This window comes from Mastigoproctus giganteus, chromosome 1, assembly GCF_048544385.1.
Source record: "Mastigoproctus giganteus isolate SK-2022 chromosome 1, ASM4854438v1, whole genome shotgun sequence".
NCBI lineage: Eukaryota > Metazoa > Arthropoda > Arachnida > Uropygi > Thelyphonidae > Mastigoproctus > Mastigoproctus giganteus.
In genome coordinates this window covers 181,687,552-181,934,673 of record NC_143575.1, presented here as the reverse complement: position 1 = coordinate 181,934,673, position 247,122 = coordinate 181,687,552, and the positions used below count along the sequence as shown (strand labels likewise).

General features: G+C 37.4%; 1 protein-coding gene across 2 annotated transcripts; it reads right to left on the bottom strand.

Annotated features, from left to right (window-relative positions):
• Window positions 1-28,275: 28,275 nt before the first annotated feature.
• On the bottom strand, window positions 28,276-238,853 carry LOC150091347 (cytochrome b5 reductase 4). 2 transcript variants are annotated; one of them, XM_090383334.1, is made up of 17 exons: window positions 238,441-238,853; window positions 189,487-189,530; window positions 178,375-178,537; window positions 168,595-168,759; window positions 159,504-159,604; window positions 156,427-156,511; window positions 147,665-147,721; window positions 132,666-132,723; window positions 126,866-127,017; window positions 116,849-116,881; window positions 107,236-107,361; window positions 105,021-105,161; window positions 103,331-103,477; window positions 91,422-91,575; window positions 79,412-79,498; window positions 71,911-72,075; window positions 28,276-28,415 (listed from the first exon to the last, which is right to left on the bottom strand). In XM_090383334.1, the coding sequence occupies exons 3-17, from the start codon at window positions 178,442-178,444 to the stop codon at window positions 28,361-28,363; spliced, it is 1,596 nt and encodes a 531-aa protein (XP_090239460.1). In that variant the 5' UTR covers window positions 178,445-178,537; window positions 189,487-189,530; window positions 238,441-238,853; the 3' UTR covers window positions 28,276-28,360. The 2 variants fall into 2 exon arrangements, with proteins under 2 accessions (XP_090239460.1, XP_090239454.1); XM_090383328.1 differs by lacking the exon at window positions 189,487-189,530.
• Window positions 238,854-247,122: the final 8,269 nt, after the last annotated feature.

The window sequence follows — 247,122 nt, the reverse complement described above, 5'->3', positions numbered from 1 at the left end:
CAGGGATAAGGGAGGAAAGACAGAATAAAATATAATGAAAATAATACCGTTTCGAAAAAGGTCACGCTAAATTCACTCAACCTTTTAAACATCATTATTTGAGAATCCCGTTGATTAATTAATAATGAATCCTCAACTCATATCTGTGGATTTTTTCAGATATATGGAAAGGGCATCAGTCTTATAGTTCTAGGGTAAATAATGAATATTTTTTTACATTCAGGACCGAACCAAAGTATTTTAGCCCCCAGGCCAGAAAGATTTTTCAGCGCCTCTGGTAAAGAACCTGCTAGCCCATACCTTAATTCTGCACGGTTTACATTTTACAACTTTCCCTGGATATAACCGAAACAAATGCAGGTGGTTGGTTAATCAGCAATAAAAATTAATATCAGTTGAGTGGACAAGTGCGACTGTACTGTATTGACACAGTTCCACAACGTCAAGGATTTCTGGGAGAATTTCATCCGGCAAGAAAAGTAAATTCACAAACGGAGTTCAATAATTGAGGTTCGCATTGACGCGAGTTGGCGTTTGTTCGTCGCTGCTGGTCCTTCGTCATAATGGAAAGAAAAGCAAATCACAGGGGGCAGTAACGCCTCACGAGGCGATCGATCTTCTTTCGATACTGATAGAATTTGACGACTGATGTTTAATTCATTCGGCAACACGTCACGATGCACAAACTATATTAAAATTCCGAGCTATTGACAGACGGATGACCTATGATTACCACAGATTGGCGGGTGTAGAGAGCGCGGTACAGGATTTGTCCTGACGGTACGACTACGGCTCTCGTGCCACTATTGAAGTTCCGGGTTATGGCATTCCTACTAGGAACGCGCAGCTAAAAGCCTTCCGGTTAGAACCTATCATGCGCGAGAGATGATGAAGTGGAAGGGAGAATTTGCTCTTGGCCAAGAGGAAGGATAAAGCGAAAATCCTCGTGCAGAAAAGAGGATCGAGAGACGAACAAAGCAACTCAAAATGAACGAGATCCAATGTGTTACTTGTGCGTGTGTCCTTTATAAACTAAATAAACAGCAAAGTAATGCGCTTTATACGTTTGAACCTTAATTTTTTTTTCTTTATGCTCCAAGATGGCTATATGAGGTCGAGGGAGTTTACAGCTATAGTGTTACAAGACGGCTATCCTGTTTTTTATGAATTCACGTGACTTTGGCATTGGGTGATGAAAACAATGCTTATTTTCAAATTTTTACACTATTTTTGCTTATTTTTAATTTTGAAAGTTTTGGTTAATTTTAAATTATTGTGAGGTTACGAAATGTTTTTTTTGTTGTTGTTTTATCGTTTCGAAACATACTTCAGTAGAGGACCTGTCTTTGGAGTATTTGGGCCTTAGGGAAATATTTTCGAGGACCCCTACTTTAATAATAATAAAAAAAAAAAAATTAACCCTATAATCCAAAATTAGGATTACAGTCGGATATAATAATGTAAAGCAAATAAATTTGCATATATTTCTAAGAGTAAAAATTAAGAATGCACAACACATACGTATTCCAATGAAACATTTATTTTTGGTATCAAAATCAGGTACAAATACCACGATGATTTTATTTGCATATTTTATAAGGAACACGAACGCTCATGCTTGTCGTTAAGCTACTGGAAATCACTGATTTTGGTAGTGTCCATTGCCATTTACGGGCCCCGCAAAATACGAGCTCTAGGCACGTGCCTAGGGCTCGTATTTTGCGGGGCCCGTAAATGAATGAGGTACGTGGTCCATTTTGGGTTCAAACACGACCCTCTGAGGCTTTCAATGCATAGAAAAACAGGCAGACAGATTTTTTTTTTTTTTTTTTTTTTTTAAATACGAGCGCTGTTCAGAAAGTAGTGGGCACTTTAAAACCAATTCTCATTGCCATAAAAAGGAGCTTTATTTTAAAAAAAAGCGCCTTTTTATACTCGGATCACTGGGTCAGATGAGTTTATATTAATTGTTTTGACAACGAATACACTAATTGCATTTAGCAGTCATGCGGGCTTGAACCACGGTTCAATCAAAGCACATGTACTTCTGCACCCTTGCGCCTGCCCACCTGACTACTTCGAGCTTTGACGGTTACATTCCCTCAGAGCAGTCTTCTGGCATCCTGTGTAACTTCATTTCAAAACATGACAGGCATCGAATACCAAAATGAATTAAAAAAACTTGAGTCTGACCTCTGAGCTGCTCCGCGATCTTGTGGAGTACATAAAATTCATTGCAACTCCAATCGTCTTTTGATCATTTTTAACCCCTTTTTTTAGTATAGGATATTTGTACTGTTCCGACTGAGTTCTTTGGTTATTTTTTAATAACACGCTACTTTTCGTGGAAAAAAAGGGAGGATTGCGACAGAAAAGGAGGATCCATTTAAATTGTAGGGTGATGTGTGCAGAAGCCATGTAGAAAGCAGGGAGGGGACATGAGCGTACTTTTCCATTTACCCATCAAGACACACACACGGAGTAATTGCACGCCAAGATAGCGGGGCCAGGAATAATTACCTTTAATTAATCGGCAAACAAATTAAACCGCTCTCCTCCGGCTTGTTATGAATAACGAAGTCAATAAGACAACAAATACTGCGGTCAATATCTTGAATAACTTAAAACACGCAGCCTGCGTTAACGAACAATGAAATCGTCTTCTTGGCAAAGGTTCCCCTCTTTGCAAACACCTACCTTTTCACTCTTTATTCCTCTTATGTTCGGAGAACAAAAGTCTTTATCTACAGCCCAACAGATGCTTCTCGGGATTTCCTTAACTGCACTTTCCGTGCTTCATCCCTGGCTTTGCACTTCGATTTCATCTTCAATTTGCTCAACTTCCTGTTCCTTCCTCCCCTCCCCCCGCCATCCGATTGCCGCAAATCGCCTAAGAAAGCAAACTTTCCAGGAAGTCCGCGTATGTGTGTAAGAATCGCGAGCTTTGTCAGCAGGTTACCTGATTGAGATCGTTGCACCATGATTGCAGGTGACCTAGGGCGATGTTTTATCAGAGCCACGTACTTTCCAAGAGGAAAAGTTAATTGTCTTTTGCCAAGATTACGTGGGTCGTCTTCATACTCGGATTTGAATACGTCCGAATGAATTAAGTGCGCAGCTAAATATAGAATCAAGCTCTGATATACTAACATTGGAAGGCTGACTGACGAACTTCATTTTAATAAAATACAAGCGACAATATTTGTTCCTTATAAAAAAGAAGACATTGCGACATCCATTCAAGTCACGTGAATTATAATTAATAATAAATTAATTGCAATATTTGATTCACTTTATTGTAGAATTCGAGAGCCCCCCCATCAATACATGATGGGGGGGCTCTCGAAAACCGGCCCGTTACTGCCAGTAGTTGTTAGCAGCGCGTTAAACGAATGATAAGTCTCTTATTCAAATGTTTTTATTTTCTGTCAGCTGGTGTACATAATACCTACCCTCCACGGTCATTTCCACAAAGAATTAATAGGAGAGTTTTTCAAAGAATCTTTGCAAGCCAACGCCCATCTTAGCCGAATAAATTCACTCGCTAATTAATATGTATATACACGAAACTTTTACTCATGTTCATTCGCATTTGCCCTTTCCTCCCTCCCCCCCCCCCAGCCTACGGCACGGTTAAAAATGAATCATCGATCACCTGAAGTGCATGTTGTTGTTGTTTTTTTTATAAACTTGCGTGTAGCCACCTGCAAAGGCAAGATAAATACCCATTTACTGATTGGATACTCATTAATGTCTTGAACTAATATTTCTTCAACCAGGGAAGGGTGTGTAAAGAAACATTGGGCGGTTTGTTTTTATGTAGTCATACACGTTGTTTTTAGACACCACCAGACATCATCCTCAGGGTATTGCAGTGTATGGTAGAAGGCAAAGAATAAAAAGTAATTTAAGACTTCAAAAGTCTTGAAACCGTTTTCTGCTGGCATGGCTCCCGAAAGACCACTTTTATTTCTTTCTTTTTTTGTAATATTTTCCATAAATATTCTCTCATTGTTTATACTGTATTTTCTGTTTTCATTTCCATATACTACGAATTACAAAACATTAAATTTTTGTTCGGCGTTTAACAGACGTCAGGTGAGCAAAAACATCTACCTTTATTATCGTTGCGATACAGCTTTGATTTCGCTGGATAAACACGAAGAGCTGAAAAAAAAATAGACGTTCACATTGCGTCTACCAGACACCACACGAGTGTGTGAGTTTCAACAGTGACTGAAAATTATTTTTAAAATTACGATAACTTTATTATTATTGGTCTACCTCAATTGTGTTTAGCAAATCATAATTAATATATTCCCGTTTTAAATTCGGTAAAAAAAAGCTAAAAATTATTATTATTTTTTTTTATAATTATAACGAAAGAGGAGACTTAAATAGACGCCATGCGAGTGTCCGTGTCACAATTGAGGTTGAGAGTGAGTAAAGTTTAAAGATAAGATAATCAATATAAAACTATATTTAGTATGAACGTAAAATTTAAAATTCGTTACTCCTGTTCTTTTTCTTTCCCTCCCCTTCTTAAAGCCTTCCTACTTTCTTCTTCTCACTAACATTCTGTTTATAACCACGCTGGCACAATTTTTTGCTACACCCCTCCCCGTTTGTGCACCATTGGTTTTGTACCAACTCTCTCCTAATATCAAAAATAAAGAGCCAACAACCTTGAAGAAGCTGGAATTGCAAATATACTTCTAAAATAAGGAGTTAAAGATACTTAATATCTTCCTACCTGCTTACTTTCTTTTGATTCTCGTTCGTTGTGTTAAAGGAATTGCCATTCTTGGTAGAACATTCTCAAAGGTCGAATACTTAAGTCGAGCACTCAAAACACAGAAGTATACTATCATAACTACCTTGTTGTCTTTTTGCACTTTCAAAATACAATTAAAAACTAAGCAATTAAAGAGAGTTATTAAAACTACGCAATTAACAATATTACACACTTCCAAAATACAACAGTAGACTAAACTACAAGCAGGTGTGTGCCGATAGTTGCGGTACCTGGTGTCTGTTTCATGAACTACAATTAACTGCTATCGATATTAAAATTATTTGTTCGTTGGAACTGCAGTCAATCAGTTCCAAAAAATATTATTTAATTCTTTCAGTTGGACCAGAACAAACAATCCTAATTCTAACAGATTGGTTGATAATTAGCGAGAAACCTTTCATGATGCATTCTAAGGCTTTAGAATGCATCATGAAAGGCCAGAAAATAAAAAACCAGCCTTCACCTTCTAACGCGATGATGCATTCGTTTTTAATAGCAAGTCCCATCTGGGATTTTACCATGATCTCTTCTTAATATTTCCTGCCAAAAACAAGGCGATAAAAGGATAAAAACATGAAGGTGACCATCGATTAAAAGTGATTCATATCTATACCTCACACAGATTACAGTAGATGGAAACGAATTCAAAAGTAACTCAGAGTTCCATTCCCGTATTAAAATTGGACAAAGTCTTTAAAATTCTAAACTAGTTTATTTTAATTACACTACGTAAATGAATTAACCATTGTATCCGTCTGTTTCTATTATTAACTAGCATTATGAATAGAAAAGAAATAAGGAACATTTTTTCCTGTACAGTTTGACAATTTGCGATTTCCCCCGCTTTGGATACTACTTCTGGATCGCTTCAGGAAAGGGAGATCTACTGGGGATTGGACAGAGAACAATACAACAATTGTATTTAAATAACAACAGACTGGTATCTTTTTTATTTTTCTACAGGATTCCAACATGATAGCGTACTTAACCTAACCAAGGTAAGGTCAGATTACCATAAAATCATAATCATTGCGATATCAGCATGATTAATTAACTATCAGGTTACATTACAAGCTGCTATGTTTAGTTTTGTTTGTTTACGTTTGTTCCAAAGCAACCAAGGCTATCAGGCGTCAATGTATTCTGTCTGTAATTAGGTATTATGCAACCCGCTTCTGAGACCGATTAACTCGGCCATGTTGTGAAGGTTGTTGTTGTTGTAGTAGGGGTTTTAGAAGCATCAGCGACTAAAGCCATATTGCCCCGTGTATATTGTCTGTAAATTGCGTGTGTTCTAAGGTCGATTTTATATTTTGCCGGACAAAAAAACCTAAGTTTACTGGAGAAAAAACTATGCTACCCTCGCTTGAGACCGACAAACTCAGCTACGTTGTGAAAAAGGACGAATTTTGACTCGAACTGAGCTCTCTTCTCCCGGTGCAGGGAGGACGGCAATCCTAACAACTGCATCCCACTAGGGCACGCTGTGAGGAAGGAAAAACTCATATAAAGGTCTCATTTGCAATCTGCAAATGAGACCTTTATATGAGTTTTTTGGCAATATGAGTTTTTTCTCGTGTTATTTGCAATCTGCGTATGGGAGAAAGGTGATTCTAGCCACAGTGCTTTTCGCCAGGACCAGTGTGGGAGAATAATGGCGGTTACGTTACAGGAAATAATGGATTGGGAATATGACTTTTCTTTACCGAAGGAGAATCTTTCCCGTTACTCGGAGATCTTTAACTCGTACACTTGCAAAATTGTTTCCCTGTAAATCAAACTGCCAAAAAATAACCGCTTCATTGGACGCGATTTAGAATAATATTATAATATGTAAATATTTTTATGTTCTTATTGATTATAATTTAATAGAAGATCTGGGTAGATGTCGCTAATTAAAATTTAGGAAAAATTATAGTGTAAAACCGCAAAAAACAAAACAAATTTTAAATTAACAAATATATTTGAAATATTTCTTAATATAACTTAACCTTCTGTGACTTATACGAAGTGGCCACCTCATTAAGTACACCTACCTCATAAGCGAGTAGTGGGTCTTTAGCCCTCAGAACAGTCAAGATTCGTGGCGTGAGATGAAGGTCCATGATGACTTGACTACTTCCCACAATTGTGGCAAATTAGATGGCTGCAGATGTCTACTCCGAAGTGTTCATTCCACCTCCTCTCACGGGTGCTCAATTGGACTGAGACCTGGTGACTGGGTTGGCCACCAGAGAATTCACTCTTATGTGCCTGAAACCAGCTCCGTGTAGTTCTGACCATGTGGCACTATCCTGTTAAAAGAACCCATTCGCAGATTAATACACTACAACCATGAAGGGATGCGACAGGTCGGAAACAATTTCCAGATACCCTATTGCATCCATATGTTGTTCATTGATATGAAGGGAATGAAAGTGCATCACAAAAATATTCCACACTGTCCCACTGCTACGCCATCCTGCACAGCAGGCACCTGGCTGAATAGGTCCGTAGACTCCTGGTGTTTCTCCATATTCTGTTCCTCACATCAGCGTGAAACAGCACGAATAGGGAATAATCATACTGGGCAACGTGTGTCCAATTCCCAGGTTCGTGAGCTCACTGTAATCGTACTTTCTTTTTTGCTGATGACACAGTGTAACCGAGTTCTGTCGTCGGCTGCGATACCCCATCGGAACGAGTTGTGCATTCTAAAATACACACACTGGCCAAATAAAGTACGAACCTTTATTCAATATCGAATCGGCAGCCTTCATTTGGAATAACAGCAAGTGTACAGATCGGCATGGATTCTATAAGGTGTTTTAGTGCATTTTGATTTAATTGTAACCATTCTTTCAGCAAAATACCGCGTAGATGCGAAAAAGTTGAAGGGGAGTTCGTTTCCGAGTAGTTCTTAGTTCTTTCCAGCATATTCCACACATTGTCAATAAGAATAAGATCAAGTGGATGTAAGGTGGCAGAGAAGGTCATGTTCTCCGAACCATTGTTGTACGATGCGCTGTTGCACTGTCATCCATAAAGTGGCCATCACCTTCGAGATAAACGTGTAATATTTCAGGGCGCAGTAAATCTGATACAAAATTGAGGAATTCCCTGGATGGCATTTGACCCTCCACCGGTATCAACGAACCCAGCGCGTGCCAATAAAATATTCCTCATACCGTGATACCACCTCCAGATGCTTGGGTTGCCTTAACAAGGCAAGCAAGTTCTATCGTGACTTTCTTCCATTGTCAACTGTCCAATCACGATGTTCTCTGCACCACTGCAAGTGAATTTTTCTGTTTTATCCTGAAACAAGTGGCTTCTGAATAGGCAGGCGACTGCCAATGTCCAATTCCTTCAATTCCGCTTACTTTACAGTCATTAAAAATCTTTGAGATGGATGCTTTGAGAACCAGTTATATCTTTCGTTTCTTGAATCGTGGCTCCTTTAGACCTTTATCAAAGTCTGACAGATCAGACGTTTTCTCCATTCTTGCTTCAGATTACTGCAGTCGAACAGCCTGTGCATTCTGTATACCCAACAAGGCAACAAATCATCATCCACGTCACAGTTTTCTATTTGCATTTCTTCTTGGATTGTCTTAATTCAAAGGTTCGTATATTTTTGACCAGTGTGTGTATTTCTTTCTTTACCACTGTTGCAATGGGTTGTTATTTGACTAATCTGCAGCCTTTTTTCCGTGCACAAGTCTTGTCAGCCTTCGTTGGCTTCTCGCACCAACGAGTTGTTCAGACCATAAGATCGCCGTTGGCTGGACATTATTTGATTGTGGGACCAATCTCGAAGCACCCTAGAGACGCAGTCGTACATCAAAATTCCAGCAAGGTTTCAGTTTCCGAAATACTCATACTGGTACGTCTGATTCCAACTACTTCCAAGCTCAAATCACCTTAAATCATTCGTCTTGCCTATTCTCAACAAGGGATGCTGCAACAGAAGGAGCAGTCCATTTCATAAAAAAGGTAGGTTCACCTAATAAAATGACCATTCGGTGTATATGGTCAAGTTATTTTATTGAAGATTTACTCCCGATATTACTTATTTATTCATATCTGTTGAACATCGTTAGAAATCGTAATAAACGAAATGGATCTGTCCAGCAGTTTGACAAGCGAGGTGATGGCTGAAACAAGAGTTCAGAAGAATGAACTCTTGGTATTTGTAAGAAACGTACACATCTCTCTCTCTCTCTCTCTCTCTCTCTCTCTCTCTCTCTCTCTCTCTCTCTCTCTCTCTCTCTCTCTCTCTCTCTCTCTCTCGTGACCGATTGTTTGAGGTTAGCAATGTCGACTGGAAATTCACATCGTTTTCCAAAGTGTCGAAATTCCTTCAATGCTCCACGTGCATGTAGGCTTCCATTAACTGCTACGAACATCTTTACAAATGGAAAGGGTTACAGACGTAATTACCAAAGTTCCTTAAGAGTTGACACTTAAGATTAATACTAGAGAAGCTGTAAACACTTTGATTAATTATTGCAGTCCGTTTGAAGAATTTTCCGATTAATCATCAACGGCAATGCTAATTCCGGGCACTGTTTCTGAACGGAACTGTCGCTTGACCTCGTCACTTTCTCAGCAAAGCGTGACCTCCCCGCGCTGACCTGTGCGGCTGACCACTTAAATGCGGCTAACGATCACGGTCGTTTGTCGAACCGTAGCATTTCAGACGTTCATTCCTATCACGTGAGGCGGCAAAGTATAGACGACGCCCGCTATTGTTGGCAACAGCTGTCGTTAAACGGACGCGCTGGAGGTACTCGTTGTCGTGGAATGTGTCGACGCCGAAAGAACTCTCCAGGCTAATCGTCATTGCCAACAGGAGCAATCAGTATTACGTGTGTGGCATGTGCAAAGCTAACAGCGATTGATACGCCGTCTGTGGTTGTCCAGGTAGTTTACCTGCAACAAAACAGGAGACCTAAATGGGCTCCTTACTTAATCTACTTAGTGTCACGCACCTGGTGACACTTATCTTTTCCTTTGTGAACACACACACGAAAGCATGTTTAGCTGCTTTAATACAGAAACCGAATTTATCACTTCGTGGCTGAAAATTCCATCAAACATATATCGTGGATGATTGTTGGTGCACACATCGGTCCTCGAGACTCACAAAGATTAACCTACAAATTTCGAATTGTTCCTTTTTTTCCCCCACTTATTGCATTCCCAGACTGCCACAAACTTTTTTTATTGTTGTTGTAGAGTTTTAGCATCCTCAGTGACACTTAGGCCGTACTCCTACGTCTATAAATTGCGTGTGTGCTGTGGTCGATTTGCCTGTTTGTTGGTTGTCGTTGTAGGGTTTTAGGAGCATCAGCAAATAAGGCCACATTGTTCCACATTTTGTCTGTAAATTACGTGTGATCTGAGGACAAATTTCTGTTTTCTGAAAGAAAAACCCGAGTTAGTCGGCCTGAGACCGACTAACTCAGCCACGTTGTGAAAAAGGGCTACAAAAATTCCTCACTTCATCGATGGGATTCGAATTCAGGTCTTTTCCACCCGGTGTGGGGAATGTAAATGATAAAGGCAACTAAAATCCGAATTAAAGTCAGATGTCTTATGCTTACAAGTTAGTGCAAATGCATCAGATCTGCTCCCAGCTAACTACTAACAGGATGTTTGTTAATGTCAAAGGCAAAAGTGTATTTTTAAACTGTGAATACCACGCGTTCTAAGGATGCTTTGTTCGATCCGGTCACTTAAATTACCACCAGGGCAACTACAATTACAACTCAGGCAGTGAGGAGTCGGTATGTTGGCTCTATAAACTGTTCTTAAACCAATTTCTTCTACTTTAGACCATAAAACGAGCTAAAATCCTTCCATCTAAAGTGCAGGAAGGGGGATGGTGCTACGTAGTTTGAAACTTAACTAAAGTTAACTGAAAAAAATACAATTCAATATTGTCAACTCAATAATATGTGTGGTACTTTGGCAACGTCTCGAGATTCTGTTGAAATTTCTTTTTCAGGCTTAATAATGTGCCAGCAAAGAAATAAAGGTGCAGGAGCTCTGAGATGAGAATATTTCAATAAATAGTAGCTTATATATTAAATAAATAGCATATACACATTGTCTTTAGAGAAATGTGATTATCAGAGATTTATTAGCTTATTAGAGAGCAGAACGACATTGATTACAAGTCTTTGAAAACAGTAGTGGAAATCCAGCCATCCCTGCCTGATAAATAAATCTTCTTCATATTTAGCTATCTTAGCATTTAAAAAGTTTCTAAGACTTACAAATCTTAGAAAAATAAGAAATTTCATAGGAAAGTAACTGGCTACTTTCCTATTCACTTAGGTGATTGGGAATACCATTGTGCATCTCTGGTCAACATGCATCGAAGTGTGGATGGAAACGCCCATCCCGCCTCAACAACAACTCCCTTGGGGGGATACCCTAACTCCTCTGCGTGAGGTCAGTGAACTACGTCTCCATTGAAGAGATTTTAAGAATTCCTCCAATCCGTAAAGGGACTCGAACTTAGACCTCTCCAAATGAGGGACAAGGGGCAATTCCCCTGTAATTTCAGAATTATCCAAGTGGTGATGGATTTGTAAATGCAAGTAAGAGCTTGGCTTGTCCGTCTGTCTGTCCGCATGTAACAACTCGGTTTCCAACGAGCATATTTGCACAAACTTATATTTGGCTCTGTTGGAAACATTTGCTGAGGTATTAATTAAATTTAAGTAAAATCAGACCTTTTTTTGCTATATATCAGGTTATTTATTAATTTATTTAATTATATTCAACAGAAATTCATTTAAACTTACAGCGTATTTATTTATCATTGCCTTTAAACTCACATTTCATAGACAAGTCTAAACATTTCTCTTGAAAAATAACTTGCAAAAAATCACCAAAAGAGCGTTTTCAACAGAAAAAAATCCACACTTGACCAACATGTACACGATAAAACACACAAATAAGACATTTACAACTTCAACACCGAGAGGGATGTGAAGTTCAATAGATAAATGGCACAAACTAGTGTCATTAATAGAGCTTATTAATTTTCTCCTCATTAAACAACATTTCCACATTAACGTGCCAGTAGTGGCGCATTTATTACAATTCATTAAAAAAATCTTTACAATACAACCGAAATACAATACCACCTTCTAAACCCCACGCGATAACTTAAACATATGGTAAAGTATAAGCCATGCAGTGAAAGTACTTCTACAGGGTAAAACTGCAAATAGATAACAGAGAATTCTCAAGTACGCGGTTTTTACTGCTTCTGAAGATTTGCGCATTCCCCTGAGATCAATTTTAAATAAAAAGGAACTGATTTTAACGTATTTCTCCTAGAAAGAATTCTCCTTTGTAATGAAAATCCATTGAGCCAGCTTACTCCGTTTATAGGCATCATCACTAAGCCTAGAGTGACATGGACAAGTTCCGAATGTAAATTCAATCCTCTTTTTTCTGTAATACAACTGAGGAATAGACAGCTACTGCTCTTCAAAAAGCACCATAAGTCCGTCGGCATCTCCTGCCGTTGTCTACCACGTTCTTTCATAGGTCATTTGTTAACCACCGGCCGTAAAAGGCCCCTGTTCGCCGCGCTACTAGCTGCTCCTTTATGTGTTTTTAATCCGAAATGACATTTGTGATAAAAGTCATTAGGTTGTGCGAAGCGTGACTCGGTCGCTACCTTTCGTACAGGAAGTGGTATTTGTCTCCTTGGAGACACAACAAGGCTCGTATCTGCCGCGCAGCACGTGCAGGGGGGAAGAAAGAAGATACAAGCCGTTAGATCGTGGCAAATGTTACTACTTTGCGCTTCCAACTGTACGTTCCGAGAGAACATTGGAGCAGAATGAGAGAGAGAGAGAGAATAATGTGACTTATTAGTGCTCACGCAAAGCTAGAGGCAAATGGTGGATAAGTGTTTCAAGCAATAACAAGTCTCTCCTTTTTGTTATAAAAAGGAGAGACTCGATAACAGTGTTTGTTGCTGTTGTTCGAGAGATAGGACTGTTGTTATTGCAACTTTTGATTAAAAAAAAACTTAGAATGAATCCTTTTTCATAAAATATAGTTTGGGCTCTCGTATCAATTCTTTATTAGTTTTTCTGATTCAAAACAAGTTCCACGTTCTTGCATCATTTGGCCTTACTACTACTAAAAAGAAATTGCTTTTGTCAAACTTGTTTTTTGGCGAATAAATATATTTTATTATTTATAATAATCTTTTATTTGGCTGTCCGATTGACAGCACAGTGAATAATTTTAAGATAAAAATCAGTACAAAAAGCACTTTGCGGTTCTAATTTGATTCTTAACTCCGTTTCTTTCTATTAGTTAGCTTTGTCTTTCACGCTTCGACAAAACGCTTAAAAAATAATAAAAATTAGAGCATTCCTTGGCCAGTACTGGTTAGTGGCCTTGACCTTGCCTCTTTTTTCGCCAGGTCGGTTTCGAAGAATCCTATAGCTCTGTTACGGCTCATCGTCCATCTCATTCCTCTTTCATGACTGGTGCGAAACTTGTGTCTCCTGAGGTGCTCCTACAGTCTATAAAAGAAGTGATTAGGGTTACCCGAGAACAACCTCATCCATCTGTATTATATGATGTTCATAAATTGTATGGTCTGGTCGTTTACCTGTTTTGCTGGAAGAAAATCCCGAGTTTCTGGAAGGAAAGCGCTTGCTGTCCTCGCCTGAGACCGAGGACTTTCTTTTTTTGCGTCGTTAATTGGATTCAATCCGAACCTTTATCATCCAATATGGAAAGATGGATTATAACCACTGTGCTACACGTGAGGACCAACAGTAAGAGAATGTAGACATGCATACTCTTCATATTGGTCCTCGCGTGAGCACAGTGGTTATAATTGCCATCCTCAACTGGTTGGTAAAGATCCGGGTTCAAACAGTTTGGTACTGCCATATCCTTCCAACAGAAAGGCAGTAACCTTCAATATCTAGCAATGCTACAACCCACTGTTTGGGAAAGAGCATTGTCTTGGCGAAAACAAACTTCTCTTCCCGCCAAGTCACGACATTTCCTCTGCAGTCCGACTTCCTCCGCAGCTTTAGAACAACCCTCAAGGCATCACAGTAGCGCCAGCATTGACGGTATGAATCTCCTCCAGAAAATCGATTCGAATATCGCATCTGATATCTGTAAAGAAATGTGTACAGCATTTTTTTTGAATTAAATTCTAATCTGCCTCGTGTGAAAGGAAAAATTTTAAAACACGTTTATTTATTTGAAACACATTATTGAGTGTTTACTTCAAATAGAATATGAACGCGAAGAGTAACTTATAAAAGAAAAAAAAAAACTTCGTAAATAATAACATTAGCTTAATCAAAACAAGCATAAGTTACATGTAGCGCATCAATTTACCTAATTTACATTAAAATCAGTAGCGAGTCATGCAGATATAATTTGTTCCACGACTGTAAAAGTATCTTCCTTTAATCTCCTTTTTACATTATTTATGAACTCAGCAATCCACGAATGAATCTAAAATGAATTGATGCGTCCTAATTAATTCTAGTTTAAATTGAATTATGGTATAGCTCTGGATGTCTTCGTAGGTGATAAAGCCATCCTCCCACCAGGGAGACTTACATTTATTACAACTTAAAAACAAATTAAAGCTTACAATTACTTTTTTTAAGCGGAAAGGTAACTTTGAATCTCCAACAATAAAAAAATTGGGTACAATCCAACAGATGTTGTATATCTGGGGAACGTTAAACATGAACTTTTTTTACAGTATTTTATAAGCAATATTTTAAACCCTTCAAATAATTAATCAGGCGAGAATTACTGTTCAACTTAATCCTTAACTGCAAGATAAGGTGGAGTAAAAACGAAAAATAAAAACGCAGCTTTTAAAGAATCAGAGCAAGTCGGAACATAGAGAACCGTGAATTTTGGGCCATTAGTATGGATCGCAGTCCACGGATCGTACCACCCATTAAGCATCAGGTGTGCACACCCTCTAGTGAAGAAAAAACTTACACCTGAAGTGGCATGGAAGAATCTTAAACAAGTCATTAGATGCCGGATGGCTCTTGCCATCAGTCAGAGATTTAAGCCTACACGTAACATTATCTTTCTCCGGACTTCTGAAACCTGTGATTTATTTGACATGCGCCACAGTCAAGAGTTCTTGAAGAATCTTTCTGTTGATACCATTGCGTTCTTCTTAGACTTGTAGGTGTGCCGAACCGGAAAATTTCAGACATACTTTTGGCGTTTTAATGAAGGTACAAATGTTAACGATAAATATGCCAAAGATTGCTTTCAACCCTTGTATACGTGATCGGATTGGTTACGTATTTCGAGTTGTTTTTTTGCTCAAGGATGGGTTTATTTCGAGGGTAATAGCTGTTATTGATTGAAAAAGATTTTGTTTATAGAGACGTGTTACAGAGAAAATAAAGATGCGAATTTAAAAGGCTTAATGACCCTGTGTGGGAAAACATTTACTGCTAAATATTTAAAATGTTTTAATAAAACAGAATAACTGACGTATTAAAAACACATTTCAGTAAAATGAGTTCTATTCATATTGAATGAGTGGAGCTATTTAATTTCCAGGATTATAATCATCTGTCAGGGATTATAGAGTATGTGTAGGTCATCGTCCGAGATCGTTGGACCTCCCGAGATGATCTAAAGTAATGCAAGTGTACCTTATATAGCCTAGGCAAAGGGTTTTTAACTTGAGATTGTAAATCTTCTCGGCAGGGTGATTTTTATTATCCGGTAACACTGAAAGGAATTTACAGCTCTTTCACTAAGGTCATGAGAGAGGTTGGCTTTGGTGAAAGTTGAGGAAAAGTGCTGGAAGATGGTTGGTTAGTTCCAGAATAGCAGTTTTTATGCTGCTTAGAGGGCTAAACGGCCTGGTCATAAACTAACAGATTCAGATTTGCTATTGAGCAGGAGGGGAGGACAGAGGAAACAGCTATACAGAAAAAGAGACACTATTTGTGGTTTGAGAATTACAGTCCCAACGGCTGAAGAGTCTGCGGTTGTGCGTTCAAGGCCAGTTGCATTAAATAATAAGGCATAGGAGAAACCTTACTCGAGATCAGCTGACTACAGCTCCGATTGAAGAGACCTTTAAGAATCCCTCCAGTGTATGAGGGTTACTGACAAAGCAAGTATCACCCAGTGAAAGCTGTATGTGTAGTTTATGGGTAATTGCCTGTTGAACCTTGAAAAAACCAGAATTTCCAGAATGCAAATCATGAATCCCCCTATCAAAGTCGACTAATTTAGCTACGGTGTGGAAAAAAAATTATTCTGTCCCGAGCTGAAGTATTTGTCAGCTTCAGCCCGGCGACACATCGAATCTAGGCATTACACGCTCAATGCGACAGAGAAGCGAAGGTAGTCCTTGTAGCCCCAGGGTGAAGTCTCCCCCCTCCAAGTAATATACTTGTCTAAGCTCGGCCTGATTGCGAAATGCGTAGTAGCTGTTCGATCAAATCTTTTGGAACGTATCAGGCACCAAGCAAAACAAGTAATTACAAAACTTTCATTCAAAACTTTAAGCTGAGAGTCAATATGTACAACTGCAGTCCGTGGGAGTGAATTCGGTAAAGTTTATGTCGGGAACTGTCCTGAGAATAGCAACTGTTTGACATTCATTGAACAATAATACGTATATGAATTATGTAAAAGTTATTATCATACGACATATGTAGTTTTAGACTTCGCTTTGCTTGTAGTGTACTATCGATCTAGGAATGATATGCTTGTAAATGAACGCCTATTTTCAGTACTGGAAAATTAATAAAACAAGAAAAGACAGTCACAGCAGGGCAGAATGTAAGGGAAAGAAGATGAATTATTATTTTTTTTTCGTGAAATTACATCATAATGAGACGTGCAGGCATTACAATGGTGCAGTTGACATTCTGAAAGCATAGTTTTTTTCGCATTTTGTCATTAAGAAGAGATTCCCAAAATTTTATTAATTCGAAAAGTTCTTAAACGTAGTAATATGTTATTTACTCGACAAGTCCATCTTCCTTCCCACACCGGGTGGAAAAGGCGCGGGGTCCAATCATCCTGTCAATAACGCGAAGAACTTTTATAAGCTTTTTTCACTCCGTGGGTGAGTTAATCAATCTCAAGGGAAAATAGCACAGTTCCCTCACCCCCCACGAAACTCCGATTTTTCGTCAAACAAAACAGGCAAACCGACCAGAGGACACACGCTATTAAATAGACACGGGTAGATGAGGTAATTCTCGGGTGGCTCTAATATGGCTGTGTTTTTTGTTTCTTTGTTTTTTGTTTTTACTCGCGCAAGTCGTTGAACTATGTTTATGGACTTGTCGAGTAAATAAAATCCTAATTCTTAAACGAAGTTCTTGAAAGTCTTTAATCTATGTTTGAATAAGGCATGAGTTTTTGCACGTTTTCACAGATTTGATACCTTCCGGCTCCCTGATGAGACTGCAACATCATCGAAACAGATGTCAGGGCGGCAACTCTTTATTAAGAGTGGAGCTTCTCATATGAAAGCAGTTTCATTACGAAAAAAATATATATTACTTAAGAAAACCAAAACGTGTACTCCAACAGTAAAAAATACGAGTTAATAGCAAGACTAATCCAAAAAAAAAAACGAGCTTGAACAGCTTAATGATTATCTGATAGCTCAAAAGCCGATGATTACTAAGCTAGAAGAAATTTGCAATTTTCCACTTTTAAAATATCTAAACTAAAAAATTAAACAGAGGTTGTCTCATCACTCGAAGTATTTTTTTCGATTTTTTTTAAATTCTTTCCCTAAAGGCTTCTGAAAGCGAACGTGTCTCGCGCATAAGTAGTAGCATGTGCGGCCACATATTGCCATCGGGAATTTCTCGTAAATCCCCGTGAAGCTCTTTAAAACTTGCAGTGTCCATAAATTACAGGGAAAGATCAGCCAGAGCACCTATTTTAACCAGTCGTTAAAACAGAAACGAAGGCAGCTTTATTAGTAGAAACAGTTGCCAACTCGGTGCATACCTCGCATGCCTCGACGCCTAACGTCATGCGAAAAGGTGTAGACTTCCATCATAGATTTCTGTAATTATTGCTCGGGGCTTGATTAAAATAATACCATTAATGGAAAGAGAAAAAAATGATCCTCAGCTGCTACAGGATTACCTCAAAGCAGCGGTGCTTTATCTTGAACTAATTACAGCGCTCGACTATGCGGGCCCTTCGAAAATACCTCACAGCTAACGCTCAACTTCCCCACTATGCCAGAATTATTTTAATCGCAAAACATCTGAGAGCAGTTACATCTGTCCTAGAAGTGGATGGCCAAAGTCACTGGAGAGAAAAATACAAATTTAACGTCAACTTCTGAGGAGCATCTTATATATGCTATTGCCAGCACGTCTGTAATATGTAGCTAAAAATGGCTTCGTTTTTATTTTATTTTATTTTTTTTGCAGTTTTTAATTGGACATTCGTACAAGAATCCTTCGAAGTCATCAAATTAATGTAAAATACTTTCTATTCTCGCGATGTCCTTGCGCAAAGGCACTAAAAGGAAGTCGAGCTGATGCCATAAGGAACAGCTGTAGGTTACAGTGGAAAGGAAATAATGCAAACCTTAATTACAGGTCGACTGTGGAATCTGGATTCGTTCTGGTTGTTACAAAGAGCATTGGGAATACAGCCTCTGGTAACGCGAAGAACAGTTGTTAGGTTTCAATGTATGCAGTTGGACAGAATTAAACGATTCTAAGACAGCAGGAGGGTGAGTGAAATGCAAATTGCTTCTGTGTGCAAAATATATTTAAATCTCTACTATTTTTCATTCTGAAACTTTTTTTTTGCCTCTTATTTAATTCTTTCTGTACGTAACTTTTTATTCCACTTCTGTGCCTGAAAGAAAACCAAAGAGGGAAAAAATAATAATGATACACTTTCTTCGAATTCTCCATTGAATTTCTTCAGTCTACCACTTCTGTAGTGTGTCTTTGTTTCCCTTGGTAAAGAAAAAACCTTTTCTGTACTTGTTCTTATATATTTTCTTAATCTTGTACATGTACAACATTAAGACAATATAAATTAAAAAATATTTGAAAATTTAAATTTAATTTTAATTGCTTAAATCCAATAGCTATTTTCTCAATTTGAATAGCCAAAAATTCAAATTTATTCAAACGTATTTTTTTCTAAGATTTCTTAGAAAAAAAATGATCTTTATAAAATATAAAAATAAAAATAAACTTATAAATGAAGCGATGGAAACTCAAGAAGAAAGGTTGGGATCGTCTAAGGAAGTGGTTCTTAAACTTTTTCAGCTGACAGCACCCTAGTATTATGTGTTGTGATTCGCTGCACCCTCTGATACAGGACCACTCGGGAGGGTGATGAAGTCCCCAAATTTACGAATGCACCTAAAACCATTCTTAAAATCTCTTCAGAGATGATTTTTCCAGCGATTGATGCTGTTATATATCTGATCTTCCATCGCTATCAGCTACTAATTCTTGATTTACGGATGATGACGTTGATGATTTCGTGAGCAGGGTGATTTCCAAGAAGTTTGTGGCTCAACTCAAGCAACTTCCTCAGAACGCAAATTCAAATTCGATTCAATTTCCGTTCAGTCAAACTACTGATTATTGAAATAAGTTTATACATTTATTGAATCCATCAAAATAAATAATTTTTTTATAAAGTTGACGGCACCTCTACGAAATATAACAACGCAATTAAAAATTGAGTTTTTAAAAATAAAAAAAAGTTAAATAAAATCTCTTTCAAAATAACATAATTTATTTTAGAACTGTTCCGGCTAATTATAGTTTTATCGTTGGAAATAAAATCAACAAATTAAAAAACAATTTTTTCTTAATTTGGTGATTAACTCGATTACAATTTCTCCAATACGTCAATATCTTAAATTTCAAAAAATTGCCCGCGCTACCCTTCCACAGCGCCCTTCTATCTTCTTTTTCAGTCGTATTTCTTTTAAATAGCTTCAAGAACGGTGATTTATTACTACACTACTTCTTAAAATGACACAATCCAGCAGTACACTCACTTTCATTTTCATGAGGAATATCAATAGATTGTAACATCTTGTAGCTTGCCAGGAAATGTTTCATCGGATTTTTCTCTCTCTCTCTCTCTTTTTTTTTCTTTCCTTCCATCAAACTTTGAGGAAGACTAATTCTAGCTCGCTCTCGCTCAAACTGAAAATTCGAGAAAAAGGCGGCACTGTGTAATACGACCCAAGTTAAGGCGGAAGTACCTCAACAGGAGCAATAAATTCCTGTCACTCACAAACTTCTATAGATAACTGTGAGCGTTTTTCTGGCATGGAACTATGTATCAATCAGAGACGGTATCACCAATCGGACAGTGACCCCATAACCTAGACGCCTTAAATACACTAAGTTTTTCTTAACAGTGTGAACTTTTACAAGTTTAATGCATCGAGAAACATCACGGATGTATTGAAAGATGGAAGGAATATGGTAGATTCGTTAATGTGCGTTAGTTATACGGTATATTATCTATAGTATCCAGCACGTTCTTAAAAATAAAAAATTAATAAAAAATCAAAGTTACTTGTTCATTATATGCCTCTTCTTAGGCTTCTTGGGGCCTTGAGTACTGCATACAAGTCTAAAGACCTCATTTTAGGAAGGATGTAGAATTCTTTAGCGAGTACAGGGAAGGGCAGCAAGATTGGTGAGGGGAACAAAAGGGTGATCTTACCAAGACAGGCTTAAGTTCTGCAAATTGCAGCGTCTGGACACTAGGCACCTGCGAGGTTATCTGATTAAGGTGTATAAGGCCTTGAATGGGTTGACCAGGTTCAATTCTGATGGGATTCTTCCACTTGCTCAGATTACGAACCTGGGGGGGGCATAAATTTAAATTGAAGACAGACAATTGTAGAATAGATGTGCGGAAATTTTCCTTTAGCTAGCGGGTAGTTGATTGCTGGGACAAACTTCCATCTGTCGTTGTGGAAGTTGGTAGCTTAAATAAATTCAAGGAGGAACTGGACAAACGTTTAGAGGGAATGGACGTGTGAAGTAGGTTTTTTTTTTTTTTTTTGGGAGGGAATGATGCTACATCAACTTGCTTTCTTGCATCACATGCCTTGATTACTACTACTCATTGAAAAGGTGGCACTGTGTAATACGACCCCAGAATTACAAATTATTTTAAATGTATTAATATTACGAATTTTATGAGGTCAGACAATAAAGCGACCAGACTATTTCTGTAAAAAATAAAAATAAAAAATTATCACTAACCTTTAGTGGGTTACCTTCAAAGAGCTCTCCTTTTGACATTATACTAATCCCAAGATGCAACTATATACACTGAAACAGGAAGGACTATCTAACTTATATCGAGTCGGGCTTCTACGGCTCGCAGAACAGCTTGCATATATTAAGACGTGGATGTTACAAGGGCTTGAACAGATCTTGAGATATGGATTGCCACGCTATCTGTATAGACTTCCTTAATTGTCCCACGTTCGAGGGTGATGGATCTGCATGTCTGGCTGGCAGTTCAACATCATCTAACAGATTATTCCCCACTGATGGGGAATTGTTATGGAATTTGGTAACAATTCAGACTGCACCTGGAATATACCACCACTTAGAGGTAGAGTAGAGATATCGATGGATATACTTGTTGGCAACGTCATTGCTGGCTAGTACACGTCATATACCCTAGATTCTGGTGAATCAGAGAAGATAGGATATCCTAGCTAAGCATTCACCAGCTTAGCAACTGCACCAGCATTCATCCAACAACCGCACCCTCCTCTAATCATCCACTTCCCAACGGCAGTATTAGCGGCACAAGCGAATCGCATACGTCTGTGATGACTTCCATCACACTGCGCTGAATGCCTTCAAAATATTCGAAATCAGATATTTTCAAGGCGACTTAAGCTTTGGGGAAAATGAGAGTCGTATGGAAGCAAACCAACACTGGTGTATACACTGAAAGGACATTAAGGAAGACTCCACATCCCCATCAGAAAGGGGATGTCCGGTCAGCTGTCTGCTTTGTTCCCCCATCAGATGGAAAGTACATCGAACACTCGTGCTGCAAAGAGCTCCGGATTGTATACGTTATATACCCTAGATTCTCCCACGTTGTACCTTGAGGTAAGCTGCGCTACTCTCACCACGTTGGTCACGAGCCGTCAGTCATCGCTCACTCACTCCGTTCATCCCTATCGGTTTCGCACTACAAGCTTCTCTGCCATTATTGGTACGCTTGCACAAGTAGATTGGGAACAGCTTACTACACACGCTTTCTCTGAGATGGAGACACGTTCCCACTTTGAACCAACAATCAGGACTCGTTGAAAATAATTAATTTTAATTATTTAATTGGCATCTTCGTGCTTGTCACATGGAACACATGAAATTCCAGATATTGACTGCGTGTTGATTACGTTCATCTGGCCAAGCTTTCATTCGATGATGCAAAATTAAATCAAATTCAAATTATTATTTTAATGGCACCATAATTTGTCTCTCATATCCGTATGATGGCTTTTTTCTTTCGGAAACTCGGGTTTTTCGTCCAGCGATTTGCAAATCGACCGCAGAACACAGCAACTTACAGACATAATACAGACATGTACTGCGCAATATCATCTAAGTTGCTAATGTGCATAAAACTCTACAACAGACGGAGCCTAGACAACAGTTCAGAAAAAAAAATAAATAAATAGTATTCACAAAAATGTATACGTAAAAATCTAAAAAAATAACAGGGCCAAAAATGTATCAAAGGAGGAATGTCCCATTCCAAAAACAAGTCTTAACTAGTAACGTTTGATTCCTCTCAAGGAAGAATCAAACGTTAGTAGGACATCAACCTGATGATAACCGAATTTCAAAATGACGGCTATTTAACAGCATATAGGAGAAGGGCAATTTTGGATTTTAGTTTTAAATGCAACAAGCATTTCCAGCATCACTTTGGAAAATTAGCAACAATTTAGCATCTCAACTGCCCGTATCGTAATGCTGTCAAAAGCTACGAGCACATTCCACTTTCTCGATTCATAACTGCTTATCTTGATCACCATCTAAAATAAAAATGCTATGTAGACAAAGAAACTCGTGCCCACACAACTCGTTCATTTTCTACCCCTGATTAAAGAAAATGGAGTATATTATACGCGGATGCTCCTTCCACACCTCATGACCTTATTTTTTGTGAAGGCAGCGACCTCACCCGCATCGTGTCAAATTCTGATGTCAAGAAACACAATAAGAAGGAGAAGTGGTTAGTTAGGCAATTATAAAGTTATTTATTTCTACCGGAGTAACAAAGCAGGCCCATTCATGATCCCGACAACTCTTATCAATCAACACGAAAGCGATATCATTAAAGGAAATGGCTGGGGGTGCTTGCACGAAATATCAGCAACATAAATCTGATCCCTTTCTCTATATACAGTACCAACCCTCCTCTTTGACTGTCTCTTAATCAACATCAGTCGCTGATGGGAACTCTAGGTCTGATATCGTTTGATTGATCACTGCTCACCTTCCTCTGCAAAACCTCTTAGGGTAGTTCTGTAGAGAAGCCATTAACTAGTAACCACCTTTTTGATCCTATAGGCTTAATGAGGTGGATTTAATTAGTCATTGAAACATGCTTGATAGCAAACGACGGGCTAGAGTCTCCAAGACTGCCAAATAAACACTGATTAATACAATCCCTGACGACTTCTGCCTTTTCTAGACGAAATTTAATTAAAAGTATGTTCAATGATTCTCAATTAACTTAGGCCATTGCTACTTTGTTTTGTTTCTAGAAGAACAGAATACAGTGGTGTGAAAGAAGACTGGTTTCTAAAGTTCATAATGAAATCTATACATCACCAGCAGAGCTAATTTTTTTCCAACCTTTGCACAATCACCAGAAGCGTTATACAATTACCCCATAGAAATATATGTGATAATATTAAATTTCTAAAGATGCGTATAGACAAGGGACATTCCCAACAACAATCTGGCTGCCTAATTCTCCAGATCTCAATCCAAATGAAAATATGAGGGATGTGTTGAAAAGGAGCAGTTCGGCTTCGCAGTTCTCTACAAATGTCCAGATGGAGCTTGACTCGTTCAAATACCTAGTGGAATCCATACCATGACGTGTATACGGGCTGTAATTCATGCAAAAGGTGGCCTACAAGATACAATAAAGGTTTCCAATTTTCTGGACAGTGAGTGTATAAGTGTAATGTTTGTATGTGTGCGAGTGTACGCATACAGATTATTTCTAACCACCGAAACCAAAAAGTTCGCGCCTGTCTGGAAAAGCTTCCTTTCTGAATTTAAAAAAAAAAGTGATGGACGAAAATGCTCTTAAAAAAATTTTAAAAATCAGGATCGAACACTGCCTGAATTACTAGCAAATGTTGATGTGCTTCAGCATGATGGTGCTATCCCACCATTTCAGCGGGATGGCGTATAACCATTTGAAGGTTTTAATTCAAATTACTGAGAATAAATATTGAGAATCAAAATGTCTACAGTCGAAACACGAACAGGTCCAAACGCCTATTTAAAACAGCAACTGTTCAAAACGCAAACACTTCGAAAATGTCTGCAGTTCAAATCTCTGGCAGGATTAAAATGCCAAATGAGTCAATACATCAAACTGTTAATACGCCCACTATTCAAAATGTCAACTGGTAAAAAAAAACGACACCTTATAACAGGTTTTTTGTACTAAACGATTGCACTGATCTTACATAAAATGTATCCGTTATTAATACTTTAAATAAAATGTCTGGCGGTAAGTTTTTGTAAGAGTTGAATACGAAATGATAAATACATTACTAATTATTACGAACTTGGGAACCAAAATAGTTTATTTTCAATCCTGGTTTTGATGGAATCAATCAGTTTTTTACTTAGCAGAAGGAATCAGTTTTGGTTATAAACCTGTCTTCATTATGATCCTCAGATTCTTCAAGAGACGTATTTTCTGTATTTATTCGGTGGCATCATGACCTTGACCCTTACTGCAAGTTAGTTTTTATGTAACGTTCTTATTTTTCTCTTTTCCTTTTAGGACTCCTCTGCGCTCAGGGCAGCCACAGTGGAGCAGCTGCGCATGCGCACGTGCCCAAAATCATATGACACTGGATTTATCCGTGAGTTGAAACAAGTGTTAAAAAAAAAAAACTAAAAAAAAACTGTTATATTAGGACTACTCGAGAACTAACTCATCTACCAATGTGTATTGTGTCCATAAATTGCACGTGTTCTCTAGTCGATTTGCTGGACGAAAAAAACCTTACTATCCATGCCTGAGACCAACTCAGCAACGGAGTGAAGAAAACCCATAAAAATTCCTGGTGCCATTGACGGGATTCGAACCTGGGCCTTTTCCACTCGTTGTGGGATGGTGATTATAACCACCGTGGTACTCATGACTACTGGTTTACAAAAACCTTATGGAATTCAATTCAGAACTCGCTGACATTTTTGAAGGTTATGCACCAATCAATGTCATGTCAATGCAGGCTGTGTTGCCAAGTTCGAGCAGCCACTTCTAGTTTCTATGCTTAACATGGGGAAATTGTAACCTACCCTCAGTGTTCCTAGTACACGAGACTATTAAAAGCATTTTCGACCAACACTTTTGAAACGCTTGAAAAGAGTTGCAACTCGGAAATGAAGCATTTTTGGTCACATGTTTATGTGAGCTTTTTTCTTTTTTTATTTTATTTTGGTACGGAAAAGTATGATACCCCATTATGAATAAAGGCCTATATACTGTGTTCCTAGAAATATTTTCTTAAGTAATGAAATCAGGAAATTCGCGGACGTCACATATTTTATTATCATATGCAAGAAGGTATTGAACCTGCCTTCATATGATAAAATACCTTTTTAAGGCATTTAACCATCACTTGCAGATCGGTTCTTTTAAAGCATTTTTTTTTTTTTTTTTTTTCTTAAGCTAGATGAGGTTTGCTTTAGTCCATCACGTTAGTGCTGCTATTTCATCAGAACAGATAATACTGAAAGAGAAACTTTGCCTTTCCTGAATTGTAGTTATTAATTATGTTCTAGATAAGCAGCCATAACAAACAATGCAGCATCAATTAAATGGTGTGCACTTTTTGAGGGATGATGTTCAATTCAGGAAAGACTCTTCGCTTAATGGAAGGTTACTGTGTAACTTCAAGTACATTGAACTCAGCTCGTTTCACCTTTTGCACTTTTATTTTTAAATTGCTAACGCGGGTAAAATTTGTGGCCGTCGAATCTCGCAGCAGGAAAACACGAAATTAAGTAGGAGCCTGTTGATTAAATACTTCTTCACTAACTTTATAACGCAACGCGAAGTACTATAAAGTGCTATGTTTAGAATTTATTGCGAACAAGTAAGGTGGATTCCAGAACAGTAAATAAATATACAAAGGTTGTTCGATAAAAACACGTTCAACGCCTCACATCACGGCAATGCTGGGAGAACGTAGGCTTAAACCAATACGCCGGCATGCTAATTCATAACAAAAGACCTGCTCATTTAGTTTTCTCTTTGTTATGGTAGTATGTGTGTTTATAGCATTTGGAAAAGGCGTTGTATCCAAAACAGATAAACGTGCAGTACGGTGGCGAAAATAGGACGGGGCAGTACCGCGAGGCCCATATTAAACTAAAGTTCACCAAGAGCAGCTGACCCTAAGAAAACTGGCACTACTGCTGAGCATTAGTAGTCTAATAATTTTAATGAAAAACAGACGTACAGGCAAAACATATCAATGCAACTAATAACCAATTAGTGTACGGTAACCGCCTCCACTGTTGCAGGGATTCCCACTTTCGGCTTTCTTCCCCCTTTGGCTAATAAATGTATATGTACACCTCACTGTTTTCTAGACAGATCGCGGGGATTCTAATTTCCTTTGTCCTTTGCATACACAATACACGATTGAGAAAAGCAAAATTCTATCTACCAGTCCAGTGGGATACGTTCTGGACTTTTGTGTTCCTCTTAAGGTAGAGATAGTAATTATTCACGGAAGTTAGCAGTCTTAGTCTGACTTTCAGTTATTACCTCTATACATCTCGTAGAGGGTTAAAATGGATTTACATCCGGACTCTGTGTCCACCAAGACAGGTTTTTAATAGCATTTTTAATGGTATTTATATGTTGTGAAGCAGTCATGAAAAAAAATAGAGAAAGGCTCTTTACTTTGTCAACAAGAAATGAACTAACAACAGATTCTGGGTCACCAAGGATCGCCCAAAGCAATTTGGGTGGATCATACTATTATTCTCTGTTCAACTGCTGTATAATATTCAACAGCTAACTTGGGGATGAACCATCTGCTGACAAACAGACATATTCGGAGCATGGCATTCTACAACTGTGTGTTGCAATTTGTTTCCTTGCCCCATCGTGCAGTCAACTGTCCTCTTATGTACTTCTCAGAGCAAGTACCACTGTCTACTTTCCATGGACATCGTCTCAATGAAATCTTCTCATGTACTAGAATTGGAAATTCTATTCCTGTATTCGTACAGTTAATCTGCCTGACTGACAATAAAAAATATATATATTACATTCAATTATTTATCTTTTTTTGCGTTAAAACTGCAAATCTAAAATCACAGGTAAAAGGTTAAAGATCCCGATGATATTATATATATATATATATATAAAATAAGGTAATACTAACTAAATAAATTTAAACTCGAATTGTGAAACCTTAAACAAGTTTAAGTAAATGCATATGTTGGCAATTTACTGAAAAGTAATCAAAACAAAAGAATTTCAAATCTTTATTTAATAATTAGATTTACAGACAATGATGGATGCTTTATACAGATCTGTGCTGCGATAAAGTGAATGGGTAGATGCTAATGTATCTGGAAACAAACGATATGAATTAGTAATTTCGGTGCATATTTACACGTGGGGGTGAGCACACTGACAAAAGTCAGTCATGCATATTTTTATACAGAGCAATATAGAAGATGGTAGAGCTGCCAATAAAGAAGGGAAGGAAAATAGGTTAAAAACACTAATTATATGTACACCTGTATGAAGTGCTTCGTACGCATCCAATAGAGACTTCCAAACCATTAAACTGAAATAATCGCTGAGGCTCGCTCATATAGTGCAAATATACATTATTGCAATTAATGGCATCTAGCTGCTGATGGAATTTTAGGCCTACAAATGTAGTAATCGTAAAAGTCACCTTAGGATGATTTACTTTAATTTAAAGTAATTCGAGCGCTAGGATCACACCCCAGCATAGGAGGAAATACATAAAGCAACGGTGATTTTTCCTTAACATAATTCTTTGGGTAAAATAAGAGAAATTAAAATATCTTAAACGTTTTACCGAATTTACGCATTTGCTTCTACTAAATAAACTAAATACTAAAAATCCGGCGATTTATTAAATTAGCATGATTAAATATATACTAAAATATAATCTATAAATTAAACAGTCCTTTTTTAATTTATCAACACGATGTTCAAAGTCCTCATTTGCAATCAGAGATTTCACCAGGAACTCCCTCATCCCATGAAAGCATGGATAACATCAGTACTGTAACCCAGGTCACTCAAGTACCTAGAAAAAAAAAATAATAAAAAAATAAACATATATAGATGTAAAAGGCAAAAATATGTGCAAATGAACAGTTAAAATTTAATTTTCTATCAATGAGTCAATCATGAGAAAGAGACATTCTTTGCTTAAATAATTACATTTAAACATTAAACGAAAGTTTTAAGCATATAAGGGTATCCTTATATGCTTAAAACATAAGACATAAGAGTAAGATAAGTCCACATAAGAGTCCTATAAAACTTCAAATCTAAATAAAAATTTAAGAGACAAACAAACAGTAAACAGTTTACTGCATCAGATTTTTGATCACATGCATTTTTATATTTGTGTACTTGGTTTTTTATTTTTTATTTTTTTTTTATTTTCTGTTCATAGATTAATTAAAACGGCCACACTTCTCAAGGAGTTCAACTTATGTTTCCTGAAACTAGATCAGATATACAGGCCCAACAAAATTTAAGAACAATTTGTGGATGTGATATAATAATTTTCTTAATGTCCCTCCATCCGGAATGCAATTTGAACTTGAATAATTCAAATACTAAACAAGCTTTTGGCCTGATTCCTTTTGCAATAAATTTTAATTATCAGTAAAACTGTGGGGGGGGGGCATTCCGACCGATTTTCATATCCCGAAAATTGAGTTGGCTCCCAGTGAAACAAACGCCGTTTACTTTGATGGAAAGACAATTTCTTAGTTTTTGTTATCACAATCAACAAATCTCAAGGTCAGACTTTCAACAAAGTTAGCGTTTTTGCTCATGGACAACTTATAGCAGTTTCCTGGCCCAAATAAATTTGTACAATAATTGTAATTTTTTTTAAAGGACGATATAGTCATACATGTAAAAAATTATCAAATTGCATTTTTACCAAAGTCCTTCCCACTGTCACCTTAACTAGCAGCGAAGGGAGCCGAGGGAAAGGTTTTGGTAATTACTTCGATATTAATCTTCACTTTTCTGGAACAGTTTTGGCGAAAAATTCGCCACGGGTATTCTGATATCAATGATAAGAAGCTCGATCATGTGCGGCAGTCTTTGTCAGGCTGCAGCTAAAAAATACACATATCCTGCACAACCTACAAAGCACAGACAATGTAAAAACCTTAAAACCAAATGATAGGATGCTTGACGCAAGTGTGATGGATGCTACTTCAGACGGTCCTGAATCGAAACGTAAAATATCTTACTATATGGGAATTCGGTTTTCGTATGACATAACTGTTAACACAAATCAATGAATACACATACTCCTATATGGATGCGTTTTATTTTAACATTTTCTGGGAAAAGAGAGGAGGAGGCATCTATAGATTATTGACATAAAAAATATGTTTTTTCATGGCAATAATCCAAACCATAGTATTTTCATGTTGATGAAAATTTTTCATATTAATGTAATAAATAAAAACTCAGTACTTTATCAATGCATCAATTCCTTTTCAGTTGGCATTCTTGTAAAAAATTTTTCAAAGTGTAAAATAAAAGAATTAGCGAGCTGTTATACACGGTTCTGCAAGTATTCAAGCAAACTCTTATTTTCGGCTGAGAAAGATCATAAAACATTTTATGATTTTTCTCAGCCGAAAAACGTGATCGCAAATCATTCAACATTGACAAAGAGCTTTTACCCCTTGCTGAAATTTAGAAGATCGCGATTTTATCAATTGGACCGACCCCTGAGTGGTGGATGGTCCAATTACATGGCACGAACCCATCCAGAATTCACTGTATACATCCCATGTGGACTTTTTCCCAATGCAATTGCGGGAAAGACCGAACATATAACGAACAACAGTGAACAGTACTGGGAGAACCTGAAGAAAAGAATTTCTTAATCTTTATTTTTTTTAAAGGTTTTTATCGATACCACAAATACAGAAACGTTATACCAATACTAGCGAGAAATCAAATATCAATATATTCTACTTGTTAACGAAGGCACTCCGTACAGTTGCATCAATATTTGTACTGCAAAATAACTGCATATAAAATTTTAAATTAGACAGTTTATAAAGCAATAAATTGTTTCAGAAACTTTCACTGAAAATTTAATTATATATTTAGCTGTAATAAGTATTTAATTAAATTTTTACTTTTAAGGTTGTAAAGGAATTTAATGGAAATCCTGTGTTTCCAATTGAGAGGAACGAATCGTCAATTACAACTTGTGGGCTATCACATCAATTTGTCTCAAATCGCATTAGAATAAAAAACTGAACAGAAGCTTATTCCAGTACTCCCACGGAATATAAGATTTCTATATGGAAAACAGTTTGTGTGTAAATGATATAGGAATTTCTGAAACAGAACATTAAACAAATATGAAAGAGAAAATTTTCTTTTTTTCCTTTGAAAATTTAAAGAATTGTTAATTCTAGTAAACACGTTATTTTAAGGAATAAGAAATTCTACTTATTGCATAATAATTTTTACTAAGGCCTTTAGCTTATGGCAGGGTGATTAATGTTTTAATGATCAGCAGAAAATAAATATGAGGCGTGACAAAAAGTTCGAAGACTCAACTAATATTTAGGAAATGGAGAAGCTTACCGACTATTCGGACGGATCTCCTTCGAGGTAGTCTTCCTGACTTTATACATCGATTCTAACGCTTCTGCAAATTCTGGAGGCATTCCTAATATAGGTTTTTTTCTTCCTTCTTCTTCTTGGGAATTGCTAATAATTCCTGTTATGCGTTCTGAATTTTTTTTTTTTTTTTTTTTTTTTTTAGGCACTGCAAATCTGTTACCTTTCAATGGGACTTGAAGTTTGTGGAAACAAAAAAAAAAAAAAAAAAAAAAATCATAGAGAACTAAATCTGATCAGTTATGATGGATGGAGGACCACAATGATGGAGTGCTTCGTAAGAAATTCTTGAACTGAAAGCGCTAAGTGCACAGGGACGTTGCTATGATGCAAGCGCCAATTCCTGAAGTCCAATTTTCCGACCGTTTTCCCAAACAGCATCGCGCAATCGACGCAGAACTGTTTTGTAGTATTCCTAGTTCACTGTTTCAACCATCTCCTGCAAGTCAAAATATATGGTAAGCACGACATTCACATTTGATCGAGTTTGTCTTGCTTTTCAGGATTTGGAGAAAACGGAGTCATCCACTGAGAGGACAGACTGTCTTTGTTTTCAAACATCCACCATTCATCACTAGTAACGATGAAAGTAACAGTGTGGGTCAGCAACGCGTTTACGAAGATTCTAACATACGAGAACTCACCACTCGCTGTGTTCATCAGTGAGTTTACGAAGCACGAACTTGTCTGAAACGCTTCGCATCGCATTCCAAATTTCTCTGTGCAAACATGTCCTATAAGAAATATCAATTTCACTAGCATCTTCGTGTATATAACCCCTGATAAGATCACGAAGAAAAGCAATTGAATTATTCGTGTTTGAAGTTGAAGGACGGCCAAAGAGATCGCTTTTGAAACAAACAGTTCTCTTTAAACTTCGCGAACCACTGAAGAGTCTTCGAACAACACACACAGATTCTTCTCAGAAAGCTGTTTACATTTCAGGGGTTTCTGTTGAACCAATTTTTTTCTTTTTCCTAATTTGAAGCTTATAATCACTCATTTTAAAACGGGACGAAACACACAAAACATCCATTCAATGCACATTCAGACTGATTGCAGATGAGTGGATGATTCATGAATCTATGTCTGTGTGAGTCATTGAACATGTTGCAACAAGTCACAACTTCCTAGGACGCCGCAATTTCAAGACACAAAGTCAAACCTCGAACTTTATGATTACATCTCGCATATTACACTTATTTTGAGGAAGGGAAATAGGAGGAAATTTATGAAGGAAATCGGCAAAATAATCAATAATTTAAAACATTAAGCTTAAATTTACAGGAAAATTAGTTCTATAAAAAATTACTGGAGATCCTAATCTCCGGTACATATATTATTTGGGAGGTCCAAAATGAAAGACCTTTCTAAGTCGGTACTTAGGTTTAAACCTCAAACTGCAACAAAATAAAAGCAGGAGAGTCAAGAGTTAAATTATGGAATGATTGACAATTATAACTAAGAAGCATTCGAAAAAAAAAAAAAAAAAATTTCGTTATATAAAGAAAGGAAATGCATTCTTATTTATAACTAACCTTCCAGTTCCTTCTATTCAATATTATTTTGAGCAGACACTGCATCACAAGATATCTGAACATGATGAACACTTGCGGCTATCAACCGTTGATTAGCATGATAAGAATCAGCACAGCAATCCTTATCAGGCGCCTAAGATTTACCTGAAGATTTATTAGATATAAAGATATACGATGAAACTTCATTACCTACATGTCTAGCAGATCATATTATCTTCCATTTATTCACTGAATGAATAAATTCAGTGAATAAATGACACTGTATAAGAAACATTACGGGAATCCTACATGTCTAGCAGATCATATTATCTTCCATTTATTCACTGAATGAAGAACATGACAATTTTCATCACAAAAATAGTACTCCCTGATAGTAAGTTAGGATTATCGTTACCCGAGAAGTGATCGCTGCTACATACAATAAAACCAGGAGAACGAACTCAATTTCGAGCTGAATTTCATTAAATAAGGGAGGTAATTTAAGGCTGCTCGCTTTAGCAGTAAGTACTACTTTCTGCTAAGTTATCATAACTATACGAAGATGAAAGCTTGGGCAGTACAGAAAATCAACTCAAATGGCGTTTGACAAGAAAAGGGAGGCACTAAAGAACGTGTACCTTTTTGGAGATAAGCAGTTGAAGGCAGTGACTATTCTTTACCCTGGCTCTGCCGTCAGCCAGAGGTAAAAATTTGGTCTCCACAAACGCACTGTGCAAATAGCAAAGGTTGTGCCTTATCATATTTGCCTCTAACGCTACGAAGGTCGCTTCACTGTATTTCTTTTTTACTTAATTCTAAAATCTTCACTATAACTGGAAAGAATATACCATTAATCAAAGTATAAAAACAAAAATAAACAGATGGGGATAAAATTGAAGATTATCAACCAGAGGGGGGTGATATATATATATATGTGTGTGTGTGTTATAGTTAAAGCTGCCCAGTGCTATCGCGATTTAAAGAATTATAAATTCATGGCAAATTTATTATTTTTTTTTTATTCCATAGAATTTATGAATGTACATTGCTGTAAATGGATATAATGCTCTCTTTCAGAACATAAATACAGTATTCTAATAAAAATTTCTGCTATAACTATTTAAATATCTTAATCTCAAGTCACTTGACTCATCAGTGGCATTAATTACCACAGGGGTATTAATAAATTATTTTATCGATGTTATTAATCACTTCAGTAGGTATTTCACAGTACGTTTCGATTCTACAAGAGAGAGAGAGAGTTAGAACTAAACTTCAAAGAGCACCTGTTCGAGGAAGCTTCTGCCAACTGAATTCGCATGACAGACACCATTCGCTTATGCAAATGCCATCAAAATCCTTACCTTCATCAAAATCAGACGAAACCAGCTCAACCTCAAACTATAATCCGGATCAGATTACTTAGGCAATTTCTCTCTTTACAATAAATTCACAAAAATCTGTAATGGCCTGTTCTTTTACAATAACAAACTGTTTTTCCAAAAACCTTGTCAGGAGTTCTCGGGACTTAATTCAAGTTAGAAATAACTCACGCTGACTTATAAAACAGCTTCAGTTCATAAATTGGAGCTGTTTTCATAAACTGGAGCTGTTTTCGAGCTTTAGTTCATAATTTATACAGCATCATGTAAACTATCTCCATGAAAGGACGTATCATCTCGAGCAGTAAGCAAAACAACACCTCCATGTAACGGACATTAAATAATCACCATGAAATAAATTCGTACCATTATTCAGCCGTCTTGTATGCATCGGATATTTGGGTCTCCTGCAATCCGGATCATTACAACGGATACCTATTGTTATCCGTAGAGAATCTGCCCCATCCTAGTGCCTTCCGATCCAACAGTGACTCCAAAGCAGCCAAATTGTTTCCTGACCAGAAGCAGAAGGCAACAACAAAACCTTGATGCACACCTGCACATTCTGATAACAGAAAAAAAAAAAAAGGGGGGACGTAGAGAAGAAACTTCTAGAACAGTCACTCATATTACAGTGATTCCTTCGATTCCACCAGTGTCCTTGTATTCCTAGATAAGAATATCTGTAATAAAATCACTGTTGTTAATAAAGATGTTTCATCGAGTTTCTTTTGTACCCTTAGCATCATATATGTACTCATAAAATCCTAATATAAACGTTTCGATAATACTAATTTTTTTATTTAATAATTGTGTTACTTAACTTTATCAATTTATCATTTTCAATGAAATAACCTTATGTGTAAATTGACTTTAACATAATACCATCTAGAATCCAAGAATTGCACGACCACAGTAACCCATTCTATTCCATCTGTTCTAAACAAACTCTGGCTGTGACTGGGTTTGTTTTTCAAACTGCAAATAACGATTATTATTATTAAAACAGCTAACAATTAAGACATAACGGATAAAACGTGAAAGAATAAATAATAAAATAAAAGGCATAGGCATTAAGCTTTTCCAAATTTGGGTTTGGTAAAAAAAAACTGAAATGCCGACTGTGTATACTTCGTTAGAAGAAATAGCCAACTAAGATTCTTCATGGCATGACAACATTATCTAGCAGTAAACTGCGCACTTAATACCACAGGCGTAACTAGGGCAGGACTAATGTGGCCCTTAATAATTATTATTTTATTTCATAATATAATTATAAAGGTGAGTAAATGAGTGTTGTGTCATGGAAGATTTCAATCTTCTCTTTATTGATTGCCGAAACTGAGAGGGGAAACTCACCACCGGGACAAAATTTTTAAATTAACTTAACTAGAATTACTAGATTATTGTTATTTACATCAGCTCGTTAGAGGAACGTAGTCACGTGAATTCAGCAATTCTTCCATAGCATTGACTCCAACAGAGCTTCAGTGTTTCTGTCCCCCCAAACATAAGAACATCTGTAATAAAATCATTATTATTAACAATGATGCTTAGTGTTCCTAATATTAACCCTTGTGGCTCGTTCCTATAGCCCCAATATTTGGGAGCCCTAAAAAATTTTAAATATATATCCAAATACAGTAAAAGCCCGTTATAACGAATACCATTTTAACGAAAATTTCGCTATAATAAAAATATTTTCAGATTCCCTTATTTGCATACAAGTCTTGTTTCATCTAAACAGTTACTAAAATTCAGTACAACGAAGTATTTTAAAAACCCACCTGCGCCTAAAATATAGCTACTTAATGGGCTTACACCGAAAGAAACATTTATTGGGAAAATTATGAATAGCGCTACGTAGCCCATTTTTTAAATACAGTTATATAAGCATTTCCTTGAAGAGCAAAACTGAACTTTTAAAAGATATAGCAAAGGAATTCGTTATTAAATCCTTTACTGTGTTTTCCGCCTTTCTTAGGGATTATACAGGGGTGTTAAAATTAAAGTATCCCTATGTAGAGGGCCCTGGAGCGAGTTCTAAGGCTCGTACTGAAGAGAAATTTGGATAACAGGTACAAAAAATAATGTGTTCGCCATTTATTGGGGAAAAAAAAATTTAGTTACAAAATTTGTCACTGTATGGCGCGTAACTAAGATAGTTACGCGCCATACAGTGGCAAACAGCGCCACTACTCAGCTCTACTGTATTGTATAAAAGCAAAGCAGTCTCTTCAAAATCATACAATAGATGTTTGCCTGCACTACAGCAGCAATGCCAACAACGTTGCAGGAAAAGGAGCTATTAGTGAAGCTGTAAATTAAATTTAAATTTTCTGTTTATACTCCGGGACGACCAAACGGTCAGAGGAGTTCACAAGATAGACAGAATACAAGAAATAGTACCGTATTCTGCAGCCACGGGCTTGAACCCCGGTCACTCAAGGCTATCAGAACAGCAACAATGCAGCTGCGGCTATCAGAGAATTCCGGAGTCAGAAGCACATAAGGCGTGACCTATGACTGTTTGTGTTGTCCGCAAAATGATTGCGAAATTTGAAGCGACAGGACATCTTGATGTTCAAGTTTGTCCAGTTTATCTAACCGCAAAGCGAGCACAAAAAAGTAGAACCGATTATGGGCCTACGCCTTAAACAGTTCAACACCCAACTTAATGCGCAGTGGGCCAAGGTAGTTCCAGACCAGCTAAAAGTAATTATAAATGCGGAAAATATCGACATCATGATCCTTCAAAAACCTTATACTCATGGCAAGCAGGTGCGGGGTTACCCACTTGCATACAAAATAATCCAAGCAGATAAACTCCCTGGGCGGCAATTGTAGTCAGGAACCCAGAACTCACCACCAAAATATCAAGTCTCTGCACATCCTGGACAGTGTGCCTACATGTCATAGGTCCCCTTGGAACCTTTTATGTAGTTTCTATATACAACAGACCTGGAAAGGACATTCTACCAACAATAAATTATCTGGAAATATCGTGGGGGCGGATGTAAAATGCCGCTCTTCTGCTTGGTTTGCAGGGACTGATGACCATGGTGGCACCTGCAATGGGCAGCGATTGGAAGAGTTTATCTCCAATTCACAGCTTACCATATTAAATAGGCCACACAATTTGCTAACATTTTCATCCACTCTCTGGGAATCAAATATTGATATCACCCTGGCTAGCACACAGATGGCTGGACCACCTAGGACCACCGGGCCATAACCTTCCAAATGTCTAGAATCCAACTTCAACCATGAATCCCAAACTCCCACTGAACAGATTTAAAATAGAAAATGCTAACTGAGACAACTTCATAGCAGCTCTGGACATCTCTGTCATGCAACTCCCAGTGGGGGGCTGTAACGTGCTAGATCCAGAAGTGCACCAGAGAACTGTTACCAGAGTCATTACTAATGCCTGTACCACAACCTTTACACGAAAAAATCCGTTCCCCAGCGCTGTTCCCTGGTGGTCCCCAGAGCTGCAGCGCCTCAGAAGAGAGGTAAATAGTAAAATGAAAGCTTTCCAATGAGCAAAGAGATCATGGCCGCAGCCAGAGGTGGAAGTCTTGAGACAACAATATAGAATAGCCAGGAACACCTATACAGCTCTAATCTGCCAAAGGAAAAGGACATCTTGGGAGCATCTGGTGGTATCGACTGGGAATACCGACCATTTGGGGGGTTGTACATAAAATTACCACCAATAGACTCCCCGGGGGGAGAGGTTCAGACAACCACTCTCACACTACAAGGCACAATAACCACTACCTGGAAGCAGTCAATTAATAATATACTGAACACCATTTTACAGCCACCAATCTCTGACCTCACACTAATACAAGCCCAACTGTGTGCCTCCAATGAATGCTACGCCACGCAGAGTGGCGTAGCATTCCAAAGAGCCCTTCACCCTGGAGGAACTTCATCGAGCAGTACTGATATTTCCTGTCCTTGAAACCTCAAGAACAGGAAATGCCCAGGTCCTGACCTTCTGGAGCCCGAGCTTTGTCATAAGAGTAGCAGACTACAAGCCATACTTACTGCTGAACTTTTTCAACCATTGTCTGACGAAAGGATCCTTTCCACTTGATTGGAAGACAACTAATCTTCCACTTCTCCTCAAGAATCCGAATAAACCGCCACAACAGCCACATCATACAGACCAATTGCCTTCCTAACTGTTCTCAGTAAACTCTTTGAGAGACTCATCTTCTTCAGAATTAACAGGTATTATAAAAACACAAACCTACAGGTCGATAACCAGTATGGATTCCGTCAGGGGCGCTCGACAGTAGACGCACTAAATAACCTGATAACATCTGCTCAATCAACACCTGAAAAACACTTCCTTGTAATTGTAGTCGACTTCGCCAGGGCGTTCAACTCACTTTGGTGGCCGAGCGTCCTTGGCAGCCTTAGGCAAGCACAGATTCCTTAAAATCTCTATTATGTGAGATTTTGAGGAATGTGAAATTCTATGTGAAAGATCTGTCAGTGTAGAGACTCCCTACTCCAGGGTGATCAGAAAGATCCACAGGGGATGCCCATAGGGCTCGGTCCTAGGACCAACTTTCTGGAACATAGTCCTGGACGAGTTCCTAAATCAGGATCTTGGGCATGTTAAGTCCCAAGCCGACGCAGACGATTTGATCCTTTCCGTGCCTGCCAGCAAAAGAGTCCAGCTTGAAATTTCTGCTAACCTAGTATTCTGGCTCCTCCAGGAGTTCATTCATTCATTTTTTCATTTATTTACACACCCAAATATTATGTACAATTTCAAGAAACATAAACAATAATCTATATATAATTTTATGTACATTTTCATTCTCATTTATATAATTACCCTAGCATATATATATATATTTTGTTCACAATACAGTTGAGGAAACAGTACAAAACACGTGTGTGTGTCCTGGTATCAAGGGTGGCCCCTAGGCATAGCCCATCTCCACCTAGTGGATCTGTATTGAATGTAGGACCTCTGCAAAGGAGCAGCCAATACCTGTGCAGCTGCTATCTGGTGCCTGTCCCCAGGCGCGAGTAGCCAGACCTGGTTTTTTTTTTAAACCTTTTACATGCCAAAGTGCACGAAATCCCGCACCCACTGGAGGTAGTGCAATACCAGTGGGTGCCCGCTATCCCGCTCACAGGCTGCCCAGGCCTAGAGCCAGCAAAAAAAAAAAAAAAAAAAAAACAAGGCTGGAGCTCCAAAAACCCATTGAAGTCACACAGCCAAGACAAACATTTGTAAAGAGACCTGCAGTTATCAGTAGCATTATACATCAGTTATCCTATTAAGTTTAGCATTAACAAGGAAATAAACTGTTAACATTGATCACTATTTACATTACAGTGAGATTTACCAGTCTCTCTGTTTGACAGTTCTAGCAACAGAATTTGAAAATTATTTACAGTCGGTTTTACAGCAACATAAGTTGTTACTTACCAATAGTTACATATAAATTTACATATAAATATTTAAGTTACATATAAATATTACAATTCTTCGAGGTTAGCTTCCTAATAATTTAGGCCAGTTTATACACAAAGCTTCTTGTAATCCCATCCAGCATCACTTAGAGGAGAAAGGGGTCTACCTGTCATTTCCTGTTGCGTTGATGGCTGTCTTCCGATATGTTCTTCCCAAAAGTGAGTTAATCTGGATCATTATGACACCACAGTAGAGTTTCTAGCCGCAAGTCTTTTCTTGAAAACTGCCGCAGAGAACTGTTGAAATGTAGTGAAGACATCAGAATTTTCGATGAGCAAATGTACATTATTTTCTGAGAGATTATTTATTTTACTCAGCAGTACCTGTCTTTCATTCGAATAATCGTTACATTCAAAGAGAACGTGCTGCCATGTCTCAGATGCTCCGCAGTGACAGAAAGGGTCAGGCTCAAGGCTCCTTTCGAAAAGTTTAGCCCTGAGCGATCCGTGGCCAGTCATTAAATATGATGTAGTCATGCTAGGCACAAACCATTTTGAGACTGTGGGTAATGACGCGAATTCAACATTTGAGATGTATCTTCGTGTGACCTCACCGTGTTCACTTTCAGCCCATCTTTGCTGCCAAACAGCGGTGAGTTCCTTCCAGAGTCTTCGTTTTTCCTCTTTTATTCTGTTCGTAGGGTCTGTTACAATGTTAAAAATATTTACAGAAATTCCTTTTTTGAGATTGTAGATCATACCCCTGTAGGAGATATAAAGGTCCAGAGGCAGGGTTCCTGCTAGAACTTGTAGGGCATTATTCGACACCGTCCGAGGAGCTTGTAGAAGTGTGAGCAACACCGAACGCTGTAATGAAAGAAGTTTAGTCCTGATCTTAGTTTTTGAGACCCTCCAGAACCAAACACCTGCTGCGTACGCAGCAATTGGTAGGAAGATAGTCTTATAGTATAAAGACAACGTCTTTTTGCTGAGGCCCCATTCTTTTCTGGAAATCCTTGCGATTCCAGCCGTGAAGTTTTTAATTTTCTCAGAAATTTTGGATACGTGAGTATGAAAGTTTAGTTTGTCATCTATTGTAAGTCCCAAGTACTTGGTGCTGGATACGTAGGGGATTTGTGAGCCATTTAGGATAACTCTGGGAGGTCTGCCATAATTGAATTGCTTTCGAAAAACCATGAAATTTGTTTTTGTAGGGGAAATTTTGAGCTTATTTAGATTCGCCCAGTTGGATAAATCATCCAATATTGTTTGGATCTTTTGTTCCAAGATTGTTCTTGACATTCCAGTAACGCCAACCGCCAAGTCGTCTGCATATGCAATTTTTTTGCAATCTCCATTTTTCTTTGTCAGCCATTGGTCTAAGACCGCATTCCAGAGGAGAGGCCCCAGGACTGAACCCTGCGGGCACCCTCGGGAAGCAGTCGTGCTGTAAGTCAGATGTTTGGCACAAACCTTGATCTGTCTGTCTTGAAAGTATGATCTCATAATTTGGTAGATATGATTATCACACATGGCTGAACGTAGCGACCCGAGGGCGCTCTCCCACCATAGGGAGTCGAATGCGCCCTCGAAGTCCACGAACACCACCAAGACATACTTACTGTGAGAATCCTGGATGTATTTCAGAAGAGAAATTATAGCATCTTCGGTCGAGTGACCCTTTTTGAATCCGTGTTGATGATCTGAGCACAATTGCTGGTCCGATAACATGCTTTCAATTCTGGGAGAAATTAATCTCTCAAAAAGTTTCCCTAAGTTAGCCAGGAGGGATATTGGTCTGTACGCCCTTGGGTTTGTTTTGACTTTTCCAGGTTTATATAAATTTTCAGTAGAGCTAGTTTCCAGGGTTTGGGAAAAAGTCCTTCGAGGAAGCATTTATTGTACATATTCAGTAGTATATTGGGAAACAGTTTAAAAAATTTCACAATTACCAAATTCTCTAGCAAGTCAATGCCAGGGCATTTTTTCTTATTGAGTTTAGCAGTAGCAGTTCCTAGTTCCACGAGAGTAAAAAGGCAAACATCGGTAGATCCAACATAATTCTGGTTTTTCCTCCTGACCTCTGCCTGTTCTGGAGTATCACAGTGAGGTAGATCCTTTGGAAACAAATTATCAACGATCGTTCCGACAGTAGAGTGCCAGTCTGTTGTTTCTAGGTTATTACTAATTACAGTCTGATAGATATCTCCACTTATCAGTTTATTCCTCATTATTTTATATATGATCCCCCAGGGGTTGGTATTCCCAACATCTTTGACCAAGTTTTGCCAGCAGGTCCTCTTACTTTCAGATATGGCTCGATGGAATAATTTTCTTTTCTCTCTATAACTGTTTTTCAGCCTTTCAACGTCCTCGTTAGAAAGATGTCTACTACGCTGATATAAGCGTCTGGCTTGTTGAGTTTGAAGCCTCAAATCAGAAAGCTGAGCGTTCCACCATGGCACTGAAGGCTTTCTTATATGTTTCCTTTTACTTGAGTTTGACATAGCTATATATAGATGTTGCTGAACAGTGTCTACATATTCTGAAGCCGATAGTTGGTTTAATGCTTCTGCATCCTCCCCATTAAATACTGTACGCAGATAATTCTCGAATTTTTTCCAGTTGACTTTATCCGTACGGTATCTTCTTAAGTCATGGACAGGGACAGTCAAGTCATTGTGTTGGGAGTTCTTTGATATGTTGAACGTGATAGCCCTGTGATCGCTGTTCACCAAGGAGGGTTTCACGTCCCAGTTTCCAGTTTTGTCATCCATCCTTATGGAAGTAAGTGTGACGTCAATGTTTGATTCTCCGTTGGTAGTGGAGAAAGTAAATGGTTTATTTTGTACATTTTTAATACAAAGGCTGTGAGCCATAATTAAATTTTCAAATTGGGCTCCCCGAGGATCAGTGAAGCCACTGTTCCAGAACGTCGATTTGGCGTTCAGGTCCGCCGCCACCACCAAGTTATTATTTGCGAATTTATCACAGATCTTGTCCAGTAGATGCAATGCTATATGCACATCTTCTGAGGGGGGACAGTATAGTGAAGTTAGGTAGAAAGAGATGGAACTAGAGGATACGAGGATACAGGTAGCATTCGCTGAGCATTCTCCTGTAATCGCAGTAATAACTAGTTCGTTATTAAACACAATTGCAGTTTTGGGTGGAGGATCACAAGTTGCTATGATTCTAGTGGAATTGGGGTAGCCCATGATTTTATGCGCCGTTCCACCTACTTGGGATGAATAATATGGTTCCTGTAGACAGACAATGTCATAATTATGTTCTATGGCTACGTTTCTGATCTCATCAGCTGCGGCTCGAGAGCGCTGTGCGTTTATCTGTAAAATTCTAATTGTGTCTGTATTTTGAGAATAGCCAAAGTTATTTCTGCTTGTAGTTGTATTATCCATCAACGATACGCTTATTTGCTAGTTCCATCGCTTTTAAAAACTCGGGGCACTTGCCATCCCTGACTGAGTGATTGGAGTCCTTGTTCTTGCGTTTACAGTTTATGCATTTTGGTGATTCTTCTCTGTTGGGGCACTCTGCGAAGATGTGACCCCCATTGGCACAGTGACTACATGACACGGTTTTATGAGGGCAATTTTGTGCAGAGTGCCCGTAGGCCAGGCACCTGAAACATTTGTTAACTACGGTGAATTTTCTGAACTTATGCGATGTAAAGCCTAAATATATTCGATTGTTTTGAAGTAAACAGTGGAGAAGTTCAGGATTGAATCCAATCACCCAGTTAGTAATACTATTTCCAGAACCTGAGCTGAACCTAAATGTTGTACCCTCGTTTACCTCCTGTTGTGAGAAGGAATAATCTTTTAAATTTTTATGATACAGGTCGTCCAAGATATCTGCCTTACTATAATCTTTTGGAACTCCATAGACTAAAATTGTTGGGTTTGACATTTTTGGCTTTTCTATTGAAAGTCCTGCATTCTTGAGTGCAGGCAAGGTACAGATTTTGGTGGCATCATATGAGTTTGTAGTCTCTACTAACAAACCCTTGTTCCGGAGGAGTCTGATGTTCTTAACTTTCATTTCTTTATACTCGGTTTTGAGTGTGTTTGTCACCGCATTCCTAATGTCTTGACTGGACTGTATCACTGAGTTAGCAGTGGGTCTTAGGATTAGTATATTGCGTGGATCACCAGGTCGAGAAATCCAGGGGGTTTTGGCAGGCTCTGAATTGGCCACCATCTGTGGTTCATTTGACATTTCTGTTGATAGTTGTCTAGGCTTTTCGCCCCGTCTTCCGGAATTAACTTTCTCCAATGGATGGGATCGCTCAGGATCAAGTCGGCCCCATTTTGATTTTGCAGCCTCTGCAAAAGTCTTTTTCATCAACGATTGATTTCCTCCATGGGAACCTCCTGGGGAGAGTATATGTTGATCAAAAATATCTGCCCGACATTCTGTGCTGGTCGTCTTGGCCTTCAGCCTCTCATTATCTATTATTAGAGCCATTGTTAGTGCCTCCATGTCAGCCCAAAGGCTGTGAATGAAGTTTGATGCAATTTTCGTAACCATACTGGTATCTGCTGACATAAAATCTCCGAGCGCCTTCTTTATTTTTACAACTGTGGCGTGTACAATAGTTGGATCCAAAGAAGCTCCAAGATCCAAGGTATCGGTGAAAGACGTGCTTTGAACCCCTGTTGTCTGGGAGGGGCTAATATTTTCAGTATTTTCTGGATTTGTTGGTTCTGTTTTGTCACCAACTGTGCCAGTATCTTTCTGTACTGTATTTTTAGACTTTGAATCTTCCGGATTAGTGTGTGCGTTTTGGTGTGAACTTCCATTTTCGTGGTCTGTTCGCTCTCCTTGAACAGAGTGGGCTACCCAGCACAACCTGACAATCTCGGCTGAGAAAACCTCCAACATCCTCCTGAAATGGAACCTAAACTCAATCAGACCACCGCAGATTAAGATCAGCGCCACAACCATCAAGCAACGCACCCAGCTTAAGCACCTTGGTGTAATCCTGGACTCAAAACTGTCCTTCCTCCCACACGTACAGTATATCCAAAAGAAGAAAAGAAATTACACAACATTGGTGGCAAGGGTCACCTTGATGTACTGGGATCTAAACCGAAGTACCCTAGCCCTGTTTTACAAAGCAGTCTTTATTCCAGCCATCTCATATGCTGTAGGAGTCTGGTATCACTGGGCAACTATTGTCACAAATCAGAAGAAATTAGCCACCATTCAAAGAGCAATAATACTTACAATCACCAGAACCTGATGCATGGTGAGCATGCCTGTTTTCCAAGTCCTCGTTGGAGTCTTCCCTCCAGAAATTGAAATAATTAGATGCAGCATGTTTTATCATCTGTCCAAAGGAATCTCCACTACCACCATTGGATTCACCAGCAATCAATCACAAGACAGAGAAAAGGCACCTTTTCGCTCACCTGCAGCAGGCCTGGCAGGACAGATGGACGACATCCACTAAGTGAGTAATTACAAAGAAATTCATCCTTGAAGTAACGTTCACATTCCCAAAAGTAACAAGCTGGTTTTCCCCTGGCCTGTACATAATGTACCCCCTCACAGGCCATGAGTCGATACAAGAAAAATTAACGTCTCCAAGCATCACAGATGATCCATGCTGCCAATGTGGCACTATGAAATTTCTGCTAACTGACTATGAATCATCAGTCACATCCACTAAGGGAGCAATTACAAAGAAATTCATCCTTGAAGTAACGTTCACCAAGACCAATAACTTGAGACAGATTCTTGGCAAACCTCTCCAGTAGCATCAACGGCATCGAAGCTCAATTGAACTGAAATTCACTTCCTTCACCTGATCCCACTCAAGACTCCAAACCCAGACACTGGATATATCAACAGATTTTCTGCCACAAGCCATATTGGCAATCAAACCGAGCACTCTAGCCTGGTTTTCTTTTACTCTCCTCCCCGGTTGGGGAGAGGAGGTTGTTTCCCCGTCTCCTCCCCCCTGCCACCCAAGTCAATACAGGCAATGGGCCTATCTCACTGACTTTCTAGGGTCGCCTTCTCTATCGTCCCCATACCTCTGTCTTTTTCCCCCAGCCTTCAGTCTCTCCCCCTACTCTGTCCAACTTGCAGTGTACACCCCACACACTACCTATCAATTAATAACGTACAAATTTAAACCATGCTTACATAAATCTCTCTTGGCCTTTTATATTCTAGCGTTAACCACCTTTTATATTTATTTATTTTTCGCATAGGTCCTTGCCACTGAAATCTTTGGAAACTAGTTGGCAGGGCCTGCCAGTACAAAAAATCTACTGGGTATCTGACCTGCCTCCCCAGGACAAGTGCGGTAACGGTGAGTCCCAACGGCTAAATGGTCAGAAGAACAACAGTACACAACACTACACATCCGTCCATTCCCCACACACTTTTTAAATCTCTGGCCTTCACAGAGTTTTGTACTACACAAACAGAGTACACAATGCGGAGTGGGAAACCCCTGGTGCCGTCAGACAACTAGCACACTTTGCACTTTGATCAACCAAAGTAGAGGTCGAAAACTAGTGGATTCGTCTCGTGTGGAAGATGTGACTATGGCTGTCGTGGATTTATCAAGTCAATCTCCATGTGGTAGCACAAGTGTGCTAGCTGTTTCTCGTGAAGTGGACATGCCGTATTCCACTGTAAGGCTAGTAATGCGTCAGGTGTTGCGGTACTATCCTTACAAGATGCGCATGGTACAGCAGCTAAAGCATGGTGATGCAGATATTCGTTTCACATACGCACTTCAGTTTCTGGCGCTAATGACAGTGGATATCACTTGGCCATGGAACATCCTTTGGAATGATGAAGCCCACTTCTGCATAAATGGACAAGTGAATACGCACAACTGTCGCATTTGGACAATAGAAAACCCTCGAGTTATCCAAGAGGTCCCGTTGCATTCTCCAAAAGTGACAGTGTGCTGTGGATTTATGGCCATATTTTTTTGAACAGGTAACACCGACTGGACCCCGCAACTGTTCCGTCACTGGACAGCGCTAATGCGCCATAAAATCCTAAAACAAACTGGACAGCGATATTATAAAATGTTGGCAAATTTCACAATACCAGAGATGCAAAAACGTGGGCGCCTTCAGAATACCATATGCACCATCTTGCATGAATAATGCAAGATGGTGCACCACCCCCACGTCCACCGTTGTGTCCAAAGATTGCTAAGGCAACTTTACAGACGAACGGGTCATCAGCCGTTGTTTCCATACATCTTGTCCACCCCGATTAGCGGATCTCACCCCACTCGACTTCTGGTTGTGGAGTTTTTTGAAGAACCAGGTGTATCAGGAAGGATATCGAACTCTGGCCGATCTGAAGGACAGCATTAGACGTCATGTGCTGGCTATTCCAGTTGACATGTTAAGTTCTGTTGTATAAAATGCTGTTCTTCAAATGGAAACTGTTGTTGACCAAAATGGAGGACGCACTGAAAATTTGTAGCGCTGTTCAAGTGATTTGTATTGCCACAGTGTGACCCATATATTTGTCACTATATCGCCATATAGTGACAAATTTTGTAACTAATTTTTTTTTCCAATAAAGGGCGAATGCATTCTTTATTGTACCTGTTGTCCAAATTTCTCTTCGGTACGAGCCTTAGAACTCGCTCCAGAGCCCTCTACATAGGGATACTTTAATTTTAACAACCCTGTACTTTTTTAGACCCCCCCCAGCCCTGCAATATCCACATACACTGTTCAGTCAAAACATTATAGCTACCCCATGTTTTAGCAATTTAACTTAGGAGAGGAATAACTCCGATGTCCTGCTCAAACAGAAACAGGCAGGTGACAGCAGTGTTTTGGTGTGTGGAATATTTTTCTGGGAATGTCTTAGAGCCCTCATACCCCTAGACCGCTACAACTACCTATCTATTGTGGCTGATTAGGTATACTCCCTCATGGTAACCAGTAGGAGGACAAAGCAATCTGCCACGTCGCTAGCATTGTTCGCCGAACACTAAAGTGGCTTCCAGGTGCTACCTTGTCCACCAAATTCACTGGATATTAATTCCATAAAACATCTCTGGGATTACGTGGATCACCAGATTCGGCGTTTGGCTCCTCCACTACGGACTATCGCAACAAATGGAGGACATACAACCCTGAACCCTTTTTTTAGCCATCCTCCCATCCCTGCAGTATCCACGTACACTGCCCAGTCAAAACATTATCGTCCCTTACTTTTAGGTAAGTGACCATAATGTTTTGACTGGGCAGTGTATTCTCCTTGCAATACAGCTAAATTTTCGTCCTTAACGACAGAAAAAAAGTTGAACATTAAAAACGAAAATTATGTATTAATATGTAAAAAGTAAAGAGTTGTATCTATTGCATCATATTTTTAATTCCTAAATAAAAATCGCATTCAAACCCACATTCTCTGGACAAAATGTTACATTATATGGGCGCCTCAGTAGCCAGGTGGGAAGGAGCAGCCGTGCGTAGCACACGCTTCTTGATTAGACCGGGGTTCGAGCCCGTCACCACCAAATACGGAGGATGCGGAAAGGTCAGGGAATGACCACCGCATATCCCGGAGCAATATGGCCTTAGTTGCTAATGCTCCTAAAAACCAAACAACAACATTATACACTCAAGAACCAAATTGTTACACGTATACCTTTATGACCACCTAACTAACAGCGTGTAGAACCGCCTTTCGCCTCACAGAGACCACGAAAAGTGTCCTCGGATATCCTGCACCAGCTGGATACCCGAGACACGTCGGTAACGGACAGAGGCACTAGCGTGGACTAGTGAATGCTGTGTTCCACCACATCCCACAAATGTTCGATGGGATTGATGTCGGGAAATTCTGGCGACCAGGGAAGCACCCCAGATGCTTGGCCATGTTCCTCGAACCATTCCTGCACAATGCGCGCCTTGTGACAAGAGGCGTTGTCTCGTTGGAAGTCATCCGGATACATGGTTACCATGTAGAGCAAAACTTGGTCCGAAACAATGCCGAGGTAGAACTGTAGACACGAAAGAAACTCTGATACAGAAACTGTAAAACGGCCACAAAGGCATGTAATTTTATGTTTGTGTGTGTTTTGTTTAGTTGTTTCTGGCCTCTTTGTCACCAGGAATGCGATCACCTGGAAAGCCTGCCGTCTACATCACGGGGAGGTGGGCCACAACTAAGTGTATCCCTAACCACCAGGAGGTGGTTCTCTACAATCTTTGTTCTAGGAAGGACGAAAACTAGAGGTAGTGCTATACCTGTGGGTGCCAGCAAATCTCGCACCCACAGCTCTGCCCAAACTATGGTACTACCAAAAAATTAAATACAGTAATAATAAAATGTAAAAAATTAAATGAAAAACACAAAAAGGGAAAAATTTTAAATAGAAAAGGGGAGGGAAATAAATAAAAGAGGAAAACATAAATAAAAATAAAATAAAGGAAAAAGAAATAGGAAAAAAAAAAAAAAAAAAGGGAATGAAAGGCGAGTGTAGCAGTGCATTTTGAAACGGCTTAGATTTAAAACCACAAGAATGCTGTAAGGTAGACGATAAAATAACAGGTGAAGTCAGTTTCTAGAGACATCGATAGACGTTGCAGGAAGGACTCCGGCGGCTCTCGAACACCCCACCAGTTCAGCCGTTTAGGGAAATCGAGGCACCAGCTCGTCGAGCACCCCCAATTTGTCCTTTATCAAAGTCCGATAAATCCTTCCTTTTACCCATCACGCTCGGAATTTTACTACCTACTGAACCACTGACACCTTATCTATGCTACGTAGGCCGACTAACTGCGCACTCTCGTACCTCACGTGGTCGCATTCAATTTTCATAGGGATAGTCATAATTCAGTGATCACTCAGTGTATGCGTGTTCATATCTATATATATATATACACTATAGCAATTCAGAAGGATATTCTATCGCAGTATTCGAAATAAAATAGCCTTCTACGTTATATCAATTTTCGGTCATGGGGATCGATTCTGCTCCCACTCAAGACCGAGGGCGAGTATTGAGAGGGCTTGGGTTTATATTCAACTTAGAGACAAGAACCGTTTTCCACGGTTCTTGCCTGGGTCCAATGTGTGTTTAAATTGTATAGCATTACCTGAAAAGAAAACTGCAATCCCACTATACATTAAAATATCTGAGACACTATTAGGGCAGCTGTTTTGAAACTTACTGGCTTCTCATTTAAAACACGCCAGCTGAGAAGCGAATAGGAGAAATTAGTTGATAATTATAAGAAAATAAGGATGTGTATTAACATAATTCCTATTTTGTTTAAAGAGGGTAAGCCTATTAATTTGGTTAGAGTCGAACATCTTGTATTTCATTTGAAACGAATACCCATTATATTTTATTTTAAATTAAATAAATCTGAAAAATTTTTGAAAGGAAAATGTGCTTGCTTGTAGAGGTTAGTCTCTCCCTCGCCTTCCCCCAACTCCCGTGCTTTCGCTATTACTGTTGCTTCGTTCACGATGCATATCGATCCGTCAACTCTGCTCATGACAGTGATAGTCAAGCGCATGCTTGACTATCACTGTCATGAAAGCAACAAGAAAAAACGAAATACAATATATTCCATTAAAATGGAGTTTTTAATTCTTTACGAGCGGGAACCAAAAATTAATTACAATACCACTTCCGATTATTTTTACACAAGTTAGCCTCAAACCGTTCAGAAACACGGACATAGACTATGATTTCTGGAATTGGAAACAGAATTTAATATTTATTAGTCAAGAGAGTGAATATTCTGACTAAAGGGCTCAATGCGTTAAATTTATTGACCGCAGAGTGTCATCATGTGTCTGTATAAGACTGTCGCAAGGTGACCTACAGCTTTTGCGCATGGAAGACAATCGGTGCCAGATGCGCGTGTGCAAGTACCATGGTCACTGCCGTCCAGTTTGGGGTGTCCACGCACAACAGTGTCAAGAATGTACCGAGAATGGCCCAACAACCGGAAACATCCAACCAACGGCAGTCCTGTGGCCTGAGATAACTTGTTGCAAGAGGCCGACAGAGTAAAAAGAATCGTGCAGTCAAACAACTGCGCAGTATAAGAGTGGTTTGCAAAGAGATACAGTGATGCTCAAAAACATTGCATCTTTCAACCATTTCTGTACTTGTTGGCAGTAAAGATAGCGAAATAATTTACATTTATTTAAGCAAGAGTGGGACGTTTCATAAATTAAAACTATTGACAATACGAAATTTTTAGAAATCTTCAAGTACCGTGTTAGTAGACTAGAAAAGAATAGCGAAAGCTTAAAAAACGGTACTCACCTTGAAATTAATCTGCGATGGTTTACTTAGGAAGCGTGGTTAATGTTTACGTTGAATTGTTAAATTGAAAAATTAAAAGGGAGGGAAGTAAGTAAAGGTTGACTGAGTTAAATGGGCCCAAGGAAACAGAAGTGTACACATCCAATCCTTGGTTGTCATCGAAATAAAAAAAGAAGAAGAATAATTAAAAACTACAAAAATTAATTACAAAAACTATGTAAGTGAATCCGGTGAAGCCAATAGTCTTTACGAGGACTTTCGTTAGTTAAAGAACGTCTTCAGTTGGCAGTGTGTGGGGAGAGAACGCGTATGGTATTTTAAGAATAAAAAATTATACTCTCGTGATGCCTTTTTTGACATGTGGGAACTTTAATCTCGAGAGGTTCCAAATTGGGGAAAGATTGAAGGGGAGTTTAGAATTCAGAATTTGGAGGTTAGAGTGGTGCTTGTACCATTCAATAACTAGAGCTTCATATTGAAGTATTCTGTAGCTGGGTTTTAGTTTAATGATGGAAATGGCAGAATCGATGAGCGGGTTGTGGTTGTGAGTCTGGGTGTGGTTGTGTCACAGAACTTACAACTCATGCCCAGACTCACAACCACAACCCGCTCATCGATTCTGCCATTTCCATCATTAAACTAAAATCCAGCTACAGAATACTTCAATATGAAGCTCTAGTTATTGAATGGTACAAGCACCACTCTAACCTCCAAATTCTGAATTCTAAACTCCCCTTCAATCTTTCCCCAATTTGGAACCTCTCGAGATTAAAGTTCCCACATGTCAAAAAAGGCATCACGAGAGTATAATTTTTTATTCTTAAAATACCATACGCGTTCTCTCCCCACACACTGCCAACTGAAGACGTTCTTTAACTAACGAAAGTCCTCGTAAAGACTATTGGCTTCACCGGATTCACTTACATAGTTTTTAATTATTCTTCTTTTTTTATTTCGATGACAACCAAGGATTGGATGTGTACACTTCTGTTTCCTTGGGCCCATTTAACTCAGTCAACCTTTACTTACTTCCCTCCCTTTTAATTTTTCAATTTAACAATTCAACGTAAACATTAACCACGCTACCTAAGTAAACCATCGCAGATTAATTTCAAGGTGAGTACCGTTTTTTAAGCTTTCATTAAAACTATTGCTAATTTTATGAAGTAGTATTTACGGTTTTGGCTCTATGACATGGAGCAGAGTCGTCCGGAAAACCGCAATTGGCATCATCCCCATAGTGATTTCTAATCGTGGGAAGTAATTTTGTCTAAATTATGTCCTTGTACACCTCAGCACTCACTGCATCCTTCACAAATTCGAGACGACCAATTCCTCTATGTGAAATACAGCCCCACATCATTTGAGATGCAGAATATTTCACTGTGGAGACGATAGTCAATATGAAATTCTTCTCTTTGTCGTCTTAGTCTGCTGGCCTTCCGAACCATGCAAGTTAAATTTCGATTCATCAGAGAAAATAACACATTTCCACTGATTCTCACACAAACTAGCATGCTCTTTTGGCCACCTGGCTTTCATTTTTTGCATCAAAAGTGGTTTTTCTTGGGGGGGGGGGACGTGTTACTAATCCCGATGAGAAAAGGAATCTACATACTGTAGCAGTACTTGCCTTTACTCCTGTATCCTCCTCCCAAGCTGTTTTGAGAACTGTCGATGAAGACCTATTTCGGGGACACAGAAGACCAGAAATCTGTCCTGCGCTGCAGAAGATATTCGTGGATGCCCACTTCCTTTCTATTTAGACCGCCAGTTTTTGATAATTTTCGTAATAAACGTGCCACTGTTAACTGATTACAGTGAATCCTTTTAGCTATTTCATGCATAGAATGTCCCTCTGCATTCAACAGAGCAGCAACACTTTTCCTAAGTGATGTTCATTGTGAAAACTCAGCCATTACAATAGCACAGAATACGTGCACAGCTCGTAATGCACTGCATTTATACTGCCACTAGGGATGATGGAATCATGCACGGCGCAATCCTTTTAGCCATTTCATGCATAGAATGTCCCTCTGCATTCAACAGAGCAGCAACACTTTTCCTAAGTGATGTTCATTGTGAAAACTCAGCCATTACAATAGCACAGAATACGTGCACAGCTCGTAATGCACTGCATTTATACTGCCACTAGGGATGATGGAATCATGCACGGCGCGTGACATCACTTGGAAAATTCACCGAATCTACATGAAATATTGCTATACTGCTATATTTCATATAATAGATTCGGTGAATTTTCCAAGTGATGCAATTTTTTTGAACTCCACTATGTCGGAACACAATGCATCAAACCCTGTCGGATGCAGTACAGCCTATGACCTCACTGGATTCTATTCTTGTCAGCTAAAACAAGCAGCCACGAGTACAGTGGGCTACGGGGCACATATTTTTTATTATATTATATTTTATTTCTTATATAAGTGCAATTCCTTTTTTACACCCTTTTTCCTTAGTATTTTCGCTGATAATTGTTTATCTTTGAGACAACAGTTTCCCTCAAAGCATTAAGGACCGCAATGCAACCTTGCTACTTGACAACTTTGCTAATTGCCAACATAAGATTCAAGGGTTGAGGTCGTTCTCTTCGCAAATACGTACGAGTAATATTTAATAACTACATAATTGCTCATTGCAGACTTCATTTGTGTTGGTACTATTTGATATATAAATATTGTCCAAATATAATTTGTTTGAAGACGATTACGTTTGTCGAAGGAAGTTCTGCAGCCTAAATTAAACGTGCCATTTAATGCATACTACAGATTCCACTTTAAAACTTTCGCGAAACAGATTCGTGGCAACATATTAAGGTGTTCTACCCTGTTTTTCTTGTCGAAAGCTACCACCGTGAAATGGTTGGAGTGGCACGTACACTTCTCGCTTTTGATTTAGGTTCATTGGGGCGTGCCATTTATGTTACGATGTCGGTTCAAATTTACGGTGATAGGGGTGAAATGTCATTGGAAATTATCTCCCTAAAGCAAGATGTGTGTCGCTTGACAGCGAGTGCACGATTCATAATTTTCTCAGCGTAGGCGGTAGGTTCCCGACGGTAGCTGCCGTGAAGTTTTATATGAAAACAGAATTGTCTTACTGAACAACTTACGACTGTCATTAGTGGTTGTGGACGTTGGTTCCATTGCACCCGTGAAAATAGAAAAAGCGAAGCTGTTGGCGGATTGGTGTAGAGTATGTGGGCGTGTGTTGCGTAAATGGTAGAAGAGAGGTGTTGATAGTAGCATATTTATGACATCACGTTTTAGTTCAAGTATGCGGGTTATGTTTCGCTGGAAAGTTGTAGGGTTGCTTAAAATATGCATCGTTGGTTTACTGCTGCGCAAGTTGTACGATGAAATTAAGAAACTTTTGGTATTTAATGACATTTCGGGTGCGATTACATTGCCGATACTGAACTGCAATCGAGACATTACAATATTTCTGTGCGAGCATCTAAAAATGAATAAAATAATTACAGAACATTAGACGTATATTGTATGTCATGAACACTGCATTATAGTTACAAAAACCAACAGCTCTGCTGTATGAGTGCGAAAAATTTATTTATGAATTTTGACAATTTTAGGCCACTCAGAGTCTGGTAATGAATGTAGGTGTTTTGTATGATTTCCGATGCAGTCCACAGATAATTCTGTCGGTGTTATCCTGCCCATCTCAATAAAACAGCCTGAAGAAGCTTCATGTCTAAACATCATAAATCGTAGCAAATTCGTCCATTTTTATACTACAGGCCAAGGGCATCCAAATTTATTCGATAGTATTTATATAGAATAGATAAGAATTTTTTAAAGTACAAAAATGCAGTTATAGGCCTAAGCACGGATCATGATCAAGCAAACGATGGTACCGGTATTTAATGTACCGAACTATTCTCAAGAACTGCCGAGGTAAGGAGTGGGGGGGGGGGGATGTATTCATATACAGTAGTCTCCAGTTCCTTGACGTCGAAGGAATTAAAATTCGGTGAATAGGAAAATTCGGCTTTATGACGTTAAGGAATTTCGCCATTTTGATTGATTCATTCAATAAAGACGCATTAGTCTAATTATGAAGAAAATCTGTGCCCATTTAATCATAAAATTCACTCTAACTTGATCTATTTTTATCAATGAATATAATTAAACTTTGTACAAAGTCTACATAAAAAGGCTTCGAAAACTGCGTCATATATTTCAAAGTATGGGCAACTTCGCTGGGCCACTGTATTTAACATGAGCCGCTTGACCTCTGCGGGGCACGCTCGGCTAGCTTTTAAAATACTGCCCAGACTGCTTTGTAAAGGAATAAAACCTACAGTTAGGAAAAGAACAAAAAAAGTCATCATCTGGAAACCAACTATCGCCTAATAAAGTTCATAAATTAAAGCATCAATTAAATGGTTGGATCCCAAGGATGGATCACCTTAATGAACAAATCAACAAAATCTCCCCATTTGAAAGGTGATGCCCGAAACGCAGGAAGAATCCATAAAGAGCCTGTGCATCAGAAAGCTGCAGGTTCGACTCTCCAACAGAAATAGCGCTAGAGTTGTGGCGCCTAAGGAAAACCTTTTAATGGTGCCTAATTCATATTGTATCTTTAACACGCATATACACTGGTGTTCAAAGAAAGCGCATCACCCCTTAAAATTGTAATTGTCGTAAGAATAACGCAAATATATGGCAATATGGTCCTTGAGGTTGTCACAGACATTCTCTCAGATATGCCAGACAAGCTGTACTGGCTACCTGGGAGTCTAAAACGCTGATGGAACTGATATTGGGGTGACATTCAAGTCAAGTAGACCTAATTTCGGTGAAGTCCGTACGGTCTGTGTCAGCCAAATCCTCTGTTTGCACCTATACGATGGTGGGACTGTTAGTAATGCTGGGTATAACTTCCATGCACAAGCATACTGTGGGTGACCACCCAGGTGTGAACCAAAGTAAGAAGGAGTCGAGGTGTGGCGCCCACACCATATGGAGGAATGCCGTCCATCTGTGTTACAAGGCAATAATAGGTGGTAGATGACTCTCATCAACCGGTGCAACACCACCACTTTGCTTATTGGAGCCTTGAAGTGGTGGAACCCATGTTTAGCCTCCAGGGGTAGGTTCTGGTCAACCCTTCCCCATCTCTTCCATCATGCAGTACGACTGATGACTTTTGTGGTTATGATGAACATCATGGCGAGATCCAATCTTCCTTACATTTCGAGGGTACAGCTCTAAAACGGTGTTCACAGGCCAGCCGCTAGTTAGTACACCAGACCGAACCTATTGGCAACTCTTTAGGAGGCTTCCGGATCAGCTAGTGTATAATTTTGCTACCTCTACCCTGCCAGATAGTGATTGGAGAGAATCCGAGTAGTGTGTATGCGGGGAGCATTGTCGAGGCCACGTTATGTCAAGGATCTGGGTATATTCTTACCATGTGTACGCCATATCAAAAAATTTCATTACTTCATACAGCATGTCACCCCCCCCCCCACTTTTTCTTACTATTGAATACACCATGAATTGTCAAACTAACAGAGTAAGCTTATCTACAAAAAGATCTAAACCTCCCAAACACTTTCTATGGGGTCTCAATTCTAATCTCAACTATGTCCATTTCCACTTGCAGTCTGCCAAACCCCATGTACTTTTTCTGACAGAATCTCTGTTATCGGTTGATTCAACTACTGCTACTGCTACATTTACATGTTACATTGATGAAGAGAAAGCGACCAACGAAAAGTGCAAGTGGTGGTAGTGCTAGGAAACAAACAAAATTGATTTAGAAATTAAGATGAAAATAATTAGGTACAAAGCAGGACAAAGTTTATCATCTTTTGCAAGAGAATTAGGTCTTGCTGCTTCAACAGTGAATACTATTTTAAGGGACAGTGCACGTATAAAAGAACATGTTAAAGGATCAACACATTTAAGATCAACAGTGATCACAAAACAGCATTCAGGTGCAATATCGAAGATGGAACAGCTATTAATAATATGGATGGAAAATCAGATTCAGAAGCAAGTGCCCCTAAGTCTAATGACCATTCAAGCAAAAGCAACAAGTATTTATAAAGGACATTAAGGATAAGTATGGTGAATCCCAACTCAAGTTTGTGGGCAAGCAACAGGTGGTTTAATAGGTTCAAGCATCACGCTAGTTTCCACAACGTTAAAGTATGCAGTGAAGTCGGCAGTGCCAATTCTGCAGCTGCAGAGAAATTTTGTAATGTGTTGGAAAAAATTATTGATGAAGGCGGCTATTCAACACAGCAAATTTTTAAAGTTGACAAGACTGCTCTGTACTAGAAAAAAATGCTGGATCGAACATGCATTGCCAAAGAGGAAAATACAATGCCAGGTTTCAAGGCATCAAAAGACAGGGCCACACTTTTGCTTGGAGCTAATGCAGTGGGATATTACAGATTAAAACCATTGCTTGTGTACCATTCTGGAAATCCTTGTGCATTTAAGGGCATCAATAAAGCCACCCTACCCATGCATTTCTGATCGAGCCAGAGAGCATGGATAACAATATCCCTCTTTGAGGATTGGTTTAAATGCTGCTTCATTCCCAAGATTGAAAAATATTGTAAAGACAACGATGTTCCTTTCAAGATTTTGCTTCTGTTAGATAATGCTCCTGGACATCCTAAGCATCTAGATGATTTCAATTCGAACATGAGAATCATATTTCTACCAGTAAACATGACGTGACTCATCCAACCTATGGATCGGGTGTTATTTCGAATTTAAAAGCATACCATTTATGCACATTTGCTCAGGCATTGTCTGCAGTAGACGACAAGAAAAATTTTACGTTAAAAGACTTGGAAATCTTACAATATTTACCAAGCCATCTCAAACATTAATAAGGCCTGGGCAGATATTACTAAAAGTTGTTTAAATGGCGCATAGAAGAAAATATGTCCACGGCACGTAAAAGGCTTCGAAATATTTGAAAAAGACGAATCATATGAAGAGGTTACAGATAAGACTGTAAAGGTTGCAGAGCTACTTCAGTTGGAGGTTGATGCCAAAGACATGGAGGAGTTAATAGAGGAGGAAAAGGAATTATCTAACGAAAAACTTATTGACTTGCAGGCAGCGATAGTGAAAGAAGAAAATGCTGACGAAGCTCAAGATGAACCAAATGAGGAGCCGAGACGCTTCATCACCAGAGAGATGGCAATGGCATTTCATGAAATTGCATCAGCAATGGCAAGGTTTCAGAAGATGGATCCTGACAGCAAATGATTCTAAAAAGTTAACAGAGGGGTGAATGATATGCTTGCTTGCTACAAAGAAATCTACAATGAAAAGAAAAAAGCCACCGTCCAGTCATCCATTAATGTTTTCATAAGGTTGAGCGGCTGACCCCTTCTAAATCTCCACAACCCTCAACCTCCGCAGCACCTTACTTATCAGCTGAAGATGTCGATTCTGGCAAAGATACTCGAGACATAAAACTTACTGACGTTATGCCTGCCTCCTCTCTTTTTTTGTAATTTTATAATTTTGAAATTTTAAATTTTTTTTAAATTGCACACTTTTGTAATTTTTCCTGCACACGAGATAAAAATTGAATAAATACAAATAATTCTATTTACACATTTGTTGAACATTTCTTTTTTGATTCAATCAATTCAGCAAGCATAGTTGTGAGTACTGCACAAGCATGGGGGAAATTCCGACTTACGTAGAATTCCGTGGAATGCAACCATTACAGTCAGGGAGTTCCTGTATAATTTTTTTTTGCTGATGCATTATAAAGCTTGCTTACTCACATCATATGCCACTAATACTATTAAGTGTTTTTTTTTTTTTTTTGTTTTTTTTCAGTGTATTTTACAGTGGCTTTAAAAAAATTTCAGGCTGAAATCTCTATTGGTTAATAAATGCTTAAATTTAGTGTGTACAATCAAAAGCATTTAGGATACATTATGAAATATTTTCTAAATAAAAAATAACCATTACAGGTATGAATTATAGTATTTTAGCATTATGATGTTTATATAATTATAGGCTAGAGTAAAAATTTATAAATGCAAGTACTCTATCCTAGTGATATTTTATGCATCTAGTAAGCCTTAATGCATCTGAGATTACAAATTTTAAGCAATTCTTAACAGATTGTTAATATTGTTAGAGAGTGGGTGCCTTAAAATTGGACAAAAGTGTGAGTTACAGAAACTAGGAGTTAGAGTAATGTTGTTTTACATTATTTCAAGGGGAATCCCCCCCCCCCTTGGTTTAGATTCCCTCAGAGTGTCTGGAGTAAACTTCCCCAATTAGCACAGATTTCACTCTGTTTTCATGGAATCAGCTAAGAGCACTAATTAGCATATTGCATATTACAAATGTTAACATTAGCATATTGCATATTACAAATGTTAACAGCATATTGCATATTACACATTCAAGAACTTCATATGACACGACAGTTTAACCTTGACTGCTCACACTAACATAAGATATTAACTATTAACAACTAATTGCAGCTTACTTAAATTTGTAATAAAATGTAGGATATAGCAATTTAAGCCATATCCAAATTATAACTCAGTAAACTACAATGAATAATCTTTCTTAAGCAATATTTTAACATAAACATAAGCAGGTAACCAAAGTTCAAATTAATAAAGGGCTTCAAGGATGAATTCCCTTCAACAGTAAACTATTCATTAACCTTTCAGAGCAAATTTTCCTTATATTCAATCCCATCAACAGTTTTCTTACACAAACAAAAGTTTATCTTATCAAATTTCCTAATTCCAATAAAAGAAATATAAATTTATACAATGAAAAGTATGAAAAGCAGGAGGACTTTTTTCTCCTGTGATTTTTGTGGCTGACCTGATACAACTGTCTTAATGCTCAGAGTAGAACAAACTTTGTCTTAATAAAAAATTGCCTTAGTATTACAGTACATTCAAACATATGACACTGCCAAAAAGGTTACTTAACATTTATTAAAAGTTAAGTAAGACTCAAAACCTTGAATTTTCAAAAATTTATGGTCATTAATTAAAATTATTACCATTATCACAAAATCTGAAATTTATTTAAAAGCTGAGACACTGCTGATAACCTATTTTCAGGTTAACTAGTTTTATCAGATATCTGATGGTCCCTAGCAATTCTACATAAATTGCAGTCTACAGAAGTTCAAGTCTAATGTCAACAAATATCTTCTTTCGTCTTCTCAGCCTCCAACCCAAGCACGGTATTAAGTACTTTAGGTTCTAATACTTCTCATGTTTGGGGTTTTCATTAAAAAAAAAAAAATCCCTGACAAGGCAAGAAGTCACAATGTCTGTCACTCAAAAATATAAAATAACTAAAGCTTTTTTACTTTTCAATATGGTAAAAAGTAGACTTTTTAATCAATTTCAAAAGGACGTTTTGCTTATGCTCTCTTTTGTTTTTGTAGAACACAATTTAAACTGCCTAGTTAAAATATAACAGTGTATCTCACAGAGGAACAACCTGTACAATTGTAGTAATTCTTACAGATTGAATTAACAGCTTCATCTGATAGCAGTTTGCATTCAGGTAAATAGCCTTGCCTTTTGGAATAAATTTTCCAAAGCAGTTAATTCCAATATTCAATACAAATGATCTTCCTAGCTTGAAAAACTCTGCATTGAATGGATGTTTAACTTTAGTAGATAATGTTGTTTAATAGAATACTCTTACTAAAACAGATCTGTGAAGTCACTCATCCAACAAAAAATTTCGTATGTTTTACTTCTTAAAGCATGCTACGATCCATCTAAAGTCAAAATGTGGCACTACTATGCTAATGCTGAAACTGAATTACTGAAAACTAAAGGAAATTCTATTTACTGTGAAAATTAAGAAGTTCATAACTTGCAGTATATAGTGATGCAACAAGAAAATATCTTATATAATTTTATTTTAATAATTTCCTTAAAATAGAATTTAAATTCATATATATAGCATAAAAAATCTGCAACCATAGGAAAATTTAATATTGATTTAATTTGGAATGTGAATAATACTAATTAACAACATGAATTGTTGTTTAATTAGTTGTTTAATACTAATTAAACAACATGAATTATCAAATTAATTTTATTGTATACAATGTAATACAAGTCAAACACTCACAATAGAACTACCTGACCTCCTAGAGGATTTGTAACCTTTTGAAATACCATCAAATACATGGAGAACCGAGCCAATCCCTAATTTTAAACTCATACAGCAGGCATTTTTGAATTTTTTCACTGATTACCAAAACTATATCAACTCTATATATGAAATTTTATTATTATACTACTACAGGTTAAGTATAAAAATGAAATATAGAATAGAATAGTATAGTCTAGTAGTAGTAGTAGTAGTAGTAGTGGCACATGATGCAAGAAAGCAAGTGTAGGAGCTTATGCAGCATCAGCCAAAAAAAAAAAAAAAAAAAAAAATCACACCATTCCCTCCAAATGCCTGTCCAGTTCCTCCTTAAATTTATTTAACCTATCAACTTCTACAACGACAGATGGAAGTTTGTTCCAGCAATTAACCACCCGCTGGCTAAAGGCAAATTTCCGCACATCTATTCTACATCTGTCCTTTCTTAATTTGAACTTATGTCCCCGTAGGTTGGTAATCTGAACAAGTGGAAGGATCCCATCAGAATTCAGCGTGCTCAACCCATTCAAGGCCTTATAGACCTCAATCAGATCACCGCGCAGGTGCCTAGTCTCCAGCCACTGCAATTTGCAGAACTTAAGCCTCTCTTGGTAAGAGAATCCCTTCATTCCCCTCACCAATCGTGTTGCTCTTCTCTGTACACGCTCAAGCAAATCTACATCCTTCCTAAAATGAGGCCTCCAGACCTGTACGCAGTACTCAAGGCGTGGCCTGACCATTGCCTTATACAGAGGGACAATCACCTCCTTTTCCCTGCTAGCAAAATTCCTATATATCATTGACAAAACCCCATGACCCGCCCTAGCAGCCTGTCTGCACTGCTCAGAAAACTTCATATCTGACTGCACAATTACTCCCAGGTCTTTTTCATTTTCTACCACCTTAAGTGTAGTACCACACAGTTGGTACGTTTCTCTGGGGTTATTTCTACCCATATGCAGTACTTTGCATTTGTCAAGGTTGAACTTCAGTTGCCACTTCTTAGCCCATCTGCCCAAATTATCTAGATCCTATTGCAGTAGCACACTGCCATTACTGTCATTAACAACCCTGCCAACCTTTGTGTCATCTGCAAACTTCGACATTAAGCCTGATATACCTTCATCAATATCATTGATAAATACACAAAACAACAGTGGACCCAACACCGAACCCTGTGGGACTCCACTAATAACATTAGTCCACGAAGAGCAGCACCCATTGATTACCACCCTCTGTCTTCTCCCACTTAACCATCCTTTTATCCATTGTAGCAACTTACCCTTAATACCATTCTGCTCCAATTTGTACAGTAGTCTTCCATGCGCAACAGTGTCAAAAGCTTTCCTGAAATCCAAGTATATGATATCAAAATTATTTTTTGCATCCAGTTCCTTTGTGACCACATCATAATAACCAATCAAATTTGTCAGACAAGACTTTCCCTTAACAAACCCATGCTGTGTTTGAGTTATCGCTGCAGTCTTGTCTAGATGATCCTGCAATGCATCTTTAACCAGCGACTCCATTATTTTACCCGGAACAGAAGTTAAACTAACTGGTCTGTAATTACTCGTGTCACCCTTCGATCCACCTTTGTGAATTGGGGACACATTTGCACATCTCCAGTCCGTGGGAACCTCCCCTGAGTCCAAGGATGCTCTCATAATTATGGCTAAGGGTTTGCTTAGTTGCTTTGCCGCCTCCTTTAAAATAACTGGATAGATCCCATCCACCCCAGGTGCCTTTCTTATGTTTAACTTCAACAATTTCTCCTCCACTTTGCTCTCAGTTATTACAAAATCATTAAGCACACTGCTACAATTTGATAACCTTCTTCCATTTTCAAATTGTAATAATTCCTCACGTGTGAATGTAGATGCAAAATACTCATTCAGTTTGTTTGCTATCTGAGCAGGATCATCAACAGTCGAACCATCGATGTCAAGTGGTCCAATCATATTCATCCCCTTCCTTTTAGAGTTTATATAAGTAAAGAAATCCTTGCTGTTTTTCTTAGCATCTTTTGCCAAAGATTTCTCGTAATCCGCCTTTGCCTGCCGAACCTCCTTTGTGACCTGATTACAGACTAGCTTATATCTGCTACAGGCTTCTGCGTCGCCTGATAATTTATATGCATCCCATGCATTTTTCTTCTCTGTCACGAGTGTCATTAGTTCATTTGATAACCATTTAGGCCTAAACCTTGAACGATATTTCTTAATCGGTATATAAAGTCTAGTAGCTTCCACGATTAATTCTTTGAATGCTTCCCACTTAGAATTTACTGTTTGTAACATCGTCAGTTGATCCCACTGTACAGAATTTAAAAACTGTCTGAGACCACTGTACTCCCCTTTACGGAAGCAAAAACCCTTTCCTTTACCCCTGACGGTAGTTACCTCTTTGAGTAAATCCCACTTCAGCACACTGTGATCACTGCCACCTAGTGGTTCCTTTATCTGCAAATTCTTAATACACGAATGATCACTGCTGATAACCAGATCAAGAGTGTTACTTTCTCTGGTTGCCTCTCGAACATGCTGCTGCAGAAAACAATCATCCAATAACTCCACAAAAGTCTGACTAGTGTGTGAGTGCCCAACCCACAAGTTTCAGTCAATATCTGGGAAGTTAAAATCCCCCATTATAAGACATTCTGATTTACTGGCCCACTCTATTTCTCTGTACAATTGTTCATTGTACTCATTCAAGTCATTAGGCCTATAACACACTCCTACTCTTATTTTTCCTTTCGCAGTGCTTATCTCACACCAAACTGACTCAACAGAGCACTGTTCATCTATATTAACTGGGTGCACTTCCTTTGATTTTATGTTTTTCTTAATTAACAGCATAACACCCCCTCCCTTTCTGTCCTGTCTATCCTTTCTGTACACATTGTACTCCCCAAATTCCAGTTCTGCATTCCTTATATCTTTGTGACACCACGTCTCTGCTATCCCAACAATATCCGCCTTTGATGTCTTGACCAACACTTCAAATTCATCAAATTTATTTACTATACTTCTAGCATTGGTATACATGCAAGCATACGTGCTCCTATGCCTATTCCCTGTTACCCTAACACATCCCATATACCCAACTATTCCATGATGACTGCCATCCGTCCCTGAAACCCCCAACACCCCTCGCTCCAGGTCGCTTCTTATTCTAATAGAAGTTGTGCAAGAATCACCTTCACCTCTGCCTGCGGTTACTGTTAAACTATTAGTCTTTGTATCCCCCCAAACTAGCAGTTTTCCGACCCACCTAACACTGCCTCGATAGCATCAGCAAATATTCTTGCACCCTTTCTATTTAAGTGTATCCCATCCCTGTAGAAGCAATCTCTCCTGTTAACAAGTACAGTCCAGGCTGAAAAAAATTCTACCCCTTGAGCCTTGCACAATCTTTCCAGGGCCGAATTGATCGACAAGGCTCTCATCATGTACTCCCTCCTATCGTGTCTGGGCAGAATTGCAGACACTTTCAAATTCAACCCTATTTCACGGCTTTTTTTCAACAGTGACCTGTACTTGTTGAGTAATTCCGCCGGTCTCCTACTCTTAATATCATTAGTACCAACGTGTACAACTATATCACCTTTTGTGCCCTTGAAAGATGATATCCGCTCTACAACGTCATCAACCTTTGCCCCTGGCAGACATACCCTGGTCCTGTTCCACCTATCCTTTTTACAAAATATATTCCCCGTCTCCCTGACAATAGAGTCACCAACAAAACTAGTTCCTTTGGGACCAGCGCATTCTGCTTTGGAGATTGCCGCCGTGTTGCCCGATGCCCAGGAGTGAGCTCTGGCGTTGAGGTGGGCAGCTGAGAGCCTGATGGGCCCCTCAATTTAGATCTTTCGAGGGCATCCACCCTGTCCCTCAAACTCTCATATAAGCCCACAACAACGCTGAGTTGTCGCCTGATTTCCTTACACTCCTTACATCGCGCACACACAAAGACATCCCCCATGGCAATATCATGTTCCGTTCCAGAGAGTTCGGCAAACATTTCACAAGTTGCACATTTCTTTAGGCTGTGATGCGTTGGAGAATTGCCCCCCTCAGTTCTCCCCCGATTCACAGCACATTCCTGCTACTTTGTGCCCGTTGCTTTGCTGCTCTAGTCTGGGGCATGGTAGTTTAAATTAATAAAATCAATAAATTAAATATCAATAGTATTTGAATAGAAACTATTAAATAGAAACAGTGAAGCGTATTACTATATAATTATGCGTTAGAGCTACCTAGCTACCTCAATTAAAAAATTTGAATTCCCTACCACTATATCCAAAAACAATGGCTACAAAAATGGAACGAAATAACGGTTTTACCTATCGTAAGTAAAATCCACAAAAACTCTTTATCTAAATTAAAAATAAAAAATAACCAGCGTAACTATAACTATATGACTACGTATTAAGTACAATATAAAATAACAATCATGTAAATAAAAGGCAAACACTTATCGTTTTTGCGGAGCCTGTAACTGTCAGCTGTAACTTTTAAAGAGATTCAGCGCCCTCTCGTCTATACTATACTATACTATTCTTTATTAACAGGAAAAAATTTAATGAGAAATATTTGTTTATTTTTGAAACATTTTAATCTAGCACACTTTTAATGAACACCCTGAAGGACAAATTATGTTAACGAACAAATAACAAATAAAAATAGTTTGAATAAGTTGTTTTGAAATGCTTCAATTGGAGTACACAAATGGTTAGATATCGTCACAAAAAGCAGTAAACCATGTAGACTGCTGCTGTGCACCAAAGGATGGTAGTTAAATAGCCAGACCATACTTCACACATGACTTGTTACTGGGTCTTAAAATAATGGCTTCTTTCAAAGCTACTAAGACTAACCAAAACTGTGCTTATTTTCGATTGTTTTTCGTTGTCACTATGCAGCAAAACACAATGTATTATTACCAAAAAATTCATCATAGTTTTATTTGAAAATACTTAGGCTCTTATTAATTAGGGATATTCTTTCTTTATTTGTCTTCTAAAGCTCTGAAAACCTTGGGATTGGCTCAATCTCAACTGTGCCCTATGCTGAGTTAATAACTGGCAATGTTTCTCAATTCCACATTGAATTCTGTTATCAGGATTAATCGGGTAAAGATGAGAAAGTTCTTATTAACTGTACAAGGTAGAGGCAGAGTCTTCTACCCAGTAGTTAGAAACAAATCTTTCTTTATTATTAGGATTCTCTCAATATATTAAAATTAAACATTAACGTTATTATTTAGACCTACTGGAAGGAGGACATAGTGAAAGCAACCATCAATTCAAATCTGAAGAACACTTTGTCAGCTCCATGTACTTTATAGATTTCTATAAAGATTTCTATCTTTATAGAAATCTATAAAGATCCATTAGATCCATAACCAACTCCTGTTTCTTAACAACTTTTCAAACAGTCAGCACAGGATTGCTTGCACAGCATGTCCTATGATTTCCAGATTTAAGACTGAACAATGTTTTCAATAACCTGAAAACACTGTAGTAAATTCTCCAATGAACATGTGGTTTTGAGGATGAAACCAATGGAATTCATCACAAGCTTCCCACTGAATTCTAAAAGCTGTAGTGCCATTTCAAATGAGCGTATTTTTATTGCACAACTTGTTTTTTCCATATCTCTTAATGTCTTAAAACAAAAGCAATAATTCCAGTTCCTTTCAGATAAACAATGCTTAACACCTAGCAGTAATCATCTCAAATCACTCAAAAAATGGACCAGTATATTGTAATACTTTCACCAAATTATAAGGAAGAATTAAAAACAAGGGATTTCTAAGTTCATTTTCTAATCATACTGCCTTTAAGATATTTTGCCCAACACAGGTTTAAAAGATAAAGAAATTACTGACAGCACATGTGGGAGGAATAACGGATAATAATATAAGGAACACATTCATGAACTAGAATATCTCAAAAGAGTGTATACACATTTTAATCATATATATTTTATTGCGTATTTATAGTTGAACTTAAAAATTTTTGTTTTTGATTAATATATTTTGCTGAAAAAGTTGGCATTAATTGGCACAAAAATGAAATGACTCATAATGCAAAGTGTTATAGGTAAAATGGCAGATGGACATCTGACATTCAAACAATGGAAAGCCATCTTAAAGTGCTGGAAATCAAGAATCGGTGTGAAAGTCAAAGACAGTGAAAAACCACCAACAAAGCAAATTTCAGGAATCGGTGATAAAATTTAGACTAATTGTCATTAATAGGAAATTGATATAAATTCAGATCTGTAGTTTTTAAGAAATTCCAGTGTGCAAAAAAAATCAATACCAGAGGCAAATCTGTTCCCACTGAAGATCAAAGTGATCTACACAATCACATGCAAATCTGTAAGGCAAGCCTTACAGATTACCCCAATTTCTCAAAAGAAAAAAGTTGAAATATTGTGTGCCAAGATTGCCACACAATGTGAGTAAATACAATCCTGATTAAGTTTAGTTTCACGAACGGTTTAAAGTGAAGGTGGACAATGATACTAAATACTTTTTGGCCAGATGAGACAACATTCAAGCTTACTGGTATGATGGACTGACAACTGTGTGTGTGTTGGTCACTGATAATCCAAGCATTCATATAGAGAAGGCAGTGAATTTACCAAGACGTAGTCTGATGTCTCATTCAGGGGAATTCTTGGACCTATTTATTTGAAGGGAAAGTTACTGGTGATATGAACCTCCACATGCTTAATGTATCCACTGTGCCTTCAATTTATATGAGCTATATGGGAATAAAGTAGTTTATCACCAAAAGGACAGGGCATCCCTCATCCACATTATTATTGTCATATCAGGGACTATCTTGATAATCATTTCACAGAATGGTAGTTTGGCAGGCTTACAAGGAAGCAGCAATCATCAAACTTTGATCCATCATTCACCTGATTTAACCCTGCTCAACTTCTTCTAGTGGTATTTTAAGATATTTTGTCCACTGAAAGTTTAAATGTGTCCATACTGGAAGAGTGAGTGACAATTATAACTAATCAAATTGTAACAGTTAACACAAAAGAAGCAGAAACATGGGGGAAGGAAAGAAAGATTACTAATTATTATTAAATTTTCCCATGACAACCATTGTAACACTCTGCATAACATGAGTGTAAGGTGAAGTTTTACAACAACGTTACATCATTATCATCTAACTAGCTGCCAATAAGCTTTGATGAAAATAAAATTCATATGCTTACTCTGTTGAATTTTATATCTAATGTCTTTTAAAACTGCATAGCATTAACTGAAAAGGCAAATCTTTTTTTTTATATATGTTTAAAAAATGAGACACCACCAGGAAAGCTATTATGAAGCTTTAAAATTAACAGGCTTGTGCCTTTTTTGTACTAACTTAATGGCAAACCTATGTAAACACTAAGTAAAATAAAGCCCTCGTATTTTAACAAAATAAATTTCTGCAACATTTATTGATCAAAAAAATTACAAATCTATTCAGTTCAATATAAACATTTCAGGAATGAGGGTAATGCCATATAAATTTTCAGATCCCAAAATGCAAATTGTAAGTATTGATGAAAGCTAATAGGCTAATATATGTTTTATGGGTCCACAGCACAGTCAACAGTAAATTCAGATCTGTAGTAGTTTTGAAGAAATTCCTGTGTGAAAAAAAATCAATACTAGAGACAAGTCTGTTTCCACTGATGACCAAAACTCAGTATAGTATTCAACTCTAAGGCATGGGCTTATGATCACTTTAGAGACAAATTCCATTATCTACAGTCATGCTTAAGTTGCTATCTTTTTAAATTGTTATAACATTTCCAAAAAAGACAAGTCCACTATAGATTTAAAAATCTAAGACACTGGGAAGGCCATTTAGGGCTTAGAGGGGAACAGGCATTCTGTGTGTTATCAGACACTCAGTCTAAAAAACTGATGGATCCAATATCTTTCTATTTCAGAAGATTTAGGAGAAGTCCAGTTGGTCTGCCTCCCTAAAATCCACTCGTGCACACCTTCTCGATGGTAAGCCCTGTTACATCACTTAGGTGGCAACGAACATGTAGAGTAGTTCTCTTCAAGACGCCTGGTCAGCATGAAGAGGAAAAGACCAAACCCTCCAGCACATGGCAGCACAGCAAAACAAATGGCCGTAATTTCCCAGCAGCTTTCATTCCCCCTCTTATGGCAGAGAGAGGATCAGAGTGGAAGTAGAGGGTGCTAAGAATTTGTGGGTACAACCAGGCTGCCAGCATGGAAACTGAACTTGGCCTGTTACAACGTAAAATCGCTTATCGGTGAAGATAGGATATTAGAGCTGGAAGAAGAATTAGAAAATGTGAGTTGGAATATCATCAGTTTGGTTATAACAAGAAGAAGAAATAAATCACTTGTAAGTTTATCAAGTGGATATCTGCTGTACACCAATGGAAACGGTGAAAGGAGCGAAGGTGGAGTTGGCTTTCTGGTCCTTAAATATATAAAAAACAACATTTTGGAATTTAAAAGTACATCACCAAGGGTGTCAAGACTACTACTCAGGATTTCTAAGAGGTACAAGCTAAAGGTTTGTGCCAACATCAAGCCATGGTGATGAAGAGGCTTAAGAAATGTACACCGAAATTGAGTCTTCTAGATGAGCAGAAAACCCACTACACTATCATTATGGGGGACTTCAATGCTTAGGTTGGAAAGACACAAAACAGCACAGAAAGGGGAACTATTGGAAATTTTGGAATTGGTGAAAGAAATGAAAGAGGTGAAAGACATTTAGAATTTACAGAATCTTGAGGAATGTCAGTAATAAACACTTTTTTCAAGAAAAGGGTGGACATGGAAGAGCCCAAATGGATTAACAACTAATGAAATCAACTTCATCCTCACTGAAAGAAGACATATTGTGAATGCTCCCAGGGGGTCACATCTGGTGAGTATGGGCTTGGCACACCCAGGGTCTTAAGCTGGATATCATCATTCTCTCTGTCTCTCTCTCTCTCTCTCTCTCTCTCTCTCTCTCTCTCTCTCTCTCTCTCAGGGTAACTCAGGAATTTTTTTGGGCTGCTGAAGCATAAGCCTCAGGCTTCCTTGCACCATATAGCTAATAATAATGTTACCATCCTGAACAAGGTAAATGTTGGATGCGATCACAGAATGGTAAGATGCACACTTGATATAGATGTAAGAAAAGAAAGGAAAAAACTGACTTGAGCAAATAATACAAAGGTCTTTGAGATAACAGAAGTGGAGAAAAAGCAGTATGTACTGGAACTTAAGAACAAGTATGAGCTTCTGCAGACTGTTCAAGACCAAGATATTGATGAGGAATACTACAACTTTCTGAAAGTGATCACGTCCAAGAAACCTATAGGTAAAAAGAAATTCAAAGAAGAAAAAATTTGTCAAGAAACATTTATCATGAACCGAAGATGAAAAATGAAGAGCAAGATAAACACTGGCAAGGATAAAATTGAGTATACTGAGTTATGCAAAGCCATTAGAAAGAGACTCAGAGAGGACATAAGAAGATTTAACACAAGAAAAGTAGAACAAACTTGTAAAACATTTTGCTTTTATGACCATCAACTTGAAAGTATAACTATATATAATTTGAATATATATTTTTTTATATTCTATAATTTCAACTTTTCACAAATTTTGACTAGCCTTTCCCCTCTATTAGTCCAAATTACCGATGTTTTATTGAAATTTATTATATATTAAAAAAAATTAATTAGAAGATTGCTCATTAACAATTAATTTAATTTTCTGAGTAAAAGCTATCAAAATGCCTTAAGGATAGGTTCAGTTGTAAATACAAGAGTTAGCATTAGCAAAGATATGCACATGATGCAAGAAAGCAAGCTTATATAGCATCAGTCAAAAAAAATCTAATTTCACCTATCCACTCACTCCAAATGTTTGTCTAGTTCTGCCTTGAATCTATTTAAGCTATCAATTTCTACAATGACAGATGGAAGTTTGTTCCAGCAATCAACCACACATTGGCTAAAGGCTAACTTCCGCACATCTATTCTACAACTGTCTTTCCTTAATTTGAATTTATGGCCTCTCGGGTGATTATTCTGAGCAAGAGGAAGAATCCCATCAGCATTGAGCATGCTCAAACCATTCAAGGCTTTATACACCTCAATCAGATCACTTCGCGGGTTCCTAGTCTCCAGACACTAATTTTCGGGCGCCTCCGTAGCCAGGTAGGCAGGAGCAGCAGTGCATAACACACACTTCTTGACACATCCACTTGACACATAACACACACATCCACTAAATGCGGAAAGGTCAGGGAATGACCACCGCATATCCCCTGAGCAATATGGCCTTAGTTGCTAATGCTCCTAAAAACCAAATAACAAGCATAATAATTTTCAAAACTTAAGCCTTTCTTCATAAGAGCAATCCTTTGTTCCATTCACTAATCATCTTGCCCTTCTCTGCACTTGCTCCAGCAGCTCTACATCCTTCCTAAAATAAGGCCTCCAGACCTGTATACAGTACTCAAGGTGTGGCCTGACCATTGCCTTATACAAGGGGATAATCACCTCCTTATCCCTGCTAGAAAAATTCCTGTATATCACTGACAAGACACCATGAGCTACTTTTGCGGATCATCTGCAATGCTCAGAAAACTTCGTATCTGCCTGCACAATTACCCCCAGGTCCTTTTCATTCTCTACCACTGTCAGTATAGTACCACACAGTTAATACATTACTCTGGGGTTACTGCTTTCCATATACAGTACTTTACATTTGTCAATGTTAAACTTCAGTTGACACCACTCAGCCCATCCGCTTAAATTTTCTAGCTCATGTTGCAGCAGCAGCGTACTGTCATTAGCGTCATTAACAACCCTGCCAATCATCGTATCATCTGCTAACTTGGACATTAAGCCTGATGTACCATCATCAATATCATTAATAAATACAGAAAACAACGATGGACCCAACAGTGAACCCTGAGGGACTCCACTAATATAATCTGTCTGCAAAGTTATTTAAAAACTACATTATTTCGCTCTGTAATAACAATCAACACATAACTTATATACCTTACCCTAAGGCAGTTTCGGTAAAAGGTATTGGACCACATATACATATCAACAGGGATGATTCTATAGTTTCTGGTGGAATAAAGTTCTCAAGCAATTCAGCACTTATTCTTCCTCTCTCTCCTAACCATTCCTGATGTGGATCTGAGAGAACATATTTGACACAAAACCTAAAAGAGAAAAATATGCAATCATCACAACTGGCAGAACATTTATTTATAATTTATGTACAATAATCATACTGAAAACAACTGATCAAAATATTAACTGAACTGAGAAATATACATGACCAAAAGAGTTTTGACACACATACGCACTTTCAAAAAAGAGCTTTTAATTCCAAAACCTAATATATAATAGAGCCAGTGAGCCATTTTGTCCTAGGATAGCCTCAGCCCTTTACTGCATACTTCCTTTCTATAAAATTAAATAGCTGTCAGTGAGAATTTAGTTCCATTCATTCTTCAAAGCATTAGCCAGAGCAAGTTTGGAAGAAGGCTGTTTTGGCCGCAGTCTATTCTGGCACTCCATTTGTCTCAGAGGTGTTTGGGCTTAGCATCCAGACCCTTAGTCAGTTAATCCAACTTCTTGATGTCACTATCTACAAACCATTCCTGTATTACCCATGCTGTTTGATATAGAGCATTGCTGGCATGGTACTGATTCCATAGTACTGTGAAATTATAGGAATGTATAATTCTCCAGAACATTGAGGCCAGAGATTATACTTTGCAACCATAAAAAAATTATAGATGAAGTATCACCTATGGCTTCCCATCTTTGAAGATGCATCCACTACAGTGGAATTTAGGTGGATCAGATGAATCACAGGAATTGCATGCACAGAAAGGTTACCAATGTGGTATCTAACTACCAACCTAAGTTGGAAATCTAAATATCTAAATTAATGGCAAAGAAGTAGTTTTACTTTTTTTTTTTTTGTTATTGTGATAAATATTTGAAGAAAAACTATAATAAGGCAGTGAGCGAGAGAAGGGACCAAAAAGACAGAGTCTCCATCATAAATCTGGGAATTGGCAATTACACAGTTTTGTAACTTGGATGATCCAATATTCTTCACAGCATGTTCTACTGTACAAGATTATAGGCGCCTCCATAGCCAGGTGGGCAGGAGCAGCAGTGCATAGCACACGCTTCTTGATTAGACCGGGGTTTGAACCCATGACCACCAAATACGTAGGATGCGGAAAGGTCAGGGAATGACCACCGCATATCTACGGAGCAATATGGCCTTAGTTGCTAATGCTCCTAAAAACCAAAACAAAAAAAAACAAGATTATAATGAATATTATTTTTTCTGAAAGAACTGCTTAGTGTTTGGATTATGAGAATTGCTCAAAAAATAAAAACATACAATTTAAAAAAATACAAATCTTCCAAACATTTGTAGTAGTAGAGGCATGTGATGCAAGAAAACAAAACGTATGAGTTCATCCAGCATCAGCCAAAAAAAAAAAAAAAAAATTTTCACACATCCATTCCCTCTAAAAGTTTGTCCAGTTCCTCTCTTAATTTATTTAAGCTATCAACTTCCACAATGACAGATGGAAGTTTGTTCCAGCAATCAACTATCTGCTGGCTAAAGGCAAATTTCCACACATCTATTCTACAACTGTCTTTCCTCAGTTTGAATTTATGCCCCCTCAGGTTCGTAATCTAAGCAAGCAGAAGAATCCCATCAGAATTCAGCATGCTCAACCCATTCAAGAAGACCTTATACACCTCAATCAGATCACCTTGCAAGTGCCCAGTCTCCTGCCGCTGCAGTTTGCAGAACTTAAGTCTTTCTTGATAAGAGAACACCTTTGTTCCCTCACCAATCTTGTTGCCCTTCTCTGTACACGTTCAAGCAACTCTATATCCTTCCTAAAATGAGGCCTCCAGACCTGTAATTTACTATTACACAGAACTATTCTTTAACAAAACAAGCAAATGTGCTATAGTCTACTGTACTTAACAGCCACCAAACAGAGAGGTGGGATGTTGCAAATGTGAAAATTCCATTAAACTTTTAAGAAGATAAGGTCTGCTCTTGTATAAAGTGAATGAAGTGGTTGAAGAAAGAAGGATAAATTTAAAATGACAATGAGACAGTAAGTCTCTTCTCAGACAAATTTATACTAAATAAATTATAACTGACTAAGAGAATATTCGGAATAAGGGAATATTCAAACAAAAAAATTCAGAGAACCAGTGAGACATAATATGTCTTCTTTACTGGACTAAAGCTCTCAAAAACTTAAATTAATTCTGGAAACAGGATTGTGTGATCTATATAAAGAAAATTTTAAAAACTACCTGAGAAAATGAAAAAAAATTCAGCTGCCAATGCCTCATCTCTTCAGGGAAAGCTGCAAGACATTCCAGTGGGAAGAGGAAGAATGTAGAGTTTCAATAATCATTTCTTGTAGTGTTTTGATAACCATAATCCCTCAACCCAAAGAAGCTTGAGTTTTGTAGCTGCAGCCCTTACACTACAACAACCAGTGAACAAACACCTCCTTAACCAGCAAAGCTAATAAAATTAAAAAACATGGGAATATGGATATAAATATCCATGGACAGTGTCTCTGAGAGGGATAGAGGATGTGATCAGATCTTCTACAACATTTGTGTTGTGGATGAACTCAACACAAATTTGTAACTTTAATAAATGAAATTGTGCATCAAAACAATTAGTTTACAGGTGAATCATGTGACAAATTGTGAATGAATTTGGCAAATTTCCTTACCCTACATTGTAACTAACAAAATAGATATTTGGTATTTGGTTCACATGATAAAAGAAAAAAATATACAAAGTACTTGTTTCACCGGCATATAAAATAGACTGAAACTGGTTTTCTATCTCATGCTTATCTGCCACATTTAATAGCTAACACAGCATCAGATGATTTTATATATACGGGGTTTCTCAAAAATACACGGCATAACTTAAGGAATGAGTTCCTCATAGGTAGACAATAAAAATATTTTATATCAACATAGTTCCGGAAATGCTTTGTTTCCGAGTTTTGAAGGTCTGTCTATGACACTTAACTGTTTACATCACCTTATAGTAATTGTTCAAAATGTCCACCTTCTGCCTGAATACAGGCCTCACATCAACGTCTTCATGGACTCGCGAAGACGATGCCAAATTCCTGGCATGTTTCATATTGTCTCACAACCTGCCACAATTCGATTGCAGAGAGTTTCCACATCAGCTACTGGAGTCGAATACACCAATGACTTTAAATGGCCCCACAAGAAGAAATCTAGTGGGTTTAAATGATGTGAGCATGGAGGCCAGGCAGTTGGTCCATCCTCTACTTCAGGAGTCATAGATCTTGGTCGTCCTCTGTCGGCAGCATGAGGTGTAAAGGTCCCATGTTCACAAAGGTGGCAATGGATACCTTCATACGTTTTCCTGTTTGGACATCTTCGTTATGGGAACCTTTCGTGGTACAAATGATGAGCCTCCAGAGCATTGCCATCCGCCAAACCATACATAAAGTGCATATCCACTTGCTCCTGATTTGAGTACATGGTCGGAATGGAAAACTACTAGATTCTGTCAGTACCTTTTGATGAAGGAAATCACCTGCGGGAGATAAGACATTCTGGTTAATAACTCGGGAACCAAGCCTTTCCAGAACTATGTTGATATAAAATATTTTTATTGTCGACATATGAGGAACTTATTCCTGAAGTTTTGCCGTGTATTTTTGAGACACCCTGTATATATAGAGAGAGAGACTAGTAGTTGTGCATTTCTGTGGCAAAAGACACATGTGCAATGTAAATAACAAAGTGGTAAGTTTCAGTGGTGTAAGATGAATGTAATGCAGTGTTCTCTTTGAACAAAGTCATAGCCAATGTAATCCTCTCTTCTGTATGATGAATGTAATGCAGTGTTCTCTTTGAACAAAGTCATGGCCAATGTAATCCTCTCTTCTGTATGATGAATGTAATGCAGTGTTCTCTTTGAACAAAGTCATGGCCAATGTAATCCTCTCTGGGCTTCCCGCCATTGGATTTTTACTTCTAGGGCTTCATTAAAGATAAAAAGTTCACCATTCATCTAGGACTTCATTAAAGATAAAAAGTTCACCATTCATCTAGGACTTCATTAAAGATAAGTTCACCATTACCAGTAAATTTACATGAATAAACAAAAAAATAAGAATTACTACAGATTTTTAACACCACTGATTGTTAACACATTACAGAGGGATGGTGTGGCAGGACATCAACTTTTGTTGGGGTGCATGGCATCATTCTCAGTGAATCACTATTAAACATACTGTAAATTTTGATTGACCACTGTATATACATTTGTAGATAGCATTTAAAAAGTATGGTCATTTAGTTCATAACTATTAATTGTGAAAAATGCAGGTAAGTTTCATGCAAACTAATATTTACACAGCAATCAAGTTTAATATACTGTTAGGTAAAACTCCTAAAGGGATGAATTAGGGAAGATTTGTTGAAGGAAGGCTTGGTCTTCTTTTACAATCCTTGTATAATTTTTTTTCTAACACAATAAACTTAATCACTGTCAAAATATTCATACATGAAAAAACCTGGTGCTCTTTCCCTAATTCATAGCTCAGGGCAGCACTAACACACGCTTCTCCTGCACTATTAATGCACAGTAAACAATTGATACTAACTTCACACCTTATAAAAGATCACTTATGCAAACTATTACATGTTGTTGCTACCATGCATAAAACTTCTGAAATACAACTACTATAATCATTAATCAAAAACATGCATACAATCAAATACATATCCTGTAGGTGGCCAGCAATGCTACCACTGGCCCAAGCATTGTGCATCAACAATACAATTAATATTAATTGAGATGAAGAGATTAGAATCCCATTCAACTTTATCACTTGTTGAAAATCACATATCGACATGTATTAGCTAATTTCAGCTATTTTGCTATTTAGGGGCTACCTACATTCAAAATGTGGCTGATAAAAACTGCATCTGTTTGTCAAAAGGTATCACAGAGGTAAAGGGAAGGATTTTGCTTTCGTAAAGGTGACTACGGGGGTCTGAGACAGTATTTAAATTCTCTACGGTGGGACCAATTGATGACGTTACCAACAGCAAATTCAAAATGGGAAGCATTCAAAGAATTAATCATGGAAGCTACTAGGCTTTTCATACCAACAAAGAAATATTGTTCAAGATATAGGCCTAAAAGAATGTCAGATGAACTAATTAGACATATGACAGAGAAGAAAAATGCATGGGATACATACAAATTAACAGGTGACACGGAAGCCTATGATAGATATAAGCTGGTCTGTAACCAAGCCACAAAGGAGGTTAGGCAAGCAGAGGCAGATTACGAGAAATCTTTGGCAAAGGATACAAAGAAAAACAGCAAAGAGTTCTTTATTTATGTAAACTCTAGAAGGAAGGGGATGAATCAGATTGGTCCACTTGATATTGATGGTTCAATTGTTGGTGATCCTGCTCAGGTAGCTAACGAACTAAATGAATATTTTGCATCTACATTCATACGTGAGGAGTTATTCAGGGAGGGGAATACCAGAGGTGTATTAAACTCTGGCAGTAAGCTAGATAATCTTGTAATAACTGAGAGTAAAGTGGAGGAGAAATTGTTAAAGATAAACATAAGAAAGGCACCTGGGGTGGATGGATCTATCCAGTTATATTAAAGTAGGCAGCAAAGGAAGTAAGCAAACCCTTAGCCATAATTATGACAGCTTCCTTGGACTCGGGGAGGTACCCATGGACTGAAGATGTGCAAATGTGACCTCAATCCACAAAGGAGGATCAAAGGCTGACACAAGTAATTATAGACCTGTGAGTTTAATTTCTGTTCCAGGAAAATTAATGGAGGCACTGGTTAAAGAAGCATTGCAGGAACATCTAGACAAGACTTCAGTTAGAGCTCAGACATAGCATGAGTTTGTTAAGGGGAAGTCTTGTCTGACCAATTTGATTGGATACTATGATGTGGTCACAAAGGAAATGGATGCAAAGAATAATTTTGATATCAGATATTTGGATCTTAGAAAGGCTTTTGATACTGTTGCACATGGAAAACTGCTGCATAAATTGGAGCAGTGTGGCATTGGAGGAAAATTGCTGCTATGGATAAAGGGATGGTTGAGTGGGGAAGACAGAGTGGTAATCAATGGACACTGCTCTTCGTGGACTAATGTTATTAGTGGAGTCCCCCAGGGTTCAGTGTTGGGTCCATTGTTGTTTTGTGTATTTACTAATGATACTGATGATGGCATACCAGGCTTAATGTTCAAGTTTGCACACAATACAAAGGTTACCAGGTTTGTTAATGGCACTAATGACAGTACGTTGTTGCAACAGGATCTAGAAAATTTCAGCAGGTGGGCTGAGAAGTGGCAACTGAAGTTTAACCTTGACAAATGTAAAGTACTGCATATGGGAAGCAGTAACCCCAGAGTAATGTATCATTTGAGTGGTACTACACTGACAGTGGTAGAGAATGAAAAGGACCTGGAAGTAATTGTGCAGCCAAATATGAAGTTTTCTGAGCAGTGCAGATGGTCAGCAATAGTAGCTCATGGTGTCTTGTCAATGATATACAAGAATTTTTCTGGCAGGGATAAGGAGGTGATTATCCCCTTGTATAAGGCAATGGTCAGGCCACACCTTGAGTACTGTATACAGGTCTAGAGGCCTCATTTTAAGAAGGATGTAGAGCTGTTGGAATGAATACAGAGAAGGGCAACAAGATTAGTGAATGGAACAAAGGGTTGCTCTTATTAAGAAAGGCTAACGTTTTGAAAATTACAGTGTCTGGAGACTAGGCTCCTGCTAGGTGATCTGATTGAGGTGTATAAAGCCTTGAATGGTTTGAGCATGCTCAATGCTGATGGGATTCTTCCTCTTGCTCAGAATAATTGCCTGAGAGAGCATAAATTCAAATTGAGGAAAGACAGTTGTAGGATAGGTGTGCGGAAGTTTGCCTTTAGCCAGCAGGTGGTTGATTGCTGGAAAAAACTTCCATCTGTCATTGTAGAAGTTGATAGCTTAAATAGATTCAACAAAGAACTAGACAAACATTTGAAGCAAGTGGATGGGTGAAATGAGAAGAGTTTTTTTGTTTTTTTTTTTTTTTTTGCTGATGCTATATAAGCTTGCTTTCTTGCATCATGTACCTTTTCTAATGATAATGCATTCTTCAAATTTTATGTATGTTAATAATTTTTATTATGTTTTATCAGCATATTTCATGTAATTATTTGATTTTAACATATATGGTACTTTAATTTTTATTTAACAAATTATACTTTTAATACCAGTTCAGTATTCAATTTATTTCTTCAACAGTCTGGTTGGCAAATCACTGAAATTGTTAGCCCAATATTTTCTCTTATCACTTCAGATGTCATAACATATGCATATACTATTTACTGTAACACTATGATAAATCTTTAAAACTTTTTTTTTTTTTATTTACAAAATGCTTACCTGCTTTCTCTTTCTGCAAGCTTGTCCAACTTTTCTTTCCATAAGATATCCTTTTCTGTCTTATTAAAAAATAAAAGCTTGACAGTTCTGAAATAAAATAACATCAATAATGGTTTAGAAGTTATTCATTATCATGCTATACAACACATAAGATTTTAAAAAAGATGCTTCACATACATTGATTGAATGAAAAAAAATATATTTTTATACAAAAAAGTTGACTTTAATTTGATCTGTGATTTTGCTCCATGTGCCCCACCTAACTTGATAAATTTCTTCCAATGTTTAACAAATTTTTATGTGCTGTTCAAGTAAAGTTATTTCAACTGAGACGCCTCTCTTCATAGTTGCTTTAATTTCTTTACTGTAGTCATATTTGTTCCTTTGAGATGTTCTTTAAGCTTTGGAAACAAAAATAAAGCTGCTTGAAGACAAATCTGAGCTACAGGGAGGAGGTAGAACTTAAAATTCCAGCAACAAAATTCTTGCCAACACTGCATGGTTCCCATGAAGTTGTTCTGTTGAAGCAACATTGCTGTATTTTCTGATCTTACTCATTTAATTAATTTTTGAGATGGTCCAATGTTCTCAACCAGAATGAATTGACAGTAGCCTTCTTTTTCAAAAATGCAGCATAGAAAACACCCACAGATTACAAAATACAGTCAACATCACTTTACTGCTAATGCTTGGACTGAATTTTTTAGAGATGCTTTATGATGTGAAATTTCTTGGACTGTCTCTTGTTTTCTAAATTATACACTAACGGAACCAAGGTTCGTCTCTAATCACAATAACAATTAAAAATGCATCCTTTTTTAGCTTTAAAACAGGTCAAAAGTTGGCAAACTTCCACACTCATTTTCTGTTCATTTCTTCGGCAAACCTCTTGGGGATCCACCTAGTGTATTTCTACCCTACCTCAGAAAAAATGCATTACACATCCATCACAAATCCTAAAGTTGCAGTGATATCCGACTGTCTGATTTGAACAAGTTCATCTGCTTTTTGTTATGTTTTTGTCAGTTGATATCACCAGCTCTTGTGCCTCTTAAAACCCACTGACAAACAGTTTCATCCTAATACATGACTAGTAATTTATAATGAACTTTGACAGATCTAATATTTTTAACAGTTGGAAACTCAATAACTACACACTGTTAGAACCATATATTCAAAGATGCTTCCATTTAAAACAGTACACCTTGTAAACAAACAAGTGCACAGAAACACTACTGTGCACATACTAAGTAGAAACTATTAACTACATGGAGAACCTAGTTCAAACTTGTTACGCCACTCAGTACTGAGGCTATGAACTAAGTGGCATTACTTTCAAACAACCCTTGTATATTTACCAAAATGCATGACATATATCAACAAAATATTTATGCTGCTTTGCTGTGAAGTACACAACAAAGCAGCAATCTTTGTGAAATAATTTCAACAAACTGTTACTCATATTTGTTCTATCTCATACTTAGCTGTACAAATAGCTAACACAGCATCAGATGGATTTTATATATATATAGAGACTAGTGGTTATGAGTGCAGAAACTTCCAAGTACTTCTGCAATAAAACTTTCACTTAGGGCAATGAGTACATACTTCAGATTATTACACTGTTAGACAAGAGTTAAGGTATATTTAATATTTGAACTGAAAAATATTAACAACCAGAACACTAATATATTTGGCAGCAAAAACAAAATTTAATATATTTTTTGTAAAAAAATTATTCAACAAACGCAACCATTATACACAAGTTCTAGCTGGATGTGACACTCAAACACCATGATTAACTACAAATTGTCTCTAACTTATAATTTATAGTGATGATATTTTAACATCTTGAAAAAAGTTTTAGACATTTTCAGCTTCAATCTAACTTGCTTTAATTTTTAAGTTTTTCAGCTTAAGCACATTTGCTTTACATTAATTAAAATTAATTTAAAAAATTACACTGCTCTTAAATCTGTTTTCTTATACTACTTTCACATGTCTTCCACGTGTTTCCACGTGTTTCAACTCCGCTACCGTTCGTAATTTTCCCGCCATTGTGATACGATAGTTGTATGCCGTACTAGATAGCATTAGTTGAACTTCGTTAGCAGTTAAATTGTACGTTTAAATAAATACATATAACGACTTAGATTACAAACGTAATATAATTAATTATATTTAACATAATTAATAACATAACATAATTAATTATAATTAATTAATAAATTAATAGAATCATGACTCAGACCAGAGCAGCAAAGCAAAAGGCTCAAGCTAATGGAAGCGCTGTGGCTCAGAGCAGAACTGAGGGGTGCAGTTGTCCTCTGACTCACAGCCTTATAAAATGCACTGTTTGCTTGATGTTTGCAGAGAAATCGGGTACGGGACATGATACTGCCAAGGGGGATGTCTTTGTGTGTGCGCGATGCAAGGAGTGTATCGATATCAGGCAACAACTCGGCGTTCTTGTGGGCCTATATGAGAGCTTGAAGGACAGGGTGGATGCCCTCGAAGAAACTAAATTGAGGGGCCCATCAAGCTCTCAGCTGCCCACATCAACGCCAGAGCTTGCACTTGGACATCGCGTGACACAGAGACAACCCCCAAGGCAGAATGCGCTGGTCCCGAAGGAACTAGTAGTTGTTGGTGACTCTATTGTCAGGGAAACGGGGAACATGCTTTGTAAAAAAGATAGGTGGAACAGGACCAGGGTATGTCTGCCAGGGGCAAAGGTTGATGACGTTGTAGAGCGAATATCATCTTTTAAGGGCACAAAAGGTGATATAGTTGTACACGTTGGCACTAATAATTTGTTTTGGTTCAACAAAATTGGTTCAACTATTGGTCCAAACACTAATTGGTTCAACAGTGACCTGTACTTGTTAAGTACAGGTCACTGTTGAACAAAAGCCGAGAATTAGGGTTGAATTTGAAAGTGTCTGCAATTCTGCCCAGACACGATAGGAGGGAGTATATGATGAGAGCCTTGTCGATCAATTCGGCCCTGGAAAGATTGTGCAAGGCTCAAGGGGTAGAATTTTTTTCAGCCTGGACTGTACTTGTTAACAGGAGAGATTGCTTCTACAGGGATGGGATACACTTAAATAGAAAGGGTGCAAGAATATTTGCTGATGCTATCGAGGCAGTGTTAGGTGGGTCGGAAAACTGCTAGCTTGGGGGGAGACAAAGACCAATAGATTGACAGTAGCCACTGCCAGAGGTGAAAGAGATTCTTGCACTGCTTCTATTAGAATGAGCAGAAGCCTGAAAAACAAGATGCATGGTATTTCAGAGACTGCTGGGAGCCATTGCGGTACAAGTAAACACATGGGTTGTGTTAGGGTAGCTAAGAATAGAAACAGGTGCAGGTATACTTGCGTGTACACCAATGCTAGGAGTTTAGTAAATAAATTTGATGAATTTGAGGTATTGCTCAAAACATCAAAGGCAGATATTGTTGGGATATCAGAGACGTGGTGTCACACAGATATAAGGGATGCAGAACTGCAATTTGGGGAGTACAACGTCTACAGAAAGGATAGACAGGATAGGAAGGGGGGAGGGGTTATGCTATTAGTTAAGAAACACATAAAAACCAAGGAAGTGAAGCCAGTCGACATCGCTGGACAGTGCAGTGTTGAGTCAGTTTGGTGTGACATAAGCATTGGGAGATCAAAATTGAGAGTAGGAGTGTGCTATAGGCCTAATGACTCTGATGAGTATAATAAGGAACTGTACAGGGAAATAGAGTGGGCCAGTAAATCAGAGAGTCTTATAATGGGAGATTTTAATTTCCCAGATATTGACTGGAATTGGGGGGCTGGTTACTCACACACTAGCAGGGCTTTTGTGGATTTATTGGATGATTGTTTTCTACATCAGCATGTTCGGGAGGCAACTAGAGCGAGTAATACTCTTGATTTGATTATCAGCAGTGATTCTTCATGCATTAAGAATCTGCAGATAAATGAACCACTAGGTGGCAGTGATCACAGTGTGCTGAAGTGGGATTTACTGAAAGAGGTAACTACCATTAGGGGTAAAGGGAAGGGTTATTGCTTCCGTAAAGGCGACTACGATGGACTGAGACAGTATTTAAATTCTATACAGTGGGACCAACTGATGATGTTACCAACAGCAAATTCAAAATGGGAAGCATTCAAAGAACTTATCTTGGAAGCTACTAAGCTTTACATACCAACTAAGAAATATTGTTCAAGGTTTAGGCCAAAATGGATGTCAGATGAACTAATGAGGCATATGGCAGAGAAGAAAAATGCATGGGATACTTACAAATTAACACATGACACAGAAGCCTATGATAGATACAAGTTGATATGCAACCAAGTTACAAAGGAGGTTAGGCAGGCAAAGGCAGATTACGAGAAATCCTTGGCAAGGGATGCAAAGAAAAACAGCAAAGAGTTCTTTACTTATGTAAACTCTAGAAGGAAGGGGATGAATCAGATTGGTCCACTTGATATTGATGGGTCAACTATTGATGATCCTGCTCAGGTAGCTAACAAACTAAATGAATATTTTGCATCGACATTCACACATGAGGAGTTATTCAGCAAGGGGAATGCCAGAGGTGTATTCAACTCTAGCAGTAAGCTACAGAATCTTGAAATAACTGGGAGTAAAGTGGAGGAGAAACTGTTGAAGATAAACACAAGAAAGGCACCCGGGGTGGATGGGATCTATCCAGTTATATTAAAGGAGGCAGCAAAGGAAGTAAGCAAACCCTTAGCCATAATTATGACAGCTTCCTTGGACTCGAGGGAGGTACCCATAGACTGGAAATGTGCAAATGTGACCCCAATTCACAAAGGAGGATCAAAGGCTGACACAAGTAATTATAGACCTGTGAGCTTAACTTCTGTTCCAGGAAAATTAATGGAGGCACTGGTTAAAGAAGCACTGCAGGATCATTTAGACAAGACTTCAGTTATAGCTCAGACACAGCATGGTTTTGTTAAGGGGAAGTCTTGCCTGACCAACTTGATTGGATACTATGATGCAGTCACAAAAGAACTGGATGCAGGGAATAACTTTGATATTATATACGTGGATCTTAGAAAGGCTTTTGATACTGTTGCACATGGAAGACTGCTACACAAATTGGAGCAGTGTGACATTGGAGGCAAATTGCTGCTATGGATAAAGGGGTGGTTCAGGGGGAGAAGACAGAGAGTGGTAATCAATGGACACTGCTCATCGTGGACTAATGTTATTAGTGGAGTCCCTCAGGGCTCAGTGTTGGGTCCATTATTGTTTTCTGTATTTATAAATGATATTGATGATGGTATATCAAGCTTAATGTCCAAGTTTGCAGATGATACAAAGGTTGGCAGGGTTGTCAAGGACACTACTGACACTATGCTGCTGCAACAGGATCTGGAAAGGTTGAGCAGATGGGCTGAGAGGTGGCAAATGAAGTTTAACATTGACAAATGTAAAGTACTACACATGGGAAACAGCAACCCCAGAGCAACGTATCAACTCTGTGGTACTACACTGACAGTGGTAGAGAATGAAAGGGACTTGGGGGTGATTGTGCAGGCAGATATGAAGTTCTCTGAGCAGTGCAGACGGGCTGCAAGAGTAGCTCATGGAGTATTGTCAATGATATACAGGAATTTTTCCAGCAGGGATAAGGAGGTGATTATTCCATTGTATAAGGCAATGGTCAGGCCACACCTAGAGTACTGTATACAGGTCTGGAGGCCTCATTTCAAGAAGGATGTAGAGCTGCTGGAACGAGTACAGAGAAGGGCAACAAGATTAGTGAATGGAACAAAGGGGTGCTCTTACGAAGAAAGGCTTAAGTTTTGCAAATTACAGTGTCTGGAGACTAGGCACCAGCGAGGTGATCTGATAGAGGTGTATAAAGCCTTGAATGGTTTAAGCATGCTCAATGCTGATGGGATTCTTCCTCTAGCTCAGAAAAATCACCTGAGAGGGCATAAATTCAAATTGAGGAAAGACAGATGTAGGATAGACGTGCGGAAATTTGCCTTTAGCCAGCGAGTGGTTGGTTGGTGGAACAGACTGCCATCCCTTGTGGTGGAGGTTGATAGTCTAAATAAGTTTAAGGCTCAGCTGGACAGGTATTTTGAACAAACAGAGGGGTGAAGTGGAAGTGGGGGTTTTTTTTTTTTTTTTTTTTGGCTGATGCTGCATAAGCTTGCTTTCTTGCATCAAATGCCTCTACTAATGCTAATGCTAATGTCATTATCATCAGAAACGTCATTAAATCCAATAATTGTGAGGGTGTTGCTGTTGAATCCAAAATTTTAGAACTTCATTTTAATGTTGCTAACATTTTCATTCTTCTATCATATAAGCATAAAAGGTACACAGAAATAAGCTGGATAATTTTGTCAGTTACTATTAATCTTCTTATTACCTATAGAGATTTTAGTCTCCTTTGCCTCACTGTCTCAACATTATGAGTCACCTTAAAGATCAATTTATGATCGTTAATCTTCAGCAAATAATATCTGAATCTACATGGAAAAATCAAATACTTGACCTCCTTTCCCACTATAAAATTATCCGTAATTATCAAAGACTATGTACAGGTGGCACATTAGAAGAAAATCTGCACTAGTACATGGCGTGCACTGACATTTTCTTTCTAGCATGTTTTGGGGTGTTGGAATTATGATAGTATATGTTAGACCAGCTTTGTTAATTCTTCATGCTGTTCCAGAGCAGGTCTTTTCTTTGCAGAAAAATTTAAAATGTGTGTTACAAAGTTTAGGACAACGTTCATAAAAAATCTAAATTAAGGGAAAAATTTATTAATCTTCAAAGTACATCCCTCATAACTCAATACACCTCTTTGCATGGTCATACAACTTCTGGATGGCTCTGTGGAACTGATCTTGTCAAATCTCCCCTGTTTAACTCCCTCATCATTGACTTGAATCTCTGAAACACTGTCAAAATGGTGCCCCTTCAGGTGGGATTTCACTTTGGAGAATAGAAAATAATCAGCATGTACCAAATCTAGTGAATATGGGGGATGGTGAGGCATGTAACACCTTTCCACACAAGAAACTGCTTGACAATGGTCATGTTGTGTGAAGGTGCATTGTCATGAAGCAAGAACCACTCACCAGACTCAGTTGCATCTGGCCTAACACACTGAATTCTTTTCAACAGTCTGTCCATCACTGCTCTGTAAAATTCAGAGATGACTGTCTGTCCTGGTACAACTTCTTTGTGCACAACTCCTTGTCAATCAAAAAAAATCACCAACATCGTTTTCATTCGAGACTTTTGGAACCAGAGTTTCTTCCTCGGCGAATTTTCTCCAACCCAGCTGACTGTCCTTTTGTTTTGGGTTCATATGCAAAGCACCAGGATTTATCACCAGTTGCGATTTTTTTAAACAGGCAGCAACTGGTTCCTCCTTCTGTTCCACTATCAATGCATGAATTATGAAAGCACACTTTCTTTTTTTTCAAATCTTCAACAACAATCAAATGCACGGTATCCTTGCTGATGTGAAGCTAGTCTGCTATCATTTAGAGGGACAGGCGGCAATCTTCCATTAACAGCTGCCAAATGTTTTCAATAGTTTCGTCCATACAAGACTGGAATGGAAGGCCACTCCATGCATAGTCCCAAACATCTGCCCTTCACAGAACTACTCATACCAACAAAAAATGTTGATGATGTGATTTTGCTGCATCAACTTAAACACAACTTTCCAGTAGAACCTTTGTGCACAATGATGAAGCTTGGTACAAAGCCAGTTCAGACTTGGTAGTGAATAGTTTCAACAGTGGCCAATGTATGCTGCTAGCAGTATCATTAAAAAAAAAAAAAAAATAGTCCTAAAACTTTTCAGACACACCTTGAGACACACCAATCCTGTATCACCTCTTACAATATTATATTTGTTATAATATTGTAAGAGGGAATGTAGGATTAATAGGAAGGTTAATTTTGTGAAGTGTGGGCTTATGTCTTTACATTCAATAAGTCTTGCATATTTTTAATGTACATTCTACATACATATAGGAAATTAAGTTTGGTAAAATAAGTTAAATAGTTTCATTGATAGATAAGATATTTTATCAGATTCTAACTTTGATTTTATTATTTTAACTGAAACATGGCTTTTTGCATATGATGAGATCTGCTTTATTGTGAGAAATTCTAACTATGAGATATTCCAATGCAGCCATTTGGATAGGATAGGAGTGGAGGAGTTTTTGTCTCTCTCTCTCTCTCTCTCTCTCTCTCTTTGAAAACAATTTAATGCTGTTGATCGGTATCATTCTAATTCTCTGTCTTTTGAAGCAGTCCAAGTTAGAGGGAGAATTTTACTGTATCTAGTTTACTTATAACTGTGGCTATTGTCCACTCCCAGTGAATTTCGCATTGTTTGATGATTTAGTTCAATAAACCTCTATGACACTTGCTAGTGGGAATGAGGTTTTAACAGTTGATGATTTTAATGTAGATATAGACATATTAGCAGGAGAAAATGATGCAAGAAAGCAAGCTTTAAAAAAAAACCCACTCCCACATCACCAGTTCATCCCCTCTAACAGTTTGTGCAGCTCTTCCTTGAATTAATTCAGACTACTCACTTCCACAAGACCAGATGGAAGCCCATACCAATAATCAACTACCCACTGAATGAAAGCAAATTTCTGCACATCTACCCTGCAATCATCCTTCCTCAATTTTAATTTATGCTCTCTCATGTGTGTAGTGTGAGCGAAAGGAAGGATGCCATTAGCACTGAGCTTACTCAATACATTCAAATCCTTAAACATCTCAATCAGATCTTGCAGGTGTTTAGTCTCCTGACTCTGCAATTTACAGAACTGAAGCCTTTCTTAGTAAGAGTACCATTTTGTTCCCTCACTAGTGTTGTTGCTCTTCTCTGCACTCAATCCAGCAGACCCACATCGTTCCTAAAATGTGACCTCCAGAGATATACACCGATGATCCAAAACATTATGACCACCTATCTAATATGATGTTGCTCCTCCACGTGCAGCCAAAACAGCTTGTACCCAGCGAGGCATGGACGCTACAAGGTTTCTAAATGTGTCTTGTGGTATCTGGAACCAACATGTAAGATCTTTTAACTCCTGTAAGGTCCATGGTTGAGATGTTGCAGATCGGAATTGCTGTTCCAACAAAAACCACAGATACTCAATGGGATTGATCTGGGGAATTTGGAGGCCAGGGCAATACCTGGAAGCCTTCCTCATGTTCCACGAACCAAAATACTCTAACAATCCGGGCGGTGTGGCATGGCGCATTATCCTGCTGTAAGATGGCACCGCCAGAGGGGAAGACCATTGCCATGAAAGGGTGTATCTGGTCAGCAATGATGTTTACGTAGGTGGTAGATATCAGAGTACCCGGCCATGGATGAATGGACCCAGGTATCCTAGCAGAACATCGCCCAAAGCATGATGCCGCCGCCACTGGCTTATTTTCGTCCCACGGTGCATCCAGCCACCATCACTTCCCCAGGTAAATGATGCACAAGTACCTGGCCATCCACATAGTGCAACAGGAAATGTGATTCATTGGACCAGACGACCTTCTTCCAATCACTCAAGGTCCAGTTTCAATGCTCACGTGCCCATTGTAGGTGCTGTCGCTGGTGAACCATGGTTAGCATGGGCATTCGAAGCGGCCTGCGGCTACACAGTCCCATTTTCAGCAGGGTTCGATGTACTGTGTGTTGTGACACATTACTCCAATCATAAGCATTCCAATTACCAGCAAGTTGCGCCGCAGTTGCTCTTCTGTTGGCACGTACCATCCGGGAGAGCCTTTGCTCACTTCAAACATCGATGAGCCATGGTCATCCAACACCTTGCCGGTGATTCGTGGGTTCCCCCTCCTTGGATCACATTCAGTAGGTACTAACCAGGGCTGACCATGAGCACCCCACCAGCCGTGCCATGTCAGATATGCTCTGACCCAGTCGTCTGGCCATTACAATTTGGCCTTTGTCAAACTCGCTTAAGTCCACTGCCTTTTCCATCTGAAGAACAAGAGTAAAACTGATTAACAGAGCTCATATACAGGTGAACTACGGTGCATGTGCTGTAGTTCACCTGCAGTTGCTTCGATTTGCATAACAACTCGCTGGTCATAATGTTTTGGCTCATTGGTGTATATGTAGTACTCAAGATGTGCCATAACTATTGCTTTATACAATGGAATAATCACCTTCTTATCTCTGGTGGCAAAATTCCTGTATATCATTGACAAAACCCCATAAGCTGTCCTGGCAACCAGCCTGCCTCTCAAAGAACTTTATGTCCATCTGCACAATTACCCTTGGGTCTTCTTCATTCTCTACTGCACAACTGGCATGTTATTCTAGGATTATTGCTAACCAAACCTTGCATTTCCTAATGTTAAACTTCAACTGCCACTTCTCAGCCCATCTGCCTAATTTTTCTACTTGTTGCAGTACTATACCCCGATTACTGTCATTAACCACCCTGCCAACCTTCATATCATCTGAAAACTTAGTCATTAAGACTGATGTGCCTTTGACAACAATAGGCCCAGCATAGAATTATGGTGAAGTCCGTGATCTTCTAGGAAGTTTTGGACAACTAAGCTCTACCTATACTATGGCAGTACTATAGAAATGAGCCTATTAGTATCAATATAACAACACATCATACAGATAGGATCATGCAAGGCTGATTTTTGGGTCAAAATGTTGGACTGGCTGGTTTAGAGTCCAAATCTCAACTCCAGTGAATGCCTATGTGATGAACTTGAACGTCAGATTGGGTTTTAGTCAAAATGGCTTTCTTCCACACTGCTTCTGTTAGCTGCTGCACAAGATACGTGGAGACACAATACAGCTGACATCTATCATCAGAAATTGAAAGTATTACCCAGATAACTAAGACCATCATATTGGTCAAAGATATCCCTACTATGTATTAAGTTTTGTTTTTAAAATGAAAACCCTATTTTGTAACTGGCTCTGTATGTCTGAATACTTTTGGTATATAGTCTGTAATTTAATTTAATATAATATAATATATAAGATGCTGGGTAAAACTCCAAGAGAAAGAAATATGAGATAATGATGAGAAAGTCACAAGTTAGGATTTAAACTGAAAGTGTCTGCAATTTTGTTCAGACATGATAGAAGACAGCACATGATGAGAGCCTTGTCAGCCAATTCAGTCCTAAGAGACATTTCATTTGAAAATATCAGACATATTTTCTTTATATCTACTCTCTGGTTGCAACACAGAACAGATATACAGAAAATATGCCTACATAGGTTGTTAGACACCACATTAAATGAAATATACTGAAAATAATATCAAGGAACTAGTAGAGACAGCTTGCAAAACGACATATGCTTTTATGAATACCGCAATTAAATTCAACTGGAATATCAAATTAAAACCTCAAATAAGACAAGATAAGTCAAAATTTTCCAATAAAGAAGCAAGTTAAAATTCCCTAATAAAATTTTATCTGTTTGGGAGAAACAGATAAAATTCAGTGAGAGAAGTACAAGTTAGACCTTTCGAAATACAATGATCCTGCAATGTCCAAGGCAGCCCTGACACATTGTATGAATATAATTTTGCTCATGTAATCTGCAGAATGCTTCTACTGAAACAAAAAAAATTATAGCAAGATAATACAGTGAGCCAAGGATATATCTGGTGAGAAAGATTACAGTGATAATACTCCAATATTGCAATCATGCATAGAGAGCGGTGACACTTCATGGTTTTTTTTATACAGTACTACTACTAAATTATGCAGTAATTCAATTTGGCAGCCTTAACTGATATTTGTTTTTTTTTATAGATTTTGAACATGTTGTGGGATGAATAGAAGCATGTAATTTGATCATAATCATAAAATACACCCACTTCTAATATAAACAAATTAAAAACTGAATTAGCATGAAATGAAAATCTTAAAAATAATTAGCAAAACAAAAGTTTACTGAATAAATGTAACCATTTACCGCTGTTTATTTGTATCCAACCTAAAAACCCAATGGATAAGGCAAACCATGGGTGTAAATCCTGTCCCAGCAGCTATGAGTATTAGCGTGGAACATTCCCTGAATCTTGTCTGGTCAAAGTTCCCCTCATAATTACTAATACTAACAGTGTCACCTATTGGATCAAAAGAATAAATAAGAATAAAAAAAAAAAAAAAAACAGGATGATAATAATAATAATAAGAGGAAAAATTAACTAAATTAAATTGTAATATCAATTTCATGTAGAATATGATACATATTTCTCAATCATCATAATGCATTCCCTAAGAACATATAAGAAATTTTCTGTTAAATAGAGGAAAATATGATCTAATAGAAAATCACCTACCTTGGGCAGAAAAAAAAAGTACTGCAGAATATGTTAATAAATTAGTCACCGATATATGTGAGACTAGAGTAAACAAACAGTCTCTGAAATATAAATACTATATAAAGGAACAAAGTGAATGTAATTTTTAAAAAAAATGCTGAATTAATTACCAAAAATTAAGTAAAAAGAGACAATATGCAGATTAAATCGATGTAAAATGCTATAAGGAAAATCCTATATTGGAAAAATCTTTTATAAAGAACAATTATTCAAAGAGCCTGTAAGTTTGCACTAACAGAACTACTTGTACAGACAGCCATCTACCATCACCCACAGTGAGCAGTCAGACAAAAAACTGGACACCCAATTATAGTCAACAGTTGACAAACCATAAGGTAGAAATTATTTAGACTTTTATGCTAAACATGATTAAAAGCTTTTGATATGTCAAGAGAAACTGTTTGAGTTTCACCAAACATTTCCATTGAATTTGTCCACAGACAGGTAACATAAGCCAGTATATCACCAGTGGGTTGACATTAACAATCATTGATCAGATGGTAGGTTTCAAGATAGATAGGAGTTGGTGGTTACTGGATTTCTCTATTACTTTAGAAATAGTAGAAATGGGACAATGGTACAAGTGCAATGGGACAATGGAGGGATTTGTCACCCTTTTTAGGAACTAGCTGGATAAGAAAGTGTAAAAGACGATACAGAACAGGAGATGGCACAGGAGCACATGCTTTGAGAAAAAGTGGGGAAATACCATTAGAACCAGGAGCTAACAAGGAACTAGGAACCAGGATGCAAGAAAAAAAAAAAAAAAAAAAAAAATCACACAACCATTCGTTTGTTTGTTTATGGACTTTACGGCACAAGGGCAGCAAGGCCATAATGCACCTACACAACCATTCCCTCTAAAAGTTTGTCCAATTCTTCCTTAAATTTATTTAAGCTATCAACTACAATGACAGATGGAAGTTTGTTCCAGCAATTAACCACCCACTGGCTAAAGGAAAACTTCCACACATCTATTCTACAACTGTCTTTCCTCAATTTAAATTTATGCCCCCTCAGGTTCGTAATCTGCAAGAGGAAGTATCCCATCAGAATTCAGCGTGCTCAACCCATTCAAGGCTTTATACACCTCAATCAGACCACCTCGCAGGTGCCTAGTCTCCAGTTGCTGCAATTTGCAGAACTTAAGCCTCTCTTAACCCTTTGTTCCCCTCATCAATCTTGTTGCTCTTCTCTGTACATGCTCAAGCAAATCTACATCCTTCCTAAAATGAGACCTCCAGACCTGTATGCAGTACTCAAGGTGTGGCGTCACCATTGCCTTCCTTTTCCCTGCTAGCAAAATTCCTGTATATCACTGACAACACCCCATGGACCTGCTCTGGCAGTCTGTCTGCATTGCTCAGAAAACTTCATATCTGACTGCACAATTACTCCCAGGTCTTTTTCATTTTCTACCATCCTAAGTGTAGTACCACACAGTTGATACATTCCTCTGGGGTTACTTCTACCCATATGCAGTACTTTGCATCTGTCAATGTTAAACTTCAGTTGCCACTTCTCAGGCCATCTGCTCAAATTTTCTACATCCTGTTGCAGTAACACACTGCCATTACTGTCAATAACAACCTTGCCAACCTTTGTATCATCTGCAAACTTCGACACTAAGCCATCAATATCATTGATAAATATACAAAACAACAGTGGGCCCAACACCGAACCCTGTGGGACTCCACTAATAACATTAGTGCAGAAAGAGCAGTGTCCATTGATTACCACCCTGTCTTCTCCCACTCAACCACCCTTTTATCCATTGTAGAAACTTACCCTTAATACCATTCTGATCCAATTTGTGCAATAGTCTTCCATGCACAACAATGTCAAAAGCTTTCCTGAAATCCAAGTATATGATATCAAAGTAATTTTTTGCATCCGGTTCCTTTGTAAAATATTTTATAAAAGATTTAGTTCTACATCTAATCAGTCAAAAAGAACAGAAACTTAACGAATCTATATCGATATTGGATGTTATAAATTCATTGAATGATTAGCATTAGTAGAGGCATACGATGCAAGAAAGCAAGCTTATGCAACATCCTCCAAAAAAAAAAAAAAAAAAAAAAAAAAGACACTCCCATTTCATCCCTCCATTCATTCCAAATGCCTGTCCAGCTCAGGCTTAAATTTATTTAGGCTATTAGCTTCCACAACAAAAGATGGAAGCCTGTTCCACCAATCAGCTACCTGCTGGCTAAAGGCAAATTTCCACACATCTATTCTACAACTATCATTCCTCAATTTGAAACTGTGCCTCCTCAGGTTCTTAGTCTGAGCAAGATGAAGAATCCCATTAGCATTAAGCGAACTGACAATTTCACCTAATATCCACAAATACAATGAAAGCCTTATCATAGTATCCAATCAAATTCGTTAGACAAGACTTTCCCCTTAACAAACCTATGCTGTGTCTGAATTATTGCTGCAATCTTGTCTAGAAGATCCCGCAATGCATCTTTAACCAGTAACTACATTATTTTACTCGGAACAGAAGTTAAACTAACTGGTCTGTAATTACTCGTGTCATCCTTCGATACCCCTTTGTGAATTGGGGATTCATTTGCACATCTCCAGTCCGTGGGGATTTCCCCTGAGTCCAAGGATGCTCTCATAATTATGGCTAAGGGTTTGCTTAGTTCCTTTGCTGCCTCCTTTAATATAACTGGATAGATCCCATCCACCCTAGGTGCCTTTCTTATATTTAACTTCATCAATTTCTCCTCCACTTTGCTCTCAGTTATTACAAAATCATTAAGAACCCTGTTACAATTTGATAAACTTCTGGCATTTTCCTTCCTTAATTCCTCGTGTGAATGTAGATGGAAAATACTCATTCAGTTTGTTTGCTATCTGAGCAGTATCATCAACAGTCGAACCTTCGATATCAAGTGGAGCAATCTGATTAATCCCTTTCCTTTTAGAGTTTAAACAAGTAAAGAAATCCTTGCTGTTTTTCTTAGCATCCTTTGCCAAAGATCTCTCGTAATCTGCCTTCACTAGACAAACTCCTCTGTGACTTGATTAGAGACTAGCTTATATGTGCCATAGGCTTCTGTGTTGCCTGATAATTTATATGCATCCCATGCATTTTCCTTCCCTGCCATGAGTCTCATTAGTTCATTTTACAACCGTTTAGGCCTAAACCTTGAACAATATTTCTTAATCGGTATGAAAAGTCTAGTAGCTTCCACGATTAATTCCTTGAATGCTTCTTTAAACTTGATTGTTTAAAATTCTTCTGACATCCTTTTGAGGTAAGACCACAGGAGGCATTGAGTGGAATGTACTGTGAATGGTATGAAGTGACTTACCAAGATCAAATATAGAAGAAAAGTAGACTGCTAGCAGGTCAGCTTTATCTTTAGCTGAGGTGGCAATAGAACCAACAGGTTTTAACAAGGTAGTTCTGCTTTAGGCAGAATTGTGGCCAATAGCTTTGGCAACAGCCCAGAATGCTTGACTACTGTTTGGACAAGAAGCAATTTTTCTACTCTTAGCCAGTTTAAAATTTAATATGGACTGATTAATAACTGCTTTTCAATTGTTACAAGCTTTGGTTCTAGGCAGAAAATGAATTTGTAGATTTGGATGTAAGCCAATTGTGATATAGAACATTCTTATCTTGAACAGCCTTAACACATTTAATGGAAACCAAGGTCTAGATACGGGACAAGATTTTAAGGTGCATTGTGGAATAAAGATTGTTGTTGATGGGATTTTCAGTGCAATGGCTACTTAGGATTATATAGTTGTTGAATGAGATGCGCATTCCGTATTTTATCCTGTCAGCCCTTGAAAATTTCCATTTAATTGGATTTTTCTGTTGGGAAAGAATAGGATGTTTGAATTTTGGATGTTAATGGATAATGGTCACTGTTATAAGGATTGTTTAGAGTTACCCAATCTATACTCTGAAAGAAGATTGGAGAGCAAATTGAAAGGTATACTGCAAATGCTGAACCTGTAGGGAAAAGGATGTAGATAGGAGGGCCAGTACTTAGTAACACTAAATTCTGTCTGTCAATCAGCTTTTCTCATGTGCCTGAGGTAGGGGAATACCACAATGGATGATGTGCATTAAAGTCACCTAGTAAACAAAATGAAGATGTTAACTGCAAAACAAGATCTTCGATTTCCTGAATAGTATATGGCTGATTCGGCAGAAGATAAATTGAAATCAGGGTCAGAGTTATACCAATTATAACATGTGTCATGTGTATCAATGGCTTCTAAGGAGGATTGCAATGGGATACGTCTAGTGGCGGGGGGGGGGGGTCCTCTTGAATCCATGAGTATTGCTACTCCTCCATGAGCACTATTAGTGCCAGCTCTGTTTTATCTGAAGCTAATATAATTTTTGATTGAAAGTGAGACTTGAGGTGTCAAATTCATTTCCTGCAAGCACACTGCAACAGATTTGTAGTGGTGAATTAATTCATGGATATCATCGACATTACTGCGAAAACCTCTGCTGTTCCACTGTATGATGTGTTCATTATTTGGTTTTGTAAGAGGAAGATGAATCTGTGTTTTTTATGAGTGGGTTGTTTATAATAGTCAAGTTTTGATTTTTCTTTTCTGGGAAATGTGGGGGGGGGGGTCCTGAATCATTGTTATCATCCAAATCAGTGATTCGCAAACTACTGAGATCTACGGACCCTTTCAAAAATCAAAAAAGTTCACGGACCCCATCAAAGATCAAAAACAGTTTGCGGATCCCTATATATAATATATGCGTATGTTATATGCATGTATATATATAATTTCATGGATCCCCTGAAACTGGTCTACAGACCCAGGGATCCGTGGACCCCAGTTTGGGAAATGCTGGTCCATATCATCATGTGCATGTAATTCAAGCAGTTCTTTTTGGTTGGTCATATCATCTGTATCCACGCTTGTCGGATGTGGTTGCTTCACCTCAACAGGATCTGATTTTTGCAATTTTTCTTCTACTTTACAGTGGACTAAGCTTTGTGTTGGAATTGTGAGTGGTGTATTATTACTTTGGTCTACTGACTGCGGTTTAGATGTAAGCTGGGTTACATCTAAACTGCAGTCTTGATAAGAGACTTTATTTTCAGTCTTTTATTTCTGCATTTTTTTCCCTAACTTCTAGAGATCACAATCTTTAGAGTATGCTGAATGATTGCCCCTGCAATTAGGCCACTGCAGAGTTGGTGCTTTGCATTCTGATTGAGTATGAGTTTTGCACCCACAGCTTAGACATGTTGCATCTCTTTGGTATGATGTCTGAGAGCGACCAAATTCCTGGCATTTGTAGCATCTTAGGGGATTCGGGATAAAGGGCTAAACATAGCAGTAAATAACCTGCTTTCATTGAAACTGGTGGATTCAATGTACTGAAGGTTAAAATGATGCTATGTGTTAGGACTAATGTGCTGTCTTCATATCATAATTCTCTTTGCCTGAGTTACATTTCGATTCTTTAGTTCCTGGACAATTTCTTCTTCATAAACGTTTTAATAGATACCATTCAGGAATCACTCCCTTGGAAAAATTCGGTGTATTATGTGGGGGTGAATTGAATTGGAATTCCACTTAAATAAGTGAGTCTTAACAGTAGCTCAGACTAGGGTGAGAGGTCTCTCTTAACAAATCCCCGGATTCGAGACACTTCACTTTGGTGATACTGCTGCATTTTAAAGGAATCATTGTATGATGAAAGGGGGAGAGCTTGCTAATGGGTTGTACTAACAGAGAATGAATTATCAGGAAAGTGGAGATTACTGCTTGTTTGCATCCTCTTTTAGTCTTTTCAACAGCAAGAAATCATGATCAGTTTCATGGCTGTCACGTTGAGAGAGCTCTGATCGTGGGAAATAATTAACATCCATTTTTACTCTTTTTTTTTGCCCTGAGGGTTCAATGTTCTCCCAAGTTACTGGCACTGCCACATGGAGACAGGAGCAGTGGTGCCAACCAGCAACCAAGCAATCAGAAGAGGAGAGCAGTACATTGCTAGAAGAGGTGGCAATGATATCGCGAGCAAACAGCAGTAATGTTGCATGTGGAAGAGAGTTTATGAAAACATGCTAGTACTCGCCTTAGGAAAAAACACTAGAAAGATTGCTTGGTATTCATGGCAGCGGAACAAAGGATTTCATCCCTATAAGAAAAATTTCATTGGCACGATCTGAGCAAAAACTGACATCAGAAGATTTAAAACAGTAATTCATCTTAAGGGAAAAAAAGAATAAAAATCTTGCAGATCATCCCATTTTGCATTTTTGTAATGCCAAACAACAAGGCTGAGAATTGCCACAACAGAAAGGCTTCATCAGAGAAGAGACCATCACCAAGTTGTGATCTGAGATGGCTAGAGGACCACTTACCTCAACCATGTACTTAGAAGTGTTATTTGGAGAAAAGGATAAAGAGTGTTAGCTGTGTGGTTAGAATTTCTGTTATTCTGGTAGGTAAATGAACAATCTGTGCAAGGTCATTAGTAATTGCAAAAGTCTCAGCATCTTAACCTGCTGGGACCATAAGACTAGAAAACTGAAAGCCAGCTGGAGTTGTGAACATTAAAATCACCAAGGAAATTATCTCGCTGTTAGGAAAGTTGGATTGGAGAAGCTGTGTTTCAAAGAAATGAAGTCAAACAATTCCAAGTGACTAGTGGAATTCGGAGATGGAGATATATACATAGTGTGCTGATAAAAATAAAATTTCATTAATAACTATTTATTGATCAATACTAATGCAGACAAATGAAAGAAAGCAGATATAAAATGTGCAGGGTGGTTATAATTAACTTAGCCACTGTGGCCACCTGTAGATGGAAAATCACAAATCACCTAGAGATGAAATTTGGAAAGCCAGTATCTAGACTGTGTGGAAACAAACAAAACTAAAAAAAAGTTTCAAAAAGAAAGTAACGACAGTACATACTTGGCACTGCTTGCAATCAGTACGCAAAGTAAATCTCATGACATGACTAGTGAAGCAGAGCTTAGATGTAATAAAAGCAGATGTGTTCATAGTAGCGAGAAAAAGTGAACACGGTTTGGTAAAAACAATTTGGTAAAAAGATCTTTACTTTACAGTAAAGATCTTTTTACCAAAACAACAGTAATATCTTGGCTGTGGCTTTGGGAGTAAGGCCATTTAAAAAACTTACAAGGATACATCTCCCAAAATAAGTCACACAAAATGATGAGGAGATTCAAAGAAACTGGTGCTTTTCTGTATACACAGAGGATTTCTTCAGCAATGGGCATTAATGTCTTTCAAGAAATTTCTGTTTCTGTAGCTGATGGTGCCACACAGAATGCATACTCTTCTACAAGTGTCAAAGTATTGTTGCAATTAGTGGTGTAAAATTCTTGAGAATAATTTTTTAAAAATATCCTCAAGGATATTCTGAACACTGAGAATTTTCTTCAAAGCCAATTCATATGTCTGAAATAGGCTATGCATAGTACTCTACGGTGTCCTTACTCCTTAAATAAATTAGTTATAATTTCCATAGTAACCCATGGAGATTATTTTGACTGCTTTAATACACACTTAGAGATTTACTCATCTACAACTTTTTGAGTTAATATTCAAAGAGATGCTTTCACCTATCTCCACTCAATCTCATCTCCATTTGTTTCCAAATTAAAATATTTTTTATGCTAAGTGGATCAAAACTAGAAGACCTATGAATATTGCTCTTGTTAAAAAGCTGACTGATGGCAGATGAGGAAAAATCTTCATAAAGATATTTAAAAAAGGAAAAAACTATTACTCTGTTAAAAATACAAAAATGTACATACAGAATGAAATGATGAAATTAAGTAATTTGTATTTTAATGTTCCTAATCCGAATCTGTAAGAATTTCAATATCTGAGTCTGATGACACTTTAGCTCCCCACTTCATCAACTGCTGGCTCATCAAGATTTCTAGAATCACTGGAATCACAATACTGCAAGCCTAATACTTAGGCTTGCAGTAGTAGCTGGCAAATGTAGTGTCATGACAGTAATTGCACTCAATTTTAATCCAGCAAGAACATGCAAAGTAGGCTTTATGACAAAATTTACACTGTGGAGGGGGGGGGATCCAAAAGAGATTTGTATTCACCCAGAAGTAGTTGTGATAGAAGGTTGAAACAAACACCATGTATTCACTTTTTCCACATAGTAACTAGACAAAATGACACATTTTTGCCACCTCTCAATACATTCACAGCAGGCCAGTTTTGTAGAAGTCCTCTACTATCCTTCAAACTACAACTCAGCAGCAGAAATCATCTCATCATGAGCAGCAAAGTCTTTTCCAAGAAAAAAGGATTTCGGGGCAGGAAAGAAAAAGACATCGGAGGGTGTAAGGTCAGGGAAACAAAAAGGGTGCGGCAATATTTCAGTTTTTCCTGGCACATTGACAACATTTCATCTGCAAATTGCATTGTTTCCTTTTTCTGGTAAAGAGTCAAAAGTCTGGAAACCAATCTAGCAAACACTTTCCTCATATGCAACTGTTACTGGATGATGTTCTCCACAGACCCTACACTAGTTTAGAGCTCTGCAGCTAGTTTTTTTATGCTAATACAGAGATCTTCCAGTATTAATGCCTCAATTTTTGCAATACTCTCTTATGTTACAGCAGTTGCTGGGCATCTTAGGATTTCTTTATCGTGCACTGAGGTTCTTCCACAGTTGAATTTGTTTATTCCAATGTGCAACAACACTGTAACCTGGGCAGTCTTCTCCACAAACAGCAACCATTTCTTCATGGATTGTTTTGGGTGTTTGTCCTCTGCACTCCATCTAATTCACAGATCCACCAAATGGCATCTTAAGCTGTCATAATCCCCTTTTCTGAAATTTCAGAAAAGGGGATTATGACAGCTTAAGCTATTGCAACATTTTTCTTATCATTCAGACTACGTTAAATTGATCAAACCATAATAAATGCTGAAAGTATAATTGTCTGGGTTATTTTGCTTCCAGAATTTGGAGTGTCATTGTCCAAATGTATCTGGATATTGGCAGGAAACACTTTTAGCATTTCTTATAAGCTGAACCTATTTTACATAGTCTAAGGCAGTGTTTCCCAACCTTTTACCAGATACAGACAACCTTTACAAGTACAGGGTTGTTAAAATTAAAGTATCCCTATGTAGAGGGCTCTGGAGCGAGTTCTAAGCCTCGTACTGAAGAGAAATTTGGACAACAGGTACAATAAAGAATGCTCTCGCCATTTATTGGGGGGAAAAAATTAGTTAAAAAATCTGTCACTATATGTCACTGTGGCAATACAAATCACTTGAACAGCACTACAACTGTTTAATGCTGTAGTGCTGTTCAAGTGAAGTGCTGTTCAAGTGAACAGCACTACAACTGTTTAATGTGTCCTCCATTTTGGTCAACAACAGTTTCCATTTCAAGAACAGCACTTTCTCCAGCAGAACATAACGTCAACTGAATGCTGTCCTTCAGATCTGCCAGAGTTTGACATCCTTCCTGATACACCTGGTTCTTCAAAAATCCCCACAACCAGAAGTCGCATGGGGTGAGGTCCGGTGATTGGGATGGACAAGATGCTTGGAAACAACAGCTGATGACCCGTTCGTCTGTCAAGTGTTGCCTTAGCAATCTTCGGACAGAACGGTGAATGTGGGATGGCACACCATCTTGCATGAATATGGTATCCTGAAGGCACCCATATTGTTGCAGCTCTGGTATTGCGGGTGCCTCCGTAGCCAGGTGGGAAGGAGCAGCAGTGCGTAGCACACACTTCTTGATTAGACCGGGGTTTGAGCCCGTCACCACCAAATACGGAGGATGCGGAAAGGTCAGGGAATGACCACCGCATATTCCCGGAGCAATATGGCCTTAGTTGCTAATGCTCCTAAAAACCAAATAACAAACAACAAACTCTGGTATTGCAAAATTTGCCAACATTTCACAATATGAAATGTTTCACAACCTGCACCTGTTCTGTCACTGTCCAGTGACAGAACAGGTGCAGGTCCAGTCGGAGTTACCTGTTCAAAAAAATATGGCCCAATCATGAATGTGGCCATAAATCCACACCACACTGTCACTTTTGGAGAATGCAACGGGACCTCTTGGATAACTCGAGGGTTTCTATTTGCGACAGTTGTGTGTATTCACTTGTTCATTTAAGCAGAAGTGGGCTTCATCATTCCAAAGGATGTCCCATGGCCAAATGATATCCACTGTCATTCGCGCCATAAACTGAAGTGCATATGTGAAATTAATATCTGCATCACCATGCTTTTGCATGTGCATCTTGTAATGATAGTACCGCAATACCTGACGCATTACTAGCCTTACAGTGGAATATGGCATGTCCACTTCATGAGAAACAGCTGGCACATTGCGCTAACACACGGAGATTTCACTTGATAAATCCATGACAGCCATAGACACATCTTCAACATGAGAGGAGTCCACTCATTTTTGACCTCTACCTGGTTGAACACCAAGATGTCCTGTCGCTTCAAATTTTGCAATCATTTTGCGGACAGCACAAACAGTCATAGGTCCAGGCCTTATGCGCTTCTGATGCCGGAAGTCTCTGATAGCCGCAGCTGCATTGTTGCTTTTCTGATAGTACAGCTTCACTAATAACGCCTTTTCCTGCAACATTGTTGGCACTGCTGCCGTAGTGCAGGCAAACATCTACTGTATGATTTTGAAGAGACCTCTTTGCTTTTATACAGTACAGTAGAGCTGAGTAATGGCACTGTGGCAATAACTTACAAATATGCATATAACTTACGTTATTTGCATAATCGTAACTAAGATAGTTACGTGCCATACAGTGACACAGCGTAAAAAATTAATTACAAATTTTGTAACTAATTTTTTTTCCCAATAAATGTTAAGCGCATTCTTTATTGTACCTGTTTTCCAAATTTTTCTTCAGTATGAGCCTTAGAACTCGCTCCATAGCCCTCTACATAGGGATACTTTAATTTTAACAACCCTGTATATTCAAGGTAGAGGCACTGGACCACAAAAAATATTAAACTATACATGTAACTACATTAATAACTATTTTTTAAATACAGTTATATGAAATCATACTTCACATATGTAGTACACAGGTTGTTATAGGCATACCTATATCACCCATCACTGTTAATGGGATTACTGCCTACCACAAAGAGAGTTCTGTTTTACCACAAAGTCCCACAGACCACTTTAATAAAGTTTAAATGGATCACAGGTTTTGAAATACTAGTCTAAAACATCTGTTGCAGAGAGAGAGTAATGATTCTGTGAATTCACTAATGGATTATTGCAAGTATAATGTGTATAGTGGCGTACAGTCTGACATATTCCTATAAATGAAATTTTGTTTTATGCATATTAATATGTGCAGATATAAGTGCCTGTTTTTATCTTATAAACTGAATAAAATTTCTTGGATTAAAATCTAAATATTTCTGATAATACAACAGAGATAATAAATATAAAATTCACCAAATAACATACCTACTTCAATCTGATTTAAGATTTGTGTAAGTGTCCCATTTGGATATACTTTAATCATAAGCTTTAATGAGGATCCTAATTTGTTAGAAATATCATCTGTGTCAAGGATTGGTAGCACTGGCGTATAACTTCTTGTTATTTCTACATCTAAAAACAAATACATCTTTATATATACATATACACCCACACACATATATATAAAAAATATAGAAGAATTAAACAATTGTGTTGGATATTTCCAACATAATTACTATAAATTACTTATTGCAGAAACCCTCAAGGTGAAGTTATGTAAAAATTCAATTAATATTCATAGACCATTCCTACTATCTGATGATTGGTCATTTATGCGCATGCGTGAAGAACAAAAAAGTACTACATAAGACAAAAAATTTTCTGGTTAACTTTTTTGGTTTGTTCTTCTTCCTGTGAACATGTAGTTTCGAAAAGCCTTAGCCCAACTTAAGGAATGAAGAGAATATTGCTCTATATGCAATTAAGTTTTTTTATATCAATTTAAATTTTAAATTTAGTTTTAATGATGTTGGACCTGATGTTTTCCTTAGTGACAGGGGGTTGGTGGTTGGAACCCTGGGTTGAGTTGGACATCCAATATTGATACCATGGGGTTGTCCCGCTACTGTTCTGACAGTGGGGAAGACATTTAATTACTCTTATAATTATATCATCGTTACAAATTAATATATAACATGTTGGACTAGGAGAGTTGGTCGAAAGAAGCCATCCTATAGAAAAAAATAAAGGTAATTCCTGTTGCATCTCATAAGATAACAGAATATAGGAATAATAGAGCATTTAATAGCTCTCTATTGTCAAAAATAACTTATGTAAAGTTTCACTATGTCAACCTGTTTTGATGTTCAACACATTGTCTCTGCATTTGTCTTTCACTAGTCTTTTGCAATTCTGATTGATGAGGAAGGGTGTTTAACTAATACTGACAGAGTAGGCTGGTCTTTTTACTTTTATTTTCAGACTATTGGCAAAGAATTTGAGCGCAATTTATTTTCTTTGAAAATAAATCTTTAATGTATTAATTAGTTGTTAATAAATTAATTCATTTATTAATCTTTATTGCATTTTAAATTGATAGAGGTTCAGGGATCATAACTTATGTATTGCACTGGAAATAAAAACCCGCAGAAGTTTTTTTTTTATGTCTAACTAAACAATTACAGCAATCTATTCTCTGGCATTTATCACATTCATTTATTCATTAATGAAATTATGAAAAATTCACAAAATCTTTTAAAAATTCTGATTGTAATGCAGTTTTACCATTTTTGGTGAAGAGAAAAAAAAAAAGACAGAGAACCTATCATGATGACACAGATAAATCCCCAAGCCATAAATCCCGAGAACTGGCAGCTGTGTTCTTGACATTGTATTGTTAATAGGATGTACTTCATTAGTTTGCAATTAAACTAGTTTTATTATGAGAATAAAGTTATTCTGTGCAAATCTAGTATAATCACTGGATTGAAGTTTAATTGAAATCAACACCTTTTCAGGAAAAAATAATAATAATAACAAATACCAAAAACAAAAGAAAACATTACTATTAACTTCATTTTCATTAACTTAATATATAAGCAACACAAACAAAAAGACATTGCCATTTACTTAATTTATTCATTAATTTAATTTAACACAAACAAAAAAAAATTACCATTAACTTCTGCTTTCACATATATATGATAACCCAAGGGCACCAACATATGAGCTGAACTTGGAAGCTCAAAGGTAAAGATATATGTGTCATGAGTCACTTCAGTTTTAGATATCAGTTTACAAGGACGGTAATGAGTTTCTAAAGAATGCAAAACAAATAAAAACATTAACATGATTATCAAAAGTTCATAATAGGAAAAAATAATTTACTAATCTGTTTTTGCTATGAAAATTTAGTTTCTGAATAGTAATTAAGAAAATAAATTTTTGAATTTAATAATTTTTAAAAGAAATTTTCTGGGATAGCAAATCAAAATAATAAATTCAATTATAATTCCCAATAATAAAATATTAAAAAATTTTTAAAACAGATTTTGAATTTAATATCTTTGAAAAGAAATTTTCTGGGATAGCAAATCAGAATAATAAATTCAATTATAATTTCCAATAATTTAATTAAAAATGTTAAAACTTTTTTAAACATTTTAATTAAATGATGCATTCATACTACCTGGGTAGTAGAAATGATCTACGTGCAGCAGCCATACATAAACTATCTCCTTAATTAAATGATATGATTTTAATAAATTAAATTGTAACCTTATGGAAATGGCTGACAATCTGTTTTGGTTGTGAGTAAATATAGATGATTATTTTCAAAATTCAGAATTTTACAACTTTATTTTTTATTTTTTTAAAATTGTTAGTTGTTGGCGCATCGTCTTCTGTGGCCATAATGCACCTCCCCAAGTTTTTGCACTACTGCGATCCAAGCCCGAGGCAGGATTCGAACTCGTGACCTTTGGGCTGCCAGGCAGGTAGTTTATCCACCCGGCTAGCCTGGTCGGCAACTTACTTTATACATTGTCTGTTGTTGTTATTTGGTTTTTAGAAGCATTAGCAACTAAGGCCATATTGCTCCGGGGATATGTGGTGGTCATTCCCTGACCTTGCCGTATTCTCCGTATTTGGTGGTCACGGGCTCGAATCCCGGTCTAATCAAGAAGCGTGTACTACGCACTGCTGCTCCTGCCCACCTGGCTACGGAGGTGCCTCACACATTGTATTTCATCTTTGAAGACAGACAGACAGACAGACAATTTTTTATTCCCACACCCCTAATTATACATAATGCTGTGTTTTTATTTAGAGGAGAGCAAGTGTGTGTGTGTGTGTGTGTGTGTGTGTGTGTGTGTGTGTGTGTGTGTGTGTGTGTGTGTGTGTGTGTTAGCGCGCGTGCAAATGGAGTTGCAACAACTGCACCATTCCTCTTTCAGGAATAGTGCAGCTGTTGTTATTGTTGTTTATGGCACATTCACATCTAAGGCCATAATGCACTAAGTCGAGGAATGGAGCAAAGAAAAGTAAATGAACTAAATAAGCAACAGTTATTAGCATTAGCATTAGTTTATCTATACATAAAAAAGTAAGCCGTTTAATGAAAATGTTCCAATTAAACTGAATACATCTCAGTGTATTCGATTTAACTGCAAAAATTTTATTTATCAAGAGCCGATTAGCCGAGAGCCAAGAGCTGACAACTTATTGAATGATGCCAAGTACCACCTACAGCACCATGAACTTACAACGCATAATTTCATTTGTTTTGATGCGAAATAGGTTTAAGTACACTGATGGAATTAAAATGTTAATGAAATCAAAACCTATGTGAACAGAGTTAAGCTGTTAATTACTTTATTTGCAGTTTTATCAGGTCACAACAATAATTAAAAAAAAAAAAAAAGACTAATAAACATGAATTTCTTCAGTAATTTAGTCACTTAGTAATTTAGGGAATCATCAAGGAAAATGAAACGGGGTGGGGCAATTTACAACCATGTAAGTCGCCGGTTGTTGTTGTTATTTGGTTTTTAGGAGCATTAGTAACTAAGGCCATAATGCTCCGGGAATATGCGGTGGTCATTCTCTGACCTTTCTGCCTCCTTTGTATTTGGTGGTGACGGGCTCGAACCCCAGTCTAATCAAGAAGAGTGTGCTACGCACTGCTGCTCCTTCCCATCTGGCTACAGAGGCGCCTGAAAGTTGTCGGAGACTATCACTTGCAATAAACTAGGGAAGAAGAGTAAATAATACTAATCCAGCTCTGCTTTAATTAAAATTAGAATTTGGAGAAACAAAAACTGCTCATAAAACTCTTAGCAAATTAATATTATTACAAATATTTGCAACTGCTTCATTAACTTATAACATACCTATTTCTTTTGTAAATTTAAAAGTATTGTGCCCCGGCAAGGGGTTTCCAAGATTTTTCCAAAATCCTTCACCATTTTCTTTGGCAAGCAATAATTCTACTGTTCCGTTATTGGTCCCGATTTTTACTGAAAAAAGAAATTATCAACACACAACTATTAATTTCCAAGTTAATTTAAGATAAATTACATAATTTTATCTATCAATTTTGTTTCACTGAAGGTTACAGTACAAAATCCTGAGACACTCAGAATATTTCTGTTTTTCTTTTGTGTGGTTTCTCCACTAATGTGATCTCATCATTTAGGAATAATATTAGTTCTGCATTAAAAAAAAAAAAAAGAAGAAAGAGGAACAGAGAAATTATATACTTGGTTCTTGCAACCAGATTTACATTTACATGATGTAATGTTAAGAATGTCAATTGCAGATGGCATATGTGGGTACGTCACTGTCAACTTTTTCTTCATTGTCATCTCTTTTCTAATAGGAGGCACCATATAGAAGTAACAGTCTGTGATGCAATTCATTGGCTCCCTCCATATCATGGATACTGCAAAAGGCATAAAACATCCCTTTTGATTCACTCACGCATTCAGTTTTGATGAACAGATAGTGCAACATATGTGTGGAGCCCAGTTCTTTTCCTTTGCACCCAAAGTACAAGAAGTAGGCTTTTTTTATGGCTCGAGTTATGGGACGCTTTCTTAAAGCTAATGTGACTTCTCCACATAGCAACAGAAGTCATCCGGACTATTCACACAATTATGGAGCATATTAATCTTATACAACACAAATACCGTGCAAAAAGTAGGCATCTCACAGAGAACAACTGTTAACTGAGAACAAATCACCCAGTACCTAGCCAAGGATTACTGCAACAGAATTGAAGATGCATTTGAGGTGACAACTTATCACATGACACAGAGCAGAGAGAGAGAGAGAGACAGTCGCTGATCACGTGATAAGAGCATGGTGGTAATGAAACTGCAGTGTAGCCATGGGTTTTGCCAAGAGCCGTAGTTGATAATGTAAAGTAACTCGCTAATAAAAAAAAATATGAGACCCCAACTGTAATTTGAAAACAAGAGCCAATCGACAAATTTTAATGTGATTTTTGTGTTCAGCAGCATAAAATTAGTCAAGATTGGGTATTTTCGTAACATTTTCTGTGTTGACCAGTGTAATCTACAGAAATTTAAGTCCAACATCAATAAGTATCTTCTCCCTTCTCAACATTCAAAACCCACACACATATTATAGTATACTATAGTTTCTAATAAAGGTTCCAATACCTTTAATGTTTGAGGTAACCATAAAAAAAAAAAAAAAAAATGGTTATTCCAACAGCTAATATAATCCTTTATGTAAAAGAAAATTTTCTTATATGCAATTTACAATTATCCTTTTTTGATTTAAACACGCACCAACTGCAATATAAAAAAAGAAACATTCCTGTTCTCTCTCTCTCTCTCTCTCTCTCTCTCTCTCTCTCTCTCTCTCTCTCTCTCTCTCTCTCTCTCTCTCTCTCTCTCTCTCTCTCTCTCTCTCTCTCTCTCTCTCTCTCTGTGTGTGTGTGTGTGTGTGTGTGTGTGTGTGTGTGTGTGTGTGTGTGTGTGTGAATACTTTTTTGTGCCAATCACCTCAGCTATTCTTTGCTGCACTGTTTTCAGCAGATCCATATCCTTCTTGATACAAAGTTGCCAAACCTTTAATTTATATAATGCCAAAAGTAGGTCTTAACTAATGCTTTAATGGAATGATGACCTCTATTCTATTCCATGTTGACAAAATTTCTGTTTAGGAAAGATAACTCGTACGACATCATGGCTACTTGTCTGCACAGTTTGAGAGATCATACCAAACTGCACAATTATCCTAGTGTTTTTCATTAACAAACCAGTTTGCTCCCCAAGTAAAAAGATAATCTGAAATTATCCATATTAATGCCCATATAATATTATCTCCGAATTCCACTAGTCACTTGGAACGGTTTGATTTTCCTTTCTTTGAAGCTCAACTTTTTCTAATCTAAATTTCCTAACAGTGAGGTAATTTTTCTTAGTCATTTTAACATTCAAAACTCCTACTGGCTTCGGTTTTCTACTCATATAGACCCTGCTGGTCAAGATGCTCATGCTTTTGCAATTACTAATGACATTGCACACACTATTCATTTACCTAGCAGAATACCTGACAGTCCTAACCTTTCCTCTTGATCTTATTGCTCAAGAACACAACCCTTCTATGATCAAAGCTAGTAGTCCTTAAGGCACCTCAGATCATAACTTGGTGATGGTCTCTTCTCCACTGGAGCCTTTTACTCATGATCATTATCAGTCTCGTGTTGTTTGGCATTACAAGAATGCAAAATGGGATGATGTGTGGACGATTTCTATTCTTTTTTTCCCTTTGTTGAGTTACCGTTGTAAATCTTCTGATGTCAATACAGTGGATTCTGGTTATTTGGGCCACCGGTTAATCGGGGCAGCTGTTTATTTGGGGAAAATCTTGAAAAACAGAAACCAATCAAGAAAATAGTCAGGGTTTACTTCGCTTAATTGGGACAGCATGCCGTTTAATTGGGGCAGGAGACCGCAGCACTGGAGATTACCCTACGATTGTCTCCGACGGTACCACGTGGTTCGGTCGAAATTCTGGAGGTCACAACCAATAAAAACAATTAGCAGTCACCTGTTTATTGGCTTTTCTGTTAGTGAAATCTATCATAAACCAATAGTAAACTCGATCTTACTGAATTTGCGATAATACCGACAGCTGGAATTCTGTGGGTTATTATGGTGAAATGTGTTTACACTTCCATGAAATCTTCAATCATATAAAAAAATTAATTTTCAGATCTTCTCTTCATTCCTATTTTTAAAGCTTTGTAACTTGTTACTCCGTCCTCACTTGGGCGTATTGTGTTACTTGCAATTTGTGTGTGCTGTGTTCTTTGTTATTGATTGCTTATCTTTTTACTGTTTTAAATTTTAACACCCCCCCCCCACCACAAATGTCAGTGAACAGAAATGTCAACTAGTTCATATGTACCTATTACAGTACGTATTAATTATTCTGATTATCACGTATATTCTTCCGATTTTCACATATCATTTAATTTTTTAATTGGTAAGGTAATAAAGGGTAAATTTGTGCTTAATATATCTTTGCTTTTATAGCCTGAGGATAATATTCCTCCTATTTTCGCTAATTAGAATCACTGTTTAATAGAATTAAAATTCAATTCACAAATGTGATCACAACAACTGGCGCTTACTGCACATCGTATAGTGAACGGTACTTTACTATGTTGAGTTCGTCATAACGTGATTTGATTGACCAGTGAACCAATTGTAAAGGGGGGGGTACATTGTATTTTTAACTATTTACGTGAAACTTCGGATAATTGGGGCAGCCACCTAATCAGGCCAAAATGCACTAGTCCCAATGTGTCCCAAATAACCAGAATGGACTGCATTTGCTCAGATGATGTCAGTGAAATTATGCTTGTATGGATGAAATTCCATATTCTGCACTCCACCTTAAAATTTTGTCCTGTATCTATATCTTGGTTTTCCAATAAATGTGCTAAGGCTGTTCAAGATAAGAATATTGTATATCACAATTGGCTTACATCTAAATCCTCAGCTTCATTAAAGGTCGCAACAATTTTAAAGCAGTTATTAATCTGTCCAAACCAAATTTTAATCAGGCTAAAAATAGAAAACTGGCTTCTTGTTCAAATGGTAGTTGAGTATTCTGGTCTCTTGCCAAAGCTATTAGTTGAAACTTTTGTCCATCTGTACTCTCGCCTCTGTCAAAAGCTGAAGTTGCCACCTCAGTCAAAGATAAAGCAGACTTAGTATTAGAATGGCAAATAATGCAAGAAAACAAGCTTATAAAGTAGCATCAGCAAAAAAAAAAAAAAAAACTTCCGACATCACCTGTTCCTCCCCTCCAATAATTTGTCTAGTACTTCCTTGAACTTATTCAAACTAACCACCTCCACAACAACAGATGGAAGCTTCTTCCATCTTCCAAAAACTGACCACTTGCTGGCTGAAGGAAAACTTCCACACATCTATCCTGCAACCTCCTTCCTCAATTTGAATTTATACCCCCTCACATGTGCAGTCAGAGCAAGAAGAAGAAGAATGTCATCAGCATTGAGCTTGCTCAATCCATTTGAAGCCTTAAACTGCTCAATGGGATCATCATACAGGTGCCTAGTCTCTAGGACAGGGCCTTTCTTGGTAAGACAACCCTTTTTCTTCCTTTCACTAATCTCATTACCCTTCTCTGAACCTGTTCCAGCAGATCTATGTCATTCCTAAAATGAGGCCCCAACCCTGTATACAGTACAAAAGATACAACCTACCCATTGCTTTAAGCCACATCTTGAGTACATTGGGATAATCACCTGCTTTATCCCTGCATAGCAATGACAAAATTCATGAGCTGTCCTGGCAACCTGTCTGTACTGCTCAGAGAACTTCATGTCTGCAGTACAATTATCCCCCCCCCCAATTTCTTTTTCATTTTTCCGTTGCACTGATAGTAGCACAGAGCTGGTATGTTATTGTGGGATTACTATTACCCATATGCAGTACCTCACATTTGTCAATGTTAAGCTTCACTGACATTTTTCAGCCCATCTGCCTAATTTCTCTAAATCTTGTTGTTGCAGTAGCATACTCTGATTACTGCAGTTAACCACCTTGCTAACCTTCACATCATATGTAAACTTAGACATTAAGCCTCATATACATTGATCAATATCATTAATAAATACAGAAAACAAAAACTGGCCCATCACTAAACCCTGAGACACTCCACAAAGAGGTTGGTTTTGGTTTTTTTTTTTTAGGAGCATTAGCAACTAAGGCCATATTGCTCAGGTGATATGCGGTGGTCATTCCCTGACCTTTCCACATCCTCCGTATTTGGTGGTCACGGGCTTGAACCCCAGTCTAATCAAGAAGCATGTGCTACGCACTGCTGCTCCTGCCCACCTGGCTACGGAGGTGGCCACTCCACAAAGACAACTGTCCATTAATAACCAATCTCTGTCTTCTCCCACTCAACCATCCCATTATCCAGAGCAGTAACTTGCCTTTATATCATGCTGCTCCAATTTGTGCAACAATCTTTTATGCGCAACAGTATCAAAAGCTTTCCTGAAATCCAAAGTACAGTGGATTTCAGTCAATTGGGACACATCAGGACTAGATTACTTTGGCCCAATTAAGCGGCTGCCCCAGTTAAGCAAAATTTTATCCAATGAGCTGAAAAACACATTCTAACAGAGGCAAAAAGGTATGAATAAAATAAAAGGAATGTGGCATTTAAAGAAAGCACAATGTATTTAAGTTATATTGGTACACACATTTATTTAAAAATAACTAAAGCTAAAAGCAAACAAAATGTACTTATGTACATATAAGGTACATATGTAAAATGAAGATACATAATAATGTCTGTGTCAAGCAAAGGTTACACATTACTTAAGATTTCTTACTTTGAAAAAAAATTAAGTGTACCCTGATGCATTCTCTTTATGGACTACAAATGAACAAAGTGGGCACAGATATCTAATGCTGATAAAGGACTGCCTTCATTGCCTTCCTGCATGAAACAGAATCTCAATTCGGAGATATATTTCCTGGCATCCTGGTTAGTCACTCGCTTAGGTATATCATTGTCATAATTTTCTTAGTCTTCTGGTGTCTCTAAGTGTTTTTCCGCAATTTGTTCAATAACTGTTTCCTGATAATATTCATTTTCATCGTGGCATTGAAGGTTATCGTCAATCCTTAAAAATTCTTCACAATTTTGGACATGTTGCAGTTCCAAAGCCATTTCATTTTCTGTACAGCTCATCACGTCTGAATCACAATTAGTCATGAAGCCACATTTAGCAAAACAATTCTGAATTGATTTGTTGCTTATTCCTCACCAGCTATCAGCAATAAATTCTTCAGCTTTTAACATTGAAACTTTTGCACTAACTTCTATTGATTTTGAAGATGATTTCAGCAGATTTTCCTCAATTGCATCAAGGATGTGATTAACCAGCTTTCTGTGATAATAGGTCTTCAATATATATATATATATATATATATATATTTTTTTTTTTAGTAGTTTACACCAACCTTGTGTTGAAATAATAAAACAATAAAACAGAAAACAAAATTAATAATTTAATAAAATTAAACTAGTATTACTAATTTACAATAAATTACTATTTACAATAAGTATATAGAAAGAAAGAAAAAGAATACCATAAAATACAATAAAATATACAGAATTAAAAGCGCTAAAATCTGAAGCTTTCGAAGGCAGAGCTTCGAGAGCTTCAGATTTTAGTGCTATAAAGTAATAATAATTCCTATAAAGCTTCAGATTTTAGCACCTTATAATAATTCCTATAAAGTAATCGGATTCTGATACAAGATGTATCAGAATCCGATTACCATGACACAGAACAAATGCAACACAACCCTCCTACAGCACAACTTCACAACAAACTGACTCAGTTGTTGCCTGCATGATCTATGTTAAGAGCATGTGCAAGCATTGTTGTTCAATCACGACCTTTACTGCCCCAATTAAGCAGCGAGTTGGCCCAAATAAGAGGAACAAATTCAGGCTAAATATCTATTTTGTTTCTGTTCTTCAAATTTTGTCCCAAATAAATGACTGTCCCGATTAACTGGTGCCCCAATTAAATGAAATCCACTGTATATGATATCAAAAGTATTTTTTGCATCCAGTTCATTTGTTACTGTAGCATAGTATCCAATCTGATTTATCAGAAAAGATCACCTCTTAATGAATCCATTGCTGTTACCACAGTATAATTGCATTCTTGTCTAGATGGTCCTGCATTACTTCTGCAGGAACCAATGATTCCATTATTTTCTTGGGAACAGAAGTTAAGCTAACAGATCTATAATTACTACTCATGTCACCTTTTAATCCCCCTTTATAAATTGGAGATACATTCACATATCTCCAGTCCATAGGAACCTTCCCTGAATCGAAATATGCACTCATAATTATGAGTAAGGATTTAGTTACCTTCTTTGTGGCATCCCTTAATATAATTGGACAGATGCCATTCATCCCAGGTGCCTTTTTTAGGTTAAGCTTCAACAATTTCTCTTCCACTTTCCTTTCAGTTATCACCAAATCATTTATCTCCCTGTTAGATTTTGATAAAATTCTGGCATTTCCCTCCCTGAAAAACTCGTCATACGTGAATGTAGATGCAAAATACCTATTCAGTTTGTCAGCAACCTGAACAGGATTATCAACTGGTAAACTATCACATCAGTGAATCAATGTGATTCAGTCCCTTCCTTCTGTAATATAAGTAAAGAAGTCTTTGCTGCTTTTCTTTTCATTCTTTGCCATAGACCTTGTAATCTGCCTTAGCCTGTCTAACCTCCTTTGTAACTTGGTTACAGACTAGTTTATATCCACAATAGGCTTTTATATCAGCTGATAATTCATATGCATCAATGCATTTTTCTTCTCTGCCATAAGTCTCATTAGGCCATTTGACAACAATTTAGATCTAAGCCTTGAACGGTAATTTTTAGTTCACATGAAAAGTCTAGCTTCTCTAATTACTTACCCAAATGCTTTCCATTTAGAATTTGCTGTTGGTAACACATCAAATGGTCCCAATGCACAGAATTTAAATAAAACTGCCTGAGACCACTGTCATTACCCTTACAAAAGCAAACATCCTTCCCTGTATCCTGGACAGTAATTATATCTTTAAGTAAATCCCATATCAGTACACTGTGATCACTGCCACTCAGTGGGTCTTTTACCTGCTGATTCTTAATGCATGAAGAATCCCTGCTGATAATCAGAGTACTGCTTTCTATTGTTTCCTCCCTAAGATGATACTGTAGAAAACAATCATCCAATAAATCCACAAAAGTCATGCTAGTGTGCATGTGAGTGACCAACTCACAAGTTCCAGTCCATATCTGCAAAGTTAAAAAAAAATACCCCATTATAAAACATTCTGATTTACTAGCCCACTCTATTTCTCTGTATAATTGTTTGTTATAAGCATCACAGTCATGAGGCCTATAACACATTCCTACTCTCATTTTCATTTTCCCAATGATTATACAGTGGATTCCGGTTATTTGGGCCACCGGTTAATCGGGGCAGGAGACCTCGGCACTGGAGATTACCCTATGATTGTCTCCGACCGTACCACATAATTCGGTCGGATTTCTGGAGGTCACAACCATAAAAACAATTAGCAGTCACCCGTTTATTGGGCTTTTCTGTTAGTGCAATCTATCATAAACTGACAGTAAAATCGATCTTATTGAATTTGCGGTAATACCGACAGCTGGAATTCTGTGGGTTATTATGGTAAAATGTGTTTACACTTCCATGGAATCTTCAATCATATAAAAAAATAATTTTTAGAATCTTCTCTTCATTCCTATTTTTAAAGCTTCGTAATTTGTTTCTCCGTTCTCACTTGCGCGTGTTGTGTTACTTGCAATTTGTGTGTGCCGTGTTCTTTGTTATTGATTGCTTATCTTTTTACTGTTTTAAATTTTAACCCCCACCCACAAATGTAAGTGAACAGAAATGTCAATTAGTTAGTATGTACATATTACAGTACATATTAATTATTCCGATTATCACGTATATTCTTTGATTTTCCACGTATCATTTAATTTTTTAATTAGTAAGGTAATAAAGAGTAAATTTATGCTTAATATATCTTTACTTTTATAGCCTGTGGATAATATTCCTCCTATTTTCGCTAATTAGAATCGCTGTTTAATAGAATTAAAATTCAATTCACAAACGTGATCACAATGACCGGCGCTTACTACACATCGTATAGTGAACGGTACTTTACTGTGGTGAGTTCATCGTAACGTGATTTGATTGTACAGTGAACTAATTGTAGGGGGGGGGGGAATAAATTGTATTTTTAACTATTTACGTGAAACTTCGGATAATTGGGGCAGCCGCTTAATCGGGCCAAAATGCACTAGTCCCGATGTGTCCCAAATAACCGGAATCGACTGTATATTACACTGGCCACCCATGTAAATTGGATGCACTGCCTTAGATTTAATATGCATCTTAACTAAGATGCATAACCCCTCTACCCCTTCTATTCTGTCTGTTCTTTCTGAACACACTGAATTCCCCATATTCGACTTCTGCATCTGTTATGTCTGAGTGACCCCATGGCTCTGATATTCCCTACAATGTCTGTAATTTGATGACTTAATCAGTACTTCCACTTGCTGGAATCCAACTTTTCTCCTAACTTGTATTGTTAATCTTGGTAAATTTTACGGAAATTTTTCTATAAAGTAATATCCTTTTTTAATGATAAAAACCTTTAATCTTCTAAAATTCTACATCATGGCAGTTTCATCTAAAGGTGCAGATGAAATTGTGCAATTTCAATGCTTCAAACATAATTTTCTAATATTTATCTTAATCATTTTAAAACTTATTTTCACAACTACACAAATAAAAAATATATGCAAATAAATTGGCTAGATGAACTAAAAAGCATTCTATACATTCAGAATAAGAGTAATCTCTTACCTTCACACTTAGACAAAACACTTCCTTCAAGTTCTTAAAAAGAAAAAAGAAAAAAATAGTAAGATCACATAATAACATATCAATCAGACAATGTTTTCCAAAATAACTTTCTTCCAACATGATTAATGAAACAATCAATTATTTAACTATTATGCAGTCAAACGTTGTAAGCAATACTTTTTAGAATTTGTCACAAAGTTTATAAACAAACTTTAAAAAGTTGACATGCAGTGTTCTTAGGCATGAATTTAATTTCAATTTCATGCCAACAGGAACACAAGGCTCTTTCAGACAATAATATATAGAGTATTACTTAAAAATTTTAAATGGCAGAAAAATTATATATTCTGAAAGCTCTCACTGAATTGAGCAATTATTCTAACATTTTTTATCTTATATAACTGCTAAGTTGTAGCATCAAAGATCTGAATTAAGCATTAAACTATATTCATTTTCATTTTGCATGTATCCAATTACAAAAATGCTATTCTTTCCAAAATATTTCATTAATATCATGATTTCAATCGATTATAAACAGTGCGGGTATAAGTTGCTATAATAGTACAAATCAGTCCTAGATGCTTAACCTTACATTCTATTATTTTTCTCTTTTTATTTATTTATTATTTTTAACCCTAAACATTGAAAGATATTAGAACCTATAGTACTTAGTTCTATGTGTAGGTTGAAAGTGGAGAAGATGAAAGAGGGCACTTGTTGACATTAGACTTCAATTTCTATAGATTATTTTCATAAAATATGTTTGAAGGGAGCTTATTTCAGAAAATGGAAATCAAGGGATAAATGATGAAGGAAAAAAGTTAGTTCTATGAGTTTCAAGTAGAAAAGTAAATAAATGTTGACTGGCTGCAGCATGTATTTGGACTGGTTTGGAAGACAGTAAGGGAGAATTACAGAAGCCAATTCAGAAGACCAGTGCACATGGATGTGTCTATAGAAAAGGCAAGCGACAGAAATAGAATACCTATGAGACAGAGAGTGGAGAGACTCTGTAAGAGATGGATCATTAATTAACCTAACTGTCCTCTTTTGAATAGAGTTCAGAAGCCTGAAACTTATGGGCACACTGCCACATATGTGGGAACAATATTCCATGTTAGGGCAGATTTGAGATTTGTACAAAGTGAGTAGCTGTTTAGAACAAAAGGAATCTGAGAGCAAAAGAGAAAACCCAGTTTTTTGATGCAGAGGAAGCAATATTTGTGATGTGTTTATGCCAAGGGAGATCAAGAAGTCAGGGTAATCCCTAATAGAGATATATGATCTTGTCTAGAAATCTCAGTATCATTGAAGATAAGCATAGGAGCAGAAGGATCCTTTTTGAGAGATATAAAAACATGCCTGAGTGTTAAAAGGATTGAAATTATCTCAGTTATCTTTGTCCCACTGAAGAATTACCCAGCAATCAGCATTTCGGTAATTGGTAGTGAATATTCGAGAATTTGAAGCTGTTTGTGTGGGGCAAGGTTTCTCAAACTGGAAGGCGGAATGCAATGTACTATCATCAGCAAACAATGGATAGGAATTCCAGTCAACGGAAGAAGGTCATTAATATACAAGAGGAAAAAAGTGGGAGAAACAACTGAACCTTGGGGAAAACCAGAATTAGTGGAGAAGTCAGAAGACAGAGAGCCATCTACCATTACCTGCAGTTAGCATTCAGAGAGAAACTGGATACCCAATTACAAAAAACCGTCAGCAATCCATAAGATGGAGGTATTAGAAGACCTTTATGCCATACACGATCAAAAGCCTTTGAAATGTCAAGAGAAACTGCTTGAGTTCCACCAAACTTTCCACTGAATTGGTCCACAGAAGGGTAAAGTAAACTAGTATATCACCAGGGGATATACTGGATACACTGACAAAATCCATATTGGTGATCACTGATCAGATTTAAAGTTTCAAGACAATCAGGAGTTGGCAGTTAATGGATTCCTCTAGAAACATTAGACATGAGTGCAATGGGCCATCAATTGGTTGGAAGGGATTTTTCACCCTTTTTAGGAACTGGGTGGATATGAGCAAATTTCCAAGTGACAGGAAAAACACCAGTGGAATTAGAAAGTGTAAAAAGGTGACAAAGAACAGGAGCATAGGTTTGAGAACAAGCAGAGAAATACCATTAGAACCTGGAACTTCCTTGGCAATTGTCAAAAATTCTTCTGACAGAACACCACAGAAGGCACAGTGAGTGGAGTGTACTGTAAATGGTAGGAGGTGGTTTACCATGTTTGTTAATACAAGAGTTAGAAAAAAAGCAGGATACTAGCAAGCTGAAAGTGGCAATAGATCCATTATGTTCCATTGCCACCTCAGCTAAAGATAAAGACAGAAATAGGAGTACAGATGGCAAAAGTTGTGGCCAACAGTTTTGGCAAAGAACCAGAATGCTTGACTACCATTTGGACATAAAACAAGTTTTGTAATCTTGTTAACCTGTTCAAAATCTAGGATGGACTGATTAATAAATGTTTTTCTTTGTTTCAAGTTTTGTGCAGGCAGAAAATGAATCGAGATTTGGATGTAATCCTGTTGTGATATGCAATATTCTTGAACAGCCTTAGCACATTTACTGGAAAATCAAGGTATAGATAAAAGACAAAATTTTAAGGTGAGTGTGGAATAAAGGATTTCATCCATGCAAGAATAATTTCACTGACACCATCTGAGCAAATATTGACATCCAGGGCAGGTGGAACATGGTAAGCCTGGTAAGCAGGGCTTAGGGGTGCCAACATCTGGGGGCACCGAAATTCAAAATTTTTATTATAATAATATTTAATAAAAGTATCTTAAAGGCAACAAATACATTTCTGCATAGGGTGCCAAAAACCCTAGCACCACGCCAGTTGACATCAGAAGATTTACAGCAGTGATCCAACCAAGGAAAAGAAAGAAATCTTCCACATCATCCCATTTTACATTCTTGTAATGCCAAACAGCCATTAGAGCAAGGACCCATTGGAGAAAAGACCATCACCAAGCTGTGACCAAAGGTGCCTAGAGAACCTCCTTACCTCAATCATGTACTTGGAAGTGTTATTTGTGAGAAAAGGATCAAGAGTATTAACTGTGTGGTTAGAATTTCTGTTATTTTGGTGAGTAAATGAACAATCTGTGCAAGGTAATTAATAATTGCACCTCAACCAGCTGGCTTCATGTGCCTAGAAAATGAAGACTGTGGGAGTTGTGAACATTAAAATTGCCAAGAAAAGTTGCCTCACTGTTAAGAAAGCTGGACTGGTGACAGTCAAGCTTCAAAAAAAAGTAAGTCAAAGAGTTCCAAGTGATTAGTGGAATTGGGAGATCGATAGAGGAAACAAATGAAATTGACAGAATGGGGTAGAGCGAAAAGAGGAAATTCCAAAGTCTCTGACATAAAATATCAGAGCAGACATGTATAATGCCACTTTTGAAACAACAGGAACTGTAGTGTAAAAAATATGTGGATTAGCTTCTACACAAATGGCAACCATTTCCTCATGGATTTTTTTCATGTTTTTCCCTTGAAGAAAGAGGAATCGAATCACTGGTCTGAACTGTAGAGTGAATAGTTAGGACAACTCTCAGATGAGGAGTGGTTGAATCAACTGATAACTTTTTCTGATTCTGTCAGAAAAAGTTATCAGTTTCTTGGCAGACTGTAATTTGAAATAGGCAATTATTTAAAATGGAACTGAGACTACACATATTTGTAAAATGAACAAGGAAGTGGTTGGGAGGCTTAGATCTATTCACAGATAAATTTGTTCTATTAGTTTGAGTATTTGTGATATATATGCATTAGTTAAGAAAAGGTGGGCGGAAGGACATGTTATACAAATTAACGAAATTTTTGGATATGGTGTACCTACAGCAAGAATATGCCAAGGTCCTTGATATAACATGGCCACAACAATGCCCACCTCTGCACACACTGCTCAGACAACTCTCCCTCAATCATTATCTGGCAGAGTAGAAGCAGGAAAATTATACACTAGCTGATCTGGATGCCTCCTAGAAAGTTACCAATAGATTCGATCTGGTGGACTATCCAGCATCCAGACTGACAACACCATTTTAGAGTTGTACCCTCGAAATGTAAGGAGATTGGATCTCATCATTGTTATTGTTATTTGGTTTTTAGGAGCATTAGCAACTAAGGCCATATTGCTCCGGGGATATGCGGTAGTCATTCCCTGACCTTTCCGCATCCTCCGTATTTGGTGGTAACGGGCTCGAACCCCAGTCTAATCAAGAAGTGTGTGCTACGCACTGCTGCTCCTGCCCACCTGGCTACGGAGGCGCCCAGATCTCATCATGATGCTCATCATAACCTCAAGAGACATCAATTATAATTATACTGCATGATGGAAAAGATGGGGGATTGCTAGAGCCTTGCACTGGTGTTCCTAGCTTATTTACTGTTAGAGCCCTAGAGAAGTAAGCCCTCTTTCTTCTAAAGCTTGCTTCAACCAACAAAAAACATTCCATCTTCATTCTGTCTGCCTATAGACCTATTAATATTCATTACTATTTCAAATATCTGTTTAACTAATCTCCTTTCTCCTATTCTTTCTATATGCTCACACCATCTCAAGATTGCTTCACTTACCTTTGATTGGATATTATTACCAAGATTTTGTCTTATTTTCTCATTTGTAATATGGTCTTACTATTTTCCTTCTGTTAGCTCCATTTATTTTTCTTAAACTCATTTCTGAAGATTCTAATTTTTAATCAACTGCTGCATTTGTTGCCTAGCTCTCAGCTACGCAGGTTAACAAAAGCTCAAAAACAATGTAAGTTACTCTTTTTACTAATTTCTCTTTTGCATCAAACGAATTTAATTGGTTGGCTTTCTGCTTTACTTATTCTATTATTTATTTCCATATCTACTCCTCTATCTTCATTAAAGATCATTCCTAGATATATAAATTTACTAACCCATTCCAATTTTTAGTTATTTAACTTACATCCTAAATTTTCCTTCTCTCTCCAAACTTTCCTTGTTCTAATATAATCAATTTCGTGCCAAATTCTCTGTGACATTTATCTAATTTATTCAGAGATGCTCTGGGATCTTTCAAGTATTATTTAATAGCATAATATCATCTGCATAAAATAATAGTCCAAAGTTTACATCTTCTGCATTAAACTTTGTAGTAACTGACATTCTTTATTAAATAGAATAAAAGAAATGACTGTAAGGTACAGCCCAGCCTCACTCAAGATTTAATTTTAGACCAGTTTTTAATATTTCCTGCAATCTTCACCACATATTTGCCACTTTTATGCAAACTTTTTATTCCCCTAAAAAGATTATCCTTGATGCCATATTTATTAAAAATTCAAACAGCATATTTTATTACTTTGTCACATGCTTTTTCAAGCTCAACAAATGCAAAATACAAATTTTTATTATGTTCCTTTGACTTTTCTATAATTTTCCTTGGTGTAATTGATCCTGGCATCCTCTGTTTGGCCAAAAACCTCAATATCCTTCCTTAAGATTATATTCAATATGTTACTCGAAGCCTCTTCTCTAAAATACTTGCACAGATTTTATCTGCTACCAAAAGTAATGAAATTTCTTTATAATTTCCACATTCAGCATTATTTCACTTTCAATATGCTCATCACAGGAAATGCCCCACATAAAAACAATGGATAGATTTAACTGAAAATCTGCATATGTAATTGTGAAATATATGGAAGTAAACAATTAGCACATAAGCTGATCGGCATAATAAGATATCCAAGAATGTATCCGAGGAATCCGAAAGTATTATAAAAATGTGTGTAAACATTAGTATGCAAACAAAGTGAATGAATTACTGCATAAAATGCCTTTAACATGTGTAATTAGTATTAACATAAGCTGTATGATGCAAAGAAGCCCTGGGCTTCTGCTGCATTGCCCAAAAAAAATTAATAATCCACCCATTCGACTCCCTTCTAATATAGGTATCTATCCAGCTGAGTTTGAAATTTTCCTAAGCCTTCAGCTTCAACCACCCATGGAAGCAACTAATTCCAACAGATAACAACTCATAGTTATGAAATATTGCCTCTACTGACTTCAAAAGGTTTATTAAAATAAGCAATTGTTCAACTGTACATGCTCACATTTTGCTTCTATTATTGACAGAGGCTGAGTTCGTCAGAGTCAGATCAAGGGTTATCCAAATGTGATTATCTCCTCATGTTCTGGATAGGTTCCAATTATAGGTTAATAGTTCTCACAGAGATCAGGTTGATTCATTGATTGCTATGGCATACATTCCCACTATCCGGGCATGTTGGCTTATCTTGCCAGGGTGCTGCAACGTTACCTTATTGGTTATGTACAACTCCCCAGCAGTCACTATCAATGTTACCTAGTGTGAAATTGGTTGTTCCCGTGTTACATTGTGCAAGAGTTATTTATCTTATTACTTGTCCAGACTGTGGGAGCTGTTATATTCAGGAATCTAAATGCAGGTTAGCTGGTCGAATTTTTGGGCATGAGGGGGATTTATAACAGGCTGATTTTGGCTGCTCAGCCACTGCTGAGCATTATTAGAGAGTGGAACTTTAATTATGACTCCTGGTCTAACATCAAAATTCTGGATTATGCTTGCAATACGCACCATCTCCCATGGTTAGAGGCCTTCCATATAGCAACCATTAATCGTAATGCTGGGACCTGCATTCACCCTATTACGGAGGCTACTATTTTGCATCATGATGGGAGGTGGCAAGTAAACAATAGGGCTGCTACACACTTCAATAGCAACACAGAATCTGATGATTAACATCTTCTATCTCTCTCTCCCCCCACCCCCACCCCCACCTTTTTCCTTCTGCTACTCTCGATGCACAGGCACCAATTGCTTTTGTATGCATAGAATTTTCCTTTGTAATATACATTTAGTTCCCTGTCATTAACCTTTATCAAGCAGAAGAAGCGGCCAGCCTTTAAAGCTTCTTGTCTTATATATAATGCATGTATGTTTCAGTGCTTCTATTCAGTTTTATTTTATATTTTAATTGTATAAAATCCCATTTTATTTTATTGTATGTAGTCAGTGATTTTAAAATTTTTTGTACATATTTTATTTATATTTAATTTCTAATTTTGTATTACTGCTTATTTTAATAAACCATCTGAAGTCAGTAGTCAGGCATCTGGATTAGACATAGTTACTAAGTCTAATCCAGATGCCTGAGGACTTTTTTTAATAATTAGCAACTCACTGGCTAAAAGTAAATAAGGCTATCACATAGAGCCAGAGCCAACAGACTTTGAAATGGGTACAATCACCGAGTTTTCAGAAAAACTGGATGGTCAACATGAAAAACCACTTTTTACAAGAGTTATGATGCCTGTTGGAAGGTGTACGAAGGTACTCTGATAAATCATCAGGTCTCTGTTGACATCAGAAGAATGTCAGAACAGATCTGCCAACTTTCAGGCAGAGAGGAAAAGGGGAGAAACATAAAAAGAATACTTCTAACCAACTGTAGGTCTTGGAATGGTTTCAACATAATGCCTTACTGTCAAACATAACCAGAGACGAAGGGCTGATCAACCCCCATACAAATAATTCTGAGTACTGTCCCAATACGCCACACCCTGATGCAGGCTGGATTATCTTTATCGTGGAATATCTTCAGATGCATATACAGCTATTACTGGATTCCAAACAGAAACATTATTTGTCACTAAAGATAACATAATTCTATTCTTTTCCAGCAGTCAGCTATATTTTTCACAAAAAACAGCATGTTTAGAAGATACAGTGTTTAGAAATACATATATCATTTAAACATCAACCTAACATAGTGTTTCTAAACCCTGTGTTAGGATGACATGTATAGTATCTTATGTAGGGCAGCTTCTGAACATCAGTTTAATTCCATCTTGGCATACTGTGATGAATACAGAATTCTGTAAAAGGCCAGAAATGTGTGTAATGTTATGTTTATGCTGTGTGTATGTGGGGGGGGGGGTGGCACTGTTTACTTGTTTCTGGTCACTTTGCCACCAGGAAGGTGATCATAATCTGGAAAGCCTGCCCAGTGTCCATCTACACCACAAGGAGGTGAGCCATAACTAAGAGGGGAAACAGGGCAGACCTCAAGCACTAAAATCATTGTCTGCCCTAAAGGGTAATTAGGATGATGAGCAAGAGAATGGCTCAAAAACACTGCTGTAAATCAGGACTCCAAAACATTGAAATAAAACGGCTCCATAATCGAATGTTTGTGCTCATATTGTGCTCTTCGTAGTAGTGCACAAAAATGCATCATTAAGTTTGCCATAACTAAATACATCAAATCCTGACGATACAAGTGTAACATATTACAGTCTTAATGTCTTACAATATGATAATAATTGGATTATGATAACCTTCTTCTTCAAGAGGAGTGTTTCCATTGTAAATAATAATCAATTTTAACTACTGATTATTATTTGCAATGGGTTTCCTCAGTCTACAGTTATTTTTGGGTAAGAATTTTTTCCCACCACAATGTGCGGTTCAAGGTGTCTTGGTCAATTAAACCTCAGGCTGTCATGCACTCCCATATTCCATCCATCTATGTCCTCCTAGGTCCGCCTCTTCCCCTTCTTCCTGGAAGTATCCATTCCAAGATAGCCTTTGGATATCTGGTTTCTTGCATCCATTTTACATGTCCATACCATGTTAAATGCTTTTCTTCAATAGTAGCAATAATATTCTTTTTTACTTCCATTTTCTCTCTTATGTCTTCATTCTGTTTTCTGTGGAGAGCAATTTGTCTACCCCTCGCCTATTCAAAGTCCAGGTTTCCGCTCCATACAATAAGAGACTTTGTACAATCATTTGAAATATAAGTTTCTTTGTTTTATTTAGAATATTTCTGCTCTGTAGAACAGAATTTAGCATGCCGATAGCTTTTCTGCCATCTGAAATTCTCTTATTGATCTTTGCTTGGGATGATCTGTCACTTTATAAGATTGATCCCAAATATTTGAATTTATCAGCTTGTTTGATTTGAAAACTTTCAATATTTAGAATGTGTTCTGATCCTGAAGACAACAGTTCAGTCTTGCTAAAATTGATTTTCAGACCACATCGTTTATATTCCTCAAACAATTTACAACATGCATAGTCTGCATCTTCTAAGTCTTGTACTATATACTTGTACTTATACTCACAATAAGTAAATTGTGAATATAGATATTCTTATTGATCAGCAATTCCATTTTATTGCATTTTTTTTTTACCAGGATCTCATATAAATTCTGAAAAGAGTTGGTGACATGCAACAAACAGCCTTGTAATAAGCCTTTTGAAGTGTGGAATTCAGGCGATAAAGCCAATGCCATTTTAGTTCTGCATCTATTATTCCTGTAAATTGTCTTAATAATGTTAATCAATTGTCCACCAATACTTGCCTCTTTCAGTGCTTCCCATAAAAATTTTCTTGGAACACTGCCTTTTAAAGGTCAATGAAAATCATAAAGATTCCTTTTTCTTTCAATCAGCATTTTTCAAGGATCTGTCCTACGTTGAGATATGGTCTATACATGACCTCCCAGCTGAAAAACCACTTCGTTCTTCTGACACCTAGATTTGACACCTAGAATGGTTCTCAATCCATTTTCCAAGAATCTTTAAAAGTGTGTTCAGGATGCATATCCCTCTGTAATTTGAACAGCTATTCCAATCACCCTTCTTATAAATTGATTATGATAATCAGATTACAAAAGCCATCCACCCCTCCTCTTGACAGTTAGTGAACCAGAACCATCAGAAAAAGCATTCTAATGTCCTCAGGTATCATCAATTATCATTCCAAAAAACATGTCAAGTCAACTTGACTGGCAAGCAATTACTGATTATTAATAAATAAATAATCGATGATAAATTCTTGAAAAAAAATAATATAAAGTAATACAAAGTTTTATAAAGTTATTGTGAATCAATTAAAACTGTTAGTATTAAAATAATAAAGACATACAGTGAGTAAATACAAAAATAATACCTAAATGAATTTGATAAGTATATTTTTCAATATGAAGGCAAATTAGAAGATCCTTTGATACTAAGTCTACAATCACATGTTGTGGACAAATGCTCTTCCACTTGCTATAAATTATTAAGCTAACAGAAGACTCACTCTGGAACCAATCATATCTGTGGGGGGAAAAAAAAAAAATTAACTCAAAATATGTGGCATTTAAAACAGAACTTTCTAGAACAGAAACAATACAACAAGAGTAACCTGAAGTGAATATACAGCAGACTCTCGATTAACCGGGACACTTCAAGACTCCAAATTAAAAAAAACAAAAAAAACGACCAGATATTTTGCAAGTCGTAAATAAGCAACAAGCGGCATTATAAGTCCTCACTGGGAGATTAGCGTACCTGTTATCTTGCAATCCCCACTATCTTCACACTAGCCATTCAAAAAAAAAAAAAAAAAGAGACCAAATGTTTAGTTTGTTTTAGTGCGTCGCGTCAATTGTTGTGTTCCGTTGCAGCACAAAAGGTCAAATTTTGTTTCATTATTTATGTCAGTGATGACGAAAAATTTTTTATAGTATTTTTTTTTTTTTGTTTGTTTGTTTAGAAATCGCGAAAATGATGGGTAAATGCAAAAGAGTTGTTTTCAGTTAAACAAAAACTTGAAATTATTCAAAAATTTGAAAATAGTGCATCTGTTAAATCTCTAAGGAACTATTATAATGTTGGTGACCAAACCATATGCAACATCGTAAAAAATGCACATGGAAGACTGCTGCACAAATTGGAGCAGTGTGGCATTGGAGGCAAATTGCTATGGATAAAGGAATGGTTGAGTGGGAGAAGACAGAGAGTGGTAATCAATGGACACTGCTCATCGTGGATTAATGTTATTAGTGGAGTCCCTCAGGGTTACGTATTGGGTCCATTGTTGTTTTCTGTATTTATAAATGATATTGATGATGGAATGTCAAGCTTAATGTCTAAGTTTGCAGTTCGAAGGTTGGCAGAGTTGTTAAGGACACTAATGATAGTACGCTGCTGCAACAGAATCTAGAAAAGTTGAGCAGATGGGCTGAGAGGTGGCAAATGAAGTTTAACATTGACAAATGTAAAGTACTACATATGGGAAGCAGCAACCTCAGAGTGACGTATCAACTCTGTGGTACTGACAGTGGTAGAGAACGAAAAGGACCTGGGGGTAACTGTGCAGGCAGATATGAAGATAATGGTCAAAATTTCATTTTGACCGTTATCATGGTGCCGACTAAGAGAATAAGTGACAGCACTTCTAGTAAATCTATCAACAAAAGAAAAGCCATCAATTTGGATCAGAAAATTAAACTAATAAGGATGTATGAAAATGGTCAAACATTAACAAGTATTGTGCAGAATTCAGATTTGTCAATAATATAGTAGCAATATATTATTAGTCATTCCCGAGTTACGTAAAACTCAACAAAGTAAGAAGTCCTGGAATGTAACTCTTACGTATGTCGGGAACTTCTGTATTTTTGGATTAACCGGGAAATTGATTATCCGGGATTTGTTTTTTTTTTACCATCTATCCTGGAAAATCGAGAGTCTATGTATATTTCTAACTTGTTCCAATTTTAATACTTGAACAGATTTGAAATACTTAAAATCTTAATGTCTTATAAGTTTATAATAAATGGATTGTGATTATCAGATTACAAAAACTTACTTTTGATGATGAGTTAAAAAGCCAGAGGAAATTTTTATACAATGGAATTTTAAATAAACAGAACTTTCAAATACACAGATTTATAAAAATATCTAAGTTTTTTCCTGCCAATATATAAGAAGGAAGACTACTCCAAGAAAAGAAACAGAGGAAACAAATATAAAAAAATAAAATGAGTTCAGCAATTTTGGTGTATGTTGGAAACCAAGAATGGATTCCAACTAGATTACACATATTAAGACAGCTTTTGACCACAAGAGTTGGAATTACACAAGCCCAATTCAAAAGAAGTTTTTGTAATCTGATAATCACAATCCATTTATTATAAACTTATAAGACATTAAGATTTTAAGTATTTCAAATCTGTTCAAGTATTAAAATTGGAACAAGTTAGAAATATACAGTAGACTCTCGATTTTCCGGCATGAATGAAAAAAACCTGTAGAAAAGACAACTAACAGAAAATGAATATCTATATGATAGGGAGTGAATGTTTAATACAGGAATATTTAATTACCCTGATCACTCCTTTTGGATGAAGTCAAAGAACTAAAGTGTTGTGGGGGGACAACTCACCAGATGTGAAAACAATATTTCATGGCAGTGCGAATATATGAGTTGTACAACAATGCAAAAACCAAGTTTTCTCAATGCAAGGTAAGTAATATTTGTGATGCACATGACATGTCTAAAATGTTCTAAGTCAAGGCTAATCCAAATAACAAGATGTATATCTGTCTAGAAATATGTGCCAAGTACAGTTTCTCCATTATATTTGAGACTAATTTATTTTATAATATCAATTTATTAGCTAACATTCTCAGACAGAGGGAGTATGTGTTTCTTTCTGCAAGTTATTATGGAATTTTCTGCCTGTGAACACATACATAATCTAAACATGTTACATGGCACCTATATTTTGGCATAGTACTTAATTAGAGAACTAAATAGTGCATCCTAGCATCCCAGTCAATTATCCCATTCACAACAAATAAATTTCTGATATTTAAAACAAAGGATTCAAATATGTGTAAGGTGCCTAGTGAGAATGTCAAAAAGGTGTCCATATGAAGGACTTCAAATATGTGGACTACAGAGCTTGTAAAACAAGGCACCTTAGACAAGACCTGATTAAGGTTACTAAGCATCTGACGGAGAAAATTAAATTATTGAATGTGAAATTTTCACAGTTATAAATGTTTAAGGACAAGGTCTCCATTAACTGAAATTAAATGGAAAGATGTTGAGACTGGACCGTAGCAAGTTTTCTTTCAGCCAATGAACTATCTAAAAGAATTGCTGGAATAAGTTGCTTCCACTGGTGGTTGAGGCTGACAGCTTGGGAAATTCAAAGGTCAGTGGTCAGTGTAAAGTAAAGTGCGTTAGTTGTCTGATGGCACCTGGGGTTCCCCCCCATCTCCACATTGTATTCTTTGTAAGTGACACAGAACTCTGTAGAGATTTTTTTTTTTGATTTGGTAGTTGTTGGCGCATCGGCTTCTGTGGCCATATTGCACCTCCTAAGGTTTTTGCAGTACTTTGATCCAAGCCCGAGGCGGGAATCGAACCCGCGACCTTTGGGTTGCCGGGCAGGTACTTTACCCACTCGGCTAGCCCGGTCGGCTCTCTGTAGAGACCAGAAATTTAAAAAGTGTGTGGGGAGTGGTTTGTTGTGTAGCGTTATGTTCTGTTGTTTCTCTGACCATTTAGCCATTGGGCCCCTACTAGGACCCACCATTGCCCACACTTTGCCACGAGGAGGCAGGTCAGGCACCCAATAGATTATTTAAGTACTCTGGCAGGCGCCGCTACCTATTTTCTGAGGATTTCAGTGGCAAAACCTATATATAAAAAAAAAAAGAGATGAACACTAGAATTTGGAAAGGCCAAAAGAGGTTTATGAGAAAGCGGCTGAATTTTTAGAAACTGATTAGAATTTGGCGGCATTGTTAGGGGCATACTCGGTCGGTTTAGTTAGAGTGGGAGGGAAACAGGTAAAAGGATGAGGACAATAGAGTAGGCATCCCCAAAGAGGTCAGTGGGGACGAGGCCCACCAGGCAAACTATGGGGAGGCAGGGAGGGGAGGAGACAGAGACCCGTCTCCTCCTTCCCCTGACTGGGGATGGGGTTGTAAAGGGAACTGGGTTAGAGTACCCAGTTCAAATATTTCTGTTGTGGGGACCAGATAATATCACAATAATCAAAAATGGGAAGTATAAGCTGCTTGTAGAGAAGAATTATAATTTTGTCACTCTTGAAAACAGAGGAAGAACGCTTGATTAATCCAAGAAGTTTAGAAGTGTAAGATATTACGTGATCGAGGTGGGAAGAGGGATGAAGATCAGATCGAAATAGGACACCTAAATCCTTGAACGTATCAGTACTTGCAATTAAAGAGTTTCCAATATAATAATCAGTAAGGACAGAGGGTCTAACTACACAATTCCAGCAAAAGCGACAATTTACATTTTAAAGGGCTTAGAAACAAGTTATTTTTATTGAGCCAGAGTGAGAGGGAATCAAGACAGGACTGGAGTTCATCACTGTCAGTTGAAGAACAAATAACTTGGTAAAGTTTAATATCATCTGCATAGAGTTGCCACTCAACATTAACGGACTAAAATAAGGTTGACAGATCATTAGTATAAACAATAAAGAAGAGCAGACCCAATGGTCAGCCTTGAGGAACACCTTGTGAAACAGTAAATGGAGTTGATGAAGTACCATCAATTAGTACAGATAGTTTACAATTTCTAAGCAGTGAATCAAGCAAATCTAGTAAAGGGGACTGTAGACCATAAGATGACAGATTGAACAGCAAAAGATCGATGTGGACAGAGCCAAATGTATGTGAAATATCAAGGAAAAGTGAATCAATTTGATTTCCTTTGTCCAAATTCATTTGTAGGAAATGAGAAAACAGGGCAAGGTTTGAAACAGTTGATTTCCTGGGAAGAAAAGCATACTGATGATTACTGATAAAAGGGTGAAGATAGAAACTAAGGTATTTATAAAGTAAGAGTTCAAAAAATTTTCACAATTGTATTCAGTATAGTAATAGGTTGGTAGTTATTAAGCTTAGCTTTACACCCTGTTTTTTATAAATTGGGATGATATAAGCCTCTTTGAACGATGAAGGGTAACAGCCATGAAGAAGACAGTACTTGAAGAGAGTTGTAAGAACTGGAGCCAAAGACGAACTACTTTTCTTGAAGAAAAGAGCAAGGAAGGTATCGGGACCAGGAGAAGTGAAATCTTTAAGACAAGAAATGGCTGACTGGACACAATCAGTAGTGAGAACTAATCTATCAAAACTGTCAATACTATTATATTCAAACGGATAACAAGGAAGAGAATGTTACTGTTCGGAAGAACAAAGTTTCAAAAAATGCGTAGCAAAAATATTAGCAATACCAAGAGGACAGTTGATAGAGATATTTGAATCATTAATTAGCATAGGAATTCTAGAAGATCTCAAAAGCCGTTTGAGATAGGACCACAATGGTCTCGAATTGAAATTCCGAGTAAGTTGGGCTTCAAGTGAGTGAAGATAATGAGAATATTGCGATTTAGTAATTATCTTAACATGACATCTAAGGGAAGAAAAGGAAAAGTAGCTAAAGTTAGTTTTGAGTTTTAAATACCTTTTGTGGAGGTAATTTTCGCGATGAATTAAATACACAAGCTTGTTCAACATCCAGTGAGGGACATTACTACAATTAGCGGAAGAGAATTTGATGGGAACAAACTCAGAAATTACATTCTGTAATTTCAGTGAGACCACATAATTTAATAATTATGTGGTCTCACTGAGAAGTATTCAACAAACATTTATATCATTATGTAATTTGCCATTGACCATTTTTTAATTGCATTGACTATTTTTCATTTCAATGATTCAACTGGTCGGTTGACTACTTTTAATTACATTATAAACTTTACAAATTTTATTGCAAAATTCAAAACTGAATTAGTCAAATAAACTTGCTAACAGTTATGTTACATTTGCTGCTTTACTGCCACATTTAAAAGTACAGTAAATTTTTTAAAAGTTAGGTATTTCAATTCTATTTTCCATTAATCATGATTACTGTTTCAAATGATACGTACTTTGGAATCCTCCTTTCAGTTTGAGTAGGCTGTGTAGAATTTAACATTTGTGTATCATCTGTAAAATAAAATTTCACTTGTACATTTCCTGATATATAGTGTTAATACAGTGCGTTGTCTATTATATAAACCAACTGGGGACCAGTTCAAATAATCTATTTTGATTCCTCATTAACTCTTTTTACCAATCACATGGCATTTGAGAGATGCCAGTTTTGTTTTTCTGCTATTTTTTTTTAAATTTGGAAATGGAATCATCTTTTCATATGCCTTTACCAACCAATTTACTAAATGATTGTGGGTTTTTTTCTTTTTTTTTGGTTTTTAAATCTGATTTATTACAAATTATTAGAGGTTAACTGTTTGCTTGGCATTTAATAAATGCCAACATGAAAGATGACATCTCTCTTTTCATACTGCCTTTATTTCCCCAATCCCCACTCATCCTGAAGGGTGAAATGAGATAAATAAAGGCAATATCTCAGCTCCAATGATAGTCCATAATTTGGGGCTGATGTGCTGGTTGTGTATATTTTCTGAAAATTGTTTTTCATTATATGCATGTGCTGGATTAAAAACCAATGGAAGTGGGTATAACAGAAGACAAGCAAAACCATGTATACAGCAAAAGAAATTGAGCTGTATGTATTTTCTATTATGTGCCTTCTATTAAATCATAATTAACACAAGAGCATTTTCAACTCAGCAGAAAAGCTAAAAATGAATTTTTTATAATAAAAACAAAAACATGATCTAACAGATTGGAGTAAGTGCATTTCATCAAAATATGGCTGATTAATAAAGGTATGTTGTGAAAAAAAATTATGATCACTCTTCAATGAACAGCCCTTGTAATTTAATTAGGTAGAAAGATCATCTACCTTCAGTTTCACTAAATTTATTAAGCTCTACAAATTTATCTATCACTGTTATATACCTACTCCAAAATCTCTAAACAATTTCATTATCTTATTACTATATCCTAAATTCAATTTCGATGTTCATTTATTTCTAAATGCTATTAAGTTATGCTATTTTATTCAGCTCAACAAGTTTATCTACTGTGAAATAGCTAATTAATGTTTATTAAGTTCAACAGTAAACCACAGTAATATCACTTTCTAAACCAATAGCCCTAAAGCAAATCATTACGAACTGCAAGGCCTGCTGAGGGTCCTCATGGGATAAACAAACACACACAGACTGTGTTAGCGAGGAACAAAAACAGGCACATGAATAACTGCTTGTACAATAATGCTAAGAGTACAGTCAGCAACTTTTATGATTCTTAAGGAACAGTTAAATCATCAAAAGGGACATTGAAAATCGGAAGTGTTCCACATTAGCATTAGTAGAGGCATTTGATGCAAGAAAGCAAACTTATGCAGCATCAGCCAAAAAAAATAAAAAAAATAAAATAAAATAAATAAATAAATAACCACTTCCACTTCACCCCTCTGTTCGTTCGAAATACCTGTCCAGCTGAGCCTTACACTTATTTAGGCTACCAACTTCCACGACAAGGGATGGAAGTTTGTTCCACCAACCAATCACCCGCTGGCTAAAGGCAAATTTCCGCACGTCCATCCCACATCTGTCTTTCCTCAATTTGAATTTATGCCCATTCTGAGCAAGAGGGAGAATCCCATCAGCATTGAGCATGCTCAAACCATTCAAGGCTTTATACACCTCTATTAGATCACCTCGCTGGTGCCTAGTCTCCAGACACTGTAATTTGCAAAACTTAAGCCTTTCTTCGTAAGAGCACCCCTTTGTTCCATTCACTAATCTTGTTGCCCTCCTCTGTACTCGTTCCAGCAGCTCTGCATCCTTCCTGAAATGAAGCCTCCAGGCCTGTACACAGTACTCTAGGTGTGGTCTGACCATTGCCTTATACAAGGGAATAATCACCTCCTTATCCCTGCTAGAAAAATTCCTATATATCATTGACAATACACCATGAGCTACTCTTGGAGCCCATCTGCACTGCTCAGAGAACTTCATATCTGCTTGCACAACCACCCCCAGGTCCTTTTCATTCTCTACCACTGTCAGTGTAGTACCACAGAGTTGATACGTTGCTCTGGGGTTGCTATTTCCGATATGTAGTACTTTACATTTGTCAATGTTAAACTTCATTTGCCACCTCTCAGCCCATCTGCTCAACCTTTCCAGATCCTGTTGCAGCAACATAGTATCAGTAGTGTCCTTGACAACCCTGCCAACCTTCATATCGTCTGCAAACTTGGACATTAAGCTTGATATACCATCATCAATATCATTTATAAATACAGAAAACAATAATGGACCCAATACTGAACCCTGAGGGACTCCACTAATAACATTAGTCCACGACGAGCAGTGTCCATTGATTACCACTCTCTGTCTTCTCCCCCTCAACCACTCCTTTATCCATAGCAGCAATTTGCCTCCAATGCCACACTGCTCCAATTTGTGCAGCAGTCTTCCATGTGCAACAGTATCAAAAGGCTTTCTAAGATCCAAGTATATAATATCAAAGTTATTCCCTGCATCCAGTTCTTTTGTGACTGCATCATAGTATCCAATCAAATTGGTCAGGCAAGACTTCCCCTTAACAAAACCATGCTGTGTCCGAGCTATAACTGAAGTCTTGTCTAGATGATCCTGCAGTGCCTCCATTAATTTTCCGGGAACAGAAGTTAAACTCACAGGTCTATAATTACTTGTGTCAGCCTTTGATCCTCCTTTGTGAATCGGGGTCACATTTGCACATCTCCAGTCCATGGGTATCTCCCTCGAGTCAAAGGAAGCTGTCATAATTATGGCTAAGGGTTTGCTTACTTCCTTAGCTGCCTCCTTTAATATAACTGGATAGATCCTATCCACCCCAGGTGCCTTTCTTGTGTTTATCTTCAACAATTTCTCCTCCACTTTACTCTCAGAGATTACAAGATTCTCTAGCTTACTGCCAGAGTTTAATACACCTCTGGTATTCCCCTCCCTGAATAACTCCTCACGTATGAATGTAGATGCAAAATATTCATTTAGTTCGTTAGCTACCTGAGCAGGATCACCAACAATTGAACCATCAATATCAAGTGGACCAATCTGATTCATCCCCTTCCTTCTAGAGTTTACATAAATAAAGAACTCTTTGCTGTTTTTCTTTGTATCCTTTGCCAAAGATTTCTCGTAATCTGCCTCTGCTTGCCTAACCTCCTTTGTGGCTTGGTTACAGACCAGCTTATATCTATCATAGGCTTCCGTGTCACCTGTTAATTTGTATGTATCCCATGCATTTTTCTTCTCTGCCATATGTCTCATTAGTTCATCTGACATCCATTTAGGAACCTTGAACAATATTTCTTAGTTGGTATGTAAAGCTTAGTAGCTTCCAAGATAAGTTCTTTGAATGCTTCCCATTTTGAATTTGCTGTTGGTAACATCATCAGTTGGTCCCACTGTATAGAATTTAAATACTGTCTCAGTCCATCGTAGTCGCCTTTACAAAAGCAATAACCCTTCCCTTTACCCCTAATGGTAGTTACCTCTTTGAGTAAATCCCACTTCAGCACACTGTGATCACTGCACTGTCCAGTCGACATCGCTGGACACTGCACTGTCCAGCGATGTCGACTGGCTTCACTTCCTTGGATTTTATGTATTTCTTAACTAATAGCATAACCCTTCTCCCTTCCTATCCTTTCTGTAGACATTGTACTCCCCAAATTCCAGTTCTGCATTCCTTATATCTGTGTGACACCACGTCTTTGAAATCCCACAAAATATCTGTCTTTGATGTTTTGAGCAATACCTCAAATTCATCAAATTTATTTACTAAACTCCTAGCATTGGTGTACACGCAAGTATACATGCATCTGTTCTTTTTCCCTAACACAACCCATGTGTTTACTTGTACCCCAATGATTCCCAGCAGTCTCTGAAATATCCTGCATCTTATTTTCCAGGCTGCTGCTCATTCCAATAGAAGCTGTGCAAGAATCACTTTCACCTCTGCCAGTGGCTACTGTTAATCTATTAGTCCTTGTATCCCCCCCAATCTAGCAGTTTTCCGACCCACCAACACTGCCTCAATAGCATCAGCAAACATTCTTGCACCCTTTCTATTTAATTGTATCCCATCCCTGTAGAAGCAGTCTCTCCTGTTAACAAGTACAGACCAGGCTGAAAAAAATTCTATCCCTTGAGCCTTGCCCAGTCTTTCCAGGGCCGAATTGATTGACAGGGCTCTCATCATATACTCCTTCCTATCGTGTCTGGACAAATTGCAGACACTTTCAAATTCAACCCTAATTCATGGCTTTTTTTCAACAGTGACCTGTACTTGTTAAGTAATTCCGCCGGTCTCCTACTCTTAATATCACTAGTGCCAACGTGTACAACTATATCATCTTTTGTGCCCTTAAAAGATGATATCCGCTCTACAACGTCATCAACCTTTGTCCCTGGCAGACATATCCCGGTCCTGTTCCACCTATCCTTTTTACAAAGCATGTTTCCCGTTTCCCTGACAATAGAGTCACCAACAACTACTAGTTCCTTTGGGACCAGTGCATGCCTTGGGGGCTGCCGCTGTGTTGCACGATGACCAAGTGCAAGCTCTGGCATTGGTGTGGGCAGCTGATTGCTTGATGGGCCCCTCACTTTTAATCCTTCGAGGGCATCCACCCTGTCCTTCAAGCTCTCATATAGGCCCATAACATCGCTCAGTTGTCGCCTGATTTCCTTACACTCCTTGCATCGCGCAGAAACAAAGACATCCCCCATGGCAGTATCATGTCCCGTACCCGACTGCTCCACAAACATCAAGCAAGTAGTGCATTTTAAAAGGCTGTGATTCAGAGGGCAACTGCCCCCCTCAGTTCTCCTCTGAGCCACAGCACTCCCATTAGCATGAGCGTTTTGCTTTGCTGCTCTGGTTTGAGTCATGATTTCGATTTAATTTCAATAAAATTTCAATTTCAGTACAAAATTAAAACCCTAAACTTGTATCCCAACACAGTTATAATGCTATATTTATGTTTCAGTATCGAGTGTTATCTACGAAATCCCTTTATATAACTTCTGTATCAAGTTAAGTATTAATTATTTATTTTTCTAATTATTTATGTTACGTAACCTAAGTCGTTATATGTATAGTTAAAAGTACAATTTAACTGACAATGAAGTTCAACAAGATTAATAGATTTTACTGATTAATTGACAATATTATGTACTATACTATACTATATTAAGCTTATGCTATCTAGTTCGAGATATTTTGTATCGCGTTACAATGGCGGCAATTTACGAACGGTCAACACCCTTACCGATACTAAGTAATACCTACAAAATCTCTATCTAAGTTACTTTAAACAAGTATCGTAAATAGGAATATAAAGCTACTCTAGAAAATAAGTTAATATGCCAATTTAAGCTAATAAAACAGAAATAAATCAGAAAAACTTCTCTGTTCCAGGAGCAGCAAAAAGCTACATCTGCACAGGCTACACTCGTTCTCAAAACTGAATGAATGAATCTCGTTCTCAAAACTCCACATCACTCATATATGAGGGATGTGGAATTTCAGTATGGTGAGCGCAATGTGTACAGAAAGGATAGAATGGGGATATGCTTTTAGTTAAGAAGCAAATGGAATCTTAGGCAATGCACCAATTGATACAGGTAGTCAGTTGAGTCAGTTTGGCATGACATGAAGCACTGGAAAAACAAAAATGAGAGATGAAGTATGTTATAGACCAAATGAGCATGATGGGCATAATAAACAACTGTACAGACAAACAGAGTGGGCTAGAATGTCTTGTAAAGGAGGATTTTAACTTTCCAGATAGTGACAGGAACTTGTGGGCGGGTGACTCATATAGTAGCAGAGTTTTTTAAACATACTGGGTGACTGCTTTCTACTCCAACATGTTAAACAGGCAGCAGGAAAAAGCAATACATTTGATCTGATTATCAACAGGGACCATACATGCATTAAGAATTGCCAGATAAAGGAACCAGTAGGTAGCAGTGATCATAATATATTGATGTGAGATTTACTTAATGATGTAACTACTGATAAGGGTTAAGGGAAGAGATACTGCTTTCATAAAGGTGACCACAATGGCCTTAAGACAGTTTTTAAACTCTCTTCAGTAGAATCAACTGAAGATGTTACCCACTGCAAATTCTAAATGGGAAGTAATCATAGAAACTACAGCAAACTCTGTATAATATGGCATTCTAAAAATCCAGCATGTTTTACGAAAACCAACATTTTATAATCTGGAAATATTAAAGAGAAATCCAGCACTCATGTGAATGGTCACTTCTGTCTTTAAGAATTCCTGCAAAAAAGAGTGTCATTTCTTTCTTTATAAGATGTTTGCAGGACTTGCAAGCATCTTATATCTTGTTTTTTAATCTGTTTTGTGGGCAACAAGGTTTAAACAGCAGATAATGCAATGGTTTTATTTCTCACAGAAGAACAAAGTTGCATTTTCAACAAGTTGCCTTGTTATTGCACTACTTACAAACATATAGCCTCTATAAAAGGTTAACTGGCTATTTGCTTAAAGAGGCTAGTATGACAGCTTGTTTCAAGACTAACTAGTCCCACATCAGATAACAAGTAGTCTTAGTGACAACACACAGGCAAAACAGGAGTAAAGTATTATTCCATGTTTCACCTGTATACAAAATCAGTATTCAAAGTTGTAATATATGTAAAGCTATCTGTTGAAAGCAATGTAATATCGGGGCAACCTGTTACAAAGGAAAGTTTATTCTTCTGGGGGAAGAAGTATTAGTATTAGTGGTGGCAACACAGTGCAAGGAAGCAAAGCTTCTACAGCACCAGCTAAAAAAAAATAAAAAAATAAAAAATAATAATCCACTTCATACACCCATTCCTTCTAATAATTTGAGAAATAGTGGAAAATAAAATAAATCTAAGTACTATTGTACAGTTCTATATGAAGTTTTCTGAGCAGCACAGAGAGGCTGCTAGGAGAGCACATGGAGTTCTGTCAATGATATGCAAGTATTTTCCCATCAGGGACAAAGAAGTGATTATACCACTGTATAAGACTATGGTTAGGCCACAACGAGTACCACATACACATTGGAAACCTCATTTTTAGAAGGATGTGAATCTGTTACAATGACTGTAGGGAAGAGCAACAAGATCAGTTAAGGGCACAAAAGGGTACTCTTACCAAAAAAGACATTAGTTCTGCAAACTGCAGCACATGGAAGCTAAACACCTGCAAGAAGACCTGATTGAAGTGTTTAAGGCTTAAATGGACTGAGTAAACTAAATTCTGATGGCATCCTTACCCTTTCAATACAACAAACAAAAGAGGACATAAATTTAAGTTCTAATGATGGCTGTAGGATAGAAGCTTTAGCCAGACAATCAATGGGTGTTGAAACAAACTTCCATCTGGTCTTGTGCAAATAGTCTGAATAAATTTAAGAAAGAATTAGACAAGAATTTGAAAGAATTTGGTCCTTAAGGTTGTCACAGACATTCTCTCAGATACGCCAGATAAGCTGTACTTGCTACCTGGGAGTCTAAAACGCTGATGGAACTGATATTCGGGTGACACTCAAGTCAAGTGGACCCAATTTCGGCAAAGTCCGGACGGTCTGTGACAGCCAAATCCTCTGCTTGCACCTTCACGATGGTGGGACTGCTAGTAATCCTGGGTATAACCTCCATGCACAAGTACATGGTGGGTGACCACCCAGGTGTGAACCAACGTAAGCAGGGGTCGAGGTGTGGCACCCACACCACATGGAGGAACGCCACCCCTCTATGTTACCAGGCAGTACTAGGTGGTAGATGACTCTCATCAACCAGTGCAATACCACCACTCTGCTTATTGGAGGCTTGAAGTGGTGGAATCCATGTTTAGTCTCTGGAGCTAAGTTCCGATCAACCCTTCCCTATCTCTTCCATCATGCAGTATGATTGATGACTTTTCAGGTTATGATGAACATCGTGGCAAGATCCAATATTCCTTACATTTCAAGGGTACAGCTCTCAAACGGTGTTTGCAGGCCGGCCGCTGGTTACTACACCGGACCGAACCTACTGGTAACTCTCTAGGAGGCTTCCGGATCAGTTAGTGTATAATCTTGCTACCTCTATGCCAGATAGTGACTGGAGGTAGTCCGAGTGGTGTGTATGCGGGGAGCATTGTCGAGGCCACATTATGTCAAGGATCTGGGTATATTCTTACCCAGATCTCGCCATATCCAAAAATTTCATTACTTCATACAGCATGTCCCACCCACTTTTTCTTACTATTGAATACACTATGAATTGTCAAACTAATAGAGCAAGCTTATCTGCGAAAAGATCTAAACCTCCCAAGCACTTCCTAATTCATTTCACAAATATACGTGGTCTCAATTCTAATCTCAGCGATGTCCATTTCCACTTGCAATCTGCCAAACCCCATGTACTTTTTCTGACAGAATCTCAGTTATCGGTTGATTCAACTACTGCTCATCTCAGATGCCCAAATTATTCGCTGTATGATTCCTTTCACCTCAAAGGGTACTTGTGCATATGTCCGTTCTGATATTCCCTGTCAGAGACTTGGCAATTTGGAATCTCCTCTCTTTGATCTTCTCTTGCTGAAAATCTCTCTACCTCATTGTGTCAAATTCATCTGTTGTCTCTACCGTTCTCCCAACTCCACTAATCACTTGGAGCTCTTTGACTTCCTCTCTTTGCAGCTTGATTTTCTCCAGTCCAACTTTCCTAACAGTGAGATAATTTTCCTTGGTGATTTTAATGTTCACAATTCCAGCTGGCTTCCGTTTTCTAGTCACACCGACCCAACTGGTCGAGATGTTGAGGCTTTTGAAATTACTAATGACCTTGCACAGATTGTTCATTTACCTACAAGAATTGCAGACAATCCTAATCATACAGCCAATATGCTTGATCTCTTTCTCACAAACGACCCTTCTAAGTACACAGTCGAAGTGAGAGGTCCTTTAGGCACTTCTGATCACAACTTGGTGATTGTCTCTTCTCCAATGGAACCTTTATCTCGTGGCTATTTCCAACCTTGTGTTGTTTGGCATTACAAGAATGCAAAATGGGATGACCTGCAAGACTTCTTTTCTTCTTTTCCTTGGTCGGATTACTGTTTCAAAACTTCTGAGGCTCGTTTGCTCAGATCTTGTCAGTGAAATTATTCTTGCAAGAATGGAATCCTTTATCCTACACTCCACTTTAAAATCTCGTCCTTTATAAACCTTGGTTTTCCAATAAACGTGCTAAAGTTGTTCAAGAGAAGAATGTTGCATATCGTAATTGGCTTGTTTCTAATTCTTCAGTTTCATTTTCTGCCTACACCAAAGCTCGCAACAATTGTAAAGCAGTTATTAATCAGTCCAAACTAGAGTTTGAACAGGCCAAAAGTAGAAAACTTGCTTCTTGCCCTAATGGTAGCCGAACATTCTGGTCTCTTGCCAAAGCTATTGGCCGTAACTTTTGCCCATCTCTGCTCCGACCTCTGTCCAAACTAGATGGTTCTATTGTCACTTCAGCCAAGGATAAAGCTGAACTGCTAGCATTCCATTTTTCTTCCAACTCATATATTAATGACCTTGGTAAAACACCTCCCACCATTCCCAACACTCTCCATTCAATGCCTCCTGTGGTCTTCCATCAAAAGGATGTCAGAAGGATTTGGACGAATCTTGATGCTTAGAAAGCTCCAGGTCCCGATGGTATTTCTCCACTTGTTCTCAAAACCTGTGCTCCTGAACTTTCTCCTATTCTTTGCCGCCTTTTCTCACTTTCTTATTCCAAAGGTGTTTTTCCTTCTGCTTGGAAATTTGCTCATATCCAGCCAGTTCCTAAAAAGGGTGTCAAATCCCTCCCATCCAATTATCGTCCCATTGCAATTACTTCTACTCTTTCTAAAGTAATGGAGAAATCAATTAACCGCCAACTCTTAAACTACCTAGAAACCTTCCATCTGATCAACGATCACCAGTATGGATTCCGTCAGTGTCGATCTACTGGTGATATTCTGGCTTATGTTACCCATTTATGGACTCATTCAATGGAAAGGTTTGGTGAAACACAAGTAGCTCCTGACATCTCAAAGGCTTTCGATCATGTTTGGCATAAAGGTCTTCTAAACAAGCTTCCATCTTATGGTTTACCAACTCTTTTTAGTAATTGGTTATCCAGTTTTCTCTCTGATCGCTCACTGAGGGTGATGGCAGATGGCTCTCTGTCTTCTAACTTCTCCACTAATGCTAGTGTCGCCCAAGGTTCAGTTCTTTCCCCCATTCTTTTCCTCTTGTATATTAATGACCTTCTTCCATTGACTGGAAATCCTATCCATAGTTTTGCCGATGATAGCACATTACACTCCACTTTTCAGATTAAGAAACCTTATACTGCACAAACAGTTTTAACTTCTTGAATATCCGCTACCAATTCTTTAAATGCTAATCTCCAGATAATTCTCCGATGGGGTAAAATAACTTGGTTAATTTCTGTCCTTCTAAAACTCAGTCCTGTCTTATATCTTCTTCTGCTCCTATGCTTATCTTTAAAAAGGATTCTTCTGCTCCTATGCTTATCTTTAATGACACTCCGATTTTTAAGCAAAATGATATAACTCTTTTGGGGATTACCCTGACTTCTAATCTCTCTTGGCACAAGCACATTACAAATATTGCTCCCTCTGCATCTAAAAAACTTTTCTCTTTCGCTCTCGGCATTACTTTTCTTCCAAACAGTTGCTCACTCTGTATAAATTGCAAATCCGCCCTGCCATGGAATATTGTTCCCACATCTGGGATGATGCCCCCAAAACCTCTCTCAGGCTTCTTGATTCCATTCAGAAGAGGGCAGTTAGGTTAATTAATGATTCATCTCTAACAGTGTCTCTCCACTCGCTGTCTCATAGACGTACTGTTTCTGCTGCATGCCTCTTCTACAGATACTTCCATTGGCACTGTTCTTCTGAATTGGCTTCTATAATTCCTGCTCTCTCTTTCAAAATGGTCCGAACACGTGCCGCCACCAGCCAACATCCATTTACTGTCCAACTTCAAACTCACAGAACCAACTTTTCATCTTCCTCATTTATTCATTCAACTGCCGTTTTCTGGAACAACCTTCCTTCATATGTATTTCCTGAAAATTACAGTCTATAGAAGTTCAAGTCCAATGTCAACAAATATCTTCTTTCGTCTTCGCAACCTCTAACCCAAGCACGGTACTAAGTACTATAGGTTCTAATACCTCTCGTGTTTGGGGTTTACATAAAAAAAAAAAAAAAAAAAAGACATATTTTTAGAAATGATGGAAAGATGAGGTGGTGATTTTTTTTTTTTTGACTAATGCTGTATAAATATACATCCTTTCATCATTTGCTCACCATTAATACTAGAGAAATCCCATTTTTGGTGGCCGTATTTTTCATATTTCATTAATATTTTGTTAGATAGCATTTATTTTTTCAGTTTTTTTTTTTGTATCGTTTGTGAAGCAATAGTTTATATGAAAGTTAAAAACCCACACATTTAATACTATACTTGCTTTTCTTTGACACCTTCAATCTTTTTTTTTTTCGCATGTTATTAAAAAGAATGAAAAAAATTTTAAAAAGATTTTATTGAATTGTATTAAGTATTATAAACCTAATAAATCTATATACAGGTAGTTCTCGACTTTACAAGTTAATTCGTTCCCAGAGCGAACTCGTAAAGCTGGAATTTATTTCCCATAGACAATGTTAAAAATAGGGGTTACGTTATCAACAATGAAATTAGTTTATGTTTAAACAATGATTGATTTATCCAAAGAAATGAAAACGTAGCCTGTAAAATCAAGCAAATTATAATAATAGAGAAATTATTTATGACTTATAAATGTTGAAGAATGTTTATTCTTTATCATCGACTAAATACACCCTCATTGATCACTCATTATTGGCTCCGCACTCGTTGGTTTGTTGCACAAGGAGTCACTTTATTCAGAAATGCTTCAAGAGGCATTTGTTTCCAAGATAACCTTCTCTTTTCTTTATAAATTCAATAGCATGCATAAGCATTTTTTAACGGAACGCACAAATTGCAACTAACAGGATTTGTGTGGAGTAACAAGTTTATAAAGCTTAAAAAAAAAAAAAAAAAAAAAAAAAAAATGAAGAGAAGATTCTGAAAATTTATTTATGTTTTTTATACGATTGAAGAATTCAGTAAAGGGCAAACACATTTCACCATAATAACGTAAAACCCCACACAATTCCAACTATCGTTTCGCAAATGCAATAACATCGAATTTACGACCTGTTTATAACTGCTTGCAGTAACAGTAAAGCCCAATAAACCAGAAAGTGCAAATTGTTTTATGGTAGTGACCTCCAGAAATATGCTTTAGAAAAAAGCTATTCATCACAAAGCAATTCAAAATTGGTTCTTATAACAGAACGTATGATAAAGATGAAAGTGTAGTGCATGATTTGAATTGGTAACTAATACAATTTACACTATAAAAATGACCTTTTAGAGAGTTATATAGCGAAAATTTCAACTTCTGAGGTCGTGGAATGAATTACCAAAAAACAGTGTGTTTTTTTGGTAATTCATTCGGGTTCACATTACGATAATTTTGCAATATGATGGTAACGGATTAATATCGTAAAGCGGGGTACACTGTATTGTATAGCTATGTGCGTGGTTTGAAATGCAGTATTCATGAAGGTTTAACATTCATTTTTTGCAATTAATGTTCATATTTTCGATTTTGTTGATACTCGATATTTGAAAAAAAACCAAAAAAACTCATAAATGTGGGAAGTCGTAAAGCGAAAACTGCCTGTATATTAGATTTATAATACTCAAGGTTAATTTATAAATCTTATATAATCTATATAAATCTATAATAAATCTGTATAAATCTATAATAAATCTATATAAATCTATAATAAATCTATATTTATTAGAATAATTAATGAAATTTTTTGAGTCCATGCTGAACACACATATAAATAGACACTGATTACAATACCAACAAGGAAAGTGAACAAACAATACTGAAAAAAAAAGTTAAGAAGAGCATGCGAACCCAATGATAAATGGCTAAATGCAGTGTTGTAAAAAGCGGGGTGTCTACCATCAAAGCTTCAAATTAAATATGAAATAAACAAATGTCACCTACACCCAAAGTGCAGTTAATTAAGCAAACTGCACAATAAACAATTATTCTTAAAATTTAGTCTAACATCCTTTTCAAAAACCAAAAATCAAGAGAAAGGAGGGAAATATGCAGATTAATTTCCTCTTGGGACTTTAAAAAAAGTGATATAAACAGGAAAGTTATAGTAGGAGTGTAGTGTATATTCAAATGTTGTTACTTATGTCATATTCTCAACTCAATTTATTTAAATTTCAATAAGTTCATTAGATTTTAAAGCATCTATCCACAAATATCTATACAGATCATAAATTCATAATGCAGCCTTGGGCATCATTCCAAAGTCCTCACTAGCAAGGCTGGGCTTCACAATCCTGTAAACCCAAGTCAACACTTTATTCTTACTTTAACTTTATACTATCTTTTAATTTTTCAACCACCTTACTATTAGGATACTCAAGGAATACCATACTTTCTTTTTACTTCCATTTTTTTCATCTTATTTGGTAGTTCAGTTCCTACTAAATTTGAATCTCCCCTTACTTTTTTCCTATAACTCGTACAAATTCAATTTTATTTTAAGCATTACCACATAGTGGCCATCACATTCAGTTTCTTCAACCACATAGCACTTCTCTGTGCTCACTTGCCTGGCACTGAATGCACACCTGGCTTTCAATCCGTCTTTACCTAGGTCAGGAGTGGGCAACCTGTAAACTTTAGGCCATATGTGGCCTCTTGTGACTCACTGCAGCCTTTTTCATACTTGTATAAACATACTCAAACTATGATATGATTTTAATAACATAATAAAGATAAAAGTGAAGTGGAAAAATATATATAATTTATAAAATTATATATTTATAATTTTATAAATATACATGCCATTTATGAGTACAATGAGAGGTTTAAAGATTTTGAAAAATGTGGTCATGCTGAAGTTAACTTTTCAGCCACATACAGATGACTTCTCAAACACTCCTGAAGGTCTGCAGGCAAAATTCACTGAAGTTGAAAAGAACTGACTTTTTGCTGTCTATCTGACATCAAAGAGTTGGCCCTTTTTGCTGTCAAATATAACAACAGCAAAAAGGACCATTAAAATATGAATGAATGCTTTTGAATATCATGACTATGGATATTTAAATATTGTCATTTACTCTTTTCATTTGGTACAACCTATTGCTGTAAATCGACCTTTTCACATGACTATAATTAAGATGTACCTCCAATCACAATAATAAAAAAAAAAAAAAAAAAAAAATCTTAGATCAATTGAAGCTGGAGACAACATGCCAGAACACCAAATATGAAATCCTTAGTTTAGAACAGTCACAAAAAACATATGTTGGTTTTTTTTTTTTTTTTGTAAAATTTTTATTTTTATATTTGCGACATTTTTATTTAAAAGTAAATAAACTTTTTACTCCCTCACAGTTTTTTAAAATATTAGTAAATAAACTTTTGTATTACTACTGCATATACATTATGAAAAAAAAAAAAAAAGTAGCCCATATCACACTGCAAATATAATTTGCAGTCTGATGGGGCTCACTTTGGATTACCACATGTGGCCTTCTAATGTAAAAAGTTCTCCACCTCTAATCTAAGTCGTTCACACACTCATATACAAGGGCATATGTTCCTTCCTTGCAAGCCTATTTAGGACTTATCAACCTTTTGCACCCACCTGCAACCAGTTAGTGGATTTTATGATATAACTCTGTAACTAATAATACAACACCCATTTTTATTGAAATTTCACAGACATATAAAATGAAATACATAAAACATAACTGATGAATTATAATGAAAGCTGAAACAAATTTACCTGGCTTCTGCTGTATGCTTAGATCTGGTCCAGGCAACCTTCCTGAGAGTGATGCAACTGGAATAAAAAAAAAAAAAAAAAAAAAAACAAGAAAACTAATATGGGTAAATCTGATGTCTTAAAAGTTTGAGTTATAATAATATAATAATAATGACAATGAGAAAGATCAATGATCCACAATATATTAAAAGGAAGGAAAACTTATATTTCAATGTGATACTGAGCAGCAAAGATTGAAATTGAGGAGAGCTAGATTACTGATGGTGACCTACTCTATGTGTCTACTTCACAGTGTGTACCCTAGAAAAGAGATCAGATAAAACAGTACTTATGGAACAAAATTTTAAATATAAAAATAAATTACCAAAAATATTGAAAAATAGGATGTTGATAGGAGGAAGGGGAAGTGGTAAGTGAAGGAAACTCAGATATCTAAAAGGCTTAAATGAGAAGAAAAACACCTATAACCATAACTGCAACATACCCCATGCCATGAGGATCTATGTAATGGATATACCCTGATACACAAAACAAACTGCCCTGAAAAACTGTTGGAAGTTTTTCAGAAGAACAGTAAAATGTTACTGTGCAGAGACCTAACAAACTGTGAACCAGTCATTCCTACTCCTGCTTAAAACAGATCAATCCTAGTTGTAAGAAAACTGCAATTCTAATCTAGGCATCTACAACATGAAGCAGACAAGGAAATAAGCCAAAACTGTTTCAAAATAGAAAAGAAACTGCTAGATTAAAATATGATGCAAAAGCCCTGAATGGTTGCAAATTGTTCTTACAAAACATACTGTGAATAAGATATTTGATTCATTAAATCAGAGCAAAAAAATGCAAGAAAAAGAAGCAAGGATAACAGTAAGTGTCTCATCTGCTCAGGGGAAAACCACAAGCTCCTGATGGCAGATGAAGACCAATAACATCATGGTCAACATTCATTTTTGTTCTTTTAAATCATAACCTTCTTCATAGGAACCTTAAATATGAGAGGTTAATGAACCTATAATATATATAGATGGGTAGAGGCAAAAAAAGAAAAGGAACCTCAATCAATATTAAATTTCCACAGGTTGTAATTTTTAAGGAAATGTGCCTGGAGGAATATTATTCCCAGAGAACATTAAGAAAAAAAAAAAAAAAAAAAAGGATGAATGAAGAGGAAACACAGTTAATAAAGTGAAAGGATACCAGCAGGATATATGATATCTTTTTAATATTCTAACAATGATACAGATAAATGTATGGAGATTTCAAAAATAAAATGCTTGTGGAAATACAGTAATGACAAACAAAAAATATATATGGGAAAAAAGTGCTTAAATTAATATTTAAACTTGTGGAACAAACACGGCATTGCATTACAGTGTTTTAAGTGTATTAATATTGGCAAATGATGCAAGAAAGCAAGCTTATACAGCATCTGCCAAAAAAACAAAAAACAACAGTGATGGAAGCTAGTTCCACCAATCAACCTTCTGTTGGCTTAAGGCAAACTTTTGCACACATATTTTGCAACCATTTCTTCCTCAATTTAAATTTATGCTCCCTCACATGCATAACTGAGAAAAAAGAAGAATACCATCAGCATTGAGTTTGCCTCAATCAGAGCACCTTGTGGGTACCTAGTCTCCAGAAGCTTCAATTTGTGAAACTGAAATTAGAACCTCTAATTTCAGTTCTGCAAATTGCAGCATTTGGAAACTTCTGAAATTAGAGGTTCTAATTTCAGAGGTTTCAAAAAAAACCCTTTGCTGTTCTCTGTATCCATTTCAACAGCTCTACAACCTTCCTAAAATGAAGCCTCTAGACCTCTATCCAGTACTCAAGATGTAAACGTAAGAGAACAGATACAATATTACCTTTGGTCCTTGAGGTTGTCACAGACATTCTCTCAGATATGCCAGACAAGCTGTACTTGCTACCTGGGAGTCTAAAACGCTGATGGAACTTATATTCGGGTGACACTCAAGTCAAGTGGACCCAATTTCGGCAAAGTCCGGACGGTCTGTGTCAGCCAAATCCTCTGCTTGCACCTTCACGATGGTGAGACTGTTAGTCATCCTGGGTAAAACCTCCATGCACAAGTACATGGTGGTTGACCACCCAGGTGTGAACCAACGTAAGCAGGGGTCGAGGTGTGGCACCCACACCACATGGAGGAACGCCGCCCCTCTATGTTACCAGGCAGTACTAGGTGGTAGATGACTCTCATCAACCGGTGAAATACCACCACTTTGCTTATTGGAGGCTTGAAGTGGTGGAACCCATGTTTAGTCTCTAGAGCTAAGTTCCGGTCAACCCTTCCCTATCTCTTCCATCATGCAGTATGATTGATGACTTTTGAGGTTATGATGAACGTCGTGGCGAGATCCAATATTCCTTACATTTCGAGGGTACAGCTCTAAAACGGTGTTCGCAGGCCCGCCGCTAGTTAGTACACCGGACTGAACCTATTGGTAACTCTCTAGGAAGCTTCCGAATCAGCTAGTGTATAATCTTGCTACCTCTACTCTGCCAGATAGTGACTGGAGGAAGTCCGAGTAGTGTGTATGCGGGGAGCATTGTCGAGGCCACATTATGTCAAGGATCTGGGTACATTCTTACCACGTGTACGCCATATCCAAAAATTTCATTACTTCATACAGTATGTCCCATCCACTTTTTCTTACTATCGAATACACCATGAATTGTCAAACTAATAGAGCAAGCTTATCTGCGAAAAGATCTAAACCTCCCAAGATCTTCCTAATTCATTTCACAAATATACGTGGCCTCAATTCTAATCTCAACGATGTCCATTTCCACTTGCAGTCTGCCAAACCCCATGTACTTTTTCTGACAGAATCTCAGTTATCGGTTGATTCAACTACTGTTCATCTCAGATGCCCAAATTATTCGCTGTATGATTCCTTTCGCCTCAAAGGTGGTACTTGTGCATATGTCCGTTCTGATATTCCCTGACAGAGACTTGGCAATTTGGAATCTCCTCTCTTTGATCTTCTCTGGCTTAAAATCTCTCTACCTCATTGTGTCAAATTCATCTGTTGTCTCTACCGTTCTCCCAACTCCACTAATCACTTGGAGCTCTTTGACTTCCTCTCTTTGCAACTTGACTTTCTCCAGTCCAACTTTCCTAACAGTGAGGTAATTTTCCTTGGCGATTTTAATGTTCACAACTCCAGATGGCTTCCGTTTTCTAGCTACACCGACCCAGCTGGTCGAGATGCTGAGGCTTTTGCAATTACTAATGACCTAGCACAGATTGTTCATTTACCTACAAGAATACCGGACAATCCTAATCATACAGCCAATACGCTTGATCTTTTTCTCACAAACAACCCTTCTAAGTACACGGTCGAAGTGAGAGGTCCTTTAGGCACTTCAGATCACAACTTGGTGATTGTCTCTTCTCCAATGGAACCTTTATCTCATGGCTATTCCCAACCTCGTGTTGTTTGGCATTACAAGAATGCAAAATGGGATGACCTGCAAAACTTCTTTTCTTCTTTTCCTTGGTCGGATTACTGTTTCAAAAGTTCTGATGTCAACGTTTTCTCAGATCGTGTCAGTGAAATTATTCTTCCAGGAATGGAATCCTTCATCCCACACTCCACTTTAAAATCTCGTCCTTTATCTAAACCTTGGTTTTCCAATAAATGTGCTAAGGCTGTTCAAGAGAAGAATGTTGCATATCATAATTGGCTTGTTTCTAATTCTTCAGTTTCATTTTCTGCCTACACCAAAGCTCGCAACAATTGTAAAGCAGTTATTAATCAGTCCAAACTAGAGTTTGAACAGGCTAAGAGTAGAAAACTTGCTTCTTGCCCTAATGGTAGCCGAGCATTCTGGTCTCCTGCCAAAGCTATTGGCCGCAACTTTTGCCCATCTCTGCTCCCACCTCTGTCCAAACCAGACGGTTCTGTTGTCACTTCAGCCAAGGATAAAGCTGACCTGCTAGCATCCCATTTTTCTTCCAGCTCATGTATTAATGATCTTGGTAAAACACCTCCCACCATTCCCAACACGCTCCATTCAATGCCTTCTGTGGTCTTCCGTCAAAAGGATATCAGAAGGATTCTGATGAATCTTGATGCTAAGAAAGCTCCAGGTCCTGATGGTATTTCTCCACTTGTTCTCAAAACCTGTGCTCCTGAACTTACTCCTATTCTTTGCCGCCTTTTTTCACTTTCTTATTCCAAAGGTGTTTTTCCTTCTGCTTGGAAATTTGCTCATATCCAGCCAGTTCCTAAAAAGGGTGACAAATCCCTCCCATCCAATTATCGTCCCATTGCAATTACTTCTACTCTTTCTAAAGTAATGGAGAAATCAATTAACCGCCAACTCTTAAACTACCTAGAAACCTTCCGTCTGATCAACGATCGCCAGTATGGATTCTATCAGTGTCGATCCACTGGTGATATTCTGGCTTGTTACCCATTTATGGACTAATTCAATGGAAAGGTTTGGTGAAACACAAGTAGTTGCTCTTGACATCTCAAAGGCTTTTGATCGTGTTTGGCATAAAGGTCTTCTAAACAAGCTTCCATCTTATGGTTTGCCAACTATTTTTAGAAATTGGTTATTCAGTTTTCTCTCTGATCGCTCACTGAGGGTGATGGTAGATGGCTCTCTGTCTTCTAACTTCTCCACTAATGCCGGTGTCCCCCAAAGTTCAGTTCTTTCCCCCACTCTTTTCCTTTTGTATATCAATGACCTTCTTCCATTGACTGGAAATCCTATCCATAGTTTTGCCGATGATAGCACATTGCATTCAACTTTCCATTTTGAGAAACCTTGTCCTGCTCAATCAGCTTCAACTTCTCGAAAATCTGCTACCAATTCCTTAAATGCCAATCTTCAGGTAATTCTCCAGTGGGGCAAAGACAACTTAGTTGATTTCAATCCTTCTAAAACTCAGTCTTGTCTTATATCTCGCAAAAAGGATTCTTCTGCTCCTATGCTTATCTTTAGTGACGCTCGGATTTCTAGGCAAAATGTTATATCTCTTTTGGGGATTACCCTGACTTCTAATCTCTCTTGGCACAAGCACATTACAAATATTGCTTCCTCTGCATCTAAAAAACTTGGTTTTCTCTTTCGCTCTCGGCGTTACTTTTCTTCCAAACCGCTGCTCACTCTGTATAAATCGCAAATCTGCCCTGCCATGGAATATTGTTCCCACATCTGGGGTGGTGCCCCCAAAACCTCTCTCAGGCTTCTTGATTCCATTCAGAAGAGGGCAGTTAGGTTAATTAAAGATTCATCTCTAACAGAGTCTCTCCACTTGCTTTCTCATAGACGTACTGTTTCTGCTGCATGCCTCTTCTACAGATACTTCCATGGGCACTGTTCTTCTGAATTGGCTTCTATAATTCCCGCTCTCTCTTTCAAAACAGTCCAAACACGTGCGGCCACCAGCCAACATCCATTTACTGTCCAACTTCAAACCCATAGAACCAACTTTTCATCTTCCTCATTTATTCATTCAACTGCCGTTTTTTGGAACAACCTTCCTTCATACGTATTTCCTGAAAATTACAATCTACAGAAGTTCAAGTCCAGTGTCAACAAATATCTTTGTAGCTGGTTGAGGCCAGTATTTTTTGTGAATCACACACACACACACACACACACACACACACACACACACACACACACACACACACACACACAGTTAAATGGGGTAAAAAGTTTTTTACCCCATTTAACTGTGTTTTTTCAAAAAATGAAAAAACTTTTTCACTTTTTGATGCCCCTTTATTTTCACAATCGATTACGAAACACAGCTGAAAAGCCCCTTTTTTAAAAATATTATTAAAAACATATTTTTAATTATCTTTTGTGGAAAAAAAAAAAAAACACTCAATAGCACTTCAGAAATGCTCTCCATCATCCCTGTTGGATATTGAATATTATCTCCCTTATCCTGACTAACAATGAGTGAAATATCAATCAAAAGACCCATGCACTTCAACAATTGTTACACCAGCAAACCGCTTCCATGACGTGAAAAATGAGACAATGTAACAATTGGATGCAGTCGTAGAATGTAAATATTTTTTTCGGCACATGCATATAATTATATTTATTGAGAATATAATGTAGAAATCAAAGAAAATCCTTTTATTGAAAGGTATTGGAAGTTTCAGCTGATTTCTAATAAAATTGTGTGTGTGTGTGTGTGTGTGTGTGTGTGTGTGTGTGTGTGTGTGTGTGTGTGTGTGTGTGTGTGTGTGTGTGTGTGTGTGTGTGTGTTTTAGATTGGGGATCTGTGATTGAGATGTGCAGGATATTAAAAATTTTCTAGACTGATTTTAGAGAGTTATATTTAGTGGTTCAGCAAATTGGACATACACATTTCAATGACTATTAAGCACTAACAACTAAGCTTATTTACATCTAAATTATAAATTCCTTTTATTGGGGTTGGGAGTAAGATATATGCAATATTCTTGCCAATGCCAACCAAAGAGAAATAAATCTTGAAAAGTCAACCAGGACAGCATGTCTCTCTATGTTAAGTTTCACAAACTAGTCACACAACATTTTAAATAAATAAAAGTCTGCCCATATATAAAATAAATAAAGTGATTGTAAGGAAGTGGAAAACTCCAAAATGCCAATAAAATGATCAATCTCCTTTCAGACATAAAATTATCTCTTCCAGTACATAAAATGACTGGAAGAAATTTCAGAAGTGAAAAACTTCTGAATGCCAGTGAGCGATGAGAACTGAAAAACTCCTGAATGATAGGTCTCCTTTACTGGCCTAAAGCTATCACTATTTATTCCTCTTTAAATCACAATTTATTGGAGAATAAAAGAAATTCCATCCAATGGAAGCAATGTGTCTTATATAAAGAATAAATTATATAGTATCAGTGTAAATACACCATAGTTAACCCATAAATTTGAACTACATAAGTAGTGTAGAAGGCATCGTTTTAATTGTATCTCATATTGTGGTTGCCTTCACGAGATAGCGGTATTGCACTACTTCAAATAAATAATGCTTCTCTAGCAGAGAAGATTACTGTTATTTATTTTCAGAGTATACCACCACTTAGACGATCATTTCGAAGCTATTTCACAGGATACCACCACCCAAACGATCGTCTGGGTGGTGGTATCCTCTGAAAATAAATAACAGTAGTCTTCTTTACTAGAGAAGCATTATTTATTTGAAGTAATGCAATACCACTATCTCGTTGTGAAGACAAACACAATATGAGATACAATTAAAACAATGCCTTCTACACTACTTAAGTAGTTCAAATTTATGGGTTAACTATGGTGTATTTACGTAGTAATTAACGATACTATATAGTTAATTACCAAAACCCATACCTTGTGCATTTTGTTTTCAAATAAAGAATAAATGGAAAACATCTGAGAAGATATAGAAGAGAAATTCAGGTACTTATTCTCATAACTGTAGAGAAGAACTAGAGAAGTCCTCCAATACTTTTTAGTAGTTGCCTGCAGATATAAGATGAAGGAATAATGTAATGTTTCAACAGCCCCTCAAACTCAGTAAGGTCCCAGAGTGGCCAGAGCCATTATGCTACAGTATCCAGTAAGCAAAAACATTCATGACCAGTGAAGCACGTGAAACCATGAAAACTTAAATAAAAAAAGGTGCACACAAATACCCACAAATAGTGCATCCATTGAGGAAAGAGTACATGACAGTTCTATTTCAAACTTCAAATGATAAAGGTTGTCTTGTAACTGCTAAAATATAAATTGACCAAACTGATATTACAGTTTTAGAAAGAGATATGAATTTTGAAATGTGACAAAAAAAAAAACAGCAGACTGGTGCAAAAAACACACCAGGCAGTAAAGACAGAAGCGTGATAAAGATCAAAGTCTAAAACAGTGAGGGTATAATCACACACTGCATAAAAATAATATAGGAGACCTGAAAAGACTAGAAAAGACCATTATGTTGGATTTAATAAAATTAAGCAAAAACAAAGAATAAAATTGATACATGATATTGTGCACAACAATTAACAAAACTGACAGTTTGAAGAAATTTGAAAATTAAATTAAAAAATATAGACACACACACACACACACAATATATACAGTGAGTGGCCACTCTATGAGGTACATCTACCTACCTAACAGTGAGCAGGTGTCCCTCTAACCCTCAGAAGAGCCTGGATTCAATACCTCAGTGACTCAATGAGGTGTCGAAGGAGTGGCACGGGGCTGCCAATCCATGTTGACTCAATTGTATCACCATCCACAAGGTATCACAAAAGAGTGGCCTGTCTTCCATGATAACTTGTGAGTAGCGATAACTGTTGGCTCCATAATTTAAACTTGACAATGATATTCAGGAGGATTTTAAAACATCATCAAAATTGGTCTATAAATGGTTGGGTTATTAGAATGTTTTTTGTGAACACTTTCTTTTCATCAAAACGTTTTCCATTTTTTGCTTATAAAAATTTATGTAGAGATGCAGTAATTTTAATATTTTATTATAATTAGTTATTTCCCATGTATTCTTCTCCCAAAAAATTATAAAGTTATTCACAATAAATTTTTTTAGAATTCATTTTGATAATCACAGGAAGTTAGAACTTCACTAACAAGTATAACAGAAGTTTGCTCACAATACTATTTGTACCTCTCCTCCCCCAAACCAATGTCAAAAGACTTCAAGAATTACAGTCTCATAAAAATAGAATTTTATGAGAATTCATGAAAATATATTTCATGAATTACATTCTTACCTCTCTGTAGCCATAAAGAAGACATTTTCATTCTGCCAATAAAACATTTCTGTAACATAGATTCAGCATTTACCCATTTGTGTACCTTGAAAAAATAAAAAGAAATCAAATACTGTATATATTGTACATAGTATTTATGGAATAAATAACTTTTCTATTTAGAGTAAAAATACTCTATGAAGCAACTGTTAAACTTCAGTTAAACACAATTATTTATTAATTCAGAATACTTGAAATATTTTATGAACATAATTTATTAAGGATTTAATAACACTTCAATAAGACTTTTGCATACAGTAAAACTCACTGATATGAACACTGTTAACAAAAAACATTAGTCTATTTCAACACCACTTATACTTTTCGGTGTATTATTCTATGTATTTATTCACTTAATGCAAAATGGTTTACACAAAATACTGCTAAACATGAAAATATTTTTTGGTCCTAGGAAAATGTAAATACATGCAAAATTCTTTAGATAACACAAAATGGTATTGTGATTATTTTTCCATTCTCTTTTTGTCTTTCAATTGCCACTTTTTGTTCCGCAAACCCAACATCTCACTGAGACTTTCATTACACTGCCGCTATAAAATATCTCAAGCATACCTCACTTTCTCTCTCCCTGTGCCTTTCACTGTCATTGCCCAAATCTAGCATATTAGTGGTGCAACACTCTAGTTAATTGTATGCTATTCCACTTACAGTAGGACAGAACTGACTGCCCTTCAAATGATGAATTACTTCTTTGTTTTCTTGTGATGCTACACAAGCAGCTGATGCTGATTTAAAGTGAAAATCACATTACAAAGTTCAGAAATGGAATATTTTGAGGATTTTTTTGGAAAACTAATTTACATCAGTTTGGTGAAAAACTTGTACTGCAAGTAGCATTACGGTGACAAATTGATTTTCCAAATATAATCATATTTTAGCTACATTTAGCTTAATTAATGCTTCCAAAAACTCCACTGGCAGCATGCATCTCCACAATGTATTCTATGGTTTCAACCAACAGGCTTTCAATTGTTGTAGGTAAATGACACAATCTTACAAACTCATGACAGAAAGCCTGCTATCTACCAAACTAAGCCAGCAATTTACCAGATTTATTTCCGAAGCAATACAGCTTCTGTTACCAGTATATTAAAGAGCTACATTACATAAATTAAAGACAAAAGTAATAAATGTGCTTTAAAAATAATAAATTAATAAATATGCAGTACACTTTCTCCATCTGTATAAACAGCTGGAAAAAGTGTACTGCATATTTATTAATTAGCCATCAAACAAACTTCAAACTTTGTTCTGTGGGTTTTTCAGTTCAAACACAATATAAATAATATGTCTCAGGGATTGTGCACTCTCTGGATTTCAAATGCCATAAAGATTTATTTTCAAAAGAAACAAATGCATGAAATGGTAACTCCTCTAACCCCTTGTGGCAGTTCTGAAGTTTGAGTTGTGGATAAAGTCTAAATGCAGACCAAAACACAACCCTCCCCTGCCAATGATTTATTTTTACTTATTAGTAAAGGTCTTCTTTGCTGTACTACAGTAACGTTACAGCAATATTCAAAAAATGCAGAGCTACTGGTAAAATATTCCACATGGCATATATGTTTCTGTTTATATTTTTTTCTCCTCATTATTTTATTTATTTATTTTTTTAAATGAAACATTACAAAGCAAATTTTGTTGGTAATCACTGCAATAATTTCATAAGAAACAGTTTCTCATTTTCAACAGCACAAGGCAGATAAAAGAAGAATAAATATTATGGTAAAAAAAGTTAATAACAAATAATTAAATTTAATATATGATCAAATTTTAACATTCATTTTGGCTATTCATGCCTGGTTAAATTTTCACTATAATATGTCTTATACAAATTTTGTATAAAATTATGTATAATAAGGTAAATAATCATTTATTCAATCCACCCCTAAGTTATGGTGAGGTTAAGCGAACGTTTTCCCCTTGTTAATCCAACTTCAAAACGTTAACCTAACTTTAAAATAACTATATTAAGAATAAAGAAGAATATATATCTGCCTAACCAAAAACCTTTGGGATTTGATTCACTCTCTCAATTCTATTATTCATCTGGTTATTTAAACATATTTTTCAAACTGGTATAATGTACCTTTTTTTTACTTTTTTATAATTTCACTAAAACATTTACCCCCCCCCCCATGCAAAAAAATCATTTATCCCATTTCTGTAAAACTGTTTATTTTTTGTGAATTAAATAAGAGTGTCTCATCACTGCTTTGTCATGGCTTGCAAGAAAATTTTACTGGTGAGGGCACCCAAAAGGCTCAGCGCTTGGGACACCAAAATATCTTGGGCCTGGCCTGTCTGTAAAATTGGAATAATATAACACTGCAGCAATAACAGATTTAAATTTATTAGCCGCTATTTCTATAGACCGAAGCACTGTAGACAAAATTGGTTTCAGGAGACAGTCACAATTTTTGGGAATTTCAATAAAATGTCACTACTTTGCTTCTCCACGGAGACATCTAAATAGCATCTCAAGCAAAGCATTTGTCTTTAAGAATTCTGAAAATATACTGTTCTTTCCATTCTTCTGAAAATTACACTTGTGTGTTGGTACTTTCTTTTTTACCAGCTCATGTGGAAACATATGAAAAACTCTGAAGAAAATACAAAACTAATAATTTTTTTACATTGTAAAAATTTATATTATAGTGTTAAAGAATGCCTGTACCTAGCTGAACAATCAGCTAGTTCAAATGTGCTGAAAATAAGTGATCAAATAAATTATATGTGATACGAATGAAACATTATTAAACACATTGGTAGAAACCCAACAATTAAACTTCTCAAAAATTAAGCAATTTTTTGTCATCTACTAAACAAGGACAAAAATTCGAATCATTCTTTATGATCAAGAATCGCTTAAAATAATTCCATGCCACATGTAGATCGCAAGTTGTGTGCTGTGAAATACCTGAACTAAGAAGTACATTTCTATTGAATAATTTTATTCCCATAAAACATGTTCCTTGAAATTCTCATTTAAAAAAAAAAATTTTTTCACTTTTTACCTGATTGAAAAGATCTGTGGCATCCCTTCCTGCTCCTCTCATAAGTTCATCTTCACCTCCAGGATGATATTCCATATATGGAGTAATATTATAGACTTTTCCTTTAAAAATTTAAATAAAATATAATAATAAAATTTCTTTACTCAGTGAAAAAATAAAACTAAAAAAAATTGTTGTTTGATTATTCCAATTTTTTTTACATGAATATATAAAGATTGGTTGGGTGTTTATTTCTGTGTCCTTTGACATACTTACTACTGTAGGCATAGTGTGATGTTTCATGTGACATGATCTTTTTGTAATGTCATTTAGATATATTTGCAGTTTGAATTTTGCATGTCTTGTAGGCCTAACATACCCAGAAAAACTTATGGGGGAGCCTTCCCTATTACTCAAGGTGTGGCCTGACCATTGCCTTATACAAGGAGATAATCATTTAATTATATCCCTGCTAGAAAAATTCCTGTATATCATTGACAAGACACCATTAGCTACTCTTGCAGACCATCTGCACTGCTCAGAAAACTTCATATCTGCCTGCACAATTATCCCCAGGTCCTTTTCAATCTCTACCACTGTCAGTGTAGTACCACACACACAATTACTCTGGAATTACTGCTTCCCATATGCAGTACTTTACATTTGTCAATGTTAAACTTCAGTTGCCACCTCTCAGCCCATCTGCTCAAATTTTCTAGATCCTGTTGCAGCAGTGTACTGTCATTAGTACCAATAACAACCCTGTCGACCTTCGTAGTATCGTCTGCAAACTTGGACATTAAGCCTGATATACCACCATCAATATCATTAATGAATACAGAAAGCAACAACAGACTCAAAACTGAACCCTGGGGGACAACACTAATAACATTAGTCCACAAAGAGCAGTATCCATTTATTACCACTCTCTGTCTTCTTCCACTCAACCATCCCTTTATCCATAACAGCACTTTGTCTCCAATGCCGCACTGCTCCAATTTGTGCAGCAGTTTTCCATGTGCAACGGTATCAAAAGCCTTTCTAAGATCCAAATATATGACATCAAAATTATTCTTTGCATCCAGTTCCTTTGTGACCACATCATAGTATCCAATCCAATTGGTCAGACAAGACTTCCCCTTAACAAACCCATGCTGTGTCTGAGCTATAACTGAAGTCTTGTCTAGATGATCCTGCAATGCTTCTTTAACCAGTGCCTCCATTAATTTCCCTGGAACAGAAGTTAAACTAACAGGTCTGTAATTATCTGTGTCTCCCTTTGATCCTCCTTTGTGTATTGTGGTCACATTTGCACATCTCCAGTCCATGGGTACGTCCCCTGAGTCCAAGGAAGCTCTCGTAATTATGGCTAAGGGTATGCTTACTTCCTTTGCTGCCTACTTTAATATAAATGGATAGATTCCATCTACCCCAGGTGCCTTTCTTATGTTTATCTTCAACAATTTCTTCTCCACTTTACTCTCAGAGATTACAAGATTCTCTAGCTTACTGCCAGAGTTGAATACACCTCTGGCATTCCCCTTGCTGAATAACTCCTCATGTGTGAATGTCGATGCAAAATATTCATTTAGTTTGTTAGCTACCTGAGCAGGATCATCAACAGTTGAACCACCAATATCAAGTGGACCAATCTGATTCATCCCCATTCCTTCTAGAGTTTACCTAAGCAAAGAACTCTGCTGTTTTTTTTTTTTTTTTTGCATCCTTTGCCAAAGATTTCTCGTAATCTGCCTCTGCCTGCCTAACCTCCTTTGTGACTTGGTTACAGACCAGTTTATATCTATCATAGGCTTCTGTGTCACCTGTTAATTTATGTATCCCATGCATTTTTCTTCTCTGCCACATGTCTAATTAGTTCATCTGACATCCATTTAGGCCTAAATCTTGAACATTTAGGACTAAATGGATGTCAGATTTTATGAACTATCAATGTAATTTACTTTCAATATGATAACTGTTTTTCCTTATTCCCATGCTTTAAAGTTGGTATAGATATGCTTTGACTGTATATTGTTAAAAAATAAATATTAATGTTAAATTAACAATTCTAATTTTTGATCAACAGGATATTAAAAAAAAAAAAAATCAATGGCAGCAATGTCACTTTTACATAAGGAAGGATGAATATAAAATAAAAATAGGAAAAAATTTACCTAATGTTTATTGTGTCAGATCTTCCAGAAAATATATATAGTCTTTTTGTAAGTCAGAGTATTACATAAAGCAGGCATAAACTGGTTCAGATAGGCTTTACTTTAGTGTCAATTTAGGGTGAGTGAAAGAGAATATAGACATCTCACAAGAATATTTATCATTAAAAGAATAAAAACATTATTCTTTTAAATTACATATCCTCCAAAAGTATGAGTTTCAAGGAGACGATATGGTCTCAGCATGCTTTGTGAACCTTCATAAGTCCTTCAGAGTATTACATAAAACAGGTGTAAACTGATTAAGATAGGCTTTTCTTATCAAAATATTTCTTTTAGTTCCAATGCAATGTAGCATATAACAGTGTTCTGCAACCTTTTTATCTTCGCAGCACACCTTAAGTTAGCCATGACACAACACAGCACATCAAAATGTTAATCCCACAAAAAGCATAGTTTACAGCAATGTTAATATAAATATGCTATAAGTCATAATAGACTCAATTATTATTGTTCCAACAATCAAACAGAAATTGTATCATGAATATATATTAACATTTTATGAACCCTATATCACCGTACAAAAGAAAAGCAAAGCCAAAAAAAAAATCCAATAGTATTAAACCAAATAACTACGCATACCTTCAATGTGATACTTGTGCCTGCTTTGCTCAACACAGACGGCTGATGCAGGGCAGAATCATTCACAATGCAAATCTCATTTCTTCATCAATGGATCTAAATCTCTTCAGATCCCACTTCCTCACACAAAACGGAAAAGAGCTGTGAACTGAGGGGGCCGTGATTTGATGAAGTCAATGACTTTTACTATTTCATCTAGCACAACTTTCAGAGCAGATGGCAAAGACTTCGCAACAATGGTTTCACAGTGAATAAGACAATGGTCACATTGTATGTCAGGATTCACTTCATGCGCTTTAGCTACAAAGCCTTTAACTTGACCTGTCATGGAAGCAGCTCCATCTGTGCAAACACTAACACAATTCTTCCAATTTAATTCATTTTAGAGCATATATTCATTAGTAAAACGAAATATTTCTGCACCCGTGGCTTGCTTGGGTAATACTTTGCAAAAAAAGAAATTTATTGCAATTACATCTCCATCAAAGAACTGAATGTTGGCAAGAAGTTGAACGTGACTGCTAACACCTGTGGACTCGTCGATCTGAAGTGAGAACTTCTGACTGCTGTTGAGTTTCTCCTCCATAATGTCTTCAATATTACTGGACATATCACTGACTCAACAACTGATTGTGTCAGCGGAGAGTGGAATTTTTTAAATTTAATTAGCAACAATTTAAATTTTATTTCACTGGCCCAGGACTATTTTTACCATCTCTTTACAAGCTGCCATTTGGCATTAACAAAGTTTCGCTATTGTGTGTGGCTTTTTGGTCTTTACAATAAGTTTGGCTACTTTATAGCTAGCTTCCTGTACTTTTTCTGAAACACGTACCGATGAAGTCATGAACGTTGCCTGTTTTTTGTTTTGTTGCAACAACCATCAAAAATAATTGATTTTTTTTTTATACAATAGGGAATAGCGTAACGTAAATCCCAAACTTCATAGCATAAGGTTTAAAGTAAAACTAAATAGCAAAATGCATAGCACTGTATTAGAAATCTGTTAGATTAGTACAGTATTATCAATTAATCAGTAAAATTTATTAATCTTATTAAATTTCGTTGTGAATTAAATTATAATTAAATGGAATCATGATCAAGACTAGAGCAGCAAAGCAGAAAGCACAAAGTAGCGGTAGTACTGTGGCTCGCAGGAGAACCAAAGGGGGTGATTCTCCAATGCATAACAGTCCAAAATGTGAAATGTTTGCAGACCTGTCTAGAAGAGGACATGATCTAGGCAAGGAGGATGTCTTTGTGTGTGCTAGGTGCAGGGACTGTGATGAAATTAGAAGCCAACTCTCCATTCTGACGGGAATCTATGAGAGTTTGAGGTGCAGGGTATTTGCCCTCGAATAAATTAATATGAGGGGCCCATCAAGCTCTAAGCTGCCCAACTCACTGCCAAAGCTCACTCCTGTGCATCAGGCAATACAGTGGCAATCTCCAAGGCAGAATGCGCTGGTCCCACAGGAAATAGTTATTGTTGGCGACTCTATTATCAGGGAGACGGGGTATGTCTATCAGAGGGAAAAGTTGATGAAGTTGTAGGGTAGATATCATCTTTTAAGGGCACAAAACGTGATATTGTACACAATGGCACTAATGACCTTAAGAGTAAGAGATCTGCAGATTTACTTAACAGGTACAGGTCAATGCTGAAAAAAAGTTGCGAGTTAGGGTTAAATTTGAAAGTGTCTGCAATTCTGCCCAGACATGACAGGAGGGAGTATATGATGAGAGCCTTGTCAATCAATTTGGCCCTGGAGAGACTGTGCAAGGCTCATGGGGTAGAATTTTTTTCAGCGTGGTCTGTGCTTGCTAATAGGAGAAACTGCTTCTACAGGAATGGGATAAACTTAAATAGAAAGGGTGCAAGAATATTTGCTGATGCTATCGAGGCAGTGTTAGAATTCACCATTGGTAACATCATCAGTTGATACCACTGTATAGAATTTAAAAACTTTCTGAGACCATCTGTTGTGCAGAGAAATAGAGTGGGCCAGTAAATCAGAATGTCTTGTAATGGGGGATTTTAACTTTCCAAATACTGACTGAAACTTGTGGGTTGGTCACTTGCCTACTAGCAAGACTTTTCTGGATTTATTGGAGGATTGTTTTCTATAGAAAAATGTTCAATGGGCAGCCAGAGGGAGTAATACTCTTGATCTGATTATCAGCAGTGATTATTCGTGCATTAAGAATTTGCAGATAAAGGAACCACTAGGTGATAGTGATCACAATATACTGCTGTGGAAATTACTTAAAGATGTAACTATTATAAAGGATAAAGGGAAGGGTTTTTGTTTTCATAAAAGTGACTACAGTGGTCTTAAGACAGTTTTTAAATTCTATACAGTGGGGTCAACTGATGATGTTAACAACGGTGAATTCTAAATGGGAAGCCTTCAGGGACTTAATCATGGAAGCTACTAGGCTTTTCATACCAACAAAGAAATACTGTTCAAGGTTAAGGCCTAAAGGGATCTCAGATGAATTAATGAGGCTTGTGGCAGAGAAAAAAATTGCATGGGATGCATATAAATTATCAGGCAACACAGAAGCCTATGGCAGATATAAGCTAGTCTGTAATCAGGTCACAAAGGAGCATAGGCAGGCAAAGGTAGATTACGAGAAATCTTTGTCAAAGGATGCTAAGAAAAACAGCAAAGAGTTCTTTACGTATGTAAACTCTAGAAGGAAAGGGATGAATCAGATTGGTCCACTTGACATAGATGGTTTAACTATTGATGATGCTGCTCAAGCAGCTGATAAACTGAATGGGTATTTTGCATCTACATTCATATGAAAAGTTATTCAAGGAGAGGAATGCTAGAAGTATATCAAACTCTAACAGGGAGCTAAGTGATTTTGTAATAACTGACAGCAAAGTGGAGGAGAAATTGTTGAAGTTAAACATAAAAATGGCACCTGCAGTGGATGCAATTTATCCAGTTATATTGAAGGAGGCAGCGAGAGAAGTTAGCAAACCCTTAACCATAATTATGAGAGCATGCTTAGATTCGGGGGAGGTTCCCATGGACTGGAAATGTGCAAATTCACAAAGGGTGACAAAAGTAATTACAGACCTATTAGTTTAACTCCTGTTCCGGGGAAAATAATGGAGTCAGAGGTTAATGAAGCACTACAGGATCATCTAGACAAGACTGTCATAGTTCAGACACAGCATTGGTTTGTTAAGGGGAAGTCTTGTCTGACCAATTTGATTGGATACTACAATGTGGACACAAAGGAACTGGATACAAAAATAATTTTGATATCATATACTTAGATTTCAGGAAAGCATTTGATACTGTTACACATGGAAGACTGCTATACAAATTGGAGCGGTATGGCATTAAGGGCAAGTTGCTGCAATGGATAAAGGGATGGTTGAGTGGGAGATGGCAGAGAGTGATTATAAATGGACACTGCTCTACGTGGACTAATGTTATTAGTAGAGACCCCCAGGGTTCGGTGCTGGGCCCATTGTAGTTTTGTGTATTTATCAATGATATCAATGAAGATATATTAGGCTTAATGTCCAAGTTTCCAGATGATTCAAAGGTTGGCAGGGTTGTTAATGACACTAAAGACAGTATGCTACTGCAACAGGATCTAGAAAAGTTAGGCAGATGAGCTAAGAAGTAGTAGTAGTAGTGGCATGTGATGCAAGAAAGCAAGGGTATGAACTTATGCAGAATCAGCCAAAAAAAAAAAAAAAATTCACACAACCATTCCCTCTAAATGTTTGTCCAGTTCCTTCTTAAATTTATTTAATCTATCAACTTCCACAACAACGGATGGAAGTTTGTTCCAGCAATTAACCACCCACTGGTTAAAGGAAAATTTCTGCACATCTATTCTACATCTGTCTTTCCTTAATTTGAATTTATGCCCCCTTAGGTTCGTAATCTGAACAAGTGGAAGAATCCCAACAGTATTCAGCATGCTCAACCCATTCAAGGCCTTATACACCTCAATCAGATGATTCAATAAGTGGCAACTGAAGTTTAACATTGACAAATGCAAAGTACTGCATATGGGTAGCAGTAACCCAAGAGAAATGTACCAACTTTTTGGTACTACACTCAGGGAGGTGGAGAGTGAAAAAGACCTGCGGGTAATTGTGCAATCAAACAAGAAGTTCTCTGAGCAGTGCAGATGGACTGCCAGAGCAGGTCATGGGAGTTTTGTCAACGATATATAGGAATTTTGCTAGCAGAGACAAGTAGGTAATTATCCCCTTATATAAGGCAATGGTCAGGCCACACCTTAAGTACTGCGTACAGGTTTGGAGGTCTCATTTTAAGAAGGATGTAGAGTTGCTAGAACGAGTACAGAGAAGGGCAACAAGATTGGTGAGAGGAACAAAGGGGTGTGCTTACGAAGAAAGGTTTATGTTTTATAAGTTGCAGCATCTGGAGACTAGGCACCTGTGGGATGATTGAGGTGTATAAGGCCTTGAATAGTTTGAGCAGGCTCAATGCTGACAGAATACTTCCGCTTGCTCAGACTAAGAACCTGAGGGGGCATAGATTCAAATTGAGGAAAGACAGTTGTAGAATAGATATGCGGAAGTTTGCCTTTAGTCAGTGGGTAGTTGATTGTTGTGGAAGTTGATAGCGTAAATAAATTTAAAACTGAACTAGACAAACATTTGGAGTGACTTTTTTTTTTTTTTTTTTTGGCTGATGCTATATAAGCTTGCTTTCTTGCATCATATGCCTCAACTAATGCTAATGCTAATAAGAGTGTAGAATGCATAAGAAACACTGCGTAAATATGTAAAATGTAAGCGCCAATTCATCAAAATTAAGGGTAGTATATTGTTCTCAGACAGAATGAATTTATTTAAAAAAGTGGATTAAGTAAGAGTTATAACAAGCAGTACAGAAGTCTCTTAGGACTGTGTTATTAAACTAAGCACTAGCACGTTGCAATTACAATAAATACTACTAGAATTCTTAACTATGCCAGGAAAGAAAAACCAAAGAAACTAGAAATATTAGAAAAATAAATTTTGTGGTTAAAAGGAACTTCTTGAGTAGAGATTCCTTATAAGCATATATCTTGTAGCCTCTAATTCATTATTTACTTTTAATAACTGAATTAATCAGAGAATTTTAAGTTTGAAATGGAATTTAGTAGTAGGAATATTTCTAGTAAAATTAATGGCATAATGAGATTTAAATGGTTAACATAATGAATATTTAATACTGTAATAAAAAAATGTTTGAATTGTTAAAATGGCTAAGTTAAAAATAAAAGTAACAGAAAACCTAAATTTAAGAATGTATTGTGTGCTAAGAAAGTGATTATGAGACTGTAAAATGAGGACAAACATCATGACTTTTTAATGCTATCATTTTCAACAAGAACAATTACAGTAATCACATCCCCCATCTAGACCAGCATGTGCAACTTAGAGACCGTAGCCTATAAATAGATGGCAAAATACTTTCACAGAGCAAAAACAAAAAAGTTAAATTCGTTTGTATTAATGCTCATAATATTTTAAAATTCAGTAATTTATTATTTTTTTGCAATAGTTGTTTTATTTTGGTTAATTAAATATTTTATTTTCATGCATATTTATTAGAATAATTAAATACAAATTTTGTTTCAGTTTCAAATATATTTGCATAAGCAGACCCACCAACTTTTTGACCTTCATGATTTTTATTTTTTAAAAAAATTACATTTTTTTTTTAATCCAGATGTTGATTTTGTAATTAACTTTCACTGATATGTGTTATTTAAAATACTTCTTTTAAATTTAATTACTTAAGGATTTTATGTATGATGCTGAGCTCACCGATACTTCAAACTTTGATATAAATTAACTATCAGGGACATGCACCGATAATTCAACATGGCAAATCTTTTTCCAATGTGAACCAGCTTTCCAAGTGATTTATTTATTTATTTCATTCAAATGACTATATTACACAAATAAACAGAATAATGTCTCTTTTTTTTTGTTAAATTAAAGTTAGGTCATTTATAAATGCCAAATTCCAATATTTGCTTAAAAAGTTCATTTACTTCTGATAAGTATCTTATCACTGGCTTTTGAAATTTAACAAAAATTTTTCATTAGTGCTGAATTACTACAAAAAAATAAATAAATAAAAAACCATACTTATAAAAATCAATTAATTTTAAGGATTAAGGTTAATCTTAAAATAAATCTAATCCTTTATATATAAAAAACATAAATTTCATTAACACTCAAAATTCTCTAATTCTACTGTTATCAATGGAATCAGAAAATTCTGAGAACAGCAAGTTACCTTTCAGGCATATCCAGGCATTATCTCTTTTGCTGTGTTTAGCCAACTCTTCTGCAGTAACTTCTAAAATTTTACCATTTACACCAGATAAGTTTTTCTCAGAATGGGTCAAGCGAATCCAGTCCATCAACGAACGACCAGGTTTTAATGCTACCTTATTCCTTCCTAATCAAATCAGAATTTCATTAATATATTATATCATTAAAGTTATGTATTTACACAATTTTAATTTTTGATATGAAAATGCAGTCAAAGTTAAAATATTTTAAAGACCCACCAATAAATTATCATTTCAGAGACTGTTAATTGTGTGTTATACACACCAGCAACATACTAGCATAATAATCACTAATATAAAATGTGAACTAAAAACAACTGGAAGATGTCAGAAATATTTGTTATTCATTAATAAATCTACATTTATTCACATGCATATTCACTTTGGAGATCACCTTCAATCCTTAAATTAGTATATAAAGAAGAAATATGAAATTAGAAAAAAGAAAACAAAATAAGAAGCCTCAAATAAAATAAAATTAAACACTTGACTACATGTTTGTTCTGCAATTTTAAATGGTTTATTTTGTCTTGATAATGGATACTCAAAGTTGGATCTAAAATCAGCATTAATACAATATTATTTAGTAGGGTAGCAGATTCTTCAGGCACCACACCCTTCTAGTAGACAATATGTCACCAGTATAAATCTCAGTAATAAGTTAGAATAGTATTCTTTGTGATGTAAAAATCAAAAAACAATTTCATTATTGTTTACTAATTTATTTAGGATATGAGAAAATCTATCAAAAGATTTTATTTTATTTTATTTTGCAAAGGATACGGTAAACTGCATTACTATTCTGCTTTTCATTAGCTGGACAGCAGTTCATTGGCTCACAATCAGCACAGACCCATAACTATAGAAATTGACATCTCCAATTCCTCTTATAAAATCAATAATCTATGAAGGAACTTTCAGAAAGTAAACTTGGGCCAAACACTCCACTGACTTCGACAAATGTATTCGGTGAATTCCATCAAAAGCTAACAACTATAAGAGATTTATTTATTGGTGCAATAATTTCAACAGCTAAAAAGCATATCAAGGGGTTTCCAAAAAGAATACATACCAGGATGGAGCATACAAAGTGAGAGTCTCCTCAATGAATTCCAAGAAAGTGGTGAAACTGAGGTAGTTGATGAACTTCTTTCAAGCATAGATTTACTCAAAGACAAAGATGGATAGAAACAGTTGAGGGAATTGACTTTAAGTACTCAAGCAAAAAAGCCTGGGCCCTCCTCAGAAAACTGGGAGGTAGTTTGCAACTGGAAAAAGAACAACCAAAAGTCACTCTCAATCATATAGCCAAGCATATTGTTTCCACATTGAGAGCTCCATCCAATAAAGCACACACCACACAAGTTAGATGTAGACTAAAAATTCTAAAAGTAACTAGCCAAACTGAGTAAACTTTTGCCATACAGGACATCAACAAGACTTTGAAAGACCGAGGAAGCTTGAAAAAGCTACAGGATTTGATGGAATCCACCCAGTTTCTCATAAACATGGAAAAGAACACAAGAAAGTGGCTCTCCAAGGTTTTCACTGATATTCTCCAGACTGCAAATCTACCAAAAGAATTTAAATCAAAAATAATTTCAATACTAACTAAACACGTACCAGCAGATCGAGCAGGTTTTAGACCAATCATAGTTACTGTAATCCTCTCCCTTACATCTCATATAGAAGCAGGATTCCAAAAGCAACTGAAAACATCTGTTTATTTATTGACTTCACTGCTGCTTCTGACACTGGTGAGCAGGGATAATACAAATTCCTTGCAGAAAAATAGCAAAACTTATAAATTGCATGCTCAGTAACAGATATGTCCAGGTTATCTCAGGTGACATGAAGAGGAGAGAGAGAGAGTTAAACAATGGATTAACTCAAGGCTCAGTCTTGGCTCCTCTTTTGTTCAACTTATAAATTTCCGATCTTCCTGATACAACTGCCAGAAAGTTCTGCTATGCTGATTATTTTGGCACTGGCTATGGGTCACAAAAATCTGAGCAAAACAGAAGATATTCTAGAAAACGATATGGCTGTTCTAGGAGACTACTTCAGAAATTGGAGGCTCTGCCCAAGCACAAATAAAACTGAAGTGTCATGCTTTCACCTAAACAAAAAACTAGCAAACACTGAACTGAGTATTACTTTTAATGACAAATTGCTTGATTATAACAGATTTCTGAAGTATCTGGATGTAATATTAGACTGTACTCTTTCATTTAAACAACACCTAATAAATACTTCAGCAAAACTGAGAACTTGAAATAATATCATACAAAAGCTTTGTGGAACAACTTGGGAGCATCTGCAACTACTTTATGCAGCACTGTTCTTGGTTTACTTTTTTCATGTGCTGAATACTGTGCCCTAGTGTAGCTTATCAGTCCCGACACAAAAATTATTGACACACAACTAAGAAATACTATGTGGCTGATATAATATTATAGAATACCACCAGGTCCAATCTGACACTGTTTGGCTCCCTTTACTCACTGGAATAATGCCATCTGATCTTCAAAGATCAATTGTTCTGATTAGAGAATACACAAAGATTTGCAGCAATCCTCAGCTACCTGTACATGAAGATATGCTGGTACTCCAGGTTAATAGATTGAGATCTCAACATTCACCTATGCATGAAGCAGGAAATCTGACAGCAAATAACTTTGATTCAATGGCACAATGAAAAAAGCAGCGAGCTCCCACACAAGATCTGGACAACGCTTAATAGGATATGCACAAATCATGGCCAATGTGCAGACTCAATATTTAAATAGGTCAAATTATCTTCTTCATAATGTGATTGTCGTGCTCCTAGGTAGACAATTTACCCAATGTAAATGACTGCAAGCTGCATGCCTAGTGTGGTAACTGGTATGATTTCCTGTGGGCAATTCCACAAGAGTTAGCTGTTTGTTTGTTTGTTTTTTGGTTTTTAGGAGCATTAGCAACTGAGGCCATATTGCTCCGGTAATATGCGGTGATCATTCCCTGACCGTTCCGCATCCTCCGTATTTGGTGGTGATGGGAATCGAACCCCGGTCTAATCAAGAAGCATGTGTTACGCACTGCTGCTCCTTCCCACCTGGCTACGGAGGCACCTAGCCCACAAGAGTTAGCCTGGACAGAGAATTTGAACATGGATTTATAGTAATGTGTTTTTTTTTTAATTTTCTTTTTAATATGTCTTACTTAATCAACTTTTATGTCATATCTTAGTTTAAATTTTATATTTGTATACACTTATACATTGTATATAAACTATGCATAAGTTATACACTAAATAAATAAATTAATTAATAAATAAATAAATTGGCTGAGCAATCAGATATTTTATTATTGTCTGTTTTCATTTTCACTGGCCTGCTGAGTTTTGTTTTTTTTTGTTGTAATAGTGCGCAGACAAATATTTTATTTTATAAAAAGCAAATGTCACAAAAAAAAATTGACTGAACATAGTCTTTTGTTGTGTGCAAATTTAAACATTCTTTCATCACTGACAGTAGGATCTGAGTGGCCCAATAAAAGACAAACAATTTTCTTCAAAAGAATTTTTTGAAAGCTTTATAGATCTCTTTACTTGTGAATATTGCTGATTGCACAAAGCATACATCACCTGGGATTATAACTATTACAAAACAAGTTACTATACCTCACACATTATCAGTGAAATGTGATGTGCAGTCCACACAGCTGGCCATACACACAAGTGAACAGATCTGCAAAGCTTTGTGGATTTATGATTTATTTGGTAGCATTTATGATGTAATCGATTATGATAGTTATTTCGAGGGGGCAAAAATTCCTCCAAAGAAAACTGTCTGTTTATCTTTCTATTAGGCTATTCAAACCCCACTTCAGTGACACAGGAACATTTTCATTTGTGGCATTTGCTTTCATTTGCACTTCTTTTTAAAATAAAATCTCTTGATGTAAACCATGGAGCCTTGTGCATGCTCGTATGCATATAGACAAAATGAAATGACCAATACTGCAGAAATTTCAGAACAATTCAATTTCCTTGCTTTTATACATTTTGGTAAACATGAAGTTAGCCACTTGATGGGCCTTGTCTGTCAGCACATTAACACCACAAAACAAGCAATTTGACAGGCCAAAGCAGGATAACAGTAATAGGTAATGCCTCCAACTGCTAGGTGATCTTTACAGCAGCAGAACCAATACAGCACATTTACTGAGAACACCTAGATCTGGGGGGGGGGGGGGTTTGTTTTTTTTTTAAACAGGAATCTTATGCCAATCTTATCCCACAAAGAGGGAAAGACAATTACTGATTTATACATTTTATCAAAAATCTCAATCAATTCAGAAGCTATCAGATATACTCAAAATTTTTTATACATCCCAGATCTAGATCAAATGAAGAAGAACCCAGCTTTAATATTAGACCATTTTAGAACAAAAAATTCAGCAGAAAAAGAATTAGATCAGATTTTGTTAAGGCTAACCAGATTACTGAACCACATAGCATGACTAAATGCAGATGGATTTTATATATTTGACTACTGAAAAAAAGTCAGAGATATGTATTAAATTTTGCTTTAAGTTCCACACACATTTTAGCGGCTTAATTTTGGCACCAATTTTAAATGAAAGTTTAGAGTCAAAGGGGATTTCAAGATCACTGCAGACACCAACTTTTTTTTAACCAAAGTATTGCCAGTTACAGGAGCAGACCAAAAGGAAACAGATCTCTTGTAATTGAAAGATGCATGGTTTTTGAGGAAATCAGATTTTTAAACATTGATTGATAAAGTTGTTTTTCATTGCCTGTCCAACAGAATGAGAGAGAGAGAGAGAGAGAGAGAGAGAGAGAGAATGTTCAAGTTGTCTGCATAAAAGATTATGGTCAGGTTACACTGCAAAAGTAAAGGAATCAACAAAGAAAAAAACAATGCTGAAATTTGCTGGTATCTCTCAACATATCACAAGAGATTCCAGCAAATATAAGTCTAAACAATGCCTTATTCATGGAGAGAAGGATTAATTTTCTGTTAAATATAGAATTTAAGGAAAGCTAACAAATAATCCATGATGGAATGGTAGTCCAGACAAAAAGAGTCAGTTTTAGGTTAAATGCATCAAAAGAAGAGACGACAACTAAATAAACCAAATCTGCCAAGAATTTTGGTTTATTGCCCATGGCCATAAAAGTGATTTCAGAATGCTGAAACTCCTTTTTGTCCATAATCAGCATGATCTAAATTGACTGATATGATTTGAGAGATTAAGCTAGGTATTATTTTATTTATAATATATACCATTCAGACAAACTCAGAGCAAAACATGTTGATATCATACTAGATAAAAATCAATCAATGAGGTGGTACCTATATAACCGCAGTGTAATGTTGGGTTATGTTTTATGCGTTGAGTGATTAGTCACTCAACCCATACAACATAACCAATACAACCCATACAACATACAAGAACAGCAGCAATCAGTCCATACAACAGCAGCAAACAACAAGCGTTTGGTTACTGTCCCTGTGTATAAAAGCATGTCAATTTGTTCCTTGTTCTAAGCAGTTATGTAATATATTAAAATAAATTCCACCCTACAAGATTAAATTAGAATTCTAGGTAGAATTCTTTTGCAAAGGTTTCAGCCATTCATTTGTGAGTTTGTCATATGTGTAGGAGTTCACAGTTCTGGAGTGAACCTTTTTGTGGAATTGCAAAAAATTGTAAAAATGAAAACTTACTACTACATTTAAATTAATATTTAAAAACCAAATCAGAAATTTTTTTAATTTGTAAAAAAAATTTGAAAAATATATTTTTAAAAAACCGTTGAGTGATGAATGATGGCAATGCCCATACATACTGTGGATACTTTTGATTTTCAACACTATTTTCATGCTACCATCTATTAAAAATGTGTTCTATTATTAAATGGAAACACAAATAACATATAGCAGCACACACTGGAAGATTTCAAAACAATCTGTATGTTAAAAGGTGCTTTAACATGAATTTACTGTGTACATACTCCATGAGTGCGCACACACACACAAAATGTAAATTTACATGTGCACTCTGGAAGTGGCAAGCAGAAAAGAGGAGACAGAAATTGATCTTGGATTCTGCATTTTTAAATTGAAAAGATAAGAATATTCTCTCCAACCTCTCAGGAAAGTAATTCTGACAAATTCATTAAAGATATTAGCAAGATGTTCACAAATAAAAGGGATAGCAAATTTAACAATAATAAGTTAATTAATGTATGCAATACATTACATTTCAGGTGCATTAGCAAACAGTAAGAATTCACAACTTATAACAAAATAAGTCAACTCATTGATATGAAAATTTATTTCAAAGATTCCTAAAATAAGTAAGCAATGAAATTTTTAAATGTATCAGAAGTCTCCTGTTAAAAATTTATAGTAATATTTCTGCAGAAACAGGGGAGGGAATGCTACAAAACTGGAATTGAACTTAGAACTACCACAGTGGCCAAAACAGAATACAGATTGAAAATTTGGCACCAATTCACATTTTTCTTGTTTTCCAATTTTTTTCGGGGAGGGGGAAACTGGATCTGAAATTTTCCCAAGGGCCAACACAAAACAAAAGTTGAAAACTTGACCTTGATCCAACTTTTCATTCAAGTAATACATGAAATATACTTTTATTTATATCAATAGATTTTTTTCAGTCAAGGGAAGGCAATTATTAATATTAAAAGTTTTCCAGGGACCAATGCAACATACACTGAAAATGTGACATCAATTGAACTTTTTCTTATTAAGTAATATCTAAACATCCAACAGCATATTTCCATTAAAAGTTAGGTAATGTACACAGTGCTACATTTCAGAATTCCATTTTTTTTTTTAAAATAATAATTATTTTATCCTTTTTCTGTGATTCATAAAACTAGTTTTATAAATTAATTTACAAGAAGTTTATTAACTGTAGTTTATAAAACTCCTTCAATTAATAAAACTATAGCATTTCACATTGTCAAAACTTAGCCATTCAGTTTAATTACAACAGTACAACATTTATTTCTCTCCTCCTGTACACCCTTTTTTTTTTTTAAGTCTCTTTTCTCTCTATGTATGTATCTCTTCACAAGCACTGCCTTCATTGAGCCTTACATAAAATATCAGTAAAATGTGCATGGACTTTCTAAAATTACAATACTGCATTAAAACTATATTTAATCTTTGAATTTCTTTTTTTCCATATAATTTGTATGGAAAAAAAAATTAATTACCAGATTTATATTTGTCTGATTTTAATGAAATTTGAAATGGCTTGACAAATCTTTCTATATGAACCAAATTTCACGAAAATCGGTCCACAGAGTTGAATTGTTATATGCAGATGGACTTCCAGAGAGACAGATCTCTAAGTAGAAATGGACATCATTGACATTGGAACAGAGACCACATATATTTGTTAAATGAACAAAGTTCATTATATTTGTAAATGAATTATATATTTATTAAATTAAATGTTTTGTAGGTACAGATCTTTTTGCAGATAGGTTTGTTCTATTAGTTTGACTATATAGTAAAGAAAAGGTGGGGGACCTGTTAGTGTTAGCATTAGTAAAGGCATATGATGCAAGAAAGCAGGCTTATACAACATCCACCAAAAAAAAAAAAAATCTCATTTCACACATCCATTCACTCTAAAAATTTGTCCAGTTCTTCCTTGAATTTATTTAAGCTGTCAACTTCCACAACACAGATGGAATTTTGTTCCAGCAATCAACTACCCGCTGGCTAAAGGCAAATTTATGTACATCTGTTCTACAACTGTCTTTCTTCAATTTGAATTTATGCCCCCTCAGGTTAGCAATCTGAGCAAGAGGAAGAATCCCATCAGCATTGGGCATGCTCAACCCACTCAAAGCCTTAAGGCCTTATACACCTCAATCAGATCACCTCACAAGTACCTAGTCCCCAGATGATCCAATTTGCAGAATTAAGCCTTTCTTGGTAAGAAGCCCCCTTTCGTTCCCCTCACTAATCTTGTTGCTCTTCTCTGTACTTGTTCTAGTAACTCTACATCCTTCCTAAAATGAGGCCTCCATATCTGTACGCAGTACTCAAGGCATGGCCTGACCATTGCCTTATAAAAAGGAATAATCACCTCCTTTTTCCCTACTAGAAAAATTTCTCTTATAGACCCCATGACCTGCTCTGACAGCCAGTCTATTGTATAAAGTAATGAAATTTTTGGATATGGCATACACACAGCAAGAATATACCCAGCTTCTTGACATAACCTTGCCTTAACAATTACCTGCATACACACTACTTGGACTACCTCTAGTCACTATTTGGCAGAGTAGAGACAGCAGGATTATACACTAGTTGATCCAGATGCCTCCTAGAGAGTTTCCAACAGGTTTGATTTGGTGGACAATCTAGCGGCTGGCCTCCGACACTGATTTAGAGCTGTACCCTCAAAATGTAGGGAAGATTGGATCTCACCATGATGCCCATCATAACTTCATAAGACATCAATCATACTGCATGACTGATGTGATGGGAGAGGAGTCTGCCAGAGCTTTTCTCTGGAGACTAAACATGGGTTTTGCCATTTCACACCTCCAATACACAAAGTAGTGGTACTGCACCAGTCAATGAGTCATCTACCACTTAGAATTGCCTGGTAACACAGAAAGGTGGCATTCCTCTGTGATCAAGGTGTGGTGTTGGATGCTACACCTTGATTCCTGCTTACATTTGCTCACACCTGGGTGGTAACCTCCAATATACTAGTATTTCAAGACTTGCACACAGGAATTATACCCAGGGTTACTAATAGTTCCATCATTGTAAAGATGCACGCAGAGGATTTTTATACAATGACTGGAACTTCACCGGAATTTTGTCCAATTCACTCAAGTGTCACCTGAATACCAGTACCATCAGCATTTTAGACTCATCGGTAGCAAGCCCTAGCTTGTCATACCTGAGAGAATGTGTGTGACAAGTCTCAGGGACCAGTATGTTAGGTGCCAAATGGGATAGGAATTTTTTTTTTTTTTTATATGAAAACCCCCAAACACGAAAGGTATCAAAACCTTTAGTACTTAGTACCATACATGAGTTGAAGGCGATGGGATGAGGATGCCAGAAACTTGGCTATGGAGACTAAACATGGTTTTCACCACTTCAAGCCTCCAATAAACAAAGTGTGGTATTGCAATTATTGATAAGAGTCATCTACCGCCTAGTTTTAGTATTATGTTACCATTATATTATAGTATTATATTATTAGTGTTATATTATATTAGTATTAGTACTGGTTAGTATTAATATTAGTACCAGTAGTACCATTCATAGGTTGAAGGAGACAGGGTGGGGGAAGGGAATAGAATGAACCTGTACCATCATTTCAACTCCCTAACCTCACTCAATTTCCTTAAATACACATCACTCTAGTTCTTTGGCAAATCACACCAACAATATTAGAAACTAGCAGAAATTAACCAAGAGGTTGTATAGACACTGTGTTCAGATGCATGTGAAATGTTTTGAGCATCGCCAATAGTTTAAAATAATAAAAAAATAAATAATAAGAATTTTAATCAAGCTGTGTTTTTTCACTTGTCAACTAATTTTTTACAAGGGAAAAAATTAGATGACAAGTGAAATATTACAAGTGAATTAAATAAAATAAAAAACTCTACAGAAAACATTTCAATTGTGGAATGTACCAACCTGTATTACTTCCTGTTCTTTGTTGTGAATTTGCTGTTGGAAATTGTGACTGTAAGGTATTCGAGGCCATTTCTCCAGTTTCTGACTCATCGATTTGCTCCAAATTTCCCCCTCCAATTTGGGGTAGATACGTAACCCCTGACTTGGACTGACAACAACCCAGCTAGTATACGGAAAATATTTAAAGATATTAATTGAAATAAAACATAGTTATCCAGCAAAAAATGTATATTAATAAGTACAAAGTAATTTACATTTAAAATTTGGTTTAGACCATTTTAAAATTTGCATACTGCTTGCAACATGATAAACTAATCAAACTGAATTAACTCAGGATAACACTGGTCCATGAATATCAATTTTATAATTGCTGATCTTCTACAGATTGCTGATAAAATGAATAAATATTTTACATCTACATTCCACATGCAGTAATTTTTAGAGACAGAGTTAGTAGACAACTATTTAACAAAGATTGAGAGTTAAATGGTTATATAATAATAGAAAGTAATGTGGAAGAGAAATTGCTGAGGATAAAAGTGAACAAAGCACCTGGAGCTGATGGAATCTATCCAATAATATTAAAAGAAGATTCAAAAGGGAGTAGTAAACCTTTAGCCATCATAATGACAGCATCCTTAGATTCAGGAAAGTACCTGAGGATGGGAGATGTGCAAATGTATTTCCTATTCACAAGGACAGTTCAAAGGGTGAAGTGGATAACAGACTTGTAAGCGTAATCTCTGTTACAGGGAAAACAATGGAATAAATCATTTAAAAAGTAATGTAATATCACCTTAACAGGAACAGAGTCATAAGGCAATCACAGCATGTATTTGTTAAAGGGTGATCAAGTCTCAGCAATCTGGTTAGTTATTATGAGGTTGTTGCAAAGGAACTGGATGTAAAGAATAATTCTAACATAACATACTTAGATTTCAGTAGAGCCTTTGATACTGTACCACATGTACAATTATTATATAAAGTTGGGGATTGTGGAAATGGAGGCAAGTTACTACTATGGATAAAGGCATGGTTAAGTGGTAAGGAGACAAAGAATGGTTATAATGGTCACTGCTCTATGTGGACTAACGTGATGGGTGGAGGTTCACAGAGATCAATGTTAAGTCCCTTACTGTTTTTAATATTTATTAATAATATTTGATGTAGGTATTTCAAGTTTGATTTTTAAGTTGTTAATAATACAAAGGGGGGGTTCAATAGTTAATAAGAGTAAACAGGGTATACTACTTCAAGAGGATCTAGATAAACTCAGCAGAGGGAAAATGGCAAATAAGGTTTAAGCGTGATAGGTACTACATTTGAGGAGTAGTAATTGCAGAATAACATAAAGCTGTATACTTTGTTCACAGTTTCATATATTCTTTGCTTATGCTGAAGTTATTTTATCCAGTTTAGTACTTTTTTCTTTGTTTATGTTTAAGTTATTTTATCTAGTTTAGTATTTTCCACAAGAAGAAATGGTAAACTTTTTTAAAGATTTTGCTTGCTTAATTTTAATTCTTTAGTTTGTAAAAAAAATAAAACCTCATCCTTAGTGTGTGTCTACTTAAAAAAATATTTGTGTAAAAAGTGTTCTTCTATAAAATTTTAACCTAAAGGGTTTGTTATAATGGATCCACAGCCTGGGACATCAAAACTGAAAATAAACAGGGATGGACAGTATGCTGAAGCTGATGACACTAAATCAGCTCTTTAAAATATGTCATCTGATACTGAAAGAGAATTCTATTCAAGTGATGCAGATTCTGAATCTCATTCAAATTCATCTGTTGATGTTAGAACACTACAGACAACAGATGCTGGTGTTACTTGGAATGATGATTATTCACAGATGAAATTCCTGCCATTTACTAAAAAGCAGTGCCTACTTATTCCAGCACCCCCCAGAGAAGAGCCACAAGAGAAGTGCCCCAAGGCACACACAGAAATGATCCTCGCAAATATAAGCAACAGCAAACACGTTAAGCCAGAGGAGATTTCAATTTAGGAAGTCTTTGACAAGGAATACCAGAATTTACAAAAGCACATATATCACCTTTGAAATCAAAGGAACAGTCATAGGGCGAATAACTAGGGCAACTAAGATGAGCAGTGGTCAAGGAAACCAATAACTGAGTGTCAGAAAATGTAACCTACCTGAACATTTTGGATAATTCCAAGTTCCCTGTGATGGCAGTTCTTTGGTACAGACTCATTTGTTTCAACACGATAATGGCATTCTGCCATTATCCTGTAGAAATAAACATGGCATGCCATTCTGCTAGTGCTGTTCATGGGCACAAATGTACAAAGGTTGGAATGGATAATGTATGACCTGATCTGAACCCGATGGAATACTTATGGATTGAAATGAAATGTCAGGTGAGGGCAAGACCAACATCGCACATTGGTATCTCAACTGGTCACTATTTTGTAAGAAAAACTGAGGATTATACCCACTGCAGTCTATAGTTCATTAGTGAAATAATGAAATTATTCAGTCACAACAGTGGACTGAAGTGCACAACTAATTGTGCAGGCAGATATGAAGTTCTCTGAGCAGTGCAGACGGGCTGCAAGAGTAGCTCATGGTGTCTTATCAATGATATACAGGAATTTTTCTAGCAGGGATAAGGAGGTGATTATTCCCTTGTATAAGGCAATGGTCAGGCCGCACCTTGAGTATTGTATACAGGTCTGGAGGCCTCATTTCAAGAAGGATGTAGAGCTGCTGGAATGAGTACAGAGAAGGACAACAAGATTAGTGAATGGAACAAAGGGGTGCTCTTAAGAAGAAAGGCTTAAGTTTTGCAAATTACAGTGTCTGGAGACTAGGCACCAGCGAGGTGATCTGATAGAGGTGTACAAAGCCTTGAATGGTTTGAGCATGCTCAATGCTGATGGGATACTGCCTCTTGCTCAGAATAATCACCTGAGAGGGAATAAATTCAAATTGAGGAAAGACAGATGTAGGATAGATGTGCGGAAATTTACCTTTAGCCAGCGGGTAGTTGGTTGGTGGTTGTTGTTGTATTGGGGTTTTTTGGCACCATGGCCTCTTGGGCCATATTGTGCCTCTTCAGGATTTGTTTGTCACTTTGATCACAGTCTATTATACAGATTTATGTGCTTCAAATAATTAAAAAGTTCCTCGAAATTTGCTTCATTGCCAAGAATATGAGATAAGGTTAAGGGTTCCTTTATGTTGGACAGGGAGCTAAAGCTTGATTTTCTGACTGTTGAAAGTTGGGGACATTCTATGAGGATGTGTTTTATTGTTAGTTGCGACTGACAAAAGAAACACTGAGGAGGATTCTCTCCCATAAGCAAAAACAGGTGAGTTGGGTGTGAATGGCCGATGCGGAGCCTTGCTAGAATCACTTCTTGTCGCCTGCTTCTCCTGGAACTAGATGTCCACAGTTGTGGCTCGTTTTTTATCTGCAGTAGTTTATTATTGGTTTGAGTTTTCCAAAGGAGAGACCATTGTTTCCTGCATGTTGTTTTAATGACAGATTTGTGATCGGTGTAAGGAACTTTTATTTGTCTGGAAGATCCAGAGTCGGGATGCTTTGCAGCAGCATCCGCATGTTCATTGCCTGAGATGCCAACATGACCAGGGATCCAGCAGAAGGTAACCTTCTGATTGACTGTTTGATAGTGAAATAACTTAGATCGGATCTCTTTAAGAATGGGGTGAGAAGGACAAAAAGTAGATTGAATGGCAGTGATTGCGCTTAAGGAGTCTGAATATATCAAGGATTCCTTGATATGGTACTTGTTTATATTATCTAGAGCCAGTTTTATTGCAAATAATTCTGCAGTATAAATACTGCATTCAGTGGGAAGAGAAACAGCTACTGAGAAGTTGGAAGAGACTGCTGCAGCACCTACGGCTGTATCTGTTTTGGAGCCATCAGTATAGATATGTACTTTTGCTGAGTTTTCCAAGGAATGCGATTTATGGAGCTGTTGAAAATTTGTATTAGCCAGGGATGTCTTCCCCCATCTTAAAAAGAAATTGTCACAGAGAGGTACGAATTCAGTCCAGGGAGGTTCAGGAGTACCAAGGTCTTGGAAGACATTCTGAAAATTAATGTTCCAACTGATCATGAGCTCTTGCAGTCGAAGCCCTGCTGGGCGATTCTCATTAGGTTTATTTTGATATAGCATGGTGTATTTAGGGTCAAACAAGTGCTGCCAGCTAGGATGTGATGGAATACTCTTAATCTTTAGTGCATAGTTACATAATAAGGATTTTCTCCTTAGGTGCAGTGGAGGTTCATTTGCCTCAATATACAGGCTGTGGATCGGAGATGTTCTAAACGCTCCCACAGCTATCCTAAGGGCACTATGCTGTATGGTGTTCAGACGTAATAGGGAACTGTTCCTAGCGGAGTCATAGACAGGTGATCCATAATCTAAGCGTGATCTTATTAAAGCTCTATAGAGATGAAGAAGAGAGCTTCTGTCAGCACCCCAGGACATGGCGGAAACGGCTCTTAGGATGTTCAGTTTTTTAAGACACGTGGTTCGAAGGTAAGATATATGGGAAGCAAAGTTAAGTTTATTATCTAAATGAAGCCCCAACAGACGAAAATTGTTAGTGACAGGTATCAGGCTGTTTTTTAAAAATATTTCTGGATCCGGGTGGAGTTTTCGTTTTTTACAAAAGTGAATTGCAGTGGATTTTTTTTCGGCTAAAGAATAACCATTCCGCAGTGCCCATGATTCTATTTTAGCTAAGGAAATTTGAAGTTGTCTTTCAATGATGTTCATAGTTTGGGATTGACAGGAGATAATGAGGTCATCGGCAAACATGTATGATTCTACTGTATTTGGTACTTCCCGTGTCATGTTTGTAATTCTTACTGCAAATAATGTTGGACTTAGAATAGAACCCTACGGTACACCCTCCTCTTGTTCAAATGATTTGGATAAATTGTTCATATACCTTACCTGAAACGTTCTGTTGCATAGAAAATTTTGTATGAATTGAGGTAACTGACCTCTCAAGCCGAAAGAATGGAGATCTTTTAATACACCATATCGCCAGGTGGTATCAAAGGCTTTCTCAATATCGAGATTAATCATGACTAGATGTTCTCTCCTTATAAAGGCATTTCGGATGTTTGCCTCAGCTTTTATCATCACATCTAGCGTGGACCGGTTCTTTCGAAATCCATACTGGCTGCTGTTTAGTAGGTTGTTAGCTTCCAGGAACCACGTTAGCCGCCTGTGAACCATTTTTTCAAGGACTTTTCCTAGACAACTAGTCAGTGAAATTGGCCTGTAGTTATGCGGAAAGGTATGATCCTTTCCTGGCTTCGGGAAGGCTAGAACAATTGAGTGACGCCAGGAGAGTGGGTAGGTATTTTCTAAGAAAATACGGTTGTAATATTTTAACAATGTTGTTTTTGCTCTGTTGTCAAGTTGCTTTAACATTATATAATAGACCCCATCTGGACCAGCAGCACTATTGGGTGTTTTATTGAGTGCCCCTACTAATTCTGCTAATGTGAACGGATGGTTGTATGGATGTGAAACTGCCGTAGAAAAATTAATCTTACGCTTTTCTGCAGATTCTTTAATTCTTTGAAAGGTTGGGTTAAAGGTGGATATTGCTGATATGCTGGCAAATGATTCCGCTAAGGCATTTGCTATTTCTGCTGGTGATGACAGCTCCTTCCCTTTCCAATTTAGTATTGTAGTTGGGGACTGGATATTTGCCATTGAGCGTTTGAATTTTCCTCCAAATGATTCTACTATCTGTGTCCTTGTTTATACTTGAGGAAAAGCTGATCCAGGCTTCTTTCTTTGCATTTCTTCTTATTTTGAGGAACTTGGCTCTCAGTCTTTTGAAGTTAATTAGGTTACTAGTTGTGGGGAATTTACGAAATAAATTCCAAGATCTGTTTTTTTCCCGTTTCGCATTCGTACAATCTTGGTTCCACCAGTAGTTACTGTGTTTCCGTTTCCCCGGTAAAGATTTTGGTATTGCAATGGTGGTAGCTAGTAATATTTGAGTAATAATGTGTTCCGTGAAATTTTCTATGGTCTGAGATTGTATAATTTTATCATCTAATTGAACATGAGAGGCATATTCACTCCAGTGTGCACTACGGAATATCCAAATGGAGCGACGTGGGGAAGGGGAGTTTGCTCGTGTTTGGAGTTTGCAGAGAATTGGCAGGTGATCACTGTTCATTGGATTGTCAAGAACAGACCACTCCATAATAGTATATAAGGAGGGAGAACAGATCGAGAGATCTATTGAACTCATGGATCCAGTCGAAAAATGAATGTAGGTTGGCTCGCCAGTATTTAAAATGGTGAGTTGATAAGCATCAAGAAAGGATTCTATTAGCTTACCTCTCTTGTCAATTGTTGGAGATCCCCACAGCAAATGATGTGCATTGAAGTCTCCGAGCAAGCAGAATGGAGATGGTAGCTGGTCTATTAGATTTTCTAGGTCGTCTCAAGTGAATAAGAAATTAGGAGGGATATATATTGACGCTATTGTAAGAGTGATGCCAATTACAATACGCACTGCCACTGCTTCAAAAGGGGTCTGAAGATCAATATGTTTCGATGGAACGTTGTTTCTAACAAGAATTGCCACTCCTCCACGGGCTGGCGAGTCTATTCTCCTATCTCGTCTGAAGATGGTGTAATTTTTAATGGTGGGACACACTCGTGCATTTAAGTAGGTTTCCTGTAGGGCTATGCCTGCTAGATCATACCGGTTGATGAGATCATATAAATCGTCTTTTGTATTGTGAAAGCCTCTACAATTCCATTGGAGGAATCTTTCCATTAAGTGGTTTTGTTGTTTATTTTTGCTTCTGACTGCTTTTTAGTTGAAACTTGCTTGGATCGATCCAATTTCCCTTTCTCTTTTTTTGGAAAGTAGGGACATGTGACATCCATCTCATCAGTCGCATGCAGTTCTAATATACCATCATCTGATTCATTGCGTTGGTCAACATCCATGCCCATAGCAACTGGTGGGTTCGGAACTTTAGTTTCTGCCACTTTTGGATTTGCTGTTTGAGGCACGTCGGTTGGAATGGTAATTGGGGTGTTACTGGCTTGTTCAGCTTTTTGCTGTGAAGGACACTGTTTGGAAGCAGAGAGCAAGGAACGTGCCCAATCGGCGATGGATATATTTGGAGGAACTGTAACATCTGTTTGAATACCTACTGACTGAAATTGTTTAGCAGCAGTGGCATATGTACGCTTTGGTTCTGTTATGAGTATTTGTCTTCTTGCCTCTGAGTATGTGACTTTATTCTCGACTTTATATTTTTGGATTTTTTTCCCTTGTTTCCATAGTTCACATATTTTGGAAAAAGCTGGGTGATTACCTTTACAGTTTGGGCAATGAGGAGTGGCAGTGCATTCAGATTGATTATGTTCCTTTGATCCACAATTTGGACATATTGCCTCACCTCTACATGCAGTTTGGGAGGGTCCATATTTTTGGCACTTATAGCACCTGATTGGATTCGGGATGTAAGGATGCACACAGCAATGAAGATAGCCAGCTTTGACAGATGTTGGTAGGATAGGAGAACTAAAAGTGAGTATTATACTCCTTGTGGGAACAAGAATACCATCTTTCCGAGTCAGGATTCTCCTTGCTTGGATTACTTTTTGTTCTTGAAGCTCTTGGACTATTTCCTCTTCTGATACATTTACTAAGTCCCATTCTGCAATTACACCCTTCGAGGAGTTTAGGGTGGCATGGGGAGTGACTTTTATTGGTTGTCCACCAAAAGTAGTCTGCTTTAATAACTTTGCAGAGTGTTGCGCTTTACTGGTCTCTACAAGAATATCCCCGGACTGAAGTCGCCTTACCATTTTCGGTGAACCTGCAGCAGACTCAATACATTTTTGTATAAGGAATGGCGATAACTTACTCAGAGGCTGCTCTGAGAGAGAGTGTAGAATGAGGAATGATGGTATCTCCTCTTGAGGGGTTGTTCTCAGCCTCTTGGGTTGAGAGAAGTCATTATCATTGTCATTTATATTGTCTCGTCTTGAGCTCAATGGCTCTATAGGTGGATATATATTTTTATCCATCTTTGCTCCTTTCAGCCCTGGGAGAGTGAATTTCTCCTCCCAGGTTACCGGCCCCGCCACGGGGAGGCAGGAGCAGTGCCGCTAGAGTGACCAAGCGGTATAAAAGTTAGTACGTTAATTTAAAGAAAAAAAGAAAGGTGTTTTTCCTTTCTTAAACTAGCTTACGATTTGTAAGACTAAGTTGCCTAATAATAGGAAAGTAAGAAAACTTTTATAACTGAAACAGAACTATCTTTGAGAAAACGCTCTAATAATCACTCAGGAAATTGCTTGATCACTATAACACTTGGCACCCAGGGCCGTTGGTTGGTGGAACAAACTTCCATCCCTTGTTGTGGAAGTTGATAGCCTAAATAAATTTAAGGCTCAGCTGGACAGGTTTCGAACAAACGGAGGGGTTAAGGGGCTTTTTTTTTTTTTTTTTTTTTTTTTTTTGGCTGATGCTGCATAAGCTTGCTTTCTTGAATCATATGCCTCTACTAATGCTAATGCTAACTATTAGCAATTCAAAAATAAGCTTATCAGGAATGCTCCCAGAAGGTGCAGAAGCACTGGATTCAGTATATACAGTATCAAGGAAACTACCACAAAGGAGATAAATTAGAAATAGTGGTAAACTTCATTTGCCAAATATTAATACCATCCTAAAACTTTTTTTTTTATCACACCTTGTATATAGCCTTTTTATTTAAAATCTTTATTATTAGCCAGAAAGTAAATATGAAGATGTCTTATGTCTTCATATTTGCTTTCTAAAAGTGAATATGGAGACAAAAGCACAGAAGGTTTAATACAAAACATGGAAAGTTATAGATAGACAGCATTACATACCATGAATGTACTTTAGCAAAAACACCTGGGTAAGACTTGCAAAAACAAGAAAATGAAGCTGGAATATTGTAATGACACAAAGCCATTCTTTTAATGGAACACTGTGTTTTAACAAATGTATATTATATGAGCACATATCCATAAATTGGCATAACAGAGATTAAAAGCGGAACTGAACTTGTAGCCAACCACCTGTGCAAAAAAGCAGTAGTCCCTATTGGTTTTGAAATATTGAATCCTGGAAGCCTTGCTTCTGAAACTGATATTTTACTGTTGTAACCAGCAAAAGGCAATATTTTAATGCTGTAGCCATCAAATGTGCCTTCCAAATATTGCACAAAGGCAAGATTTGGAAAACACACAACCATATCAATCACTACAACTGGTTTGGATGAAATCCTGTCATTGCATGATTCATCACTGCATGCTGAACAAGAGCAAATCTCTTGACAGGAAAGGCTCAGATACAATTTTGAAAAGTTCTATGGCAATCTTGTGATAATTTCTATCTCTTTGAAGAAAAAGAATCCATTTGTATTCTCTCTGCAGCCCCTAAACAATGTGCTTTGTGATCACACTGATAGGAGTGACAGAATTCCTTTTCATAGCTTTCCCAACAAAGTCACTATTAGAGAATCACATCTGCCAGTGGCAACAGAAAAGTAATGAGAAAATACAAAAAGAATCCATATGAGTTGGAAGATATCAACCAATTACCAGAATGCAACATAAAATACTAAAAATTCTGCCTTGCCAACTTCACAAGCAAGCAGTCAAAACATTCCTCTTCTCCAACCTACCAACAGGTGCAATTTGTGAAACCATTCTCTTGAGATAAACTTTCATCTCTATTTAGCGAACCAACACAGTACAATATGGGAAAGAGGAACGCTGGCAGGTACCAGCTCATGTGCACAACAATGACCACTAAAAAACTAACACGTTAACCTTTATTCTTTCACGTGTGTTCTATTGTGATGTTATCCTAGAATTTTCAATGTGGTGGGGCATACCCTATCAATTTCTTATCTTTAGCTCATGGGGTTTTGTAAATGATATACAGGAATTTTTCCAGCAGAAATAAGGAGATGATTATTTTGCTTTATAAGGTAATGATAAAAACTTATCTTGAGTACTACATACAGGTCTGGAAGCCTAATTTTAGAAAGGATGTGGATCTGTTGAAACGGGCAGAGAAGAGCAGAGAGATTGGTGAGGGGAAACAAAAGTGTGTGCTTACTAAGGAAGAGGACCTCAATTGTACAAACTGCTGCATCTGAAAACTAGGCACCTACAAGTAGGTGTGAATGAGGTGTTTAAGGCTTTGAATGGATTGAGGGGTAAGCTAAATGCTGATGGCATCCTTACTCTTGTTCAGATAATATGTTCAGAAATTTGTTTTCAGCCAGAGGATAGTTCATTGCTAGAACAAACTTTCATCTGGTATTGTGGAAGTGGGTAGTTTAAATAAATTTAAAAAGGAATTAAATTATTAGAGAACATGGACAGGTGATGTGGTATTTTTCTTTTTTTTTGGCTAGTGCTGTGTAAGCTTACTTTCTTGCATCATTTGCTAATATTAATACTACGCTATACTCTGCTCTACTATACTAACAGCTTCTTAGTCCTGCTAAATCACTGATCCTCAACCACAGTTCCACCAGACTAACAAAAATTACTGTTTAGATATGTTGTAATTATAGTGCTTTTCACTCCAACAAAGCCTGGAATGACAAAAGTTTAAGAATTGCTGAGCTAAACAAATGAATGAGTGAGTGAGCAAGAGAAAGAGAGAGGGTGGGAGGGCTAATGTAGTAGTAGTGTATATAATTTAGATCACATTAACCAAAATAAAGGCTGTAGATTGTCAAACAATATAATAACAATAAGATTATGTTTCTAATTATTTTATAGAGACAATATTTAATACTAAATTTGAAGAGAGTTTAAAATGTTTACATATTATAAGAGTATAAACAATTAGTGCTATGTCTAATATAAGCATAAAATATATGTTTTCAAAAAGCTAGTTTTGGCAGAGAATTACACAGATTTTATTTTAGTTGCAAATGCATTAAACAAACTACTACTGTGATCAATATTCCATAACTGTCAATAGTAACCAATGTTTTCCTAAAGTTACACTATAAAAACAGTACAGTATTAGATAAATGGACAATTAATGAAAAGTATTACCTGAGTATAAACTCTTGAGCATTTTGGTTCTCTTATTTTTGATTCTGTTAAAGAAAAACGAGAAAAGGAGGTTATGCTGAACTAACATAGGCCTTATTTATAGCCCAGTCTTGGTGGAAGTAAGCAGAGCAAAAAGAAGCTGGTCAGGAGTTAAGTATACTAAGACTAAATTTCAAGAAGTAAGACAGGAGTTCAATTGATTGCGGACTAAAATGTTCTTAGTTTACAAAACAGTAAACTCATAAATCTGAAGAGAAGCCTTTGTAAATTAAACAGCCACAGCTTTAAGATCTGTAAGAACCAAGAATTTTTAATAAAATCTAAATTACAGCAATTAATATACAGTATTTTAAATTCATTTTTGTCATATGACTTAATACAAATATAGGAAGGCTATTAAAGAATCAATATAAGCAAGCAAAATAACAGCACTGCAAGAATTCAAGCTAGACAAATTGAAAACAAAGGTATAGACAATGTTTTGAAGGATACAAATGCAACCTATGAATAATCAGCAATACTAAAAGATTATATCTTGCCACTACCATGGTCATCATCTACAATAAAATTTACATTCAAGTTAGAAACAGTATTGTGAATTACTCAAAGCAATGAAGATCACTTGGTAGTAAGAAGGAAATTAAACAATGGCTAGAACTGCTAGAAAATAAAAAGTTCTTGGTTACGTGGGATAGACACTGACTTTTTTTTTAACATTCAAAAACCAAATCAATCTCTCATGCACAACTCAGTGTTTTCCAAGGTAATTTTCTGCTACAGTTTGAACAGGGTTAAAATGACCCTTGAAATGGCAATATCTTGTATATGATTTGACGTGTCTGTTAGCAGGATAACCAGCTGCACTGATACCGATGAGAAATAAATAAGAAAGGCATACAAGGCAAAACTGACTATTTTTAAGCATAAAATGAACTAAAGAGATTTTTTGGGTTAAAAGTCTCAAACTACGGAAAATTCACTAATCGAACAAGTTAGTTGGTTGGTTATTAGGAGTTTTGTGAACAAGTTAGTGCATGGCATCATGTTAGTTTGTAGTAAATAACCGGAGTGGGTGAAATGGCATCGTTTTTGTTATATCTCATATTGTGAATGCCTTAGGCCTCAAAATAAAGACAAGTTTGGTACTGAGATTTGGAACTTGGAATGTAATTCAAGAGCATATCAAAATAAAAACAGAGTTTGTGATTAACTAATAACCAGTTAAAGAATCTGGGCAAAAGTATACACCAAAGGATTTAATTTCATTTACAAATTTTAAAAAATAATAAGAAAAATTCAAAACAGCAGTGTTTATCAGATGCCATATTAGCAGCAAAAGGTTTAAGAATGGTGTACATGTCAATTCAATAAAAGTTATGTTAGGCAATGGAAATTAGGAGTCCATTGCTATCTATGGCAGTTTCATTTCACACTAGAATGCTCAACTTACCACCTATTTTTTTTTTTTCTGGAAATATAATGATACAATGATCTGTACAAAATATATACATAAATTTATTATTATTTTTTAATGTACATGACCTGTCTACATTAATTTTACGCTAAAGAACATTGTCATGTCAGTGGTCATGCTGCCCAAACAGTAAAGTGAACTGTGATATAAATGTATCGTGAGGGGGTCATCAATTTTTATGCAATACATTTACTTTATGCCTCGTGGTTTCTGATTATATGCCAGTGATAATCAACAATGCCAATGCAAATCATATTTAACCGCAGGGGCTCACATCTTGTGAGTATGGGCTTGGCACACCCAGGGTCCTGAGCTGGATATCATCATTCTTCTCTTTCTTGGTGATTCCCTTCTACTTCTCTCTCTCTCTCTCTCTCAGGGTAACTCAGAAATTTTTTTTTAGATGGTGCAGCATAAGCCTCAGGCTTCCTTGCACTATATGACTAGTAATAATAATAATCTTGAAATGAGATGAGGTACAGACGTTACCTAAAAGATTTGGAACAGGACTACAAAATACTGTGCTGCTGACCCATGGTTTGTAACAAGAAAATGGAGTATGATTGCAAACTTGAAAATATTTTATTACAAATCGTTTATAAACCAAATATTATACTGACAACCAAATATTAATACTGAGAATGAAATATGATTGAAAACTCGAAAATATTTTATTACAAATCATTTAAAAACCAAATATTAATACTGTATCTTCAACTTCAGCTAGTCATACAAAGTAAACAAAAATTACAATAACAATAACTACAATTCATCATAAAAATTGCTAAATTTCACTAGCACATTAAAAAGTAATTCATTTACAAACCTGGTCCTTATAAACCAGATTAACATAATAACACCCAGTACATTTATTGCTTGGCTTCGCTTTTGCTACATTGCCCTCTATCTACATTTTCGTTCACCAAACCTCACGTGACAATTTAAAAATGTCACAGTTAATAGCATTCAAGGGCAAGGAATATTTTGTGACCTTGGTCTGATTAGAATCAAAATTTGCAAGGAGATTTAATTTCATCTTAAAATTAAAGACCTCATAGCATTAGATGAGGTCAGCATCTCTCTCTCTCGCTCCGCCCCTAAAAACATTTTTTTTTTTTATTCGTTCGAATCGTCACCAAAAAACTATGGACATAATGCGAATATATTGACATTATATGTCCAAAAATTGCTTACATTCTGTAGTTTGTTTCCATATTTTATCAGATGATAATCCCAGGATTTTTGCAAAAACCAACCAACGTGGTCACAGGCAGAGAATGAACAAGGCCATAAGCACCCAAGGAACAAAAAAAAAAAAAAAAAAAAAAATTATTTATTAAGATCACCCGGAAAGTTATTTCATCTACCCATGTGTACTGTGTAAGTAAATTGCGTGTGTTCTCTGGTCAATTTGCCTGCTTTATGGACGAAAAATCCCGGGTTCCAGAGGAAAAACCTTGCTATCTATGCCTGAGACTGGAGCCAAGGGGCATAGTGTTTGTAATGCGGCTCCGGGGATTTCCCCCAACTCCGCTATGCCAAAGGGAAATAATGTGAAGCATTCAATGAACAAATCTTGGAAGCTCCTAGACTTTTCATACCAACTAAGAAATAGTTTTCAAAGTACTGAACAGACCTAAATGGATATCAGATGAACTAATGAGACTCATGGCAGAGAAGAAAAATGCGCATGGGATGCATATAAATTATTAGGTGACAGAGATGCCTATGAACGAGCAACGAGCTAGACCAATGAGCAAGGAGCCAGGGAGCAATGCGTCCCTAAATAAATAAATAGTGCTATCTGGCGCCTTCAGTAGGGTCTTCATGGGTAGCACAGTTGGTAGGAACGCCGTCCTCCCCACACCAGGTGAAAAAATCTAAACTCGAGTCCCATCGATGATGGGAGGAATTTTATTGATTTTTTTCCCAGCGTGGCCGAGTTATTGTTATTATTAGCCATATGGTGCAAGGAAGCCTGAGGCTTATGCTGCACCAGGAAAAATAAATAAAAAAATCCCGAGTTACCCTGTGTGTGTGAGAGAGAGAGAGAGAGAGAGAGAGAGAGAGAGAGAGAGAGAGAGAGAGAGAGAGAGAAGGGAATCACCAAGAAGGAGAAGAATGATGATATCCAGCTCAGGACCCTGGGTGTGCCAAGCCCATACACACCAGATGTGAGCCCTTAGGCGAGGGTAGCATAATTTTTACTTCTAGGAATTCGGATTTTTGTCCAACAAATAGAAAATCGATCTCAGAACTCACACAATTTACAGACTATATACAGAGCAATATGGTCTTAGTCGTTGATGCTCCTAAAACTCAACAACACACTCAGGATGCATCAGTAGACCGACGCCTGGTGCAAATTCCTCTAATGTCCTCCCCATCGCTATGCTCCTGGCCACATTGAGGAAAAAACCCATAAAAAAGTTCCTTCTGTCGAGACGGCATTAAGACTTCACGGATAGCAAGTGATTATAACCACCGTCCTTCCCCGTCGTGTGGAAAAAGCCCGGATTCGAATCCCGTCAATGATGCGAGCAAACATTTATGAGCATTTCCTTCCCTGGCCGACATTATCTCAGCCACGGAAGGAAAAGAGAAGTCTCAGGCGAGGATAGCAATGTTCCTACGATCCCCCCCCCCGCTAAAAAAAAACTCTGGTTTTTCTTCCAGAAAAACAGGCTAACTGACCAGATAACATACACAATTACATACATAATACATACGGGTAGATGAGGTAATTTTCAGGATGCCCTAATATGACAAGGTCTTTTTTTTTTTTTTGTAAACACGACATTCGAACTGTCATTCCACTCAATGGAGAAAGGTAATCGTTATGACCCCTGTGCTGCTGTGAAATTCAAGTAATTACAGTATATGAACGTTTGTGATAACTAATGTCTGGTGTGAACATTTGTGATAACTAATATTAATTTGACTGCAACACATGTTACAAAAACTGAACAGTATAGTCAGTGGCGAAACATGAAATTTCGATGCACCCTGCAAGATATACGCTTTGACCTGTCCACTATTTAAAGACCACACCATAAGCGTTGGGCCTCCTCTCACTTTACAGACTGTTCCCTAATAGAGGAAGACATGGTAGTTTCCATGAAACTAGCTCACTAGAGTACAATTGAAACCCCTTAACAATGCCAATCAACAGTGCAGCTGCCCAGCTCACTAAAATGAAATATCAACGATCTGGGCATATGTAATCGATTATATCACTGATATAATGCAGACACTGGACAAAAAATTTATCATTTCTGGTATTTAAGACATAAAAGATTGAACAAGTGTATCATCTACGCTTGTTTACTTACACCACCGGATTAGAGGGCAAGGTCAACCCGTTTCCTTTATTTACAGGTATACCAGAAGTCATTGAGGAAGCATGGATTTCCACCACAAAAGTTGTGGCAAAGAAAACCTGTTGTTATAGTGTTAAACACCTTCTCTATTAAATTAAGGATGGAGACCATTTAGAATTAATTAATTAATTATAACTCATTAGAATTTTGTGTAGTTCACATGTATAATTATTTTCTTCTGTCCAAACCCTAATGCCATACTAATAAATGGGTCACTGCCTACGCACAGCAAATGGTCGACATTTATTTTTTAACTGCCTAAATTACAACACCGTATAGCTTCAGACTGTCGCAGAAGCTCTATTAGACACACTAATGCAGACTACGTGAGATTTTATTCCTTTCTTTTTTTTCTCTATCTACCTCTCTACTGATTTCACGAGGATATAAGAACAGAATCACTACATCTCCTGACGATCGATAAACTACATTCAGGTAATTTATGGCGAGGTACAACCGCATGTATCGATAAGAACTCATACACCCTGCGTTGTTTGAGAAACCGAACTGCAGCTGTGCAAATCCAACGAACCACCGAGTGTCGGCGCTTTCGCATGAGCATTTACATAAGAATTACATCCAACGTGTACACAGTGACCAAATCCAACCTCACACCAAAGATCATACCTAAAAATGTCATCAAAACTTCAGAAAGTAGGCCAAGAAACCTTACAGTAAGTAATTGCTTCTTAACAACTCGATTCTGTCTTATTTAAAACTTTTTGTGGATACACAACAGAAGGCTTCCATCTAGAAGTCGTTAGACTACAAAATCATAACTAACTATATATATTTAGATCTGAGAAAAAAGCCCAAAGAAGCGCCAGAAACCAGCTATGAAGAAGAGGAGAAGGGGCTGCCAGCCAAGAGGAAGAACTCGCCTGGAACCGTCATGAATGTGGGGAAACCTCAATGAGCCCCCTAAATGCCACCTTTCAGCCTAAATGTTAAGAATCCCTTCTCAGTGGCATTTTCTTACCATAGATATTTATAATTCTTGACAAGCAACATGTATAGTCACTTCTCACTATTCTTTAACAGTAACGATGAAAGTCGTTACAAATTCATCCTGTGCATGATTTGAATAGGATGAGTTGTTGGTTGTTTTTCAGTTTTAGGTGCATTACCAATTTAGGCCATGTTGCGCCGTATATACACTGAGTGGACAGAAATCATGGGATACCTATCTACTAACGGGTAGGCCCACCTTTTCCCGGGTAAGGGCAGTCCCACGACAAGGCATTGAGTCCACTAGTTCACGAAAGCGTTCCACGGGTATTTCCATCCATGCTTGCCGCCCAGCTGTCCATAATTCCGTTGCATTAATGGATAGAGAATTCAAAGCTCGAACGGGCTTTTCCACAGCATCCCAAAGATGCTCCACAGGTTCATGTCCGCTGAAGGATGAGGCCATTCCATGGTGGCAAAATCTGCGTAATGCTCTTCGAACCATGTTCTAGTCACCACGGCTTTGTGGAGAGGCGCATTGTCCTGCTGGAAGAGTCTATCGCCCATGAAGGGATGCAGATGGTCTGCAAGGATGGACACGTAACCTGGACCGTTCAGAGATGCGTCTAGACATACCAGAGGTCCCAACGTGTGCCAGTTGAACATGCCTAGACCATTACCGCCCGTCCACGTTCCTGAACAGTTCCTTGTTGATATGGCGAATGCATACCTTCGTGCGGTTTCCGCTAGATACAGACCCTCCCGTTCGTTCGAAATAACTGGAAACGGGACTCATCGGACCAGGAGACCAGTCTCCAATTGTCCAAGGTCCAGTGCCGATGTTCTTTTGCCCAGTTGAGGCATACAGTCCTGTGTCATGATGTTAGCAATGGGACTCTGGTGATTCGGCGGCTCCAATAACATATAGCAGCTAATGATCACCTGATGGTCATGGTGGAGACGTTTCTGGCACCGCCCTCGTTGAATTCGGCGGTGATTTGTGCCACTCTCGCTCTCCAGTTGGCTAAAACAATGCGAGACAGACGTCGACGTCCACGTGCATCCACCACCTTTCTCTGCTCACTGCGCTGTCCACGATGAGATGTTATTCCGGAAATGGCGTATTTCCGATACACTCTTAATATTGTCGAACGGGGATAGTGCAGTTTCTGTACTACCTGCGCGATAGTGATCCATGCATTGGGCACCCACTATCGTCCCTCTTTCAAAGTTGGTTTACACACGACGTTTAATCATAAACAGAAAATTTATTTTTTTTTTTTTATAATGACGTGAATGCAGTGGTGCAGTGTACCTATATACCGGCCAAGAAGTGGGTTCGTCCACTAGCGAGAGGGGTAACCGCATCATGTTGCCCCGGAACCACGTATCCTGTGAATTCTGTCCTTTCAGTGCAATATGTCTAAAGTGCGTGTGTTGTGCGGTTGATTTGCTGCTTGCTGGGAAAAACCGAGTTTCCGGTAGAAAAAAACCATGCTACCCTCGCCTGAAACCGACTAACTAAGCCACGTTGTGAAAACGGTCCATAAAATTCCTTGCATCATTGACGAGATTCGAACTCAGGTCTTTTCCACCCCGTCTAGGAAGGATGGAAAATAACCAAATAAAACAAGAACTACAGTAAACGGTTAACTAAGTACCTTAATAGCCAATTTCTTAGAGATCACTGCAAAGAAAAACATGAATATCAATGGCAGGGTCCCCCAAAAAAGACTAACGTTAACAACTGTGCATAAAAAAGTCTGCTATGTGACTAAAGGCAAAAAAATGGACTGTTGAGAACAGGAATACTGTCATGTGGTCTGACAAATTCAAATTTTGTTTCAATTCTAATGATACAAGGAACAGAGTTCACAGGAATCGCAATGAGGCGATTCATCCAGAATGCAATACTGTATATGCAAAGGTTCCTGCAATCTGGTCAGTGGTGCTTTGGGGATGTTAACTATTTTGAATGTGTCCTCTACTTGAAATATCAACCTCGATGAATCAAGTTGGTCACAGAAATATTCTAGATGATGAGGCTGTGCCTTTTCCTGAACATTTGAGCGGTACTCTTGAGTTCAGTACGATTGTATTCCAGGGTGACAACTGTCTCAGTGCCCTCATGGGTAGAATCGCCGTCCTCCGCACACCCTGTGGAAAAGGCCTGAGTTCGAATCCCGTCGAGGAGGTGAAGAATTTGTATGGGCCATTTTCATAACGTGGCTGAGTTAGTCGGTCTCAGGCTAGGGTAGCATGGTTTTTCCTCCCGAAAACTCGAGTTTTTCGTCCAGCAAACAGAAAATCGACCGAGCGCACGCAATTTACAGACAGTATACACGGAGCAATATGGCGTTAGTTGCTGATGCTCTTAAAAATCTACAACAACAACGACTGACTCAGTTCACACTGCGTCTACTGTTTAAAACTGCCGCGAGAAGTGAATGGTAGGATATTTAATCTTGCCAACGAAGCCACAAGATTTAAATTCTGTAGAGAAATTTCGTGAATTCTGTTGTTGTTTTCATTTTCCTTTTAAAATTATCCCACGGGACTGTCCTGAAGGGAAAATTAAAACAACAATAAAATTAATGAACTTTGATTTCAGAATGTTGTAATATTGATAAAACTATTTAACGGATCCAGTTGAACTCCTACCAGTTAGAATACATGAAGGGATTCATGCTAAAGGAGGGGTTACATAATAGTAATATTACACAGGTGGGTATTTTTATCGAGTGTCTGCATTTGGTGATTGTGTAGCAAAGATTTTCTAACAATCCTCTAGTGTTTACACAAGCGGAACATTGGAGGACAAAAATGAACATTTTTGTAACTTTTGTATATGTGAGAATGACTACTGTTTCTTAGCAATGGGTTCTTGGTGTAACTGATTTTTTTTTTTTTTTTTTTTTTGGAGGGGTGGAGGATACATAGTGATGCAGTGCCAACGGTTGTTATCCGCACGTTTAAAATTAGCTGAAAGCTACAGCAGTCAAATATGAGAATATTTGGCCAGAGTAAACATATTCCAAGACGAATTTCATTAGCACCAAGTGTGAAAAGGATGGATAAATGTAATTTTATAAATTTAAAAATAAGTGAAACTAGTTTTAGACGTAACAAAAGCTAAGTCGTTAATATTAATAGAGTAGCCACTGTTATACACTGGTCGACAAAATTAACAGAACACGTAGAAAACGTGGTATAACTCGTGCAGCTTGCGAAGAAAGAGTACAAAATTTGATACAGTGGTGTACCATAGAATAACGATGAAATGAGGAGGCAGCGAGAAACTTCGGCAGATATAAGGGACGTTTATAGAGGGTGTATTAAGAATTACCAAAAAGATCACATTACAGAAGTTGATACAAAATGCTGGAAAATATGGTCACATGACATCAGTACTTTGTATGATCCCCTCCAGCCTCACCACTAAAATGTCGCACTTAGGGTTCGAGGATCTGTTCTCAGTACTTCTGTGCAGTTACGGTACTCCTATCGAAAACATGAAGAGAGTTGCGACGATTGATCATTATTCCGCCCCACACGAGATCCACATGATCGTAATTACAGAAGACTGTTTATTAGAAAAACTTTTGAGCATAAAGGTAAGTAAGGCTCCCGGGATTGATTCTATATACCCTGCAGTTTTGAGGAAGAGCGCGAGGCAGTGTATTGAACCACTCAAGTTAATTATGCGGGCATCTTTGTTACTCGGGGGAGATTCTTTTGGATTGGAGTAGTGTCGATGCGTCGACAATACATAAAAGCGATTCTAGGAGTGAAGTTGGTAACTGCAGACCAGTTAGTCTGACTACAGCAGTAGGAAAAATCTTAGAAGTAGTGATTAAGACTGCAATCCAGGGACATTTAGATAGATATGGCATTCTGAAGGACAGAGAACATGGCCTGCTTAAGGGTAAATCATCCTTAACTAACTTAATGGGCTACTTTGACAGTTACTCATGAGATGGATTTAGGGAATAATTTCGATATAGTTTATTTGAATTTCAGCAAAGCATTTCACTCGGTCCCTTATGAAAGGTTACTTGAACAGGTTGGGCTCACTGGTAAGGTTCTAAGATGGATTGCTGGGTGGCTGCAAGGCAGAAGGTTGTGATTAATGGATATTCTTCAGATTGGTGTAAAGTCAGGAGGAGGGTCCCTCAAGGATCGGTTCTTGGACCCTGTTATTTCTTATTTTCAAAAATGACATCGACGAGGGATAGAAGGCGTGATGTCAAAATTTGCAGATGACATAAAGATTGGAAGCGTTGTTAATGATCAAGGCCAAGCAGCGCTCCTTCAGGATGAATTAAACAAACTTCAAAGATGGTCAGAGAAGTGGCAGCTATGTTTTAATGGTGCTAAATGCAAGGTCTTAACACTTTGGGAACAGCAATCCACAAATAAATTATACAAATGTATAATTTATTTGTGGTGTGAATTAAAAACGATGGAGGAGGAAAGAGTTCTGGGAGTTACAATACAGGCAGATATTAAGTTTTCTGAACAGTATAAACAGACAGCTAGGAAAGCCCATGGTGTCCTATCGAATGCGGCCCTATAGTGTAGAGATAGGGAGGTCATAATCCCACTGCATAAGGCAATTGTAAGACCACAATTTTAATACTGTGTTCAAGCACGGCTCATCAGAAAAAAGACATCGAGCCACTTGAAGGGGTCCAAGACGGCAACTCGAATGGTGAAATCGTTAGGACGACCGCACGAGGAAAGACCCCGATTACGTGGGCTACAAAGCTAGGCAACCTTATGAACCTCAATCAGGTCCCCTCTGAGAGATTGTTTGTTTATTTGTTTGTTATTTGGTTTTTAGGAGCATTAGCAACTAGGGCCATATTGCTCCGAGGATATGCGGTGGTCATTCCCTGACCTTTCTGCATCCTCCGTATTTGGTGGTCACGGGCTCGAACCCCAGTCTAATCAAGAAGTGTGTGCTACGCACTGCTGCTCCTACCCACTGAGGACCTCTGAAAGAGATTAGTAAAATGAATGAAGGTGGAATTCTCGCTGTTTTAAAGAATTCCAGAACTAGGAGTCATAAATTCAAATACGCGTACAGGGCTTGAGGTTTAGATTAGATTGTAGGAAGTTTTCTTTACCCAGCGAGTCCGCAGGTAGTTGAGGCTGACAGGTTGAATAAATTCGAAGGTAAACTAGATACTGTATTTACATGTGTGAGGAGGGAGGCATATAATTTGTGTTTTCTTATCTACTTGGTAGTTTTGTTTTGTTTATTTTATTTTTTTGTTTTTTTTTAAGGTGCAGCAAAAGCCTGTGGCTTCCGTGCACTATATGACTATTACTATTACCGCCTCCGTCGTAAGTGTCCCTTTCTCTGATGCTGGAGGAATGGTACCGCATTCCTCGTTGTCTCCAGATGAAATAACGTCTAGAATCTATTTGTAGGCTAAAACGGCACTCATCAGAGGACAGAACTGTATCCCATTTGTCAGGATTCCACGTAACATGTTCATGGCACCAGTTTCGACGAGCTTTGCGGTGAGTTAGGGTTAATGGGATACAGATCACTGGCTTCCTTGCGTAGAGTCCACTTGAATTGATCCTTCTTAACACAGACCGGTTGGGAATGTTTTCACCTATAACCGCCTCAACCTGAAGAGACAGTTGATGACAGAACATCATAGGGTTCTATCTTGCTGTTAGAGCCAGATAAATCTGTTCTGTTTGACATGGCCCTCGGGCGACCTTAGCTAGCTCTTCTTGTAATGGTTCCTGTCTCTGAATCAGCTTCCATAGTGCCGACACCAAACTACGTGACACGTTTAGCCAAAGTGTCACCTCCGCCAGCGATTGCCCAGCTTTAAGTCGTCCAACGGCCCACCATCTCAAAGAATCGTGTAAAGTCTAAACTAAACGACGATTACTTGCCATCCTGAGTACTGGAGATGTTGTTATCCCACTGAGCAAGCCAAAGATCACGAATAAATTGCATAATGTGCGGTTCTGTAAGGTAGTAGATAAATTTCTATTGGATACTCAGAATGTGCATGCGAGGATGCCTATTATATCAAATATTAATCTTCGGCGATACTGTTCACAATAAAATATTCATGAAAAACATTTTGTTCTGTTAATTTTGTTGAGCAGTGCATTTTATTTTTATTCAATACACTTATTGAAATTAAATTGCTTTTTTTTTTTGTCTGTTTTTTTCTTTATTAAGACAATCAACCAAGTTCTATTGCAACAGCAAGTAATCTCTTCTTACTCTCATTGGCAGCACAGTTAGTATAAATCAACGTCCTCCCACAGTGAAAAGGACTTGAGTTTGAATCTTATCAATTACGGGGGGGAATTTTTATAGATTTTTTTTTTTTTTCCTGAGACTGGCTAACTCAACGTGGCTGAGTTAGTCAGCCTCAGGCGAAGATAGTATGGCATGGTCTTTTCGCCCGGAAACTCGTGTTTTTTGTCCGACAAAACAATAAATCGACCATAAAACACAAACTATTTTCGTCAGTTATTCCGTATTAAAAACACAGTTTAACTTCATTACTTGCTCTAACATTTTCCCATCTAATTATAGTTTATATATTAAAGAGCAAAATAAACGCATAGGTGTAAACTTAAGTGGTTATTTTGCTCTTTGTTTTCCCTATGGATATTTCCGTATTTTACTGTTCTGTTTTCTGATTAAAATTATGTAGAATTTTTTGCAAATCGTTTTCACTTTCGTCCATTAATACTGCATCATCTGCGTAACAGATTGTGTGTGTGTGTGTGTGTGTGTGTGTGTGTGTGTGTGTTTGTATATATATATATATTTTTTTTTTATTATTTATTTTTTATTCCAATTGCTTTATTTACTTCATTAATTCATCCATTATAAGGCTGAAGAGAGTAGAACTTAATAGGTGCCCATGTCTAATTCCTTTAATTATTTCCTTTAATTTTTTAAATTAAAATTATTTCCTTTAATTATTTAAAATTAATTTTTTAAAATTATTTCCTTTAATTATTTAATTATTATAAGGAAATACAGAATATCTTCTGTATTTCCTTATAATCTGTTTTGATTATATGCATGTTGTCTTGTTTATATATATATATACTTTTTTGTCTCTAATTGCTTAAAATTAATTGTTCTGGAACTTTACGTAGCTTTAAGATTTCTATTGCATACTTCATTTTTACTCCACAAAAACTTTTGTTAAATCTAGGAACACAAATAAATTGGTCCATTATACTCTAATGATTTTTCTGTTGCCTGCTAAAGCAAAAATATTGCAGCTATGCATGATCTATTTTTCCTAAATCCTTACTGCTCGTCACTTAATTCTATAATTTAATTTTTCTGATATTATACTTTTGTACAGTTTCAGTGACATGTTTATTAAATTAAAACCCTTATAATTTTTATGGAAACTGCTTATCTCCATTTTTATATATTGGTATATTTATATTTTTTGCTTGTGTTGTTTACTTTAAAAATTTGAGTGAATGTTTATATTAATTCCGTAATTAAACTTTCCGCCTCCATATTCTAGTAACTCATTATTGATTTTTTCTATATCTACACTTTTCTTTTCTTAACTTTTACTATTATTTCTTTAATTTCTTCGGAATTTAATTCTATGTCTTCTTCATTAATGTTATTTGCTTTTACAGTTTTTCTAAACGTGATTGAGTTAATCGGTCTCAGGCGAGGGTAACGTGGTTTTTTACTGTCTAAAACTGGGTTTGTCGTCCAGCAAACAGCCCAAGTGACCACAAATTAGCTACAATTTTCGGACAACATGCTAACGCCTGATAGCCTTAGTTGCTTTGGCGCTTAATACACACAGACACACACATGTCTCTCATGTTCGTCATTTTTTTAAATAATTTGCCCATGTAACTGAATCTATGTTTATAATTTTAACATATTCATTTAAATCTTTCTTTCATTCTCTATTCTTCGTCAAACGCTCTTCCTAAAAATTATTAGCATTAGTAGTGGCAAATGATGCAAGAAAGCAAGCTTATACAGCATCAGCCAAAAAAAAAACAACACCTCTCATTTCACCTATTCATTCCTTCTTATACTCTGTCTAGTTTGAATTTATTTAAACTATCAACTTCTTCCACAACAAAAGATGGAAGTTTGTTCCAGCAATCAACCACCTGCTGGCTAAAGGCAAACTTCCGCACATCTATTCTGCAATCGTCCTCCCTCAATTTGAATTTGTGCCCCCCCCCCCCATGTGTGTGTGGTCTGAGCAAGAGGAAGAATCATATCAACATTGAGCTTGCTCAATCCATTCAAAGCCTTAAACACCTCAATGAGATCACCTCGCAGGTGCTTAGTCTCCAGACGCTGAAATCTGCAGCCTCTCTCCATTGCTCAATGAGGTTTATATCTGACTGCACAATTACCCCCAAGTGTTTTTCATTTTCAACTACCCTGAGTGTTGTATACCACACAGCTGGTACTTTACTCTGGGTACCATATGCAGTACATAGCATTTATCAATGTTAAACTTCAATTGCCCTTTCTCAGCTCATCTGCGTATTTTTCTAGATCTTGCTGCTGTCATTAACCACCCTGCCAACCTTTGCATCATCTGAAAAACTTCGACATTAAGCCAGACATGCCTTCATCAATATCATTGATAAATACAGAAAACAACAATGGGCCCAACACAGAACCCTGGAGGACTCCACTAATAACATTAGATTTACCACCGATTGATTACCCACTCTTGATTACCACTCTGTCGTGTGCCACTCAACGATCGCTTTATCCGTAGCAGCAACTTGCCCTTAATGCCACACCACTATAATTTGTACAGCAGTTTTGCATGTGCAACAGTGTCAAAAGCTTTCCTGAAATCAATTTGTTTAAAAAAAAAAAATCAAGTTCTATTTGTTTTGAAAACCTGTGTCACTGCTCTCATTTTATAACCTCATTGATTCTATTTCGAATCTCTTTATATTCTGGGGATCTCTCTGCAATCTGTTTTATTTAATGAATGCTTCTGATATTCTTTTGCTTTTTACCTTAGTCAAGTCCTTTACCTCTATATACAAAGGCGTCTACTTTTATTATTTTTTATATCCCATACTACTAATGCTTTATGTGCTGCCTTAGATAATCTTATAAATTTTGATCGTTTTTCCATTATGTTTCTATTGATTGATTTTCATATTTATTTCTTTTAATTGTAAATATTTTCTTAATCTATTTCTGTATACGAGTATTTCTAATATTTCGTCTTTGTCAAGCTTTAAAAATCGATAACCAAACATAAAAAAAAGGAAGAAAACCAGTTACTTCAACGCTCATATATCATTTCACTCGGAGTTCACCGACATCAATTAATTAATAAGATTTCTATTGAACTCGTAAAGATTTAAAAACAAGAATAAAAAAGAACAAGGTGCAGAGACAGAATTGATTGATCTGGAAGAATTTTCGGAACAACAGAAGTGTCAAACTGAAAGCGTAGTAAAGGAGAAATGTGTAAAAGCCACCAAACAAAAAAAGCCATTGAGTCTGCTAGTGCTGCACAAAATGAAGCACCGTTTGTATCACAATCTAATTGAAGAGATGAGAAGCCTGCATACTGTACAAATTCAAAGGTCGCGAGTTCGAATCCCACCTCAGCCTTGGATCAGAGTAGTGCATAAACCTTGGGAGGTGCATTATGGCCACAGAAGCCGATGCGCCAACTAACGATAAAAAAAACAAAAAAAAAAAAAAAAAAACCTGTACAAATTAAACCGCTTCACAGCAATTAGCTTGGATTCCAGCACAGAATAAGTCTTTGAAGATTTCGGGGCCACTCTCGAAGTCTGGAAAAGCAACTATTGTTATCTCTCAATTTACATTCCTAAACCACTAAAGCCTTGATTCTCGATATCACTAATTGATTGGTAAAACAAATTCAAAAAATGCCATTCACTTAATCTGTAGGGAGTTTAATCATCCTCAGAAACTCGTCAACCTGAGACAAATGCTCACCAAAGACCTTGACGCTATTGATATGAAAAGTGTCAGTGAGCGTCTAACTTAGGGCTCCACTCAGCTATATCTCATTTTCCTCTTGAAATCAACCAAGCTGTTTCCTTGATCAGAGACGTACACGTTTTGATTCCGATTATGAACTAATATTAGACTCTTTTTCCCCCCCTCCGGTTTCCCAATTATTAATTTTCCACATACCACAGTCGTGTGGTTTCATTTACTAACTTCATGTGGCAGCTTTGCAACAGCACTAAAAACCACTGTTAACCGTAACTATTTGAAAATTCAAGAGTAAGAGTGCATTTTTGTTATCTCTGTAAGTCTATGGGATATACTAACTACTCATACTTATCCATCCTCCTCCTCCTCCTCCTCAGGTGATGGCAGCCTCAAAACAATTACCGTTAAAACTGGGTTTGATATAAGGAGAATACCACCGTTCCCTATACCTTTAATAGATGTTGCAACATCTATATGCCATCTGAAAGGAGAAGGGTACCCAGTCACTGAGTAAATTTCTCATGAGCCGAAGTCAGCACCCGATTGTTGTTATATGGTTTTAGGAGCATCGGCAACTAAGACCATGTTGCTCCGTGTATATTGTCTGTAAATCGGGTGTCTTCTGAGGCCGATTTTCAGTTTGCTCGACGAAAAACCCGAGTTTCAGGGAGAGAAAACCATGCTACCATCGCCTGAGACAGACCAACTCAGCCACGTTGTGAAAAGCACCATAAAAGTTCCTCCCGTCATCGACGGGATTCGAAATTGTCTTTTCCACCAGATGTGGGGGAAGACGGCGATCCTACCAACTGTGCTATCCACGAGGACCAGCAGCCGATGTCGGCAAGTGATCAGTGATGATTACAGTAGCACACTCGTTTCAGTTGACCGTGGTTGGATCTCACATGACCGCTACATACATTAATGATTGTATTATTGTCAAACTGATTAATTATAAATACCTCTGATTAATGTGCCAGAGCTGAAATGGAGCCTTTTATTTTTTGATAATGCCAGTTAAACCATTAAGAGGAGCTACCTTCGTAGTACACTTAATAAGGAGGAACACTGTATGTAAATTTTTAGTATAGCTTTCCTATCAACCTAGAAGAGCGAATCAATATATCAACCACACAACAAGAATCTCGAATACTGTGCCCACAAAAGTTCCAAGTCCAAATAATTAGAAATAACCCAATATCCTTGACTTGATCTGTATCAACAAACAGCAGCCCTTAAAAGCTGTCAAAACACTTTGTTATAAAGTGCGGAGAAATTTAATCAATTTCTGGCAAGTAATAACAAAGATTAACAAGTTTCGCTTTTTCCACCATTATTTATTTATTTATTTCGAACCCGAGTCAAAGAAAAGACACTCACTGACACGCAGGTCATAAGGTATTCATTATAATGTTTCCGCCATTATAAGTTCATGCACCTGATGATGTATAACTAGTTTTAATGGTGGTAAAAAACCTTGGTTGTGTGGAATTAAATCTATTGTTTGTGAGCATCAGTAAGTCACTGTTTATGAAAGAGATTACCCACAAGTAAATCTAAGCGGTGGAAGTGAGATGAAAAAGATGCACAGCTTTGAAAAAACAAATCATGTAGGACGCTACATAAAACAAGTTTTCCTACCCTCCAAAGCAAGAAAGAATTCCTTACGGTTGTTCTAAATCCGACTTTCTGTGATGCGCAGAGGAATGCATGACGCGCTTGCAGGAGACAGAAAACTGTGGCCCATTCCTTACAGACTACGCTAATGTACGAAATCAAATCTAGAAATAACCTCCGTTTAATTCTCAAAGGATTGTTGCATAGTAAATAGGTTTGCTAATGCATCCTACTTTTTTGCATAGTCTTCCTCTTTATGTACACGTAGTTGCCATTTCCTTACCCAGTTCTCTCAAAGTTTTCTTTGGGGGAGAAGTATGGTTTCTACTAGTATATTGATGTTCCCACTGCGCTTCTGGATCGATACTGAGTTCCAAGCAGGGCATCTTTCAGTTTGTTAAACAGCCAGAACTCCGACGGAACTAAATCTGATAAAGTGGACGGCTGGAAGTATTTCAATCCCCTTATCATGTAGAAATTCCACTTACACTACTGGTCTTGTGGGACGGTGCACTGTCTGGGAGAAACCCGAAATTGCATAATACCAGCAGCAAACGAGTTTGCTTAACCGCAGGGAAACGTTCCAGTTTAAACGGAATACACCGAATATTTCTTTTTCTCGGAAGAAGATACTTATTACAGAAGTATCTTCAATTGGGAAACCGAGCACTTCGAGAGAGATGGGCAGAAGAAACAGGGTTTATTTCTGGACTGCACCACATAAAACAATGTTCAAAAGAATTAAAATTCCAAATTAGATTAAATTGTTTTCACAGAAATGATCGTGTTATTATAGAAAACACGATCATTTCTAGTGTGGGTTTGTAACCTCCATTTATACGATAAATTGTACTAAAAATATAACTGGAGCAACCTTAGAAATGGGCAACACAAATGACCAAGCCAGTTCACGGAATGAAGAAAGGGGCAGTACAGAGAGAGGAGTGTGAGTTAACTACCAAAGAAACAGGCTATGAGAGGTCTGTATATTGCGTGTATAAACTGCATGTAGTCTGTGGTCGAATTGCCTTCTTGCTAAGATAAGGCAAATCGACCACAAGCAATTAAATATTTTAGAATGAGTGAAGCACCATTTATTAAGCAAAATTACTCCATTTATTACGCAGAACAAACAAGACGCCAGGCTGCTTGCACAAATCATTATATTATGTTCATTCATGTAACTGTTGACGGGTGAATAGCCTGTAATCCTGTCTTTTTGAAAATGCTAATGCCCACTCACTGTAGGATAAACGTCTTAATTTTGTAAAATGATGACATCTGATGACACCGGAAGCGAATGAAACTTTTGAAATGAAATAAAATTGATGCGTCAATCTTTTGGAGTAATTCATGGAATACCTTTTCCAATTACTAAAGTTCTTTAAACAAACTTTGTGCTACGTTTAAATTAATGGTTGAAAATGTTTTACATTTTCAACCATTAATTTTATCTCTTTATATAGATATGTCTGAAATATATTAGGGATATATCGGTCAGTAAAGACAAATTGATATTTTCATCGTTTCTTTACTGACTCGGTGAAGCAGAGAGCAGATTCTCTGAGTCCGTGATTCTAGCCCTAAGCGCAGCCTTTCAGCTTTCTGCTGTCGTATCACTACGAGCCTTTTTTTTTTGTCTTTATTAACTGTGGCATATGGATCCTGCAATATTGAGTAGAAGAGTGGCAGGTATTGAGTAGAAGTATTTTCTCTTCCATTAATAATGAGTCAAAGAGTTGAAATAAACTGGTGAAGTTACAAGAGGATTACTATGCTCTCCAGATGTTTATTTATATTCACTATGTCTAATGCTCCCATCAAATCCCCTCTTAGACATCAAGGCAACTTGAATGTTTTTCTCAGTAACGATGCAAAAAGATTTGAGCTTTAACTCAGTAACAGATAAGAATCCTGTGAACGATTCCTTGGCAGGAATCGTTAACATAAACGGAATTGGAACAGAAAGAGAACTGAATAGTAACTGCGAACGATTCCTCTTCTTCTAATTATTTTGTTTCGCAGCCGACCTGATAAATTTACAATTGTGCTTGTTGAGTTTGACCCTCACGAATAACGAAAGTCATTTTTTCTTGAAAAACATGTTATGAGTATGTTTCTTTGCTTAACTTTGCGTGCCTTTACAACTTTCGGTAAAGGTTTTGACTTCCTTAAATATTTGAAATGTGTTCTGTTCTTCGTTACATTTTAAGATAATTTGAGCTGCGTACAACTCTGGATAAGAAAAAAATCATCTGAAGTGTTTCTGGTTTGTTTGTTTGTTTGTTTTTTGTGTTTGTTTGCTTCATTGGTATGGCGTTTCTTGGCAATGCTAAGATTTAAGTAGCCTGCAGCCTTGGCGCCCATAAACATTAAAAGTTACCTCTTACTCCTTACAGTACGTTGGTTTAGAGGCCCACGAACTTGGGACTCTGGATTAACTGCACTCTCGAAAGCAATATTTCAACATAGATCTCTGTATAAGTAGTTGATATTTAAGTCTTATGTCAACATATACTTTATTGGTTATGGATGCTTTTGAGCGAATGTGAAGGAGTTTTTTTTTGTCTCATAATCTGAGACCATAGGTATCCCATCTACTGGCCCACTTTCCCGTGGTGTGGACGAGTATCTGGGAGCAGCCTTCCTGGTGATAGCTGCTTCTAGGTAGCCAAGACGCCCGCACAACACAAAATACATTAATCAAACGAACATTACACAACTTCGCGTCTGACATGTTTTGCAGAGTCTGGATAATTTGCAATGAAACGAGGCGAATTTGAACGGACGTTCTAGAAGCCGCCGTGCCTATATACAAACATGTCCACATGCACAACGGAACCAAAAATGGTCTTATCAGCCTAACAATCAATTCTTAAGAGTCCGGCTCATATAGGCCTATTGCCCTGCTGTCAGTGCTAAGAAAGCTCTTCGAAAGATTACTACACGACAGGATAGAAGCATATTACCAGCAAGCAGGACTCATGTCACAGAACCAATTCGGGTTCAGAAAAGACCGATCCACCGTAGACGCACTAGAAAGAATTGCGGAGGCCAGCAAACACTGTAATAGTAAATACTTTCTCCTTATCTCAATGGATTTTGCTGGTGCCTTCGATTCTTTATGGTTGTCCAGTGTGCTGGAAAGACTCCGACAGGCAAAAATCCCAAACAACCTCTATCGATGCTTACAGTCTTACCTCCAAAATAGTAAAGAGGATCCCTTACCACTCCTTACTGCTATGTTACCAGACAGGTTCACAGGGGCTGCCCCTAAGGTTCTGTCCTGGGGCCGCTCCTGTGGAACATGGTCCTGGATGGATTCTCAATCTGAATCTCCCCCTCCCGCTGTCGCCTCCCAGGCTTACGCCGATGACTTGGTGCTGCTGATTGAGGCTGACAGCAGGGCACAGCTAGAACTAAATGCAAATCGCACAATTAATATACTCCAGGAATTGACCAAATTGCACCATCTAATCATCTCAACAGCCAAGACATGTTCAATCCTACTAAAAGGGACCCTTGACACTCGACGGCCTCTGAAAATCAAAGTCAATGGAGCGATTATTAAATTGCAGACAACTGAAGTACATGGGGATTGTACTAGATAAACGCCTATGCTACACCCCACACCTGGAGCATCTTAAAAAAAATTAGAAAACTATCAGGACTTATAGCCAGAATAACACATAGAGACTGGGGCCTAAAAAAGAGGTCCCTCGCCCTCTTATATAAGTCAGTCTTCGTCCCAGCCGTGACATATGCTGTGGTACACCAAGGCAAATATGGCAGTGAACAAAAGAAAGCTTGAATCTATTCAACGCTCCATATTACTTACGACTAGAGGAGCTTGTTGCACTGTCAGCACTGATATGTGTTTAGGGTTTTAGCCTCGGGCTGCGAGAGATTCAGACAACGTACAAATTAGTGCAAATGCATCATATTAGTACGCGGCTAAACTCTGAATTAGCACAAATATGCAAAGACAGCATCATTTAAGTTATATCTCATATTGTGAATACCTTCACAACGAGTTGCCATGATATTGCACTACTTCGAATAAGTAACGCTTCACCAAAGGAGAAGGCTGTTGTTACTTATTCTCAGCGGGATACCACCACCCAGACTGAAGCTTTCTTTGAAACTACGGTAGCACCGTTTCAGGGCTATTTTGTATATGTGTGGGATAATAACTCGACTATCCACTTGTCCCTATCAGACTTATAAAAGCAAAAAGGTAGAGGGAAAGTAATAGTAGGAGGGGAAGATGAAAAGAAACGGTGTAGAAGAATGAAAGGGACAGTAACTGCTTCAACTCACACCACTCATAAACTCCTCGAATAGGCAACGCTTCCCCAATGAAGAAGGCTGTTGTTGCCTATTCTTGGAAACTCCGGACATCATCAGGCTCCCCCTGGTGCCGTTTCAGGGCTATTTGGCCCTTCTTCGGTGGGTGGGTAGGTACCCGAGTGATGCAATGATGAAAAAACAGTTATGAAGTATAATTCCACAATATGAGCGATGCCTGATGGTGTATAATATAAATTAAGACTGATATGTGTTTAGGGCTTTAGCCTCAGGCTGCGAGAGATTCAGACAACATACAAGTTAGTGCAAATGCATCCCTAAACACATATCAGTCTTAATTTATATTATACACCATCAGGCATCTCTCATATTGTGGAGTTATACTTCATAACTGTTTTGCCATCATTGCATCACTTGGGCACCTACCCACCAACCGAAGAAGGGCCAAATACCCCTGAAACGCCAGGGGAAGCCTGATGATGTCCGGAGTTTCCAAGAATAGGTAACAACAGCCTTCTCCACTGGGAAACCGTTGCCTATTCGAGGAGTTTGAGTTTTTGAGTGGTGTGAATTGAAGGAGTTACTGTCCCTTTCATTCTTCTACACCGTTTCTTTTCCTCTTCCACTCCTACTATTACATTCCCTCTACCTTTTTGCTTTTCTAAGTCTAAGAGGGACAAGTGGATAGTCGAGTTATTATCCCACACATATACAAAATAGCCCTGAAACGGTGCAGTCTGTGTGGTGGTATCCCGCTGAGAATAAGTAACAAGTCTTCTACTTTGGTGAAGCGTTACTTATTCGAAGTAGTGCAATATCATGGCAACTCGTTGTGAAGGTATTCACAATATGAGATATAACTTAAATGATTGCGCACGCATATTTGTGCTAATTCAAAGTTTAGCTGCGTACTAATATGATGCATTTGCACTAACTTATACGCTGTCAGCACCCACGTTGCTATTTCGCCGTAAAACCTCCAACAACAGCTTGGAGCAGCAAAACACATTCATCAATATTCCTCGCATTTGCCAAAAGGCATCAGAAGTGAGCACTTTGGTCCTCGCGATTTAAAAGGCCCCCGCACTCGACAAAAACAGAAAAATACAGTACAATATATTAAAATACATTTTCATAATAATACACGCTTTTATGTGCACAATGTGAAACGACAAAATAAGATGGCATTGCGTTGTCTTTCGTTTGAACTCAGTGGATACTTATTTGACAGCAGCATACGTTTAGTTTAATCAATGAAAGTTTTTTTTTTTTTTTTTTTTTGTTAAGAGCAGATGAAATAATCAGCTGAATATTTCATCTGCATCTGAATCATCTGAAGCAGTAATGATTAGACAGCATCTGGAATACCAGGCATAGGTTTGGAAATCACATTAGCAAGGACACGGTCTGGCTGTAGTTGGCTTGGCGACTCGCAATTTTGACCACATCTTTTTCTATTTTTATTTATTTATTATGTATTTATTTTATCATTATTTTTACAGCCGTAATGCGCGCTACAAATACTAACCTGTAATATCCCTAGAGCAGATCACCACCTAGCTGCCCAGGTCCGTCTACCCCTAGTTGGAAGATTAGCTGGGCTGGTGGAAAAGGATATTCTAACTAGGTGGGTTTCTATAAATTGTATCATCTGAAACGAGGCAATGCATAGTGAGCGAATTTAACTTTTTGAGACTTTAAAATGATTAAGTAAACTAAATGCTGATTAGCATTTTTACTCTTTCGCAGACCACAAACACATAAATTTAAATTCAAAAAGAGTTAGTTATGAACTTGTACATATGCAAAAGTTGCCTTCAATCAGAGATTATTGGAATAAAGTTCAGCTTACTGTGGTAAAAAAAAAGGTTAGTTTGAATAAATTTAAAGGATTAGAGATGTTATTAAAAAAACTTTAGTAACGTTTTTTTTTTTTAAATAAAAAAGTGGGTAAAAAAAGCTGTTAAGAATATCTCATATTGTGAATACTTTCACAAGGAGTCGCCATGATATTGCACTACCTCCAAGTAATGCTTCACCATTGGAGAAGACTATTGTTACTTATTCTCGGTGGATACTGCCACCCATACGACACCGTTTCGAAGCTTACTGGCTTCTTGTCGGTGGGTTGCCCACCCACCAATGAGAAGTTTCAACCCCTATATAGCGTACGTGCTAGTTGGACTTAATTCTTTAATGCTTCAATTGTATGCATTAAAATAAAATAATTTTCTGTTTACACTCTGGTACTCCGTCCAGGTTATAGTACAAAGTACTTTACAACTTATTTCGACAAGAATATTTTCGTTAATCGTATTTATCAGTCACGTGCTTGAAGCCATTGTCAAGTAAACTGCACGTATCACTGAAATATCAAACTGACCACTCGGCAATATCTGTCTTAAAATCAACTGTTTATACTCCGGCACGATTATGTAAAGTCAATGGAATTTACAACTAATCATGTTGAAAAATGAATACAGTCATTACTATAATACAGTCATTTCAAACGCTGAACCTAGAATCATATATTTAAATCATTTTAAAAGGATTACCTTCAGAAATAAAGATTAAATATGTCATTAAGAAAAATTAACGTGAGATTTATATTTAGATGTAGTGTTAAAACAGACTACTTCCTTAATAAATGTTTTGCCATGAAAGCCCAAGAAATGATATCTCAGTTGTTATTTATCTTGAAAATCTTGCAGTATCATCAGAATGAATTCTAATTCCTGATACTGAAGATATTTTGTTTACATATCTTGCAGATCTTGTTTAATCACAAACAGAAACACTGAACATACCATTACACCGCCACCAGAAGCCTGTGTTGTTGACACCTGGCAAGAGCAACGTTTGGCTCCTTGAGAAACAATAATTACCTTCTGAATCCATGCTGTTTTCGTTGTATTCTGTCCTTCAATCAGTGTGAACCAGCAGGAAATGGGATTCATAGAACCTGGCAGCGTTTTTCCAACCCTCCGCTGCCTGGTGTTGATGTTCCTGAGCCCACTATAACCGTAACTTGTGTTTTGCTGTGAGCTGTTGTGCGTTCTGAAATTCCAGTATTCGGTCGTCATTTCACTGTCTTTGGCCTTCCTATTGCCTTGTACAAGTCTTATCAGCCTCCATTGGCCTCTCGCACCAACCAGCTGTTTCCGACCATAGGATCACCGTTGGCTGGATGTTATTTGGTTATATAACCAATCTCAATACACAATCACGCATGAAACCTCCAATAGGGTTGCAATTTCGAAGATACTCATACTAACGGCAAGTCTAGCGCCGATTACTATGCCACGTTGAAATATATATTTTGCCTTGCTCATTCTCGCACTGAATTGCACACATACACCATCCCTACGTATGTAACACTGTGATAGTTTAGTCGGTGCGATACACCTCAGTCTACCATTCGTTTGGATGGGTCAGGCTTCGAGTCCCACCGATGGATGGAGGAATTTCTGAAGTCCTCTTTATTCGAAGCTGCCATAGTCATCTGAAGCAGAGTCTGTTGGTGTTTTCCCCCTTAAGTTATTCCGGAATTTTCAGCCCACACAACATACAAATTAGCCCGTGAATTAACACTTCTATAGTCATAATAACAACTAAAAAGATATTTAGAATCAATCGGCGTATAACTTGATCACGCTAAATCAGCTTAAATAACATTTACAAACAAAAGATCAAAGAACAACATATGAAATCTATATCTCAGGTGAATCTGCAAGTAAAGTATCACGCATAAGGACTTAACTTTAAAGTGCGATGAGGGGCTCACATTTTATCAGCTGCTCAACGTCACAAAGCGAACACCTATGCAGCAATGTGGATGCTACACCAAGAGCTCGCAGGAATACATGACCTTCTGCTTATTACTCGATTATGTGCAACGCTGCTTTTATACAATACCATTGTAGGTTTCCATCATGTGGTTCTCAGCCCCCAAACCCTCTTTAACAAATTTCTCGGTTTAGTGTTGGTTCCTTAAATGGCTTAATAGAATATACCTGGGAAACAGAACACCAAATCTAGATCGGTGTTGTATTCTGGATCTTGGAAACAACAAATTGCAGATATCCAAAACCAAATAGGCAAACACTAGCAAAACTTATAACCGGTAGCACTGCCGCCCCCAGAATCGACGATATCATCAGAATTACCCAAGATAGGAGGAAGGAACCAGACTGATATTTTCGGGGGGGGGGGGGGCGTTTTGTTTTTATGGAGCAAGTTTAACGAATTATGGACAAACTTTGGACAATCCAGGTACGAAACGAATTTTATTTCAATCTTTGAAGTTAAATGCATAAATTTATAAAACTCATAACTCATAGCTAAAGTTTATGTCAAATCTGTCTATTTGCACTTGTTCTGGAAGATGGAGGAGGGGAGGATGCGGTAAATGTAGGAAATGTTTTAAGGGCGCTCAAGGCATAAAAGTCTGGAAACCTCTGGACTAGATAATGTAGGTCGTCTAAGTAACATGTTTCCGGGAAACACAATCCAGCCTGTCAATAGCCTAGCGATTGACCTAGATAAGTTCTGCGAATCAAAATTATATGGATCAGAAAAAAAATGCAGGAAACTTTCATGTCGAGGGAGCTGCGAGATCTCCTACCCAGTGGAAAGTGAGGAGGACTGAAGAAATTGAGCACTTGTTATAAATTTCGTATTTGTAAATAAGAAATTTCTTATGTAATAATGTTTATTGCTTACACTTCGTCGGCGATAACTCGAACAGAAAGCGATGTCGAGCACCGTTGATGTGACCTTTTTGTTTCAGTTTGCACCTAGAATCTACTCTGAAATTTTTCAAAGGCCTTTTACAAACGTTCTGTATATTATCGATCCAGCAGCTCAGATTCCTAAGAATTCATCAAATGGATTTCATGAATAAAGATCCTAAATCAATACAGATTGAAAGCAGATCAAATGCTGATCAACTTTTTTTTTTTGTATAAATGAATCCTTCACGGTAAAACTCTCAATGTAAAAGGACAACAGCAACAACAAAAAATATATATATACCCTATAAATAAAAAATAGAACAGCGCATTGCTCACTTTAAGGAGCTGCTCTAAGCTTGAGAACACTGACAGGAGGTCGTATTCGATCCGCAAATAATTTCTAAGTAAAATGGGCGTTTCTTGAGGAACCCACAGACTATTACGTAGGTGATCAAATTCTTATTGACAGGAAGTGATATGTGATACATGGAAGTGGCAGTAGCAAAATTTTCCTTCAGCTTCGTGGAAGAGAACAGTTTTTATTATTATACATCGTCTAACTGTTCTCTATCTTTTTCTAATCCATAATATGGAGAAAATTTAGTGAACAGGAAATCAATTCCACGCAACACTACGTACAAAATATTACATGTTTTGAGACGAAAAGATCTAAAGTTACGGTTCCTGAATATTATATAAGAGATAATGAGGTATTCTTAACCTATACCTTCTAAATTTTTCAGCACTGGGAAAATGGCGAATTGAAGCTTAGGAAAATATTAAAATGTAATTGATTTTGATGCTGCTTGCAGGAGGGAAGATGACTATCATGCCAGGAAGGAAGATGACCTTATACTTTTACTTATTTGGAGTAAATACGAAGATGACTTGCTAAAGAAATTACTATTATAATGATTAAAAAATTACATATACAGGGTGTTTCAACAGTCATGGTCAATAATTTAAAGGTGAACCGTACAGACTACAATATGCAAAAAAAGCCTAGTAAACATGGATCCTTGAGTGAATCGTTTTCGAGATATTGCCCATTTCTAGTTGTGATCCACCATTGACAAGGTGAACTGTACAGAGTTGGGATCCACCACTGACTTATTTGTTTAGGTTAGGTTATGCTCATTCTCCCCGTTTTCCCTCTCTCAATGCTCTGAGACGTAGCAGACATACTAGTACTTGTCAAAGGATAGTCAACATGGAAAGAGGTTATAACAACGAAGAGTATGCGGATATGCACTTCATGTATGGTAAAGCCAACAGCAGTGCACTCGAGGCTGCACGTTTGTACCAAGAAGCATTTCCTCGCCGAAGGCAGCCCAATAGGCGCACATTCATCAGGGTACATCAACGCCTTACAGAACATGGGCGCTTCGCAAATGGAGTACGAGCAGGTAGGCCCAGAAGCAAAACACCTGATGTTGAGGAAAGGGTGTTAGAAAGAATATATTTTTTATCTATTTACATAAATACAAAAATACATAACATTCTCTATTTACAATCATTTGAACCTGTGTAAGAAACTCCAGCAGAAAATGGAGCTTCTCTTACAAATTTGTAAAACAACAACACTCTCAAGAATCAAGTAAAAGAAATGCATGTATGCACACTCAATGACATTTATGTATTGTGTATGTATATGGCCTGTTTGTAGCGGCTCCAGGACCTGGGTCCATCTCCGCAAATTGTCTCTGTTTTGACTACAGAAACTGTGTAATCAGGGCCTGAAATGTAAGCAGCCAACACCTGAGAAACTGCTGCCTGATGCCCGTTCCAAGGCACATGGAGCCTGACATAATCTACTATCTGCGCTTCGGTAGTGCGCTAAAATCCCGCATCCACTGGAGGTAGTGCAATACCAGTGGACGCCAGCAACCCCGTATTCAAGGATGCCCAGTCCTGAGTACCAGCATGGAAAAAAAAATAATAATAATAAAATAAATAAATAAAAATAAAATATATAAATTAATAATAATATATAAAAAAAGTGGTTGACATCTCTGAACAACCTCAGAGATCAAAAGAATTCAAGTTCAGGATGACTGGTAGGTGACACAGGGAACAGCTCAGCAAGAGCTTGTTGAATTATCCAGTGTGGTGAAGCATCTGCATTCTTCTGCTGAAGACGCCATTGATGAAGATTTGAAGGGCTTGAAAGTTAGTCTCATTTTCAGTATGGCTTTAAGATTGACTTCTGAGATGTTCTGAACCTTATTTTTAAGTGTTGTCCATTGTTCTTCGTAGTTGGGGCAGGACAATAGGATGCGGTTCCAGGATTCCTCTTCCATTTCGTACTGGCTAATTCAACTATACGGTGATACTCGGGGCATTTGGAGTCTCGAACAGAGCGGTTGTGATCCTTATTTCTGCGTTTGCAATTTACACATTTGGGGGAATTTTTTGCAGACTGTCCAAACAAACCAAACGCTTTGTTTGGACAGTTTGCAAAAACGTGCCCACCTTCTGCATAATGTCTGCAAGACACAACCTTGCGTGTGCAGTATTGATATGAGTGACCATAGGACAAGCACTTGAAGCGTTTAGACACCACTGTGAATCTTCTAAATTTGTGCGAGGATACCCCTAATAATATTCTGTCATTACCTAAGATGTGCTTCAGGATATTGGAGGGGGAAGCCTATGACCCAGTTTGTCAGTTGGTTCTTGGACCCTGTACCGAATCTAAATGTTATCTTCTGTCTGATTTCATCCAGTGAAAATCCAAACTCCTGCAGGTTTTTGTGTGGCGCCTCCGTAGCCAGGTGGGAAGAAGCAGCAGTGTGTAACGCACGCTTCTTGATTAGACCGGGGTTCGATCCCGTCACCACCAAATACGGGGATGCGGAAAGATCAGGGAATGATCACCGCATATTCCCGGAGCAATATGGCCTTAGTTGCTAATGCTCCTAAAAACCAAATAACAAACAAACAAACAGCAGGTTTTTGTAGAAGATGTCTTCCAGTATTTCCTCTTTCGTGTACCCCTTTTGCACGTCGTAGATTAGTATAGTAAGATTGGAAAGTTTTGGTTTCTCGTGGGTTAATCCTACTAAGTTAAGAGTTGTCGTATTAGTAATCCTGCTCAAATCCTCTCCATTGATGGCCTCAACAAGGACTCCTTTATTTCTGACTGTTCTGATGCTCTTTATTTTAACTTCTTTGTGTTCAGTTCGCAAGGTTTCTTCCACTTTTTTCCTTCTTTCTGGCTGGATTCAAGCTGTGATTTTTTCTGTGGGACGAAAGCTTACAATGTGCTGTGGTTCTTTTTGTGAGCCTGGGAGATCTGAGGTTGCATGCAATAGTTTTGCACATGGAGCAATGCCCTGGGCCTGGTCCTTAGTAACCTTGTTTGGTACTCCAAGTGTGGAGTGCTTTTTTACAGTGTCTGCATATGTTATGGGCCCTTGCACCCTTCCTGCCATAAGGTTGTCAAAATGATCAGCCCTGATTTACAGTTCAGCTGTCTTCACCTTTAACTTTTCATTCCTGATAATGAGTGCTGTGGCTATGGATTCCAATTCAGCCCAAAGTCCCTGGATGAAGTTGTTGTTCAAGTTTGCATTTTTGTTTGTTTCAATTGCCATGTAGTCAAGTGCTAGAAAGAATGTATGCATGTATTTAACTGTCGAAAGGTGGCAGCCGGAGATACATCCATCTCCACCAATTTAGCATATAATACCATGTTCTCATAATGGCCTGTTAGCGTAAGTGTGTGTAATGTGTTGTAAAGTGAAACAGGCTACTCTGCCACCAGGTGATAGTCCACTGGGCAATTACCACCTGGTGCCCATCCCTAGCACGAGGAGTTAAGCCTGGGTCTACTAACTCTGGCAGTGCATATTGCACCTAGATCCCGCACCCACCAGTAAGTGTGCAAGACTGGTGGGTGCCAGCAGTCCTGCTCCTGGGGTGCCCACACCCAAGAGCCAGCAAAAAAAAAAAATAATAAAAAAAAAAAAAATACATGCACCAACTAGGAGAATACTCTTAATAGTGAGTGCAACAATCCAGCCTCATGGTCATTCCACAAAACCTGCAAAAAAAAAAAAAAAAAGTTTTCTCCCTGCCTCCAAGACAGGATGGATAGGCATCTATCCATCCTGAGGAGGGGAAAAAAAAAGAAAAAAAAGTGTATAGGTCTTTAGTCAGTATTAGTAACCACATGTATACTCCTCCTTTTATTAAATGTCAACCTGCAAAACCGTTGAAAACAAAATTCCTTTCATTAGACAAACCAAATTAATTCAGAACCCCTAATAAAATTAGGTACCAAATTAAATAAGTCTAATCTAAATTCGTCATACAAATTGCATTCATATAAGATATGATCCCATGTTTCCAACTTTCCACAAACACAGTAAGGATCTTCCACTAAACCAAACTGATGCAACTTACTTTTTAAGGAACCATGCCCCGTAATCAAATATGAGCATTCCATACTTGGATAAAACCAGCAATGCAATTTGTTATTAAAATTAAATTCGACACTAGGTATAAATAAATAAGTTACCCTACCAGTACCACTGAAACCCCAACGGTCCTGCCATAATTTAATTAATTTCACCAAAATTTTTCTTCTGTTTGCTAATGGAGAAGAAACTTCATTAGTAATCCCCATAAATGTTATTTGTATTCCTTTACGTATAAAATAACAAAAAGCTCTATACACGACTACTAAATCCAAAGGCAATACCCCCACAATCACCTGTAGAGCATTAGTCGAAACGGTCTTACAAACACGCAAAATAATTAACAACATTATTCTTTGTATTGATAATAGTTTTTGTTAAAATTTTACATTGACAGTACGAACATACCAAATTGATGCAGCGTACGACACAATCGGAATAAAAATAGCTTTATAATACAGATACAAAATGCGTTTACCTAATCCCCAATCTTTTCTGTTAACCCTAACTATAGAAGCAGTGTAATTTTTTATTTTCCTATTTAAATAATTCAAATGTTGTGAAAACAATAACTTATCATCATCTAAGATAACCCCTAAATATTTTACCTGGGAAACAAGAAGAATTTGTTTACTGTTTACTAATAATCAAAGTGGTCTGTTGTAGTCTAATTTTCCTTTTAATAACATCATGACAGGTTTAGTAGATGAAATTTTTAGTTTGTTTAATATAGCCCAATCAGTCAAATCCTGAACAGTAACCCCATTCTACTTTCTAAGACTGCTCTAGATCTTCCTGTCACGCACAAAACCAAATCATCAGAGCTAGAAAGAATATTATTATTATGTCTAAGGTGGCACCTAGACTTCCGTCTATCTCCACCTGATAAACTGAATTTGTGCAGAACCTCTGCAAAACAGACCTGTATGGCAGGTCTCTTCGCTACCAGGGAGCAGCTGGCACCTGCACAGCCGCTCCCTGGTGGCGAAGAGACCCGAATGGCCGCCCATAGTCACTTGGTACTGGACCTGGTCTTCTATTTTAACAGTGCCTCATGCACAAAAATTAGATTCGATTTGATATTTCCGGAAAAAAAGAAAAGATGTCTTCTACATTGGAGAAATCACGGGAACCAAAGATGAATCAGATGAATCGTTTATGGAGGATTCTGGTGTGAAATAATGTTAATGAAATAAATGTGTAACATTAATTAGGAGCTTTATCATAATGCATGTTTCACAGGAAAAATGAATCCAATAAAAAAAATTAACTACGGTAGTAATTATAACTAAAAAAATCTTCTATTCCCTTGTGCCCCAGTTTCCCTCTACTGAATTAATATTCCCACGTCTTGCTCGAGATTAGGTAACGTTGTCTGTTCAAGACAAAAGATTGTGTGGGGCTACAAAAGTGAACAAAAAGTAATCGGAAGTTGGTGTTTACTTAAGTCGTGGGGTTTAATTAGTGCGATCGATTTACATGTGGATGAGATGTGCTTAATGATCATGATGTCTGGCTTACAGTGAGTTGTGTGCCACAATATTTGTTTATGCGAATTAGTTCAGTCTGATAGTCAGCATTCAATGGCAGCCACAGTCTACAATATACAGTACAGCAGCGTGCTTTGAATGTAACATGGTTGTCAACCTTGAAAACTGGTGCAGCATATAGACCCCGAAAATTTTCTCTACTAAATTATCATGTAAGCTATTTTTTCTTTATTCGTGTTATTAAATTTCTCTCTCTCTCTCTCTCTCTGGTTATTCATTTCTCCTAGCAACTGGATTTAGTATGTATTAATGTACGATTTTTGTACTGTATTAATTGCAACTGTTCATGTAGTAATTGTAACCGTATTAATTGCAACAATACAGTATTGGAAAAATGGTGTAAGGAAGCAAAACATACATTAGGAAAAAAACAGAGGATCTAGAAAATTTGGGCAGATGGGTTGAGAAGTGGCAACTGAAATTTAACATTGACAAATACAAAGTATATGGGTAGAAGTAACCCCAGAAGAACGTACCAACTGTGTGGTACTACACTCAAGGAAGTGCAAAGTGAAAAAGACCTGGGAGTAATTCTGCAGTGAGATATGAAGCTTTGTGAGGAGTGGAGACAAGCTGCAAGAGCAGGTGATGGGGTTTTGTCAATGATATACAGGAATTTTTCTAGCAGGGAAAAGGAGGTGATTATCCCTTTGTATAAGGCAATGGTGAGACAACGCCTTGAGCACTGAGTACAGGTCAGGAGGCCACATTTTAGGAAGGATGTAGAGTTGCTTGAGCGAGCAAAGAGAAGGGCAACAAGATTGATGAGGAGAACGAAGGGGTTCTCTTACCAAGAGAGGCTTAAGTTCTGCAAATTGCAGCGGCTGGAGACTAGGCACCTGCGAGGTGATCTGATTGAGGTGTATAAGGCCTTGAATGGGTTAAACACGCTGAATTCTGATTTGATTCTTCCGCTTGCTCAGATTACGAACCTAAGGGGGCATAAATTCAAATTGAGGAAGGGCAATTGCAGAAAATAAATGTGCGGAAATATGCCTTTAGCCAGCGGGTGATTAATTGCTGGAACAAATTTCCATCTTTCGTTGTAGAAGTTGATAAGTTAAATAAATTTAAGGAAAAACTGGACAAACTTTTAGATGGAATGGTTGTGTGAATTTTTTTTTTTTTTTTTTTGGCTGATGCTACATAAGCTCATGCGCTTGCTTTCTTGCATCACATGCCTCTATTACTATTACGAGCTTTTTCCCCCCACTTTTTTTTATTAAAAAAAACGTTATTAAAAATGAGTTCTTTAACCTCTCTAATCCTTTAAATTTATTCAAACTAACCTTTTTTTTACAACAGTAAGCGGAACTTTATTCCAATAATCTCTGATTAAAGGCAAATTTAGCATATGTACAACTCTACAACTAACCTTGAATTTAAATTTGTGGTCTGCGAAAGAGTAAAAATGCTAATCAGCATTTAGTTTACTTAATCATTTTAAAGTCTCAAAAAGTTCAATTCGCTCACTACGCATTGCCTCGTTTCAGATTATACAGTTTATAGAAACTCGCCTAGTTAGAATATCCTTTTCCCCCTGCACAGCTCATCTTGTCACTCCTTCCAACTAGAGGCAGACTGGCTTGGGAAACTAGGTGGTCATCGCCGCTAGGGACAATATTGCAGGTTAGTATTTGTAAGGTGTAAGGCGTATTTAGTGTCAGACGGCACCAGGGGTTTCCCCCATCTCCGTGTTGCTTTCATTGTGGGTGTACCAGTTCACTGGGAAATGCCAGAGATTTAAAAGTGTGTGGGCTTTGTATCTGTGTGATGTCGTGTACCGTTGTTCATCTGGTCGTTTAGCCGCTGGACCCCTGCTGAGGCACAACGTTGCCCCACCTTCGCCCCGTGGAGGCAGACCAGGAACCCAGTAGTTTTAATTTCACTCTGGTCCTGCCACCTAATTTCCTGAGATTTCAAAGGCTAGGACCTTAAAAAAAAAAAAAAAAAAACGCGCGCGCTCTTTTATATGCACGTACGTACAGACAGATCCATATAATGCGATACATATATCCATCATCGTCGGTTTGATGATCGTTAGGTGAGGGGGATAATGCTTGCATAATAAAGGCCGAAAGAATGGGCGAACGGGAATTTTGGCATAATTAAGTTTTTGTGTATGGGACATTCGCTAGCATAAAGATAGAGTGGGTGGGAGACTGAAGGCTGGGGGGGGTTAAGGCAGAAATATGGAGAGGATAGAGTAGGCAACCCCAGAAGTCAGTGAGGCAGGCACATGCTTCACCAGGAGAAAGTAGGGGGCGCCGGGGGGACCGTCCCACCACCGGCGCAGGGGAGGGGATGGAAAGGCACCAGGCAAGGGAGCCCGGTGCGATCGCCAACAAGCATCTGCAGGAAACTATACAATGACCTTGTTGGTGGTGTCCAATCTGGTGTCATGTCCGAGTTGTCATCCTTGGGATCTGGGTCCCGTCCATGTTAGTCCTTTACCTTAGTGTGGTTTATTTCCTAAGTTTTCCAGTTCTCAGGAGTGTGTCTTGTTCACATAGACCCAGCTGGTGGGGTGTCTAAGTTTGGTAGTCATCTCCATTTGTGTTTCATGGGACATGGGTCCCGTCCATGTTAGTCTATTTTGGTATAGTTTGTTTCCTGAGTTTTCTAATTGTTGGAGGTGGGTCATTTCTGGTGTCCCATTCCTAGCGAGCTGAAGAACAGATGTTCTTTGGTGCTGCGGCCATTTGGTTTCTTCTCCTCCTCCTCCTCGCGAACAGTGCCTGTGCATAATCCGAGAAGGCTTGATACTCCTCCTTCGTGTCTAGGAGGTGATGTTCTTGTCCCTGTGGTAATTAGTGGATTCTGGTGAGAAGAACACCACGTAGGTCTTCATAGAGCCTGCAGTCATACATTAGGTGCTGCCAGCTCTCCAGCCCCCCCGCAAGTGCAAGTTGGATCAACCTGAATCCCAAGTAGAGACAGTTTGGCATTAATCGCTCCGTGTCCAGTTAAGAGGTACATTGCTTGTAGACTTGGGGAGGAACAGTTGGGTGAGGTTGGGTAGTTTTGTTCAATATTGGGTAGAAATTTCTTTGTGATCTCTCCCTTTTGAAAGTTGCACCACCTTTCCTGCCATGCCTGTTGCAGGTGAGTTCGTATCCTCTTCTTTTCCACATTTCTGTTGCTAGTTAGGTCAATAGTGAACCCCAGAAAAGTCTGTGGGGTGCCTTTGTCTAGGTAGTACAGTAGGCCACGTTGTATGATTTCTAAGTCCAGCGGGAGAGTGCCTGCGAGCACTTGCAGGGCGTGGGTGCTCACCGTGCGGAAGCGCGAGTGATGGTTAGGAGGATGGATCTGTGAATTTGGTCAGTGATACGTCTGTTTACTGCTGTTGTAGTTTTTTGAAACCATGCGCCGGATGCGTAGGTGACGATCGGAGTGAAGATAGCTTTGTAGAACAGTTTGAGGACTCGCTTTTTCAAGCCCCATTCTTTACGCTTGACCCTGGCAACCATGGCTGCGTAGCGTCTTATTTTTTTTTCGGAGATATTTCAGATGGTCCTGAAATGACAGGTTTTGGTCCAATATCACGCCTAGGTATTTCAGTTGGTTGGAGAATTTGATTGTTTCCTGCCCAATTTTTATTTTCGGAGGCTGCCTAAGATCAAGGCGCCCCTTTAGTAGGATGGGGTTTGTTTTGTGGGGGATATTTTGAGTTGATTTCGGTTTGCCCATTCTTGGAGGGTGGTAAGGGCCCGATTTGCGAGGACCTCTAACGCGGCGCTTGAGTTTGCCTGTATCGTCAGAATGAGGTCGTCCGCAAATGCCTGAGATTGTACTTCATGGAGATCGATGTTAAGAAAGGTGTCTAAGACAATATTCCACAGTAGTGGGCCAAGGACCGAACCTTGAGGGCAGCCCCGATGGACATGCCTGGAGAGTGAGCCATAGGGGCCGGTGACTTTGATGGTTCTGTTGCTTAGGTAACTTTTGATGGTGTTATAGAGTATTTGTAGCGCGTGTTACCGCTGTAAAAAATAATAATAAAATTAATACATAATAAATAAAAATAGAAAAAGATATGGTCAAAACTGAGAGCCGCCAAGCCAACTACAGTTAGACCGCCTCTACTTTCAACACATCCGTGTCCTTCCTGATGTGATTTCCAAACCTATGCCTAGTATTCCAGATGCGGTCTGGTTCAGATGAAGTATTCAGCTGATTATTTCATTTGCTCTTAATAAAAAAGAAAACTTTTCATTGATTAAACTAAACGTATGCTCCTGTCAACTAAGTATAAAGTATCCACTGAGTTCAAACAAAAGACAACGCAATGCCATCTCGTCTGGTTGTTTCACATTGTGCACATAAAAGCGTGTATTATTATGAAAATGTATTTGAATATACTGTACTGTATTTTTTCTGTTTTTGTCGAGTGCGGTGGTCCTTTAAATCGCGAGGACCAAAGTGCCCACTTCTTACGCCTTTTGGGAAATGTGAGGAATACTGATGAATGTGTGTTGCTGCTCCACGCCAATGTCCTTGTATGCAATTCACATATTGCCACAAAATGGCAAGCCAATGTGGTTTTGAATTTTGCGGAATCTGATCTATTTTTCTGATACACTACTTCAAATTTCTTTCGCTTTCCATCCATCTATCCCTGAAATCCTTTTTTTCGCGATAAGCATTTTCCTGATGATGGCGCAGTGAAAGTCTTCTGAGCCATCATGGATGCCCCTTTAATATGGATCCTTACTGAGCTACCTCATTAAATATACTTTTGTATATATAACCTAACTTGAGAAAGTCGCTTCAGAGAGTATTTTGTAGAAATAATTCTACTCGTACAAGAATAACTCCTTTGTGAAACAAAAAAAAAAAAAATAAATAAATACAGAGAAGTACGGCATTTAGAATTATATTGCGCAAACAACGATTCAAATATGTTCTATGGTGTTACACAAAGTCATCCATTCATGAGCAGTAGTAAAGGATGTTATCTTATCAATTCAAGGGGAAAAGGACTGCAGTATACACTTGAGTTTTAAATGACTGCGCTGTATTGCAGCTGATTATGTGGGTATTTTGTTAGTTCTATGTATGGTTATATCTGATTTAGCTCGTGGTTTGGATACATCTTGCGTTTTATTCTCAAAAAAGAACGTTTAAAATGTGTAACATACCAAAAAAAATTAATTTTAAAATATTAGAAAATTCTTACCATTAATCATATATTTTCAAAACAGAAAAAAATTTAAATTTTTGTTATCTACATTTGTATTTACAGTTTTCTTTTTCTTTTTACATAATACTAATATTCCTATTATATGTTTAGTCTCCAAAGCAAAATTTCGGGGACACTCCCCCATCTCCTTCAGCCCAACCAGAGATGATACAAAGGTTGGCAGGGTTGTTAATGACAGTAATGGCAGTGTGCTACTGCAACAGGATCTAGATAATTTGGGCAGATGGGCTAAGAAGTGGCAACTGAAGTTTAACCTTGACAAATGCAAAGTACTGCATATGGGTACAAGTAACCACAGAGAAACGTACCAACTGTGTGGTACTACACTTAAGGTGGTAGAAAATGAAAAAGACCTGGGAGTAATTGTGCAGTCAGATATGAAGTTTTCTGGGCAATGCAGACAGGCTGCCAGGGCAGGTCATGGGGTTTTGTCAATGATATATAGGAATTTTGCTAGCAGGGAGAAGGAGGTGATTGTCCCTCTGTATAAGGCAATGGTCAGGCCACGCCTTGAGTACTGCGTACAGGTCTGGAGGCCTCATTTTAGGAAGGATGTAGATTTACTTGAGAGGGCAACAAGATTGGTGAGGAGAATGAAGGGATTCTCTTACCAAGAGAGGCTTAAGTTCTGCAAATTGCAGTGGCTGGAGACTAGGCACCTGAGCAGTGATCTGATTGAGGTGTATAAGGCCTTGAATGTGTTGAGCACGCTGAATTCTGATGGGATCCTTCCAGTTGTTCAGATTACGAACCTAAGGGGGCATAAATTCAAATTAAGAAAGGACAGATGTAGAATAGATGTGCGGAAATTTGCCTTTAGCCAGCGGGTGGCTAATTGCTGGAACAAACTTCCATCTGTCGTGGAAGTTGATAGGTTGAATAAATTTAAGGAGGAACTGGACAAGCATTTGGAGGGATGGCGTGATTTTTTTTTTTTTTTTTTTTTTTTTTGGCTGATGCTGCATAAGCTCATACACTTCCTTTCTTGCATCACATGCCACTACTACTACTACTTCGGAGATGGGGGGAACCCCTGGTGCCGTTTGCCCCCAAACACACACACTTTACACTACTACCACGTTACTACTAGTTAGCATTAGTACTAATACTAATATAAAATAACATTAATAATACAATATTATAACATAATACTTACTAGTACTAATAGTAACACTAGGTGGTAGATGACTCTCATCAACCGGTGCAATACCACCACTTTACTTATTGGAGGCTTGAAGTGGTGAAAACCATGTTTAGTCTCCAGAGCATTTCCGGCATCTCCCTCTCTCCTTCAAACCATGCACGATACAAAGTACTATAGGTTTTTTTACCTTTCGTGTTTGGGGTTTTCATAAAATAAAATAAAATACAGAGAAGCTAATGGAAATAAATAATTCTAGTTTAGTAAGAGAGAGGAAAGGAATGTAGTATTGAAGTTAACCAAGCCTATCTAAAATCGACTAGGTCCGTTATTATATTTTAAAGAGAAAGAGCGTGTCTACAGTTAAGGGGAACCAGCTGCGATAATTAATAGGGGGGGGGGGACATAAAGGAGAAGTTGTCGCAGGACTGAGGGCTCCCTTTGTTGATGTTTGGGGCCCTTTTCGGTCCTGGGCCTATTGCACCTGCTTCATGTGCAACGAAAGGAGTGAAAACAATGCTGAGGTAATGCCAAAACTTGGCAATATCCTTTGGAACACAAAGCGACATCCACTTTGGAAAGTTCCGAGCTAAAGGTTTTTTATTCGTACATCTTTTGCTGCTTCCCTCTATATAATTGGACATATTCCGTCATCTCGTGCATTATGAAATAATCTTTCCATTAGAGTAATAACCAATGATAAATAAATAACCAAAGATGAATAAAGTGAATATCATTTTATCTGTTGCGTAAGCGAAACGAGAAATGCATTATAAATTAACCTACAACAAGGCATTATCAAGAGACAGCAATTAGCAAGAGGAAAACAAATTTAAAGATAAAATAAGCTTAAACAGTCATGATAAAAATAAGTAAAATGAAAAACCTCTTTTATTGCATACGTAATATAGCTTCTTAATAAAAACACCTCGAAAAAAATTAGTCACGTGCAATTTTTCAGTTAATGTGTAACTCCTCCTTTAGCACTAATCACTTCATGAATTCTCGTTCGTAAGAATTCAATCTGTCCTCAAATAGTTTGTATCAATATTTGGCCATTCTGAAAATAACTCTGCGTATTCTGTTGTTGTTAGGTAGTCCCATACGTTCTCTGTAGAACGTAAATATAATTATTTGGCTGGCCAGTTTAAATGCCCTACCATTCCGTCGTGTTCCTCGTGCTAGTTTAAAACAACAGAAGTCCTGTGAACCGGAGAGTTGTCATCCTATAATACAAGGGTATCGAAATCATGAGTGCCCCTCAAATGTTCAACAGAAGGAACAACCTGATCATCCAGAATATTTGTACAAGCAACTTAATTCATTCTGGCTAGAATTACAAGTAAGGGACCCAATGCATAATATTTAAAACATTCCCAAAGCGTCAGTGACCCACCAACTGCTTGCACAAGCTGTTGGTGGGTTAATGATGTTTTGGGAATCCAGACAAAGTGTACACAGTCTGGATGAAATTCTTCTTCCTTTAGAATATAGCCAAAATTTGGATTCGTCAGACCACAGCTTTCCAGTCAGCAACACCCCAGTGTTATGCCTTTCAGCCCATATCAAGTCTAGTTTTTTTTATGTGCAACTACGAACATTGGTCTTTTCGGGAGTTGCAGTTAGTTTTTTTTTTTTTTTTTTAAGAGCATTAGCGACTAAGGCGATATTGTCCCGTATATGCTGTCTGTAAATTGCGTGTGTTTTGTGGTCGATTTTCTGTTTTCTAGACGAAAAACTCCGAACTTCCGAGAGAAAAAAACCATGCTACCCGCGCCTGAGACCGAATAACTCAGCCTCATTGTGAAAAAGGCCCATAAAAATTCCTCATGTCATCGACGGGACTCGAACTCAGGTCTTTTCCACCCTGTGTGGGGAGGACAGTGATCAATAACCCAATTTTTGAATAACCCGAGTAGACGTAAGTGCGTTTTTAAAAAAACTAATTCAAAGTTACTGGTGAATTATATAACCATATAGTTAGATGAATCGTTATAACTGTATAATCAATAACGGTCTATTTAATCTTTGAAATCTAACGTAAAAACAATTTCACTAAGTTAAATGTCTGAAAAAATTTAACTGAAATGGCTAAGAAGTCCATGATCCTCAATATATTCTATTAAAAAATATATAGGCACCGGACAAAAAATTAGGCACTTGTGGTATTTATGGAATATAACAGGACTGAACACGTGTATCTGCTACGTTTGTTTGCTTAGAGCATTGAAATTAGAGTATACAGTTAACCCATTTTGTTTATTTACAGGTATATTTGTAATTAAAGAAAACGAGTTAATGTAACTGAAGAAGCAAGGGTTCACACCACTAAAGATGAAGCACAGAAAAGGTGCTAATGAGTAGCAAAAAGAAATGATAGCATTGGCAGGTCTAAAGTACATCCTATTAAAGAAATAGCTGAATTTCTTGGTGTTTCATAATGGTGTGAATCGAAATAAACCAGAAATCAGTTGCAGTTGTTGTTATTTGGTTTTTAGGAGCATTAGCAACTGAGGCCATACTGCTCCGGGAATATGCGGTGGTCATTCCCTGACATTTTCGCATCCTCCGTATTTGGTGGTCACGGGCTCGAACCCCGGGCTAATCAAGAAGCATGTGCTACGTACTGCTGCTCCTGCCCACCTGGCTACGGAAGCGCCTCAGTGGCAGAGTTGTGGTCGAAAGTCTGTTAAGTGATTGTGATCACGATGAATATCATATCCAGTAAAGGAAAAACCATTTCAAACAAGACAAGAACCTCCGAAAATAGATAACCAAGGGCCTCAGCCGATTTCCGAGAGAACAAGAGAATTGCATAACATGAATATCTGAAGTAGAGTTCCCCCGAAAAGGCCCTCGTGAGTAGCATAGTTGGTAGGATCACTGTCCTCCCCACACAGGGTGGAAAAGACCAGAGTTCGAGTCCCGTCGATGACATTAGGAATTTTTATGGGCCTTTTCACAACGTGGCTGAGTTAGTCAGTCTCAGGCGAGGGCAGCGTGTTTTTTTTTTCCCCAGAAACTGGGGTATTCGTCTCCAGCAAACCGAAAATAAACCACAGAACAAACAATTTGCAGACAGTATATATGGAGAAATATGGCCTTAATTGCTGATGCTCCTAAAACCCTGTTACAACAACAACATCAACAACATTCCGCGCTGGAAATCTGCTAATTTCGTCGATCGCAGCATCTTGCATTCACAACTGCGTTACTGTCTCCTTGAAGGACTACGAGCTTATTTAAAGTTGTCTGACACGTGGTGCTTGGACCAACCATCAACGGAAGGGTATCCGGATATTAATAGTAAGGAAGTGTATACCTTCATCGTGTAAAGTCCTCTAACTTTATGTGGCTGTTTTAGAGTATAAACAGAAATTTTATTTATTTTATTTTTAAATCAATATTGAGTGATAACTCCATTTATCCTGCAGAAAAACATAAGGAGGAATCGGCTTTGTCTAACTATGCTTCTTCATATATGCATGTATATCTTTAAGATAGTATCGATATATCTGAATTCGTCTTTGAAATCAGGCACCTTAGGTAACTATCATTGTGCACATTCCTAATACTGCTAGGAGGAAATACGAAATATGAGTGTTGTAATATGACATGATGTTGTTATTTTATTATTTTTTTTAATTTGAATATAATAACACTTGGATATGACAATAAATTATTTAAATTTGTTCAGTAGTAAATTGCAAGCTAAAGATTAAAAATTAGCTTAACAAGATGAAAAGACTTGACATCTCTGATATCCTAAATCGAAGTCTAAAGAGAATTACAACAGAGCATAAAAAAAAATCCAAAGAAGATCAACGGAAAAAGACCACTGAAGACAATGTCGTTTCTTAATGAAGGTGAGCAAAGTTCTAAAATGTAGGCGATTCCCTCAGAACTGAAACATGAGGGAAAACTGCATCGCTGAAAAGTAAGTTGCTCTGTGAATTACAGAAATATCTGAAGGAAGAAGATGGAAATTTTCTGATTAAAATGAAAGCCAGAGAAAGGTTTTGCATAATTTACTTTTTCATTATTTTCATTAGCCTGGCGTGGAGTGGTACCAAATTTTGTGTGTGAAATAATCATAACCTCTCTCTTTACTGACTGCTATACTTTAATATTCGCAAAGGAAAAAAAAAAAAAATTTTAAAAATCGTTTGACCAATTCATGAGAAATTCTCCACATGGCTAGTCTTCTCTTATCGCTAGCGGATAATCGTATATGTGTACTGAAAATATGCTAAAAATATCCCTGAGCATACAGTGACGTTCTTCTGTTTTACTTTATAAACACGAGAGAGAGAAATAGATATGGAGCTCAAAATAAGGCTCTTCTGTGTAATAAATGTTAGCGTAATCCCGCAAAAAAATAAAATAAAATAAAAACGATGGGGGGAAAAAACTTAAAACTTCAATTACAGGTTCCAACTTATAAAATGCGTTGTTTTGGAAACGTGTATCCTTGATTCAAAAAAAAAAAAAAAAAAAAAAAAAAAAAAAAAGTGATCAAAGTTATTCTGTACTCAGAATTGACATTTACCATCACTCATGACAGTTGTTCACTCACCCATGTCACGAGTCCTTTCAATATTCTTTTGTATTAAAATGTAAATTAATTTATGAATTAACTAATTAAAAAATAACTGAAACACTTAAAGGAACAAATGCCACGATTATAATATATATATAAAAAAGTAAACTTCAGCCATTATCAATCCACTGCAGGATGGAAGCTTCCTCAACGATTCATGTTGAAGGAAATGGACTATAATCTTCCACGCTGATCCAGTGCGGGTCGGCAGATCGACCATATTTAGCGGTCAGGGGCTTGAACCCCGGTCTGTTCAAAGAGCGGGTGCTACTGCACTCCTGCCCAAGACCACTCAGCTACAGAGATTATAATATACATAAAGTGAATTTAAACAATACTGTATTATAATGAAATGCCGTATGCGATTGTCCATGTGTCTGAATATTGAATAACGAATTCTTAACAGCTATTTTAATAATCTAAACATCGAACGGAAACTTAATCAGAGTTAATTAAATATCCGTAAGGGATGTAACTCCCCCCCATCCCCAAACACCATTGTGTCTGGCAATCCCAATTTAGACGTACAATCCGATCTTTAAAATCTTAATCAAGACCAGCTGTGATCTTTATTAAACTTCGCTTCCTTAGCACTAAGAAATAACATGGCCTTTATCTCTTAATTAATAAAAAAAAAAGTGTTTCATTGTGAGTAGGATGCTATTGATAAACTGTCTATATTTTGTAGACTCCAGGTGGTCCGCAACCGAACAACACATAGCTTTCTACCAATTCTAAACTGTATACACATTTAAATGTATTAACCCTAGTAGATATACTTCATTTTTGTTGTTGTTTTAATGGCTAATCTTTTCTTTGTATTTCATTTATTAAAAAAGGGATGGTTTTCTTTATACTTTGGCACAAACATAGATCTGACGAGCTTACTAGTCAATTAATAAGAATAATCATTGACAGTATTTTGCAGTCACGTTAGTTTGTAACCGAATCTAAATTCAAAGTGAACATAAAGGGCAAAACCATTGGTGACTGCTATACGATATATTTACATTTTATCAGAACGTCAATACATCCAGGACCACACAAGAGAGTATTGCACAGTATTCTCAATATATTTAGAACGCGACTGGTATTAATATTTCATCGATCTTAGTGACCCAATATTTCTTGTAACATTACAGAAATACTATAATATTTACCAAAACATGGCATTTTATGACTTTTATAACGTAACTTACAATTTATTTTTTTTATTATTACTGTATTTGTGAGTACTGTACATTGAATTCCAATCGACTCATCGTGGTGTCTCGCCGACCTTGTAGTACCATTCACTTGTAGTACAAATACTACCAGTGACATATCTCTGTAAGGTACGAAGGAGAGAGCGAGGCCTCCGAGTTCATGGGGATCCTGGTACAACTGTACTTATACTATAGGGCGAAGTTTCACACATCAATCGTATTGGCTGAAGAGTTCTCATTCTTCGTCACCTCTTATTAATCTCATTGATCAGTGCGACTGGCAACTACGAAAATACTTATTTTCACACGATAAACTGGTATAACTTAATAAATTGAGCATCGTCAGAACATAACACATGCCAAGTTTTTGAAAATTCCGGTTTTCTGAAAGTTATGCACAAAACCTAAGTATTCAGGAGTAATTCGTATTTAGCATGAGCCAACAGCATAATTTAATACAGTCACATGATCAGAAACGAAATTTTATTATGCCTGTGAATTCTGGGAGCGCTTTCTACTGCATAATAAAATATGTTTTTTGCCAACTAAATGATCAAAAAATATTGTCTGAAATCACATTTGTACACGAGCTCTAATCCCTGCAATTTCTATAGAGCGAGTCACCAGCATTAAGCCAAATGGTGAACCTGTGCTTCGAGAATGGTCCAATAGATATGTAACTGCCTCAGAAATAAAGGTTGCGAGTTCGAAATCCGCCTCTAATATTGGTTGCGAGGTGTAAATGGTGCAATAATTTCAATAACTGAATCTCCTTGAATTCACACTACCACCATTAACAGCAATCCTCCATTTCACAACTATGAAACCAAAGGTTGAAAAAAGAAGACTGAATACCACTATAAAACTGATTACAGGCTACATCAAACTCCTGATTTCTGGGACATTTGCTATCGGAGGATTCCACATCAAACCCTTTCCCTCTCTTCACAGCAACTGTAATGGGGTTACCTAGCTGACCGCTTCATTCCCACCAGCATGCTTCAGATTGCCTAGAACCTGGATGCAGACCCCCATCAATTTATATGTAACAAAAAAGTAGAGAAAATATGTCATTGCAAGCATAACATTGTAGGCCAAAAGGAATACGCCACCGTGACAAAAAAAAAAAAAAAAAAAAATTAGTTTTCAAATTATTAACTTCATTGTATCTAATTACATTTAATATGTGCCATATTTTTATTAGATATCACACATAACATTAAAAAAGTAAAAGATTACAAACAAAGTGACCTAGAGAAACTAAGTCCTATCAGTATCTAATAAGAGGTTGTGAAGTTACTTGAAAAAGAAGTTTATAATTTGAAAGCAAAACACAGAAAAGTAACGAAGATTTTTAAAGGATGGCTATGAATATTCAGAAAATGTGGCAATATTTACTTAAGAGTATACACAACAACTCATTAAGTAAACGCACAAAAGTTCATGACAAATGATGAAGAATGGCAGCTCTTCAACCAATCAGAATCATCATAACGTTTGATGTCATACCAAGCTACACACTCGACGATAGCCTTAATTTAATATCTATCAAAAATAACCATATAAATACATATAAGCGCGTGTGTATGTTGTTATAAATGCCTGAAATCCGGTAAATTCTAGAATTTAAAAGATTAAAATGTAGTATCACTCCACACAGAACCTGCGAATTCGCTTTCATTATCCGAATGAAGCATATATTTAGGCGCTCCGAATATAGTGACAACCCAGACAACCTTGCGGGGATAGGAGATATAACCCCTTATGTTCTTGTTTAAAAATCGGAGATGTGATAGTCGCACTTGCGATTACTGCAAACCTTTGTTCGATTTTTTAAATCAAAACAGAGGAGGAAGATATTTTCCCTATCCCTGAAAGACTGTTGGTGACAGTGAAAAATAGGAAAGCAATAATTTCAAAAACGTTCCACATAAACGGTTTATTCACTTTTCCGATTTTCAAGCAAGATTCACTCACATAATGGAACAGTATCCGCAAATACAATTATCCAACGAGTTTTTAACATCGCGACTGGTAAATCCTAGGATTTATCGATGTCGGGCTTTATAGTAACAAGTACACTTCTTCACTCTTCTTACATTATTTTCTGTTTTATATAAGCGGGTGTAATTAGTCATTCAGCAAAATGTGTGCAATTTTCTGCACAAGATTTTAAACTCAGGAGAAATGAACTTCGGTTCACTAATAAATCTGCTTATGTAAATTTACAGGTATCTTATTTTAAGTGGTTTGAATTTTATTATTTTCAATAACAAAATATTATTTTAGTAGTACAGACAAGGGAAAGGGAAGAAATTTAAATGTTTAGAAACAATTAATTTCCCATATCAGGACGACTAATTTCTGACGGTTTACGTTCTAGAAATTCCTCTAAGCTCTCATTCTAAAAAAAAAAAAAAGTAGTTGCCGGTTTGTGGGCAACACCTCAACTTATGAAAGGCTCTGCTTATTAGAGACTTGCTGCAGTAGGATCCATGCAAGGCCGGATTACCAAAGGGGGGAGCAGCTGAATCAGAGCCAAGGTGTTTATGGCACTAGTTTCGACGAGTTATGCGGTGGTTTGAGGTTAATAGGATACAGACCACTGTTTTCCTTGTGTAGGGTCCACTTGAATTGAGCCTTCCCAACAGTCCGGTTCGAAATGTTTTCACTTGTGACCCCAAGAGACAGTTGATGACAAGATATCGTAGGGTTCCGTCTTCCTGTTAAAGCCAGATAGGATAGCGGTCTGTTCTGGTTAACGTAGCCCTTGGGAGACCTTGGCCGGTTTTTTTGGTAATGGTTCCTGTCTCCTGAAACTGCTTCCATTGCCGTCTTTTCCATAGTGCCGAGACGACACTGCGTAACACATTAAGCCAACGTGCCACCTCTGTCTGCGACTGCCCGGGTTCAAGTCATCCAACGACCCGCCATCTTAAATAATAATCTAAATGACGATGACTTATCTTGAGTAGTGGCTATCCCACTGAGCAAGCCAAAAAACGAGAATAAAGTGATGTGGTCGCAACCCGTGTTTTTATAGGCATGAGTAATTTGCATAATGTGCGGCTGCTTGAGGTGGTAGATCGATTTCTATTGAATACTCGGAATTTGCATGCCAGGATGCTTAATATTCTATCAAATATTCGCCTTCAGCGACATTGTTCACAATTAAATATTCATGAAAAACGTTTTGTTCTGCTAATTTTGTCGAGCATTGTATTAATCAAGACGGAGTGAGAACCTTAGATTGGTATTGAAAGAAGGGAGCAATTGATTCCTCTGTGGCATTTGAGAAAACAATATATATACAGAATTTCTTTTATAATATTAGACAACAGTTTATATTAAATTTATTAATAAGTGAATATTTTATGGGGAACTAATACACATTTTAGAATTTGCAAGATATTCTTCGTTCAGTGGCGTATCATCATTAGTTTGGGATTATTTCCTTTTGATTTCTCTGGGCAGTGGTGCAGCTGCACCATAGGATGATACGCCACTATGATAGCGTGTCTATCAATGACATTAGTTGAAAATGTCATTGATAGACACGCTATCAATGACATTTTCAACTAATATTCATTCCCCCCTCTCGCTTTTTTTCATGGACTTCTGTCCTTTTAGCCGTTTAGCAGTCACAAGTGTTCTTCTTTCACAACTCGTATATCGAACTTATACTGATGGGCTTTTTGCATACTGTAGGCAACTTAGACGAATCTGTATAAGGAATTTTGAAAATTAAATCATTAAATTGCACGCGTTTGCTATTTGAAAATTCGTTCGTTGACAAGGGAACGTACTTCTTAAACATTTAACAATATTCAAATTAATTTTTTTTTCCGCAAAAAGGAAGAATACTGTAGGCAAACTCCTTAAACTACTTCAAATAATGGCAGAAATTTATATTTCATAATGTCAAAATACCGAAGTAAAGAAAACTAATAAACTGCAGTAAAGTGACATCTTTTCGAGTAAAAATAAATTTGGCCAACTCTCAAATGATCTTCACCTACAGGAATTAAGCTGACACACTTAAATGGTTGTTCTCTGTGGTCCTCCCTTTCCTGCTGTAAACATTGGTCACGTTTTTTTCCTAAATTTACTTCTCGGTCAAAAAAACACAAATTAAAATGCGTACACTGTTCATTAAGAAGCCAGCTTTTTTCTCAGCCAACTATAAATTACAAGAATACCCGAATGTCATTAATTAAAATGTGGCCATTAATTAAAAAATGGGTGTTTTCCTCCTCTTTGCTTACGTCACCACTTGAAACATTACGATAGCAGAAGATCTGAATGACGAAAGAGGCAAGTGGAAGAGAAGCTGGAGGTATGCACAACAAGCATCGATATTAAATTTGCACTTACTTTTGACTATAGCGACGACTGCCGCAGACGAAGGAGGATACCACTGGAGGATGGATTATTAGATGGGCAAAGACGCTATTGAATCCCACCGATTGCCGAAAACACACTGACACCTTTCATCTTTCGAGTGAGGATCGTACTTCATCCATTGTGCGCAGTTCCGTCAGCGCGTGCAATCAATCGACGATGGGGGTTCTTGAAATGGCGGCCAGCTCTGGAGCAACGATCGGCTGTCAGCGATCGGAAGCAGTGCCATAGCAACACGCATTTCACATGACCGTAGTCGACCCGCCAGTGACGGAAGAGCGGTGTATTAAATACGATGGACTACTGACGGTCGGTGTTAATGTCGTAGAGATGCAATAATCAAACGAACTCGAGATACAGGGCGGATGCATACGATCCACACACAGCAATGCTCTCGAAATCATAAGTGTTTTGTAGCTCCACCTATACGTGAAGCGTGCAGTCGATATTTCTGCATTTTGAAAGGGTATGGAACAGAAAGAGATTTCAGCTGATTTTGCACTTATTCCAATAATTCAGTTTTACCTTATTGATTTGTGTTTTCTAACGTTTATCGAGAGAATTTGAATGGTGCCACTATCGGTTGCACTTAAATTCAACTGCAGTTTATCAGCATCGTGTTGATGATAATAATAATAACAAAAAAAAGTGTTGCCTTATTTTGTGGAAGGTGTATTATTCTCGTTGCGAAGAGAAAAGAGGAGGAAAGAAAAATAATGACCATACTATATTGTTTTTAATCTGAGAAGATTTTTAAAAATTAACTTTGTGCATTTTCGAGTATCTTTATTTACTCTTATATCAGTTGAAACATTTTTTACAATAAATCATTAAATTTTCAGCTAATAAGTTTGATATTTTTGTTTAGTAAATCAGCAGGCAAACTCCACTGTTTTTATGTTATTTGTATTTTGTCTGTTGAAAAATGGATGAAAAGGGAGCTGTTTGTTCACTTAAAGACTTAATTGAGCAAAAGGGAAAAAAATGGGACAGTCACAGACTATCGCATAACTCCATCTCGTACGATAATTGTAAGCACATGTGTAATAAAGCCATTGACGGGGTAAGACTTGCAAAAGCTGAATATGAAAAAAACAAAAAAAAAAAAAAAAAACAGAGAACATATTTGATAGGCTCCTTGCAAGATCAAAGTAGTGGTATGATTGACATGCAGATATGTACAATATCTTGTGTACGACGGTACTGGAACGTTATTTCAACTCCGCCGAAGTACACTGATGAATACAGAACCCTGTAAAAGGCCAGAAATGTGTGTAATGTTATGGTTGTGCAGTTTCTGGCCACTTGATTCACCAGAAAAGCAATCGCGATCACGTGGAGAGGTGCTCAGTGTTCGTCTACACCAGATGAGTCACACCATATGGAGGTGGGCCAAATTTTATTGAATCTAACGATCCAAAAGAAGACGAGAAAAAGAAAGAATGTCAGTACCTATTGGACAGAATGGAATACCAGTGGGTACCAAGATCAAGGCTGCCCAGGCCTTGATAAAAAGAAAAAAGAAAGAAAATATAATCATTATATAAAAAATGATAGTGGACAGTCCAGCCGAAATGGCGGCTACGTTGAACAGGTATTTCGCAAATACATTAATGTCAAAGGGCAAGTAGTAAGGTCGAATTGAATCCCTATAAAATGTGACATAATTATATCAGAGTGACCATCTGAAAAGCTGCTGAGTTGGGATAGTGTGAAGAATAGCGTTGTGTTCTTTTAAATGTTTTTTAAAAATATCAGGGACATATGGTGAGCATCTAGTTATAATGAAAAAAGGTAGCAAGTGAGTCGATCCAATCATTGGATTCAGGGATTATTCTCTTAGACTGAAAGAAGTGCCAATGTCTCTCCCATTTTATAAGGGGGGGGGTAAGAAGTGAAAGGTAAATGAGTTTGACTTCTGTGGTTGATAAGATTATGGATCTATGGTTAAAGATGCATTTAGGATATCTTTCTTATCGAAATGGATCATTTCGACAAGAATGGTATCCTTAATGATTTTAGCATAACTTCGTGTCATAATAATAAATCCTGTAAATTATTATTATGAGATTATAAAGCAGTTAGATGTAGGAAACAGTTTTTACATTATATGTACTCAGTGATCACTGAATTATGGCCACCTACCTAATACCATGTTGGGCCACCGTTCACACGGATAACAACTGCTATTCGCCTAAGCATTGACTCTACTAGATGTCTGAAGACGTCCGTAGGGATCTGCAGCCATGCTGCCTGGAACTCTTTCCATAGTGTCGGAATAGATCATCAACTACGGCGGCTGTCTAACACCCCACCAGTTCAGCCGTTTGGGTAATCGAGGCATCAGCTCATCGAGCACCCACAATCTGTCCTTTATCAAAGTCCGATAAATATTTCCTTTTACCTATCACGCTCGGAATTTTACTATCTACTGAACCACTGACACCTTATCTACGAGAGTGCGACGAACTCCGCACTCTCGTACCTCACGTGGTCATAGGGGTGGTCATAATTCAGTGATCACTCAGTGTATATACCTATACTATGCCAACTCCAGGCAAGTGCATTGTCAAACATTATCTATTGTCCGTTTAATGTATGTATTTTTCACTTATAATTATACGTTCACCCTTCTAGCCGTACAGGGAGTGAAATCAAGCTTAATAAACTGAATAATAATAATAAAACTATGAGGTATTCCTGTGTCTGTAAATTGCGTGTATTCTGTGGCCAATTTGCGTTTGCTGGGCGCAAAATCCGAATTCCCGCAATATGAAAAGATGAAACCATACAACCCTCGCCTGTGACCGACTAACTCAGTCATGCATTAAAAAAAAATGTTGTTGTTTATATTCTGGTACAACCACTAGGTCAGAAGAGTTTACAATGAATCGGGAATACAATCGTTAATTGTATTTAGCAGTCATGCGGCCTTGAACCACGGCCCACTCAAAAAAAGTGTGTGTTACTGCAGTCGTTCACGTGACCACTCGTCTACGTCACCTAGCGTCATTGAGAATTCCAATTGGAGCATTTTCTATGTGGTGTGGGGAGGACGTTGGTTATATCCATTTTGATACCCTTGAGAGCAGTTAGTGCTGCTGCTGTTGTAAGGTTTCAGGGCATCAAATACTTAGACCATATTGCCCCGCCCCATGCATATAACAGTATACCCATTTTCAACAAATTTCAAGTGTGTTCACGGGACGATTTGCATGATGTGCGGCCTAAAAAACTCGAATTTTTTTTTTTTTTAGTTAGTTGTTGGCGCATCGGCTTCTGTGGCCATAATGCACCTCCCAAAGTTTTTTTGCAGTACTTTGATCCAAGCCCGAGGCGGGATTCGAACCCGCGACCTTTGGGTTGCCAGGCAGGCACTTTACCCACCCGGCTAGTCCGGTCGGCAAAAAACCCGAATAACTCAAGGGGAAGTTTACTCACTGACCCTGAAATCGGCTAACTACAGCCTCCACTGAAGATGCTTTTAGAAAATGATGCAGTTACTGCATCGTCGTAACTAATGGTTGGCCTTATTAAATAGCATATGAAGGAAACCTGCCTCGACAACATAATAGTAACGCCAGGGTCGGATTTAAAATTGTTGTGACCCTAAGCCAAAACATTATGAGCCCCTTCCTCCTTACAGTTCACCTGTAACAATATATTATTTTTTTTTTAAGATGCAGCGAGGTCCCTTGTAATGTGAGGCCCTAAGCCATAGCTTATTTAGCTTATATGTAAATCCGGCACGGAGTAACGCTGTCATTTGTCATACGTTTGGAAAGGGTTGTCGTTGGTTAATTTTGCGCCAAAGCAACCTAAGTCATGTGGCATAAGTGTATTGTGTCTGTAACTTGTATGTATTGCATCGGTTTGCTTGTTTAACGGGAGGGATGAAAAACCAGGAACTCTCGATTGCGACCAACTAATACAGCCACTATATGGAAACAGCTCATAAAAGTTATTCCCTTTCAGAAGGAAACGTGAAGCTAGGCTTATCCCACACAGTGTAGAAGGATAGAGATCGTAACCACAGCTTCGTGAGACTCGTTTCAAAAATCGGAGTTCAGTAAATAATCTATTATGAAATAAAAAAACAAACAAAAAAAAAAAAAAAGACAGTGAACGGAATCGAACTAACGTTATCAAAACTAAAGCTTAAATTCTGTGCTTGGATAATCTCTCCCTCCACATTTCCAACTATACCTATGTGATTATCAAAAATGCACAATCGATTAACCGATTGTGACCTCTGAATTATGCCCATAATTACATAGTAGGATACATTTTCTCCAGTGGGGGAAGAATGTCATACCTCCCTTCAATATCAGGCAGTTGCATTCGGCTCACATTACTCGGAACTCCATGCCTGTAAAATCTATACTGATGGATCGAAAGCTGCCAGTATGATTGGTGCTATACCAGTTTTTCCTTCGCTTACAGCCTTACTACCTTTAGCCTGCAGCGTCTTCACTGCTGAATTATACGCCATCAAGTTAGCACTTAATAAGATTGAGCTTTCCATCTTGCATTCCATAATTTACACCGACTCCTTCAGTGCTATCTCTGCCATAAGGAAGAATTTCAGCGTGTCTAATCAGTTTTTGCTGGATCCCTAGCCATTCTGGCATTTTGGGAAGTGATCACAGATCTGAAGAAGTAACCCAACAGTAATCTTTATCAGATAAAACAAGATCCAAAGCTGTGACTCTCTGGCTTTCGACGAAACAGACGAGAGGAAGTGGTATTGCCAATACTCAGAATTGGGCACACTCATCATATTCATCTTTTCCTATTATTTGGAGAAAACCCACCTCAGTGCTCATCCTGTCACAGACAACTTACGGTTCGTCATTTTCCTATTGATTGTCCATTACATACAAACACCTTTCAGTCACTCTCCTTGTGGAATATCTCACACGATTAATCTTACTTATTAGGAAATTAAGCAAATATAGAAGAACTTTTAAATGTATTTTAAACATATTAACCTGTACAGACGCATATAATTTAATGTCTCTAATGATTTCTCCAGGAGGTTCACATCTAGTGAGTATGGGCTTGGCACACCTAGGGTCCTGAGCTGGATATCATCATTCTTCTCTTTCTTGGTGATTCCCTTCCACTTTTGTCGCTCTCTCTCTCTCTCTCTCTCTCTCTCTCTCTCTCTCTCTCTCTCTCTCTCTCTCTCTCTCTCAGGGTAACTCAAATTTTTTTTGGCTGGTGCAGCATAAGCCTCAGGTTTCCTTGCACCATATGGCTAATAATAATAATATGCTGCACGTAAATAAACTATGAACAGACACGATTTGGCCTCTTAGCCCTTTTGTCGTTAAACATAATACCAACAACAACATAGTAGGAACGCATTTACAAATGCGATATACTGGAACCTCGTGGCCTGAGTTCCCTTTTCGCTAATTCAGAACAAACCAACGCCAGCATATGGCCACAGAGTAATAGATTTCAAGTTCACACAGACATGAGTGAGGGAAAGGTGTGCCACTCTAAGCCGTTGGTAAGCAACACAATCGTGGCTTACCAACGCCTTACTACTGCGCATGTCAACAACGTTTATATCATGTTCTGGCTTGTTTTTACATGTACAAATCAGTTTTTGTTTATTTGCAATCGGTTAGGTTTTAATTGAACTGTCTCTTCAAGTAAATCAATGTTGTAACACTCACGGAATAATGAGTGATAATAATTTAGATCAAAGAATTGTTATTAGATTTTTAGTGAAACTCGGTAAAAATGGTGCAGAAACATTGGAGATGTTAAGGAAAGTGTGATGAAACCATGAGTCAGCCACGTGTCTACGAATGGCGCAAACGGTTCAGAGAGGGACCAGAAGATGCCCATGATGACAAGGCAGGAGAACCGCCAACTTTATCTACAGACGAGAATGTGGAAAAATTCGAGAGATCCTGCGCCAAGACGGTAGGATGAGCATTCCACTAATCACAGAACAGTTACACATTGACAAAGAAACAGTAAACAGTAAGAACAACTTTGACAGATGGTTTTGCATCCTGACAATGGGGCGTGTCATTCCTCTGTCACAATGAGAGAGTTTTTAACGAAAAACAAGATCACAACATTGGAGTACCCGCCTTATACTCAAATCTGGCACCGTGCGACTTTTTTTTTGTTCACGAAAATTAAAATACAGCTCAAAAGAAAACGATTTGAGGAATTAGCAGAGACTCAGAAGAACACAACGCAGCAATTAAAGGTGGTATCTTCCGAGGACTTTCGCTGCTGTTTTAGATCCTGGAAATTGAGAATGTAAGCGCTGCATAGGCGCGGTTGGAGAATACTTTGAAGGTGATAAACATTGAAATTGTTGTATTTAAAAGAATAAACGATTTAAAAATATTTCTCGTTTCCTTTTAGCCACACTTTGTATGTACATAGAAATAATTTTTTTGCTTTCGCATGTGATGAGGTGTGAACATCTGCGAGGTGTATCATTCTTTAGCTTTTAGAATTATGTTGAAAGTTGTGCATTTTGCAAGTACGTCGAAAGATAATGCTTCCCAGCAGTTAGGAATAAATATACAAACTTCGTTGTGTACTGACAACCATTTCTCAAAAGGAACGGATTGTTTCTTGTGTCTATAGAAAGAAGTGAGTACATAGGAGTATAAGCCATAAACAAGTACAATGCAATAAAAAAGCACTAAGGATACTCAAAGCCGCGTTTAATAAAAACTATGTGGTCTTTCATCCTCACGATACAAAGCATAAGTATACGTAGTTCTCAGTGCATTATGGCTATCTAGAATGGGATGCTGATTTTCTTCTTTTTGCCAAAGTAACTAATGCTATGGGGCGCCAGTGTATTATTTGTAAATTGTTTAATAGTCGGCAATAGCCCCCCCCCCTCCATCCGACAATACAGGTATTGTCAGACGGAACACCTGAGTTTCCGGTAGGAGAGTTGTGCAATCATCGCCCAAAGACGACTAATTTGGCCAATGGAATGTGAATAACAACGCTTGGGCGTCGAGGAAATCAAGGATTTCAGTGCGAAGAAGTCTTAATACCACAATAGCAAAGTTAGTTGATTTTGGACCAAGGAGGGGGCTTGTCATGCTCCAGCGAGAATGATGACGACAAAGCAAAGACAGAAAAGCTGAAATTAACTCTAAAGGAGATATACGTTCAATGGCCAAAAAATTAGAAACCTTCCTCAATTGGCGTCAACATAAAATTAAACGTAAGGTATGCAAATATAAATTAGCACGATTACAAGTTCCATGGTATCTGTTTAATTCTTTACACTTTCCTGGGGCTTCTTAGTGTATCCGATCATGAGAGGATAGGATCTTTCCAATTTTCAGAAAGATGTTGGAGCACTTTTAACAGAAGGACCAATTGAGAAAATAAAGGAAATCACTGGTGTGACGAAAGAAACAATCTCAGAACTTTACGAAGAGTGAAAAACGAAAGGAGAATGTAGATCTGAAAGGATGAAATGTGGCAGAAAGTTGACACTCCAAGGACGAGACCTCAAAAATTTAAAGAGAATCGTGCGTCAGAAGAGAAGGTCCATATGCAGAAAATGACTGAAAAATTCAATTTATGCAAAGAAAGACCCATTTCCAACCGAACAATGATGCGGGAGTTGAAGAATCTGGTTTTGGTAGTTGTGTGCCACTTCTTTCTATAAAAATCGAAAGCCTCGATTTCTGCCAACGCCAAGATTTGACTGCGGAACAGTAAAAAAGAGCATATGGTCTGACGAGTCTCGATTAACATTTTTTTTTTTTTTTTTTTTTTTGCACCAGTGATAGGTAAAAGTGCGGCGTGAACCTCATGAAGCCATACACCCACTCAGTCTCGTATACACCGCTCAAGCGGCTCTATGGGATATGTGTTGTTGGTAAGAACTAGATCCACCCATATGTTCGAAGTTCGTGTTACCTCCAATGAATATCTTTCTGTCGTATCTGACCAACTTCACCCTGCAATGCTTTTTTTTTTTACCTACATTGCGATGGATTCTTTCAAGACGACAACGTACCCATCCACCATACAGAAAATTGTATCTGAATAGTTCGAGGAACATTCTCAAGATTTTCAACATATACCCGAGGCACCTAATTTATCAGATCTGTATCCAATTGAAAATTTCTGGGATGCGTTAAAAAAGGCATTTCGGCTTCGCAGTTCTCAGCCGCCCACAATGCTGACAAATATCCTGATGGAAGAAGGCTCAAATATGGAGCTAGACTCCCCCAGACTCCTAGAAGAATCCATGCCACAGCGTGTAATACGGGCAAAAAGTGGCCTTGCTTGATATTTCTGATTTTTTGGCCAGTTAGTGCATAATACAACTGGTCGGAAATTTTACTAACTTGATCATTAAGGATAGCTGAGCTTTTCTGGAAGAAAAATCGTCAACTACAAGATGTAATGACGGTCACAGCTGGGATGCGGTGATACAATTGAGGCATTTGTCTCTGATACAGTTGTATAAAATAATATTTCTTTGTACTTTGAGAAGTGTGATTCCTCTTAAGGATTACTCCCATTAATCCTTAATTTCTCTCCAAACCAATTCCTGGCCAACCACGGTTTTCTTAACTTCAAATTATGCCAGTTGGCGATAGATTATTGTAAATTTGCTCACTGACTAAGTTATTTGTA

Coding starts and splice junctions, on each gene's coding strand:
- LOC150091347 (XM_090383334.1), bottom strand. CDS start 178,444: ATGGCCTCGAATACCTTACAGTCACAATTTCCAACAGCAAATTCACAA. Junction 127,018..132,665: donor ACTGAAAGGAGGATTCCAAA/GTACGTATCATT, acceptor TTCCCCCCACAG/ATATGATTGGTTCCAGAGTG. Junction 79,499..91,421: donor TTGGATACAAATAAACAGCG/GTAAATGGTTAC, acceptor ATTTTATTTCAG/AACTGTCAAGCTTTTATTTT.